The sequence below is a fragment of the Eulemur rufifrons genome, chromosome 5 (genome assembly GCF_041146395.1).
Source record: "Eulemur rufifrons isolate Redbay chromosome 5, OSU_ERuf_1, whole genome shotgun sequence".
Classification (NCBI taxonomy): Eukaryota; Metazoa; Chordata; class Mammalia; order Primates; family Lemuridae; genus Eulemur; species Eulemur rufifrons.
Genome location: NC_090987.1, coordinates 36,362,605 through 36,650,962, shown reverse-complemented (window position 1 = coordinate 36,650,962; position 288,358 = coordinate 36,362,605). Strand labels below are relative to the sequence as shown.

Below are 288,358 nucleotides of genomic sequence, written 5' to 3'. Positions count from 1 at the left end.
GTTTTTATCTTTCATTCTGTTAATGTGATATATCACATTGATTTGCATATGCTAAATCAATTTTGCATCTCAGGGATAAATTCCACTTGGTCATGAGGTATAATCATTTTGATGCTCTGTTGAATTTGGTTTGCAAGTATTTTATTGAAGTTTTTTGCATCTAAATCCATCAGAGACATTGGCCTGTAGGTTTCTTTTCTTGTGGTATGTTTGTCTGTCTTTGGTATCAGAGTGACGCTGGCCTCATAGACTGAGTTTGAAAGTATTCCTCTGCTTCTATTCTTTGGAAGAGTTTAAAAGAGTTTGGTATTAATTCCCCTTTTAATGTTTGGTAGAATTTAAACATGAAGCCATCTGGTCCTGGACTTTTCTTTGTTGGAGATTTTTAATTACTGTTTTACTGAAAACTATAAAACATCAATGAAATAAATTGAAGAAGACACAAATAAAGATAGTCCCTGTTCATGTATTAACATTTTTCAAGTATTAATATTGTTAATATATATACACTACCCAAAGCAATATACAGATTCAGTACAGTCCCTATCAAAACTCCAATGGCATTCTTCACATAAATAGAAGGAAAAATTGTAAAATTTGTATGGAGTCACATAAGACCCCAAATAGAGTAATCTTTTTTTTTATTTCAGGATATTAAGGGGGTACAAACATTTTGGTTACATGTTATGACTTTGCAAATAGAATAATCTTGACAAAGGAAAACAAAGCTGGAGGCATCACACTTCCTGATTTCAAAATATGCTACAAAGCTATAGCAATCAAAGCAATATTATACTGGCTTAATAACAGAAACATAGACCAATGGAATAGAATAGAGAACCCAGAAACAAACCTAAGCATAAACAGCCAACTAATTTTTAACAAGCCCACCAGGAACACAAAATTGGGAAAGGATAGGCTCTTCAATACATGGTGCTTGGAAAACTGGATATCCATATGCAAAAGAATAAAGTTGGAAACTTATACCATACACAAAAATCAACTCAAAATAAATTAAAGACCTAAATATAAGGCCTGAAATCATAAAACTCCTAGAAGAAAACACATGGGGAGTCCATGACATATTTCTAGGTGATGATTTTTTGGATACTATATCAATAGCTCAGTCAACAAAAGCAAAAATAAACAGAACTACAAACTAAAAAGCTTTTGCCCAGCAAAAGAAACAATCAACAAAATGAAAAGGCAGCCTAAGATCAGGAGAAAATATGCAAATTATACATTTGATAAGAGGTTAGTATCTAAAATATTAACACTACTGAGGAAAATAGCAAAATATTAACAATAATAATTACTTTAAAAATATTATCTTAAAAAATTAGATTTAAAATGGGCAACAGACCTGGGTAAACATTTCTCCAAAGAAGACATAAAAATGGCCAACAGGTATATGAAAAGGTGTTCAGCATAACTAATCATCAGGGAAATGCAAATCATAATGACAACGAGCTATCATTTTACACCTGTTAGGATGGCTATTATCAAAAAGACAAGTTCATGAGAGTGTGGAAAAAAAGAGAACCCTTATATATTGCTGATAGGAATGTAAATTTGTGTAGCCATGTGGAAAACCTTATAGAGGCCGTCAAAAAACTAAAAGTAAAAACTATTAATACCATATGATTCAGCAATCCTACTTCTGGGTATATACTCAAAGGAAATGAAATCAGCACCTTGTAGAGATATCTGCGTTCCCATGTTCACTGCAGCTTTAATTACAATAGCAAGACAGAAAAGCAACCTAAGTGTCCATGGATGGATGAATGGATGTGTGGAGGGGTGTTTGTATGAATATTACTCAGCCTTAAAAAGGAAACCCTGACATTTGTGACAATATGGATAAATCTGTATTACATTTGGCTAAGTGAAACAGTCTAGACATAGAAAAATATTGCATGATCTCACCTACATGTTAAATCTGAAACACGGAAGAGGCAAATATATAGAAACAGAGAACATATGGTTGTTACCAAGGGCAAAGGGGTGGGTAGGAAACAGGGAAATGTAAGTAAAGAAGTGCAAAGTTGCAGATATATAGGATGAATAAATCTAGAGGTCTAATGTACAACATGGGGATTATAGTAAAAATATTATATTCTATACTGGAAATTTGCTAAATGAGATTTTAGGTACTCTTACTACACACACACACACACACACATACACAAAGGAGTAACTATGTGAGATGATGGACATGTTATTAATAATTTGCTTGTTTATGGTAATCATTTCACTATGTGTAAGTACAGCATCATGTTATATACTTCATATGTGTACAATAAAAAAACACTGGTAAAGGTAACTGCATGGTAAATATTAAATCCAGAATCATTACTTTGGGGCTTATATATTTTTCTTATATGATTTAAATGATAAATGCTTAAAACAATAATTATAATCTTAATACAAAAAGTAAAAAATTTAATATAAAATGAACCTAAGAAATATAATTATCTGACTCTTTGTGATAGGAATTTTGAAAGATATTTTTTGTCTAACCATTGACATAAATATTAGAAACTTTGATGATTGGTAGGCACTCAAGAATATTTTCTTCTAAATTCTAGCCTTGGTACTTTACTCCAGTGATTATCAAATTCTTTTTAGCGAACCAAAAATTGCAAAGAATCTCTAGGTCTTCCTTTTTGAAACAAAGTTGATAATGGCAAGCCAAGGATCTATCTTCTTTTGTTGTTGTTCGTTTGGTTTTTACTTGTGTATGTGGTTTTTACTAGTATCTGACAGTATGACAGTATGGCTTGCATCTTGCCTCTGAGTAGCTCACAAGCTATTCAACCCTAAAGCCCAAGTTGTGATTCCGTGACAAAAATATATTTTAAAAGTCTGCCTTCTTTCCTATTTGGGAAAATTCCAGGCTGAACTACTGGACTCTACAATGATTATACTGTGCTCTTCAATAAATTACTTGTGCCCTCTGTATTGAAGACATCATGATTAAATTAAGGAGGAAACATTCACTATTCATCTATTTTTCCGTGTAGAGGGAAAGATTCATTAAGTCATATATCAAGCTTCCGGCAATTCAGTAGCCAAAAAATATATTGTTACAATTTCACTAATCATTCATCATTGTCCACATTAGAATGTCCACATAAACTTGACATTCAGACATGACGACGTCAACACCAATACAGCACCATTCTGGTGCTAACATCAAGCTGCATACATTGTCATATGCATTTATTCTAAAGCAAATTCTACTGGTATATTCTGAAACAAAGTAAATTCAGCCGATCACAGCAGCGTAACTTGAAACATACAGAATTTCACTGAACTCTCTCTCTCTCTAAAACTAATTTTTGAGCCAAAACTAAGCAAGATAAATTATATAGCCAAAGGTATTTTTCTGAGAAAATTATTAGAGAATGAAAAATAGAGGTTAGCTCACCATGGCCTCAGCAACCTGAACTGGAGCGTCACCACTGCTGTCCCTTAAATTAGATTTTCAGTGAGATCTGCCACTGCTATTCAGGGCTTAGCCTTGGTGCGTCATGTGGCCACAAAACTGCCTACAGCAGGAAAAGGAATTAGATCAGCTCAGGTGGGTGCATGATTCTGTTCTAAATCTGTTAAGGAAGGGTTTGGGCTACAAAGAATATTAAATAGTAGGTCACAGGTTGATCCTAAATTTGATTTCTTTAAGGTACTCTGTTTCATTCTGATCAGGAGGCAATATCACATCTATGGAGTGGTTCCGGGGGTATCGGGAATTGGGTCAAATAAGAATCACCCGAGGAGTTTTAAAAGTACACAAATACTCACACTCCTGATTCAGTCCCCCGTTCCAATTCAACTTTCTCTACCTTTAGGTGTGTGTAACTTGAAAAAAATCTGATAATTTTGATACCCAGCACCCTCTAAAATCACAAATAGCTGGGATGGTTGGGCTGGGTTTTATGCTGCCAAACTTGGAGCTAAATAATAGGAGGGTTTTTTTTTGAAACTAGATGTCGCTCTGAGGGCAGTGGCATGATCATAGCTCACTGCAGCCCCAAACTCCTGGGCTCAAGCGATCCTTCTGTCTCAGCCTCCCCAGTAGCTAGGAGGCACACACCACCATGTCCAGCTAAATGTGCTAGCTTTTTGTAGAAATGAGGGTCTTGCTGTGTTGCCCAGGCTGGTCTCAAACTCCTGACCTCAAGAGATCCTCCTGTCTTGGTCTCCCAACATGCTGGGATTACAGGCATGAGCCACCCCACGCAGGCTTTTTTCCAAATTTTTTCAATCTGTGTTGGTTGAATCCACAGATGCAGAACCCATGGATACAGTGGGCTGACTACCAGTCACTACTTTTCTCTGAAACTACATCCAAGAAAAGCTAGCACAATAAATATCAGTATCCACAAACTTTTTTCTTTATGCTATTATATCATTGGATTCTTCTTGGACAGGGAAAAATGTGAACAAGTATTCTAGTGTCCTTAAAAGAATGATTACTCTGAGGAATGGACACACTTGAAGCTCTGACTCGGAGGGTGGGGGGGCATGGGCAATATACATAACCTAAACTTTTGTGCCCCCATAATAAACCGAAATAAAAAAAAATAAATAAAATGAAATGTAAAAGTAGTAAAAAAAAAAAAAAAAGAAGAAGAAGAAGAATGATTACTAAATTAGAGAAAGACCTAGAAAATGATCAGGCTTAAATGCCTATCTGAAACCAAAATGCAGTCTTCCAGTTACCAGAATCTGGCATTTTATTTTATTTTATTTTATTTTTTTAGTTTTAAGAATACATGATGATGATTCTTTCACTGATAATATTTATCACAGTCCAATAGTTTAGTGACAAGAAACAGAAAAGGCACAAGGAGATCACTGAACCCTGAAGACAAGAAAGAAAGGTGAGAGAAGGTGCTGATGGAAGGTACTGCCAATGGCCATCAGCCAAAGACCACCAGGAACGTGCCTGTAGTTGGACAAGTTATGTTTATGGCTCATTGCAACAAGGGGCCACAGGGTGCAGTGCACACTATTGGGGGGGGCGGTTGGGGGATGTGGCTAAGGACATCTTATAAGGTGATATTAGAAAGGACCGGGGCTTATGTTTGGGGGAGATTTCAAGGACTCAGATCTTTGCTCCAAATTGGATGCTATCAGGAAGTGGGGTGAATATCATGATCGGGCCACTTAAAAAGTCTTCCCTGGAAAGAAGGACAACTAGAGAAAGGCTAAAGTTGTAATCTGTAAACAAGGAATGAATGATCGTTCATATTAGCCAGGGTAGAGTGCCATTAGGTCATTTCTGGTGTTTGGCTAATATTCATGTTATTGTCTGCATTCAAGCATGGTTGTGAGGTGGTCTTATTTTTGTCTTGGTCCATCACGGTCACAGAGCAGCTCTGACTGATCTTGGTGTTCTGTGAAATTGTTTATACTCAACAGGAGAAGACCTAGCTGCAAGTGCCAAGCTAGCTTCTAGATGCCAGGAACTGCTTTTCTACCTCTCAGTACAAACTCATAGATAAAAAAAGCGGTCATTTGTTCCATCTCACCAATAATAGTTTATAAGAATAAATCTAACATACAGAGAGCAGCCATTACATGGCAAGCACCACTAATTACAAGTATCATTTCATTGAATGATCCACACAACTCCATGAGGTGACACTCTGCTTGTCCTCATTTGTCACGTGAGGAAAGGGTGTCACGGAGGGCTTGAGTTCCTTGTCCAGAGTTGTAGTGCTCCTAGGCTGTCTAGCTGGCCTGACTTCAAAGCCTAGGTTGTGAAACACAATGTCATGCTCCCCCCAACACACAAGTGAACAAATACTTCTGTTCCCACATTTTGAGCAAATAATCTTTTGTGGTTAATTATGATTACCCAAGGGCCTTTCTTACCTTCCCAATGCTCTGCTGAGCTCTTATTTATCTCCAACACTAAAGCGTTTTGCAACCTGTACCATCTTCACAATGCACAATATGCAAAAGGGGAAACCGATTTGAACAATTCTGCTATGTAAAATGTGGCCTGAAATGTAGGTTTGCCAGATTTAGCAAGCACATGAGCATGCACCCACACAAATACACATGCACACACACACACACACACACACACAAATACAGGATGCCTAGTTCAATCTGAATTTCAGATAAACAACAAATACTATTTTTAGGGTAAGTATGCCCCAAATACTTCACGGGACATACTTATCTTAAAAAATATTTGTTGTTTATCTGAAATTCAAATTGAACTAAGTGTCCTGTATTTTACCTGGCAATTCTATTCTAAAAGTTTAGTGAAATTTTCAAAGTTGTCAACCATGAAATTAATTTCCTTTTTGCTATCTTTCTGGCCATGAGAAGTAAGAGATCAGTTACCTACTCTTTGAAGGCTGGACATTCTTTCGTATTTATTTCTGTATCTCACACAGCACAGGTAGTCTGTAGATATTTTGGATCTAAAAGAACTGCTATATTTAAAGCCTTCATACACTGACGCATCAATGTACCTATTTGATGGCTAAAGATGGACACATGGTAGTATAAAAAATTATAAGCATTTTTTTTAGGATTAAAGATGTGCTGTCCCTCATTCACTCAATGGTGTTTTGTGGAGCCTCTACTATGTCCCGGACACCATTAGGCACTGGGGTACAAGGAGAATCTCACAGTTTAATGAAAGCTAAAGTAAAGAGAGAAATAATTAGCTAATCAGTGGACATTTTTCAATCCTCTTATCATTATTTATCACATGCATTTTTAACAAAACATTTATTCTTTGGCTTTGTGAAATAAATAATACTTCAACAGTTTGTTTTGGAGAACATGTAATTAATTTTCTTGTTGGCCTCTGCTAAATTATCAGATGTCTGGACTATTAACTGCTGCCTGTTAGGAGAGTTTGGTACCAATTTAGCAAGCAAGCTTTTCCTAATTATTACTATACCTCACATGGACCTGATTCATAGTTTGAGTTCCTAAAGGTTTTGACTTCTCTCTATAACCAGAGATCATTTATTATAACAAATAATGCTTTAGGATTTGGTCATTACAAGATAGACTGATAACCTTCACAATGAGAAAGTAGATGATAATCATTGATCAAGATAGAGAATAGTTGTGCTCTGTAAGAAAGTGCTTCATTAGCAACTTTACACTAAAAACAAGAGCTAGAATCCACTGTTAAGAAGGAACAAAAAAGAACAATAATCCTACATATAACTCACTAATTATTTTCCAAGAAGGCACTAACTGGGTGCAGAAAGGTCTGCAAGTAAGATTTATTTTCCTAGTTTATGGCACATATGTGCAACATCATTCTATGAATACTGAATACTGTTTGATAGCCTGGAATATCTTTGATTAATTAAAAAAGAAAAACTTCTAACAATTGTTTTTCATGGAGTTCAAAGAAGACCTAAGAGATTCTCTGGAGCAGCAAAAGCACATAAGGTAACGATCTGAAATATGATGAAGGATATTACAGCCCACGGTGAGAAACTCAGATGAAACTGTCTGGCGCCATACATTGTGTCTGGCATGTAGACAAAGAACAATAAATATTGAATAAACAATGTGAATGAGTAAGAGTGCATGGATACACCTAGGTGATTGGTAAGCAGGAATGCAACATGATGAAAAAAGTTGGGGTAAATACGCTCAAAATTTTCTGTGGGATGGTTATAATGTCTGCTCTACCATTTGGTGATTGAACAACCTGTGCTCATAGTGACTTCGTAAGGAAAGGAAAGACCTATCCAAGGACAAAGAACTGTTCCCTGTTGCTGTCCTCCAAACTTGCACAATAAGTCCTGTACCCTCATTTTTTAACATTGTTTGCCCACTTTTTTTTTTTTTTTGAGACAGAGTTGCCCTGGCTAGAGTGCCATGACATCAGCCTAGCTCACAGCAACCTCAGACTCCTGGGCTCAAGCAATGCTTCTGCCTCAACCTCCCAAGTAACTGGGACTACAGGTATGTGCCACCATGCCCGGCTAATTTTTTTCTATATATTTTTAGCTGTCCATATAATTTCTTTCTATTTTTAGTAGAGATGGGGTCTCGCTCTTGCTCAGGCTGGTCTCTAACTCCTGAGCTCAAACAATCCACCCGCCTCCACCTCCTAGAGTGCTAGGATTACAGGCATGAGCCACCACACCTGGCCTTGTTTGCCCATCTTATTAGACTATAAGTATTGTATGGCCCCTCCCAATGCTGTTTACCAACACAGCCATCCCCAGTAGGTACTGCTATTTCTTTTTAAGGACTCCTATAGTTGGAAGCAGAGACCCCTCTTAGGGGCCTGCTGGGCACGCCCAAGCATGGAAATTAAGGGAAATATTGAGTCCCTTCAAGGGAAATGCTGGGCACCTAGCTGGCCTGGAAAAGTAAATGAGCAACCTGGTAAGCAACCGCCTCACTTGACCAGCCAAAAAATAAAAAAATAAAAAATTCATAAAAAGCAAAAAAAAAAAAAAAAAAAAAGAAAGTAGTAATAACTCCAAGCAAGTCAGAGGCACGAGGTATTTTAGTTCCCTATGGAAACTAAATAATAACATCTTATTAATAGCCTATGCTCTGGACTTGTTTTTCAGAAACCCCCACCAGATGCAAAATACAAACAAGAGGAAACAGAGGACTGAACTCTTTGTTCTAAATTTCTCCCTGAGGGGCCTGGAGAGAGTCACACCCACCTTAACATTCCTTTACACTAATCAAAGACTCCGACTCCAACCATGACACACAAGCCCTTACTTCAAGATATCCCACCTTTTTGGGCCAAACCAATGAATAACTTCTATGTATTGATTTACAATTTTGCCTGTAACTTCTGCTTTCCTGAAATATACCCCTGAAATGTACCCTGAAACGCTTTCCTGAAATTTTAGAAAAACCCTTGCTTGTAAGCCACTGGGAGTTTGGGTCCTAGGTGTTAGCTGCCTGTCGTCCTTACATGGTGCCATGCAATAAAATGTCTCTTGCTTGCACCGCAACTCTCAGCATTAGCGTCTGGCTTTGCTGAGGCAGATGAGTGGACTTTAGTTTGTTTTGGTAATATAACCTTAGGTTTAAAGAACTTATGCCTTGACTTTGGACCATTTGGCGACCAAACCAAATCAGGATTGTAAAATGTGATTAGCTTGAAAACCAGAGCTTGTCAACATGGTCAAATCACACGGGGGAATGTAGAAATACTAGTGTCACCATTTGTTGTGGCTCTTTCACCAACAGGTTAGTGAAAAAAAACAAAAAAAAAAAACTGGCCAAATGTTTTCTTGTCTATTTCCCATCTTCTTATGGCAGAACTCCTAGGAAGCAAAGTGTACGTGCAATCTATTACACTCAATGTGTCCTCTCCTGATTTTATCAATATTTTCTCATTATTTACTGTGCCTTTACCTCACAATACCTTTAAAGCAGGTTGTAAAAACAATTCCAGTTTTCAATATAATAAATTGAGGTACAGAAAATGGAAGTGAAGAATGTAGTTTATATGTCAGGCACCATGCTTTGCATTTAAATATATTCTATGATTTAGAATGCCTAACAATCTAGAGGTTAGGAATTATTATACCCACTTTAAAGGTGAAGAAACTCAATCCCAAAAAAGAGTATGTCACTTGCCCCAAGTAACAGAAATTGCACTTCACAATTATTAAAATATTGTCCCAAATAAAATTACTCACAATTCTTTTTGAAACTGTGACTAGAGAAGATATTGTTTTATCATGTATTTTGTTGTTGTTCATTTTGTTGGCATCTACTCAATGCTAGGGTATTCACATACATTACATTTTTTAAGTATGTTTTGGCAATACCATCTGACTCCAAAAACCCTATGAAAACAAATCTATGGATTATATCATGAATCAGTTTGTTTTAAAAATGCAATGGAAGTGTAGTTTCTAGAAAAAAGTACACTATTTTGGCTTCACATCTGTAGATCCAGGGGCATTTCTAGGATGTCTAGTCTTAGGTTTTAAGGTCTGAACCATTGGTAAGAGATGTAAAGTGGCTCTAAAGAGAGAGATAAAACAAATGCATGAAGCTGCTCACAGTCTGAGGACTTTTCTTTATTCACACATCAATGCTACCGGAGCCCTTGAGGAAGTTTACAGTTCTTCCTTTTCTTCTAGTAGGAACTTCTCTCTTGTTAAGTATAATCCCTTGATCGAAGCTGGCAGAACTCTGTCCACCCCATTTCTTTTTCCTGCTCTGTGAAAATAAGGAAGAAGAAAATCTTCCATTCACATTCCTCTTCGATCACAGCAGTGAAGTCGGGCTTATTCTGCGGAGATCATTAGAAGGCAAGTAGGGCTCCAGATCAGCCATTTGGAGAACGGCTCACTGTTCCCTGAGGAAGAATTTACCAAACCCATATCATAGGAATCTCTCTGCCCTTTGCCCCTTTTGTCTGGATGGGGTAATTCAATTTCAACGAAATCATTTCATTAATCTTTCCTTGGGTTACTTGCTTTGTTGCATGGATATAAATCTCATCAAGACAACCTCCAATTGCTTCAGAGGTGTTTATGCTGTCATACCAAACCGCATGAAATGATTTCCCCAGCCAGGGTTACGCAGAGTAGGAGCCTAAACCTGGAATGAACTTCCTCATTCCTAGAACGAAAGCAGTATTCTCTTCTCTCTCACTGCCTATTTTTTTCCACTAATAAAATCGTTCTAGCTAATTACTGGATTAGAGAACATAAGACCATATGAAAATTTCCCCAATGGCAACAAAGGTTAGAGGGGGAAGAAGCAAGATGCGTTTGTGTGCCCATCATAAGGGGAGGACAAAAGTCTTTTTGAAAATCGTGTCCTTTTCAAGCAATAAACCCTTATAATAGATCCCCACCCTTGGAGATTAAAAGGCTTCAAGGCTGTACAAATAACAATAATCAGATCAGAAACTGTTAAAAGCATAAGACAGATAAACCCAATGAGAAACCTTCAGAGGGAAACAGATAAGCATTGCATTAGAGGGAAAACGCCCGTGAAGCTATTCTACTCTGGAGGCTGTGTATTTTTCTCTTGAAGAGAGAAGAAAGCACTGATTAGAAACAGAAAATGTGTGTGCATTTTAAACAGAGAGATGAGTCCCATTGAAGGCCTGTCTTCGCCTCTTACATCCTTTCCATCTAGTCCTGCGCCGTGGCAACTTGCCTGTATCAGTTTTTAAAAATCGGGACCAAAAAATATGTGTCAAGCAGGTAGAAAAGTAAAGGGTGCTCAGTGAGCACCTACCCCACAGCCCCCACAGGACGTGGCCTCTGTTTTTAATTCATCCCCTGAGAGTTTTCATTGCTTGGGAAAAATATAAAACGATGTAGATAAATATTGTTTTTCTATATTGACACCAACAATTGCTTTTAATACTTCTGAGTCACCGACTCATTTTTTAAACAGCTTTATTGAGGTATAATTTACGTATCATAAAATTCATCCACTTAAATTGGACAATTCAATGATATCTAATTATTAGAGTTGTACAATCATCACCACCATATTTTCTCTTTGTCTTTGGCTTTCCGCAGTTTGTGCATAATATGCCTACGTGTGTTTTATTTGGTGTTTATCCTGCTTGATGGTCTCTGAGGTTCTTGGATCTGTAGTTTGTGGTCTACCATTAATTTTGGAAATCCTTTGGCCATTATGATTTCAAATATTTCTTCCACTTTACTCTCTCTTCTTCTGATATTCCAATTGTATCACAGTTGTTTGATGTTCTACTCTGGTATTTTTTTTTTTTTTCTTTTTGTCTTCTTTTTTCCTTGCATTTAATTTTGGGAAATTTCTATTGACCAACCTTCAAGCTCACTGGTTCTTTCCTTCAGCTGTGTCAAGTCCCTAGACCAGCCCTTGAAAGCATTCTTCATTTCTGTAACTCTGTTTTTCCTTTCTAGAATTTTCTTTTCATTTTTTCTTAAAGTTTCCATCTTTAACATTACCCATCTTTTTGCATGTTGCCTTCTTTTTTCATTAAAGAATTTAACTTGTTCATCATAGTTATTTTAACTCTGTCTAATAATTAATGTCTATAATGAAAAAGGACAGCAATATGCAGAAAGATGGGTAATGTAATATATGAGATGGAAACTTTAAGAAAGAAATGAAAAGAAACTTTTAGAAAGCAAAAACATAGTAAGAAATGAAGAATGCTTTTGAGGGCTCATCTGTAGACTTGATTCAGCTGAGGAAAGAACCAGTGAGCTTGAAGGGAGGTCAATAGAAATGTCCCAAACTGAAATGCATGATCAGGTGCCAGCTGACTCAGTTCCTGGTGAGGAACTCTTAGTTCCTGGTGAGGAACTCTCTCTTCCTGGCTTGCAGGTGGCTGCCTTCTCGCTGTGTCCTCGCATGGCAGAGAGAGAACTATCTGTCTTTCTTCCTCTTCTTAGAATTCTACCAGTTCATCATGAAGCCCTATCAGCATGACTTCATTTAATCCTGATTACCTCCCAAAGTCCCCAAGTCCAAAGATCATTGCATTGAGGGTTAGGGCTTCGACATATGAATTTGATGTGTGGGAGGATGGGGGGACAGGATTCAGCCCATAACAATTACTCTTCTTCTCTTGTCAGAACCATGAGGCAATATTTTCAAATCTTTACCATGAAAATCTGGTGGGATTCCTGGAGGAGAAGCCAGTGAAAATGTGAGGCATCCTCTAAGACTGTGGTCCCCAGGCATTTCTCATTGTCATGTTGCATCACATTCAATGTGATGGTTAATTTTATGTGTCAAGTTGGCTAGGCTATGGCGCCCAGTTGTTTGTTTAGACACCAGTATAGATGTTGTTGCCAAGGTATTTTTTAAGATGAGATTAACATTTAAATCAGTAGAATATGAGCAAAACTCTCCATAGTGTGGGTGGGCCTCATCCAATCAGTTAAAAGCCTTAGAAAAAATGACTGAGGTCGGCCAAGGAGATAGGAATTCTATCTCCAGACTACCTTTGGATTCAAGACTACATTGACTCTTACTTGAATTTCCAGTCTCTGTGTGTGTGGGCATGTGTGTGTGTGTGTGTGTGTGTGTGTACATACACAAAGGTATAAGCTCTATTTTTTCTGGTGAGCCCTGACTAATACAGCCACCAACAATTTATCAAAACTTCTATTTCAGTGGTCCTACCAGTTTATGGCAGCTCCAGCATCTTTCTGTTAGGTAAGAAGATCTTGATTGTGTCTTTCTGGATGAGGCTGTCTCTCCAGATGTCAGAGTGGAGGTTTGCTGTGAAACCCCAGTTTTCTGATGGATCCAAGAAAAGACATTTGTTGCTGTTGTTGTTCAGCTTTTTCTGCTGGAAGGGCAGGAGTGATGACTTCCAAGATCTTTACATGTTGGAAGTGAAACCTGAAATCTCATTTTCTATAAATGGAATCATAAAATAAATAGTCATTTGTTTTGCATCTTCACATAGCATAATGTTTTTGAGGTTTTTTTCATGTTGTATGAATAGCATAGATTCTTACCTTTCAATACTGAATAGCATTTTATGTATTATGATACTACATTTCGTTTATCATTTTACCAATTGATGGACATTTGGATTCCAACTTCATATTTAACATCTAAATATGATTCTTTTTTGTCTTGTTAATTTAATTTATTTAAAATATCATAGAATGAAGTAGACTATTTTTTCTTTTGGTATACAGTTTTATTTTAACACATGTACAGATTCACATTACTACCACACCACCACAAACAAGATACAGAATAGCTTCATCACTACAAAAATTCGCTCGTGATGTCCCTTTATATTTATATCCGTCCCTCTACTCTTAACCCTAGCAACTTCTGATCTAGTCTCCAACACTATAGTTTTGTATTTCAAGAAGGTCCTACAAATGGAATTGTACATAACCTTTTGAGACCATCTTTTTCCCATTCAGCATGATGCCCTTGAAATTCATTCAAGTTATGTGTATCAATTGTGGGCTCCTGTTTTACTGCTGACTGCTATGCCATTGTGTAAGGACGTAGGAAAAACCAAAGTGTTTTTCCAACTCTCTGTTCACACAAGTCAACACAGTAAATACTCCTGACACCAGATGTGTTGGAATTTCTCCCCACCCACTAAGCAATTCTCAAGCAGAAACCAACTGAGTGTCCTTTAATTCAATTCAACTCTGACACTTTCTACCTGGGGATATTGTCAGATCCCACAGGTTGAGGGCTCAGTTCCACAAGACTGTACCCCACTTCAAATGCCAGTCACAAGTAGTAGGTTGTCACCTATACTTCCAACTGACCTGCTATATATCAAGGTTCCTATGAGTTCCTCTTTGAGTTCAATTTGCTAGAGCAGCTCACAGAACCCAGAAAACACATTATTTATAATGGCCTATTTGTTACAAAGGCTATATCAAAGGATATAGATGAACAGCCAGATGAAAGAAACATACAGGGCGTGGTATGGGGGAAGGGGACCGAGCTTCCATGCTCTCTCTGAGCATGTCACCTTCCTGGCACCTCCACTACTTGTTCAACCATCCAGAAGCTCCCTGAAATCAGTCCTTTGGGCTTCTATGGAGGCTTTGTTACATAGGCATGATTGATTATATTATTGATCACTATTGGTGATCAACTTAACCTTCAGCCCCTTTTCCCTCCCCAGAGGTTGGCAGGTGAGGCTGAAAGTTCCAACCCTCTAATCATGCTGTGGTCTTTCTGGTGACCAGCTACCATTCTAAAGCTATCTAAGGACCACCAGCCACCAGCTATCTCCTTAGCATACAAAAGATCCTCATCACTCTGGAGATTCCAAGGATTTTAGGAACTTTATGCCAGCAAATGGTGAAAAAGATCAAATAAATATTTCTTGGTATCATACATTGTATGACTATAACACTGTTTATCCATGGGCTTATCCAGGAGCCCACAACTGATACACACAACAACTTGAATTCAAGGGCATCATGCTGAATGGAAAAAAGACAGTCTCAAAAGGTTATATACAATTCCATTTGTAGGACTTTCTTGAAAATACAAAGCTATAGTGTTGGAGACTAGATCAGAAGTTGCTAGGGTTAAGAGTAGAGGGATGGATATAAATATAAAGGGACATCACAAGGAAATAGATGGAGCTATTCTATATCTTGTTTGTGGTGGTAGTAATGTGAATCTATACATGTGGTAAAATAAAACTGTATACCAAAAGAAAAAATAGTATACTTCATTCTATGATATTTTAAATAAATTAAATTAACAAGACTGTTTATCCATTCAAGTACATATAAAAATATAAATATATTCAATATATGATAAAGGTAGCATCTCAAATCACTGGGGCAAAGTTTAACTTTATAATAAGTGATGCTGAGACAACCATTTAGCCACTCAGAAAAAGACAAAGGTATATCTAATTCTCATACCATACACAAAACTAAATTCAAATGGTTTAGGGATCTGCATGTAAAATAAGCCATTCAAATGCTGGAATGAACTGTTGGTAAACTACTCTTTAATTTTAGTGTAGACAAAGGCTTTCTAACAATGACTCAAACCTAAGAGGCAATAAAAGAAAAAAATGTTAATTTTGGCTACATAAAAATTAAATTTTTGTATAATACAAAATACCAGAAACAAAGTCATAAAAACAACCAATAAACCAGGAGAAAATATTTGCAATGTATACTAGAGACAAAGGGCTGAATTTCTAATACAATTACACACCACATAATGACATTTCAGGGATTCCATAGGATTGTAATGGAGCATATACAACAGTGGCTCCATCAGATCATAATGGAGCTGAAAAATTCCTATCACTTAGTGACATAGTAGCCACCATAGTGTCATAGCATAATGCATTACTCATGTGTTTGTGGTGATGCTGGTGTAAACAGACCTGCTGCACTGCCAGTTTTATAAAAGTACAGCACATGTAATTACATGCAGTACATAATACCTGAAAATGATAATAAAGGGTTCTATATTTACTATGCCATACTTTTTAGTCATTATTTTAGAGTGTATTCCCTCTACATATATAAAAAAATAGGTGACTGTAAAACAGCCTCAGGCAGGTCCTTCCAGAAGAGGACATTGTTATTACAGGAGATGACAGATCTATGCATGTTATGGCCCTTGAAGACTTTCTAATGGACAAGATATGGAGGTGGAAGGCAGTGATATTGATGATCCTGGCCCTTTTTGGGCCTAGATTATTGTGTGTATTAGTGCCTTAATTTTTAACAAAAAAGTTTAAAAAGTTAAAAAAAAATTTTTTTTTTTTTTTTTTTTTTTTTGAGACAGAGTGTCGCTTTGTTGCCCTGGCTAGAGTGAGTGCCGTGGCGTCAGCCTAGCTCACAGCAACCTCAAACTCCTGGGCTTAAGCGATCCTCCTGCCTCAGCCTCCCAAGTAGCTGGGACTACAGGCATGCGCCACCATGCCCGGCTAATTTTTTCTATATATATTTTAGTTGTCCATATAATTTCTTTCTATTTTTAGTAGAGACGGGGTCTCGCTCTTGCTCAGGCTGGTCTCGAACTCCTGACCTTGAGCGATCCACCCGCCTCGGCCTCCCAGAGTGCTAGGATTACAGGCGTGAGCCACCGCGCCCGGCCAAAAAAAAATTTTTAAAAAAAGCTTATATAATAAAGATATAAGTCCAGGCGTGGTGGCTCACACCTGTAATCCTAGCACTCTGGGAGGCCGAAGTGGGCGGATCATTTGAGCTCAGGAGTTCAAGACTGGCTTGAGAAAGAGCAAGACCCCGTCTCTACTAAAAATAGAAAGAAATTATATGGACAACTAAAAATATATACAGAAAAAATTAGTCGGGCATGGTGGCACATGCCTGTAGTCCCAGCTACTCAGGAGGCTGAGGCAGAAGGATTGCTTGAGCCCAGGAGTTTGAGGTTGCTGTGAGCTAGGCTGACGCCACGGCACTATAGCTTGGGCAACAGAGTGAGACTCTGTCTCAAAGTAAATTAATAAATAAATAAAGATATAAAGAAGGAAGCTATTTTTATACTGCTGTACAATGTGTGTTTAAAACTGTTATTACAAGAGTCAAAAAGCTTTAAAAATTGAAACAATTATAAAGTTAAAAAGTTATAGTAAGCTGAAGTTAATTTATTGAAGAAAGAAAAATATTTTCTTATACATTTAGTGTAGCCTAAGTGTACAGTGTTTATAATCTACAGTAGTATACAGTGATGTCCTAGCCCTTCACATTCACTCAGCAAACACTCACTGATCCACCCAGAGCTACATCCAGTCCTGCAAGCTCCATTTGTGGTAAGTGCCCTATACAGTGTACCATATTTTGTCTTTTACATCATATTTTTCACTGTACCTTTTCAAGGTTTAGACACACAAATACTTACCATAGTGTTACAATTGCCTACAATATTCAGTACAGTAACATGCTGTACAGGTTTATAGCCTAGGAGTAATGGGATATGCCATATACCCTAGGTTCATAGTAGGCTCTACCATCGAAGTTTGTGTAAGTACACTCCATAATGTTCGCACAATGATAAAATCACCTAACGACATATTTCTCAGAATGTATCCTCATTGTTAAGTGATGCATGACTATAATTTAAGAGCCCTTAAAAATTGAGGGACAAAAGATCAAAATCCTGATAGAAAGCTCTGAAAAAGGCATAAATAGACAATTCACATACAAGATGATATTGAAAAGCCCTGAAACATATGGGAAAAATGTTCAAATTCGATCATAATGAGATATGCAAATTTAAACAACACTGAGCCATCATATTTCACTTAACAAATTGGCAAAAATTAAAAGTATGGCAACACATTCTGTTGACTAGCTGTGGATAAATAAGCACTCTCATCCATCGCTGATAGAAATGCAAATTGCTGCAACCCTTTGAACCAGCTCCATGAACAAAAATGCCTCTTCACAGTTTTCATTTGTTTCAAGTTCCCAGGCCAGTAAGATTTGCTGACCAGAACTTTGCAACTGACCAGAACTTTGTAACTTTCTGTTTCACTGATCCATTCTCTATTGAGCTGCTTTTCAGAAACAGTGGAACCTCCTTGTAGCCACAAGATAACTACAAGGCTTTCCACCACCTGATTGTTCAGAGAAGTCAAGATAAGCAGCATTCCACTGTAAATCTTGCCCAAGGACCCCCATGAGCAACCTACTCCCCACAATCTGCATGTGCACAAGGCTGAAGGGATGACCAGTATTAACCCCTAGCTCATTATACTACTAAAATCTCTGGCCTGGGAGGGATTATCTGCCATTTTGATCATGTGATATGTGTGTCAATATGATTTTTACTGTGCTTTCATGCCTTGCACTCCACCCCAAACATTATGCATTATTCATTTCACCTCTAGAAAGATCCCTGACCCCATCAGTCTGGATTTGAAGTAGTCCTCCCACCTCCCAGATGACATCCTGTGCAATAAAATTCCTTTCTTCCTTGACAATACTTGTTATATCAGTAATTGGCTTTCTGTGCGGTAAGCACCTGAGCCTAGGGAAAAACACCTTTGTCAGTTTGTTAACACATTCTGGAGGGAATTTGGCAACCTACATATACACTTAGGTTTTGACCCAGCAATCACTTTCTAAGAATCTACCCTGAAGATACACCTCCAATAATACAAAAATACACATGCACAAGTTTATTGATTGCATCATTATTTATAATTACAATATATTAGAAATAATCTAAATGCACACACTTAGGAGTGTGGCTAAATAAACTACAGTGCATCCACTCGATGGAATAATATACGGTTGTAAACAGGGATGAGAATGATCACTGAGAATTGATATGGAGTGATTTCTAGGATATATTGCTAAGTGTTTTCAGGTAAGTGCAAAAGAATGTCTATAGAATGCTATCCTTCATGTACAAAAGAAAAGGATATAATAAATATATATGTATTTGCTCATATGTGTAAAAGAAAATTACCTACAGGGAGTGAGTGAAAGGTATTGAAAGAAGTGGGAATGGAAATGGACTAGCAAGAGAAGGATGTGACAGTTTCTGAGTCCCCTTTTCTTCCCTGACTCTAAGAACTATAGTCCTGTTTCATATGCCCCAATAATAAACAAACAATTAAAATCATACAGCATTTGGGAAACCCAACTGGAATACAAACAGCAACAAATGCACTGACTTGTACTACAAATAAATAACATTACCGCAATGAAGAGGGCAGGAGAGATGAGAATTAACCTAAGTAACTGTTTAAAAAACACTGTATTTTGACTGTACACCATCAGGCTAATGACAAACAGAATTGTGCACAAATGCTCGACTCTTGTGAATAGATTGGTTTCTCACAGGGTATGGATTAGCAATTTCTAAATTACTTTCTGTTTATACTAGCGTTAGACATATAGGCAAACTTATTGTAAATAATGTGAGCCAGATTTTTCATCATTAGAGACATTAGCTACAAATGGTGTGTTCATTCTGAACCTTGCAGTGTTGGACTGGAATCAGAGTTGTTAGTGTGAACTCCTGTGTGTGTGTGTGTGTGTGTGTGTGTGTATGTATGTCTCCCAGGTCTATTGCTGAGAGGCCTGGGAGTCATAGTAATCCACAGCAATGGGCACACTCAGTATCTGAATTTTAGTTTCTAAATACCTTTCCTTGATAGGAGAAACCAAAGCTCCTTGGAAAAATGGTTGACGCTAGGACTGAGCAGGAAATATGCAAGATGACAGCCTGGAACATCTTGCAATGTCAGAAAGTAAGAAGTTGTTCAAAAAAGTTTGGGAGATTGTTAAAAGAACACAGAAGCTATCCTGAAGAAACTCTGAGTAACTGAAACTGGAACAAATTAAGGAAAATTATGAACATTACATTGTAATATATAGAATGAGTCCACACTAATAAAATTAAATAAAGATATAGAAAGAGAAAAACAGGATTTATGGAAGAATTCTAATTAGAAAGTGTAGAGAAATGAAAGGAATAGAAAAATCCTTTGGCAAATACCACATTGAATAGTTACTGCACACAAGATCCACCAATGGATGCAAAAGCTAGTGGGTAAAAGTTTGAAGAGAAACAAGACATTCTTATAGTCTCAAAATATGTTCCCAAAATATTTTCTAATTGCAAAGGAAAAATAATAACTTTATACTGGAGACCCTGGCAGATACCACCTTAACCAAGTAATTTGACATACTGGCATCATATATCCTGTGATATAATGAAAATTACTTCTGCGGCATTCTTACCAAAGTAATCTCAATCTAATGAAAAGGAAATATCTAAAAAATCAAAATTAAGAGATATCCTACAAAACACCTGACCAATACTCTTCACAAGGGTCATCAACAAAGTAAGGAACACAAAGAAGGACAAAAGAAATATTGCAGGCTGCAGGAGATTGGGGTAGATGAAACTAAATTCAATGTAAGCATTTATAATAAATGCGTGCCTCTGGATTGGAGCCAGGAACAGAAAAAAGGGCACTAGTAGAAAAAAATGATGAAATTCAAAAAGGTCTGTAGTTGAGTTAATAGAATTTTTCCAATGTTGGCTTCCTGATTTTGATAACTGAACTATGGGAGTTACCGTATGCTAAGGTTGATTTATTTTTGAGGAAAGAAAAACATTTTTGTATAAATTTAGTGTAGCCCATGTGTACGGTGATTCCAAAGTCTACTGCAGTGTACGGTCATGTCCTAGGCCTTCACATTCACTCCCCACTCACTCGCTGACTCGCCCAACTTTAAGGGAAGCTAGATTAAAAACCTACTATATAGAAACTCTTTGGACTATTTTTGTAACATTTCAATAAATCTAAAATTATTTCTAAATAAAAAGCTTTCAAAAGTAATATACTTAGGATCACAACATTTTCAGTAATACTATTCAATCCCACCAGGAATAATAAGTATAAAATACAGGCTAGTGGTGACATTTGAGGGTCACAGCATGGGAAATGGATGGAGGAGGGGCACTCAGGGGGCTTCAAAGGTAATTTTAATACCGTTGGCTATGAATATATGAATGTTCATTGTGACATGATTATTTTATACCTTCCATATATTTGATAATTTTTTAAATCAATGCAATATGTTTAATATATACAAATATGGGAGATTCTAGCATAAATATCAAGGGTTTACCTTAGAAGCAGACTCATTTATAGCAATTTGAAATCGCATTGCATTAAATCAGAATACTCCTAAAAAGACATTTCGATGTTACCATTTAAAGTGCTAGGTTTGCTTACACCTCCTTTTAGAGAGCCCCAATGTGAGTTGACTTGCATCTGAGGACAGTAAAATCCTGGCAATAATGCAGTTTAGTTCTGAGTGTGGTATCAATGGAGAAGGGGAAGCAGTTGGAATATTTGCCTGTGGATATAATTTTAAGAAGAGCAAATAGAAGAGAGTACTTATTGGCACATACCAAGAAAAAACCCTGCAGTGAGTCTCAAGACACCCAATTAAGATAAAATTAAATCATGCAAATATTGATGCAGTTAAATTTGGCAAGGGTAAGTCTTATTATCAGTCAAATTTTTTTTATATCAAATAGCAAGGAGCTGTGGAAAAGCCAAAAAAAATTTTTATATATATTTTTAAATCAGGAGAACAGTAATAATAGAGGAAAACACATTTCACTTCACTTTTATTACTTGCATTGATTATTGACTTGAAGTTTTGCTTATTACGACTAGTTACATTTAAAATTTTAGACTCCTTCCCAGGCATTTACCACTATCAGGCGTTTACCACTATCATAGATAATATTCTACTCTCAAAAAGCTAACATTTTGTTTAAACAAGATGCATGCAATTTTATGTTATTTGCACAGAACTAACTGCATGAAGTAGACTACAGGAGATCCATGAGCAGCACAATGGCACATGGCTTGGGATGTCCCTAGAAAATGACTACTCATAATCTCATTGATCAAACTAATTGACTATAGTTTCTTCACCAATTGAAAATATTCTTTAAGGAACTTCATCCCAATTGATGTAGCAAAACATATTTAATTCCACAAGTGTGTTTGAATGAATGCATGCCTGAATTTTCTTTGTAAGATTTATTTTTCTTTAAGGATATAGTTTCCAAAAGCAAATGTCTCCATTAAAAAGTTTGCATTAAAGCAAACTCATTAAAAATAAATCTTTCATAAGTAAGGTATGAACAATTAGCCATGAATTTGTTTAATATTGTCTTCACCGTTTAGGTCATTACTCCAAGTTGTTAGCCATAATCGAATAGGTGTCTCTGATAAAGTAGATGCTTTCTTTCAAGTCTACTAAATCATACAGGTCTTTGCGAGTGCAGACACATCAAAGCAGTCACCTTTGGAGGTCACGTTTACCATTGATGTTGACCCTTGATCAAATACTTTCGGAGTTCCTTTTTCAGAACTGCACTCACAGCTTATAACACATTCAGGAAAATCCTCAGTGGGGAAGAATCTTAGTCCTTTGACAGTAGATTTGATTCGAAAAGAAAATTATGTGGAATTCAGTATAGTGAATAAAATGGGTGATGAATTTGCTTAATAGAATTCTGGGCTAAACATGAGGCGTGCTTACAAAGGATTGCCATCACTCCAGAGGACATTTCAAATGAACTTCACACAAATGGCACCTTTGTTAAAACAGGTATAAAAACTTCCAAAGAGCCTATTTTGAAGCACAATATTCACTTGCTTGCACTAGTTACGGTATTGACATTTTAACAAACGACACTTTATAATTCCTTGCAGTACACCATTAGAAGCTGGTTAGGGTTTGCTGTCCTCAGTGTGTCCCTGACAAGCCATTCTGTTTCTGCTAGGTGAGGGTTCTTCCCCAGGAGTCCCCCCAGCCACAGGGGAGGCCGCCTTCTAGCCTGGGAGGAGCGATTAACATGAGAGCTTCCCTTCTCTGATTTCACACTGCAGGTAGCACAGAGCCAGCCAGAAGCCAAGGCTATTTCAAACAGGTAAAGTAGATGCCAGTGAAAACCACTTATCCCCCCAAACCCAGCAATTTGTTGAAATTTGACTACAATGAAATGGAAAACTAGTTCACTGAAGGAAGACATACAGCTGAGAGTCGTTGGGGAGCATAGCAAGGGTCGGCGATTTTCACCCAGAGAAGCTGATGCTGTGCACATGTGGACAATCCGCTGGCAGAAACTTTTCCCCGCCTGCCCTGCCTGGGACTTTTCTCCAAAACATGACGCTCCCCTCCCGCACCAGGCGTCCTCCCCATCCTGCCTGTCTGCCCACCCCGGGGACACCACAGTGCTTAGGGCAAAGGGTAGCTCTGATCGGTCACACCCTTTCTGACTGTGGCCTTCCTTTCCTTCTCACTCTTTCATTCTAGAGATAAAGATAGAGCCAGTTTTTCTCCTTTATCTTTTCAAATTCCTCGCTCCTCAGGACTCTTCAGGCAGTACAGGGAGGAGGTTAAGTGCGGGATTTGGAATCCCAGCCGGACTCCCTATAGCCTTGCGATCAAGCTAAAGGAAGTGCCATGAGGCTGGGATGACTTAGTGCACAGAAAGCAAGTAGCACGGTGCCAGGCTCGGAACAGGCCCTCTGCGAATGGTAGTTATTAACACTGTGGTTAATACCTTGGTTTCCCTGTGCTCAGCAAACACATCCTCCCTACACCAGCACCGCACAATCCCCTCACTGCACATATTCGGGGTCCTACCCCCTTCTGCCTGGGCCTGGGAGGAAGAGGGAAGAGGAATGCTTGTCACCTTCTAAGACTTTTATCTGGAGCAGGCTTTATCTCTTTCACTGTGGGGATTTTCCCCCAGGCTCTTTTGTCCCTTATTTCAGAGCTTATTTTTCCTCCCTTTTGTGTTGCATTTGCTTCTATAGGGGGGTAGACATGCCCTATTTACAAGACTAGCTATCACCATGGTAACTTGGTATTTTGATACAGGCATGAAACAATTCCGAGGGAAAAATAGGTCCCTTATTTTCCAGCTTTGGCATGTAGATGCATGGGAATCAAAATACTTGCCCAACGTTATATAGCTGGTTCAAATGTCAAAGCAAAGAAACAAGTTTTGTTGATATTTTAAATAAGTACTGAGCAACCGCAGCAGGGTGTCAATTGAGCAGAACATTCTCACAATTAATTTCTGCCTCTTAGGCACTCAGGCCTGAAGGCGACGTGGCATATACTTTGGTGAACTCATTCTCTGAATGAAAAAATTGGTACACATGGTTGGACAAAGAATTGTGTTCACTCACATTGCAGAAAGCACTGGGAATGATGCCGGTTGGAGTTTCTGGGACATTCTGATTGTTTATTGAGAGAGACCAAGAGAGAACATTTGAAAATCAGCAGGTTTTAATGATCAGAGGAATGTGGCTACTGTATGGATCACATATACACTGTGTGTAGAATGAGAAGCAGGCTGCTTTGGGTTATTAAATGTCTACTGTGTGCCGGTTTCCCTCCTATGAGCTGCTTAACATAGATTAATAAACTATCACTCCTACCCTTGGCACGTTTCATTTGGTGAGAAAACAAATATTAATAATTATAACATAAGGTGATATGTCTCTATAAAGAGAACTACAAAAATGATAGGAGAGAAGAGAAGGACAAAAGACCTCAGAGAGACGAATTTTGAACTGGGTTTTTAAGGATGATCAGTTGCTGACATTAGAGGGAATCGATTTTGCCTCAGCTGGGTACTGGTGGGACTACTGGTAAACCCCTCTCCAGAGCAGGAACTCCTTTTACACCCTCTGCCAAACATGGGCAAGCATCGTTTCTACTTTCACATACCCCAGAAACCTCAGGATTCCCAGGAACCTTGCTGATAAGCCCCTTGAGAATTCCCATGCTGAACTACTTCCGTTTGCCTAATGGGACATCTTTTTTTCTTACCTTTACTCATCTTGCTCCATCTACCTGGAATCTCTCTGCTGTACCATGATGCCTCCCCTATCCATTCCACAGGTATATTTCCTCTTCCCAACTTTTGTGTTCTTCAGGTTTTGGCTTTGATATTTCTTCCCTGGGGTGACCTTTGCTGACCCACAGAGAGTGTCCGATTTCTCCTATTTGCTCCTGCAATACCCTCTACCTCCCTTTACGCTGGTGCTTATAACAATGTTTTACCGTTGCCTGTTTTCTGGTTTGACTCATTCAATTCATTCATTCTCTTCACTGGGAAGCAATGGGTGTTGTTCCCTTTTGTGTTCCCAGGGTCTACCTTAATGTTTATTAAATAGATATATAAATGAATCAGAGGAGACATTGTCTACCATAACTGCCCAATAAAGGAAACAACTACCTTGTCCCATAATGCTGTTGTCTGGGATGTGTTACAGAGAGTCTTCCTGCAAGGTATGGGTGGCTAAGCAAGATGAGAGATGAAGCTCTCTGTTTATTTCATTTTGGAAGTAACATTTTATACTGAAATAATTTCAAACTTGCAGGAAAGTTGCAAGATTAGTAAAAACAACACCATAAAATGTTTACACAGATTTTAAAAATGGTTTATGTTTTACCCCATTTGCTTTATCATTCTTTTCATCCCCCCTTTCTCTGTACATATATATGTGAGTGTACATGTATGAATGTTTTGAACCATTTGAGAGTAAGTTGGAGATATCGTGCCCTTTTACTTCTAAATACGTCAGTGTGAATTTCTCATCAAAAACGACATTCTTTTATAGTAGTCACAGGATAATTATCAAAATCTGAAAATGTAATATTGATATTAATACGATATTAACACCTAATGAGAGGTTTATATTTAAATTTTATCAATTATACCAAGATTGTTCTTTATAGCTATTTTACGGAGTCCAGGATCCAATCAAAGATCACATGTTGCATACAGTTATCATGTCTCTTTAGTGTCCTTTAATCTGGAGCTATCTTTCAGCCTTTCTTTGTCCTTTTTGATCTTGATAGTTTGACAGATGCGGGAATGTTATTTTGTAGAATGCACCTCAATATTTGGCTTAGTCTAATATTTTCTTATAATTAGATGCAAGTTATTATTTTTTTTTTGAACACTACAGAAGTGAGGTTTGTCTTTTTTGGTGCGGCACATTAGGAAGCATATTGTTTCAGTTTGGCCCTATATAGATGATGTTAACTTTGACCACTTGGTTAAGATGGTGTCTGCCAGCTTTCTCCACTGGAAACTTCCTGTTTTTCCCTTTGTAGTTAACAGGCAATTATGCACACATGTGTATAATTATAATTAGAAAGATGGGTAGGTAGGCAGATACTTAGATACATACAGAGACAGATATACAAGCATAGACATAAAAATAGACATAGATGTAGAATTTCTGGGTCTTATGGTAAAAGTGAATATTTAGGATTATGAGAATTTTTTTTTTTTTTTTTTTTTAAGGGTGGAAAGTCATTTATTATGCCAGCGAACTTTTTAGGGTCATGAAAATGTCATGTATCTTAATTGGGTGGTGGTTGCGTCGGTACGTACATTTGCCAAATTGATTTTTAACCTTTCTTATTTTGTAATATAAACACTTAAAGCTACATATTTCTTTCTAAACACTCTTTTAGCTGCAACCCACAAATTTTGATGTGTATTTTTATTATCATACAATTTGATGTTATGTCTAATTTCTCTTATGGCTTCATCGATATATGAATTATTTGATATATTATTTGATATATGAAATATATGAAATAATTATTATTAATTTCTAAGTATTTATAGCTTTTAAAATATTTTATTGTTATTTATGTCTACTTTAATTTCTTATGGTCAGAGATCCTAATCTGTAATATTTCAATCTTTTGAAATTTTTTTAAGACTTGCTTTATAATCTGTCTTATCCTTGTTATTTCCTTGTTGAACATTTCAAAAATACTTATAAGAAATATGTATGAAGCAGTTGTCTGTTCTATAAGTATTGATTAGGTCAAGTTGTTTAATAGTATAGTGCGATTCTTCTATTTACCTATTAATTTTTTGTATACTTGTTCTGTCAATTAATGAGAGAGGAATATTTTGTCTTTTACTTGTCTATTTCTCTTTTTTCTATTAATTTTTCTTTTGTATTTTGAAGTTATGTAGGTAGATACACATGCATTTATGTTTTCTTGATGAATTAATTATTTTATCACAACAAAATCTTTCTCTTTTTCTCTGGTAATACTTCTTGTTTTGAAGTCTATTTTTTCTAATATTAATATTAATATAGTCATACCAGTTTTTTCCATCTACTATTTTATGGTGTAGCTTTTCTTTTATACTTACTTTTAACTCTGCCTTTGTATTTAAAATATATCTTCTATATAGCAAAATTTGAGACTTGCTTGTTTATTTTTCTGACAACCTGTGCTTTATAAATACGGTACTTTTCCCAATTATAGTAAAAATGTTAATATTGTCATGGTTTTATCTGTGTCTACCATTGTTGTATTTATTTGTTATTTGTCCTGTTTGTTTTTCATTCACTCTTTTCCTTCTTCTCTTTCTTTTCAGTCAATCAAATATTCAGTGTGCAAGCTTAATTTCTCTATTGGTTTTTTTTTATTAATAGCTGTCATTGTAGGAATTATAGAATGATAAAATTATCACAGTCTACTTAGAGTTAATATCATACTAGGTCACCTAAAATGTAAGAATATTGCAACTGTATAGTTTCATTTACCAACTCTATCTTTTGTTCCAATATATTTTCATATACATTAAGTCTACATATGTTATAACCCCCAGGGGACATTGTTAAAACATTTTGATTTTTTTTTTAAAGAAATAAAGTGAAAAAAACATATAATCTTCTACATTTACCTAAATGTGTCATTTTCAGGACTCTTCATTTTGTCCAGTAGATCTGAGTGCCATATGGTGTCATTTTCTCCAGCCTGAAGAATTCATTTTAGCATATTTTGTAGTGTCGGTCTGATGGTAAAGAATGTTCTCGTTTTTATTTACCTTAAAATAGTAACCTCCATTTCTGAAGAATATTTTAACTGGATGTAGAATTATGGATTGCCAGATTTTATTTGTTAGCAGTTTGAAGATGTTGGTCCATTGTTTTGGACTTACATTGTTTCTGAAGAAAAACTGATCATAATTTACATCTTTATATATATCATTTTTATCTAGTTATTCAAAATGTTTCCCTTTATTGTTGTTTTTCAGCAGTTTTATTACGATCCACTGAGAGCAGTTTTCTGTTCTTAAACTACTTAGCGTTCACTGAGCTTCTTGGGTCTATAAATTATATTTTTCACCACATTTCAAAAATATTCTACCATTTTCTTTCTTTCCTCTCTTTCTAGGACTTCAGTGACATGTATGTTAGACTACTTGATATTGTACCATATGTCACTGAGAATATTCTCAATTATAAAAATCTTTTTTCTCTCTAGTCTTCAGATTATATACTTTCTATTGATTAATATTAAAGTTTATTACTCTTTTACCATCGCTAATCTGCTATTAAGCCAATCAGGACATTTTTCATTTCAGATACTGTGTCTTTAATTCTAAAATTTCCACCTGGTTCTTTTTCATAGTTTCCATCTGTCAATGTATCATTATCATATTTTCCTTTAAAATCATCAACATATTTATAATAGCTGCTTTAAAGTCCTCACTCAGTAAGTCCAATGTCTCATTTTTCTGAGGGTTGAGCACTATTAACTGTTTTTCTTAGACTATGTGACACTTTTTTCTGTTTGGGAAGGAATATCTAGTAATTTTTGATTATTTACTGACATTGTGTATGATATATTGTAGAGATTCTGGATTTTGTTATAATCTTCTGAAAGTGAATTTTTTTTTGTTCTAGCAGGCAGTTAACTTGTACTCTAGATTCTCTTCCTCTTGTGATGAACTATAGCTGAAACCAAAGTTTCTCTCACTCTTCCAGCTGTCATTTCTGGTGAGCTCCTTAGAGGCTCCCTGTGCATGCTTAGTTCAGACTAATCTAAGATTCGGGCAATGTTTATTGACAGATTTCTGGGGTAAATCTTTAGACACGTCCTTCTGATCTGGGACTTGTCTTCCTACCATTCTTGCAGCCCTGAGCCCTAACCTATAACTTTCTGAGTAAGACCAAGCCTCTCTGCTTATGCCTAAGCAGCTCCACGCCATGGGGACTGAATGTCCCCTCAGGCAAAATGCTACACAAACTGAATGTCACACAGTGCTCCTGTTTTCTTTTAAAAGCCAAGTCTTCTCCAGTTTTTTCTTGCTTTTGATTTCTCTCCTGTGTTTTCTAATAGTTGCCTAAAATTTATAATCATTATATAAGGAAGGGATAGTTAGTCCTATATAAACTGCTCTGCAATTACCAGAACTGAAATCTTCTAAAAATGGATCTTATTAGTTCTACACACAGGTCTTCTGCATAAAATAAGAAAAAGATCCATTAATCCATTTATTCCAGATATGTCTAGATTCATTCTGTGTGGGTAAGTTTGTGTATAACCACGACCTCTATTATTGCCTTTGATGCCTTCCCGTATCTTTACCTTTAGACCTTACCATTCTTTTGAGCTCCAGGCTAGATTTCCATCTGTTCCCTGCCCCCTATTTGTATTTATAAAATAGCATTTTCTTTGTGAAACCTTGCCCAGACATGACCGGTGGAAATCAACACCCCCAACTCTAGGCTCCGGCAGCATTTTATTTTGCTCTTATCTTATCACTTGTCAGTATCTAATTTCTGTTTTAGGTACTTGTATGTACTTGTTTCCCCAAATACAGTGTAAACTCCCTGTTGCCAAGTGCCATGTCTTATTTATTTTCACATTATTCATGCTTAACTTATTTATTTTGTTCAAAAATATTTCTTAAAATTAGATTTTAAAAGGACAAATGTTTATATAATGTTGTGGTATAATACAAGGACAGTATTGTCCCAAGAAAGCCCTTTGCTTCTTGCAAAGTTAAAATATTTGGTTTTTCAATAAGCCTCTACAACAGGCTTTAAAGAATGTGAGTGAAGTGACACACTGTGACCCACTACTTATAGAGATACTTTTAAAGACACATATTTCATTTTGAACGTGATGAAATATTGATATTTACCTAACTGTTAGTAAAGGGGAAGTAAGCCTTTCTTTCTTTTTTTTTTTTTTAAAGAAGATAATTGATGAGTTCAAATTCTGAGTCATGTATACTCTGGCAAGAGTTTTATAATATGTTATCTCTTTCTGATATGAGCACAAGGGACTCATTACTTGGAAAGTGATCATTTTCCAAGCTCTTTCTCATGAAGAAGTAGAGTAACAATAATAAAAATAGCAAGTGCTATATTTATTGTGTTCTTTCTGTATATTCAAGGTATTGTTCAAAGTACTCCATATCCATTAACTCACCTACTACTCAGAAGAATGCTACAAAGTATGTATGATTATTAATATCATCCTTTCCTTGGTTGAGGAAATTGAGATTTAAGCAGAAGTAAACTGAAGATATTTTACAATCTTAGTTTTCTTAACCAAGAATCTACTCTAAGGGTGTAGGGTGTAGTCCTTCTCCCTATGCTTATTTCTGGAACCTTTATTTTACTGACTCATTGCTTCTTCAAAACCTTGTGTTTGCCTTTCATGCATTTCTTGTATCATCATTTTACTGGTGACAAGTTACCTAAAATATAATTTTTCTTTATGCTTAAAAATACTCTCCAACTTTGGCAAATTTTCTTTTATCTCCATCATTGCAGTGAGCTTCCATTTTGTCCTTTTAACTGTTACACTTGCCTGCCACTAATAAATTTTGACTTGAAAAAATAATCTTTTTCAATCATAAGAAGCCAATAAACAATTTATGTCCCTATAACAACAATCCTCAACCTGTTTTTAGTTGGCTGTTCTCCATGTTGAATTACGTGTAATGTTATACTGATGTGAGTTGAATTGATTTGACATTATCAGTCTAATTTCTTCCAGGTCCTTAGGTCCTAAGACCTCGCAAGTGGAGATGATGGGTTCTTTCTTTTTGGGTTTATAATGACACCAGGTGTTTAAAATTTGAAGTTTACTTTTTATAAAAGATACAGTTAAAAAATAATTTCAGCCTTATAAGATACTTTTTAACAGAATGTATGAAAGTAGTACAATTGCTGAGATCATGAAGAGCAATTAAATAACAATAGTTCACCAACATTTTAACATTGGGCATCATCTTTGCTCTAGTATTAAAAAACGAGTCATCATTTTGTTAGGGGAAGAGTTAGTATATGTTTAAACCAATATTTTGGTTAAATATAAATCAGTATTTTTATTTTAATCTAGTACTTAACTCAGAAACATGGAAATGGCAACCAATAAAAGGAACTGGTTCCTTCTCTGAGATGCCTATATGAGAAAATATTATTAACAATAATGGGAATCGGTTGTTCACATTGAGAGGGCACTATGCCCACAAGCACTCTTGAAGCAACATGTCAAATGTGCCTGTTCATACAGTCCTGATTTATGTAGTGCTTTATTCACTGTGTAATGAGATCAGTCTCTGAAGTGCATCCCATAATTATACCAGCAATAACCATTTCTTTTTGTTTATAAAAAGAACAGTGAGTGAGTAGCTGAAATGTAATTTCCCAAAGCAAGGATCTTAAGAATTGATAACATCTTTGTAACTCTCCATCCATCATTTTCAAATCTCAATTCAGAAGGTCAAGAGTCTTGTTTATTAATGATTTCTAAACACTGGTGCCCCATAAAGTAATGGAATTAGCAAAGATTGAAAATCACACATATATTTAATGAATATTTAAAAATATCGAAACATAAGAACACCTCAATTATTCACAATAATTTGAGGAATAGGACATTGTATTTCATTGAATTTTCTGGTTACATGAGATATGATCCATTTATGCTAGATGTATAAACCAGTTCACTTATCATGCCTCATTGAATTAGTTTATACTTTTGAAAATATAGACATTAACCAACCATGGGTCTTCAACTCAGAAATGAAAATATTCATTGCATGGTCAATCTTATTTGAGAAAGTATATAAAAACAGAAGTTTAAAGGTTCTACCAAACCTTATAGGTACAAAAGAGTCATGGCCCAAAAAAATGATTTCAATTATTTAAAATATAAATTTAGCTCAAAATTTGATGCAAAAAAGTTTTGAAAAACAACTAGATAATTTAGAATTTATGTAATCTTATTTAAAGAGGTGGTGATAAAAATGCAAATATGAAATTGCCTCTAGCTCTCTTAGCTAACAGAATAAATCTTAGTTGAATCATTTATCCCCCTTTATACATATTCATATTCTTGCCGTAGCCTGAAAGCACAGAGGTAAAAAGTGAAAACCTTTAGAGGTATCTAGGACACAATTGGCGAACAGATTAAAAGTCATAATAGTTGGCAATGTGCCTTCTTCTCGTCTCTTTCTCATTGCCTATGCTTATCTCCATATGGTGCCTCTGTCTCAAGCTAGGCACTATCTTGTCTTCCCCAAATGAAGCAGAATCAAATTCATATTTCATTTTAATCTGCTTATTCTAAGAAATTAATGCCACCTGCTCCACAAGCAGAATGACACGTCTTTGTTTGGGTGAACTGTTAACGTAGTATCTGGCTTTACCCTCTTCAAATGACGTTTATTTTTTGGCTTTATTGTATAAGAGAGACCAAGTTTACTAGAAATTTTTCTACCATCTCTTTATGACAGTTGATCGCTATTATGTGCATAAATAAAACATTTAAATTAAATTTACTTTTCCTTCTATAAGAATTTCTTACATCAGGCTCTTTGAGGATTATGAACCAATTAACCTTCCTTGATTTCTCTTCGATACTTCCTAGTTCGTATTTATATTTGTTATAAACTCTCTTGGTTGTAGGTCAAAATCTGAATAGTTTTAAGCAAAGAGTCCAATTTAGTATAAGTGGTTTCTTTTGGAACATACACATAGAAATGAAGTTGGTGCTAAACAATGTCTGAGTAGGAGGCACTGGACTCTCTGCCTCAAGGAATACTGTCCCCTCTCATTTCTGTGTCTCTGTGTGGTTGCTGAGTTAGTCTGCAGTTGCAGACCAGTTCTTTTTGTTCAGTCTACATAATAGAAAATGGCTAATGAGTAACTCCATATTTATGTTGCCACCATTGAGAGCCTAGCAAGATGGAGCTAAAGTCTTGTTTGCAATGACATGTTCTGAGTGGCAAACTAGGATTATCCCCATCTTATTTTGAACTGAAGGCTGAATCATGTCACACAAACATAGCTGCTCCTGTTGTTAAACATGTAAATGGTGGGGGAAGATTTGAAGGCAACACAAATGCCTCGATTTTAACTCTCAAATAAATTACATGAAGTTTTGACTTACTAAAGAGATAGATAAGATTAGGTTGATCAGTTCTATTCATTGATTTTTAGTATTTATCCACAATCATTCTGGTATCATTCAAATAAATCTAGAGCTTTATTTAAGGGAAAATTAGAAATGGCTACGGTTTGTAACCATGCCTATTGAATGCTACTACTTATTTTCTGGAGCTATTAATAATATTTGCCAGTTTGGAAACATACTTGGTAGCAAACTTCGCAATATATATGCTCCTTTTTTATATTAGAAATAAATAATACTACACTGTAGTATTGCTAAAAATGCAAGTGCATAGGTTCATATGCAGTTGTAACTCTAAGATATTAATTGTTGACCCTGGCACTCTACTCTGATGTAATATGGCTCATACTTGTTAGGTCCAAAGGCAGGGATGATAGATGCATTACTGAGCTCATGGTGCTGATGAAGCCAAGTTCATAGGTATAATCTCTGTGTGGGCCAGGATTTCTGTACAGAGAAAATGAAAAGCCAGCATCCCAAGTCTCATCTATTCTTCTTGTTAATACATACCATTAAACATGAGGGAAATTAATGATGATATTAAAGAAACGAAACCAAAATGCATGTCCTCCTTACTGTCCTTATTACTGTACCTAATATCAACTTCATATATAAAGGGAATTTCTTTAATCAAAAAATATCTTGGTTCAAGAGCAAATTCGACAATACCATACATTCTGGCCTTTATGGAAACAGATACTTTTTACTTTCAACTATTGGTCTATAAATGTACAAGTATGTTGGGAACTAAGTGTTGTGTATTATACCTGAACCTCTATAGCATTTTGTGAATATTATAATTTTGCTAGTCAGTTGCTATCTGTTTGAGTTTGCTTAATTCCATTTCTTAGATTGAAAAAAGAAGAGAGAATGAGAGGGAGAGAGGAAAAGAGGAAGAGACAGAGAGACAGAGAGAGACAGAGATTGTCTTAGAAGAAAATCTACATCTTGAGGCCCAACATAGTGGCTTCTACTTGGAGAGTTTAAAAATCTTGTACTTTAAACTACTTTGGATGCCCCAAATCACTAAGTTCCGAAACTGAATCAATGAAATGTTTTGGGAAGACCAGATAGAAGGGTTTGGGATTTAAACAAAATGACAAGATGCCTCAATGTGTATTTTCTTAGAAATTTGAAATTATACTTAACTAAGACTTTTCAAACCCAGTAAGAATTTGCCCAAACTTGTGGATTTTGATGCCATGGTATATTAGCAGATGGCAAAAATTTTAGGTAGCTTTGATTAAAGGCTTAACCTATTTGAGATCCATGTAAACAGTCTCACTGAAATAATGTAAATTAAAGAAAGAAAGATATTGTCAGCTCATAAATACAAAGTATTTCTCACACCACTGTGAAAGGATGACATGAACGACCCACCTATACCATTTTCGTTGTAATACATAAACACATAATAGGAAACAATATACCAAATAATCTTGTGATTCCTGTATTAATACCATTTTTTTTTTATTTACGGCAGGTGTGCTAAAGCACACACATTCATACATATATGCACATTCTGAGGTCTGTTTCCCTTCTTGGTTCTGTCTACTTCCCTTTCAGGTCCAGTTTATGCTTCTGTCTTTGTGGATGTCCATCAAGCAAGCCAGGAGGATGTGTCAGTTAACTCCAAGTTGCCTTCTGACATGATTCCGAGAACAATCTGAGTGCCACTTTGGCTTTGATGTACAGATTTCCTTTCAAACCAGCGAAGATTCCATTACAGCAACTTGGAGGCATAGGTTTCTTTTTCTACAGGAATCAGAGTGTTTTATTGTCTCTTTGATACTGTTAGATTTTCTTTCAGGTACCCTTTTTAATTTTCGCATGATGTCCCTTTCCTGCCCTAAAGATCAGTTATTTTCTAAACCAACGTCTCCCTTAAAGGGCCATACAATAATTTTCCTAATACATTTATTAGATAAAACATAATTACGCTAAGCACTGAACCATCTTATTAACATCAACATACAATGAAATAGTCATACAACTGTGTTTTCTTTGGGCATTGACCCAAGGACATTACGGGAACCACTTTTTTTTTATCATTAATTAATGAATTCATTAGGTGTAAGAGTCTGGAATAGAGTCGTATCTGCACTGGAAATAAGTTCTTGTCTGTGGCCCATGTTCCAGTCCTGTGGAATTACCAGTGATCAGCTGGATTGGTGCACTCAAATCCCCATACATAGATGGATTACAGTGTTGCCTCAGGCTTTAGAATTTTATTGCTCTTGAAGTAGTAATAAGGATTCTAGCATTGCTTTTTTGTGGCTTTCTCTTTCTTCTTTTTGTTCATTTGGCGGCAAGAGGGAGAAACTAACGAGCTATTGGATATTGCTGTTTGGTTGGTTTGCAACAGCAGCATTTTGATATTGTGCCATTTTGAAATACACTTTTGCCATGTTATCTAGCCTAATAGCAACTACCGTTCTTTCAATCGCCAATCTGAAAATCTAGTAAATCTGGTAAACTCAGGGCTGACTAGTCTTTGTCTCTCTCTCCATCAACTGTCACTAACCCCCACTCTTAATTGTTTCCCTGGTTCTGTTTATTCTACTTTATCCCTGTATTCATCTAGTCACACCGTATTGGAGCACCTCTGGAATCTATTTAACCTATCCATTTTTACAACCCCACAACCAAAGCCAAGCATCTGTGATTTCCTTCTCTCTTGTTTGGACTCCTGTAGTAGACTCCTAAGTCATCTCTCTACTGTAGTTTTGACCACTGCTGTTTCATTCTCTCTGTGCTAGACGAGATATAAGCATTTGGGAAGGTGAGCAAACAATTCAAATGATTTCATAATTAACATTTTGAAAGAGCATTGAAATAATTAATATGAGAAAAATAAAAACATAGTCAGATTTCCTCAGATTTCATTTTACAAATTTAATGTTGTTCTTAATTTTTTTACATATGGCAGAGTCACATAATATTTTCCTTGTCTAGGACCTCTGAAAATTTTATTTGGTCCCTGCAGACTCCACAGAACGACCCGTATGACTATTCAAGAAAATAAATCTGATGATATCTTTCCTTTCTTCTAAATTCTTCTTCAGCTCTTGAGAACCCAAGATATGAAAATTTATATTCCTTGGCAAACTACACAGGGATGGTCATTATCTGAACCTACCCTGATGTCATGCAAGCCTCATTCCTTGCCACTCTACCCTCCAGTATTGTCAAATGACCGTTCCCAAAATGTGCCTTGAGGTCACACCTTGATGTTTTTGTATTATGTTGCTCCCTTCTAGAATGTTCTTTTTCTCTCCTTTGGGTCTGGGGAACTTATCCTTCCACACTCATATTCAGTATTGCCCTGATGAGGAGGCAGACAAAAAGAAGTCAGATATTCCATTTAATAGCTCCAGTGGAATTGGGTCCATTTCTGCTCTGGCTCTCTACCACCTACTGTAGCTGGTCATGTGACTTATCTCTGTATTAGACCAGAAAGTCCTTGAGGGCAGACCACGGTCTTAATTATTTTTGTAGACTCATGCCGCATGGTGCTTGGCACAGAACAGATCAGTAACTATCTTTCTGGGCTAAAACACAAAATAACATGCATTCTCCTTATTCTTTGTAAAGTTTTGCACCGCAAAATTTGTCTCTAAAGAATTAAAGGGAAATGTTTTCATTTAATATTTACAGTATTAAACATAACAAAACCCTCTTAAGAAGCCTTCACTAAAACCTGAATTCTTTGATTTATGTGAATGGCTATATTATTCTGCTGCACTACAAACACAACTATAGTATTGTTGACAGAAAATAGATCATCTAGGACAATTCAAATTATTTAGTTTGATGTTTTTAATTTCACTTCTTCTTGACCATGGAAGACAGAGTTTAAGTGATAGATTCAATTCTTAGACTTAAACATAGTGAACAACTGCTGTGATAACCATCAGTCAAGTTTTGAAGATCAAAATTAATATTTATATATATTTACACTCTACAGAAGTCTTTTGTATCCCTTTTCTTTTTTGTCTCCCATCATAGCCTTTTAAATTAAGCAGACATTGTTATATGCTCATGGTACAGAAAAGGATGTAGATGCTGACAGTTTGTGTGGTACACATATGGTACATATTCACTAATAACTGACAATTCTGGTGTACAAACTCAGGGCTCCTGGCTCCAAAAGCTTTCTCTTTCCACCAAAATGTACAACATCACAAGTCTACAAGCTACCTACAAACTGCCTTTAGTAATCAGAACAATCTGTTTCTCACTCATCCTTTTATATATTTCATATTTTTCTTTCTTATGCCCTCTTCTCCCTTTTGAATTGCTTCAGTTATTTCTGTCTGGCTTCAAAAAACTTAGAGTAGGAGACTGACATATTAACTTTACCCAAAGTAATAAAGTGCTCTCAATTTTTAGAGATATTCTAGTTCAGAAAATCCTTATTAATGCCAATTTAATGTGCTGGTCCAAAGAAAAAGTGCAAGTGAAATAGTTATATCATTCAAATTCAAAATACAGAGTAAATTTTATCTTAGGATAGCCAACATCCTGAAGTCCCACATTTTATTTCCCTGCTGGGAACTTAATAGCATTGAAATTATAAGATCAATTTTCAAATATATTAAAGGCTGACATCTTACCAAAACATGAAAATTTACAAGTGAAGTCTGCAATTTTGTTATATAGGAGGTAAAATCAATTTTATGAAGATTTTATTATAATTAAAGTGGATATTTATTTAAAAGAACACTTAGTGGTTAAAATATGGATTTTAGAATTAGACATACCTGAGTTGTCCTCCAAATTCTGTAATGATCATGTGATTTTTAGATTTTATTCTTTTTAAATCTTAGTTTACTCACCTGTAAGATGGTTGATGTTTGGATCTAGAAAAATAACTTATTTAAAGCACATCAGTAAGCACAAGATGAGCAAAATAAAGGATTGTTATCACTATTATGCTATTAGGCTAATTTATCTCTTTGTTATTTTAATGCATCTTTTTAGTGTCTTAGCCAGTAATCATTAATATGTCCCTTTGGATAACATGAAAATAATCTATATACTAAGCTTTGTGATCTAATTTTCTCTCAAAATTCTGTTCACTATTTACCTAAAAAACCTGGAAGATGCACAACACAATGGTAAGAATAGAAGGGAGCCAAGGATGTAGGAACTACATTTTATGTTTTCTTGATATAAATTAAACTAATAGCCCATTACTTCAGGTAATCAAGAAAATATATAATTTCTTTTTTGCTCCAGAAAGATTTTATGCAAATCAAGACGGTCAGAAAATAGTCTGCTATAAATGGTGAGTTGCAGATTGTATTTAATTTGGAAAAAATTTTTGTACTCCCCTACATTTTTGTACCTTTTCAAAAAATATAGGCACACATTTTGAAAACCATACATAGTATTCATAAATTGGATATGTAATTTGACTATACAGTCAATATTTGTAGGCCATATACTTAATATTTATAGGCCACATTTGTCTGCACATATTTTTATATTAATGAATTTTAGAATGGATAATTTCTATCCCTGACATCAACATTCTTAAGGTGATAAAAAGCTATAGGAGAAGAATAGGATGAATCTATCTTTGGATTATCTTTTTCCAATTAAAAGCATTTTTCAAAGCTCTAAGATTAAGGTAAGTTTTCAATTTGTTTTAAAAGGTGCTACTTATATGTATTAAGTAGGGATTAATTATATGCTATACATTTTTACTATAGTAGGTTATACATTATTATATTCTAGATATTTCTTTTTTTCTTAAGGAACCAAAACCTCTTGAATTTTTTGCAAAAACTTAGTTTCCTGTGAAGCACTGAATAGCATAGTATAATATCATGTCAAAACTTCTGTATGAATAATCTAGTAGAATTTAAGGCAATGTATACCAATTAATTGGCCTAATAACGTGTTGGTAGATGCAAATTTATCTGTTAATTAGGTTATTTGAAGGAAAGCAAAAATATTTTTGACAAGGAATGCAAACATTCAAGACATATAATATTTACAGTCTAGATAGAAGGAACTCCATTAAATTATAGAAATACATCCGTAGAGTGCACTTTGCACAAAGTACTTGTCTCCATTTATCAGAAGAATGTTTGTGGGCCTTCTGGGTCAGAAGAATTTTCCTTCTTCCTGTGAATTTTTGGGAATACAGTCTGCATTTTCCACCTCCTTTATTTCTTGGGCTCCTTCCTCCCAATTTGGCTGTACGTGAGTTTCTCTACATCTTCTTCCTTGCAGCTACCAAATCAAGCACACAAGTCCTTCCTTATGTGAACTAATCACTGTGAGTAAATGCTGAGAGTCATAAAAATAACAGCAATTTTAGATAGCTCCTGGGGTCTCTGTGTCCTTAAGAGCTACATTAGTACTATTTCAACCTGCCACCCCCTGCTGCACTAATATTGCTGCTGAATCTTTACCTGATTTCCACAAAGCACCAGGAACACAAAACAAAAAACAGCAAAACAAAATCCCCCAAACCTCCTACCATGACCTTTATGGTGGAAATGGAGGGGGTGGTTTATATACAACACTGCAAACAAATTGAAATTGAATGTCAAATGGCTCTGCTGTGTCAGGCTTTTCCCGTGCTGTGTAATCATGCATCATCTCACATTCACCTCCGTGCTCTTCCTGTGCATTTCAGATGTGGCACTCGAAGTCACCTCTCTTTTGCACTGTCCTAATTCCAAGAAGTCAGCTTTCTACCCAGACACAAATTGCATTCCTGAAAGAGGAATTTTTATACCAGGTGGTTTTATTTTGTTTTTACTATGCCACATAATAAAATGGCTAAGTTACCAAGGTTAAAACCAATGAATAAGCATTCACTATGGTGTGCCTCTCAGAACCTTCTGGAAAACTGATGATTATACTTCTCCAATTCTGAGAGTGCTGCTAGCAGATGGCCCCCAGTTGTCAGCCCTCTTCTGGGGTTGCCTGCCGGGGCCAAAAACCTTCCTAGGGCTGCACGCATCCAATGGCTGGTCTACATGGGGCATACAGCCCCACCCACCCAACCTCCAACCTCTATTTAGAACTACACTGAAGGACCACTATAACTTTGTAGTTGCCTGAGGTTATCTGTTGAAGGCCTTTGTTAAGACTTCATGGAAGCCCAACTTCTTCTCCTGCCTAATCTGGCCTTTTCCCCTTCCTTTCTGCAAACATAAATCCTTAAAAAAATACTCCCAGATAAAATTTCGGCATGCAAATCTGCATCTCAGTCTGCTTCCTTTGGAACCCATCCTGGGTAATTTTCTTAATTAGCGTTCCTCCATATGGTTACCAGCTGTCTAAGTCCAATGAGACCCTAACAATGCTTTTAGGCAAATCCAGACTGATTCTTCTCTTGGGCGATTCTGCATGGCAGATTCAGTCACTCATACTGTGGCGTTGGGTATACTGGGGTGGGAGCCAGGCATCAGTATTTTTAAAACATATTCAGAAATCCTAATGTTCAGTAAGTTTAGGAACCCATGGCCAATAAACTCCACTATTCTTCATTAAGTCCTTCTACCTTTCTGGATGTCTTTTCCTGTTAAAAGAACCTTTGCTTGTGTTTGATATGGACAATAGTTTTATTTAATGCTCATCTGAGAAACCAGGTTTTCTTCCCTTGAGACTAATGAGTGACTTCAGTTTTCTTGGCTCAGATGGTTGCTTCTCCATTCCTCAGGATCACTAGGATTTGATTTATTCACATAATGCATCTTTCCTAGAGGACCAGTCATGTTAGAATTATGGTTTGACGATAGAAGAATCAATTTAACATGGAGAAACAGTAGAAGACAGTATCCTTCAAAGGACAAAGAATCAGTTTGTCACACCATTTAATCATTTTACCCCACCATTAAGAAGTCATAGCCACAATAAATTACTTGAGAAACACAAAATCAACAGGCAAACAAATCCTGGACCAAAATGACAAACTAATAGCTCCATCTCTGCCCTCTTTCTCCGGGTTGTGACACTAGTACGTTCTGGGATAGTTAAGTATTAGCTTTCAGTACATAAAAAAGACACACAGTTGAGGTTTCAGTCTAAGTAGCACTTATTTGGTTGTATTAATACATATGCCATCCATTTCTCGAAGTTATTGATTGGATATTTAAAACCTAATATTTATACAGCCCCTGACGGTTTACAAAATATCTTCACATCAGTTGTCTCACTTCACATTCTTCAGTTGTGCTGAAAGATTTAATAAACTTGGTAATACTGGCATTAAGTTCTTGTAAAGAACACGATCGTGATTAACAAAAGAAACTTGATGTATTTGCTTCTATGTCCTTTACATCCAGTTATGAAAGTTTAATGGTGCATGATGACCTAATTTTTGAAAGATTCCTATACATACAGTCAGAGAGTTTAAGAGGAATGTTACTATTAAGAAGGGAAATATTAGAAAGTGGATATAGAATTAGGTGAGCTTGGCTAAAATGGATGATTCTGCTAACATGGCTGAGTTATTAAATCTGTGTTTTTGATGCCAAAGTCCACAAGAAAAATCTTCAAAGTAATAAAGTTTGATCTCTTTAGGATCTATCACTTCCAGACAATTTAATCGATTTTCAGAATTTCTGTGGTTCCAAGTTTCCTGGATATACTTGGATACTCTTCCAGAGCTGGCAATTAAGGAAATAGAGTTAACAGATGATGTAGAAGCATTCTGGTCACTGGGGCCTGGACTCAAGCACAATTCTACTTCAGTAAACTTGGCTTTGAGGGCCAAACGAATTACATAAAATACGTTTAAGACTGCTTTTAATAATGGTAAAAATGTTTGAAACACAGAATGCAAAAGCCTAAGGTTTTTTTATTTTTTTAGTTTTAAGAGGTAGAATAACTCTTACAAATGTAAGTACATATATAGAAAGAACAAAAATAATGTGTACAGTAGAATTATAAAGTTCTGAAGGAAGATTTTTCTGAAGCCCTGTCAATAATATCTGAAAAAATAATAGATTAAATTGAAATGTAAAGCTTTTTGAGAGTAGGCAAAAACATTTTCATCTTTTATAAATTATAAAAAGATATAAAGTAATAACTATGGGTATGTAGGTAAGTATGAGCATGTCTGACTTACGACAGATTACAATGACGAGCTCGTACGGCATGCTTACCATGTTCCAGGTGTTACGACAATCCTGTGGTGCACCCCGATTCTGCAGATAAGGACACAGAGATTCTGCACAAATTATCTCAGGTTATACATCCATTAAAGGGCAGAGGTGGGATCCAAACCCAGGGAGGATCAAGCCAACTTGTGCCTTCTGGTAACACTTAATTTTTCCTCGGGGCACTTGAGGATGTTGCAGTGTTCTGGAAGGCCAAGAGGCAGTATATTGGAAAAGCAAACCAGCTATGTTGGCTAAAGAAACAGAATAAAAGATTCATCTTTCTTAGTGGAGAAGAAAATGAGCTTCTGCTAGCAGACTAAATGTTCCCCCAGAGCCTGGAAATGTTACTTTGATTTCCAAAATTGTTCAGCTTACAACTGGCAAATGTAATATGTAGGCCAGAGATGGCAGGTAGGTCTTGTTGTGCGTGTGAATGAGATTGCCCACAGTGGCTATGAAGGTGCACTTGGCAGCTTGGAGGCTCTGGAGAGACTGATGGATAAGAATGCTAGGAATGTGCAAATCTTCCTGTAAGCAGTGGAGGAACTTAGTGAGGATAAGAAACTGTTAAATTAAAACAATTTTTGCCCTCACCCTGGGGGTCTTCCCTTCATCCTCTTCCCTCCCAGGTGCATTCATGCTTATATGCTTAGTGTCTCGTAGGATATGTATGGCTCCTTGTAAAATACGTGATTCATGCTTAAAATTTAGATTGAACTAAATTAAAGATTTTATTTAGGTATATAAATTGAAGATATTCGACTGTCTAAACACTCAAAAATGGCATTCCTGTATGGCTCAATCTAATACCAAAATGCTACTGTGCAACAGAGCAGTGTTGTCCTTTGTTCACTCAGCCCTGTGTTTTTTTCACTCAGGGCCTCTTAGAGATAAATGTGAACTCTGGAGCCAGACAGATGGGCTTAAATCATGGGTCTGCCACCTACCAGCTCAGTGTCAGTGGGCAAGCCACGTAACTTCTCCTACTAGAGCTTCTTCATCTAAAGAAACCAGGGACTATAAAACTGACCTTGTGTACCTTAATGTGTAGTTCATAGACTCAGAGACACTCTGATGCTAGTACTTTATTAATGTTACCGAAAGGCGTCCATGTAAAGTTTTCACACAAGTGCGGAATCTTGCTAAGGTGCACTTAATTTATTGTGTGAAGTTTCTTAATCTTTGAATTGCAAAAATGCGAGAAACAACGATGCATCTATTAGAAGTGAGCAAGTAGGGTAATTACTGTAAATATTAAATGAGTTAATATGCCAGATGTATAGCACAGCATCTATGCATGTGGAGAGAGCTCAGTATCGACAAAATCCATCCAAGTTGTCGAATGTGTGTCTGTGTATGGGTTTACACAAGGCTAGCAACAGTTTTAGTTCAAGATAGTCCATGAGGCCACATGTTCTTCTATCACAAATGAAGTCAATTTTAATTTATAATGTTCCTATGGGGCCTGGGGAGGTGGGGGCATTGATTCAGTTTGATTCACTCCAAAGGTTGCAGAGATCCTAGTGCAGTGGTATGAAACTAAGTATTCCTGGTGAAAAATCTCTGGGACAAAAGGAAAACGTCTCCTTCAGTCTGTGGTTGTTGATGCTTTTATTGATCCTTAAAGATGACAATGGAGGTGAAACAGGAAGATAAGAAAAGTACCTAATGAAATAAGAAAAATATTATTAAAATAGTCTCAACTAGCCTCAAAATATGGAGGCTATTTAAAACGAAAATAAACTTTAAAATATCCTCATCTGATAGTCATATTTCACCACTGACCCTGGATGTTAATACAATAAATGTCTTTACCATACATAATGAAAAACCTTAAGAGAAAAAAGCAGCCAACTCTATAATTGTGCTAAGCACACTATCTTTCCCACAAAGTATAAACTGGAAAAATAATCTGTCACTGATAAATGTATTTGCACTAACCTACAAGATAAAGTTCAACATTCTTAAACTTGAAGTTTCTTACTTAAAGTTCTTTAGTTGCAGAGAAAGATAAGCAAATTACTGTAGAAACTGATATTCATTTAGTAATGAAGTTCTCCATACATTCTTTTTTTTTTTTTTTTTTTGAGACAGAGTTTCGCTCTGTTGCCCGGGCTAGAGTGAGTGCCGTGGCGTCAGCCTAGCTCACAGCAACCTCAAACTCCTGGGCTTAAGCGATCCTCCTGCCTCAGCCTCCCGAGTAGCTGGGACTATAGGCATGTGCCACCATGCCCGGCTAATTTTTTCTATATATATTTTTAGTTGGCCAGATAATTTCTTTCTATTTTTAGTAGAGACGGGGTCTCGCTCTTGCTCAGGCTGGTCTCGAACTCCTGAGCTCCAGCGATCCTCCCGCCTCGGCCTCCCAGAGTGCTAGGATTACAGGCGTGAGCCACCGTGCCTGGCCCACCACACATTCTTGAACATATAAATACTTTTAAGAATTATTCTTGAGATCAATATGTAAAAACCAAAAAAATGAACAAATAAATCCAGTATTTAAATATATATATATATATATCTGGGTTTAGGGTAAAAGAATACCTCAAAGATGTCTGTCCACCGTCATGTTTTTGGTTCACAAAAATGTTTCTAGTCAAGAGACTAGACCCCTCCACAACCCTGTCCCAAGCTCTAAGAGTGGGCATTTAAAATAAAACATCATAATTTCATGAACTTATTTTTTTGCTAAAAGAAATTATAAAGAGAAAGTATATTCTCAAGCTCCAAGGTGTTCTTATAGTCAGCACAATCATTTGTTGTACTCAAAATTAAAGGAATTGGAATTACTGTAAATCCACAAATAATCTCCCCCAAACACATTTTAGCTTCTGTAGCATCATCTCTTTTTCCACCCACTGAACTCTTTACTGGGTGAAAAACAGAAAAAATGGTGTGATATGTGAACTTTTACTACCAACCTTACAGAAGTGCTGATGACAAATGAAAAAGTAACATCTCTAACAAACACTGAATTTGCTGTGTCAAGAAAGAGAGAAATGGTCTTGCTGTGTTTTCCCTCCATTCATTTCTTAATGAAGGTCAACCAGCTGATGTTTTTCCAGGAAGGAAGGATTTTGTGTTGTTTCTTTTTTTATTTGTACGTTGTTGTTGTTGAGGACATGGTGGTAATACCACTGTCAGGTATTTTATCATTGTATGACCTCAAAATTATCTTGCATGACTCAAAAAAGTGACAGTTCAGGATTGTGTGAATCTCTTAGGTCTTCTAGTTTTCCTTATGAGTTAGTTTTCCAGTTTCTCCTCTGCATATGAAAATGATACTTTTTTCCCCTCAACGAGGAAAAACTATGATGGATTTTAAATGAACAACTATAAAGCTATGAAGTAAAAAAGAGAAAGATGCTTGGCTTATTAATGCTGCTTCTGTTTTTTATACCACTGAGGTCAGTTCACATGCTGGTGGCCTGGAGATACCCCGAAAAGCTGTGGGAACAGTGACAGCCTTGTTCTCATTCTCTGAGGTCACATCTCAAAATGCAGAAGTGGAGGTTACTGGTTTCAAACACAGCAAACTACAAAAATTAAATCACTGCCAATACTGTGGTTTTGGCCAATCTACCATTGCCTGTTTGAAAATGACACTGAAATAAAGTTTTAAAATTTATATGTTGTTTAAAAAGATGTAAAAAGCAAAATTAATCAAAGGTTGTTAACAGTAAAGAGATGGATCAAGTTATATATTAGGCTAAAATCAGATATATTATTTAGCAAAAAAAAAAACAAAACAGGTATATTATGTTAATATTGAACAAAGTGGAATTTAGGGCTAAAAGCACTGATGGTTATCAAGAAAGATACTTTCTAGGTAAAAGTTGAAATCCAATAGTTTTAAGCACATATCAATATGGTCTGAAAATATACAAATCCAAAATACTAGTGGGAATTGTTAATAATCCTCTTTCAGAAATTGATAAAACCAAAAATAAGTAAAATACTAGGTATCTGAAAAACAAATTAACAGGCTCAGAGAAATGTGTACCCAATAGCTAAGTGAATAAATATTCTATATAAATAAATCAAAAAACTGGTTCTTTGACCGACAACACGTAAGACTACTGACTACTTTGATGAAGAAAAAAGAAAAAGGTAAAAGAAAAAAAAGGGAGGCCAGGCGCAGTGGCTCACATCTGTAATCCTAGCAATCTGGGAGGCCAAGGTGGGAGGATTGCTTGAGGTCAGGAGTTAGAGACCAGTCTGAGCAAGAGCAAGACCTGGTTTCTACCAAAAGTATAAAAATTAGCTAGGTGTTGTGGCTCACACCTGTAGTCTCAGCTACTCGGGAGGCTGAGGCAAGAGGATCACTTGAGCCCCGGAGTTTGAGGTTACAGTGAGCTACATGATGCCATGGCACTCTACCCAGGGCAACAGAGTGACTCTGTTTCAAAAAAAAAAAAAAAAAAATAGTGTATGCAATTTTCTATCAGTAAATTTTTAAGAAAATTGATGAAACAGATTTTTCAGGAAAATGTAAATTATGAAAATTTATCAAAAAGAAGTGTAACACTTAAATACACTAATTGCTACTGAGGAAAACCTATCCTCCACAATGGTAAAATTGTAGGAGAGTTATAACAAATTTTTTACTAACAGATAATTGCGATTTATATAACCCATTCCACAGCACAGAACAAAAAGCTCATCTTCCTGATTATTTATTTTAGGCTAGTATAAATCTGAGATTAACAATGCGCAAGGATAGTGAAAAAACAGAGAAGCATAATAAAATCACAAATAATTTAAAATTCCTAAGTAAAATAATAACAAATCAAATATATCAGCCCATTAATATAGTAACTTTATGACCAACTATGGTTTATTCCAGGAAAGTTTGTTTCAATATTAGAAAACCTAATGATATTAATTGAATAATTCACTATATTAATGAGTTAATATATAATCACTATGTAGATGAAGAAAATACATTTTGTAAAATTCAACATGTACACACAAAAATCTCAAAGCAAACTACGTGTAGACCTATACCTACAGATAATGTTATGTATAATGGTGAAATACACAAAGCCTTCCTACTATAGTCAGGAACAATAAAATAATGCTTGTGACCATCACTTCTACTAACTGTACAGGGAGAAAAAAGCATTAATCTTAGAAAGACGGAAAAAAAAAAAAAAACCCTGTCATTATTGCAGTCATGATAGGTATCAGGAAAATCCAAGAGAATCATCAAAAGCTATTAGGACTAATACAAGAGTGAAGACATAAACAAGAGAAATAATAGTTGATAAATTTCCAATAGAACAGTAATCATTAGAAAAAATGCTATGAAAGTAGAGCCCACTCATAATAGCAATGAAAATTACGAAATAACAGTGTAATAAAATGAGATGTTCAGTGAAACTCTATGAATACAGTATATATATATGATCTGAAAAGTGAGAGATTATAGCATTGAATGGGATAATAGATGAAACTGTTAACTTTTCACAACTCAATACAATTTTGAATAAAACTTTTTATGAAACTTGACAAAATGTTTCTAAAATTTATGTGCAAGAGAAAATGTGGAAAAAGAATATAGGCAATTTTGACTAAAAAGAACAGTGTGGGTAGTATCTTGTCAAAACTGATATTCTAGCATAACAATTTAGTATTGTGCGGGAATTAAATAAAAGATCAATGGAAAAGAATAAGAGATTCAGAAACAAACACATGCTTACATGGGAATTGTGTATATGATAAAGATTGCATTTCACATGCTTGGGTTATGGTTGAAGTTTCTAGCAAGTTGTATTTGGAAAACAGACCATGTATCTAGAAATTTTTGTAAAAGTTAGATTTCTACATTGTACAAAATAATTTCCAGGTGAATTAAAGAGCTAAATGCAAAACAGTAGAAAGAAAACAATATAGGATAATAACCTTATAATTTTGAGGTGGAAAGACCTCAAATAACTACACTAAAACATATTGAGAATAAACCACATAAAAATAAAAATTTCTGTAATGCAAACTTCTGTAAGAAAATTTTTATTAGATTAGCAAAAGACCAGAAAAATGCATATCAATAGCTTTTTTGTAGATAGCACTGGTAGGAGTGTAAATTGGTAAAGTCTTTAATTAGGGAAATTTGGAAATGTCTTATAAAACTTTAAAGTGTACATATTTTATCATGGAAAATGACCTATTTTACAGGGATTCTAGTACTTATATGCATGTTTTTTATTACAGAAGAGGTCCGAATTACCAGGAATGGCCTAGAAAAAGATGTTTCTGGGTGGGGTCCATAAATCATGTTCATAAATGTATAGTTTTTAAGGTTTTATGACGTCACATGGTTACAGTAATTTTACAGAGTACTTGCAACTAGTACTGTGGCCTGACTAAAAGGCTGACTTCCAAAGAAAAAGGAATAAGGCCTTGGCGAGATTGTCTTATATTTTGTGGTTACTATTTTGAGCTGCATAAAATCTTTTTGCAAAAGGAGGAAGTTGCTTGCGTTTAGAAAGCCTCATCTTCTTTTAGCTAAAAGGCACTTTGAAGCATGCTGAAACATTTATAATTTCAGCCATATTTAATTAACTTCTCTCCACATTCTTTAATCCAGCAATTCCAGCTCCAAGCTTCTATTAGTATTAGAGAAATACTCCCATGCAAAGAGACATGCACAAGGACATTTATTGTGGCATTGATTTTAATAGGAAAAAAATTGGAAACAACAAATTAATTAGGAAATGGTTCAATAAAACTATTATGTCCATATTATGGAATACTATGTCACAGTTAAAAAGGATGAGGTAGATGTACATATATACTAATATGGAAAAATTGCCAAGATACACACTTAGTGAAAAAGGCAAGTTACAGAATAATACATCATGTACAATCTCATTTTCATGAAAACCAAACAAAATAAAATCTTTATGGAAATGCGTGTATAGAAATGCTTTCTGGAAGAAGAACTAGAAATTATATCAACCAGCTATACAGAAGTTCCTTCGGTAGCAGGGCAGGAGGCTTCAAATTTTTATTAATTTCCTACTTTTATTATTAAAAAAGTTTTTTTACAAAGGCAATACAGTTGTGTATTACATCTGCAAAAAGATTAACATTTACATTTACTGATTGTATATATATATAAAATGTTTATCATTAACACTTAAAGTTTATACACACACACACACACACACACACACACACACACAAGATATGGTCGGTGTCTGTAACCAACCACAAGAAAATAATTTGAACAGGTTTGTTGATCTAAATAATGTAAATTTTAAGTGTTGCAATGTCTGAATTCAAAAAGATATTTCAGTTTTATTTGGATATACAACAGCACAGAGACACAGTCTAAGCATCAATTTTAAAAAAGACTATTCCAGTTAGCAAATTTAGTAGTTTCATTATGGAAATTCCCAGAGGCAAACTCCAGCACATTTAATGATTAGAAAAGTAACAAGAAAGTATTGCCTACAGTGTGGATCAATAGAAAAGTAAATTTCACTGTCTGATATAAAATTACTTTTATGTTAAGCAAAAAACATGAAAGTTAATTAGAGGAGGTATAGTATATGTTTCCAAAGTATACAGTATAAGAGTATATGGTGTGATAATGATTATGAACCAGACAGACAAATACAAGTGAGAATTCCTCAAGTCTTTTAAGATTCACTAATGAATAATAGGGAGATACATCAAGAATTTTATAAAATTTAGCAAGAGTGTTTGGTTTTTTTTTTGTCTTCTGCGACCACATCAAAAGCAAATGGTCAATTCATTGAATAAAAGCCAGTTGAACCTAGTGTTTCACTAAGCACATAAAACAACGGCTTCAATGAACTGCACGAAAATTCCAGGTGTCCACTGCAGCTTCCGGGTCCAGTCCCACAACCCATTCACTGAAGTTTTCCTTATGCTGGTGGCTCTAACGGGAAAGACTTGTTAGAGTCAGCATAACCATCAGTTTGAGCAGAAACAAATTAAAACATAAGTTATATTAAGAATCAATGCCAAAGTTCAGTGAAGTGAAAGGACATGATTTTTTATATCACCACCGGTAGGGTCTATTCCTGGGTCACTTGATGTTTTTCTTCTCTGATGATGATAAGGTCCAAAATGATCCTCTCTGCTGCTCACTGTGCATGGTTGCCATGCTACCCATTTCAATGGTGAATAGTACAAGAACAAATACATACTTTTGTACTGTTGTTCGCAACAAAACTCCAGGACTTGGAATTTTTGCAACATTCAAAGCAGCTCAAGTAGGAAAGAAAAAGTTCAAACCAGTCACCAGATCCAAAATTAGCATTTTATTCAGAACGCTGGGGTCAGAGGTGTATCATTTATATTCTGGTACACAATACAGAGGCAAAGCTGTTGTCAGAAGTCTCTCCAGTTTAAAAGCTTTTTTTTTTTTTCATTTTTTTTTTTAAAAACACACACTTAGTAGTGCCATCAGTGTCAGGCCACCCCTTTCTTTTCTTTCCTTTTTTTTTTTTTTTTTTGGTACAAATTATGTAAAACATTTGTGCTAAGAACTTTTCTCCCTCCCCAAACAAAAAAGAAAATAAAAAATAAAAAAATTAAAAAATTAAAAATTGAGTATTCTAACTACAGCTCAACAATTGAATCAAATGTCACTTTTTTTTGTAAATACTTTATCCATAACGAAAGATATAAACATGCAAAAAACCTGAATCCATAGTCCAAATAATACATACACATGTTCTGAAGTTTCTGCACTTCTCCATAGACTATGCCAATAAAACATTATGTACACATACCATTTTTACAGTGAAGTGGAAAAAATACAGAAATAAAAAAGTGTACATGGATTAAGACCAAAATGTGTCTAACATTCTAGTTTATGAAAAAATTCAATTTTGCTACAAATTGGTGATATGAAAACTCCCTTTATTTGCAACCAGCTGCGTAAGTTTTAAGATTTTAGTGGAAAAAAAAAGAAAAACAAAACTAAAGTCTAAAACTAGAAGTAATGTACATTTTCCAATCTCATGGTCTCATCCCTCAAGATAATAAAATCGCTCCATGAGTTTTTTTTTTGTATGTTTGTTTAATTCTGTATTTTAATAAAAGCAAATGCAATGTAACAAAAGCATGTTGAAGCATATCATGGTTTAACTTACTGCTCCCACCACAAAATATTTTGTCTTTTACTTATCGTTTCAGAAATCAGTACCATTAAAGCCTTAAACATAAAACTAATTCCAATCTGAAAAAGGTACAAAAAGGCACATAAAATCCCAGTGCTTCTGTACTGTAAAATTCAAGTGTAACTGAGCTCAGTGTTTTTCCAAACAGTATTGGATCACTGATATTCCCTCTGAGCCCAAATTGGTTTGCAGCCTATGCCAAAGCCTCCAGCAAGCACTGTGCTAGTAGACTACAAAGTTAAAGCCTAGCTTCTGTATGCTTTTTGGGAATATCAGTTGATATTGTTTGTACTTGTCCAAAAACCAAGTTCACCCTGAAGTTCAGTCATCACCTCCACCATACATGTCAGCGAGTTTCTTGAACCGCGGCCCCCAGTCGTTCAGGTAATCATAGTCCTGCTCGCCGCCACTACTTGAGGAATTAAGGGAGCTCAAGGACCCAGCAGTGGAGCCACTACCTTCATAGTCAAAGACTAAGAGGGAGTCATATGGCGGAGCTGTAGGATCATTGTCAGCAGCTTTAAGGCCCTACAATTTGGAAACACAAAGAAAGAAAGAAGTAAAAGAGGGTCACGATTTGCAAAACCACAGGCAGATCCTAGTGATTCCATGGGGTCAAACAAACACTTGCTTGTAAATTTCCATTTACAGACCATAACATTTTCAACACATATAAACTGGAGTTGTCACTATTTAAAAGTTAGACAAAAACTAACTTATGTCTTTCCTCTGTGAAGAAAAGACCCTAAGGAGTGTAGCTCAAGAAGGCCAAGACTTACGAAAGCAGGGGTTAATTGGAGAATATGTTTGACAGGTAGCAGAAATGAACAGCCTACTGCTTGAGGGAGAGAAAAAAGGATCTTAAATAACATAACATATAGAATAGGACTGCTGGAGTTTTAAAAAATATCTCATTGAAATACAAGCTCGGTTATATCATGGTAATTAGTATGAAATCAATTCATCCATTCATTCAACATTTATGGAATACCCACTATTCTTACCAGGAAGTCTGATAAATGCAACTATGCAATAGTCCTTTGGGCAAGAGCAATTTTGAGTGAATAATTTACTGGGGGAATAGGTTACATAAAACAATACGGAAGGCTATGAAATCATGTGATACATGGACCTTAATCAAAGTCAGGGTCAGGAGGTTTTGACAATTAACAGGCTGAACAGGAATTATGGGCAAGGCAAAGAGAGAGGCGTACAAATGAGTACCATATGGTCCTTGCCCTTGTTCAAGGTTACAATCTAGCATAACAGGCATTACTCCATCACAAAGCAAATGAAAGTAAGTAACAAAACTGTGAAGTTTAGACAAAAATCATCAGAATGCTGAAAAAAATTCAGACTAGAATTAAGAGGTAGAAGTTCAAAGAGGAAGTAGCATTGTATATGACCTAATTTTGGAAGGATATCAAAGGAAGAATGAAGACAGGCCAGATGTGATTACCATGTAAAGAAAGGTGCTCATTAAGTCATTTGTTATTAGCATAACATTAAATGTGGAATTAATTGATAAATTGTGAACTGGTATTATTCTTTAAATAGCTTCCATAAAGCCTACAAAACTCATAATCCAATATCTGTACATTGTATAAATATTAGGGAGGAGAGGAATCCTTTCAATGTAAAATAACGTGCATTATTGACCTCTTAAAATAATTTTAAAAATAAGAAGCAAAGAAATAATTACCATCTATATTCTTTTTTTTTTTTTAATTTCAGCATATTACAGGGGTACAAACGTTTAGGTTTCATATATTGCCTTTGCTCAGCCCGAGTCAGAGCTTCAAGCGTGTCCATCCCCCAGACGGTGCACACTGCACCCATTAGGTGTGTTTATAACCATCTCCTCCCTCCCCGCTCCCACCTGTCCAACACCCAATGAATGTTACTATATATATTCTTAACTCTTGCAAATAGATGCTTTTTAATGTACAATTCAAGTATCTGCAGCTAGTTCATAATTATGCTCTGCAAAACTTCTAAGGATTTAATTTATGTCCTTTTGGCATTTTTTTTTTTTCTCGTTTTTTCCCAATTCCATTCTAGTACTCCAAGAAATACCAACATTAGTACTACAAACACTCTTTTTTTCCTACAACTCTGCTTTTCAAATGCTGGTGGGGCCATGGTGGCCTCACTTATCCGAGATGTCCCTACTGGAGAGATCCATGCTTCCAAGCCACACGTACAGGGCTGTCCAGAAAGTACCCAGCCATAAATGTCTCTATTTTTCATATTACAGGGCTGGATACTTTCCGAACAGCCTTTGTATTTTATGAGCATGTACATGTGGTTTTTTATGAGCATGTGCTCATCTATTCTTTCAAGTTTACAGAGGAGGAATAGAGGTAACAAGCATGGAAACTAAGGTCAGAGTGAGTATGCTGTAGTGGATAAGGGATCCAGAAGTAAGCTAACCTCTCCAGCACTACCCGTGAGACCTTAACACTGGCACATCTCCAACTGCAATAACAGTAATAAGATTATTATAAAGACCGGACGAGGTAAAGGGACCCAAGGGCTCACCACAGTGTCTGGTACATGCAGAGCCTCAATGAATATTAGTAATTGAAACAATTTAAGTTTTAGAAAAAAATTTCCTGCCTGGGATTTGAAATTTTTTTTTTTTAAAACTAAAGATATAATATTCTAAGAAACAAAATGGCAGCTGCTTGACTCGGATCAAAAACCAGAGAGAAAAAGTACACACGACCAGCGTTCCCACCTCCACGTATCTCTTACCAACAGTCCTAACCATCAAATTAAGTATCACTTTTCCCCAAGTCATGTAATACTATTTATAACCCTGAAAAGCCTGTGTAAAATAAAACGAAGCAAGTATTCAGCAAAGTACTTCAAAACATAAATAACTTCAGATAGGATTTTCTTCAGCTTATTTTTAGAATAAGCTATAAGGCAATTTGTTAAAATTGAGAAACCTACAATTTCTCAAACTTCATAATTCCCTTCTGTGGTAGATTGTGTTACTGTCCTCAGTGATTCACTGCTTTTAGTGTAGGCGGGTCACACACCCACACCACTGCAGTGCCTCCCTGGAGTCAGAGTTTACGTCCCCAACCCCACTGCCAGGCATGGCTTTGTGACCGGCCAATGCGATGTGAGTAGCTGTGAAGAGTAGCTGCTTCTAGAGCTCTATCTAATGTGTTCCCATCTGTTCCTTCTCCTTCCCCCTCTGCCAGGAGAATGGCCTGCCTCAGATGGGAATTTTATTTCTCCATGGATCCTGAGACGAAGAGGACATGAGGATCAGGAACTGAGCCACTGATGGATTGCAGCTGACTTGTAACTTGAGCAAGAAGTAAACCTTTGCTAGTGTAGACTAACGATACTTTGGAGCTGCCAGTTACTGCATGCAATAACCTTAGCTAGCAAAAGCCAAAGAATGCACCTTCATTCATTTTGGTTTTACCTTTGTGTATTCAATTCAAGACATATTTGTTACTATCTATTGTAATGTATTCTGCTTAATCGTAGAGATACAACTATCAATGAACTAGATCCAATGCCTGCCCTTGTGGAGTTTATACTCACATATTAGCACACACCCACCTTCGCTTTTCCCTGCAATATCTCGTCATTGCAAATTTAAGCAATAGGTGACTCCTTTAGTTCAGCACTACATAACTAGAGGCATACAAGCACTGGACCCAAGAAAGATCTGAAGGAAAATCAAGAAAAGTCTGATAAGGAGAATAAGTTGCTGAAAACAAATATTAAATTTCCATTATGACAACTACTTTATAATACAGACAACAGAGAAAATGGCTGGGATCACTGGGTTCAGATTATCTGATTTGGCACAATTCAATTTTTAAGTGAAAAATAGGGCCCTGCCCAATCTTTATGGTATCAATAGCAAACTGGAAATATGGAAAGGTTAAGACTAAAATTGGCTCTAAAGAGTTAATGGCAGGGTTCAAGTGTGTCTAGACTCAGTCCAGAGAAAATGAGTGGCCTGTGTTTACTATGTCCAGGGAACAAACACAAGAAGAGGTCTGGTCTTCGCTGGCGTGTTGAGGACCCCAGAGCTCATCCTCAAACGTCTAAGTCACCAAATTCAGTTCCTTAAAATAAATATAATGCTGATGACAATCTAGTCCCATAGCCACTATTGAGATTCTCAAAAACATTCTTTTTTTTTTTTTTAGCTCCTGTATTGGCCTTCTGATCATCCTGGTGGTTTCTGAAGCTCTGTTTTCTTTCTTTCTTTCTTTCTTTCTTTCTTTCTTTCTTTTCTTTCTTTCTTTCTTTCTTTCAAGAGGTTAAGGCCATGAAATCCATTAGAGAGAGACCACTGTGCTATGCTAGAGCATGGCACATTGCCTTATGCTTTAATAATGACAAAAGGGCAAAACCACTCAATTTTTAAAGAATTCTTAGCCAAGTCATCTTTCTAGGCAGCAGGTTAAGTACTTCAAGTCCCACTTCCACTTGGATAGCACTGATTCTTACCTGAGAATAAAATAAGACTCTTCTGAATGAGATATTACATAAAGTCTTTGTAATATTTTGGTAATTCTGAAAAGATCACGGCCAAGTCCTGAGAAACTGACATGCCCGAGTAACAGGCATGAAATCAGAGTGAATGCACAGAAGAAACCCAGTGGGCAATGGAACCTTCTGGTCCTCCCTATAGGATTCCCTATTCTTAGATGTGGACATCATTTCACAGGATGTACTGTTGCCAAACTTACAAACTAACTGCATGGGTTTCTCTAGGTTGGACTAAATTTAGCAAAGTGTGCTCTTGTTCTACCTTTCCCGGAGAGGCAGATCTTGAACTTTGGATAAATCTGAACTGTTTTCTGAAGTTGGAGGCTCCTCTGCAAAGTGAAAACTGTGGCTCTGGCTGAATTCTTGCTGAGCTTGTATTTATAGACTCCTGATCCTATGCTGTATGGGCGGAGACACGCTTTTATGCGGATGATAAAAACCCACATTCTCCAGTGAGGAACACATGAGGGATGTAAGAGGGAAGAGGGCCTATTGATTCCTTTGCATTCTGTCTTTTATAGCCTTAGTGCCACTGTGTTAGTGCAGGTCCTCATTGTATCCTGCCTGGACCACAGCAAAAGCCTGTCTCACTGGTCCCCCCGTCTCCAGTACTATTCCTGTTTCTTTCTGACGAACTACTCTTGGTTTCTCTCTCAAGTGTTACTTGATGTCACTCCCCCCATGTAAGGCCCGCTGCCTGCTCTCTGTGACCTACAGTAGTGCCTCTCAAATAAAGGAGGAGTTCCTCAGGGTGTGCGAAAGACGATTTTCACTTGGTGCATCACCACTTTAAAATAATTCCCTTTATTTAAGGAAATTAAGTTAAAATTAATTTAACATTAAAGTTTAAAGGAAATAATAGAAGAGGTGTGCAGAGATAGAAAAAACTAGGTGTTACTCGAATGACTGCTGTTTGGGTAACCTATAGGATAAAGTCAAAACTCTTTAGAAGAGCATTCAGTGAAGCTGGACTGTTCACCCGCACTGTTTCTTTCAGCTTTTCTCAACTCCAGCAACTGAACTGAATTATGCACCTCCAAAGGCAATCTCCAAAACCCAAAAGTGTCTACTCCTTTCAGAGAAAGTTAGGATCTAGATTTACAATATATAGGGTAGGAGGGAATGGGTATATTCACGCCTAATGGGTACGGTGCACACTGTCTGGGGGATGGACACGCTTGTAACTCTGACTCGGGTGGGGCAAAGGCAGTATATGTAATCTAAACATTTGTACCTCCATCATATGCTGAAATAAAATGAAATAAAATAAAATATATGTGGATATAAAAGCACACCATGTTTATATTACAGTTGAATTCTGTGACTTATCAAGGACAATGTTACTACCCTACTTTCTGGGAATTTCACTTTACTTAAAGAAATTTTTTAGAAGAAGAGGATTTTAAGTGTTTTATTTATAATCAGAGAACAGTACAGTACAAAGTCTTTTAGTTTTAAAAGCTAATTTACTTATAAGAATACTATGGCCGGGCACGGTGGCTCACGCCTGTAATCCTAGCACTCTAGGAGGCCGAGGCAGGTGGATTGTTTGAGCTTAGGAGTTCGAGACCAGCCTGAGCAAGAGCGAGACCCCATCTCTACTAAAAATAGAAAGAAATTATATGGATAAAAATATATATAGAAAAAATTAGCTGGGCATGGTGGCGCATGCCTGTAGTCCTAGCTACTCGGGAGGCTGAGGCAGAGGATTGCTTGAGCCCAGGAGTTTGAGGTTGCTGTGAGCTAGGCTGATGCCATGGCACTCTAGCCCGGCAACAGAGTGAGACTCTATCTCAAAAAAAAAAAAAAAAAAAAAAAAGGAATTAAAAAAAAAGAATAATATGATACTACTAATAATTAAGACATTTTACTATGCGACAGGCACTATATCAAGCACTTTACATATATGATCTCATTTAGTTCTCACTGCAATCTTAAAAGGAGGTTCTATTACTATTTCCATTTTACAAATAAGAAAACTAGAAATACAAGGGGTTAAATCCAAGGATCTTGACCTTATATAAGGTAACAGCTGTTAGGTGAGGCAGATGGATTTGAATTCACATAAATGCCCAACTCCTGTAAGAGTGGAAAGAGGTATTTTAAAAGAGGACAAATTAAACTTAATTAATAGGAGAAAAAGGCAAACATTGTAAATGTTAGTAGTTTTAAGCAAATTAATCTAGAAGAACCTTATGTAAGTTTTAGACAATATTAACCAAAAGTTGGCCTTTTAATAGAAGTATGCTCTTGGTTTTTATACTTCTAAGTATAACAAAATATTTCTTTACATATAAAGTATATAGAGTATACTTCTTTATATAAAGAAATACACAGGATTAGTAAAGTTACTGGAGGTATGCTAATACCTACTGTCAGGCTGAGTTTAAAATAAATTTGTTTCAACTTTTCACCCTCTTAAGGTCATGTCTAAAAATTCAAAATAGAATGAAATTCCGAAGTTGAAATTCAAAAACGTGTGACTTGGTTTTCTCTACCTACTAGACTGAAAATAAGTTATCATTTTTGAGATTTAAGGCAACATTCGTTCATTATTTAAATAAACAAACTAGAAATGTTCTCATGAGTTTTCTTATTCCTTATGTCCATAAAAGCACTCCAATTATAATCCCCACTACTTCTTCCTTTGGAACATTTGGTACTCGGCTAAATCAAATAAGACCTGCAGATAAATATATTTGTGTGCATTTTAAATGTTTTTTATAAAATGTGCATGAGTTCACTCTAGGTGCCTTCAACTGTTTTAAAACTTTGTATGTGTTTATTTTTGTCCAGTTAATGAAGGACATTGAACAAGTCTTAATGAGTATCTTGGATGAAAGAATCTATATGGTGCTTTGGAGTGTTATTATTGGTTTAGGCCTTTGGACAATTTTTATCTTCCTGAATTTTTCCATAGAAATGATCATCACATCCCTGAAACTCTCCTTTTGGTTGTTTTCTGTGATATCTTGACCCCCTTACCCTTTCTTCCTATTTCCAACTATAGGGATCTTTCCAGGTAAAAATTTTTGGTCCCCTTTGTCCTTCATATGTATCCCAAGAATGGAAAAATAAGCACCACATGTACTCACCAGCAAATTGGTTTCCCTGATCATCACCTAAGTGCACATTTGGGAATAACACCAATTGGGTATCGGACAGAGGTCGGGGGGTGAGGGGAGGGGAGGGGTGTATACATACATGATGAGTGCGATGTGCACTGTTTGGGGAATGGACACGCTTGAAGCTCTGACTCGGGGGGATGGGGGAACATGGGCAATATACATAACCTGAACTTTTGTACCCCCATAATAAGCTGAAATAAAATAAAATAGAAATAAAGAAAATAAAAAAAAAATAAAAAAAAATAAATCACATTCAAATTCATGGATTTAGTTGCCGTTTGGGGAATGATTCCCAAATTGGATCCTTTCATCCACTTCTTTATTCACCAAACCAATGTGCCTTCCACTGTCACTCAGGGATAAGCACCTCTTCCCGGGACCAGGGCAGGGCTCAGAGAGGTGAGTTCTAGGTCCTGCAGGACACCACTGGATGGCACCTAACCCACATTCTGCATGCCTGACCATTCCTGAGTTAATAAAGACTTCAGGAAGGACCCAACTTCTAGAAAAAGGAGGAAGGGAATTCCAGGCAGGAAGACCAGAATGTGGATAGACAGGAGCACAGCATTGTAAGCTGGCATTGTAAAGTGCAAGCAGATTTCTCTGTTGCTAGCCTGCGATGCTGGCTGGGGAGGGGTCTGAGCTGAAGCTGAAATGCCAAGTAAGAACCAGACACAACAAGCCTCCCATGCCTGGGAAAGTACGGCTTCGCATCCTGGCACGTTTGCATTGTACAAAGATTGCGCTGACAGCAAAGCGGGGAAAACACACGAAGACAATCTATGTCTAATTTATTTTTTTAATCCGCATATTACCGGCGTAGTTATGTTACACACAGTAGACATTCAATAGTGATTTGCTGAATGGATGATCCTAAACCAAGCTCGAGATAGTTTCCAAATGAGCCATTTTTAACACACGCAGGCAAACCTCAAATTATGAATTGATTGTATTTTAGAAGTTAATTTGCAGTCAGTTGTTTGGAACAAAGTTTTTCACAGAAGTAATCACACCTGTTTGTTTTGGTTTCAAGCCCCTTTTTAGACTGCATACTGAGGACTGTTTTAGAGAAAGAAAACTCCAAATGGAAATTCCTTTTATAATTCTTTCTATTGTGGCCTAAGAAAGGTTGGGTAAATAAATGAACCTTATTAACTAGATGCTCTTAGAATAACCAATATCTGCTGGACGAGGTGGCTCATACCTACAATCCTAGCACTTTAGGTAGCCGAGGCAAGAGGACTGCTTGAGGCCAGGAGTTCAAGACCAGCCTTAGCAAAAAATAGAAAAAATTAGCTGGGTGTGGTGGTACATCCCTCTAGCCCCAGCTACTCAGGAGGCTGAGCCTGGAGAATCATTTGAGCCCAGTCATTTGAGGCTGCAGTGAGCTACGATGACCTACTGCATTCTAGCTCAGATGACAGAGTGAGACCTTGTGGCGAAAAAAAAAAAAAAAAAAGAAAGAAAGAAAAAAAAAAAAAGAAAAGAAAAGAATAACCAACATCCTTGTTTTCTGAATGTAATCAGCACCAGTAGTGTGAAAGGCTTCAGATTTGGTCTCCACTGAATCTCAAATGTAAACTGCGCAGTGCCCATAGCTTCATGCCCTACACGTCTGCCACAGTGAATACTTGAATGTCTAAAAACAACAAAATCTGAGAGCTAGGCAACGTACTCGATGTTCAGGTTATAAAAACATGTGCAAGAAATAGTTCTTGTCCCGGAAAGAACTCGCGTGCTGAGTGGGAGAGAGAGACGGTGGCAGTTACACCCCAGCTGGAGAGGGCTATGGCAGAGGCAGCGCCCTGTCACTCCCTCCCAGCGGTGTCACGGAAGGCTGCGCAGAGAAGGGAATGTTTCAGCTGAACTCTGAAGGCCAAGTGGGAGTCCTGCAGGTGGTCAAGAGGGTAAGGGCTTTGCAGAAGTTACAGCACATTCAACAGTGTGATGCTTTTGAGGGACTGCAAACAGTTCAGTGGGGAAACTCAGGAAGGGAATGTGGGAGGTTGAGGGGCTGGGAGAGAGCAGGAATCAGATTCTGAATAACTTTGTAAGTACTGCTTAGTTCCTATACCTACAGTCAAAAGATTCACTGTATCTTCAAACCTGACAACCATAGGAATAACCCAATAACTTCTCATGATGACAAACGCTAAATAAAAAAAAAAAAAAAATCATCCAGGCACTGGTATATAGTCTAAAAGATCTAGCCATATATATAAATTTCTACAAATTTCCCTACCCAGGTCTGTACATAAATTAAGAGCTGGAAAAGTCAGGACATATTTCTGTAGATAAAGGGATTTACTGGCATTCTGTTGTTTTTGCCTTCCATCTGCTTTTACACCATGTCTGCTACAAATTAATCTATTACCAATTTAGCAGAAGTGAATAGGTATGTTCAGCAAGCAGCACATAATTTAGGGATAGACAGTGATGGACAGTTGTAGAGATATATATTCCAATTCTGTTCCCAAACTTCTTCTAGCAGCTCTAAGTGGATCTAAAAACCTAAGGTAGTTTGGTTATGTTTATATTATACAACTATTTCAAGGAAGCCCAGGAAATGAGAGTCTTATCAGTACATGACTGAAGGCCATATACAATAGATACATTCTACTTTGTAATGCACTGGGACCAATTCCAATCTTAGAGATACTGAGGCTATGGCCAGAGAACTGGAGTCCTGCCGTATATTCACAATCAATATCAAAATATATCTTTCTCTTGTATTTATTAATACAATATAAATTCAAAAGGAGAATTATAGTAAAACTGGGACATGATCCAAAAAAGCAGCATAAATCATTTTACTTCAAAACTTAGGTATTAAATGTAGCAGGACTCTTGGTCAGTAATGAAATGAATGCCAGAGTAATTGTGACAGTGAAAATCATATCTGTTATATTCAACAGAGAATTAGCTTCCCTTTAAAGAAGCTCTTAAAACTCCTCAACTAGACAAGTATTTAAATCACTTACATAATATTTAATTTAGCTCTTCCAACTAATCTCTTTTGATGGAGTCATTGGCTAGGCACTGAATTTGTGAGCTGCAAAGGGTACAGTATGAGGAAAATTAAAGTGAACTACTGTTAAACATTTATCCATGCTAATAAATGAAATTAAATACACTATAATATTGTTAGTCTGTTTGTTACTTGTAATCTAGGGGAAAAGTCCTTCTTGGAGATGACAGTGTGACTAATGCTGATAACATATGATGAATGTCATTTTACAAATGCAGAGTATTAATTGATAGATCTCTTTTTAGTTGATCAAAACAACCACATTTGTTCTTTGTTAATGAAGCTGCATTTGCTTTCACACAAAGATAAGCTTGAGAAAAACAAGTACGTTTTAATGAACTACACAGTTGTATTTCAAGCAATTTGTGGCCTACAGAGATCTAACCATTGGCATAAAATTAAAAAAAAAAAAAAACGCTTATAAAGAAAATGAGTCTCTGTTTGTACCTCATTAATGAAGTCCCCGATGTCCCCAGGGTGTGGGGCTGCGGATCTGACCGGATACTGGGGCTCGGCGTGGATGGGTCTCTCATCCAGTCGTCGGATTCCTACAGGCTTAATGGCATCGGGCTCCACGGTATCGGGCTGCTGGAGTTGGCTCAAGTCATAGTCCTGCAAAAGACAAAATCCCAAACCCATGGTAGATGGGCACGAAGATGGAAAACTCCAGTCTCTATTTTAAAACATAGACTCAGAACACATAGAAATGAGTGCAATTTAACATAATGGAAGAGTTGCCACTGTGAGTTTTTCATGTTATGATTAAATATTTCTTTCACACAGCTCTTTCTTCTGTGCTTTTCATTCCTGCAGTCTGTGCTCCATCTGCTTTACAAGGTTCCTCATCAGTTTCCAATGGAAAACAGCAGTGTGACGAGGTCTCACTGTAAAATGACTAAAAAACCTACTAGACAATGTAGTGGTACCGCAGAGGCAAAGGTACTAACTTAATGTCTTTAATACTATAAAAAGATGATGAAGGTGCTTTTTCCTTTTCCCTAAAGGAAGGCATTAGTTCATCAAGGTTTCAAAGCCACCCTTCATCTTTCCCATCCTTTTATGGTCTAGAACAGAGTTCGCACACTATGGTCTGTGGGCCCAGTCTGCCTCGTGGCCTATTTTTCTCCAAGAATAGCTTTTACATTTTTAAAGCATTACTTAAAATAACAACAACAAAGAAAAATATGCTACAGAGACTATATGTGGCCCACAAAACCTAAACTCTTTACTATAATATCTAGCCCCTTATAGGAAAAGTTTGCCAACTTCTGGTGCACTGGTGCTAGGCTGGAGAGAGGGTGGATTTGCTTCCAATGCAGTCCTCTGCGAATGTCGTGGAAAAAACAGCCTGTCCACTTTCAGAGAGGCAGAGGAGAACTTGTGAAGAAGGATGCTCTGGGCATAGGTTGGGCCCTCAGAACTATTTTCAGCTAAAGCATCAGCCAGCTGGATGAGAATGTATACAGAAACTGACAATAATGTGGAAATGAATCCACATTTTAGGTTTAGGCAAATGCTCTGTAGTTTTCAAACCTCTAAATTTTGGTGATACAAAAATGTCATATCCCCAGCTTAACCCAACTTCTCCAATTCAACATTCGCATTTATAGAAACTACAGATTTTCTGGTACTCTTCTTAAGAAGTTTGGGCTTCATCTCTCTGTCTAAAACCAGCTTAAAACCTTTTGCAGCATCTGTATGGTGGTTTGGATTTATTTAATACTTGAACATTTACCATGTTTTGGCAATGTTTGAGGTGTTTTACCTATGTTCACTCATTTAATCCTCTTAACAACACACGCGACATTAAGGTTTATTATCCCAATTTAAGAGATGGGGAAACTGAGTTTCAGATAACCCAAGTGACTCGTTCATTATCCCAGATCTATTAAGAAATAGACTCTGACTCCAAATGTATTAGACTTTAAAGCTTGGCTCTTTCACAGTCACGTATGAGTAAATCAAGACTGAGTGACAAGGTTAGGTTTAGAGCAGGGGTGAGGAGCCTGGAGACTTAGGGCCACATGTGGCCTTCTAGGTCCTTAAATGTGGCCTTTTGACGGAATGTAAATTTTACAGAACAAATCCTTTTATATTTAATAATACATTTTGTTCATCTTTTATATTTAATTTTATTTTTAAAATATACATATTTAAATACCAAAGAATAAAATAAGCTTCAGTGAAACAATCCTCCCAGATTGACCAGGACAATTAGAACATTAATGAGCCATAAGGGCTAAATTGATGGCTGCTATGGTCATGATTTAGTTCTAACTTCCCCGCCTGGCTGGCGCCTCTACTGCATGAGGCTGGTTGGCAAGAGTTTACGGGGGTCGAGTACGCCAGTCTGTTATCAGCTTTTGACAACGGTGCCTGTGTTTCTGTTTGAAGTGGAATTTGTGAATAGTTACACAGCTTGGCAGTATTTTTTAATTCTGTCTGCTTAACAGCCCATCGTGTCAAAGAAGACCAAGAGAATGCTGAAGGGTGAAAACAGATTTTTAAATGAGGATTGGGAATTGCAATATTATGTTGTTTCCACTAAAGATAAGATGATTTGCTTGCTTTGTGATACTGCAGTATCAACATTAAAGAAATTCAATGGTCATCAGCATTATAACACTCATAAGGACCACAGATATTTTCAATTAGAGGGAGAGGCACGAAATGTTGTATTGCAGAAATTAAGACACGAGAAGCAAAAGCAAAGAAATTATTTCAAGCAGCAATAAGATCTGGAAATAATAGCACTGAAGAAACTTATAAAGTAGGTTATATACTAGGGAAAAAGAGAAGCCATTCAGTGATGTAGAAATTGTGAAAGAATGCACTGTCGAAGTTGTAGGATGCTTAGACTCCAATTACATTTCAAAGCACAAACAACTGCCTCTTTCAAGGAGAACCATAACTGATCAGCAGCATGTATTAGCCTTCAACTTCATTATTCAATTGCTTTGGATGAATCAACTGATACTACTGACTCGGCACAGGTTTTATACTTCATTTGGGTCATGACAAGATTTTTCTCTGCTACAAAGAGTTACTCACTTTAGACACTCTTGGGAAAAGAACATGGGAAACAGATATCGTCAACAACTTTCAATATAAATGTCGTGATGTTGGACTGAATTTGGTTAAGTTTAGTTAGTGTATGTACAGACGGTACACCTTTCATGACAAGAAAACATGAAGGGTTTATTGTACAGATAAAAAAAGCATTAACACATCCAGATGCTCTCATTTCTTTTCATTGTATCTTGCATCAGCAAAATCTGTACTAAAGCTAGTATTTTAAGTGACACTTTCCAACAAGTTATAAGTATTGCTAACTATATTTGTACAAATGCAACACGGAATCCTCGGTTTCATAACATGCTAAAGTTGAAGGATGAGGTATTCAGTGTGGATTTGCAGTATCATTCTAAAGTGCATTTGCCATTGCAGGGACAGGTGTTAGCCAAAATTTTAACTCTAGGAGAACAGATAGTTAAATTTTATGAAGAACAGAATCAGCAATGTGAATTATTGAAAGAAGACTTTTGTAAGAATGCAGCATTTCTGTGTGATGTCATGGTAAATCAAAATGACTTAAATATTTCTTTGCAAGGTAAAACTAAGTCTACATATGATATGTGGCAAAAAATTGCAAGCATTTCAAAAAAGCTATCTTTTTTCAAAACACTTCTTCTTCAAAAGGAAATTTCGGATGAACATTTTCCCCAGTTAGCAAAGGTCACTGATGAGCAGGATGATATATGTGAATCATTTGAAGACTATATATCTGTTATGAACCTATTAATTGGAGAATACAATGAAAGGTTCACTGACTTTGAGAATCATGACATCACACTCAAATTAGCATTTCAGCCTCACCTACTTGATACTAACCAAGGAACCTAAAGAACTACAGATGGAATTGATTGAGCTTGCAGTAGATGACATTTTAAAATCATTGTTTGATGCTAAGAAAGATGCAACTGAAATATGGAAGAATGCAGTAGAATATGCACACGTTCAGCAACATGCCCGAAAAATGCTTTCTTGCTCTTCAACCACTTATTGCTGTGAATCTACCTTCTCCTACCCCAACCCAAATCCAGACAACCTTAAGGTCGCAAATGACTGACACGCATCTAGAGGATTAACTCCGACTGCAGACCTCCGTGCTGCAACCAAATTTTCAAATACTTTCCAACAAGAAGCAGACACAACAAAGTTATTAAAAGGTTAGTTAACTTTAAAATTAACAAATAGTTTTCACTTTTGAAATTATTAAGTACATAGTAGTTAGATTTTTGCAAGATAATGTACATATTTTAAATATATCTAATTGAAGTTTCTTGGATGTGGCCTAATTTGATTATAGCTAAATTAATGTGGCCTTCCAACATGAAAAGGTTCCCCACCCCTGGATTAGAGAATAAGGAACTAGATAGATTGCTGAGTATGAAGGGCCAGGAATGTGAGAAATGATTAAAATAACAAAGGAGACAAAGGGGAGAAAGATCACTAACCTTGATACCCACTGTGTGCCAGGTACTACACCAGGCTCTTGATAAGTGTTTCCTTGCTATCAATACTTTCTAACAAACCTGTGAAGAATGTTTTATTATCATCTTTTTAGATATAGAACCAGAGAGGTTGAGTAACTTGCCTAAGGTCACACAGCTAGTATATGAATAAGATAGAAAACAAAACCAGCATGTGTCTTATAAAGCATCTGATTTAAAAGTTATCTCTATGTTCCTTGAGACACTGATCCTGACAACAATCCCCCTGGATAATTCCTTATCAAGAGCTCCAACTAGCCTAACAGGTGAAGGCACTGAATTACCCTGATGGAACAAACTCCTCCTGTTAGGAGTGTACAAGGCAATGCGGAAGGTGAGGTAGGTACACAAAGTCCCATGAGGCAGAGCAGGTGGTAAACTTGGTATATCACAAAGTACGACACGCTCAGAGGGAAAACTGGCTTTAGGTTTGAACCTTGAACCACCCATGGGCTGGGGCGAAAATGCCGTTTCGGGAGGACTAACAGCATGAGCAAAGGCATTCTCGGGTCAGGACAGGGTATTTCAAGTCATCCATACAAAACTTGAGGGAAAACACCTTGATCTTGCACAAATGTGTTCCATTTTCAATGTTATAGAATTGAGTAATTTATAGACTATCTTAAAGTAAAGGTCCATGATGATATAACAGATGTGAAAGCCTCTGAAAAGTTAAAATGCCATACAAGATAAAAAGAGGGATTTATTTCGAGAATTTTAAATGCTTTCACCCGAAGAAGCATGTTTTTCCAGGCCATGTTTAATTGCATAACTACCAAGCACAGTAGAGTGGGGTGAGCCGTGAATAAGTGTGCATTCTAACAATTACCAAAGCTGTCCCTGGGAAGCGGGAAAAGAAATGGCAAGTGCATATGATGACAGTTAATAAATGTTTTTACCCTGAGGGTGAAAATCTTTATTAGAAGTCTGAATTACACAAAAATAGGTAATCAGATCTTACGTTTAAGGACTGTTGTTTACCTGGTGACATATTCCCTGATAATCCGGGATAGCTCAGGGTGACAATTATAAGAACATAGAGGGATTTCTTTCATATAGCTAGAGATAACAGGCATGTGGGCTTGCCCTATTCCTTAGCTGGGAAGAACCCCTCTACCCTGACTTTTTATACAATTCCTACTGTATCCTAAGGTTGCAAAAACAAATGCATTTTGATTGGCCAGGAGTCCTTTGAAAATATTCAAATATGTCACCAACATTTAGATGTAGGTATATCTCACCTGAAAACAGGAAGATCTGGCAAAACGGAGCTCACATTCTGACATAATGATCTGCTGCAGTCTATAGCAGCTCTGTCCTTTGGACAAGGATAGGATCTCCTTCTGGCCTGCTCTCATTAATGTGTACAGAACACTTATATGGCAGCGTTATTAATTTACAGTTCTTTATCTTTCTTTTGATAGCCTTCTTCTACTATCTCTTAAGAACCAGAGAGCAGTGGCAGTCTCAAAACTTCTTTGGTCCTGTTGAGTCCTTTGACATCAATGTGTCAGGTCCACAGAAAGTTCTCATTTAAAAAAAAAGTGTTAAATATAATCTCAATGATGTTATGCACGACAGGTATCAAAAGAGCAGCCAATTTAAGAAATATGACTTGGATAATATACTCCATAGTAGTAATTCACAATGGGGAAGAAGAGAAAGACCCGTGGTCCCATCATTGAGAATCACTGCCCCCAGAATGAAGGAAACCTGTTAAATTCCTTAGGATGATGGTTTCGACAAAGAGGCAGAAAAACCACTGATTTGTAGGAAGCTAGAAACTGGGTTAAAGCACATGGCTTAGAATTTCTCTGTGATGGTTTCCCCTTGTCTATTGCAAATATGGGATTTAAAAATCAGATGGTGATAGAGAATGCGTGGAAGTGCCATCTGGTCACAGGGATGGGTTCTTCTGTCAACATCCATCTGTGTTCTACAGCAAAAGTCTGACCTGAGGGTCCAATTTTAGACCTTTTGATAAAAGGTCGCCCTATGCTAACCTCCTAAATTATACATCTTTACAATCCCATAATGATTTACTTAAACACACAAATTACACCATGTAGGATAAGAATTATACAGAGAATTACAGAGACTAAAAATATTCTCAAGGTCATTGAGTTCATGGCCTTACTTCTGAGGATTATAAGCAATCCAACAAGAAATCTTTATTTTGGCTCCTGAAACTCTAGAGAAATAGTGGGTCTGAAAATTATCTCATGATTGCCAACCTTTACAATGTTAAATTCCCAAAGAAATTTAATTTTCAAATAAAGGCCCTGGAAAATCTTAGTTTTAACTAATGTTTGGAATGTGTGTTAATTGGCAGTGATCATTAAAAGTAGGCAGGAATTAGAGTTTTGAGAATACTAACATTGCAAATAAATTTTTGTTTCTTTTTTTTTTTTTTTGGTCTATGATTTAAAATGTTTTAAGGGTGATTTAATTTTGGGAGAGTTTAAGAAGTTAGTCAGCAGCTAAAGCTCTGATTCTAGCTTTTTTCTTGCTACATTCCACTGATTTGCAATGATTTATAATTGGTTCAGAAAAATGATGCCAGGGATCTACCTTAGGGCATTTGGCTATGTTATAATAAAATAAAATACTGTATCAGTATAAATTAGAATTCTGGAATCCCAGGCAAATGTTTCCAAAAACTACACTGCAGATACAATCTACAGAATCACACAATCAGCCCGTTTCAGGAAGTGATGCAAACATGCACTTACTAGTTCATAAGTATTTACCGAATGACTACTGGTGCCAGATGTCAATTTTAGGCCTGAGAGCATGAAAGAAGGAGCACCTTTATCTGATGCTCATCATCCATCAGGAATTTCACTAGGTAGCTTCCCATGTGCTATCTCACGTAATCCAAACAGAAACCCTTCCGAGTGAGTGTCATTGCTCCCACTCTATTGATTACTGCAGCTCAGAGAGGTTAATGATTTGACCAAGGTCACAGACTCAGTTAAGCAGTGTCAAAGGATAAACCAGAGACCACCACAGCAAGCAAAGTAAATAGTCAAAAAGCTGTATCTTTTGGTCATTTGCTAGTGAAAAGAATGCCTCAAATAGTTTGCCAAGAGGGAAAACATCAGGGGTTTTAAATGCTGGAAGGAAGAATTTAAGGTGGTTAAGGTGGTTATGCCAATTTGGCATTGGGCTCTAGCACTCTGGATATGCTGAGTTCTTAGGTCTGTGCATAGTTGGTTAAAATAAGACTCACTGTTGTTTGGACAGGAAGACTCTTTGCTTTGGCCCAGCAAGGGTCTGGCACATGGAAGAGGGGTAGGGCTTGCAAAGTTCACGTTCCTTTATCAGCCTCCACTGGATAGAACGGTGTTGAAACACAAGAGAGTTTTGCTATCTCCCAGGCATGGGCTGGTACGAGTGGAAAATTTTCCTTTAACAGTAGCAAAGGCAAGTACCTTCAAATTCCCATATAGATAAGGTAAACATTCTTAACGTTTCACGACTGAGTGACAGAGAGAAATAAAAACACTCACATGAAAGTAAATGGACAAAATTCCTAAAGAAAAAAAAAAGGATCTGGAAAAAAGCTGACTGTGGCACTGGCAAGAAAACTCTTCAGAGGGACACAAAAAGGAATGGAAGGCAGAAGAGAAGAACATTAGCATCTCTCCCTCTATTGCTCCTGGCATTAAAATAATTGAATAAAATAGTGATAAGGTGTCAACACATTACCATACAACTGCTGACAAGTAAGTCAAATACCCTGGCAAGCTTTATGTAAATTACATTATGACCTGATTTTCTTCCAAGAGAAATATAGTTATGATGGTAACTATTTACACAGGCGAAATGATGTGGAAAACTAAGTAGATTCTATGGATTATTAAAGTCCCCCCAAATAAAAGATTTGCTAAAAGCTTTTCTGGATTGAATCATAAACTTAATAGAAATAAAATAACTTGGGGACTTAAAATATACAGATGGAGGCCCCGCACTCTCTATTTTCATATACATTTTAATCTCACTGGTAGCCAGTTTTTCACTTCTCATAAGGGAGGTGGCTGAGTCAGAAGAGGTAACATAGTCATCGTTTCTGGGCCCGTGGCTTACTGTTTCTGTTGTGCTATCACAGTTCCTTTTAAAATGCTACCTGTTTTCAGAATTGTGAATGAGCTACAGGTTTATTCTTTGGTGTAAAATTACGCTTGTATGTTAGAAACTGGAACTGTTGAAATCTTATCACAACTTATTTTCCATTGTAAAATGATGGCTTATTCTTTCAGAAAAATGCAACAAATATACAATTCAATTCAATTTGATTGCACAAATATTTTCCTAAGCATCTCTTGGGTCACAGACTTAGTTATTGAGCTCATAGAGCCTTTAGTCTAATGCCTTTTAAAAAGACACATTTAAAAATAATAGAAGCTTAATATAATATCTAAAGTATTACAAAAAATATGGAAAGTGAAGGTGGTAGTAGCTGTGAAGTAGGTACTGCTGGAAGAAGAGAAGATGTGCATACACAGAGCCTTTGGGCTTTTATGAGTCCTCTGAAATCTGAAATATCTTTTTTCTCCTATTTTTGGTAATTTCCCATTCTTTCCATGCAATCTAGTTACAGCCCTATAAAAATGAACTCATTTCTTAACCCTTCCAAGCATTGCGGGTCTTGGGAGACAAAAGTATAGCCATCTAAATGCATGATGAGTTCTATGTTTTCACCTTAAGCTCCTACTTCTTTCTCCTTACCAAAAACAACATGTCATCAATCGGATGATGTTCAAAGTCATTCTATCTCAGTATGACCTACTATTTGATCTTGGAGGAAACATAAAATAGGCCATGGAGAAATGACAACATTTGGTTGGGAATATGGCGGTAGAGAATCAAAATCCTTCCCTAGTTTATGACATATCACTTAGGGAATTCCCAAAGAATATTTTTCATTTTAAGATAAATTTACACATAAAATCAATACAGCAAAGGGAGTATAACATTTAATTTTTAAAAATGAATTCTGAAGTGAGAGTACCTTGATTCAAATCCTGGCTCCCATCATATTTTAACTGTGTAACCCTGAACAGATTACATAAATTTCCTGTGCTGACCTTAATAGTATTCAACCTTTGATACAATGGAATGTTAGCCTTAGGAAAGAAGGAAATTCTGACACATGAAAGAACCTTGAAGATACTGCGCTAAGTGAAATAAAACAAACACACATACAATAGGACAAAATCGTATGATCCCACTTAGATGAAGTATCTAGATTAGTGAAATTCAGAGAGGCAGAAAGTAGAATCATGTTTGCCAGAGACTTGGGGGAAGAATGATGAGTTAGTGTTTAATAGGTACCAAGTTTCTGTTTAGGATGATGAAAAAATTCTGGAGATGCGTAGTGGTGATGGTTGCACAACACTGTGAATTAACTTAATGCCAAAGAGTTGTATGCTTAAAAATGGTTAAAATGGCAAATTTAATGTTATGTGTATTTTACCACAATTAAAAAGAAAAGCGCACATGTATTAAAAAATAGTATTCAACATTTGGCCAAAAAAGCTAACGAGGACTCCATTAAATGGCATAAAACTATAATAAGGTTTAACAAACTTTTTTCTGTAAGGGCCAGAGAGTAAATATTTTAGGCTTTTTGGGCTATAAAGTCTCTCACAATATCTCAATTCTGCTGTCACTGAAGCACGAAAGTAGCCACAGACAATATGTACACAATGGGCATGGTGCATGGCTGTGTCCCAATAAAACTTTATTTGTATAAAAATGTGCAGTTCCTGGATTTGCCAGCTGGTGGAACATTGGCCTACCGCATGTTAGCAACTTAGCTTTCTTCCCCGAAGTGCTAATACATACTTGGCATTCCAATTTTTACCATTGTTATTACTGGGATAGGGATAACTATTTACTCCCCTAAAACTAAATATAGTAAACTTATAATTAGCCAGTAAAAATGAATATTAAAATAAATTACATAAAATATTATGTTCATTCACATGGAGTGAAAGGAGTAGCAAACAAAAGAGTAAATCATGTGCACATTAAAAATAGTAACCAGGAGGGAATGGACGCCAACCAGTTCAGAATACATGCTATCTACAGCCTACCAATATATGTCATCGGGCCACAAATGTTTTGAAAATAGCATGCAAAAAGGGAACGAGAATGTACTAACCCCGTCTGTGGTGAAACTTTCCTTTTGTGAAATCAATATAGTTCTTTCAATAACTAATACATATTAGTATTTGCAGGTGGATAAAAATGGATGAATAACTTGGGAACATCATTTAACAGACTGTGCTTTAGCCAACAATAAAAATGTTTAAAGTGGTCTCCACAGTTATGTCCAGATTCAGCCATCTGTTAGTTTGCTTATAAAGCAGAATGACTTTGTAAAACAATTATTTCAAGGAATCAAATATACCATGGTTGAATTATACAGCTTCATCCTCCACTTGAGTCAAGTGGTTGGGCTTGGCTGCCCACACTGAGGCTGGTTCCTGAGATTGGCAGGAAGTTCACAGAGATCCTCTGGCTCAAGCAGAGATCTCTTGTCTCAAGAAAGTATCTGGTTTGGTCTCAAGGGGCTTTCTTGTACCTGTGCCCCTTCCCTCTGTCTAGGCATGCTGCCTGGATTTTAGATTTTACTTCCTGTTGTCCAGATTGTATACCCAGATTTTTTGCAAAGTATCTTGGCTGCTCAGATTGCTTCTCCAGATTTTAACTTTGTTAATGTCGAAATGTGGTCAATTTTGCAAGCTTAATCAATTAATTGTGTCTTAGCCTTTGCCAATTCTAAAGTCAGTTTACCAGTGGTCATTTAATAAACTGTGGCCAAGCACCTAGCCTAGCTGGCCCTCCCCAGTAACACCTGCCTGCTGATAGACCAGCAAGACTAAATAAAACACCTATCACATGACCTCCAGCACACTGCATAAGAGCTTGAACTCGCCAGTCACAGAGACCTGGGTTTTAAAGCTAGATGCATAGCAGTGTCTCCTTCATAGGTTGTCAGGAACACTGCAAGGACACACGAACTAAGAGTGTAGCAAAGTGCCTGACACAGAACAAGTAATGAATGCCAGCAATTATGAATGCTATCATTTCCTGAAGACATCAGAGATCTCAAAGGATGAAAATAAAGTTATCAGGGGTGTACTGATTCAGTTAACCCTGCAGACAGAGTTGCAAACTAAGTCAGAGATGCAGGAAGAAGGCCAGTGCAGTTCAACTAACATTCTATGAGCGCCTTCCAGGGGCCAACTGTCCCAGATACTGGAATAAAAAATGAATATGACAAGTCCCTGCCCTTGTAGAGCTTAAGGTCAGGACCAGGACTAAACAGAAAAGCTCAAAATAGAGGTAGACAAGGATGCTGTGGGAGCACAGAGCAGAGACACTTTATTAGGCCTGGGACCCCAAGACAAGAGGTCTTGAGATGGATCTTGATGACTAGAAAGCATTAGACAGGGGAAGACATGGAACAAGTCAAGAAAGGGTGAAATAGCATGGTACGGGCATAGAGGTTCAGGCAGTCCAATCCTACTGCAGTTTAAAATGCAAAGTGGAGGGGTAATGAGAGAAGAAATTAAGTCATCGAACTTCAAAGTCCCCATTCCTTAAAGCCAAATCCCAGGTCACAGAACTGTGGGTTCTAACCCCACCTCAGGCACCTGCACTCTGCCGAGTGTGCTTTCTGTGTCATTGAGACGCTAGGGATCTCAACTACTTAAATGTTGAGATTAATTTCCATAAATCACATAAAAAATCAATTTCATTGTAAAAAAATTCGATGGACACTCATACAGCAATTGCAGGGGGGAACTTCTGGGTTCTGGAAACCTAGGCTGTTAAAAGGAACTCCTATGGTGACTCCGTTTATCATGAAACTATATGTGATTCCTTACATGCACCGGTGCTGGATCCCGATCAAGAAGACTTTACTATCACAGAAAGTACTGGAAGTTTTCTCCAGATAAAGGAGAGCTGCCATCCCTGGTTTCTGGGGAGCTTTACGTACCATTGGTCATGCCCATGTGGTGTGTGGCTTTGTGAGTTGCTACCTACCCTATCCCTCTGTGTCCACGGACCTGAAACCCTCTGGCTTCCAGGGATGGGTCAGAACAATGCCACCCATTGTGGGTGGGGTAAATGCTGTTCTCACAGAATCTCCAGGAAGAGTCTCTGAACTCAAGTACCTAACCCAGGGGTGGTAGAGACTTCCAGCTCATCTCTGAAGCCATTTATTCTCCTTTCTAGGCACAAAGGGAACTGGGAGTGAAAGTGATGTGCCACTTCTGGGGCCTGGCCTATAAATCATCCTCCGTGCCCTGCTGTCATTGAGTAATTGCATATACATATGGCTAGAATGACCTTGGAAGTCATGTGCGGAAGACCGGAGAGCCACTGACACCCTTGCTCCCAGACCACCCTTCTCCACCCCAAATGCCCAAGACCTGAAACCTAATTACTGTGAGTAAGGCAGAAAAACATTGCAACTAGACTAACATTTCTATTCACTGAAATAGAATTTGTTACAGCAGCTAGTCTATTTTAACTAATATATCTGGCTAAATATATTTCTGTGGCTAATCCTCCCTCTCTCTTATTCCAGTTCTGTAGAAAACTAGCCTAGAAATCTACCTCTTCCTTGTAGAAATCTGTTTTTGTTAATCCAAAGCCTAATTATTAATGTATAATTTAATCAGGGTCTGCAAAAAATAAGTATCTATAAAATACAGGCTAATAATATAGATCAATAAACAATAAATCTGGTATGATGCAAAAAAAAAAAATGTACTGGAACATGATTGCCCTGCTTAAAGAGACAGAGCTTCTCTTTTGTTTCCAATAATTGTTATGTTGGCAGAATTCGGGCCATGTTTCTAGATCTTTCAGTTTTTTCAAAGGATTGGGAATCAAGAATTTTATGTGATTATTGTCAGTTTTTGAACTCTGCAAGTTAAATAAAACACAGCCATGGACTGTGTATGAAAAGATCCCCAGTTTGTGAACTGTTACTTTAAAGTGACACAGAATCTATGTTTCAGACATGTCTCCCAAACCATCTGGGTTGGTATTAGATACTGCAATGCTCTGAATGTTTGTGTCCCCCCGCAAACTCACATGTTGAAACTTAACCCCTAGTGCGACAGTATTAAGGCTGGGAGCCAGGTGGGTTGGGGCATGACTGTAATCCCACCATTTGAGAGGCCAAGGCAGGAGGATTGCTTGGGGGCAGGAGTTGGAGACCAGCATAAGCACCATAGTGAAACCTCCTAGCTTTACAAAATAAATTAAAAAGTTAGCTAACCAGGTGTGGTGGTGTGTGCCTGTAGTCCCAGCTACTCAGGAGGCTGAGGTGGCAGGATCGCTTGAGCCCAGGAGTTTGAGTCCAGCCAGGGCAACATGGCCAGACTTCATCTCAAGAAAAAAAAAAGAGTTGGGGCCTTTAGGAAGTGATTAGGTCATGAGGTTGGAGCTCTCACGATGTGATTAGTGCCCTTATAAATAAGACCAAGGAAGCCTACTTGCCCCTTCCACCACGTGAGGACACAGCAAAAAGATACCGGTGCATGAAGCACAGAGTGAGCCGTAAGCAGACACGGAATCTTCTGGTGCCTTGATCTTGGACTTCCCACCATTTAGAACTATAAGAAATAAAGTTGTGCTGTTTATAAGTTACCTAGTTTATGGTATTTTGTTACAGCAGCCCAAACTATGGAGGTACTTTCTCTGAGAGTTCAGAACCATCTCAGATGCCAAAAAGAACTAGCCCCCGGTCAGTCTCTAAAACTTAAAAAGCCAATTCAAGCAGAGTCCTCTCAGTCCTGGAATGTGAACCTTACAGGGTTTACTGAGCCTAGGAGGTGCTGGGCCTTGTCCGGAGAGACTGAGAGAAGACGGAGCCCATTGTGATGGTGCGACCGCAGTGAGTCTGAGAAGACAGACCAGTGGACCACGTGGGCTACGAATCCAAGAGTGATGAAAAGAAAACCGACCTGGAACCTTCAAGTAGCCGCTGAGCCTCCTGTCGTGACCTGCTCTGCCCAGTGTCAGCTTCAGTCTCTGATGAGTTAACTCTGCCTGTGGAGACCACAAGCCCTGATCCCTCACGGCTGGGATTACTCCCCTGAGCCCTTTGTGGTCTAAAGGTCCTAGTGTCTGCTGATAGTCACTTGCAAAACCACCCAGCATGAAGAGCAGCACCTCCTTTCACAGATCAAGAGTTCTCACAACAGGCCAAGGTCTTGGGAATGGTACATTTTCAAGGTCAAATTCTGAGACCAGAGGAAGCTGCTGGGTCTACTTTGAGGATGAGAGAGCCTTCTGGTGAATTCAGGCGGCTTCCTGAAAGTCAGTGTTTTCTTTGCCTGGTTGAGCATGAGCTTTGCCCAAGCATAGGATACGATATTGTAGACACTATCTTCTTTGGATTCAGGGAGACAAGGATTTAAACTCCATTTTGCTACTTTCGATAAACTAAAATAAAATCCTAAGCCCCGTAGCTGACTGACTGGACCCCCTCTTGGCCAAGGAGACCCCTGAAAACCTTAAAGCTGAGTGTTTGGCCATGAGGAAAAGGGAGGTCAGACATATCTAGTTATGCCCTGTCCCTTTTTGGAGTTACTATTCTTAACAATAAGATACAAAATCATTAACAGGCCTAAGGCCATGTAAGACAGAGGTTAAACCACACCTGCAAGTCATCAATTTACTTAATAGATCACTTGAGTGTCAATATGTGTCCATATCTGGTGGCTTGTCTCTGATTAACAGACATCCTTATCTTAACTTAAAACATGCCAAACCTTTAGACAAAGCTTCATTTTTTTAACCAATTACAACTCAAAGAATCTTTAAACCCACCTATAACCTGTAAGCCCCCAGCTTCAAAATGTCCTGCCTTTTCGGGCTCAACCAATGTAGGCCTTACATGCATTGATTTATGATTTTATGTGTAATTACTGTCTCCCTAAAGGTACAAAATCAAACTGTAACCCAACCATGGGGACCACTTGCTCAAGGCTTCTTGGGCATGGCTGCCCAAGCCATGGTCACACATATTAAGCTCAGAATAAACCTCTTTAAATTATTTTACAGAGTTTGAGTTCTTCACTGTTGACATTTCTAACAATATATGCCTATTTTGCTGTACGACTGTGAAGGGCAAATAAAATAATGTATTTAAAGCACTTAGTACAGTGCCTAATCCATAGGGTACACCAAACAATAGCTTTTGCTATTATTATAGAGAAAGATGCTGCTTAGTGTTAGGTGATTTCAGTAGACGTTTTTAAAGTCAGTGTTGTAAACAGAGTACACACTTGATAAATGTTTAATAATCAGAATAATCATAACTAAGCCTAAGCTTTAAAGAGCAGGAAGCTAACAGTTTCTGTTTCCTATTCTGGGGCTAAAAGGAGATGGTCCCAGGGAAAGTGAGCTATCAGCTCTATTGTACATTCACCCTGATTTTATTAGTGACGCTGATATGGAAGGAACTAGATGCAAAAATCATTGAAAGTGTATCTGCAGATTCATTGAATCTGAAAGTGCATTGCAGATAGTGTATCTGCAACCAACCCCATTGGCCAAAAGGGCACTGAAGGACATTTACTAATGAGAGTAATTAAACATGTCTTACTAACCAGCAAAAGCCCTGCTGTTTACAGCAGTGAAGTAGATAAAGAAGGAAACTCACCCTCTGAAAAGAGACTGGACATTATACTAAAAGGCTTGAATAAAAGCTCCACAGGCTCTAATAAAAGTCTACCATACACAAGATAAGAAAAACAGATATAGAGATTGTCCTCTTTTTCTTCCTCCCTCCCTCCCTTACTTGGTTCTTTCCTTTCTTTTCCCTTTTTGTTTTGTTAAAGAAATTCGCAAACTGTACACCTTGGCATACAACTTAAACAGCTAGGGATGCTAATCAAAGGTAGAGAAGATAAGACCTGTTGCCTTAAAGGACAGTTTTGCTTTGTTTTCCTTCGAATCAGTTAGCTGCTGGTAAGAAGGATATTTTGTCTTAGCAGGACGAATAAGAATCCTGGCTAAATCAGCTTCAGGCTAATCTTCTTGAGACTGCTGCTATAGACCTGCCCTTGTTGTAATCGCAGTCATTACCTGGCATCCACCTACAACCTCAACTAACTCTGAGACTTTTCCAACCTTTAAAGCTGGATAAATAAAACGTGGTTAATTTTTACAATGGAATACTATTCAGCAACAGCAAAAATGATTCTTTGAGGCTGTCCAGCTGAGACATGAAGCAGACCAGACCAGTGCCTGATACCACAAGTCATGTTCACCTACTAAAGCCCAATCCCTATCCACAGCTTAAGGTAACACACATGCTCGGTAAAATACCAGCATGTGCGTAATAAAAATCACCTAAAACTTGTCCAGAATGCAGTATGGCACCAGTCTCATTTCTAAGATCCATTGTTGTAAAGAGATGATATTTTCAAGAAACTAATGAAAATTATGAATCATATTCCATTTCAAAAAAGGCTTAACACATACTAGAAACAAATAAAATTTCTAACAGGGAGCTACATGTGAATTATGGAAAATAAATACAGTGTATTTGATAAAGCTGAACTCAAAAACTGATTAAGATTTTAGAATGAAAGCGATAACATCTATTTAGAAAATGAAGTCCTTGGATTAAATATACTTAAAACATAAGATAATTAAATAAATGGTTTCTTTTTCTTAAGGAAAAAAACTAAAAGAAGATCTTCCAAAAATCTCAAAAAAAAAAAAAAAATCTTGATGAATACAGTCATAGAACTTAGGCTATCAGATATCAAGACATTCAAAAGCTACAGTAATTTAAACAACATAGGATTGGCCCAAGAATCGACAAATAGAACAGGTAGCACTGCACAGAGCATCACACAGCTAAACCCACAGAGCCACACATATATAATTACCTGCTTCATGACAATAAAACCACTGCAATGCAGTAGTGAAGGGTTACCTTTTTAAAAGGTGGTGCTGGATATTCATAAAGAAAAATAAAGTCCTGATCTACATTTTATGCCAAATGAAAAATCAGTTACAGATAGATTACAGACTTAATATGATAAGTAAAACAAAAAAGCTTCAAGGAGATAATATGAGGATAAATTTTAGGGGAGAGGATTCATTACTTTGGGGCAAAGTTGTTTTTCTAAATTAGGATACAAGATCACTAACCATAATGGAAAAAAAATTGATAAATTGGGTAACATTACAATTAAAAACTTCTGTTCATCTTAGGACATAATTAAAACAGTAAAAAAGAATGAGAGAAAATATTTACAATACATTTAACTGACAAATAACGCATATCTATAATAAATTAGGACCTAATAAATCAATAAGACAAAGACAGACAATCCAATAGGAAAGTAGAAAAACAGTCTGAACAGAAATCTCATGAAAGAAAATATCAAAAGGCTAAATAAATCATCGGGAATACCCTAATTAAATTGTAATTAGAGTCATATCATCAGAGTGGCTAAAGTTTAAAAAGACTGAAAGAAATCCAAGTGCTAGTGAAGAAGACAATGTGGGGCAGTAAGAACTTACATACACAACCGTGGGGAGGGGTGGTATCCACTGTACAATCACTTCAGAAAACTGGTAGCGGCCCATACACACACTCCACGACCTAGAAATCCAATTCCTGTGCACACACCAGGAGAAATGCACCAGAAAAATGCACAACAATGTTCATAGCAGTTTTACCGATGATAACCCAACTGGATAAACTCCAAGGTCCAAGAGTAATGGAACGCATAACTAAAATGTGGTTAATTCTCACAACAGAATACTATTTGGCAATGTCAAAAATGACCTACTTCTGTATATGACACGGATGACTCTCACAGATAGAATGGTGAGTAACAAGAAGCCTACATAAAATTTATTTACATAAAATTCAAAAATAGGGAATGCTAATCTACAGTGATAGGAATAAAAAGGACTGGTTACTTCTGGCAGAGGGCACGCTGCCTGTTGCGGGAGACAACGGAAGCAGCTATGGAGCTGGAAATGTTCTTTGCTGGTATGAGTGGTGGTTACAGTCTTGTTTAAGAGGAAGCCTTCTGCTTCTGGTTGCGATACGGAAAGTCCGGAGATGATTTTTCACACTCTAACACCAAAGAGCAAACTGAGGCTAAGAACAAAATGAGGCCTAACTAAATGAAAATACAGAAACTGACAGCCATTTTTAGGAGAAAGAAGCCCCATAGCTGCTCTTATTCCCAGAGGAGGAGAAAGAGGCAGAAGAAAAAAATCTGCCACTAAAATCCATGAGGACAAATCAGCTATACTTTGAAGGAAACATAGTCACCACGAGTGGACCGGCTTGAGAAATTCACATCCTAAGGGCGTCTGCCACCAACTCTTTCCCACAGGCCTTCCCAACTGCCTGAGGGGGTACACCAAAGGCTGGGTACAGGGCCGAAGAGCTGTGATGCTAAGGAAGAAGTTTAGATTTGATGAATTCCAGAGAGTGGAAGGGGGTGTAACAGCAGAGACAAGACACCCGCAACAAAGCGCTTGCAGGATGGAGGTAAGTGAGGGTAGTGGCCTTGGAGACGGGAATAAGTGAATGGATTTTGCACGAACCGCTTTAGAGGTAGAGGAGACAGAACCCTTGGTGTAGCATTCCAACACCACATACTTCATTCCATTGTTCTGAGGGAAAGATTAGATGCATAAAAAGCCCATTATGTAATTTTGTCACAATTGTCTATAATGAGAAGCACATACGGAAATCACAGCAGAGGATCAGAGATGGCCAGAGGGTCTGGATCTAGACCAAAATGACATCAAAGAATCAAGGGGCTACAAAAAGATACTACAGGAAGATTAGTACCAAATAAAAAAAAATTAAACCCATAAAAGAATACAGAGAAGGTTCTAGAAAAATCTTTGGACTACTGGGGAAGTGGGTAGGAAACAGCACATTCATGCTCAAGAGTTTAGCTGGGAGCAAAACAAACAAACAAGCAAACAAACAAAACAAAACAAAACAAAAATCCCTTCAGAGATCAGGAAAAGAAGAAGTTGAAGATGTACGATGATGATTTTAACAAATCTTGCAATAGGTAAGTTTTATCACTTGATTTGAAGCACAGTCTAAGAGGATAAAGTTAATAAATGAAGTAAGTCTTTCTTAAGATAATTGCAACAATAAAGACTTATTGAACAATTTATTGAAGGGATTGGTAGGGAGAAAGAAGAAAGATTAAACTAGCATAGTCCCTAAGATGTTGAGAACTATCTTGGTTCTTGCCCCTCTGGGCCTCCAATTTTGTGAAGCATCCAGTAATTATTGGTGTCTCTCTAGTTATCATCATTTTTACTGAAGCTACATTGAGTCGCATTTAGGTTTCTGCCTTGAAAATTATGCATAATGACATGAAAAACAAAGTACGGGAAGAAGAAGATTTATGAGAGAATGTGATCAATATATGTTTGTTGATCTTGAACAAAGCCTAGAAAAGTGAAAGGATAGATTAATCAAAGGATTAATCCAAACATGAACTTTAATAGTCAAAGACATCTATAAGCAAAACACCCTAAAGTATATTTATAGAGCCACTTTAATTAGTCAGTATTCAAAACAGCTTTAAACACATGAGTCAAGTTTCAATATATTTTAAATACGCATCTCTTCTAAATGAGACAGTTGAGGTATTATAAACCAAGCACAGGTGCTGGAATCAGAACACAAGGCCCGAGTTCTGGCTCTGCCCATTGCAAACTCTGAAAGCAAATCACACAACTTTCCGCAGATGTAAAATGGAAAACTCTAACAGGCTGCCACGAAGATTAAACAATAATTGATGTAAATGTGCTTTGTAAAACAAAAAGGGATATGTCATTTCCTCAAAGGAGTGGAGGAGGAAAAATACATTCATGAAAATTTGCTTTTATTTAATTCACAGCCCTATCACTAATGTCTACATAGGCACTTAAGATAGAGTACATTTTAATTTATTGATAATGATGCAAAACCCAAGAATTCGGGGTTTTTTTTCAGCCTATTGTCCCTGACATTTGCATTAGTAAGTAGAAATGATATAACTATGAAATGTATCTTAAAAATTACCTGTCATAGCGATTTCTCATGGATTATATTACTGTCTTCCACAAGATTTCAAGAGGAACTATATCACAGTAGTTAATTCAGGCTGTAATGTCAGACAGACCTGCATTCAAATGCTGCATCTATTACTTCCTAGGGGTATGACTTTGTAGAAGTCAGCCTGGGTTTTCTATTACAAAAGTGGAAACTATTCACAGCACTAATACAACAGGTTTCAAAGATTTAAGAAACAGCAGCACTTAATGTACTCAGCAGAATGCCAGGCATGCAGTACAGGCCTTATAAATGTCAGCTATGATAGCATCTAAAATGTTGCTTCAGAGCAGATGGAGATCTTTGTCTTCCATTTATTGGTCATTCTTATCCATAACCAAGTATGCTGTCCCATGTGCATACAATGATACGGGAGCTCACGTTATTTAACAGCCGGAAGGCAATTTTGACATCTATTGAGCAACCACTATGAGCCAAGGTCCATGACAGACGTTATAGACACAAAGATGAATTAGATGTTGCCTCTAACTTTTAACATTTCTCAAGAAAGTAAGACTCTTGAGGGCAGATGTTTGTTAATTCTGCTCACTAAGATATCTTCAGGGATTAAAATAGTGCCTGGAATATTGGATTTGCTTCTTACCCATTTGTTGAATGAACAGTGTTAGTGCTTTTTCTACCATACATATAAATATCTAGATCCAATGCAGAAGCTACTTTTAGTTCTATTTTGGTTATCCAATGAACAAAAACTGTTAAAAATGTTTTTATTAGTACAAATACAACTGGAATTGGGTTTAAATCCTAGACTCCTTGAAACAGTATTAATGATTTTCTTACAAAATAAACACAATGACATTTGGCACATTGGAAAAAAATTCAAGAAATGTGCAACGAACATAGGAAAGAATTCACCAAGTGACTGATAACAGAAAGAGAACCTGATACTATTTTCTTATTGTGCGTATTAACACTTCCTGCTATGTATTTTATATGATCATAACATTTCTTTTTAAAGGGATTTAAAATGTTGCTCACCTGGTCTTCTTCTCCTCCACCTTCTTCATCATATTTTAAAATATTATCTCTTACATCATCTTCTGGATCAATTAAAAGTTGCTTGGCCTGGCGTTCCTTATCTCGGCGTTTCATCCATACCACAAACATCAGAACGAGGACTGAATAGCAAAAATACATAATATTGTCATTTTTAAAGCCTGACCTACCTACTCATCGTATTCGACACTAATCCCTTACATGGGTCCAAGGCTTGTAAAGCATCTTTCACTCGGTTATCTATTTCTGGCCTCACATTGAGATAAGAGAAAGGTGGCCCAAGCACTGTTTAGGGTGTGCAGGTGCGTTCCAGTCCCTGCTGCACTGAAAACTCACTTGGTGAAGCTCCCTGTCCTCAGTTTTATCACCTCCACTTGGGGACAATAGCTTTCTCTATCTTCACTTCGACTTACTAGAGGACAGATGCCCTTAATAGAGTGCTCTGTAAATTCTAAGGACACAAAACAGCAGTAAGTTAAATTGTCACTTGCTGTTTTATTCAGGTTGATCAGTCATCGTTATACTCCCAAATTTACAGAGGCTGGCACTTCTCCAGGGGGACAGGCTTGCCTAGACGACCTGGGTAGTAATTTGGAACCGGGTCAGCAATTGGATCCTGAGGATTTTGACTCCCAGAGGCCAGCGTGGTTCTGCCTCACTATTCTGCATTCCCTTCCGTATCAAACTGCATGTTTCAGCCAAGAAGGCTGGGGGATTAGTTTCAGCACTGAAATAACATTAGGCTTTCGTGCTTTACATTTTGTGCCAGGTCTAGAACCGTAAATTTTCCCGAGAGTTGATGTTAAAATCAGCACCAATTCATTTTCCTTCAAAATGCCAAAGTCACTTCTTCATTGCTGTCATCCATCACACCTAAGTCTTTCTTGATAAGATTGGCATCTATGGCACATTTCAGTTGAAATGGAAGCATGTCCCAAAGTGCACATCTATGAACAAATTCTGTCTAAGATCGGGGGGTATCAGTTTACATCCTGAAGCAAAAGATTTAATGACTCCGATTTGAGCACATTTTTATTATTGGCCATAAAAGTAAATATCCTCCTTTTAAAGCCAGATAACATGATCTCATTTGCCATTGTTCCAGGGCTAAACCTAGCAAGTGGATTATTAGTATAGCATGCAGGTTTCAAATTATAGCCAAAGTAGTCTCCACACAGGAAGTAAAAAATGCTCAGGCTTCTATAGTAATTGCTTAGAATAAAGGGACAGAATTCTAAATTACCAGAACACTTGTTCTGGAGAAATGGAGAAAACATAAAAGAAATGGCCAACATTTTCAAGAAAGTGATTGGTGCATAGCATGATCATGCAATAAACTAAGTCCTGCTGCTATTCCACAATAAAACTCAGGGCCCAGGCAATTTATTCTTTTAACCTGCATACTTAGAAGTGGTTCCTAAAGTACTTTCCAGTGGTTAATTTTTTGCATTCCATTGAACCGAAGATTGCAAAGTACCTTAAGAAAGGAGCAATTCCTTAATCTACACTTACTCTAAAGGCAGACAATTTATTGAGCTGTGTAATCATTTCTATTATCAAATGTGCTGTATGTGAAGTACAATCTCACTATTTTACGCAGCCCTTCAGAAACAAATACCTTGACGCTCGCATGACTGGAGCAGGTTGCTGACTGCACTTTATACGAAGGAAAGTGAAGGAAAGCAATCTACTTATTTTCCTAAATCATCAACTGTGGGCTATAAATTCATACTCAAATCATAAGATAAGTGCTCAAACTTGGGACTGTTTAACATTTTTCTATGAAAAGAGTTTGTTACCGCGCCCCAAGCAATCACCGTCGGAAAAGGGTGAGAGAGCAGGCAGGAGGCCTGCTGATGAGGCTTGCTGCAAAACTGTGAGTGCCTGAAACAATGCCCAGGGGGTTTTTTCATTCTAAAGTGGGCTTGGCTGTCCCACATATGATTGGCAAGAAAATGCTCAGAGGCCAAAGAGAGTTGTGGGATTACTGTGCCAGGCAACAGCAACAAGTGACTTCGCTGAACGTCCCAGAAGCAAGAGGAACTGAAATGTAAAAGACAGTTCGAGTACTCACTGAGCAGGATGATGATGCAGAGCAGGATGGCAATGATGGCCCCTGTGCCAAGCCCTGCACCCACAATCCTGTCCACATCCGTGCAGTCCCCGTTGGAGTCACACTGGCAAACCTTCACGCGCAGGATGGAGATATTTGATTTGGGAGGATTACCCGAATCTGTGATTATGATGGGAACTTCATAGATACCAGCCTCAAGAAATTTTATCTTTAAATTAAGCTGAGCAAAATCACCTATATGAAAAAGGAAAAATATGGCTTGACAGTTAATACCTAACATGATGAAAAACACGCAACATTTTCCAGACTATATTTACTACTTAATAGTATACATAAAGTGGATGACAACTATGCGGCATTATAAAGAACTTTTGGGTTTTAAAGGCTTTTAATATCTTATTTAAACTTTCAGTAGCTTTTAAAATATGTTTAATGAGAAGATTATGAAGCACATAAAAATTAACTTTTCATACCAGGCTTCAAACGTCTCAATTGCACATATATCCAAATAATTAACCTGTTCTTACCATTAAGCCGAGTGATGGTCCAATTTCTCTTAATAGTCACTGGAGATAAAGGAAGATCAAAAGCAAATGGTCCAGCGTTTGGATCAATGTCATAATCAAGTGCCGTAATGTTAATTGAATTGGGGTCTGGAGTTTCGCAAGTCTCTGCCTCTTGAGGTAACACTTGAGGGGCATTGTCATTAATATCAAGCAAATAGATCTGCAGCGTTCCTGTTCCACTCATAGGAGGAATTCCTTAAAAGGGAGAAAAATCACAAGCCGGTGCTGAACAGTTCTCTCCAACGAGTCTCAATTATGATGGAATTCTCAAAGCTTCTCACCCTTATCACTGTGTAACTTTGAAAAAAATTTAGTTGCCACAGCATCTGAACAAACTGTTTCCAGAGCAAAGCTACCTCTTGCTTCCCTTCTAGAATGACCCTGAGCTGCCACTGCTGCTCTGCAGGAGCTGAGCACGGTGACAAAGAATGCCCCTGCTGTGGGATCCCATGCCATGCGCCTATCACTCAGGGCCCATTCAGGCCACACTCCTCCAGAGATGCAGAACACAGGGCTCACGGTCTTGTGGACCCCACTCTTTTGGTGCGGAACCAAGGCATGTGTACGAAAAAACATAAGAATACTTTTAAAGCTTCAACACAGCTACGACCTACTGAAAGAATGTCCAGACCAGGATACTATAGTGAACCCACAGACGTTATCTTGGGAAGAAACACCATGGGGAAAAGAAATGATGTTTATTGACCAACCTACTACCTGCTTGAGAAAGTTATTAGGTTGCTCTACATAAATTATTTCATTGTAATCCCATGAAGCAGGTTTAAACAGATGAGGAATCTGAGTGTCTGTAAACTGCTCTTGGCCATACACTGTTAGAAGTGATAGACTGTAACTAAGGACTGGTCTGCCCCAAATCCATTCTCATTCTAGTATGAAATGCTGTCTTTACCACGTTATATGATAATCTAGCCAAAGTGAATTGGCTTCTGCTATATTATAAATATTTTATAAATAATGATAGTGAAGCCCAGAGTTAAGTGACCTACCCAAAGTCATGCAACTAGAAAGGTGGACACACACACACAGTCCTAAGGATAGGGATTGGGAGGAATCTCTACCAAGCTCTTTGAGGAACATGATGGTCCGGAGAGCAGGGAGAGTTAAAGTGGAGGGGTACTGTGGCTGTTATAATATTCTACTACCACCATGACCATCATGACACTCTATAGTTTAAGCGACTTTCATATTTATTATCACATTGAATATTTCTAGACTCTTACAACAACTTTATAGAATAGGCAACCAGCAAAACGATTTATCAATAATGAAACTAAGGTACAGAGAGTATAAGAGCTTGCCCAATCATCAAGCAGCAGAACTGGGCCTCCAAATTCAGTCTTGTGATATAAAGTCAAGTGCATTTGCAAAGCATCACACCTACATAGATTTAACAGCTCACTTCTCTCCCATATCAAATGCTCTTTCGATTAGAAAACAATCCACCTTAATGAATGAGAAATCTGGCTGTAACTCATAACCAACATACATACATATAATTTTATGGCTCTTTAAATCTCAGTATCATGGTTGAAGATGTATTACTTTAAGTTCCACTGTAGAGGAAAGCTACTGCCTATATTAATATTATATATGGCAAAAAAGCATAACATAGATGCTAATGCTATGCTTTGATGTATTATGGCAGAAGGTATTCCTACAAAGCTACAACTCTAAACATTTGAACAGGAGGCCCTACATTAGAAAGTATAAGAAATATTGCTTTGGCCCTGTCACCAAGTAGATTTACTACAGATAATAATCTCATTGAATCTTGTTACACGGGATGTGGAAAGCTTCATTGAAATTTTCTTATCAAAAGTATTGATAGTTAATGTTTCTCAAACTGCACATCTTAGCTACCAAATTGAAACCTATTTTATTAAATGCTAACATTCACAGTTTAACACTAAAAATATTTTTAAATATAGATATGGGCTGGGCATGGTGGCTCATGCATGTAATCCCAGCACTTTGGGAGGCCAAGCCAAGAGGATCGCTTGAGATCAGGACTTCAAGACCAGCCTGAGCAAGAGCAAGACTCCACCTCTACTAAAAATAGAAAAATTAGCCAGCTGTGGTGAAGTGTACCAATAGTCCCAGCTACTTGGGAGGCTGAGGCAGAAGGATTGCTTGAGACCAGGAGTTTGAAGTTGCAGTGAGCTATGATGGTGCCACTGCACTCTAGCCCGATGACAGAATAAGATCCTGTCTCAAAATAAAATAAAAAAATATATATATAAATGATTCAATTTTGAAACAATGAACACATAATAGAAATAGTTGAGTGATTAGCTTGCATCAGGCACTGTTTTAAATGCTTTATATAGAAACAATTATATGTTTCTCAAAACATTATGATTTAGGTACTAATGACATTATAGCTATTTAACAAAAAAGGAAACCAAGAGATTTAAAACCTCATTGCCAATCCCACAGTTAGAAAGTAGTAGAGCTAAAGTCTGGACCCAGGGGGTCAGGCAAGACTCCAGAGCTTGCACTCTTAAACACACATCACACTGAGAGTTAACAAAGTAAAATATGCCCATCACCAGGTTTACATAAGTCCCTTTTATCTTACATAGCAGAAAAAAAAAAGTGCTCCTCTATTAATCTCTACCAATTAAAACCCAGCAGAGACTCAGAAAGGAAAAAAAAAAAAATAGGGTGCCAAAGTATATGATCCAAAACCAACACCCTAAAGCTCTCTACTCACTTATCTCAATTTATGCACAAAATTAAGAGTTTCCTGGCCCATGGCAGACAGAAGCAGGGAATTAGAAAAAGGAAGATTGCTAGAGACATGCATACTGATGACAGCAAACAGACTGACTAGAAGAGATATAAAAGGACCAACTGAAAAAACACTGTGCCTTAGGGCCACTGAAGATAGACTCAAGGTATCAAGGTGTGTCAGGGCAGTAAGACAACGAAGGTTTATAATCATAGTACCAGGCCAAGAGGGAAGGTGCATGGACATTGAGAACGTTCATTACAGAAGACAGGGTAGTAGAAAGCCCGTTGGAAATGGAAAATAAAAGTTGAGCCCTTAGAATAATAAAGGTCAGTTTTTTAGGCAATTGAGTTTTTTAGAAAACTGCAACTCCAGTGCATGTATTCCTGTGCATCTACTCTCTTTAATCAACATACAGGAGAATACAGTGAACATACAGGAGAATACAGTGAACACATTTAATTACGTACCATTGTCAGAAGCAAGGAAAGTGGCATTATATATATTGTTTTTCACATTTGGCGATTCTCTGTCCAAAACAGCAATTGTAGTTATGTGCCCATTCACAGGATCTATTTTTAGCCAATTGGCAGGATCAGATAATTTTGTGTATCTATAAAATGGAAATGCAGCAAGTTTAATTTTTTGATATGAAAGCTAAAAAATAAAGCATATTTTACAGGTTGAATTCCAAATGCAACCAGCTCATTAACTCGTATATTTGTAGGCGATGGTTGGAAATACAGCTTTAGCGTAGAAAAGTATTTCTGTGGCAGTGATCTGGGAGGCACGTCAAGGCTGTGTTTGGTCAGACACACAGGAAACATTCTATAGGTGTCTGAGGGGCACAGTCTCCCTATTGTGGGCTAAGGTGGATTGGACAGATCTCTTTGGGCTCTTGTCCATGCCAACAGATATCAGTGATGCAGATAAAAGAGCTCAAATACACCTCCTAAATAAGCAGTAGCCCTTATGTATAGGACTTAAGAGAAATTATAATAGAGACTGGATTTCATATCACAGAACAATCGTAAAACATTTTACCGTCTTGTCACTGTAGAGATGAAGCCACACTGGAGAGAGATCTCCATAATCCCATTCCTACTTGGGTTCCACACTGGGCCAAGCCTCAGATCTACACCCTTTCCAAGGAAGTCCCAGTCATGAGTCTGTATCAGTGGATTTATTAGCTTAAATTCCTTTTTGATTCAGGCAGGGTAGGGGTAAAATTTTCAAGCATGGATAATGAACTTATAGACAGGAAAAATATGCTATGTTTTGAGAGGTAAAAGTTATAGGATTTCAGTGCATCTATTAATTGGCTATTTAACTATCTGGATTTCGATATATAGAGAAATGGAGAACATTTGCAGTTATCTGTTAGCAGCGGTTCTATAAGAAGCTAATTAAAATAGGCCAGGCATGGTGGCTCACGCCTGTAATCCCAGCACTCTGGGAGGCTGAGGCGGTGGATTGTTTGAGCTCAGGAGTTCGCGACCAGCCTGAGCAACAGCGAGACCCCGTCTCTACTAAAAATAGAAAGAAATTATATGGACAGCTAAAAATATATATGGAAAAAATTATCCGGGCATGGTGGCACATGCCTGTAGTCCCAGCTATTCGGGAGGCTGAGGCAGGAGGATCGCTTGAGCCCAGGAGTTCGAGGTTGCTGTGAGCTAGGCTGACTCACTCCATGGCACTCTAGCCCGGGCAACAGAGTAAGACTCTGTCTCAAAAAAAAAAAAAAACCCCCCCAAAAAACAAGAAGTCAAATAAAATATAAGCTCATCCTAAAAATGATCATCACTAGCTATGGATAACAGTCCTGTGGGGTGGGCTCTGCCATCCATTTACTCCTGTATCAGGAAAGATAAATTAGGTTTTGCTGAGGTTGGAAATCTTTATAGATATGTTTTATAAGTCTAATAACTACTGTACAGGTAAGGGATGAAAATAATTAGCTCTTAGATCTTGGTTTTGGCAAGAGCTTTCTTTTCTTCACGATGCGTGGAGGAGAGATAAATGTTATAAGCCTCTGACAGTTTCTCATTTACTCACTGTAGAACCTTTTGTGGTGTTTGGTATAAAGGCAGAGGCTAAATAATTATTAAATATTTTCTTTAAAAAAGGAAAGGTGGCAGAAACAAAGAAGGCAAGAGACAATTTTTGTTCTTCAAATAATACACGAGTAGTTCCATTCTTGTATTTCCTATCTAATACAGTCATGAATTTACTGAGAGGAAATGCATCAGAGAATTTTAAATTATCTTGTAATAAGTAGTTTTGGTTCCAATGAAAATTTCTTACTCAAATAGTAAATTGAAAAAAATTTTATGCACAGCATAGAACATGATGTAAATGATAAAAGCACACTATAAATGGCATTTCATACCTAATATTTTGCTGCATGTATCGATCTGGGTCCTGAGCAGTAAACGTTGTCAACATGGTACCGGCGTGAAGGCCTTCTTCTTGGCGAATGATCTTAGGGTTTGGGGCAAAATAAGGGTTTTCATTCACATCAATAACTGTAACAGACACAGTTGCAGTTGACTGAGGTGGATGCTGAATTCCCTTGGCTAATGGCACTTGATTTTCTGCAGCAACAGTAAGGACAAACATCCTATTTGTTTCAAAGTCAATTGGCTGCAACAACAAAAAAAAAGAGAAACCATATTTTTGCAGGAAATAAGAATATTTGCATTCTGCAGTTTATTCTTCCATCAACTCCATTTCTAAAAAATAAATTTTTTTTAATTTACTACATAAGGTTCCTCTCAAATTTCTGGAAAACCTGCATTAACATGATCAGTGATCAAAATATTTATCCCATTTAACCTATTTATAAATCTACTTTGAAGATTTATGTTCACAAAATAATGCACATGACGACTGCACAGATTCATTTATTTAAGTACATACAGAAACCTGATTATTCTTAAAAACAGCATTGTTGACCCAAAATACTAAATAATGAAAAGTCAAGTGACAATGTGATAGTCTAAATTTGTACTCTTAAACACTGGTATAAATAAAGATCACTCCTCATCCAAGAAAGCTTTTATCAGTATGTAATGAATTAAAGAAAACAAAACCAAAAACCAAAAACTGTGATTTTTTAAAAAAATAAAGCCAAATTTATTTGATTTTAAAATATCTTTCATAATCTGAAGTACACATTTTGCAGTACAAACATGTACACACAAACACACCCTTTTTAAAATAATAGTGTTTTCACATGACAGATGTTTTTCACTTTCCCTTTCTTAGCAAACTATAAAGTTCTGCCGTCTTCAAAAATAATTCTGGGTATTTTACTGGTCTGTAAAAATCCCAAATCTAAGAACACCACCCTAGATAAATGCAATGTACAAATAACCCTTCATGTAAACATTAACTTCCAAAGTTCACTGACTCCTGCTGTCACCAGAAATGTTACCAGGAGTCAAATGACCAGATGTTCACTCTTGATTTCACTTGATCACCTTCCAGAGGAGGTGAAAATAAGCACTACTGTGCAGTAATAGAAAAAAAAAAAAAGAGCAACCAGGGCTCTCGTGCCACCTCTGGTAGCCTGACAATGATCAAGAGGTGAAGCCCAAGAGAAAGCCACGTTATCAGCACAAACCGCACCAGTTTCTTACTCTAGACCTCCTCCTCATGTCTTCAAACATATCGTTTTCCTTCTCGCTCTAAAATCCCCAATTCAACTTCCTTTCTCAAGTATTTTAAACATGACACGACAGGAGAGAAGCCAGGAAGTAAGACTATAATATTTTGAATGGTTTCATTAGCCACATTAAACACCCCTGATGTAACATTTATTTATGCTAAGTGGTATCTGCACAGGCCTAAGTCCTTTAATGTGTATGAAGCTCATTTATATCTCACAGCAATGCTAAGACTTGGGTACTATCATAAGCCCCACTTTCTGCATGAGGAACCTGAGGTTTATAGAGATCAAATAGCCAGCCATGATCACATGAGGCGTCAAGGGCAGAGTGGGATTCCAATACAGGTAGCTGGGCTCTGGGCTGGTATTCTGGATCACCTTGCTGTGTGTCTTCAGAGAGTTTCCAACCCCCACCCCATTCTACTCACCCATACACATAATTCTTGGTACTAGCACCTTAGTGCACCTTTCTAAGTAAGGCCAACTTTTGGGTTCACTTACAAATCAAGAGTGGGTGGGAAGCAAAGAAGTAAATATCATCATTAGGTGGTTAAAAGGAAGGGACATTCACTTTCAAGGGCTTTCACATTATAGCTATGAATTTATTATAACTGAAGAACATCCCCTCTGTTTCTAACATGCAATTGTCTTGTTTGGTCCTTTTTTGACAATTAAAGATCACAAGAACCAATTTCTTAAAGTCTGGAAAATAGCATTTAAAAATAGCCTTGGAAATGCAAAACCTTTTTTAAAAAATGTAGGCCCTCTTCCAGCCTACTCATTTCATTTTACCTCTGTGATATTTTCTGGTTTGGTCACTACCTAAACTGCTGTAGACATGAGCACGGCAGGTGTGATGCCTCATTCCCAACAGCTATCAATGGTGATCAAAACCTCAAAATGTGATATATCACTAATATATCGACTACACTGATAGTTCACATTGCTGAGGTCAGTCTTGTCTTCAGATTGGTAAAACTGTCCAAACTGATTTAAAAGCAATCTTATGTCAATGATAACGTGAGAGTCTCAACATAAATTAAACAACACATAACCTGTCCAATATACATGAATTCCACATCTAGAGATGTTTGGGGGAAAAAAAAAAGCTCTATGATTCAATGGCAAAATAATGGGGCAGGGAGGCATATATTGGTCTTTGCTGAGCAGCTGTCAGAGAGATCAGTGGCCCAAGGAACACTTACTTTTACCACGGTGACGAGCCCGTCATTGCTGTTTGGGTCGGTCTGAATGGCAAAGCGTCCTGTCGGATCTCCACCGCTGATCCTGTACACTGCATTCCAGGCTGGCGTGTGGGGCTGATCCTTGTCTGTCACAGTTAGATTAGCTACTATGACGTCCACCCTGTTCTCAGGGACTTCACCGTAAAACTGTGAGAAAGACAAACCTCAGTCAGAGGAGCGACACGGACCACGCAAGACAGCTTGTCCTAATGACCACACTGCCCGATTTTACTGCCCCATTAAAATCTTTCCTGTCTACCCTAAATGAGGAGATTGGGAATGTAGGTACCCACAGCGTTTATGTTTGGCTTTAAAAATACTATAACATTTTTCAGCAGTCCATTTTTTCCCAAATTACGTTACAGGTTCATTAATATTAAAATTAGCATCCATTTGTGAGTATCTGGGTGATGAATGTGAGGTGGGGGAAAGGATTTGTCTGTGGGAAATGTTTTTACTCCAGATATAGATAATTATATGGTGACAAAGTAGCATAAATAAGTCATATAGTTCATGCACCTGAAAATATTTTCAAGTATTTTGTTATAACAGCACAGTCTCTTTAGGACATTTTTTCCAGGCAGTATATTTCAATAACTTTAACAGTGGACTTGGAGGCCATGAGGAAACCAATTACTTGGGCCTTATTTAAAGCCCTGGTGACAGAAATGTCTGAGTCAGTACCCATTCTGCTATTAGATGAAGCAAGTTCCACCTCTGTTTAATACATTTATTATTCATGACAAAACTTCTCAGTAATGGACCACAGACCCAAAGTTGTGTGAGTGACAGGCTGTACTTACTGTCATGGCAGTAAACTCTGGGGGATTGTCATTGACATCTGTCACCGTGATGACGGCCGTGGCCGTGTTAGAAAGACCGTACGTGGGATTGCCTTCCATGTCTGTGGCTTGAATTATTAACGTATACTGTTGCACTTTCTAAAAAGACATAAAGATAACAACTTAAATGAAACTAATTCCTCACGAAGACATAACAGTTGTTCCGTAAATGGCTCTTTATTACACAGCAGAGAGCACAACATCATTCATTCTGATTAACATGACTTGAAATTTCCCAAGTGGAGTTTACTTTAACTTACGAAGCACAGGTCTGCGCCTTGTCTAGAGAGATTTAACTGTGTATATTCACTTCTGCTCGCCGAAAGGAACGCACTGCAGATGTGTGAAAATCACAGCTAAGCTGAAACCTCCATCTGGTTGCAACCTTTCTCCTCACTTCACAAGACTGAGATCAAGCATTCGAGTCATTTGGTTCATATTTACTTTCTCATATGTTAATTTCTACCCAGTTTAGGATACTAAAGATAATGAAGAATCTCAAAAGAGGGAGAAGAAAGCATACATAATTTATAAAGCACACAAGCTTTCTTTTTATATATTCATAAATATATTCTTTCTATTATAACAGGGTTGATACAATATTTTTCTCTAATTCCCATTAGTACATATTATTCAAAACGATATAGAGGAGATTCATGGTATTCTTAAACAAAGTCAAACTTTATTTTTTTTTTATTTATTTATTTTTTTTTTGAGACAGAGTCTCACTCTGTTGCCCGGGCTAGAGTGAGTGCCGTGGCATCAGCCTAGCTCACAGCAACCTCAAACTCCTGGGCTTAAGCGATCCTACTGCCTCAGCCTCCCGAGTAGCTGGGACTACAGGCATGAGCCACCATGCCCGGCTAATTTTTTTGTATATATATATTTTAGTTGTCCATATAATTTCTTTCTATTTTTTTAGTAGAGACGGGGTCTCACTCTTGCTCAGGCTGGTCTCGAACTCCTGACCTCGAGCGATCCACCCGCCTCGGCCTCCCAGAGTGCTAGGATTACAGGCGTGAGCCACCGCGCCCGGCCCAAAGTCAAACTTTAAATTAAAGGGTTTGTTTATATCCTTGGCCCTTGATATGTCCTGGAACACAGTAGGTATTGAATAATTGCATATTCAAGAGATTTGGGCATGAACGCTCATTATGTACAATGCTTTGAGCACAGACCTTTAATTCATATAGATATGAATACATTTTCATATAGATAGTCACTATCAAACAGGCATCCATTACTTTCAAATTCCAGGTTGACTGTTTTAAAAGGGAACCAAATTAAGCTGTAGTGTATGTCAGAGAAAATGTTGAGATTGTCTAAGAAGTCAGACACTTGCTGAAAAGTTTTATATCAGGAAAACCTAGCTAAAAACAAGCTCTAAAATCATTTGAAATCTCTGTGGAAATTGGCACAGATAAAAGAACTATAGATCATTCTCATAAATGTTAAAAACATTCTGAACAACAAAATCCACTTCTTCATACAAAAATAAGCTGTCACTGAAAAGTGTGGTTTTCCCTCATTCTAAATATAGCTAACATTATGACTAGCCATTCTTAAGGGATTTCTGGAACTCAGATGGAACAGACACAAATTGTAGCTTTTGATTTAGTTGTTAGAGGGAGGGGCCCAGGAAAGAAAGGAGTAGGAGGGAAAGCCACACCTCCCACATTAGATTTTAAGTCTCTGTCCACCCAAGTGCCAATCTCTAGCAGTTATTTATCTTAGTTGTTTTTTTATCTTCCTCAAAGAGAAAATGCCAAATTTTTTTTGAATAAAAAAGGAACTACAAAGAAATAGTGCTGGTTGATTCATTTTATTTAATAATTTTTCACTATAATGCTAGCGTAGGCTACAACACTTCTCAATGGTTTCCTTCCCCAATTAAGAGTGTCACTTTAGTGAGAGAATTTTGCAGGACATTCAGTCCAGCTTCCCATCTGAAAACCATGAAAATAAAAACTCGTTATGACTTTGGAAATGCCACTTCTGTTAGCTGCTATGTGCAGAAACAGATGAATATTCTCAAAAAAAAAAAAAAGAAAAGAAAAAAAATTGGAGCTTATTTTTTTAAGAAAGTAAAAAAGCCTCATAGATATTATATGAAGGTGCAGTTCTTTCCTAATGTTTATTCTACAAAAATCTTTAACATTTGTATAGGCCTAACATATACAATTTTCCACTGAGCTGCAATGTTGGGATCAGTAGCTAATACTCGAAATTTTCCAATTGCTTCATGCTAGTCTTGAAATCTTCAGGTTACAAAAGAACATTTGTTATTTCTAAAATATGATGTCTCTTCAAGTAAAAAAAAAAATCCACTTGGTAAATAATATAATCTCCATTTTCATATTACATTTAGTACGGAAGCCTTGACAGCTTATGTTTTCAAGAACCGAATTATTTAGAGCTCCCTGCGTCATTCAGTCATTGGGCATCTGGTTCTGAACGACTGACATTTAGATTCCCTAAGAATTTGACTTGTCACCCTCATAATCCCTCAGCTGATTAAGGGAATTCCGCTTAAAAACATCTCTACATTTCCTGTTTTAGATGGGATCAGATCTCAACTCCTCTGCTTGCTGTCAATCCTTCCTTCACCATTTCCTCTCTAAAATAGGTAAACTTGCCTATTGCACCAAAGGTATCCCCTTCATTCCCTTATGCCTGAGGTCCCCAACCACCAGGCAACAGACTGGATCGGTCCGTGGCCTATTAGGGACTGGGCGGCAGAGCTCCACTGCCCCCCCCACCCCCCCATCCATAGAAAACTGTCTTCCATGAAATTTAGAGCAGGTGGGGATGAGGTGCACAGTAGGAGGTGAGTGGCAGGTGAGTGAGCAAAGCTTCATCTGTATTCACAGCCGCTCCCCATCGCTCTCATCAATGCCTGAGCTCTGCCTCCCCACCCCGGCAGAAAAATTGTCTTCCATGAAACCGGTCCCTGGTGCCAAGAAGGTTGGGGACTCCTGCCATATGCCACCCCCTGGAGCTTTTTGAATTTATCTTCAAATGCCCTGTCATGACCCTGCGTCATTGCATGTGGCATTTCCTTCTGCCCAGACCAGTGGCTCTCAACGGGGGTGATTTTGCCCCACCATGGGACATTTTTGGTCACCACAACTAGGAATTCTACCTATATCTAACGGGCTGAGGCCAGGGATGCTGCTAAATGTCCTGTGATGCACAGGACAGGCCCCCACAACAAACAATTTTCCAAACCAAGATGTTAAGAGTGTCATGGTTGAGAAATCCTTGCCTAGAATATCCTTCTTTCAGTCTGAACCTGGCCAACAGGCAGCTTAAAGTCACTCAGAGATGACATCTGAAAGTCCTAGAGGTAGAGCTGTTGTGGTCCTCAGGACTGTGCCCTCACAACACACCCCTGTCACTGTTTATAGTTTATATGGCTGGTGTCAGTTGTATGTCTGTCCTTGCTCCATTCCACACATGGGCGTGTGCGTGCGCACACACACACACACACACACAGCCATCCCCACCACCCTTGGTTCATATTTGTGTTGCTGCTATACAGCATTGGTGCCTGACACAGAGTAATCAAGCAATAAATACTTTTGATTTTGTGGCTGTAGAGATGAAAGGATGAGAAACCTTGGGTCTTGCATTGCCTTATAAAAATCATCTCAGGTTGAGGAAAAAAACAAATTTTAATTTCATGGGTAGCTATAATTTACTTATTAAAACATATGCTGGGAGCATAAACTAGCTCACTATTTCCTAAACTGCAGTGATTCATATATAATCTTCCCAATTCTGCCATATCCTCATATTTCTATGCCATGAGTCACTTCCTATTTATCTTGACATTAACCCCCTTTTTTAAACCTTAAATGAATTTATTGTAAAAGTGTCACAAATGGTGCTAGCAGCACTTGCCATAAATGTAACAGTAAAAACTAAATAATATACAATTCTTGGACTCTGTCAGTCTCTACTCGATGGAGTAGGATCTAAAACGCTGCGCTCTCTTGTCCTAGAAACTTCTCTGCATGTACTAATTAAAATTATTATACATGTCATGTAGCACACTTTTGAAACGATGGACTAGAGTGATACCAGTAAATGAGGAGTGGAGAATATTCAGTCATTCATTTGGCACAGGTTTACTGAATGTCTACTGCATGCCAGGCAGTGTCGTATTTACTTGGAAAAACTAGTGAACAAAACCAAATACGGCCTTGCTTTCATTACATGAAGGACTAGAGAGTAGTGGACCACAGGACCGAATGTACCATGCAACTGTAGTAAGGGGAACAAGAAGAGATGCAAGGAAGCTTTGATAGGGGCACTGCAACTAGCCCTCTAAGCCTAGGGGGGTAGAATAAATGCAAGAGATACTTTGGGGGTAAACAGAGAAGAGCTTGATGATTAAACAAATTGGGGGTGGATGGATAGCAGTGCATGGTAAAAGCAATTAGTCCATAACCTTGGGAAATGGGGGGAGGGTACTGATAACATGAAATAGGAAATTCGTCATAAATCACAGATTTTGGCAGATGACAGATTTGCTTTTGGATAGACTGGGTTAGGGGATAGACAGTTGAGTGATAATGTCACCAGAACATAGTAGGGAAGCACTGCTAAGCCCCAGTTCCCTCATCTGTGAAATGGGGCTGAAAGTACTACCCACCTTGTAAATTTGTAGTCTAGAATTTTTTTTTTGCATGCTTATTGTACACTAATACTGTTCTAACCGCTTTGATAGTAAAAAACAGTAACTTTCATTGAGATTGAGCATTATGCAACAGGCACAGTGCTAAGCACTATACACTATCTTACTTAATTCTCACAATAATCCTATAAAGAGGGTGTTTTGAATCACCATTTCACAGATGAGGAAACTGAGGCTTAGGAAGGTCAGGAAACTTGCCTTGGACACCCAGCCATGAGTGGCAGAGACAAGGCTTAAACCCAGGTTTCCCTGAGTTGAGAATCTGTATCATTAATCATTCCACTATAAGTGCCCTCTAAGAAAGTCAGAGTACTGTGTATGTGCAGCATGCGCACATCTTGAGTGGAGGACGCAGGCAGGAAGCCAGATTTCAAACAGACGATGAAGGAGTGGGAGCTGGGCAGTGAGTCTGGGCTGCCCTTCGGAGAAGTCTGATGCTGAACTGAAGGAGAAAGTCTCATAACGTGAACATTTCTTCAGGGTTCATGTTCAGGGTAAAAAGATAAGGAACATCTGCCCCACTGGACGTGTTGAGACTAGGAATCGAGCTATAATGTCTATGTACTGTATTCTTTGTATGTAGAGAGCCTCGCAGAGACTACTGTGCATGCCCAGAGAAGGGGCTGAGAACTGGCTCTCAAAGGGTGAGGATTAACTTATCATATAGGAATGGGAAAGGAACATTTAGGCAGAGGAAAGAGGAACAGAAGATTAGAAAACGTCTATTGTACAAGGAATTGTAGGTGGTGCTAGGAGTGGTTGGGTGCTATTTGGCTGTAAGTGGGAGGCCAGGAATTCTGGAGGGTTAGGCTAGTGAAGGCTTTGAGACCAAGGTCGCAGAGGGTCCGGAATGCCACACGAAAGAGCTCTGACTTCATCCTATGGGGCATGGCCAGCCATTTTACCACAGGGAAGACTCAGTGTGTTTGTAGATCACGAAGGAACCCGTAGAGAGGGGAGAATGGAGACACAACAGAAAATAGAACATTCCTTCAGAATAGAACTAGGAGTTGAGGGTACAAGTCAAAGGATTATTAAGCTTGGAAAACAGGAAGAATAATTCTTTCTTCTTATGAAGAAGAATAAAGGGATAGTGTTCAATCCGGAGATGCTGATGCTGCCATTTGTGATGGCAGTGGGGAAAACGATGGCTCCTATTCACGGGGTACCGTGCAGAATGCTTTGTGCATCGTGGCAACACGTTCTGTTGCCGTCATCCCGAGAGGCAGGTAATAAACTATTACTCTCCCCATTTACAGATTTGGGAGCTGAGGTTCCTGATTAATATACTGAAGGTCAAACAGCACATAACAGGGAGAGCCAGAACTCAAACCTGGGGAAGCAGGGGGGACTTATCAGCCGTCCTGTGCAAAAAGGGCAGATGGACAGGGAGGGAAAAGGCTGAAAAAGAAGAAGAAAATGCCAGAAATAGCCACCGCCAAGTCACGTGACATGAAGTAAGACAGAGATTAAAAAAATCGAAGACTGGATAATGTGGTGGATACGGCTTTAGGCCTGGAGAACCTGAAGAATTGATATTTTTTTAAACTTGCAGATTAAAGAAAAATAAAAAGCTGAATCCCGGTAAGCATTTTGATGATTAGGAGTTCAATCACTTAAAGGTGTCATACATCCTGGGAGAACGACGACTAAAATTACTTTTGACAGAAAGGAAACTATGAATTCTAATAGAAATAAAAGAATTTCAAGCCTGCAAGAGGCCTGAAAAAGTCAAAGTAATTTATCCCCGGCCTCAGGAAGAATTACCATAAACCATCTGAGATAGATACATTTTTTGTATGTTAAATGACTTTTAGAAAAGGAAAGTTTTCCATAATTTCCCTAGTAATTCATTGTTGTGTTTAATAATTTCACTGTCAAGAAGCTATTTCTCACACTGTATCTAATCCATAATTCTTTAGTTTCAAATCCATTTCTGTATTAGTTTCATCAAGGGGTAGTGAATAGCTTCTGCAACCACTGGAAGATAAACTTAACCACGACTATGGCCTCATTGCAGCCTTTCATCCTCTACACTAAATATGGTCTCTGACTTTCTAACAGGTTGGTCTGCTTTAGTAAAAACTATGATTAATTCTCCCTGTCTCTTTCTTGCCATAAAACAGCCAGTCTAAATGTGACAGGAGTATTACTATATAAAAACAGGATGAAGCCCAATTTTTGTATCTCACAATGACAGTGTGAATGAAAGAGAAATATTAGGATTATGAAATGAGCTAAATCTACTTGGTATGTGAGCAACCTGGCACTCAAGAGAGAATATTGAAAATTACCCCATATTCTCAAATAAATTACGGCATTCACGCTGAGTTTATTGGCATATAAAAATAGCATTTCATACAGTAATGAAGAGGCAAAAAGACATACATGTTCCAAATATCACTAAACTAAAAGTATACTGCAAAAACTAAACAATTTCGACAATCTCTGATGCAAAACATTCCTAAAAAAGAATCACTGACACCTGGAAGAAGTTAATAGGTTTAATGTCATGGGCATACATCTAACTCCAAAGTAAGGCTTTCAGCTCAGAATAAAGTCATCTTGATTAGCTCATATTACTTTACTGTAGTGCTTCTAACACTATCTTGTGTATATAATTAATTGCAATGGTACTGTTTTCTTCGATTCAATTCAAGTGAATGCTACTATGACAAATAAAGCGTTGAAAAAACCAACTCCTAAAATCCTTGTCAATAATATTTTATTGCAGTGGCTATAATGTTTCCTTTTGACATATATAATCAGAAGTCTCATTACAGTAAAAGCTGGCTCAGCTAGCAATGTACAATGCACGAATCTTTGTGAGTTGGCACTTTGATAGTTCATTCAAACAATGATTATGGTGGTCAAAATAATGACCTTGACAATCTATAAGAAAATGGTCAGGAAAGAATAGAGAATAAAAGCTTCATTAGGACTGGACTTTTCAGGAAAGGATATAAACAGAGCTTAAATCAGAACCTGAAAAACTGGAAGGTCCAAGATCTAAAAAAAAAAAAAAAAAAAAAAAGGTGCAAGGCACTCTTGGAAGAACTCATATGAACAATAACACAGAGGTACACAGAAGCTCACTGAGTTGAGGACTGTCACATTGGGACGAACCAGCTGGACTTAACCAAAGTATCCCTTCCCTTTCAGACTGTGACACTACATAGTCTTTCAATGCCTTCAACATTTTATGCCTTTTTAAGAAAGTATTATATCAGAAGTGTGTTTCTTTGCATTTTAAAATGCTTGTCAGCAGAATTAATGTAGTTACTACTGTTGAAGTCTAAGTAAATTAACCTTAGTTAAGGGACTAGTTCTAATAAAGGACATGATCTGTGCACTATATCAGCCTATCCACAGGGGCTACAAAAAACCCTAAACTCATCCATGTTATTTGCAGCCTCCTAAAAATACAAGTGTTAAAAATTACCCCAAGTTTATGCACATGTCATTTTGCCATGATTTTTAATTAATTCCACACAAAAACCTTTGACAATAAGGGAACACCAGGGAAATGTTAAGGATTTTCAAAATTAGATATCACAGAGTATTGGTTTAACTTAGTCAATTATCCCATTAAATATGACATAGGCTAGCAATGAATGATGGGTATACATACATTATTTAACCAGCCTGAAGTTCTGTAGAAAATCGTACCATAGATTTCTTAATGAAAATTATTAGCATTTGAATAATATTGTGTACATACTATTACCTGGAGATAAAGTGTACGTGAGACTGTGCACCTTTAAGAATAAAAACAAATTCAAATACAGTTTTTGGTTGGCTTACTTCTCGATCAAGTCCAGCTGCCACTGTGATAATATCCCCCGTCTCATTGTTGATTGTAAACATGTTGGGTGAAGGGGTGCTTGGAGCCTGAGACACAATTCTGTACCTCAACATCCCATTGAGGGCATTTGGGTCGTCAGCGTCAATCGCAGTTACGGTCATCACGTATGTTCCTAGAGACAGTGTACATGGAGAATGAATGGTTACCCTTCATTTCGGGGTGCCCTAAAAAGCAGGTACACTTACTGTTTTGGGATGTCTTATTTGTGTTTTTCAAAACAAACATTTTAAATCATTTAGACTTGATTAAAAACCCTACTGATAAGAACAGTACTCCAAAAAATATAAAACATGGTCTAGAGATACTTAAAAGGAAAATGATACCATATACATATGTATGAAGATTCCATTTTTCCATAACTTAGAAGACAAATTCATTTTATGATTCCAAAAAGGTTCATGGCAGACCTTAATTTATATAAAATGCAAATAGCAGGTAATGCTGAGACCCTCAGAAACATATTTTATGGCTGCCGATTCCCTCCCTCTGTCATATTTTCTTCCGCTGTGCGATAACATCTAAAATGACGTGCTGCCTGTGATTCTCCCTAGCGCCTCCGTCCCTTTCGGAAAGTCGGCTGTGTGCGTAACGAGGCGGACTCCATTTCCTCAGGTCATAAGAAACCATTTCATGCATTACTGTTTCGGTACATTGAATAGAGATTTGGCATTGTGCTTCATTATTTCCTCAGAGATTAAAAGAACATTGTAACCAACTTAGGGACTTCAATTTATTAGATATTTTGGAAAAGAAATCTAGAAGGTATTAGGATCAAATTAGTTCAAACCAGCTAGCCGAACTGTAATTTAGAAGTAGAGTGAGAAATAGTTACTATTTAGGATGGCCTGTTCTCTGGGATCCTTTTAAGAACTGATTTACAAAATTTTCTATTTCCTATCTTCCTCTTGAGTGCTTTCTAAGCTCAGTTCTAGTTTAGAGCCTCTGCACATAGGCTGTTCTCTCTACATGTTATACTTGGGGCTCAGAAGTAAGCAGGGCTTCTTCAAATTACTCAAATCTCTTTCTAAAACTTGTCTCTCTAAACAATTCACCTTTTTTGATTATGTGCCATCCTTACATCCTTATTTTTCAAAACTTTCTTTGTGTATTTGGCTGTTTGCTTTTTTTTTTTTTTTTAATTTCCTTCCCCCTACTAAAATTTAAGCTCCAACAGGGCAGGGACTAGCTTGCCGCTGCTGTACCCACAGGGCCAGAACAGGGCCTAACACACAGCCCATGCTTTATAAAAATTTGTTGCATGAACGAATGTACAGTTAAAACAAAAAAGTATGTTTCAGAACCTTGAGCCAAAATACTGATCACAACACAGTTTAGCTGGATTCATTGCATCATCAAACCTTGCCTAGAACTATATTTTCAAACTTACAGAAGCATCACAGGAAATACACTCAAAAAGTGTCTTTACTTCTAGTGATCACTGAGAGCCTGTCTTTATTTATTTATTTATTTTTAACAGACCCATCCAACCAGGGCACGAGAGTCTTTTGTTTATGGGGGACTTATATGGAAATTTATGGTCAAATGTAAAACAAATATAGCTTTAATCATTTATTTTTAACAACTTTTGGGAAGCAGTATTTTTATAAAGTTTGAAGTGATAGAGAAAACAAAGGAAAGAAATGATTAAAAAAAAAACAAAAAAACTTCCTCAGCCAAAAAAGCCCCATGTTTATCTATCTTTGCAATATTTGCGTAAGACTTGTGTTTTAGTAAGGATATGTTTAACTTGCTTCAATTTTACCGTGTTTTAAAACACTGATGAAAGCTACTCTGAAAACGTGACTCAGAAGGGAAGGAGCCAGGGAGGCTAAACTTCCGGCACAGCCCCGGTCCCCACTCCAGCTGCCCCTCGCCCCAGAGCTGTGTCTTTTCTGAAGATGAAGAGAAGTGCGCTTGGACCAAAAAAAAAAAAAAATATATGCATTTAAGGCATAGTTTGTTATAGCTATAAGTTGACGTATGCATAAGGGAGCTATGCAAACTCATATAGATGACAAAAGTATTATGTAGTACAATTTTAAATGTTGAGGCTTTTTTAAATACAAAAAAAAAAAAAAATAGCTAACCCAATCTCTCTAAAATACCAACTCATCACAGGAAGGTTGGCCAAACATTTAATTTTACCATCTCTAAACCAACTGACTGTCTTGTCCACTAGTTTTTCAAACTAAGTAGGCGTTTCTGGTCTGGCCATTGTACTCTGACTGAAGTCTACAGTGTTTTCAGTGAGAACCTAAAATCTTGGTCAGATATCACTTTACAGTGGGGTCAGACTTTCAGCAAGTGCTGTTTCTAGGCCGGGGCACTTTCCATCATGCTGGTGGAAGAGAGAGGGCTGCAGGGAACATAAGAGCCACCCTAAAAGTCACTCACCAGCAGAGCTAGAGGGCAGCAATCACAGCTGCCACCCAGCCCCGTCCTTGCTTTTGGTTTTACTTCACCACCTGGTCCCAGGAACACCAGGTATCTTTAAGGATTCCCAGTATTGTTTAATGCCCGCTATGTCTCCTATGATCAAATCTGTAGTTTATACACAGAAAGCCTCTAGTCTCTGGGACTTCCTTTCAAGCTGCACTGACTGTATCAACTAAAGAAGAATGAAAGAATCCTGTAGATTCTATAGCGTAGAATCAAATATTGTAGTGCACTTTTTTTTCAAAGGTGGGAAAAATCACCGTGGGGGGTAAGAAGTATATTTTTCTGTTTTTCTCATGTCAATCAGTTTTTTCCCTAAGTTACCTTCCTTTTTCCCCAAAAGCATTATGAATCAAAGAAAATGACATGAAATGATTCAGATGATTTCTTCTTTTTCTGGCTTATCTAATAGTGCCAGCTACACTACACTTCCTCAAGTCATCTCCAGATTATTATCTTCAAACTTACCAGGCTTGGATCCCTCAGGAACTGTGCCGTTCCAGACCTGGTGTAGGAACTCAGGTCTGTTGTCATTCATATCAATAACATTGATGACAATGTCAATGGGGTTCTCCACTTGATTTCCATTAATATCTACTGCATGTGCCCTCAACTGCAAAAGTAATTAGAAGATAAAAGTGTTTAACAGATTTGTGTCTGTGAGAAGATAATATATACAATCACAGTGCTATTAAAATAGCAAGAATAAACTTAATAACAGCTGAAAGACAAAAGCTGTTCTTCCCATCCAAATCTAAGTTAGCTCAAGTCCATGTAGCTAGGGTAGGTATAAGAGCAAAAAGCCACCATCTACTACATAGAAGGCATTATGCTCAGAGCACAGTGGATTTTAACTCATTTAATCCACATACAAGAGTGGGGCAGAAACTGTCAGCAACTGAAGATGAGGAAATTGAGCTTCAGAAGGGCTACGGCTTATGAAGGTCACTGTTCTCTGCTGACAGAACTCAGGTCCAAAACCAGTTCTGTCCAGCTCCAAAATCCTTTTGCTAAACCAGTAGAGGAGACAGAGTCAGGGTAATTAAAAATATGAGACTAACATAGAATAGTCATAGAGATCAAGAGAACAGAAAAAATCTAGAAAGAGTTAAATGCACACAGGAAATTTTTAAACATTTGTTTTTTCTTAATGGTAAAAGTTACTCATAAACATTAACAATACATGCATATATATAAGATAGCTGTTCCTCTCCCCAGCCCCAGTTCTCAGGTTTCATAGGTACTCTTTTAGGAATTTTATCTTGTTTTCCTTCTTAAATAAATATAATCACTCATCACTCAAAATTTTTTCATGCAGCCCATAGAGATCTATTTCATTCTTTTCAATGTCTGTGTAGTGTTCCGTTGGATTGCACATTTTTAAATGGAATGCTTCTACGGTTTTCCCAAGTCTGATGCTGGCTGCTGGTTTCTGTTGGGTATGCTCTATCAAGTTAAAGAAGCTTCAACATATTTTTTTTTTGTTTAGAGGTCATTAAACTCATGAAACAATGTTATTGCCTTTCAATACCTTTAGAGATAATCTTTTCCTCCTGGATTTATTTAATACTTTATATTATATTAATAGATTCTTAATACTGAACCTTAATTACACTTATACAAAATACTGAATCTGAATACTGAACTTTAATACTTGCAATTCTGCAATTAATTCTATTTTGTTACGGGTATTGCTCTTTTACTGTGCAAGTAAAAAAGCATTTGGAGAACAATAGTTTACCCCCAAACTGACCTGAATTTATTTATTTGCAGAGTTTTAAGCACAGGAGTTCAGATAGTAAAAACTCATATAGGAAGAGATATTGAAGTTTTTTCTGTATTAATTTTATTTATATTCATAAATTAGAGAGTAGTCTAAAAGAAAGCTTGGTCTATTGTAAGCTACCTTTATCAAGTTTCCCTATTAATGCTATGTTGTCTTTGTAAAAGGTTTGGAAGATTTACTTCTTTCTCTGTGATTTAGAACAATACAAAAGGCATTCAAATAACCTGTTCTTTCAAGGATTTTAAAAGAACGGGCTGATGAAGTAATCAAAGCCTTTGAGAGGAGGGAGTGTTCAATAATACTCAGTGCTTAAAACTATTTTAAATTTCTCATATGCTTATTTGTCTGATTAGGTCTAGGGGAATCTATTATAGTTAAAAAATTCAATAATTTTAAAAGCTTGTACGAGTGCAAGAATTCAACAAATATATCAATGGGCAAAATAAGAGTCTAGAAACAAACACAAGCACATGTGGGATAAAAGTTTTAATGACTAAGTGTCCATGACAAATCAATGGGACAACTAATTCAATACATGCTGCTGGGACAACAGGCTGGCCATAAACAAAGAACAAATTGCGGCTATATCTAGTTCTCCTTTTATTAAAATAACTAACCTGGGCATGGTGGCTCACACCTGTAATCTGAGCACTCTGGGAGGCTGAGGTGGGAGGATTGCTTGTGGCCAGGAGTTTAAGACCAGCCTGAGCTACACAGTGAGATCCCATCTCTACTAAAAATAGAAAAATCAGCCGGGCATGGAGGCACACGGCTGTAGGCCCAGGTACTCAGGAGGCTGAGGCAGGAGAACTGCTTGAGCCCAGGAGTTTGAGGTTGCAGTGAGCTATGATACCACTGCACTATAGCCCTGGCAATGGATTGAGACTCTTTTCTCAAAAAAATAAATAAATAAATAAAAATGAAATAAAATAAAATTAAAATTAAAAATAATAAAATAAGTCCACAGAGATTAAAAAATTTAAATGTAAAAAAGTAAATACAATGGATAAAATTGGGGAAATTGAGGTCTTGGAGTAGGGAAGGCTTTAATCAACATCTCTGGAAAGCCAGAATGTATGAATTTAAACAAATGAATTATTCAGTACAAAAACTATGGTATACAATGGCAAAAATTACAACGGAAGAAAAAATATCAGACAAACTGTACTAACATCCCTAATAGATACACGGTTCTTAACAACAATAAGAGAAAAAGATAAAGAATCCAAAAGAAAATTCAACATCACATAGGAATAGGGAGTTCACTTTGATTGGAATACTATGTATCCACTAACAATGTTGTGATCTCTATATATTTTACACACAACAGTGACCACATTCATAAAAATGTGTTCTTAGACATATGCTTAAGGCAAGTATCAACATGTAAAGAGTAATGAGATTTTAGGCAATTTCACTTTCTTCTTTGTTCATTCTGGGCACTATTTTTTTTTTTTATCAAGAGCATTCATCAATTCTATAAAAACAATAAAATTATTCAAATAAACCCAAAAGGCTACATACAAAGGTATTTCTTAAAACTCTCAGTATTAAGGCTTTCAGACTTATGTAAGAGGCAATGGTAAACTCTGCAGACATTTAGGATTCGTAGAGTATTAACACAGAGAATTCTCAGCTGGTTGGAATCTTACATGAAACCGGGCTATCAGCTCGCGGTCCAGGGGCTTTGTCACGGACAGCTGACCTGAGATGGGGTTGATAATGAAGATACCAGTTGGAGGCTGGTCAGCTCCTGGCCCCGTCACGCTGTACCGCAGTGAAAGGTTTTTATCTCTATCAGACCTGATCTGAGGATCAAGAAAACAATCACATTAAACGAGAGACTAAATGAGCTCATTATCAAAGACGGGGCAAGCCGCACTCCATGTTCTTTTTCAGTTCCAGACTTACACCATCTCTTCCCAGAAAACCACTCACACTCTCCCAGTACCTGCTCTTCCTCTTTGCTTCTTGGCGATAGGCTTCAAAAGAGATGTCATCCAACACCAGAAAGACTGGGGGCAACATTAACATCTAAAAGAATACTCACTAGGTGCAGTGCAAAAAGTCACAATTTAAGAGTGTCAGTATTTAAACAATCAAATTCTACCCTGGGAGTTTCTAGGTTAGACTATTTAACATAGTACCAGGTGTCCAATTTAATTATAATAAATGTTGTTTACCTTTTTGCATCAGTTACAACAAGAAATCATTGTCTAACCGTAGTGTAAAATATCCTCTAATGGAATTCTAATATTATGATTGAGCCTGGATGTCAGATTTCTGTGCTTGCATTGTGCTAACGCTATTTATTACAACCAAAGCTTTCCATCTCATTTTAAGGTGGCACCTAATACTAAAATTCTTCATTAATAATACAGCATACAAGAGAGGATTTCAAAAAATATTTTTGTACTCTCAAACATTATATCCATTATAGGCTCACTGCCTTTTCCAAATGCAACTACTCTCAGGAAAATTAAGTCCATGTATGAGCAGTCACAGGAGGGAGAACAGGCTATGGAAGGGGAAGAATGCAGGCACAGAGATAGTGTGGACTGAGCAATACTGCTTAGGGGTAAGAATAAGAGACCTTTACTTATTAGGTACTTATATGTAATTCTTTAATAGAGTCTAGTTATGGTTTTTCTTAAGTTAAGGTATAAATTCTCTTTTTTCCCCACACTCCATTGAGAAAGCACCTTTATTTGGGGGCTATGTTCACTGTTAAACTGAATTATACTGTGCATTAAGACAGAATATACAACACAAATAAGTGGCTTATTAAAAAAACAGCTTTCGGTATGTGTTGGAATGATAAAATAACCATATAAAGAAACATTTATATTTTTTTTTTTGTATATTTCAACCAAATTAATTTTTTTTTCTTGTTAGATATAGTATGTCCTCATAATGTATACATTATTTCTTGTACAATGATATGAAATAATATGGGAAATATTCATGATAAATTATTAAGTGAACAGTGCAAGTTAAAAACAATAGTTTCATATTTTTTTCCCCACCCCCCCTTTCCCGAGTCAGCACCTTCAAGTGTTACCACTCCCCAAACGGTGCGCAATGCACTCATTGTGTAGGCATACCCCCATCCTCTCCCCCACCCCCCACCTCAGTCTGATGTCCAATTGGTGTCGAGAAACATTTATATTTTAATAAACGGGAATACAAAAACTTTGCCTTATTGTCCTTTTATAATAAATGATGGGTTGCTAATTTTACTAAACATGCAAAAAATATCTGTAATTTTTTTTTGTATTTGATGATATATATCTGAGAAGCAAAAAACTTACTTCTCAGATTTGAAGGCCTATGGTTTTGCACTGCCCTAGGGATTCTGTTAATGGTATCAGAGGTTATTTTTTTCCTTAAAAAACTTTCAAATGCACTTGGTGTTGGCATTTTTAGCAATAATTGCCCTTTACTTTTTCTTTGGCCCCAAAGCTGTCTGGGGACAGATCATCACGGACAGCCCAGCTTTCAGACAGGGAAGCTTAGGTACATGCGTGCTGTTAGCGTGGGGATGGTATGGATAGGAATGCTCCTTGGTGTCAGGGCTTCTGTGTTCACAAACTGAACAAGCTTTACCATCCACAGTGCCCAAGACCTACAGAGAGTTCTACTTATAAACCATCCAAGAGATAACAAAGGAAAATGTGAAGAGGCTTGTTATAGCAGAAATTCTATCTATAGAGAATTTTTTTTTTAGTGCATACATGTCATAAACTCCACTTTGTAAAAAAAAAAAAAAAAAAAAAAAACAGACGAAACTATTTCTAACATACATTTGCCACATGCCATGGAAACAGTTAAAATTGTGCCACCCTACCCTGACGAGCTCTTGAGGGAAAGGGCCTCTGGAGTTTTCTGGCAAGTTGATTGGCGGGATGACCCAGTCTCTCTTCTGTCTCTGTAGGTAGCCATTGTGCTTAGCCACTTGCCTGGGAAATACTATTTCTTCAACTTCTGGTGATTCCTTAGCATTAAAACACACAAGACACTCCTGAGTACTGGGAAAAACATTTTCTGAAAGTACGTCAATATTAACGAATACTTGAAAACGTAGGAATCACAGTTTATTATGAACAAAATATGAGTCTGGAGGATCTTTCCTTGTCTCCTTATTAAAACAATAGAAAACACCATAAAATGCTGGGGTAACACTGTGCATTGAAAAAGTGCATTCTAAACAATTTATTATATGACTCAACTGCATAAACTACTTGCCGTTTCTATAAACCTCCTTAGATAGTAGTTAATGCTGAGCAAAATTTAATAGTACCCTTTTCTACATTTCTCATTAGTCTAAAACCACAGTTCAGGTAATGTGCTACTGTACATTAAATTTAGAACTTGATGTGCTAAAATATAATTTGAATTCCAAGAGAAGTTTAATACATACTGCGAAGGAATGTCTCAAATATTTATGAGCCTATTAAATCCCACAGAATTAATGCTGTAATTATTCTAAACCTATGTCAGCCATGATGGATGCTATAGATGACCCACTTTGCACATTAGGTATTAATCTCTGCTGGATGTCAACATTTTCTTCTGTTTCTCCATCTATCTGTAGACATTTTAGCCATTAGCTCTTGCTGCTTCAGTGCAAATATCCAAGCTAGTTTGCTGGGACACAGTGCATCAACAACAAAAGCATCTTTTCACTCCATTAGTTACCAGTTTCTCACATTATATTACCCAAATGACACGGCTACCCTAACAGCTAATAGATTAACAAATTATATTTCACATAATGAAACCCCAAAACTGGAATACGAGAGAAATTATATATTTTCCTTAGATATATTCATTCACATTTGATTTGGGGTGTGTATATCACACTTAAAATTAAATACAAGGAATGAACACTTGTGTTTCTATTTCTCACAGTACAATATACAAAATGCAATAGTCACAGTTCATAAAATCATGGACTTAAAAATATATGTGTATGTTCCCACATATTTGTTTTGAATTAACTAAAAGAATTAAATTATTCAGAAAATAATATTACAATACTTTTACTGAAGAAGTTATCATATTTTATTTAAAATTTCTAACATAGTGACTTATACAATATAAGTGCTCAATAAATGTTTGTTGAATTGAATTGAATGGTACTCTGTTAGAAATATACCTCATTTATTTTATCTTGGCTCATAGTAGCTTCCACCAGAGGGAGTGTATCATTCCTAAAAGTCATATTGGTGGTATAAATAATTCATGCCCCTCGATTTGATTATTAAGGGAAAAGACAAAATCTCAATACTCACTGCCAGAAATGCTTTTCAGTTACTACTGTAAATCTGTTCTTCTCATCTAATAAATTTGACCGATGACATCTTGCAAAGAATTGTTTATTTTGTGGTTATATTTAACAGCTTGTAAAGCTTCTAAGAAATTTAAAACAAACAACTACTTCTAATTTAGACTAAGTTATAAATCTCAAAGTATAAACAAACCTTTCAAATGCAATTTCTGGTTGCTTAAAATATATTTAGTCTAAGTATCATTAGGATTAAAAATACAACAAAATACTGTTAAATGACTAGAGGTGCTAAAAATTCAAATATTGGCCATCCATTAATGTGATGTGAAGCAAAGTATATATTTAGTTCAAACTGTATAAATCTGCTTGTTAAGCAACAGCCCCAATGCCATATTTAGATACTATACCTTCACTGCTTCCTCTGTTAAGGTTGGCTTGAGGCTCAATTTTACAGCCACTTGCCACTTTTCCTGGGTCTCTTTGTCTTGGGCGTATATGAGGAACTTGGAATGCTCAGAAGAGAGTGGAAAGCTTCTCACGGCATACACCATGCCGTCTTCATCCACCTTAAAATCTGCTGGTTCACTGCTTTCATACTGGACTTTTCTTTTTCCATTGCAGTTGCTAAACTTCACTGTAAAAGATAATAAAGGCATCCATTTAATTAGAATAAAAAGGCAAAAACAACTAACACCTAAACCTATATCCTGCTTAGGTGAAAAGATAAAATGCAGTAGCATGAAACACAGACGTTTTATTTTCATATTGTCACAGGCATTTTCATTCTATAGAATGCCAGGTGGTAGTTCTGAGTGATGGCTCAGCATCTCCTTGCTTCATAGCTTCCCCTGCTTTTCACACTGCCCTAACACTGGGACCTTGGGTGTGTTTCACTGACACCTTTCACTGATACTGCTTCCCATTCCCTTCCAAAGGCCTCAGTACCAGCTCCAAAGTCACTGAAGGTAAAACAAACCCACTGTTCCCAGTCTTTATGTAGCAATGTCAACTGTACTACCTTAGTTTCTTAGCCATGCCTGACACTCACTGGGTGAAGTACTCCAGGGCAAATAAATATTCTTACTTATCTTGTATACCCTGCACACATTTCCTGACACAGGGTCTTAATATATAATTTTTGGAATAAATGCTTAAAGGAAGAAAGCGATGCAATTACTAATGTTGAATGCCTACCATGCTCTAGAATTGTAAGACCTTATGTCAATTAAAAGGTGAATAATTTGCAATTTCTATACCTCCTGGTCATTATGATAGTTCTATTAAGCAACTAACAACTTTATAAATTTTCAAACAAACGAAAATAAAGATGAACCTCAAAATAAATTTTAAACTGAAAAAATCTATGGCTTAAGAGTAGAAGAATCAAAGTGTCTTATCTCTATCTTACATGCAGTGACTTTAAATTTTAAAAATTAACACTTTCTTAAACGCTGTGCAGCTTATTTCCCAACAGATAATAAAATGAAAGCTAAACCATGTACTTATGCGGAACTAGACATATTCAAGACAAAATAATAAAAATAAAAATATTCTCTAAGGAAGACTATTTCCATTGAAATCCTTAATCATTCTTTTTTGAAGAAAATTCTATGGAAATAGCAGAGACCAAATAAAAAACAATTTTTTATTTCTGTAAACATCTAATGCTATATATCCTCACCACGATTACACAGGATATTCTTTGGAATGCAGTAATAGGCACACATTACAAAACATAATCATACACACCTTTTGCATTTCTCAAGGATCTCAGTCAAGTTTTATGAACCCTCCTCAACCTATATATGAGCTTATAACAGTTCTTTTGCTTTCATTAGTAAAAATTCACTGAAACATGCATAAGATCACAGCCAAATAACACATACACTATTTCCCTTAGTTACTATAAAGTCCTTGATAAAAGTAATAAGATACTTTAACTACTGAATATATTATTTTCCATATAATGCCATAACATATTTCATATTTCAATCATTTCAAAATGAACATAAAAGTTGTACCTCCAACTAAATTATGTTAAATCAAAATATTTTTCTTTGGAGTAGAAATATACCAAAAGACATTTAATTATCCCATCTTCCAGTGCAGTGTGGTTTAAAAGTAAAAAATGGAGCAATGCCATCTACTACTTAATCTTTTATTAAAGACAGCAAAATGAAAAGTAAAATTGTTTTTTGGAAGCCCGCTGAGAAATCAAAATGGAAGACTTTTGCCATCTTTTTGTATAAAAAGTACCTTTTTTATATCACGAAACGAATTCATGATACTTAAAAACCTGTCATCTGAATCAGAAAAAAAATATACGCTCTTTTGCACACTGTTTTGTTAACTTTTACCCCTCTAGCTGAATCCTCATCCATTCACACCTGGATTGTTGCAACTGCCCCCTGGTGGTGGTCTTCCCCCCAGCTCCTGGTCATGGTGCACCCACTCTAGACTAGACCTCTGCTGTGATTTTCTCCTCCCCGATTAGTATCTGTAATATTATCCGTCAACTCTTTAACCTAGTGTACAATGCTCTCTTAATTCTTGGTCACCCAGTCTCTTCAGTTTTACTTACATCATTTTCTAAAACAAATTCTGCCCAGTGAGACAGATTCCACAGTCATTTCCTCCACCTTACTGCTGCCCAACCCCCAGCCCCGTGGCTTTGTGTGGGACACTCACCCAGCTTCCACCCCACAGTCCTGGAGCCACTCTGCCATTCTGGGGGAAGACTCCACTGTCACGCCCTTCACATGATGCCAGCCTATGCCCTCATTTGGGACTGCTCTGAATTTTTTATTTTATTTAAATTTTGTATTTCCTATTCATTGACACATATTAACACTATTTTATTATAATTATTATTATAATAAATAATGCTAATTTATTAATAATTTAATGTGACTAGATCTTCTCTCCCTAAGCAGACTATAAACTAACTTTGGCTTCCTGAGAGTGAGTCTTGGTACTTTTGTTTCCTGTGACACTTAACAGTGACAGGGAAAGTATAAATGCTCATTAAATATCCAGTAATACCTTACAATTTTTCAGAACACTAGAAAACAGATTGGAAACTTAAAAGGATGCAAGGCCCACTATAGCAACTTGCAGCAACAAAACCACAGAAAAACCCAGGAACTTCAAATGATTTGACTTTGTATTAGGTTGTTGGTAGTAGAAGAAAATGAATTAATATCTATGGAATGCAAGGCATTGGGAAAAAACACTCAGCATTATGTTATCTACGTTAACCTTAACAATAACCTCCTGGGGTGGGAATCATTATTTCTGTTCTACAGATAAGAAAAAAACTCAGAGAGTCATCTATGCCCATGGCTATTTGACTCCTTTGCTGTTCTCCCCCCTACAAAAGCGCTAAATAATCTAATTAAATTCAGGACTTACGTTATTGAAACCTAAAGCTTTAAGAGACAATAAAACTAAAGAAATAACCAAGAGGCCTGATAAATGCTTGTGAAGGGAATAATTCCAATTTAGACCTCTGAGAGTATCATAGTAAATGTATTAAAAGGGAATTCTTATATCAGAGAATTCCCTAAATGTCCTACAGAGGGCAGTAGCTGGAGCCCCTTCAGGTGGGGCGAGGGTGTGACAGGCAGAAGGATTCGCACTCGCCGGTACTGTGGGGTCCTGTTCCCTTAATGTGGCACTCAGTTACCTACCTGGATTCAGGTGGCAGAAGTGCTAGGGAGGGAAAGAAGGAGGCCTTTGAAAAAAACGCATTTGCACAGAAGGAAAAAATGAGCCTTTTTCTACAAGGGGTCACTGCATATCCTAAGAACGAGAAGACGTTGACCTCACAGAGTCTCACACTAGAGAAAACACTTTGGAGGAAACTGCATAAAGGTCAGCCCTTTAAAGTTGATTAGTTTTTCTAGCACCCCAGCCCCTAACCTATAACCAATATGAATTGCTTTAATCTATCTATTATTATATTCTGGGGGCTTTTAAACAGATGCTAATTCTCATTTGCTTGAATATTAAAAAAAAGGAAAATTTTTTTGGCATTGTTCAGGCTCAACAAAATGTGTTGGGTTACATAATTCTCTTTGTACATTCAACCAGTGGAATCAATACCTTAGATAAAAATAAGTCAATTGTCAACTGAAAAAGTTCTCCTCAGTGAAATATTAGTCCTGACTCCATCCTGTGGTTGTGAAGTAATCCATGGACAGTGCCCGGCTCATGGTTGCAGTCATGGGCTTCGTCAATGTTAACCGTATTTTATTGTTTTCAAGTCACACAAATTAAAGAGCTTACTCATTTCAATGGATAATATGTGAATTCCATTTATTATCCACTGCTCAACTGGTATTGCCTGTTGTCTTGTTCACGTATGACTTAGATGCAGCTAGGAATATTTTCTCAAATTTGACAAGATTCACCTCTGCCCTAGGACCAAACACTAAAACTTACTCAAGAAGATTTTTTTTAAAGAGAAACTTAATAGTTAATGGGAAAAAAAGTGGAAAATTAATTGCTGTCATAGAATCTTAGTTACTCCACTAATATATATATTTATAATTTATAAATTAGATTTATTTATAGTTTATAGTCTTTCAAAAAAAGTTTTCAGGTTAAAAAAAAATGAAGATGGACAGTAACCATTTGGAAGGGAGAAAATGATATCAAAGAGACATGGTTTAATTATTAAAATTAGATTTAAAATTGAATTTTGAAGATGAAAATAAAGCAAATATCATGGACATTTAACTTTTTTAAGAAGAAATATATAGCTCACTGGAACCAACCTGTTTTTATTAAACACTTTCCTTACGGATGATAGATAAAGAACTCTGAGTAACATAATGAACAATACATATGTGTGTGTGTGTGTGTGTGTGTGTGTGTGTATTTTTTTTTTTTTTGAGACAGGGTCTCACTCTTATCTCCTAAGGCTGGAATGCAGTGGCGTCATCATAGATCACTGCAACCTCAAACTCCTGGGCTCAAGCAATCCTCCCATTTTAGCCTCCCAAAGGAGCTGGGATTACAGGCATATACCACCACATGCAGCTAATTTTTCTGTTTTTTTGTAGAGATGGGTTTGCTATTGCCCAAGCTGGTCTCAAACTCCTGCCTCAAGTGATCCTCCTCAAGTGCTATTACAGGTGTGAGCTGCACCTGGCCATGAAAAATATTTTTAACTTTTAATTTTCAAAACATGATGCAGTTTTATCTTTCTTTTAATATATGGGCTTTCAAGAAGAGCTGATGACAAATTTATCTTAAAACATGCGCTTAGCAATGGAACTATTCCATATGACATTATATAATGGTGAATACATAACATGTTTTTGGCAAAATCCACATAACTGTACAACACAGAGAATGAACTCTATTAACTCAAGTCCAACTTAAGTTAATAATAATGCATCATTAATGGTTTGTCATTTGTAACAAATGCACAACACTACTGCAAGACGTTAATAATAGGGGAAACAGTAGATGTGAGGGAGATATATGAAACACTAATTTCCACTCAATTTTTCTGTAAACATAGAATTGGTCTAAAAAAATAAAGTTCATTGATTAAAAATAACATGTTTCCTTACAGATGATGGTTGAACCTGCTAATTGTTAGATATCTGAAAGGAAATGGATAGTTGTCCAGTTGTCAATACCCTCAATCTCTCCTAAACATGACTTCCAGTGAATTGCCTCAAGCTGGTATTTGTCAGAGCTGGATAATATAATGGAATCAATAATTTTACGTAATTAACCTAAGTATGCAGATACTGAGTTGGTGTTTAATGAAAGTCATGCTATATTATCAGACATATGTATATGGAATTCTATTATTTTAAAAATAATCAAAGAACCTGACTTAAAATGGTTTTCCGACAGAATGATCTTCCTTACGTTAAAACATTTATTTTGCCATAACATTGGACAAAAGAAAATACATTTCCTTAGACAACTGAAAGAACAGGCTTGATCCACTGGATTAATCATATTTAAAACAAATCTACATACCATTAAATGATTGTGGCTAAAAACATCGTAATATTAAACAGGAAATTTATTATTAGAGCTACTGCATAGTTTCCATACATGATATGTAGTTACTGTGTTCTAGCCCACATAAAACTTTGTTAACATGATTAATATAAAATTAAACACCAGGGAAATAATTATTTTAAAGTACTTTTTTACTCTTAAAGCAATATCTCAAATTAATGTTAACCATAAAGCCATAATATCCTCATAAAATATTAACAGGAAACCACAGATCTTATATATTAAATGTATTAGCCATTAATAGCACTACATAAACCATATGAATGAAAATGTGCAAATACTTACATATGCTTTATAATATTTGCTCAAGTAAAACATCAAACCATATTTAGAAACAATTTTAAGAGAACACTAAAGTATTGTCATGCCTAAATATGCCTTTGACTTTGTATTGTTTTTTCCCACAATACTTGCTATTTTTGAAGCCATATTGGGAAAATACAAATAGTTTCACAGTGTTAAATGAAGTTCTCCTTCCAAAAGCATAGAGTAATATTTATTAATGAACTAAATATCTATTAATAAAGACACGTAATGGAGGAAGGTAGGGAGGAGCTGTCTTAACAGTATTTCTCAGTGTTTTTATATATAGATTCCAATGGAGAATGGTAACCACGTAGCAGGTTTGCTCATAAATCTGAAAAATCTTAGATTTTCTTTTGCTACTCTAGGCCTTTTCTAAGTTTCAATTTGAGAAACAATTTTTTTTTCTAGAATAATTTAGTAGCCATTCCAAGGCCTACCAATCCTTTCACACATGAACAATGGGATAAATTTAGAGATGGTTTGGGAATATCTATGTGGAGCTTGGTGAAAAAAGTCATTACATTTTCTTTATAGCATATATTTATAAGAAAAATGAAATACAGAATATTAGGGAATATATTAACTACTTAACATGAAGAACACTTTTAACTTTTTAAAATCTGTAATGATAAACTTGATCTTGCATTCACGAAATTCCTTTTTTGTAACAAGTTTAATTACTGAAATATCAAATTCTTGATAATTATCATCAATAAAATTTTATTCACAAAAGTTGGTAGGAGGAAAGGGTAGCACACCATTTATCACTTTTTCTCCAAATGCCAGAATGTTCTTTCTTGGCATGATCAATGAGGGATAAATTTATTACATTTCACGGTCCTTCTTTTTCTTACATTGACAATTGCAATCTTGAAAGTCCTTGTGGAAATGCAAATGTTTTTCAAAATTTTTCCTATTAAATATTTCAAAATAATAAGTAAAACTTTACTTCAAATAAAGAAGTTTTAGAGCAATTCACATGTATTGCTCTAAGAGTCTTATTTTTTTTTTAGATTTTAAAATGTATCACCAATTAAATATCACAAGTGAATCATTTTATCCTTTTTCCAAAGTTGAATTTTTGCTTCAAAACTATAAACTCCATATATGTAATATTTTTTACACAGCCTTCACAATTTTCAATGAAGTTCATTAAGGCGCTCCAAAATGTCAGGTCACTAAGCTGTTTTTTTCAAATGAATAACTCTCCTTCAAAAAATCTAAAATGAGTAACATTCAAACACACTCATAATCCATTTTTCTATTAGCTAATAAACTCTTGAAAAATCATTGTCTTTTGGACAGCTTGTACACTTTGGCATATATTAGTAGTAATCCCTTATCTTTGCATAAAGCTGTAGCCATTTGTTTAGATTCATATTTTTGTATCAATTCATGTAGAATTAAGAATAAACTTTGGTATTTTATTACGCAGTGAGGTGACTTATAGCAAATAACAATGTAGTGCATGCATATTTCAATATAGCTAGAAGAGAATAATTTATGTTATCATCTCAAATATTTTAACTTTTGTGAACTAATTTTTATGTTTTATTATAAAAAGTCTTCATATTTTTATCACTATAAAAAAGTCCAAAGGCACATGAATTCTACTCTGAGGGGTTTATTATTATACTAACTGGTATTATAATCATTGGGGTGGGGGTGTGGATTCTAGTGATTTCGATGTCACTAGACCTCACTGACCAATAAATATTGGGGGCCAATAAGCAGTCTTATTAAAAAAGTAGAAACCTGGATTTTTGTGTGAAACTTTAAACTGTAGAGAAGAGGTCACATGCTGGTAGGCTTAGTCTAGTTTTCAGACATGCTTTGCTTTGAGCCATGCGGCATTTTCAATAAAGTAATTTCATGTTCTTCTGATTCTTCCACCTCCTGTGAGAAGTCAGATAATACAAGATAGGCTCCAATTTTCTCAGAAGACGAGACTACTCAAGTGCTAGCTAAAGTCTTGTCCCACTACTGTCCTTTGACTTTCAACTACCTAACTCTCCTTCTAGTCTATCAACAGGGCAGAGGCTATTTGGACCAAAACACAGTGGTGGCCTGAATCAGTTGAGAAATCTTGGTAGTGTCTTTTGAAAATGGGAGTAGAGGTGGGGAGTATTTTTTAAAAACTAAAAAAAAAAGATAAAATGAGTATCGATAGCACACCTGTATTCATGGCATTCTGGCTGGGACATACCGATCTATTAATAATTTACCAAACTGCTGAAACATTAAGCCTTATGGAAGTATTAGTAATGATCAGCAATATCTTCAGTTTTCTCACCTTCCTAGACATTCATAAAGATTACACTTCTCATCTTCCTTGACATTAGGCATGGCCATGTGGCCAATAAAATCAGGAGGTTGAAGGGGTACATAGCACTTCTCAGCAAAAGCATCTAAAAGTTGATGCTCTCTTCCCCTGCAGTGGCCATTATGAAAGATCGGGTCCCATGGAGGCAATACAAGATCAAGCCCACAGGCTGAATGAGCCACCCCGTGCAGAACTTCCCTGAGAGTCATCTGCACCCACAATGGACTTTGCATGAATGAAAAATTAATGTTTTTGTGTTAAGCACAGAAAACTGGTGGTAACTGTTAGTGCAGCACATCTCAGCCTAGCATCTCTGATAAGGCTTCAACTTGAGTGACCTAAAGCACAGGAAAATTAGGATGAAATGTCTATAACAGTGAAATAAATCAGAATCAATCTTATTGTAGGCTAAGTTCATAAAACAAAATTATTTTTTATTCCTAAAAGTCTTGGTATTTCTCCACTGAAAGAAAAGTTTTATTAAAATGTTCCCCCAAATATTACCAAATCTATTTATAATAAAGTTGTTATTTCCTTTCATTTCCTGGGAAAGTCATGTAATACTTAACTAACACCTGTACACAAGTTGCCACAAATAAAAGAAAGAATAATGTGGTATGATACTCTTGATATGAAATTGAAAAAAATCAAAACGGCAGTAGGGATGATATGAAAGAATGATTATGACATCGAAAATATAAAATTTAGATTTTCTATAGTCCAGTAATGCTATGCATACAATTTTATATAGTAAACTATTGGAAAACCAGTAAGATTATTCATTTTCCCTGTGTGTATTCTAATAACTCAAAATTTTTTAAGCTGTTCTTCACTTCATTGATATTCTTCCTCCAGGCCTCTCTAGGCCATGAAATTCAATGAAAATCCTTTCTTTTGACAGCTAATATATATATATATATATATATATATATATAAAATTAACAGTGCTCAGGCAGAATTATTTTCTTTTTCGTAGAATGTGCCCATTAACAAATTACACTGAAATATCACTACCTCTAATTAAATTACTCTCTCAGAGTACAGGTGGTATAGAAGCTCCCTGTCCCCAACTGTATGGTTATTAGTGTCTGAAATTTGATGCAAGTTAGTTAGCTGTACATTTCAGGCTACTTATGTCAACAAGAAGAAAACCTAATTCCTAATTTTTGTAAGATGGTTTTGTTAATTTTTAAAGAAAAAAAGAGTTTCAACATAAATATTACTAAAAACAGAAACACCTGGTAATTAGAGTTTTCAAAAACACACTATAAAAGGAAATATAGAATAAAACTAAACTAAACCTGTCTCCATCAATTTCCACAATGTGGCCTCAAAATGTATCATAGACACCAGTAAGAGCAAATGTGTCCCCAGAGTTCCCAACTTACAAAGACACAGGTAGACCAAGGAACAAAATAGTTATATGGTTATGAAAGCTGAATAAAAGAAAGAGGTACGTAAAACGTAATGTTCATTAAGCAAATTAGCCCCACTGGAATGATGTGAGATCACATTAACTGAAAGTAAAGTCCGTCAAGCTATTAAAACATTAAATCCAAACTCATCACTGACGGTAAAGTTATAAAACAAGCAAGAGCATAAGACTTTATCTTAAACTCTTAAAACAATTTAAGAAGTGTTTATTCCTTAGGAGAAAAAGATCATGATCATACATGAAGAAATGACAATGTATATAAAACAGCTTTTGGAAACTTACCTTAACCATATATAACTCATAGCTTAAACACTGAATTCCCAATTTTTACTGCCAATCTACCAAGAAGATGTATCAGCTCACTAACTGCTAGAAAGAACTTTGTAAATAGCAAAGTTGGACTGTTCACAGAAAGCAAACTATAAAAATTTAATAAAAGCAGTAACAAAACCCCGTTATTTCTGAAGGCTGCCTACATTTTCTGAACGTTAGCTACTTGACGTGTAGTAAGTACTTAATGAAGCAGAATTCCATAAAAATTTCAGCAATGTTACTGTTTCCTTCACAAAGGAAATGAAGTTATTCTAAGTAATTACATAAAATCTCTAAGTTGTCAATAGAATTTAAGTACTAAAAGCAATGAATAAATTCTACTGCAAACTCATTAATGTATTATTATTTGGGAAGCATCATCATATAACATAGAAAAAAATCATGGCCTCACAGTCCATGTTTTATCATTGTCTTAGGTCACCACTTCACAACTTTTTGAAGAATTATTGCATAAACCCTAGAAAGCTGCTCTAGCAGCCGAAAGTATTTTACCAACAACCTAAACGGACAGTATTTCTCAGATCCAGTTCAGCTCACTCTGGTCTGACACAGAGTCACAAGCAAAACAAGGGCAAGTTATCTATGCCACATAATAAGAAATAGATTTCGCTTTTAATGTATTAACATAACAGCAATAAAAGGCCATTTAAAGATCATTTGACTTTATGCACATATGTAAATGCCTAAGTTGGGTAAATACCCTTTTAAAATGCCAGTTTGTGTTTAGAAATTGTAAGTTAGCTCTTCCTAAATTTTTATTGGTGTCGAGAAACATAGTTGAATCAAAATGCCAACATTGGTTAAAAAAAAAAAAAAGAACAGCAACAACAAATCCTCTTCAAAAATGTTCCCTCCCTTTGTCACAGCCCCAAATGAACATCTACCTCTGTGAACACACCAGCTCAGCAATTTGAATAGCTGCTGCTTCAACTGACAGTAATAAGCCTTATCCTCGTTCATGGGCTGACATTTCCTCTTGGAGAAATGATTGCGCCTCTATTTCACCATTCTCATTAATTATAACCAGAGTGAGTGGGATTCATTGCCGTACCCTGTAACAGGATGGCCATCTCAGGTATGCTCCGGCCCCACACCACGTGCATCATCTGGAAAACATCTTTGGTGCCTGAGCACTCTAGAATTGTGCCTAGGAGAATTAATCCCATTCACGCCCCTCCCTGAATGCCACTAAACACTCTTAGTCCAGCTGTCAGGGGTACTTACAAAGGGTCAAGGTATACTTAAATATTCCAGAGATAAAGATTTTTCACATTTAATTCTCCCCGTGTAAATACGCAAGCATGTATTACAGGATTTTCATTACATTAACTAAGATGATGTCAAGACAAGTATCCTGTGCACATATTATTTGCTTCCCACTTCCCATTACCCAATCTGTATGTATTAGCTACAGTAAATCGAGTTAGGCTAAAACAATATCCTTATCCTGTCCTGATGAGTAGATGCAATAAGCAGACTAGTCTGAATTATATCCTTTTGCCTAAAAGCCCCAGCAATATTAATGTTTCAGAATAATATATTAAAAATGTTATTTTTTTGAAAACCAACCTACGGTAGACATTTGGCTTCCACAGCATAAAAAGTGAAAGAAAACAACAGATGTGAATAATTGAGATAATGGCAGAAAAAATACACAGTTAAATGGAATGCTGAAAGATCTATTAAATGTGAATTTTTTTTGTCTAAAAATATAACATGTTTTTAAAGGAGGGATATAAAACCAAGAACACATAGAAACTTGAGGTTTGAAGACTTCTGGATAACATGGCATGGCACAGTGGGTCCACATCTTTGAAGTATCACCTTGTTCCAAATACACAGCAACAATAATAAAATACAGAGTTAAGACAAAACAAGACAACTAGCCAGGCTCAAATATAAGATAAATATCTCTGTGGATCAGAAAGGAACCAGCATAAACTGGCACCTGGATAAGGAGCAAGCAGGGGTAACTAACTGGAAGCTCAGCCTCTACAGGGAAAGGGGGCGTGAGGGTGACAGGAAGCTGGGTACAGCAGCTGGAATGCCACCTGACTCCAAGGAACTGGGCTGGTACTGCGAACAAGGCTGGAATTGTGCAAGGGCAGAATCAGAGATGAAAACAAAACGTCTCATACACAATGAGCCCGGAATTCCCAAATTATTACACATCAAAAAAATCTAGTGCTAAGGAAAGCCGACACAATCGGCAATCAGAACCTAACACACTCCAAATGAAATTAATTCCATGGAGTACTCTTCTGGTTTCCCCATCCCACTGGCCACTACTTCAATGTGTCCTTCAGTGCCTTAGGGTTTAGTCCATGACCTTCACTTCTCTACATTCTCACCCTAGGTAAGTTCGACCAGTTGTAAGGTTTTAAAAATCACCTGTACCAAGATGAATCTTGAATATATAAGTCTAAACCTTGACCATTCCCCTGAGATCTGGACTACATCCAACTGCCTGTGTTACATCCCACTTGGGTGTCTCCTAAGCAACTGAAACTGAACAAAACCAAAGCCAACTCCATTCACCCTCCTCCAGCACAACCAACTCCACAGTAGATAGTTTCACCCTCCACTCAAATGCTCAGACTACAGGTGTAGGAGCCGAGCTTGACTCCTGTCTTATCCTAAATGTAATCTATTTGCATGTCTTATCAGCTCCACTTTCAAAATACATCACCAGTGTGACCAATTCTCATCATGTCCATATCTACCATGTTATCTACTGTCAGTCATTATCTGATGAAGTCACAGAGAGAACCTCTAACTGATTGTCCATTCCAACTCTTGACAATATCTGCAGTGGCCTTTCAAAATAAAAAAATTGGATCATGCTCAAAGGGTTCCTATCACACACAAAACAAAATCCTTACCAAATCCCCTGGGCCTGTAACCTAATCCTTCTCTCCTCTTCTCCTAACTAACTGGGTCGGCAGAGTCACATAAGCTTTCTTGTGATTCTTGCCTTAAGTCCTTGTCTGTGTATTTGACATACTACACAGTGGAGGAGAAGGGAGAGGAAAGAATAGAAGAGGACAGGAAATAAGGAAATTTGGAAAACCAGGCAGGACATGAAATCCAGGTTTAAAAAAAAAAATCATTAGGCTCATTTTCATCATTTATAGGTTTTATGGTTAACGTTATCTTTCCTTAATTTTCCAACTTCCATCCTTTTTTTATTCTTTAAGTGACACTAGTATTCAATAGATGATTAGAACTGACATTTTCAGTTAAACCAGATAATGAATAAAAGGAATATGAGTCCCTCTCTCTATTTATTAGCTAATAGAATTAGAAATGAGTGATGCAAATCATAAAATGCATAGGGGAGGGCTGTAGTATACTATGCACTTTAATACAAGATAAGTAGGCAGCAAATAAAAGTGTTTTGATGTTTGCAATTTAGTTATTGGTCTTACTGACCAGGGCTGAGATGCCCCAGATCACCCAGAGTCTCAACTATGACTAGGCACCACGTTGCCTCTCAAACAACACTGGAATTTGAAAACTCGCAGGAAGAAGGAACTAGCTTCTCAGTAGTAATATACAAGGCAAACAACAACAATCCAGTTTCAAGGCAGTGTTCATTCATATATGCATTGAATCTCCTCACAATTGGAAACCAGTAAGAATAAGCATAAAGCAACTTGTGGGTTCAGCTTCTCAACCATCAATTATAACCCTGCTTCAATGAAAACATGTGTAGGGTGACTCATAACACAGGGAGGCAAGGGACAAAGATGGAGATTGCACCCACTTCCTCGGATCCAACAGCACTGTGAATAATATTACATTGACTTGTGTGTTTTGTATATATGTATGAATTCGTCTATCTAAGTACAAAAGTGGAGCATCTAGCACTCTATTCTGAACAAAATTAGTAATCAAGGCTAGGGGTGGTGGCTCATGCCTGTAACCCTAGCTCTTAGGGACGCCAAGGTGGGAGGATGGCTTGAGGTCAGGAGTTCAAGATCAGCCTGAGCAACACACGGAGACCCCCGTCTCTATGAAAAACAGAAAAATTAGCTGGGCGCGGTGGTGAGCACCTGTGGTCCCAGCTACTCAGGAAGCTGAGGCAGGAGCATCACCTGTGCCCAGGAGTTTGAGGTTGCTGTGAGCTATGATCATGTCACTGCCCTCGTGCCTGGGCAACAAAGTGAGAACCTAACCCAATAAATAAATAAATAAATAAATAAATAAAATATTCTCATTCCTACTGTTTTGAAGTCAGGAGTTCAGAATGTTTGTGATATAACATCTCATTTGGATATCACCTGTAATGATCCAAATACTTTCGTGTACTTTTTTCCTTTTCCTGTTTATACAGTGGTTTCTCACCTTGACATATAGGAAAACAAAAGGCCACACAGTGTAAGTAACCAGGTCACACAGAAAGTAGTGGGTGGCGGTGATGCCTGAAACTGTTGGGAGTATCTTGGGAAGCACCCTCTACATTTCAGGATCAAGGGAGATTTCCCTTTCTTATTGAACTGTCCACACTCAAGGACAATTAACCACATGATTCCTAATCTCCCATTTAAGGGGAATATAGAAAAGGATATGGCAAGGTCCGTGATCTCTAAGAGTTTAAATTTAGGGAGAAAGGCCTTTAACATTCAAAGTAAACAATATATAACAAAATGAGTAAAGTCAAAGTGCTTGACAATTATGTTTGAAGTGAGGAAGGAAATCAGTGAAGACGCGATGGAAATGGTACGCAGCTTTTGATCTGAGCACAGGACCAGCGTGATGCCAAGAGGGGACAGGTAAGAGGTGGCAGCTTCACCTCAAACAGGGGCATGGAAACCAGCCAGTGAGGGTGCGTTCACAGAGGTCTCCATATGCACAGAAAGGGCGGTGCCTGGATTGGCGCAATTGTTCCTCCCTCAATGCCTTTGTTAATAATGAGTATTTGGGAAGGATGTTTCCTAGGGCAAATTTGTTTAGCAAGTTGTTTCTAGGGCACACTATCTTCGTGGGGGTGGGATTTGTATGGACTAAAGTCTCTTATTTAGAAAAGAAATCTCCAGATACACTGAAATCCATCAGTCTTGAAAAAAGAAATGTCAACACAGGCACAAACAAAAGATCTAATTACTCATGTACATGAATTGGTTCACTGAATTTAGGGGTTGTGTGTGCGTGTGTGTAACATACATATTTGACAGTAGGATTAAGTGTTAAAATTTAAATGTCACTGTAGTTTCCGTAAAAAAGTTTAGCATTTCCCCTTTTCCTGATTCCATGAGTTTGACCTATTAATATGAGGAAGACCATTAGTGGCACTTTTTAAAGACAGCAATTATTCAAAAATACACAATATACTATGCAAGATGTGATTATACAGAAATGGGATTGATTCCTCAATTCACAAAGAAAAATCAGATTCATTATGTAACAGTCACGCCCTGTATAAATTATAGTCCAACCAACAGGGGCACTAAATATGCACTTTAATTTGGAGTACAGTACAGAAGTAACCTCGGGATCTAATGAGATGAATTATTAATAAATGCTAAAAGATACTAAAAAAATACTCTGCTTGTGTGAAGGCCAACTCTAACCTCACATATTTTACAAGTAATCTTCAATAAGCCACTATCATTTTATACTCAATTGAACTATACTCTCAACTAGTCTGATATAGTGGATTTTTCTTTAAATTGGAAGAAATTGCATTGATGAGATTTTTATCATTTTCTCCTGTTTAGTGCAAAAAAAAAAATAATAAATAAAATAAAAAGCAATACACTACAAGCCAGTGAACGCAGTTCTGGTTGTGGTTCCACTGATACTGAATAATCTCTAAAGGGCTTTGGATCTTCATTTCTTTGGCTGTAACATGTGAGAGTCTTACTAAGAGACTACTCTGCTAATACCTATAAAGCACTAAAAATATCCATACACCATAGTCTAAAATTCAATATTTTAACAAGCCCCTGAGTGAATATCATCACTAAAAGTTGTACTCAAGTTCTGTTTGTTTTTGTTGTTGTTGGGTAGTCATAATGAAAATACATTGGTTTTTCTGGGACAAAAAGCAAAGGAGAAAACGTATAGGAAGAAAATTGTTTTAAATAAATTTTTATCTGTTTTTTTAGAAAGCTATAAATCCCAAAGCAAAGTTAACAATCCAAACATTACATTCCAAGAAATTATAGATGAAACGGCAGCAACAACTATAGATAAGAAAATCATGGTTAATTATTCAATTGTCACTCTTCCTTTCAATAGGTTAAACAATTACACAGGCAATAATGAACTGTAATTTATAATCTAGGTGCTTTTCTTTTGCTAAAATTCATGTCATCACAAAAAGCAAAAGAAATTCAATCTACTCTCTGTGAAACACAACTCTCCCTAGAATAGATCACTCACTTTTTTGCATGAAATAGATTTCAGTCATTTTGTTATTAATGTGTTAAAATGAGTATAATTCCTTGAAGATCAAACAATACTATCCATATTTCAAGTTCCAAATTCTGTGTCTCATCCCCTCTAAAAGTAATGAATGTCAACTGGAAAAGTTAAAACTCAAAACTTTTTTAGAACACACATCTTCAAAAGGGCTCTTTGGAACTATTTAGTAAAGAATACAAAACCGTTGTAACTCTGGAAAATAAAATTATGCTTTCGAGACAACTAAAGATATAATCCATAATTTCTCTTGTTTACCATTTCGGCAGGATAAATGCTCTTCAGGAAAGACCAACTATAAACCTACAAAGTTCCTTGGGAGATACGTGGCAAGAAAAACAGTGTGATCCTATTTCAGGTTTAAGTTATAACAGAAAAGGTGCTCCTTTAATTTTATGTGACACATTTTCTTTTTTAAAGTTTCCAGTAAAAAAAAACTTAGCATTTGTTATAAAAGAGTCATCCTATATTCAGTTTTATCACAATGGCCATACATAGACATTCGACTGCAAGTTTTCGTTTCTAATGAGCAGCATTCTTTCTCTCAGGTTCAAAGTCATTTTCATCAACAGCCTATTTTATATGCACACACTACCTTTTGATAATTCTTTTCATGAACTACAGTTTAGACTTTAAAACAAGCAACTTTGCAGAATAGCTTATTGTTTTTCTAGGCAGTTTCAAACCCCTTGATGTTTGGCAAATTTTTACAAAATTAATGAGGTTAACCTTCATTTTTCAGACTTTCAAAGTTACTTCATGCTAACACAGACTTCTCATTTAAAGATGACTCATATTCAAGGGCTTTCAAGTTTGACTTTATTTTTAGGAAAACTTATTAAGCTCAAAGTAGATACCGAAAAGGACAGAAGTATGTTAATACTTTCTTAATCTTAAACACATTTGTGAGGCAACTAAATGCAGGTTAATTCTAGTTACAATAAATTAGATTTATGAAAATAAACATCTCTGAACTAAAATTTAAATAGATATTGATGATGTTTTTAATTTTATAAAGCTGCTTGTCATAACCCATAGCCCTTCCTGCTCCGCTCCATGCGTCTACTGTGTGTGTCTCGCTCTCATGCTCACTACAAGGTTTGCACTGTGAGAGAGCTGGAAATGCAAAAATGAATGGTGCAAGTATTTTGCCATCAAGGAAGTGATCATCTTATTTAAGAATTTCTCTAGCAAATTATGTGAATTGAGATGAAGACCTACTTAGTGGAGATTAGGGAAATCAGGCCAAGAAATTTAAAAGCTGAAATTGACATGTAATAACATAATTTAATGAGTATTACAAAAAGTATAAAATTTGCCACAAAAATATACTGGGTTTGTAAAATTTTAATTTACTTGCAGTTTGCAGGAAAATGTCTACTATAAAGAAAGGGGGAAATACAGTCTGTTGTTAAGTATTACTAGCTACATTTGAAAATGTGTACTTTGTTTTTAAACACAAACATGCAACTCTCTAAGCCTCCAGTTTTGGAGACAGGCAAGAGAGAAATACAGCTTTTTCAACATTGCGTTTTTTAAAACCACCACCACCCCACCCTCATAGATTATATTTGCAGAGTTTCTTGTGATTATGTTTTCGGTTAATTTTAGAATAACAGAAATTCATAGAATCATGGAATTCCTTGTTTAAAATACAAAATGTGCTTTGTACATGAGTCTTATTTTATGGTACTTTGTTTTCCAAGTTAACTAAATCACTATGAGAGGAATGAATAAGGTAATTTTTGTTACCTGAAAGGAAAATGTACAATTCTGCTTGGTTCTTTAATTTCTCAGTGAAGATATACACATAGCTCCTTAATAAAAACATGCCATGGACTTTCCATTTCCCATAATTCCTTCTGCTTAGTGAACAAAGTCATAATAGGTATGTCAGAATGAAAGCAGGGATAAAGTTCTTTTGAGCTGACGGAAATGCCTAGGCAGCTTTTTATAACTGCAATACTGACCGTCAGCAAAACAGAGATTGGGTGGCTCAAACAGAGCCCATATTACATCTGATTCACTGATCCCTTTCAAATTCTTGCCCCCAACCTTGGGCGCAACACAAAACCTTCCTGAGCTCTGCTGGTCCCTTTGTCTGTTTGCAAAACAAAATACGACATAAGGATAAACTTTATGGGGGTAAAACAGCATTTCTATTTGGACAAATTGCTCCCTTTTGGTTATCTTAGACACATATTCTATCTAGTTTTTTCAGCTAGTAACTATCACTAGTTATTCAGCAATTTGTTAAGTAAAAACACCTATGGCTGTTCGAGCTTTCTCTGAAAAAGCAACTTGGGTGAAAAGTCAATAATAAATGTGCTTTGTGTACCCAGAAGCACTGAAAGTGCTTGTAAGATAATTAAGATTGGTGAGGAATTGTTGGTTTTATACCCTAAAGTGGGTATGAATCCAAGATTGAATGTCAAAATGAGTGTATCTGAGAATACTTGTTAAAATGCAAAATTTCATAATTAAAGAAATGCACTCCATGTAAAATGAAAGATGCTGTAAGTGCAAACCATGCCTAAAAATAATTTTGCTAATGGGTAGATACAAGAGTCTCTATGAGTGCTGTCTCTCCTAGATTTTTACAGATGTTAAACACACCATGAAACCTTATGAGGACTCAGATAGGCTGCCAGCATGAAGCTAGAGTTACTTTTGACAATGGCTTGTCAGATGTCTTGTTTTTAAACATCCCCCTTTCAACAATCAACTTTCTGGTTCGCACCATATGCTAAGGTGTTTGTGTAGCATAAGAACATTGTGGGAAGCAGTGAGAAAGTCTACAGAAATACTTGGAGATAATGCTGAAGCTTAGGATTTTGAGAGGTGACTAGGAAGAGAGAGAGTTCCAGTAAGTAGCAGAAATAAACCCAGAGCAGAAGAAAGGAGACAATGGCATGTCCAACGAAAGGCAAAGCCCACCGTTGCTCAAAATATAGAAATCACACAGGAGTATAGTGGAAGATACATCTACAAACTGAATATGGGCAAACAGTAGAGGACTTGCAAGAACTTGGGAGACAAGTGCTGAAGGTTCTTGGCCAGGGGAAGTGAAAGAAGCCTTTTGGGACAAGTGACCTAACTTAAACATACAGGCTGAAATTATGAATGAAAACTCAAAGACTGGCAAAGCCCTGAGGAGGTTAGTTGACCATGAACTAGGGAGCGATGGGGGTAGGAATCTCAAAAGAAGATACATATACAAAGAGGTGGTGAAGGAAGAATCCACAGGAATTGATAACTAATCAGATGTGGGGATAGGGAATAGCAAAGGTAGGAAAGCAAGGAGTTAAAAAAGGATTTCAATGTTTGAGTCTAGTTAACTGGTGAAAAGATGAATAGAAATGGGTTAAATATAAAGGAGGATGTAGTTTTATGAAAGACTGCTTTTCAGAACTGCTGACTTAATTTAGCATTAAAAAAATATATATAAACTGTGCATCTTCTGAGTGCTTAACACTGGGCTAGGTATAGAGGATTCATAAGCTACGCCACAGGGCCTTACTCTGCAGGAGCTTCCAGCAGTCTGATCATAGAGACCAACGCACACATTTTTTATGTAACTGAAGTCCCAGGAACGAGGTGTGATCTCTCAAGAAGAAAGTCTTGTCTCATCTAACATTTTTCTGCTTAGATTATCTCGTCTAGTTGTCCTATTGACAGAAAACAACTGATAGCCATCTAATATGCATATCTTCATATCTTTATATCTTCAAAAAGATATAAAAAAATGTACTGATCTCAACTTTTTGTTTTTTTTTTCTTATTATTGAATTTATTTAGTTTCTTTACTTGTGGGCCTTTAATGATGTCTTTCCTCTGCACCATATTCTAATTTGCTACTATCTTTTTCAAATGTATAAATCACCACTGTTAAGAGCACAGCTGCTGGTACAAATCACCACCATCACAACGTCTGAATATCTACTGAATGCAAAATACTTTTCAGCTTTTGTAATTCCCATGAAGGCTTGGCAATTTCTTCCGAGTTTAGAAATCTTTGGAAGCATTAATGATAACTGAGCAATCCATGTCCCATCGCTGGGATTGTACACAGGACGGTGACCTTTATTAATTAGACTCTTGGTGCATTGCTTCATGCCCGACCACTACATTGGGTCTAATGTCATGCAAGCTCTTTCATTTCTCTTTCCACAGCCATTGAAAGTTGTTTTCTGGAAAGCACATAACCTGTACTGCCTGGCCTCTTATGTGAGTCCACACTTCTGACATCCACGGATCCTGCGGTGGAGGGGAGGGCTGGGACCCAGGATGCCTGGAACATCCGTACTTGAGGTCAGGGTAGGGTGACATGTGGGTGCTCTTTGGTGGCTGCAGTTTTCCCATTCTCCTTCCAGTCTGCTCTTGGGTTGAGGAGACTAGTATTGATATTTCAGTGATTTCACATACTTGGTCATATTTGATCTTTACAACTCCAGCCTGAGTAAGCACCAACTCATATTTCCATTTTATAAATGAATTAATTAAGACTCAGGGAGATTAAGCAAGTTGCCCCTAGGTCCCACAACTGTCAAAGAGAACAAACTGCCATTATTAGGGACCAAATGAACTATAAATAATGATAGGTTTCTAGCTCACATTTAGTTTATGGCTTATTATAATAACCTATTTTCTGCTCTACCAGTGCCGAGTCAGGATTTCATAATCTGTATGGTGTGTGTTTTTTGGTCAAGTCAAGTTCTTCTCACCACTAATTTGTAAGCATAATTTTCCTCCAATTTTACAAGTTGTGGGGTTAGACAATTTCACACAATTTAGAGTTCTGCGTGGCTATGAAAAACATCTTGATATTTTACAGTGATAGTACACACACAGAGAAAGCAAAGGTCAGTCCACATTTATGGTTCAAGAAAAGGAGAGGATAAAACAATCAACAAATAGTCAATTTCCTTTAAATTATATACTGATGATAATGCATGCATTGATATTGGCAACAACTGACCGGCAAGGCCAAAAACAGAAACAAATCTCTTTTTGACTCATTGAACACAAAATCTGCAAATTGTTTTTGTTATGATAATATCTTAAAATGATGCTACCAAAGGATAAATAATTATTTGTTTAGTTAGAGCCAACAACGCTTACTGAAAGTTGACCAGGCCTTTGTGTACAGGGACTTAGAGTTAAGTATCCAGGCGAGTATGTGGCACGCTGTGGTCCTCACCACTCACTTTGCTTTGTAACTACTCTTGAGGAAAGAGAACTATTCCAGATTTACTGTCTGATCAAGACAGTGTTAGTACCCTGCCTTGTAGTTATGTAGCACTTTTAACGTTACAAAACTACTTTCATATAAGCAGGAAGGCCAATTATAATTCCTGCTATGGCAGTACTCCAAAAGCTGTATGCCAGTGGAGTGAGTTCTACCACATCAGCAAAGTGGTTAGCTCACTTCCAAGTAGCTAAAATTCTATGATGAACAATGTTAATTTTCTCTGGTCAGCATCCTGATAAAAACTGTGTTCCAACAATTTCTACTTAACACAAAAACTCCTAGGTTTGCTTCCTGTTAACAGAAGTGTCAGAAGTAAAATTATACATACATAGCAAAGGTGGCAACTACTTGAAAAATACCAGATGCAGAGAGCAGAGAAAAGGATACAAAGCAGAAGGTGCACCAGCAGAGCCCAGCCAAGGTTCAATGTAGAATTCTGCAAACCCTCCTGCAATAAATGTTCCTCTATTACGTGTGACAATATTAAACGCAGAATGGATAACTCCAGTCCCTGCTTTCCAGAGACTCACAGTGTAGTGAGAGCACTACAAATACCAACGAATCTAGTTCATTATTCTCACATTGAAAGATCTTTGGTCCACTGATGCCAGAGACATTACACCACACACTATCTCATTTAATCCTGAGAAAAACTCTAAAAAGTAGATGTTACAACTGAGTAACCTGGTAAAACTGAGTCACAGGGAAAGTACCAGGCCCCAAATCACACAGTGGTACAACTAATATTTGAACATTGCTGTGTGATTCCAAAACCTCATAAGCTTTTTCTAAAATGCTACACTGCCTTTCAATTACTGGGAGAGGAGTTCACGATGAGCACAAGTTGAGAGTAAAAAAATCAGCCATGAGTTAATATCTTTATGAATAAAAATATATTTTCCTTAGGAACAGCACTGGATTGTAAATTTACAAAATAATGAAATCATTTGCTATATTCTTGAAATAATCTCTTTTAACTGACATTTGTAAAAACAGCTTTCTGCAGTGAAAACTTTTGCACTTTAAAATAACGTATACACAGGCACAAGGGCTACATAAATATTTTTGACTTTTTTAGGAAAAAAATCAGCATTCACTTAATTTCTCATTGGGATCACACACTGAATTTTATATGGAAAAAAGAAAAAAAAGGAATGGATTTCTACTGAATACTTTCTACTTTAATCAAAGCCTGAAATCAGACTCACGTCTCACCAGGCAACCTGCAAAGATGGACAGTCAGCAGGCGACTGCATGTTTTCAATGGATAAGTGTCCATGACAACAGGAAAAAATGCCATAGAAGTGCAAGCAACACTGTTAGCAGACTCAAACAGATTAGGACAGAATTACCCTACCGATCAATCTACCTCTTTCCTTCCTTCTTTCAGAAGAATCATTCTTAACAGAATTAAGAAGCATTGCAGGAAGGATGGACCTGCCTCAACATCATTTTTACACCTGTTCCGGAATTGATAGAAGACTTATGTTTTTTCTAGGTGCTGCCACTATTCAACAACCTATGCTATAATATTTTCTTGTAAGTTAAAAACAATTTATATATTAAGTTCTCAATAAAAATAAGAATGAACAGATATATAAATTTGTTTTCTAAACATGTATATGCTGAAGTGTACCATTCCAATGGAATGTTCCCAGTTATTTTAAGAGCTGTACCCTGATTTCATTTAAATGTAATTTCTTTATGAAAGAAACACATTAACACACCCAAAATGATTTTCCCTTTAAATAGTTATTAATTTTTATTATGCCCTTTGTTTGTAGTTGCCACTGAGAAACAGCCCTATACTAGCAAATATGAAAGTTGTAACTGGTATATCTGAAATGCAAACTGAATAAGCACTTTTTATTAGGATGATGGAGGTGTTACTAATACATTTTATTCTTAAATTTTTTAACAACATAAACATAGGAAACTTACAACTGGTAGTATTATTATATAGTTAGAACAATTGATTTTTTTCTTTTTATTCATACACAAGATTTTCTGCCTTTTTTTTTTTGTTTGTTTTTAACTTTCACTCCTTGGTCAGAAAGGTTTTTCAGATTTTATAATGCCCAATTCCAGCATTAGAATTACTGAAATAATGTTTTATTATTTTACCTTAAAAGCACTCCAGGTTAGAGTTTTATTGCTAATTCCATTATTAACCTGCCTCAGATGACATCTAAGCTGTTTGATACTTAAATCCACTCTTTACAGAACTGTATCACAGTTGGTGTATCTACATTGGTGATCTGACATTACACTCCCAAAGCATTTACAAATCTTAAACTTAGATGAATTCTGTTCTAATTTTCATGTAAAAAACAAGGAGACAAGTCATCTCACTTTAATGTTTTATGAAATCATTCATTCATTTAACAAGTTCTTACTGAACACCTGCTAGAGCCAGGGACCATTAGGAGCCCTGGGATACATCAGTGAGTAAAAATTCATAAAAAAACACGCACACAATGTTTATGAAAAAGTAAGCACCATTTGCATTGATAAAGCAAGGAAATTAAGGATTTAAAATACAGTGTTGGTCTTCTTTCCGCTTGAAATCTATGAATTTAGGATCTCATAATTTTCCATTTAAGAAAAATAAAAATAAAAATCAGAGTAACTGCTTTTAGCAGGAGACTAGGCCTGACACAGAGATGGAAAGAAGGACAGAGATCCTCCCTACTAAGGAGATAAAATGTTGATATTGGAAAAAACAGGTTTGATTTGAAGTCGTTGATGGAAACTTGTAAGTTTTCAGGGTACTCATAAGTTCTTCAGTGGTTGTTGGCACTGGGTTTTCTTTCACTACATCTCGTTCCATTCCAAATGTTATAGCTTTTCCTCATGAAATAACTATCCCACCAGCACTATTCTTATGATCTCCATCTTTGAAAAGCCTCATTTTCATTCCAGTTAACAAATAAAGATAGAAGAAATGATCTTCCTAGGCACAAAACTTGGGCAAGAAACTTAGGGGCTGGAGCTGTTGTGTTTACAAGTGAGTGATGACAACAGACTGGTTCAGCCGGCAGCAACTGGCTCTTTCTCAGCCCCTTGGACTGTAGAACAGAGATAAATAGAGACAGGAGCCTGTTGGGTAGCTGTGCTAATTTGCCAGCTATATCTTGGAGGTGGAATTCCATAAACTGCCCCAATTCTTGCCTGTTAACCTCTTTGTTTCTCCATGATTTTCCTGGTGTTCTTCCAAGAAACACTCCATCTTGCTTAAGTTGGGTTCTGTTATGTGCAACCAAAAGATATTAATATCACAGCCCCTCCTACTGGTCCAATGTGTATGCTTCATTTGAATTCTTTTCCCTTTTCCTAATCATCCTGCTGAAAACTTTCAATGTTTCCTCCTGCCAGTAAGATAAAAAGAAATCTATCGATATTCCAATAGTCTCTGTTGTGAAACTCCTATAGGCTTTCAAATCCAGGTCTATCTACTCAGTGTCATGCAAAGTGCATACGTAACCTGCCTCCCATTCTTCTTAAAACACTCCTAAAAATGATAATGAAAAAGACAGTGAACAGTCTTTTAATGATATATTTGGGTTCAAATGCTAAACTTTCTAATTATTAGAAGTGAAAGTTTACACAAAATTTCAAACCTATCTAAGCTTTAGTTACTTATTAAAAAAGTGAAGAAAATATCTTCTTCTTAGAGTTATGCTGAAGATTTTAAAAAGATTATATATACGATACTTTATATATAATATCATATATATATATATATAAAACAAACAGGGCCCAGTACATAGAATGTTTTCAATAAATGAGAGTCATTATTATTTCATTATAACTTAAAATGACACATTTCATTATGACTTATGTCTAACCAGGAACTTCCTTGAGATTCAGAGCCACAGATCTAAGTGCCTATATAAAATTTTCATGTGTACAGAGTTCAAATTCCAAATTAAAAAGGGAAAATTAACATCCACATTCCTTCCAGTTTGGGTTCTCCTACATCCCTTATCTTCAAGAATGATAACACCATCCACCAGCCACAAGTACGATAATCTTTGTCCTTCCTCATCCAGCTGGTCTCCAAGACCCATGGACTTTACCCCTTAATGTCTCTTGCTCTATTCTCTCCGCTTCTCCCAGGCACACAAATCCTCTACACTTCTCATCAGGCCTCCAGTAATAGCTTCCTAACTGACATAGTTTGTCCTTGTTACACTCACCAAATTTACCTTCCAACGGCTGATAAATAAGTCTTTCTAAAACTCAGAGCTGATCAGTTTTAAATCTATTAATAGCTCTCCACTGATTAGAGAATAAAGACCTACTCTGCTGCCGCTACACATGTCCTTCAACAATGTGACCACAGCCTGGAGTTCATGCTCTCCTCAATCCTTGTCAATGAACTCCATTCCAATCATATTCAATCGCTTTCAGTTTCTGGAGCACGTCCGACTAAGTCCATCTGAGTGCAACACCCTGACTTAAGTACCCTGGCAAGTGGCTACTCACCTTTCAAGGGTCACTTCCTTTATGAAGCCCCAGAAGATAAAGCCATCCCCCACGTTTGCACTCCAACTATAGCCCTTGGATACTTCCATCTGACCACTCAAACTTGAATTTCACATGCTAATTTACTTATTTTCCCTAACTGAAGGGCAGAGCTATGCCTTATTCCTTTAGAGGCCCTGGTGATTAGCTCAGGCCCGCCACAAAACAGGCTGTTGATATATGACTGCTGAATGCATAAAGGTACAGAAAAAGACAACTGAGGGAATTTAATAATGAAAAGCAAAATTCAGAGTACGTTCTGGAGTCTATAGACATTGATCTCTGTGTCTCTCACAGGACTCACAACAACACAGAATACTATAACTCGTCATAATTATGATTTCTGCTCATTAACGAAACATTCCATCAAAGTTGGGCAGGATGCCTTATTTGAGATAATCAAGTCTGTGATGAAGCTGACATAGTGTTCCAAAAGGGGCTGAGTCAAGCATTTCTTTTTATAAGATGGCCATGGCCCCTTAAATGACAATTTGACAGACATAATGGCTTCATAGTCTAAATAATTTAAATATGGTACATCACTGAGCAACACCAGAAAAGAAGTTACTGTTGTCTTGTAATTTGTGATCATCTTTTATATGATTAGGAAATTTAAGCAATTTAATAAATTTGCACATAACATTCTTAGTGGGTTGTAAAACTTTTAGAAGAAATCTGCAAGATAAAAATGCATTGGAAGAATATTTTTATCATCTGATTAAAATAGAGAATTATTTCTTTAAAAAAATGTTGATAGTTATTCCACAGTAAAACATTAAGGACATATGCAAAGATGTGATCAGAAACCAAAAAAGAAAATAAGGATTTTCTTGGCACAAAGTGATTCAGGGAGGGAGAGATGTAAAGAACTCATAATTTAGAGGAAAACCTTACAGTACTGAATCGAATTAGAAGGCTCAGTGCTGAGAAAATGTTCCGCAGATTTACAGAATGCACCCTAGGTAACAAATCTTCTAGGAAATTTTGTCACAGATCTGAATGAAATTTATGTAATTTATCAAGATTCAGCCTAGTCAGGTAAAGAACTAAAAGAAACAAACATCCATTTTGATAGACTTTTAGATGTGTTACTTATTCTAAATTTTATAGACTTTTAAAAAAATTTTGCAGGCTGGGCACAGTAGCCCACCATAGTAATCCCAGCACTTTGGGAGGCTGAGGCTGAAGGATCCCTTGAGCAGTTCAAGACCAGCCTGAGTAACACAGAGAGACCCTGTCTCTACAAAAAAAAAAAAAAAAAAATTCAAAAATTAGTGACCCTGTAGCCACAGCTACTCAGGAGGCTGAGCCAGGAGGGTCACTGGAGCCCAGGAATTTGAGGTTGTAGTGAGCTATGATGACGCCACTGCACTCTAGCCCAGGTGACAGAGTGAGATCCTGTTTCAAAAATAAGAAAAAAATTTGGGGGACTTTCTAATGAACTTCACTCAGAGCAAAAACTATAATTTTGCATTTCAAATTTCACTTATGTTCAATTGAGTAATGGATGAAAGTGACAGGAGCCACAACTGATTAAGTCAAATCTATGGCCTTGTGATCTCCCAGGATTCAGGCAGTTCACAAATTACCGTCACTTCGAGAGGAAGTGGATTCTTAGATGTAGAAAAGCAACTAAGTTACCAAAAAAGCACTAAGAGATTTAAATACCTAGAAGCTTGCTAGAAGCTAAGAAAAAAAAAAAAAAAAGGATACTGATAAAAGTTAGGTATCTATTACAGAAAGCCTTGGGCCTCTATATTCATGGTTAAGCAAGAAAACTCATCCAAACACTGTTTATTTTACATCTCAAGATGTTTTAAGACCAGAGGGTAAGAATGGCCCGCTAAGCATTCAGCCAGTAGATTACAGTACTTATGATTTTACCCTTTTAGAACAAAGGAAATCACTTCCCTTGTAAAGCTATTGTGGACCTCAGTTCAGTAAGTATCAGGACAGGAAAAAGAAGAATTTTCATCTGATTATTCAAGTTCTGATCTTACAAGCTTTGAGACTGACATAAAGAGATTGCTTCCGTATGAAGAATAAAGCCTTGATAAATTTAAATTGTGATATGTTTTTACCTCTTTTTAGTGTTTAATGCTAAAGATTATATTTTCGCTGCACCTACCTATCTGCTTTTCACTTGAAATTATGGGTAGTGATTTTATTACTTGAAATATATATACAAAAACAACCCTTGCAAAAATGCACCTCATACAGGTGGTGAATAATGATTCTGGTTGTTATAAAGAATAATTGCATTTGGTATGTATTTGATATGGGTCAAGTGCCCCCAAAGCACACAAAGTGAGTACCTGGAGACTGGCACTAAAGTTTTTTTGGCATTTCTTCAAGCCTACAATGCTACTGAAGATGCTATTTCCCAGCCTACGTGAAGGTGTTTCTCTTCAATGAATCTGAAGCACATAACCATGACACAAATTTGAATGTAAGCAAAGAATGCTGAACCCCTAACTAAATGCAGCAGTCTCTCTCCTTCAGAACAGGCTCACACTGCCAGCAAAAACAACAAACTAAATTTCTGTTGAAACAAAAACAGCAGAGCGTGAAATAGCAGGCTGCCATCAGACATTGGGAGTTTGATTTTCATCAATGGCAGCTGAAACAGCCCTCTCCTCCCACTTCTGCATGAGAAAAAAAGAAAACAGATAATGCCATCTGCATGCAAGCAGGAGGAAGAACCTTGTGGGTCTATTTGCTGCACTCTGGCACGAAATCCATAGCGGCCACAAACTCCTGCCTAAACTCCATTTCATTCCCTGAACCTAACTGGCACTCCCAGGTATTGTACATTCACAGGAATACACAGTGATTTTCTTAAAAAGATTCTGCCTGTGTCACAACATCTATTGGAAAACTTTTCAAGCAAAGGGCTTCTGATTGATTTGTTTGGGGTCGTGTGGAGGTAAGAGGAAAAGTTTGAAAAAATAAGCACTTAAAAGTGGTGAGTGGCAAATCCAACCAGCAAGGTGAATGCATTTCAAAAGCTTCCTCTATGTTGACTCCACAAAAACGTGCTACCAGCATGTAGTAGTTGCACCAAAACAACAGTTGCTAGTTGCTATATAGCTATTTCCAATTCACCTGCTACGATGCTAAACACGCTCCTGAAACACTACCTTCTGCGAGAGATGAAACTTTCACACAGAGATGAAATGAACAGTACAAATATACACAGTGGTAGTACTGAAGGGAAGTTTAGACCTAATAAAGCAGACTGATAAAACAGGTGGAAAACATCCTCAGCTAGACTAGATTATTAATGATATCAGAGAAGCACCAACGTGCTTTAAAATTTTTATATGCATTTGTTCATCAGAGATGGCATATTGACCATAAGGAAGCAGAGTGACTGGATTAACTCATCACCAAATAATGTCTATGACAAGGCCACATGCACATTAATTGTCAAAAAACAACCAACCACCACCACCACCACCACAAAACAAGCATCTCAGCCACATCCTACTGACCTAGTCACTATTGTTAGAAACTTTCAATACAATGTAACCCGATTATTATTATTATGATAATCATTTCAATAGCTTGGATTACTGTACAGAAAATATTCACTACCCTCTTCCAGCCACTATGGGCAGAATATACTTTGCTGTTCCATTGATGTTGGGCTTGGTGCCATGTCTTCCTTTGGCCACTGGGTTGTTAGTGGATGTGACATCAGGGAATGCTTGAAATGCGCTTGCACAGTGGGGCTGGATTTCTTAGAGGATGCTGCCGCCAGACAAAGGAACATGCTCTGCCCAGCCACTGAGTTAAGAAGGATGAAGCCATGTGGAGCAGATCTAGACTCAATGTGCAGCTTGGATCTCAGTCCCGTCTGAATCAGCTGAGCTCCACCCAGCCTACAAATGCAGCAGCAAAAACAGTGATTATTTTAAGCCACTGAGTTTTGAGGTGGTTTGCTATGCAGCACCATTGTAGCAACAGCTAAATGAGATAATATGAGTAACGATATAATTATTATATCATCATAAATAGTGCCTATACATTAAATCAATGGTACAGGGTGAAATGAAAATACAGACATTTCAGCGCTGCCGATAGCAGAAAATATAGTTCTAAGCCTTAGTACAATTGGACCTTCCTAGTTTTACCCCCTCTGACTTTTCTACACCCATATAAGCAGTTGCCACCATTTAATAAATACTATGTCTCAGGCACTACAGCAGTTGCTTTCTATTCATTTGATTCTTAAAACAATGCCTGTAATGTAAATTCTATCTTCTTTTTCCTGATGAGGAAATTAAGACTCACAGAGGTTAAGGAACTTATCAGATCCCAGAGCTAATGGCCTGCAGCTATAGGTTACAAGAAGGTGCTTCCTTAATACTTACCATATTTCAGAAAGGTTTTTTCTATTTAAAAATATTTAAAGGGGAAACCAGCAGGCTCCATCACTGAGATATAATGTCTTTTTCACTTTTGTTGCTCTGTAGGGACTCATCTAGCACTGAAATAGCTCTCCCATTCCCACCCCCAGATGGTCCACTTGACAAGGAGCGGCCTCCTGGGAGGGCTGAAAGCTCTCTTCTTGCAAAGGAGAAGTACAGCCTAGAAAATTCCTAAGATACACATAAGTTATACCTCAAGAGGATGCAAAAAAAGTTTTATTTCTTTTTATCTATGATCATTAAGATAATTCAGTCTCAAAAAAGACTATACAAATGAAAAATCAGACTTTTAGGATTTTAAAAAAACATACATTCCCCTAACCAGGCATATTCCTAATTAACCCATACTATGAACTGAAAACACTTAATTTTCTCAAACAACTTTTCTTTCTCAATTCTAATTCATATGCATATTATAAAAATAGGTAACCATGATCATTTTTCTTAAAGAAGCTTTTAAAAGGTACTAATGCAGAGCTTAAGTCCTTCCAAGTATTATATTAAATTACTATTAATATTTTCTGTTGCTCTGATAAAATTTTATCAGATATATTTCCTAATAATGCCTCAGTGAGCCAGGCTATCTCTATTTTATAGTAGTGGAAACTAAAGGATGGCTAACATGATATAAGCAAAAATCTTTCAAAATTTGAAGATGTTGTAAAACCACAAACTAGATATAATGATTAGGAGTAACAATGACCTTGGGAAAATACCAAATGCACTAAAAAAAAAAAACAACAACAAACCTACATAATTAATAAGCTGGCGTTATCTTTACAGTCAGTAATATTAGATTTGCAACTGGAAATGTCTGTTCATCCCAAGAAATGTAGTATGCAAAGTAAAAGAAAGGGATGTGCATGTAAGACAATAGACTCTACATCAGAATCATTCTTATTCCTATCAAGGGTTCTTCACTTTTTAAAAATTAAGGTAAGTCCCAACATTTTTATTAAAAATAAAATAACTGTACTGCAAATAGACTTTACTAAAAAAAATGCTTCCTATCCACTCCAGAAATGCCCTGCCCTATAGACAAGACTGTTTATGAGTAAGTTTTCCAGCATCCATCCTATGTGTATGGTTAGGAATGCCTCTATGCCCATAGGGAATCTACATGAATCAAACTGCCAAATGTGGTAAATATTTACTGTTATATCTTTTGCTATGAAATCACCATGCAATGATAATTATGTCATGGCACAAATTTTTACTGGGAAGGATTTCAAAAATCACAAAAAGAGAGAATAGTACAAGGAACTCATACCAATTATCCAGATTGGACAATTATCAGAATTTTGCCATGTTTCATCTATTCCTTTTGTTGTAGTTGGTTAAGTATTGTAAAGCAAATCCCAGATCCTATTGGTATGCATGTCAAAAAATGTGAACATTCTTCTTAGAGGACCACAATGCCATTTGAGCCTGACACAATTAATAACTGTTTGGTGTCATGGGATAACCAATCTATGAAGTTAAAGCAAGCTTTTCCCCCACCATAATACATTTTACAAGGAGAATTATTTGTATTTTCCAGATCTACTTTTTCAAAAGAAAAAATGAAGAAATGCAAAATAATTAAAAGAGTCATGATTTCAATTTTTAATTTTTTACACATGGGAGATAATTTGTGCAAGGGAGGTATAACTGAAAGAAGACATGGGATCAATATGTATATCAAAATTATAATTAAACAAGTGAAGAAAGAGAAATCATTACCTGAATTTTAGTTTGTATTTTAGCTATAATAATTGCAAATGAAAAACTAAATTTAAACTTCTGAGTCCTTTGTTATTAAAGAGTACAGAGAAGTGAACTCTTAAATGAAAAAAGCTAATATATTTAATGGTTCACTTCTCTACACAGTCTTATTCATAATTGTTTGGAAAGGAAGAGAAATTTCAAAGACTGCAGAGAAGTGTTTCAAAGTCATTAAATAATGCTCTAACTTCAGTGCTGCACATGCATCCAAAGTATCAATACTGGAAAAAATTAGAAGGAAAAATGGCAGGGGAACAAAACAGAAACTGCCAAAAAAATGAAAGTGAAAGTGTTTGTCATGACAACGTGGCCAGAAGTTCTCAGGTGCATCTAATTGTTCAGTATTAAGAAATGGTTCATTGAAACTAGCTGACTTGTTTTATGAAGTTTAAAAAAAAATGAATCTCTTCCCTTCAAATCACTAAAAATTATATTCCATGTGTTATGGGCTGTCTTTTGTCCCCCTAAACTTCATACTTTGAAGTGCTAACTACCAGTACCTCGGAATGTGACTGTATTTGGAGACGAAGAGATAAGGCACAATGAAGTCATATGGATCGGCCCTAATCCAATATGATTGATGTCCTTATAAAATGAGGAAATTTGGACACAAACATGCATGTGCAGAGAGGAAAGACCATGTGAGGACACAGTTAGACGACAGTCAAGGAGAGAAACCTCAGAAGAAACTAAACTTGCTGAGACCTTGATCTCAGACTTCCAGCCTCCAGAACTGAAAGAAAGAAATTTCTGTTGAGTCATCCAGCCTGTGGTATTGTGTCATGGCAGCCAAAACAAACCAATATACCATGTAATGCTGAAAAAATCTTGAAACTCTAAAAATAAGTCACCGACTTCATTCATAACCAGGCAAATTACTTAGCATTTTTTTAATACTAAGTATTAGACATTTTTAAGATATCCTTTTCAAATAATGCCTATTAGGCTTAAAAAGGTAACTATAATTCATTGAAATGATCAAATATCCAGTATGTAATTTCTCCAACTCTCCCATGTCAAATAAAATTTGTAGGTGGCCATTGATTTGGAGTAGGCGTCTATATTGGGTCCAACAGACCAAACCAATATGGGGTCATTCATGATAAATGAAACTAAATAACTTAGGAATATACTCATGTAACAAATAGCTGAGTTTGGGTTAGTTACAGCTGCTGAGCTTTAATCATTGGCAGCCAATTGATTTTAAAAAAGACCATAACCAATTAAGCTCTATACTTCACATCTGTTTTTTTACCCATAACACTGACCAAGTTGGAGCCCCAGAGTTCTTTGAATCTGTTCTGGTTCTGAGGGCTGCCCAATTGTGGAATCACGAATACAAGCCAATTAAGATTTTAAAACTAAATTTGTTGTAATTTTGTCTTTTGACAGTATTGGTACCCAACATCAGGCCGGGAGGACATTGCTGATGACTCAAAACACTTCTTGAGGTAACACAGGAAAGGAACTGCTGACCCCACCTTTTGAGATCCCCTGTCTTCCTCGTGGAGTCCTGAGAATTTTACGTTCATCTTTGGTCGGACTCTGTTCTTTCATTGAGCCCTAATCTTTTGGGCTTTTGAGTTCATGGTTAGTTTGTGCTGTGAGAGAGCATGTAACCTTTGACAGTCTCCACAGAAACTTTGGATTGGATCCCCTAGGGAGGCCTCAGGTGTCTGACTGAGTCAGATAAAGAGTGAACTGGGTTCTGCAGATAGGTAAGGTTACTGGAAAACAGAATTTTGGGATCATCTGGATCCAAGGGGTCTAGAACTCTCCCATCTGGAACTCCAGCCAATTTCATGCATAAGAACTGTGGACCCAGAAGCTATGCTTTTCTTAAAAAATGGGTAAACCTTACCAAAAATAATTTAGAATTACAGTGGCCACAGTGAGGAGGTTTTAACCTAGATAAAACTGTTCACTTGTGAGGCCCATTAGAAAAGAAAGGATCAGAAATCCCGGCGGGAACAATGGGATGCTTGATTGATATACAAAGGCATCTAAAAGATTAAACAAATCAAAAATTGCTGCCTTACACAAAAGGCAAACAGGTGCATGTCTTTGCAGCTACAACAGCTACAGAGATCGAAGAGCTCCTTAAACACATTTAAAACCAAACCCAAGAGGTCCCAAACTAAAGAAGGCTGTGCCCCCAGATATCTGCCTTTATTTTAAACAAACAGGCCATCGGAAAAGAAATTGTCCCCTTTTACACCAGCCATCTGATGGGTCCACTCCCTTTGACCTGGACTGTTTCCCCACCAAAGGAAGCCCAGGATAACAGTCAACTAATCTAACTAGTTAGATGTCCTGTGGGAAACTTTCAGTTGACCAAAATCCCTCCTCTCAAATCCCTGTTGCCACCTCTTTTTTGTTATCATGACCTCTGCTATGCCCCAAACTATTTTTTGGTCAAAATATGCATTTCTGGCATAAGGACTATTTTTAGCTGGTTCTTTTATTTATTTATTTATTTAGAGATGGGGTCTCGCTCTATCACCCAGGCTGGAGCGCAGTTATGCGATCATAGCTCAACTCACTGCAGCCTTGAACTCCTGGGCTCAAGAGATCCTTCCACCTCAGCCTCCCAAGGAGCTAGGACTATAGGTGTGTGCCACCACACCCAGCTGTGGTTTTTTTTTTTTTTTTTTTTTTGGTTTGTTTGTTTGCTTGTTTGTTTTGGTAGACATAGGGTCTCACTATGTTGCCCAGGTTGGTCTCAAACTCCTGTCCTTAAGTGATCCTCCTGCCTCTGCCTCCCAAAGTGCTGGGATTACAGGCCTGAACTACCTTGCCAGGCCTTTAGTTAGTTCTTTTGAGATCTTTTTGAAAGAGAAATTTGTATCTATAAAGAAAGCCTCCATTTGTAAGGGTGTCTCCCTCTCTGCACTGGGAAGATAGGAAGGACTAAATCACTAGAAACTTTTACAAAGGAGAAGCCAATGACTTAAATTTATATAACAAGTCCCACCTTTGACCATGTTCGTCTTAACGAGGCTTCCTAGTTATGCCTTTCTTTGTCTCAGCCAATAATGGTGTTTAGGCCTGAAATTTGATTACAATGAACAATTTAGCTAACGATTGCTTAGGGCAATGGAACAGGCAATTGAAATACTGATAGGCTGAAAGGGGAAGAGTCATTATTTAGAGACTGGCAAATAAAAAAATTTTAATGAAAGCTATAAGATCTGCTTTTTCCTGTATGGTTGTATATGTTTATATATGTGTATATGTTGTATACATGTGATATTTTCCCAAAACTTATAAAGAGCTCTATTTAATTGGCTTCCAAGAGTAATTTAAAATTTTAAACTTATGTTAAATTAAGCAATAGATATTTCTGAAATGTTATGATATTTATGAAATGTAAATTAAAACACAGAAACATTAATTGCTGAACAGAAGTTTAAAGTATATATACTTTGGCATCTTGTTTTTATATGGTATAAAGAAGCTAAATATACTTATGAGGAAGCACATGTTAGAAACCATGAAATGTATATTCATATAGTGTGGCTATATAACAGTTCAAAATTGCTTTACTTTCTGGGTTTTTAGTAAAAATAAAGGTTGCTAAGAGTTAAAAATTCTAATCAATATATAGTAATGGTTAGGGAAATGACTCTGTATGCAAGGCAGGTAACACGTTTTTGGTATGTGAAGCTCTGAGTTATGAAAGATGTGTTTTGTTAAGGGAAAAAATAATTTGTCCTAAAGTTTGGTTCAAAATGAAAAAGAAGAAAAGTATAAGAGAAATGACTAAAAGGATGTAAGAAGGTCATGCAGGGTTTGTATCTTTCTGTATTTGCTTTTGAAGTCTTTCACGATCACTATGGTTAAATGAATGAATATTATTTCACAGTGACCTGTGATTCTATTTTGAGCAAGTGTTTTCAACCTTTGATATTTTTGACAAACTTCCCCAAATCTAATTCTAAATTAAGTCTCTTTGCCCCAGAATTAACTCTGGGATTTTCCTTTTAAAGCCCCTGGAAAACCTGAAAGAATATGTCTCTCATCTTATAAAAGAGAGATACTAATTAGGCTTATTTAATATATTAAGTTATATGGGAAGTACTGTCAAATAATGAGTGATGCCCAAACCTTCTTTGAGTTATATTTGTATGGACGTGTTGTTGGTGTGTGTTTCAGAAACCATATAAAATTCTTATAAATCTGATATGTTATCAGCCATATGTTGGTTAGTATGTTAAATTATTGTATGCCATAGAAATAACCAAATCTCCTTGTCAAATGCATCATTATTGTAATGAACTCTCATCAGATTTTTAAGTCTTATCATTCAGAGACGGTTAACTGTTTAGTCTGGCACTTTCTTGAGCAATTATAAGCCTAAAGTGTTTCTTCTTCAAGGAGTTTCATGGAAAGGACTTTGACAAGTACAGGATTCTAATAATTTTAAGTTCATATCATTGAACTGGGTAAGAATTCCCAAAACTCTAATGAAGAAACTGATTGGCTTTGTAAAATTGCTAACCGAACATCAAATACAACAAGAATTAATGAAATATCAAGGAATGTTTTGGCAGATTTTCTTTTTTTTTTTTTTTTTTTTTTTTTTTTTTTTGAGACAGAGTCTCACTCTGTTGCCCGGGCTAGAGTGAGTGCCGTGGCGTCAGCCTAGCTCACAGCAACCTCAAACTCCTGGGCTTAAGCGATCCTACTGCCTCAGCCTCCCGAGTAGCTGGGACTACAGGCATGCACCACCATGCCCGGCTAATTTTTTTGTATATATATATTTTAGTTGTCCATATAATTTCTTTCTATTTTTTTAGTAGAGACGGGGTCTCACTCTTGCTCAGGCTGGTCTCGAACTCCTGACCTCGAGCGATCCACCCGCCTCGGCCTCCCAGAGTGCTAGGATTACAGGCGTGAGCCACCGCGCCCGGCCTATTTTGGCAGATTTTCATGCTAAGTCAGCTAATACTGAAATTGCTAAGATATGCAATTTGAATAAACTCCGTAAGATTGATCCAAGTCAAATTATCTATGATACCATATTTTATAAAAAGTGCTATGCATCTGAACTGAAGAAACAAAACTGGTATCTAAAAAGATATAAGTTCAATGTTAAGTGTGGACTCATAGAGAAGCCCGGATGGCTGCCTGATCTTTCCTGAGTCATTAAATCTTCCATAATGAAAAGTTCTCTACTTCAGAACTCATCATGGAGTAGACAAAACAATACAAATTATGAAAAAAATTCTGGTGTGGTGATTGTTCTGGAATTGCTAAGGTGGTTTTGACCAGCTGAACCAGTTTGGTTTGTCAAACTCAGAATGCTGGGAAGTCAATCAAAATTTCAGGTGATATATTTCTGCTACCTGATGGACCATTGGAACATTTACATATGAATTTTATTCATTACCACATTCAATGGGGTGTGAATATGTTCTTGTTATAAAGTTCTCTGGTTTGATAGAAGCATTCCATGCAGCAAAGCCAATACTGTAACAGTGGAACCTCACGTATCTCCCATTCTTACAAACTCTGATGCCAAAACATATTTTCAGCAGGTAAAGCAGGCCCTTCATGACCCACCAACTGATGACAATCAGACCTTTTGTGATCTGGAACTCAAAGATTGGGTCTTCTGGAGAAGACTTCAGAGACAGACTGCTCTTAAACCCCACTGGAAGAACCATACCAAGTTCTCACCACCCCCACTGCAGTAAAGCTTCAGGGCCTTAAACTTTGGTTCCACATCTCACAACTTACTTAAAACAATTCCTCCAGACTCTTGGAACTGTACACTTGTTAGAGACTTTAAGGTAAAGCTGACCAGGGAAACATTTTTCCAGAAGCAGAAGACATCTTAGACATCAACAGCTTTTCCCAAGATGTCAGAACAAGACTCTTCATCATAGTGTAACTTGCACCTTTCTTAATTTTTCCTTGTTTATACCTACTTTTTTCACTTGGCAGGATAATGCTATAGTTAAAACTGCACAATCAGTACTAAATGTTGGATCTGTTAGGTCAAACTCAGATCTTTACATGATAGTGGTCAACTTTAGCAACATCCCTAATACAATATTACACTTAAATTATCTCAGTCATTCCTTTTAAAGAGTTGGACTTCTGGAGCAACTTGTTCTCACTTCCTGCTTTGACTTGGCGCAGCCATGGGATGCTAGATTGCTTTTTGGCTGAGCAGGAAGAGTCTGTGCAGTTGCTAATCCTTTTTGTTTCACATGAATAAATACATCGATTAATGTAGAGACTCGGTTCCAAAACAATTAATGAACAGGTTACATGGTTAAAACAGGTGGACTTCTCATCTGGGTTATCTATTTGATTTTAGTTGGTTTGGTTCATGACCACCCTGGCTAAGAGGCATACTGCAAACTCTTGGTATTATCTTCCTGATAGTCGTCATCAAAAGTTTTAAATGTCTGCATGCCGCCATCTATCAAAGATCAAATGGTCACTTTGGTTGGAATGACAAATACTCAAGGAAATGCATGATCATGAGGACACTGTAACCTATGAATGACATACTGAGACCAGAAATCTGAAACGATAGTAACTGAAAAGTAGCACGGATGCCCTCACTGGTGGTTATAACTCTCACCTAAGTGAGAGCCTAATCAAAAGGCGGTGGGGGATTGTTAAAATAAAATTTGTAGTTGGAGTAGGCTCATGTATTGGGCCCAATAGACCAAACCAATATGGAGTGATTCATCCTAAATGAAACTAATTAACTCAGGAGTATAATCATGGAACAAATAGCTGACTTTGGGTTAGTTACAGCACCTGAGCTTTAGTTAATCATTGTCAGCCAACTGATTCAAATGAGACTTTAACTTATTAAGCTTTATACCTCACTTATACTTTCTACTCATAAATACTGTCTGACCATGTTGCAGCCCCAAAGTTTTTGGACTTGTTCTAGTTCTGAGGGCTGTCCGATTCTAGAATAGTAAATAAAAGACAATTAAGATCTTTAAAATAAAGTTTTGTAATTTTGTCTTTTGACACACATATGTATTTATATGCATATAAGCATACATATGTTTGTATGTATGTTTCACATATATTATATATGTAAATGTATGTATATTATATACCTGAACACACATGTATACATTTGTTTGAATCAGATTCCAGTGAGACTGGTTAGTAGTTCTCCTTTAATATATGGGCTCTCCATCCTTTTTTTTCCTTTCAAAATTTTTGTTGAAGAAGCTGGATCATTTGTCCTACAGCATTTCCCTGCAATGTAGATTTTGCTGATTGTAATTCTGTAATGTCATGTAACACGACCCTCTGCCCTCTGTATTTCTTATAAGCTGACAGATCTATAAGCTTGATTAGAACTCTGGCTCCTTCTGGTGAACCTCAGCATGGACCCCCAGGGTCCTCATTGCTACTGCAGGGTCATTGTTTTCAGGAACTTCAAAGGATAAATCTATAAAAATCAGTATTTTTAAAAATAAATTCATTTTGCTACTTATTAAAATTCATGATTTCAGCTATTTTACTTAATCATACCAATCTTACACCTCTGCATTTCTTCCAACCAAAAACATTTAATCACCTGCTTTATCTCAAAGCAGTTTCTAAAAACTAGCACTACCACCAAATATGACTGTAAGAAAGGTAAAAATTACTTTTGCCTCTTTTGCGGGGGAGACCAGGGTATATCACACTAAGGATGTACTATAAAGTCATATTTCTGTGTCTTAATAGCATTTGAAATGGTTCTTCTTGTGGTGACTGGTTATACCAGCAACTAGATACACAATGGGGCTTATTTCATTTTTAGTGGTTATGCTCATTTTATTGGTTTTGTTTTATACTTATCCAAAATATGTACACATTTGCAAAGTCAAATCCACAAAACACGTCCCCTTTGATCAACAGTAGCACTGTTTATTAAGTGTACTTCCCGCTGCTGTGCTGTTTTCACTTAACACTTTATCCTAGAGCTCTCTTGACAGCAGTTTATAGACAGCCTTCATTGCTTTTGATAGCCACATAGTACTTCCTTAGATGGATGTACCATAATCTATTCAACCGGTCCCTGGTTGACAATTATTTGGTTTGTTCCAGTCCTTAAATTTTACAAACAAATGCAGTGAAAAGCCTTGTTTTTTTTTTTTTTTAGCAATAAATTGGTGAGATATTTAATTTTTTTCTAGCCATTTATCTATTTCTCTTTAAAAATTAAAAAGTGGCTAAAATTATTTCCAAAGGAAGACAATATAATGCAATACGATAGAATACTGGCAAATACTCATCCATTTGTCCAGTAAATGAAAGGATCTGTCAACTTTTCCAACATAAAATACATAACTTCTTCAACTAATTAACTACAATTTCTAATTGAATATATTCAACTTGAGTCAACAATAAAGCCTTAGTTTTTCCTATCTTCATTATTTTTATAACATAGATGAAAACTGTTATTATTCCCAGGCTTTTTAAAATGACACTGTTTTTTACAACAACCCCTAATACTGTAAATCATAAGTAATCCACAGTGTGCAACTGAGCTCATGATGCAAATATTCACTACATTAACATAAAATCAGGCAGCTGCATATATGAACACTTTCCAAATTTTAATGACACAACATTATGAAAAATGGAATGAACTATCACAAATTGAGAAATATGCATTTCATAAAAGCCTAACAGGCGCCCAAATTGTTAAAACTATATAATATCATTAAAAAAAAAAGCAGCGCTTTAAAAGTAGCTACTTAGATGAAGTAGCAGTATATGTCCTCATAAGTCATCATTATGGAGATTTTTTTAAAAAATAAAAGTATATAGCTTTGTAAAATCTTATTTGTGACATCAAAAAGTATTTGAAAATAAAAAGCACCCCAAATTATTATAACACAACGTTCCTACTACTTTTCTTATATCTTGAAACTTAACCATTTTACTGAACATTCATCACTACTATAAATTATTCACTATTTAGTGTTTAAAAACAGAACAGTATCATCAGGGGAGCCAACAACAGACATCCAAGAAAGCACATTAACTAAAGGCAGATGAATATCATACTGTTTGGGGGAATGGGAGGAGAAGGCTCCTTTTAGGAATTGTTCAGTGAAGACTATGGCAGTGTTTCTCATCTGGAGCAAAAAAAAAAATGGGGAATGCTGGCAGGTTATTTATGGTTGCATACACCCACAACTTCAGCAGCTCTCTCTCAGCCATTGTATAGAGCACTAAAGCATCATTAACACATCCTAATAAAAACTTTTCACAGGGGCTCCTTTCTCATCTACATGCAAAACTAAATGTCAGCAGGAGGCCTATAGCTTCAGGAAGCCATAAAGTGAAGCTTGAACCCAGTAATGATCTGCAGCAGGGTGTCTACAGAGACAAATTTACTTAGCAAGGACAGATCTGACAGCATAACTGTGTACGTAAAACTTCACACCATTTTAGCTACACATCCCTGGGATTTGTAGACAAAAGTATCCTCTTTCATGCTTCAAAACGTATTAACAGGCTTTTCTGCATTTTCTTCGTAAAGGAGCTTCACATGATTATTGGTTACCATCTACGTTCTATAATCTTCAAAAATCACTAGCCCCAATTTATTCTATCATTAAGATCGACTTAAGCACAGGAAAAGGTAATAGAATATTTATTGCCTGCCTGAGAGATGTTAACAACTAAAACAAGTTAAAATATATGCTGTCCTTCATTTATTTATCCAGACACATCTGAATGAGAAACATCTGGAAATCTCTTAAAACTGTAAATTTCTCAAAGAAGGGTGGGGTGGAGGAGCAGAGGGAAATTTTCTCTCTTTCCATCTCAAAAGGAACCCCATTTCTGAATATGTATTTGTGTGGAAGCAATCCCTGGGAATTAGGACAGTTTTCCCATCCCTTTTCTTTTATTGGCTTCCTAGACTTAATTTTTTCATGAGGCACCAGCCAGGGCATATGGGGACATACCAGGGTGAGATGAAGAAGAAAATACAAGAGTGGCAAAATAAGAAAAAAATAAGTAAATGAAGAAGAAAATAGATACAGAAACTAAAACAGAAAGATGAAGATGAATAGAACTCACCATTTCCCCCCAGTTTTGAGGTGGTTTAAGAAAATGGTGAAAAAAAAAACCCACAAAATTTTCAGAAATCTGGAGCCCTATTTAACAAAAGTATAAAATATAAAATAAAGTGAATATTTACTTAAAATGAGAAAATAACATCACCAAAGTTACCGGAGCCTCGAGAGATTTGGGTCCTTTTCTTCTGAGATCTTTTAAGGCAATTACCAAAAATGTTTCCACATTACAATCTTGCTTCTCCTCCCCTCCTAGGATACTCTAAAATAATTTCCAGCAGATTCCATTACTTTAGAGTCTGAAAGTGAGGAGCCCTGAACTTTCACCTTCCTTAGCTTCATGGTAAACCTGCCTCTGCTGTTCCAACTCACTTGGCTTGTCCTCTCCAAGAACCATGAATTTTCAGGTCCCTTCCTTCCCAACAGCTGCCCACCATGATAAGATTCCTCATATTGAAGGATGTCACAAATGAAGTTGTACTATAATTCAAGTGCAATGCTCAGTGGCTACCAAAACAAACAAACAAACAAACAAAAATCCCCAACTATAAATTCACAGCCACCACCCCAGTTTGTAGTTCACTTCAACACACTTCAGTCCTCTTATAAAGGGAAACTCTGGAGAGCTGAGCCAGAAACTCAATCACCAACGGATTTTTATCTCCTGTTGACATTTCACTGTTCAGAGAGGGACAAGATCTAAGCTGGGGTTCCAACTCCACCAAGCTTCAAAGCTGATAATCTCTACAATAGATCGCTCATATATCAGGATGCAGGTAGCAGGGTGATTCTCGAGTACCCAAAACAGAATTTTTATTACCAAAGATGTCTTACAAAAACAGGCACCTGGGTGATGACATGTTAAGAAGAATCCATCCTAGAAGCAACTAAATAGAGGAATCTTTCAAAACAGCTGCCATTTTCAACTATATATGCTTCTGTCTCCTAATATGGAAGAGAGATTACTGTTCCACATTCTCAGACACTGGCTCAAGTGCCAAGAATGCTGACTACACTGATAACCCAGTTATTGTCAACCTCCAAGGAAATCCATGGTCACTAGCTGTAGAATTGGTTTCTTGTTTGCCCAGGGTGCTGACCTTATAAGAAATATTACATCAGCCTTTTCTTCTCTGTCACAGTCACTGTCATCATCATCATCCTCTTGTCCAATTCTACAATATTAAATTCCACAGAAGACCACAGACAAGGGCATCTGGGAGGTATAGAAAGATCTCAGTGGTTCCCTAGGTTATGTGGTGATTAATGACTCAGAAGAGCAGTACAATCACTGCTCTTTATTTCTTAAAGGCAATGCCAGATTTAAATGCTAGGGATTTGGAGAAGACCATGAAATTAAATTACACTCTCCCTAAGCTTTGACGATTATCCACCCAGATATGTACCAAATCTGACGAAGCATGGTGGGGCTTTTGAGTTCAGGTGGGGACGGGAGGATGACATGGCTGGGGCTGTATTCCCCCATTCTCCCTATCTGTTCATCAAATATTCAAGAGCTTGCCGTTTTAGAATTTGCATGTCACTTTGTGTCACAACTCTCTCTAATAACAACCATTTGAAAAGCACTTCACCACTGGCTTTTAAGAAGTTGTTCTCAAATTCAAAACATTTATCTGAAAAATTATAACTCAGCTGGACTGAACTGGAAGGCATATTTCAAGTGCACAAAGCAAAAAGAAAAGACCAGCAAAAACAGACACACACTAAATATACAATAATTTGACTTTCAAAGTTAATTATGGGTGAACTTCAAAATGTAGATATTTCCTTAAGAGAACCACTAATTTTACATTATTAAAGTAAAACTTGGTTTTCCAATCACAGTATTTTTAGATTTTAAGGTTACCACCTTTAGAACAAGAGTTCGAACAAAGGCTCTTATGTTCAATGCATCAAGAATTTTTCAGAATAATTCTTGATAGAAATGCATGGAATTGTATTGACAGCCCCCTTCTCCAAATAGACCCCTTTTCACTTTTCAAAGGCAAAACTCTCTTTTTCTTACTGCCTATCAAACAGACAGGCATGTAATTAAAACCATTTTACTAATTCTCTTTTTAGCTGAGGTGCCACTGAAAAGCTGGTACTACTCTGTTTGAATAATGATTTCTATTAGAGTCAAGCTGAATCTGAATTGCACAAAGGGTAGGTTTTACTGCTGGATTAGACAGAAAAATTTTTAATCTGTACATTATAAAAAATGTTTATTGTCAGAATTTAAAATTCACAGTATAAGTACATCTAGCGTTTTGAAGAAGACTCAACTCTTGCAGGACTTACATATATGCTCCTCCAATGTGAAAGAACTGGCAAAACTCACAAAGCATAAGAACCAAAAGTAAATTTTAAATAAAACTGGAAATAAAAGCCGTAAAATAAGAACATCATAGGAATTTAGTTTTCGACTTGGATCTTTCTCTTCATAAACAAACAAACCTATAAAAACAAAATTTTACAAACTACAGGGAAAAACAAACTCTAAAAATGTTCTAACAAACAGACTTCAGGGGTTTATATATCTCTTGGTAATCAGCACCTTATGAAAAACATCACAAAAATCTGAATGTTAATATCTGCCCATTCACACTGATTATGGAATATATATGTTGTGGTTTTGGTTTTGCTTCCTTTTGTTTATTTTCTACTGTTATTGATTAATTTTTAACAGCTTTATTAAGATGTAATTCACATATCATATAATATACCCACTTAAAGTACATAATTTGATGGTTTTAGTATATTCACAGTTGTACATATATTACGATTAATTTTAGAACATTTTCTTTACCCAGAAAGGAACCTTGAAACTCTTAGCCATCACTCTCTTCTCCCCTCTCCCCTCTCCCTTCCTTCCCAGTCTCTTCCTACCCAACCCTAGATAACCACTAATCTACCTCCTGTCTCTATAGATTTAACTATTGTAGACATTTCTTATAAATGGAATCATATGACATATGGTCCTTTGTGACTTGCTTCTTTCAATTAGTATAATGTTTTCAAGGTTTCATCCATGCAGTACATGCATCAGCACTTCATTCCTTTTTATGACTGAGTAATATTCCATTAGATATACCACATCTTACATATCCATGCATCTGCTGATAGACATTTGGATTGTTTCCAATTAACTAATTTTGTAAAACTGTATTTCTTATCCGTTTTCACTTTCTTGAATGAAGATATTCATCCAATCAATCCTTACAAAGCACACTCTGCTCAAAGTAAATAATTTAATTTCTGTTCAGGATGATAATCAAAACTGAGAGTCAAGTTTTAATTTCTTAAGTTCTACTATCTTATATGTGGGCTTGAATTTTCTCATTTATATCATGAGGGACTATTTATGATAAAATATAAATTTATTTCTGAATTTAAAGTTTTAGGAAATTAGAAATTTATATGTATCATGCAGTGGAAAGAATATCAAACTAAAGTTGAATAAACCTCCAGATGCAGTATGGTAAGACCTGTCTACAGCCACTACACACTACACAGGAAGGGAAATAAAATAATACATGTCCAAATTCTCCTCTCCTCCATCCCTCAAACCTCTGCCAAAATCTCATTGGCTAAATCCACCCAGAAACAGAAGGCAAAGGAGCCCACTGGTTAGTCCATACATGTCAGCCTCCTGGGTCAGAGCAGAGCAAAGAGAAGATTCTTCATCCCCAATCATTTCAAACAGCATTTCAAACTTTGAAAGCTAATGGCACAAGAGGAAATAAAAATATCAGAACTGCTTGCTATACGGACTTAACATTATTGACATGAATAATGGTTACTTATAAATACAAAGATGGTTCCAGACAGTCAGTCCAAACATTAAGTATTTGTCAGCATACATTTCTGAAGCTCAAAGGTGGCTAAATTAACAAACACTCACAGACACTCATCATGTCACTGTCAAGACCACTTTGAACATTCTGGGAAGGGACATACAGATAAATGATTCTAATTAGTACAAAACTTATCAACAATTAAAAATAAACCAAATTTACTCATACAGCAGATAATGCAGACACACAGTATAAAAAGTGGAAGAAGTGTTAACAGCATGACCAAAATAGCTTAATTGAGCCTCATGGTGAGATCGTGACACCTGATGTTCATCCAGGAAAATAATGTTAGCTACCATCAGTCAGTACTAGCAGATTTAAGAGTATGCTTGGTTTTAGGAAGGTTGACAAGAAAATGGCCTCCAGCTGAAGAAGGGCCACAGAGTCAAGAACTTATTCATCATGGTGAACTAGATGCCATGCTATTTCATTAACTAGCAACTAATTTGACACAACCTGATAGGCACTGTGCTCTTGAAAACCTGTTCAATCTTCAACCTATTTAATAACACAAAAATCTTAGATTAAATAGGCAGAGGACAAGGAGTCATTCCATACCATGTAATAAACCATCCTTATTCTCTCTCTCTCATTATTTTTGGAGAATAGAAAGGCACAACACTACCACATATTACAGGCGTATTCCTAAAGTATCTCCCTTATTTCAAGATTAAGCCTGACAAAGGATTAAGGATATTTCTGTTTACCATATGAAGTAGAACCACCATGAAAATTAATTCATCATAATCACTTAGAAATTATAGTAATCTTGATATATTTTTTTATTTGGGGAGATGTATATTATTTCAAAATTTCTGTACAAAGTTTTATACATATCTTTATATGACAGTATTTTCAATTTTGGAAATTTGATCACACTGTAATGCCAACCTTTCCTTGGCTTGTTTATGTAGAATTTGACATGCTTCTTCAACCTTTGTGTGAGGCAACAATCTGAAAAGGTCTGTATGATTATTAAGTGGAAAAAAGAATCAATTTTATTCTGAACCTTCAGTATAACTCCCCCTCAATGGATATCAAATTGCTGTCTTCCGAGGGAACTATCCTCCTCATATTGTACTTTCTGTGATAGAAACCCCAGTTTTTCATTCTCACTTTCAAGTATCTAGAACCAACAGACTCAGTGACAATCAACTCACTTTAACACCATTTTTCCCAGGGTACCTTAGCCCTTTTCAAGTGGATTGCCTTAAACATTCCTCCCTGAGATCTTAAAAATATGAAAAAAAAAAACCCAATATTTGATATCTCATCCATAGATTATCAGGATTCAGTCTCTGGGCTCTCCCAGGGTTATTTGATACCTGAGTTACTAGCACAGAGAGAGAGAATTAGGTGCCCCATCAGAATGTGAGACACATGAAGGCATTAACCATATTTTGTGTGGCAGGTAGTCACATAATGATCCTGAGCTATATTCAGTGCTGACATTCCAACTTTTCTGGATGCAATTTGGAAACTGGTTGCCTAGCCCTCCACCCACCTTGAACTCCCCTCAAGGTACTATTTCCCTAAGAATGCTATAAAAAAATGTAATACAAGCAGCCTTCCCGAAGAGAATCATGCAAAAAAGTGAAAGTCCACTTTAAGGCCTCCAGTGCATCAATATCCGAAAGAAGCCCAGTAGGCAGAAGGGAATCAAGAGAACAGTAAACGCAGTGACCAGCCAGACATGTAATCCAATATTCACAGATTCACAGATAGTATGAAAATTGGGGTGTGGCTTGGGAGTGTGGCTTTGAAGAGAGCTGGAATTCTGCAGGCTGAGAAAACTTATGTTAAACTCATAGAAATACTACCTTTTCTACATAAGGCACCTTGCCAAGAGCAAAAGTTACATACAAAATGTAGTAGTTTCAGCTACTGATCTGCCATCTTACAAATTCAACTACAACTACTGCCTTTAAAATTTATACTGCTTTCATAGTTATTATCTCATTTGAGCCATACCCCAGCCCTACAAAGTAGGTATACTTAACCCTATTTACCTGTTAAAGCTTGGAAAAGTGAGTAAAACTTGCTAAGGAGTAGAGGTGAGATTTGCACTGGGGAAGTCAGATGCTCATTCCATGACACCAGGTTGACTTATGCAGTATGAGACTACAATCAACCAGCACAAAAGGGATGCTGGGACACCAGGCAGAACAAAGTGCCCAGCCAGTGCATCTGAGAAGAGAATACCACTAGCCTAGCATCCACTCCAGAGCTGGATCCCTCACTAGAACAGACAACAGAAGCCTTCTGGAATGAACACCTACTATGAATTGGGCACTTATACCGCGTCTCAGCCCTCAGGGAGCTTATGACCTAAGTCAGGACAACAAAGTATAAATATGGTCTAAGTGGAGACAAGAAAGTATAAATAAGTAGTTAAGCATCACAAGATAAAGGCAGGAGAGACACACACAGGTAGGCAATGAAGGCGAACATGTCAGCAAATGGTAAAAAGCACAGCACAGCACACGACAGATCACAAGCCATCCATCAGTGGTAGGGTTTGGATTAAATTACGACTGGATTTTTACTTATTTATTATTCAGGAGACATTCTGTTTTTCAATTATTTTTTCCTCCCCCACATGAGTCCACCCATTTTAAAGCCCCAAGCAATAATATATGACTTCCTGCCAATAATTTGGAGATAATGATTTGTGTCTCAGTTCTGCCTGCATGGATCTTCCCCTGATAATTTGGAGAGAGAATGATGTGTATCTCCCCTCTTTTCAGACAGTGGCCTTAGGGATTTGATTCATGGTGGGGGCAGGGCCTTAGGTTTTCTGACAGATTTAGGAAACGGGAAGACAGGAATCCAGAACTAAACAAATCCGTCCAGCTCATTTTCTTTCAGGGTTTTCTGCCAATTTTTGCTCCCTCCTTCCCTCTCTCTTTTTTCCCTCCCTTTGAGTAAGAGGAAGAAGTTGGGAAAATATGCATGTGATGGTTCCTAAAGGGACAGGCTAAAAGTGCAACTGAGCAAAAATGCAGGTGTGCAGTAGTTGGAAGGTCACTCTCTGCTCCCTGGAGATGAAGCAGGAAGCCGAGAAGGAAAAGTGTGAGAGAATGCAAGGAGTAGAGAGAAGACGGCGGTGGGGACAATCCGTGCACAACTGTCCTGCCACCCTCAGAGCACCGAGGACAGGAGGCTGACCACCTCCACTGGACCTCATGACTCTGACTTCCCTCCCTTCCTCCATCTCTTATCTTCCCATTAGCCAGAAAGCAGGGAAAGAATTAAACCTATTTTATTGCTAAATAATTAACAAACCGCTGGCACTGTGACAAGTTGGCATGCATTTTCTTAATCAGCAACCCAAGTAATTTTGTTTCTAAGCTACTTAAGATAAATACTGTCACTTAAATATTCTAGATGAGCCTATGTCCACTATCCATTTCCTTGCAGTAACTTGAGTAATGTTTTCTTCTCCTTCAGGCTTCCTTCTAGCCCCAATTTGGCTCCTTTTTATACTCAGGGATTACACTATTGACCCTAAAGGTGGCAATAACATGCCTACAGTAGTTCCATTAGAACAAATACAACTGAGTTTATGAGACTTTCTTACCCTACAATTCCTTTCCAAAGATCCTAGCATTTCAAGGCACAGTAGAGATAATGACATTGCTCTTGATAAAGTCACCAATGACTGCTTAATTGCTAAAGTCAATGATTCTGTAGAATTGTCAAAACTCAGCAACATCTGACACAGAATCACTTACTCTTTCTGCCTTGGAAATCCTTCCAAGTTATCACTCTCTCCAGTTCTTCTCCTATCTTTGTGTCTTTTCCTTACCAATCTCTTTCTTCTACCTCTCTTTTGGGTGTGGGTGTGTTCTAAGGCATCCTGATTGAACTTCCTTTAAATGATACTAAGAGCGCTCTGCCTGCCCAAGCTAACCACCTACCCTTCCCCAACACTTGCCTTATGTGACACCACACCACATGCCTTCCAGCCTCTAGGCAGTGTTGTGCTCCTCTCACTTCAGAGCAGCTGCATTCATGAGGCTCTCTCCTTCCTCTTCAATGCCCCCCCCCCACCGACAAAGGGCTACTCAACCCTGAGGACTCCATCTGGCCTGCTTCTTCTCTGTCCTCACCACAATTGGTGATCATGCACTTGTTAGCTGTCTATTTGCCCCACTAGTTCCATCATATCACAGACCTCTGTCCCTCTTATTAACCATTGCTTTCCTCCAGAACTTAGCAAGTAACTAAAAGAGAGTTCTGAATAATAAAATAGGCTAGAAGGTCATATCCAAATGATGGAGACTAAAAACAAAACAAACCAACAATTTTCCATAAACCTTTGACATGTAACACACAGAGACTGTTTGAGCTTTATAATGCATTTACTAGTACAGTGTATTATTCTTTGAACAAAAGTAATCAATAAAATGACCTTAAATAGTCGTTCACACACAAGGCAATAACTTCTGCTTTATGCAAAATAATATTTGAACATAGGAGTGGCAGTATATATCTAGAATAAAAACCGATCAATGTTCAAAAGCCTATGAACGCTAGCAGGATTCATGGGTTACACACATGCCTAAGTGTGTATGTGAAGACCTACATACACATACACATATACTCACACACATACACTCACCCAGAGTCCCCATTACTGTCTTAGCTATCAGTATATCAATCGTCAATAACGTCACATAAATTATATAGATGACACAGAATGTTTCTCAAGAAAATAATCATTTTATAGATTCACATAAGCCCGAGGATACTGCAAGAATATCAATGAGAATCATTATGCCTGTAATTTGGATTATATTTCCTTCAGTTCTCTAGTGTAAACAAATCTTCTTCCAAATAGCCCTATTAGTAAATGAAATATTTACTACATCGATAAATTTGCCACAAAATTTACAGACCAAAAATGTTTTTAACTTAGAGAAGTTCATCTCACAAGGTATTTATTTCATATCATTTGTCAAGGTTCACATACAATGAGGCCCTTTAAAAGCTTAATAGGCCTGTTTTCTGATGATATTTTTTACATTTTATTTTAAAAAATCAATTAGTTGATTGTTTTTCCTTGAAAATTATAAATCAATATGTTGAGGCTCTGGCAAACAGATATTATTTTAAATTCTGCTTTTAAAACTGTTCCTTACAATGAGTCATTACATTTCTCTATCTTTTAAGGTGGGGGGAGAGTGTTACTAAAAGGGTGACCTTGAGCCTTCTTAGCTTACTAAAGGCAGATAATAGAATCTACCCTGCTGAGATTGTTGTAAAGATGATAATGTATAAGAAGCATCTGGCCTGGTACCTGGTGCACAGGAAGGGAACATTATATACATTTATTGAATTGAAAAAGGAATCAAGCTACTAGTGAGTTATTATAGGCTCTGGAATGAGAACACTTGGGTTCAAAAATCAGTATGATTTTCTAGTACCCCTGTGACCTTGGGAGGCATTTACTCAATATGCAAGGTTCCTTGTCCTTATCTGCGAAAAAAGGGTAACAAGAACCTAGCTCCTGGAGTGGCTGTAAGAGTCAATGAGATAATGCATACTAAAAGCTTAGCATAGTGTCTAGCCATTCATTATCTCATTATTTCCACACCATTAATTTTATCAGCATGTTGGAGGTGCCCAGAGATGTGCCCAAAAATTTCAGGGAGACTATGAATTCTATATAAGAATTTTTAAAATTAATTTTCGGTTTTTATTCACATAATGATCTTTAAAGTTAAATAGGAATACTTAATGCCCACTGTATTCACATGTACAAACAGGGACAAAGTAGTCAAATAATGGTGGACTTTCTTTTCTTTTTTTAAGACATGGGGTCTTGCTCTGTCACCTAGGCTGGAACACAGTGGCTTGATCACAGTTCACCGCAGCCTTGAACTCCTGGGCTCAAATGATCCTCCTGCCTCAGCCTCCCAAGTAGCTGGGACTACAGAAGCTCACACATCATCACTTCAGGCTAATTTTTAAAAATTTCTTTGTAGAGACAGGGTCTCGCTGTGTTGCCCAGGCTGGTCTTGAATTCCTGGGCTCAAGCGATCCTCCTGCCTCAACCCCTGAAGCACTGGGATTACAGGCATGAACCACCTTGGTTCAAGGTGGTTCAGCTTGGACTTAATATGTAGATGATACCCTTCTTATCCAGCAAAGGTCAAATGAGGCCATCCTATGCTGTATGAAGGTCTGAGCTCGTTTGAATAATGAAAGCAATGAGTAAACTCAGCCATCACATGACACATACATACATGAGAATGCTGAAGCCACCAGCATGACTGTACAATGTTAGTTTCATTACAGCATTACTCAAAATGTCATTGTTCATGGCATTAAATTAACTCTCTAAGTTCAATTTTAATGGCTCTTTAGTTTTTTGTTGTATGTTTAAAATTACTTTGCTTTTACAATTATATGAGACATATTAATACAATAAACATTTAACTAGTTTTATATTTTGTATACTTACAACTAACATGGTATAATTTAAATCCTAAGTAAAAGGAGCCCTTTCATTTCTCAAGCTTGAGAAACATTGTTTTTAGGAAATGTGTTGATTAATTTATCAGATCCCTCAAAAAATTATACCCAAACAACTCTGCCAATCTCTGATAGATGAAAAAGCAAAGAATTATGAAAATTAAATGATACAGTGCACAAGAAGTACTCTATATAGTACCTGTCACTTGTCCTCGTTAAAGTTTGCCTTTATCATCATCAAAATTATCCTGATAATCAGTCATCGTCATCTTTAGAAGCATCTATTCATCTTCTACTTTAGTATCCAGGAAAAGAAAATTGGGTACTAAATAGTCTGCAACAAATAGCAAAAATGGCAATAACTGTTAATTTTACCTTTTCTATTTTAAATAGTCATTGTTTTTCTGGAACATTGGTCACACTGCTTGCTGTTTTAAAGTCTACTAAACCTGGTATAAACCAACAAGTGAGTAACAGCATACTTTTCTGCTTGTTTATAAGAGCAGAAGTCATAATCTTTGGAGTAAATAGTCAATGAATGAATTACATCAGAGATTTACAGAGTCTCCAAATTGAAAACCATGAAAACTTATAAACCAATATGCTATCAGATCAGAAATTAAAATAAGATTGAAAGAAATCCTTTAATAAAGACAAATCACTAGTACAAGAATATCCAAACATTCCTGCATATATTAGACCAAAGCATTCTGTCAGTGCTGTCTAAAATCCCGGAAATGTCATTCTTTCTTAACTCCAGCAGTCCTCCAAAAATCAACAGAAAAAATAAAAGAAATTGCAAAACATTTCTTGTTTTGCAAGAAAAAGGGACAGTTGTTATCCCTAACATTTATTCTCCTTCCATAAAGTAGAAACTTTGCAAAATTCTAGTCACCAAGTCAAATCTGTGGCTATTGTAAGAAAAGTAGTACTTGGATATCAAGTTCAAGACTGATTAACTTCTGTTGAGAGAACACCAAAGCTGGACATAGATCTTGCACCAAGAGACATCCCTCCCACAGCACATATTCTGACTACTAATACTTGCAAAACGTCCTTCATGCAAGACATGTGACATTTCTTTTGCATTTCTGCTTGACATGAAAACACAGTTCAAAGTTAAAATATTAAAGTATGCTTCTCAAAACCTATTCTGTGACCCAGAACTCTCTAGATTCTCCAGAGCTGTGAGAACTTTCCAGATGAGCGGTTGACCTCTCTGTCTCAGGCAAATACTATACTTATTTAATTCATATAAGGATAGTAGTGATGTACACATATAAATGAAAATGGAGATTCATTAACCTCAGTGTCTTGATAAAAAGAGGCGTCTGAGCTTCGGCAATGGGAAAGGTAGAGTGTTGAAGAAGAATTTAACTGAAGACACGTGGGCAGGAGAGGCCATAGTTGGTTACTCACTGGGATACTGGGGCGAGGGAGTGCACTGACGTTATCTCTGACCTCAGGACAAAGTACCAACTCTTTAGAACAGCAGTGGAGGCTCTTTCTAACCTTACCTGACAGCCTCTCATCCCTATTTGATATTCCAGCTACTAAATTCTCCCTTCTAGTACTATGTTCTTCCAAATCCAGGCATTTGCACATCAATTTTTTTTTTTTTTTTTGCCTGAAATACCCTTCTGTAGCTGGAAAACTCTTACTTACCTTTAAAGACCCTGGGAAAACAGTTCCATACATCAAAAGCTTTCTATATGCTTCCCCCAGCAGTTTAATCCAAGTCTTTTATGCATCCAAAGCACACTGCTCACTCTTCCATTGTAAGCATGCTTATTTCACAATTGAGTGAACACAATCAGATGCATGATAACTTAGAAAGGGACTTTTCCTCTGCACATTAATAACCTCATTCCTCCACACACTAATCAGAGAGGAGAGCCTACCTTAAAACTGTAATTATTTGCCTACCTTGTTTTACTAATAGACTTTGGGTTCTTTAAACCTCCAGGAATGTTTCTTATTTATCTCTACATCTAGCAACTTGGTAAGTCCTCAACAACTATCTGCTAAATAAAATAGTAAAATAGTCTAACACGTAACTATCTAAATTGTTTAACAGTTCTCACCTATACTTAGCTTAATTTCTCAAAATAAAGTTGCAGTTAAAAAGCAATTCGCCTCATGATTATCCACAGATGAGGACAAGCAGTATTTCTCATCCTCCCTCCAGATCATAAAAAAACCCTTGCTCTCTAATCATTTTATTCTATTCCTTTTTTAATTTCTCCATTAATTCTTAAAATATGGCAATCTATGCAGAAAGTAGTATTTTACAGTAGAGGCACAGCAAGAGGTCTCTGTGATTTCCAATCTGGTGTGAGTCTGACTCCTGTCTGCATACAATAAGAATACATATTCAGCTGTATTGGGGTCTCTCCAATTATTTATTATTCTATAGCTATGTACTTTCCCTTGATGCAAATTATTTTGCTTTTTAAGAGATCACAGCTTTGTTTCATAATCCCATTGACTATTTTTCCTTTGTAGGACAAATTTGCCTTTTTTTAAAAAAAAGCAAACCAAGCAAAGAAAGGACATTATGGTTAATGATTTAAAGTGGTAAAGATGCCCAATTCCAGGCCTGCTATCAAATCAGAGGCAAGATGACAAGTCTTGAGAAGAGGCTGGTCCTGTCAAGCAGGACACTGTCCTGAAACTATAATCTTGTGTTGTCACGGCAATGCCCTATGATGGAAACTTTATTCTAGCACATATAGTGGGTAGCCTATTTTAAAAGTGATTTTTTCCCCCCAGAGAAAATGTGTCATATGATCATAGGGACTTAACTGATTTTTAGAGACTGAACCATAATTTTATAAGCAATTAAAACACACACACACACACACACACACACACAGTAAAAAAGAATTTTAGCAAAGGGAAATACAAGGCCAGAAAAATATCTTCTTACATCTAACACATGAATTGATATTCTCTAGAATGGCATCACTAGAGTATGATCCAGGGACCCTGAGGAGCTTTCACTGACTAATGACTGACTCCTCAGAAAGAAGACAAGGGCTGATATTCAAGAAAAAAATAAGGATGTCCTGGTAATTAATTTACCCAAAGGCGGAGGAAAGACAAGACCCTGAGGGCAAAGCAAAAACCAAAATGACACTGGCTTTAAGGCCAAAGAGAGAATTAGCAATGAAGAGCAAAGGTCACTACCTGAAATCTAACACAAGCCCAAAGGCCTCACAGTGATGACTCTGAAATCACAAATAACTCCCGAATACAGAAATCTATGCTTCCTACTTAATAAGGCAACTTGAAATAGCCCCGATTCCTGTTCAAAAAGAAATTAAAATTCCACAGAAATTACGTTAAACACAAGTTTACAGTTCTAATGGGTTCCTGCAATAAAGATGCCTCACTTTCTATTAATAAGTTTTGAAGTTGTGAGATGACAGCACATAAATTTAATAATTAGGTCTTTCAAAAATTAACGAAGCACGAGACAACGGAGGCAAAAGAAATACTTTTGTAAAACCTGAAACCTTCGATTATCAACAAATGCTGAAACAAATTATCACAAATCTTCACAGAGTTTAAATTTATTTGGTTTGCATAATGCTTAGGGCTTATTTGTGAAATCATGCTCATGCTAAAATTTAACCATTATGACCAACCTAATTTAAGTATTATACAGGAAACAGAGAAAGATGTAATTTTCCTTCACTTAATCAGTTAATATTACAGAACACCTTGGATACCCCACACGTTGTAATACAAGGAAAAACATTTAACAATACTCAAAAAGGCCCATGTCCCTACTTATACCAGATTTCCTGTAATGCACGGATTTCCCATAAGCTTAGCACCTACTGAACTACTGGAAAGCACATCTGTGCCTACGTCAGCACCTTTTTTCAAGCATTCTTTCCACCTTGAAAGTTTTTTTTTTCCCAGAAGCAAGCAGCCCATTGAGCAGCTGTGTGATCAAGAATAAATGACTAAACTCTGAGCTGTACCGTTCTCATCTGAGAAAAGGCTACCACTGTAAGGCTTAACCATATGCAAAGAGCCTAGCATGATGTCTTGTACACCACAAGAATTACTTACACACAGTCTCATCTTTTAAGATCTAGTCAAAGATTGCTATTCACTTATTCAGGTCAGGATATGCTCTTTTTTTCTGAGCTTGCCAAAGGTGACACATTTTAGAATAGAGTATTTCATTTGATCAAAATACAAATCGTGAGCAGGTAAGGAAGGAAGAATTTAGCATTTTCCTCGTTCTCTCTCTTTTTAAGAAATTTTTAAATTTAAAAATTTTCTTAAAGACAGGATCTCCCTCTGTCACCCAGGCTAAAGTCCCATGGCTTGATCACAGCTCACTATAACCTCAAATTTCTGGGCTCAAGTAATGCTCCCGCCTCAGCCTCCTGAGCAGTTGGTGTTATAGGCATGTGCCACCCTGCCTGGCTAATTTTTAAAATTTTTTTGTAGAGATGAGGTCTGGCTATGTTGCCCAGGTTGGTCTTGAACTCCTGGCCTCAAGCAATCCTCCTGTCTTGATCTCCTTAAGTGCTGGGATTATAGGCATGAGCCACCATGCCCCACCCTTGTCATCTCTTGAATATCATCTTTTTCAGTACCAGCTCTTCAAATCACATAATCAAGTTCAAGCTTAAGTCCACAGCCTTGTACCATCTTGCTATGAACTACCCACAAGCTTATTGTGACCAAATGACTGATCCATGAATTTTCTACTTATTATAAGGATAGCAGCAATTCAGGATTTCTAAAAAGTTTTTAAAATGGCAATATAATACTTATAGGCATAGTTACATTTCTTCCACTGGAGATATCATAACAAAGGTTGATGCAGATTAAGAAAAGTAGAGCAAGTTTTTAAGTGCTTTTGCTACACCAGAGATTTTAATAGGTACTCCCATCCAAAATTTAATTTACATTTTTTCCTACAAATTGCTCAAAGATTCACAAAGCAATTCTTATCATCTCATTAATCCTATTTTATATTAGAATATAAAATGGTGCATTACACATGTTGTTTTATGACCACACAGCTGTTCCTTAAATGGTTGTTGTCTTAATGGTACTTAAGCTTTGGTTTCTTAGATATAATGAAAATATACTTTAAAAAATTTCATTATTTAGGAGACAAGGAAAAGGAACAGGCAATATGCTGTCAATACACACAGATATGAGTTAATATCATTTCTTAAGGGGAATATTTCGGCACTGGTGAAAGGGTGGCCTGTACCAACTGGAAGGTTCTTTCCCATCCTGATCTATGACAACAGGGTTAGGGTTTGTGTTCTTCACAGTGAACTAAACTAATGAGGTTTAAAAATACCTTATGATCAGCCTAAAAGTGAGTAACAATTAATGCCAACTGAGCAGAAAAGAATGCTGATATTAAATTTCCTGCCTATGGACTTCCTAGGGGAGAAAGCCTGGTAAAACATGTTTGTTGCTGTGGATCTGGTTCCAGAGCTATTCCTACAATTAGCTCCTGGGGACGCAGATAGTATAATTAAGTAACTAGAGATAACACCCCCCAAGAAACTCATTTTCAGCATCAGGTCCAACGCTGTAGTACCTTGCCTTCATTTTATAGTCCTTGTCTACCCTTTGCTGGAGATACTGATGAACAAACAGCCAAAAGCACTTAGTAAATAGAAGAATTAAGAAGAAAAAGAAGAACTTTGATCCAAAAGAAACATGGAGAGTCTACAGTTTGATAGCAAGCACTATTGCGCCAGCAAAAACTAGATCACATTAGACCAAGCAGAAAACAGCAAGAAAAAAAAAATTGTGTTTAAAATCTTTCAAATACAACTTAAAGAATTATCAAGTATTGAAACTTGAAAAAGAACTTAAGATAATTTTATGAGTGAGGAACCAAAGGTCCCAGAGGTAAGTGACTTGCTCAAGGCCACAAAGCTAGTAGTTGCTGAACAAGAACTAGCACCCAAATTATTCTTATTTTCAGGCCACGATTTACTACATCAATTCCCTACACCTCACTGAAGTTTGATTTGAATATGCCCTCTCATTCATAAAAGGTATGATAAATTTTGAGGCTGACTGAAAACATAAATACACATGCTATGGTCAACTGAATTAAACCAGGTGTGTCTGCCGAGGCAAATAGAAACAGGAACATAGCACAGGTCATAGCTGGCATCATTTTCCTACATCCAGTATTTTCGTTTAGGGAGCTCTATCTCTGTCTTGCTGAGTTCAGCAGAGGGCAATTTTGCCAGGTTTAGAGAGCTGCCATCCAGCTTGGTTCACACATAATCTAAAGCCCATCCTGGTAGCCAGTAAGCAAATCAGCCATGAAGACTTTTGTCTGACAAATTCAAATGATCAAATATCAACAATACAAGGAGCCAGTACACATGAGTCCTGTTTATTTAATTCTCTGTATACCTATTAACCTCTGAGCTTTTGCATGTTTCACTGGAAGGTATTGCCCACCAGTTTTACACTGCCTGAGAACTAGCAAGCAATACGGTGGACAAAAGTCAATGGGGCAGAGTCTGCAAAAATGTCATCTAACACAACAGGAGAGGATTTTATTGTTTCCTTTGTTATTATTGTTTCTTTGCTATTGTGTTTTTATGAGAAGACTCAAGAGTACAAAATAATCAGAATAGTTAAGAATAGCCAGCATGTCAGGAGTTTGGTCAACCATATAAGAAATGGCCAATCTCCCTCCTACCTGGTTTCTTCAAGTCACATGGGGAAGAAAGCTGGTTTTAATACTGTTTCACAGAGAAGGAACCGTACTGAAAAGCAATGTGGTAATGTAAAAAAACAAACAAAAACAAAACAAAAAAACACACAAAAAACCAAAACAAGGAAAAGAAAAACAAAACACACAAATGCACACCCGCACGCACGTACGATCCATAAAATATCTGAGTCACAGCCTGTTCTTACTAGCTTACTGGCTAGCTGAATAGCTGTTTCTTTCACTTTGACCTATTCCTTCCACCCCATTCACCCAGAGAAATCCCCAAACTTGGATCAATCCAGCAAAGCACCACCTCTCATTCAGATGCAGGAAACTGAAAGCTTCTGAAGAAAAAATTGGGGGGGGCATCTCCTTCAATGCATGCCTTGAGTCCTAATAAAGTAACCAATAACCATGAGTTTTTTGTTGTACTTGGTACAGCTTTTTCCAGTTCCCTAAGGGACTATTCTGAACCTTCACTAGCCTCTGCCCCACCCCACAGGCGACTTCCTCTCCTATTATCCTGGGAAGATGAAGGCCATGAGCCATGGCCAAAGTTCAATTCCCCACTCTACCGGTCCAGGTACAAATGTATGGACAGCCACTCCCATCCCTAACTCTAATAGTGCAGCTGGAGGAACCTCCCAGTTGGGTCTTGGACCCTCTAGACTTCATCTAGAGACATAGGTATCCTCAGCCCATTCCTTTTTCAACTTCTCTCTTTAAACTTTCCTTGTACAGAGGCCATAAACTTGCTCAAAAATGGTCATTTCCCCACAAGGCCTTATCTTATTGTACTTCTCAGCTTTATTTGGCAGTCTCCTCTCTCTCTGTCATTCACACACACACACAACTTAAACATATTGAGAAAAGACACTCCCCTACTTAGCAACCACAGTACTATAAGCACTGCATTCTACTTGTTCTACCTGCTTCTCTGAAAAGTCTTGATTTTTCAGCTCAGGCTCCTAATCTCCCACCTGCACCTCAAATCTTAACTTCCCAGGGCCCGACTGCCTTGCCATGGCTTTTCTCGCTTAATTTGTACCACTGTATCCACTACCACATGGTTTAAATGAACAACCCCCCACTGCTGACTCCTTCTAGCCAAGACTTACCCTCCATTTTCAGAAAATCATGTTCAAATGCCTGCTTGGCACTGACTGACACTGTCATGTCCATGGATATCTCAAAGTCAAACTTCTGATGGAAATCTTCAACTTTTTTTAAATCTGGCCTTATACTCTATAATCTTTTTCATAGCACCAGAGTCATAGTAATCCTTGAATCCCCTTTGCATAACGCTGTGTCTGGGACTAAATAAGTACTCAGTGTGCTGAATAAATGAACTGATTAACGACTGGTAATATTATAATTTCCTATGAAATCAGTATTTGGGTTGTGTGAACAAATAACATGATAGTCGATGCCACAGGACACCAGTTACTAACTCCAACTACACTCATCTTCTCTACAGGAGAATAAAAATATCATCTATCTGGACTCATGTTCACCACTGTATTACAAACTTGTTATAAAAATGAATGACATTTAGGGACCAGAATATAGGACCTTTGAGACCATGCTAATTTTTGCCTAACCCAAGGGAGAACTTCAACCTTCTAGCACATGGAAATAGTGTGGCTAAATTTACTCTGGAACAACCTGGTTTGCAATTGAGAAGTTGATACAAGTAAAAAAATATGTTTACACAGTTCTAAAGAAGGGATTAATGGGGTTATTAGACTATTTTCCTACCCTAATGAAGCAGCTTCTCAGCTGCAGAACTACCCTACAGTCCTTTCCAACATTGGAATTCTATAGTTCTTCAGTTATTGCCATGCTTAAACAATTCTTCTACTTCTAATTTCTTAAATCTCCTGGACAAACTTTGCCATTGCCCTTTATTTATTAGGCCTTCATTGTTTTTAAGTAAAAGGTCCATTTACTTATCATTCAATCACATTAGAGGTCTACCGTCTCCCACTGAGAAAGACTGTGTACATAACAAAAATCTTCAGAGTGTAATCAGGAATAGAAAAGTAGAGAATATTTCTTCCTGTGTGGCTCACTCTGACATCCTGTCAAAATCAGGATCCTATGAGCTCGTTGGGAACACTGACCATGGTTCTAAATAGTATATGGATCCGGAGAATTACATATGTATGATTTTGGTTTTTGCTCACACACAAGACACACTAGGGGCTTGCCTCAAGTTGAATGGCTTCTTGTATTCACTCAGTTTCCAGCCTATGCTCTCATCTCATTAGAATTTCTGTATCCTCTGGTCTTGCAGAGTTCCCTTTACCTTCTTTTGTATCAGACAAAAGATGGTAATTTACGTCTAATTAACGGAACTGAGTCATAATGAGTTCTTTTCTCTTAGACAGCATTTGAATGTCCAAAATAACCAGTGAGATTGGGCTTTTCAGTCTCGCTCCAGTTTACCGTTTTATAACACAATGCTCTCATTCAGGACTCCTACTTTGCATACAGTCAGAGGGCTGGAGGTTATCCACATTGTGAAATTCTTTGGCTGGTTATGCCCAGAATGATTGAATGGCAGGCTAGGCGGATTTAATATTTTCTGCTAAGCAGCTCTGTTGAAACAGTCAAGCTTATGATTGCATCCTTCTTTATGTCTCTTACTTATACTTTGAAATGGTATCTTTTGCCAGTTGATGAATTTGATAGCATTCTTTATGAGATCAATTTCCTTGCAAAAGATACAAAGACAGTTTGAAAGACAAGTTTGATGCAAAGCGCACAAAGGGCTGTGCATCTGTGTGGAGAGAGGCATGATAAAGCGTAAATGTGGTTCTCCTCACGCCCTGATGAGAGACAAAGATGTAATGATGTAAACACAAGGAGCCTGCCTACAGAAAGCAAAAGCACATGTTCTAACAGGAACGGGAACAGGGAGAAAGCACTCAAAGCATCCTCTTGCGCTCTCACATGCCAGGGTATTTTAATATGCCCTCTATACATGCGGGTGTGCCAACACAAACAAACTGCAGAGTCTGAAATTCACGGGCATCGCGCCATCCCACAATGACACCAGTTAGAAACACTGGTTTTTTTCCTCCTGGGATTGTCTTCATCCAAGCTTTTTATTACATTGGGTTAAGAAGAAGAAAAAAAAAATCCTTCTCTCTACACCTCAAAAGCCTCAAAATCCTAAAATGTATTCCTTTGATAGAACATTGTTATATTAAAAAAAAATTGTGCCAAGATCACTTAATTGTCATGATGTTCTACTGAAATACATCTTCACCTCCACTCCAACTTCACAGGCTCAGCCACTCAAAAGCAAAAACAAAACAAAACAAAACAAAAAAAAAAAAAAAAAGAAAGAAAGAAAAAGGAAAACCCAGAAGAAAACAAAACAAAAAACAAGGCTGACCAAACTTTCATCAGAGGAGCCCTGGGACGGGGAAATTATAGCTGTCTTATGCAGAAGGAGAGGCAAAAATGGGCTACAGATACTCAGATTTTTTTTTTTTTTAGTCTCATCCTTTTTTTCCCCCTCAGAGAGGGTAGAATGTAAAATTTATGAAGACAAGCTCCTCAATAGATACATCTGATTTGTCAAAATGAAAAGATGACCCTTCAGTAACTAGGCTGCTTGGTGAAAATATTAAACCAGACAGTAAGTCAGAGAAAATTAAATACCACCTTGATTAATAAGGCTTAATGAGTGAGAAGCAACTAATTTATAACATTAAATTGACAAAAATAGGTTAAAGAGAAAGGAGACTGTTTCACATCGGATTAAAGTATCATTTCTTTTTCTCTTTTTCTTTTTTTGAGGGGGGAAGGAATATATTGATACTCAGAAAAACAACTATAGTTTTAAAAATATAAACAAAAATCACTTTAGGCACTTTGAAGCAACTGTCCTTACCTCCTGAGACTCAAAATCTAATGTGAGAAGTAAAACATACGTAAGAATCCCTGAACATGCAAATGAGTTTGAAAGTTAATTTATCAATCTGACACTTGAACCACAATTCTTTTCATTCAGACTAAATCGAAAATCATTTGGACATCTCCAGGTTAACTCAGATACCCTAAACTAGAGCAGAGGGAATTAACAGCACAAGAACCTCACAATCCTGCCTTCCATCCTCATATACTTAAAGGCATGCAGACTCTGAGAGTGATGGGGAGGAAATGCCCTGGGATGTAGGTCTGTCCTAGAAGGGTCTGAGAAGCTGGGGACCTCTCAAAGCAGGCAGAGAGAGGAGGAAGGATTTGCAGAACCAGCAGCTCCTGCAGGGGTGTGGAAGGGTTCCTACAGGGGCCAGGGACTTTCCATGACAGCAGCCTTCTGAGTAACTCAAGTGTTTCTAAACTGGGGGCCTCCTGTGCATAGCACAAGATAGTCACCATACAAAATAGCTTAAGTGCACCATGAGCGAAAGCAGATATTGCATATCACAAGAGAAAACACGAATTCTATGCTAGGTGTCAGGTAAAGACCATAGTGCAAATTCAAAGGGAAATCAAATCTGATTAAAAAATTAATACAATTAATATCTAGATTTTTACACTTAAGGATAATTTACAAAAAAAGCCCTTCTTAAAGAGCTTTGTAAACAAATAAAAACTGAAACACGTGTGACTTAGTTTTATTCATTTGTTTTTTCTCATAACGGAGTATTTGTAGAATAGAGAAGAGAGGACGAACAAGAGTTTGAAAGGAGAATGTCTCCTTTACTTACCATTCAATGCTATCTATGCTTCAGAAGACTGTTTTATAATAAAGAACAGATACATAGACATTTCATAAAAACCTAAATTCCAAACCAATTTCTTTTACTTTAAACCAGATTAGGACACCACCAACTGATAATTTTCTGGCAAAAAGATTTTAAGACCTCACATAAAAGAGTCAGAAACACAAGGAAAGTCATTCTAGATAATAAGTACCACAGAAAAATCAAACAGTAATATTCAGTCACAACTTACAAAGGGAAAACCAGGCACATACATTTCTTCACTTTATAATTATCTAATCTTCACATTATAATCTTAATAGTAACATTTCCTAGACATAAGGACATTTTTAAATGGTTATTATGCCTTTCTATATGTAAAGGAACCTAGATTTCATAATCTTTCTCTCTCTCTTTTTTAACCAAAAAGTTGTATATAAATTGATGGTCTGTAAATAGTTACACTTTAAATGGCCTTGAATTAGTTAAGTAATTTAAAGCATTTTTTTCAAGTCCAATAATCTTTTCTAAAACAAATAGTTATATTTAATTTATCCATTTCCTAATTGGTCAAATCTAGAAATAGTTTTTTTAAAGCAAGTTTAGAGGAAGTAAGCTTAGCTGAACTCATGTTAAGTACTCTTACCAGGTCTTATTCCAAGAGATATATTCAGCAGCAAATATTTAGTGAGCACCTACTACATGCAGGCATGTGAAAAGGTGCCAAGAATAGAGCAGGAAACAGGACAGAGCCTGATTCCCATCCTGATGGAGCTCTCCACACTTCAGATTCATGTTTTGCAGACACAATCTTCAATATCCACTGTGAATTGTGCTTTCTTAAACTGTTTAATTCTATCCTCCTACGAAATCTTTGAGGTTTCAGTGATGAGAAAATATAGTTAGCATGCTTCAAAAAACTTACAGGATACCATAGCTGTAAGGGCCTTGGAGATCAATCAGTCTGGCTGGTCCTTAACTTTTTGAGTACAAGTACCAGTTTTTACTTTACAAACAAAACAGAACTACACAAAAACACAGAACTATGTGGACCCCCCACATATTAGTAATTGTTCTTTTAGCATCTGTTGACTAACACAATGCATAATGAAAGAACTACTTTGAATTCAGTGTGCTTTAAATACATGTGTATTACATTAAGCTCAATAACATCTAAATTAATTTGAAGAACAGTGCCAAATGTGCCGTATTGTTGACATGGATTTATGTATTGGGCAATAACTCTGAAGTCCCTTAAAAGCAAGAATGGTAAGCATCTCATTCATCTCCTTCGTGTCACTGTTGAAGCACAACTGAAAGGGCAGAAATGACTGTGCCACCTTCCCAAGGTCACACCAATGGCTGGTGAGAACACAGAGGGTTATAGCTTCCACCCAGGTAGTAGTGTCTACAAACCTCAGCTCAGGTGCTAATCACAACCTTCCTCCCACAGAGGACGATTCTCCTTCAGTTACAAAATTTAAAAGTAATCTCTGTGTGCATTTATTAGAGCATTATCTGGTATATTCCAGCAAACTTTTGGTGATGCTATAAATGTTCCTCCCCTTCCAACCTTATGGTAGATAAGAACTTAATGAAAGCTAAAATATAACTTCAGGGCAAAAGACAAATTTTCTTTTATTGTGCTGTAAACGTTTGCATCCATCATGGCCTAAAAACACCCAAAAGCCAGTATAATATTTCTAATGTAACATGTATCTTTCTGGTTTGGGGAAGAAAAAAAAATTTCTTTGATTCCTTTTCACTCTGCCTACAACTAGAACATTGAGATAATAGAGATTAAGCCTTAAATTTCTATATCCAATAGCGGTTGAATCACAAGAGGACTGAAAAAGCATTTGTCTCTACAAGCTAATACCAGTGCGTTAGTCCTTTGGGCAGTTTACATTGATTTTGCATTTAATTGCATGGGCTGACTTACTCATATTTTCCAGGACAAAGTTGTAAAAATGAAAGGATCTAGGTACATTCAGCTACGAAGCCAAAAGGAGAAAGTAAACTTAGAGTAATGGTTTCTAAAATACCTACACTACTGTAAAGAGTTTTGTTTTGTTTTTTTTTTTCTACTAGAAATTCACACTGAGGATCGTAAACCAAATTGAGATCAGAGGTGATAAAACTGTACTTTCTCCTCTTTCCCGAATTTCGCCACTCTGTTCTTAAATTACTTTGAGAAATGGGAAGAAAAGGAAAAACACTCCCGACACTTAAGTACCTTTCACCTACTCTGTAACTAACTGGGTTTAATTCCCTTCAGTTCAGTTAGCTAGTCGACTTTGTCCTCCAGTCTGTCTGGTAAATGTTAGTATTTCACAATTCTTTCCATGTGTTTTTATAAAGTGGTGAAAAAAACCTCAATGTCATTCATTTCTCTTACCATCAAAGAAGATAAAAACAAGATTTTGACGGGAATGAAGCAATTAACCCTAAATGATGAACTCAAATTATTTTTCAGATTATAGGTTTCCTGAACTTCATAGAAAAAGATACTTTAAAAACAACTTACTGATTTGCTATTTGAAGACTCCACCACTGGAAAATTAATTAAAATACCAATAGTTTTAGGACAGGGGCTATGTGGAAGCAACGTTAATATAAATTTTGTTTCCAAAGAAAAATGATGAATTTGTCTTTTCAATTGATTGACCAAGCTATTTTAATCACTGTGTAAACAAGTCCCCGTGTTAGTTTGCTAGGGTTGCCACACCAAAGCACCACAGACTGGGTGGCTTCAACAATAAAAATTTCTATTCTCACAATTCTACGGGCCGGAAGTCTGAGATTAAAGTGCTGAGAGTTGGTTTCTTCTGCGATCTTTCTCCTTAGCTTGCAGACGGCCTTCTTCTCTCTGTCTCTTCATGGCGTCTCCCCTTTGTGTATGTCTGTGTATCAATCTCTCTTCCTATAACACCGGTCATCCTGGATTAGGGCACACGCGATGGCCTCACTTTAACTTCATTAATTCTGTAAAGACCCATCTCCAAATACAGTCACATTCTGAGGTTAGGATTTCAACATAGGAATTTTAAGGGAATATATCCAGCCCATAACATCCCCACTAACCAAAATTAACTCTTCATTTCTGAGTGGCTCTATAATGTCTAATCCTCTCAGCGAATTATTTAATGACAGCCTTGCTTCTTTAAGGTTAAGAAAGGAAGACTGGGAAAGTCAGAGAAATTCCTGATCACGATTCCAAAGCAACAAGAGTTAGTGCTAGTGGTGGTCTCATCTTAGTCTTTATTGAAGAAATGATTACTTTCATGTATAAGCTTGAAATCCATAAAATGAAACAAAAATAAGTCAAAGGAACAGTAGTCCACATAAATTTTGGTTGTCAACCTTCAGAAGATCAGTGCAAATAAACTGTTCAATCCAATTACCAAAATTCCTTCTGCCACTCTATTTTAAGGAATAGGATTAAGTATTGATCAGAAAAGAAAAACAAAAGCATGAAAAAAATCTAAAATTGTAAAAAGCCCCATAAAAACTAAGCAGTTGACTATCTTAAGATGTAACATTACTTTATATAATATTATTTTGTAAATCTTCAAAGAAGAAAAAGTCCCTAGTTCAGAGATGGTATCTAATCACATTTCCAGTATTTACTTCTAATTTTATTTTTCTTCCATAGACTAAATCAAATTATAGGAGAACAAGAGAATTATAGAAATCTTCACATCTCGGAGCTCCAGTGGTACGAGCGGTTAGTGTGCAGTACTTACAGAGCAATCTTCACGCCTGTCCTCTCATTTTTAACAGTGAAGGATAAGGTCCATTAAGAAGAAATTATTTTCTTGACAACCAAGAGCAATCAGTCAATATTCAAACCTAAGCAACCCCCCACATGTAAGTTATGTGCTCTTTCCAAAGATAATCAATGAATTTGAATATTTCTCATGTTATTGAGCAAATCACAAATGTAGGTAACACTGAACTGTCATCTGTCCCTCTAAAGGACTTATTAAAAAAGATAGTGACAATAGAGTTGTTGGCCATTTCATTAATTGTCACAATCTAGCAGGTACTGCATAAGAGTTTCAAACAATGATACTCCAAATCTTTTGGTTCAAGAACACCTTTAAGAATACAATTGCTAACGGTATGAACTCCATCTCCAGCATAAAAAAAATGTAAGCGTGTGTCTATGTATGTGTGTGTGTGTGCATGTGTGTATATATGTATGTGTATGCACATAAAATGTGGCATATCAGGGAAGTGAAATATCCCCCAAAAGTACCCTAAATTAAAACTTCTGACTGGAGTCAAAAACAAACAAAGCCTCAGTTAGAAGGTGCTGAGTGGCATCTGTTGTCCCTGAGTCCTCATCTCAACTCAAAGACTGTTCCCATGTAATAAAGGAGTAAGGTTGGAGTCCTAAGTTTTCAAAGTTCAGTGAATCAAGAATATAGATTTTCAAAGTTTTTTTTCCCTTTACACTATTCTACTCTCATATGGAGATGGAGATTGATATGTTAACTTTGATTAAGATAGATATGTCTTTATCTTTTAAAGTCTGAGCAAAGTAAAAAAGAAAAGAAAAGAAAAGAGAAGAAAACACTAGATTGTTTGAAAAAAAAACAATAAAAAACTTAGCTATAAGGTTCAGATAAAACATTGTGAAAAGCACTATTACTGCCAGTCCATTAAAAAATTAATAAATTTTCCTTGACATATTCTATTTCATTCTTTTACATATTACGTATTATACTGAAAAACTAAAACTCAAAACCCAGTAGTGATTTACACATGCCTTTGTCACAAAGACAACTATAACTAAACCCCAAAAGTAAATTTCACTCTCCCTTTTTTTAAAAGCGAAGAACATACAAATATAAGAAATAACACAGATCTCAGCTCCCTGAGGCATTTTTTGGAGGTCTACAAGGAATGAAGGGAAATGGGACGGTGCATGAACAGAACCAACCCTCAGAGTCAAGGGGACACAGCCCAGAGCCCACATACGAGGCTGGAGCCACATAATGTGTTCTCCTTATATTGACAATGGCTGGATACTTTCCGGACAGACCTCCTATGAGTGAATCTGAATTATTCTTGGAGTTGATTAAAAACTCTGATGTGTCTCAAATGTGCAAAGATACACGTAAAGTTCTTCATCACATTTATGATAAAATATACCCTTCTACAAATTTAAAATCATCTGTTTTTGAAAAACAGCTACTTTGGGGGAAGTTACAACTGCTTTGGAGTTCAGTTTCCTACACTGTAAAAAGAAGTTAAAAGAGATGATTGCTATGGCTCCTCCTCACTTTAAATACTACATTTCTATGGCTAAAAGTTTGTAGTGAATGAGAGCAAGGATTCAGTTGGCCAGGCCAATTTAACTAAAACAACCTATAAAGTTTGAGATACATGTTCAAGAATTTATAACATGTTATAACCTATGTTTTTCCAATAACTTCAGATCAATGCTGCTTTAATAAGGTGTCTTAATTCATACATTTTAGTGCTTAAATTTTACACTCTGGACCCAAGTTTTTCCTCCCTTAAAAAAAGGTCTGGCCAGACTTCAGGGACCAGGTCTTTTTCATCTTTCCATACTCCATATCCAATAAAGCTTAGGAGAGTACTGAGACATCTAATAAATGCCTGCCAAACGAAGGAATAAATTAGGGAGTGATTGCCCTGCTGTGTGTCAGGTATATGGAATTTGAAAACAAAAAAACAGGACCTGGCTACAGGTTTCCATTCCTCAGGAAGCATGCAGAACAGGGGACATAGGCAGGTAAAAAAGAATTAATTACAATGTACTGGGACTGCGTTCCACATGGAGAGTATGTACAGGTGCAATAACAACACAGAAGAGTCATGAAGGAACTGGCAGAGCCATAAGAGGTTATTACTATGAATCGCTGGGTGCATTACAATGTCAGAAAACAATCTGTTTGGGAATTATGCAGTTTTATTAATAACTAGCCTTGCTTCCTTTAGGACGTCATTGTGAGGGTGACGCAGACATGTTTTTACTCCTTAAAGTGTATGGAGCCAAGTGAGAACCCAACAGCATGAGGTGCTACTCCCTCTGTACCACTGGGCATGTCAAAGGACACATTATAGACTTTAAATTTTACATACGTAAAAACATATTTAACTTGAAATGAGTCCAGAAAGAATGGAATGATCTTAAGTGTAGCAAAGAAAAGGCTCTCCCCGGCAAATATTTGAGCAAAAATAATGAACAACAATTCTGCACAAGTCAAAATTCCAATAGTAAATAATATTAGAAACAGATTGATCTCCTTGCTAGTAATCAAAGATGTATCAATTAAAGCAATCCTGAGATACCATTTTATAGCTGTTAAGAAAGCAGGATTTTTTTTTTTTTTAAATAGCACACTGAATACACAATGATGAGTAACTATGGCAGGGCATATTATTAATTAGCAACATACTTTTGGAAAACAATATGAGAATACACAACAAAACCAATAAAGTAGTTTTATTTAATTCCACTCTTAGGAATGTATTCTCCAAAAATACCCCATAAGAAATTGTAAAAAGTATATAAGCATTAAGTTGTTTTTTTGGCATTATCTACAAAAATCAAAAAATGGGGCAAAATCCAAAATGATCATGTTAACAAATTAAAAAGTATCCACACAATCTACTATTGTGCACTCAATAATTTATGATCACAAAGGCACTGCAGAAACAAACCAAAAATTTGTTATGAGGATATGTGAAAAATATGAAATGCCACATGTACTTTGTGAATAAGACTTATCTAGCATAAATCAGCATTTGCTCTCCTGTAGCAGCAATGCTTAAAATAATGACAAACTAGGCACACTCCCTATTTGAGAAAGATCATGTGCAAAATTAAAAATCTGCCAATGTAGTGGAATTATGCAAATTTATAGCAGTAGATAATTTTTCCGATGGTAATCTTTCAATGTCTAGCACACATGCCACCTCATTCAGCTGCACAATTCTCACAGCAGAATGTAATATTTTCTGCAACCTCTTATTTCCAATGTACCCTTACAGTGCCCCAGAGGCATTAATCAGGATCTCCCTTGCAGCAGAGGGTGGACCTGCTCTGACTTCCTGGATGGGAGGGAGAGGTAACCCTTCTTCACTTTTGCATCTGTGTCTACAAAGAAGAGATGTGCATCTGTGTTCCTTGAATTTAGATATCTGCAACAAAGCTAGAGAAAAGAAACCAAAGAGGGGCTGGTAATGGAGACAGGCAGTCTGGAGTGTCCCTACACACCTATGGCTGTAATAGTCCAAAAAAACTGAAGCTATGGAATTTCATTCTTTTTAAGAAGTTGAATTTGCAATAAAATAGTCAAACCAGCCTCTCCAACTTTATCAATAAAAAGAGGGGATTGGATTAAAAACCCTAACAGTTCCTGCAGGTGTATTCATATCTAATCTGCAATTCTCTCTTCATCTAAAATACAGTTGACTCTCAGTATCCATGGGTTCTGCATCCATATATCCAACCCACTGCTGATCAAAAATATTAACAAATAAATAAATACAATATAACAACTATTTATATAATATTACATTGCATTAGGTATTACAAGCAATCTAGAGATGATTCAAGTATGTGGGAAGATGTGCATACGTAAAGAACTTGATAATCTGAAGATTTTGTTATCTCTGGGGGTCCTGGAACCAAGCCCCCGAGAATACTGGGAGACAACTGTATTGAGCACTGCCACTTAAATACATTAGAGCAAATTTACTAATAATATAAATTCCCACTGAAATCTGAAATAAAAATAACTCATAATTTTTTCATATTCACGTTTTCAAATTTGGTAAAAACAGAGCTTTAGGTTCACTTCCTTTTATTCAGATAATCAAGCATATCTGAAAGATCACAAAGGAATCTTGCAAAGAGCAAAAGTTGCTGTTTGCATAGCCTGTGTCTCAAAAACTTTTATTCGCAGAAAATTTGTCCTAAGAAAGTAATAATCACAGATGTGTAAGCTGCAAGGATGTTTATTCCAGAACTGCACATAACAGTGAAAGTTGGGGAGAGGGGTTAAATGATCTATGAAATGACTTTTATCAAATAAACTAATAGCACATCTGTATGCTGTATTGCTACAAAGATATTAAAATGATATTGAAGATTTAATAACACAGGAAAATATTCAAAATATACCATTAAGAAAAAATGTATAAATGTGGGGCTCAATTTTTATAAAAAGAAAAAAAATAAATTAATTGTTATTTGCAGTAGGTTATGATCTGTATAGTTGCTGAGAACCTTAAATTTACAAACACTGAACCACTGCTCCTAGAGGAAATACAGGATTAGGTTCCTGTGAGCCTGTGGACATGTTTTTGTCAACTTTGATCAATAGGTTGTTCTATGTGCATTTCTGTTAAACACCTTATGAACATACGCTGTTGATAAACTAACACTGAACACAAAGCCAATAGAACTATTCATATAACTCTTGCCTGACAAAATTTACCTGCCACACATATTTTCTACATAAAGGAGCCTTTTTCTGCTTAGGAACACTTCAGTCCTATACCTGCGGACCATTTTAAACAGTGAAATCACCAACAAAAAGAACAAAATGAGAAAATGTGTCACTAAATAGCTCCCAAAAGGAGACTTGTTTACAATTTGAAAGCTGAAATAAGGCAGAGTGTCGCCTTGGCCAATCGCAGCTGGGAAGCTGTGTGTTGGGCAACTCAAATTTTTTGCCACTCTGCATGTGTTTACAAATGACCAAGCACCATGAGTATTAATTTGAGGTTATGAATAAATCTCAGGGAGTAGGTGAATTTTCACATACAGAACCCACAAATAACAAGAATTGACTATACATATACATGAGCGCAGGGAAGAAATGGATGGATATAAGAAACCTAGGAATGGGAGTCTCTCCAGGGAGTGGCTAAGTGGTTCTCCTACAGGTGTAAAAAATACTATGAGATCTAGGGAGGAAAGACAGACTTTATTTTCAGAGAGAGAAACAATCCTCAGACTGGGGAATGTGGTTCAGGGATACTAAAAGTGCACACTCTGAGGGGAAGGGTGAGCTGGTATGTACGTGTTACAGACGCAGTCTTACATACGTATTGAGCAGGGTTGGGGAACTTCTATGAATATTCATGAGAAGTCAGGTGCTTGCACAATGAATGGGTAAACATACATGTAACACATGTCTCATGTTCACTTTGGGGACCGGTTTTAGCATTAAAATGAGGCGGAATTCGGCTCTTTACATCAAAAGGTGAACTACAGGGCACAAAGACAATTTGTGCATGGTCTCTATAAGCTGGCTGAAACTGGCTTACGGTCTGTGGCTATTTATCAGTAAAGAATGTCTATAAGGCTGGTCCCCTGTCCAAGCAGAGTCATGGCAGGGCACCGCAAGGCAGAGGAAAGGGGTTGTCAGCTGGCGTTGGGAGGTCTATCACGGTCGGTTGGGAAATTTTCCAGCTGTACTTGTTTCAATAATGCTTTTTAGGAGCTGGTTTACTTAATTACAGGAAAGAAAACTTATGGCAATTAATAAGGGATACGTGACCAATTCCTCATCCTGTTAAGCCATGAGATTTGGTTTTTTGGTTTGTCTTATTTTAGCCACAGGGGCCCCATTTCCTCTGTTTATCGGGGCATATTTTAACACTAGTCATATTAATTTTCTTTTCACCTGCTGTTTCAAGGTAAATGTATCATGCTTTGATTACTTATAAAAATAAGATACATGATTATTCTAATTTTCTACAGCAAATATGTATTAACTTTTTGATTATGGGAAGAAAACTACTACTAATGAAATCCTTTTAAAATATGATGCTTCCATCATATTTTAAGTACTATCTTACATTGTTAAATAGTTTGCAATATTGAAAGTTATTTGACATTAACCATGTCCCCTAAGTATTGGCAGTGTCTATTTTGTAGGGACTAAAAAGAATTGAGGTCAAGAGGACTTTGTATTTCTATGGTGAAAATGATTCATATTCAGATTAAGAGAAAATAGACTCAGGTTATTTATAGCTTATATATTGTGTTTTCAAAACACTGATATTGTACCTCATTTTTTGTGTTTGTAGTCACACTAATATGGTTGCCAGTAGCAGGATTTCATGAACATTTTTATATCAATTAAAATCTAAAAAGTTATTATCCACATGGTAAAAATAAAGCCTATGGGCAAGAAACCACTAGAAAGAAGTTTAGTAAGGGCAAAACCAACCAAAGCAAAATGAGTTAGGGAGAAGAGAAGATAAACATCAAATATAAATAAAGATAAAATTAAATATAAATATTAAATACACCTAGATAAGAAAACAAGGCCATGGAAGTATAAGAAAAATTGAGAGACAGTATGATATTAAAGAAAGCAAATAGCAAGTAAAAAGATGTGCAATTTCAGAGAAAAAAAAACTTTGATCTCTTTTGAACATGTTTCTGTACTTTCAAAGGCAGGTATAATCTTACGTTTAGTCCAAATATTAAATACAAAGATCAAATAACACTATATTTCAAAAAAATCTGTAAAATTATGGATTTTTAACGAGCAAAAACAGACGTATTTCTTGATCTACAATATGGAAACTTAAGATTCTTTAACTTCTGTAATGAACATTTATTTATTTTCTTTTATCCATTTACCCACTCATCCATCCATCTAACATTTATTAAGCACTGATGTTTGTAAAGTACTGTCCTGGGCACTGAACAAACACCACATGTGATGGTTAATTTGATGTGTCAACTTGACTGGGCCATGGGGTACCTGGATATTTGGCCAGACTTTATTCTGGGTATTACTATGAGGGTATTTTGGGATGAAATTAACATTTACATCAGTAGACTAAATAAAACATTGCCTTCAGTAATGTGGGTGAGCTTCATCCAATCAAGCGAAGGTCTATAAAGAACAAAAAGGCTGACCCTCCTCTGCATTAGAGAGACCTAAGATTTGAACCAGCAATCCCACGAATGGGTAATTTACCCAAAGCAAAAAAAGTCATTTTATCAAAAGGACACTTTCACTCCAATGTTTATTGAAGCACCGTTCACAATCACAAAGATGTGGAATCAGCCCAAGTGCCCATCAACTAGTGAGTGCATTAATAAAATGTGGTATACGTACACCATGGAGTACTACTCAGCCATAAAAAATGAATTAATACTTTTTGTAGTAATCTGGTTGGAACTGGAGACCATTCTCCTAAGTGAAGTATCACAAGAATGGAAAAATAAACACTACATGTACTCACTATTAAATTGGAACTAATCGAACAGCACTCATGTGTACGGATGGAAGTAAAACTCAACGGAAGTCAAGCAGGTGGGAGTGGGGAGGAAGGGATGGGTGAAATCATACCTAACGGGTACAATGTACACTATCTGGGTGATGAGCACACTTATAACTTTGTCTCAAGCAGTACAAAAGCAATGCATGTAACCGAAACATTTGTGCCACTGTATTGTTATGAAATTAAAAAAAAAAAAGAGAGAGAGAGAGAATTCCTCCTGCTTTACTGCCTTTGAACTGGGACACCAGTTTTTTTTTTTTTTCCCTACCTTCAGACTTGAAGTGAACATTGGCTCTTCCCATGGCTCAAGCCTGCCACCTTTCAGACTAGAACTACACCATCGGCTCTCTTGGGTCTCCAATTTGCTGGCTAACCTTGCAGATCTTGGGACTTGTCAGACTCCATAAAACCACAAGCCAGTTCCTTATAATAACCCCCTACAGATTTCTCCAGGGAACCCTGACTAATACACCATGATAGTCTACCAGGACATCCATGAGCAAGTCAGAAGGGTCCTGGGTGTCTCCAAACCTGGTTTACAGCACAACTTAACCTGTGGTCCTCAGTCTAACTTGGCAGATTTTTCAAACATTTGACAATTCAATGTCATTCATGTATACATCTCATCCCCAAAGTTTTAAGAAATTTCTAATAAAACATAAAAACTCTGTTGGAACTTAAAAGAAATACGATTATTAGAATCTTCAGTTTTTACCATAAATCTGAAAATGCAGCTCACTACAGGCCACCTCACTGCATGTGTACAGTGCCCAGCTCACTGGTTGAAACTACACCTTTCCATCTCACTGAGCAAGAAGCTCTGAATGCAGGTGAGACTAACAGAACAAAGAGGTTAACTAGAACTCACAAATAGACTCAGAATTGAAAGAATTCACTTTTGAAAAGTGAAATGTTAACAAAACTTGTTAACAATAACCAGTGTATCACTTGTGACACTTCCTATCTGCTGTCAACACACATTTTCTGGAAAACCCCAGTGGAGAACTGACCATCTAATAAACATGATTTGGAGATATGAAATATAAAATTTTATCTCTAACACAGCTATTGCTAATGACCAGAGTTACTGTTAATGGTTTAAATAACTTTCCAGTTACGTTGGATCTAGAGTGCCTTATTAGGTTGCTTCTCACTTAATATTTTACATATCCAAACTTTTGTGCAAAGGTATTTCAGAGCTTCCCATGTTCCACAATTTTGAACTGGAGACATAAGCACTACCTTGCTAGCAGTATCAGTCATATGACCCGTGTCTCATTATATGACTCTCCTGACAAAACACAACTTAAATTTCAACTACTGTAATGAAGTTCGTGGTGAATTTTTTTGCCTTTCAAAGTCATCTGCACCTGTATGCATTTCTTTAACAGCGCCCTATTAACTTATATTTCTCCAAAGCCATCTGGGGAACTTGAGTGTAACTACATCTGTGATTTATAAACAAATACACCATAACACATTTGAGAATTTAATCTCACCATGCTTATTTAATACCCATGTGCAATTTAATTTGAGTAAAATGCTATGTTTGCCTGAAATAGCAGTTCTTGGGGATTCAGAGTTTCAAAAAAAGAAAGAATTGATTGAAGTACAAGAATAAACTTTTCTGGAATCCAGGAAACCAAATTGCATAGCTTGAGGCACACAATAGATTATAAAAATCTGCCCAAAGCATGAAATGGTTTCTAATTATTTCCTTGATTGCTTAAGAAGGATTCCAAATATAAGAAAGAAAAAAAATACCTCACCTTACAAAGACGTCCTACTTTGGTCATAATGAATATCCTATCAAAGCCAAAATTAGCCACTTGTGCACCTGTTTCAGTTTTTCTCTGCCGTCTCCATTTCCCCCTACATATCTTCCTATTTCTCAAATTGCTCAAGAGAAAACCAATGATGGATGTGCATGGTGAGAAGTTAAAGCACGACCCTATTTCCCACAGCCATCTATAAAAAACAGTGCTCACAAGTCACACTAACTCAGCTTTATCATGGAATGGAAACCTTGTCTACTCTGAAATTTGCCTGTGTCCCAGTTTTCCATTTCAAAGAGAGTGCAAAAGCAAGTGGTTCCTCCCTTTCTTCGTTTCTATAAACCAAGAAATCATGAGTTAATTTTAGCAGAAAAAAAAATCTTATACATTTTGTTCATTTTATTAAATGGAGGAATGCAATCCCAAGTGTTTGGAATTGATTGACTGCAAAATGCCTAAAGAATTAAGAAATGAAAATTTCAAGCACAGTCAGGGTGTTTTGATCCATCTCTGCAGAATCACTGCTTGAAACGTTTTGGTGTTTTTTTAACGGGAAGCACAGAAGGCAGAACCACAGACCAATAATACCTTTGCTTTCTGGTTCTACATATCCATCCCTGCAGTCAAGGCTGTGGACCATGTGCAGGACAAGAGGCCCATTTCTACACTGAGTATCCAATCGTGAGTGATAGTAGTTGGTACCCTGGGAAAGAGCAATTGAAGAGCAGATTATTTATTTTGTAATGATTATGCAAATTATTCCCTTGCCTTTTTAAGCCAAGAGTTTAGTCCCTTAATGTAAATTAAATATAGGAAATTCTAAAACTTATCTTGTGGTTTGGAGCGAATTATTGTCATTGAGAGGCCTTATTTATTTGGCTTATTTGTGGGAGAGGTGGCAAGGGGAGGGGGGAGTGGCCCAAAACTACTTATCTGAGAAACTGAAATGGAAATTGGAATGAATATAAAGTATAAAAATAGACTGTAATATCTAGTGAGCAATGCTAAGTATCTAAGAATCCCTAACACTGCAAGTGAAAAGTGGTTTTGAGATTATAAAAAAAATTAGGGTGCAAATTTGAAGTCAGGTGAAATACTTCTTACACATATCAGAGCTTATTATTATCATCATCAAAACACATCATTTGCCTATAAAAGCACCCTGGTTTCACTAGTTACTTAATAATAGATGCTCATAGTAGGCAAGTACTGAGTGAACAGCCAGTGAAAAAATAAACGAAATAACGTAAATAAGGGTCTTAATCCCAACTGATAAACTCTTACTTACTATCATATACTTATACAAACAAAATAAAGTCAACAGAATGCTTAAAATGAAGTTAAAAAGGTTTTTTTAGCTCTATAATGCAAAAACAGTGTACACACTATGAATGCCATGGGCCCAGGAGAAGTTGGAGCAGCACTTTTTCTGGCAGATTCTACCAGCTGTGGCCAGTGGCATTAAGCTCTTGCAGCACTTCCTGATGCCAACTGGCTGTGACTTTTTCCTGTCTGCCTATCCAAGAAAACAATCAGTGTTAATTCCAGTTGGTTGTATTATTGATTTTGGTTATTAAAACAGGTTTGTAATGAACAAATACTACGAACAATGTTACCAAAAGTTTCTGTTGGTTCTCTGGCAAATATTATGACTATAAAAATATTTACCATATATATTCATTAAAAGGTTCCCAAAACCTTTGCTTCTGAAGACATTAGCTAAATCAAAGTAAATTGAAAGTTCACAGGTATTTGTTCTGTATCATAAAATCTGCTTACATCAAAATTGAGATTATAACTGTTGGCAACTTGAAATCAAGGGTGATAAACAGATAATATTTAATTTCATCCTTCTTCAAATATTTTTAAAAAATCATGAGGCAATCCAAGAATTGAAACTAATTATTTTACATAGTCTCCTTATTCTTGTCCATTATATTATGGAGGTGTCATTAAGGGACGATAACCCTAAAATTTGGTCATTAGAATAAGTAATATTATCCTTATCCAAGATAATCAACCTCATCCTTGTGATTAATTCACAAATAGAATTAAACATCCTTTAACAGGCAAAAAAAAAAAAAAAAGCATTTGACTACCTAAACATACATATGGATACAAATATATATATGTAATTTTTTTTCACCATAATGAAGTATAGTTAAAATTCATTCCCTTCTAGCTTAATACCGTGCCTTTTTAGAAGTATTACATTGTGTTTATTGAATAATATTTTTCATGGTAAAAATACTTGACCTGGAGCCAGAAGTCCAGGGTTACAATTCCTTTTATTCTACCCTAATTGTGTGTCCTTGAGCAAGTCATTTAATCTTTCTGGAACTCATTTCCTTCAACTGTAAATTGAGAAGGCTGTGGTTGAAAAGCTCTAAGCTCCATCCTGTTCTAAAAACCTATGAATTGGTGAGATAGAAAGTTCATAAATATTCCATAATCTTCCTTTTACCAAAATGTTACTTCCAAATATAGATAACCTTTCATGACACAAAGCAAATGTTATGACAAGGTACCTTTCAATTAATGCAAATTTTAAAGTTACTATTTAAAACAATTCAAAAATAGAGCAGACTCTATCAAGATGTTGTGATTTCAGATATTTCAGAACACAACATAAGGATCGCATGCCAATCAAAATAAACCTGAATGAAGCAAATTATTAACTATGAATTTTAGAGAGTTCTGGAATATTTCCAAGTTCCTGATATCATTTTCAAAATAAGCTTTTCATAAGAAGAAATACAGTCTCAATTAAGCAAACCCATCAATTATATATAAATTTGACAATTATTTTTTTGTCCACTCTTAGAAAAAACGATCAAACTGACAACAGAACAAATTTATATCAGTCATTCAGTAAACTTTTTTCACTCTCTTCTAACTTATGAGCCATAGTCTGTATCACAGAACTCTAAAAGGAAAATTCAAATTCAGAAAAATATTCACCCAAGTCAATGAATAGATCTGAATTAAAAATATAACTACATTTGTTAATGGTGTCATAATAGCCAAAGTATCCTAATATGTCTTATATAATTTTTTATAAATAAAACTTGAAATTAAAATGGCTTTCTGGTTAACCCCTACATGACTTAATTAACCAGGAAAAAAACACTCCACTCCGTGGATTAGTTATTTGAGGTAGGAGTTGTAATAGATGGGAAATGAATAGAATGCATTCTTTCATAATATCCTCATGATATTACTTTACTCACAGAGCTTATTCACAAGTTTTTTGCTCTAAGACTGTGAATGTGAGATTCTTGAAAATGTTCATTTCTGGCCAGCAGTCAGTCACCACTAGCAAACGGGGAACAGGAAAAGTTGTTGTAGACATCAACTTACCAGGGTCTTTTTTGTTTTTTTTTTTTTCCTCCCAGGTGAATAGTTTGACCTTACTTTTTCATCAGAGAAGAAAACATTATCCAATACAGATACAAATTTCAAGATACGATTTAAAAACATCACGTAATATGTAACTACTGAACAGTGAGGAAGACAGTCAGATGAGCTACTTGTCTGTTTCTGAGTTTCAGAGCATCTGTCCTCTTGTTTCTGGCTCAACTAAACTATTCTTTAAAACTCTTTTACTATGTAACAATAAACATATACCAGCATTTAAAAAATTAAATTCAAGTTGTTACCGTAGTTTATAATTTTGGTTTAGGATCTCTAGTTGTATTATTTATATCCCCGATAACATGAGATAATTACTTTTTATAGTTTATCTAATTACACAAATGTTTAGTTAAAATTATTTTGAGCATAAGCAAAAAAAAAAAAAAAAAAAGTCAAAATTAGGTACAAAGGGGCAATCCAATCTGGCATTGACTAAACACATGCACACACACACAGCTAGGCACTCATTACTAACTGCATGACAAATATTTTGTGAGATGATGAAAAACTTGAAAACAGTAGAACTGAAAAACCCCACAAGTTTAACAATTAGAATCAGGCAAAACTAAAATGTAGTACTAGAGTGCATTTACTGCAATAATGTTCCAGAAAATTCTAGCACCACTTCGGACTATAAAATCTAAGCTCATCATTTCACTGATCTAGGGTATCTCTTTTCCTTTACATAAGAATAATATATTAACTGAAGCGAGACACCTAAAACTAAAAAGTGCAACCTAATACCTATTAATATTGCGCTTAAAATGTTGAAACATTAGTTGATTTTTGACGTGACGGTAGAGTATGGAGTAAGTAATGGTATACATATTAAAATGGAAACTGTTTAATTAGTGATATATTGTAATACAGAAGACTGTAGGAACACTGTTACCCAAAAGCACTTAAAATGACACAAGACTAAACAATAAAAAGCCCAATGTCTAAAATGTGAGAACTGAATAAACAATTAATACGAGTAGAGTACATATGCTCCAATACTGATAAATATTGGTACAAACCTTGCATTTACAAGTAGGACTTACTCTCCTAATATTTAAGAGTTACAAATAAGCACATTAGAGTTCTTCTCAACTGTATAAAGAAGCAGTCAATAAAGCAAAGAGCAAGGCAGGGAAGAGTGCAGAAGGTCAAAAAAGGCAGATGTCAAAAGTATGTTTCCCTCTGGGAAAAAAAAAATGAAAAGTTTTTATGCATTTTAATTAGCCAGCTTGCAAAAGTAAAAAAAAAAAAAAAAAAAGGAATCAGGTGAAGACTACTAATTATCACCTTCTAGCCCCACTAACACTTTGTAGTCTAGCAAAAAAGAAGCAAAGAGAAAAAAAAAAAAAAGAAAGAAAGAAAAACACTCTCCTTCTCTAGGCCATTAAAAAAAATTCAAGGCTTCCTCCAGCATCCTTCTAACAGCTTCTGACAAGATTTATCTTCAAAGAACTTTCGTGTTTACAATACAAATCTTCCCCTCTGTTACAAATTAAACCCAATTATCTGGCAACAGTTTCCATAATAAAACCTGGTAGACAGAGGAAACAGTAACCTTCCCATTTTTTCCTTCTCCATTTGATAGCCTGCAGGTTTCAAGAAGTGAAAACTACTCTTACTTATCCCATTAACAGATAGGTGTTGAGAGGGCATGGAAACCCCTGGAAAGATAAATGGCCTCATTTTCTTTGGATCAGGCTTTAGAAACAACTTCCAAAGATCTGAAAAAGTGCTGAAAACTCTCAGTGGCTTATTGGACCCATAAATTTAAAAACTACAATGGGAAACATAACATTCTATAGAAAAACATCATTAACTCTTTCTGGAGAATGGAATCAACAGCCATTGGTATATCTAGTCATTGATGAAGGACAAGCTACAAATACTCAAGGAAATAGATCCATCTGTTGAGATAGCAAATAGATGAAATGCAGTCACATACACTTGAGTCCTGGCCAAATCTAACTCACCCTGACAGACTAGGGCTCAGATTTTAATCAAGCAGCTGCTCAAAGACACATTTGTGTCCCTCTAATAGCACCCATCCAAGGAGGAATTTTATAAAATCAAGTTTATTCTAAGTCTCAATAGTGCATTTGTGAATGCCCAATACAGTGTATGCAAATTTCAATTACCAAATTACAAATTCTGGTTTATTCTATGATAGTGTTTGGCATTAGGCAGAGACTTAGAAGAGTTTAGCCATTTTCTCTTGACGTGAACTTTGCTTTTCAAAATCTTTAGAGGTACTTTTTAAAAAATGTCACAGTTAGAATGGAACACGTTTCCCCAAATTTTCTTAACCTTGCCTACAAGGAGTAGTGTAGAAAACAAATAAAAAACTCCCCTTTCTTGCCTCCTAGTCTGTAGAATTTCATTTACCTGGCCAATCAAGAAAGGCAGAGCAATGAAACTCAAGTCTTCATACCTGAACAGGTTTTGTTCACATTGGACATTAAATAATAGTTTGACAACACAACAGCGCCTTCTCCAGTACTAAAAGCAGTATGATTAATCTTATTAAACCAGCATCTGAACCATGGCCACCATGCCATGGGAGAATAATTAGACTGCTAATGACATAAATACCGTATCTACAAACTCCTATTACTGGAGCTAATAAGGAGCAAAATGGAATATTCATGCTTGAAATGTCCAATACAAATTAAGAACATTTTCCATAGAAACAAGATACCTATGCTGCAACATAAATATATTTTGGTAGACTGACCTGTAGCCCTAAGTAGTCTTCTTCTGTTTAAAAAAATTTTAACACTGTTATGACAGAAAAGTGTTTTATTAATTTGCAAATAACTGACAACAAATGGAATACCATCAGTTTTAAGGTGGGGAATTCCTATGTCCCTACCTAGTTAGAAATGTAATGCTTTCCTTTTCCCTAAACATATCATGAAGGACATAAGGAGGAAGTTTCACTGAGCATAATGAAAATTTAAAGCTGAATTCTTGGCCACATCTCTATCTCCATTAAAGTATTATAATAATATACATAAGTGAGACAATAAGAGGAGCTGGCTATGGAAATGACTATACAAATAAGGCACTTTGTACTGTTATTCTCAAGAACTGGAGAATGATTTATTATTGCAAATGTTGATATCATTCGAGACAGAACCAAGTCTTAGCTTTAAGATGATTTCACAAAAAACTAGTGTCAAAATCACTTTGTTGCTTTTCCCTGCTACTTAAAAATATCAGACTCTTTTTTAAAAAATGCCATGTCCAGGCAATCTGAAGATTAAGAAGAAAACTTTTTACTATTTATAAGGTTATATATTCTCATTATAACTAAAAGCACATGAATAGTGTCAGCACTTACAAAGGGTTATTAATTCCTCTTTTATATGCCAAGTAGTATTTTCAAAATTGCTGGTTAACAAGGGCTATTCCCTTCCTTTTTTGAATGATTGCCCAAGAATTTACATACCATACTTCTGGAGAAAATCATTTTTGACAGAAGGATTTGTCATGGCAAGAGCATACAAATACAGGGCCATATGGTGTCCTTTCTTGAGATAAGAGGCAATAACTTGATACACTTAGGAGTTTATTCCCTTTCTGAACTAAGAACTTGGTGTTGCCCATGTTAATACATGAAATGAGAACATGCTTGGGCTTTACTAATTACACACGGGGACCTCTGCTGTTATCTCTGCTGTTTAGCATTGTCTCCTGGTTAATTCTGCTTTGTTTTAAGTTGTAGCCAAAGACTAACATAACAAAACAGCATCTCCCTACACGGGACCCTCTGTCAGCCACATTCTTTTTCATTGCATAAATTATTTCTTGAAAATAAACCTGGGCTTTTTGTGAGATGCTGAGTTAGGGCCAGGAGGAGTAAGAGATTTCTACAGTCACTTCAGCCAGGATCTCAGTCAGAATCAAACTTAGGAAAAGAGGAATATGAGGACAGAACCAAGAGATGAAGTTGGCTGACTGTGGCCAAATGCCCACAGCGACAGTCATCTCCCATCGCAAAAGCTTTTATTTCCCAGGCCTGAAATAATGAATCTGGTCTGCAAGCTAGTGGGCAGATTCACCTAAGCAATAGCAGGAGTTATCAGGAGACGGATAATGAATATAGATGCTGCTGGGAAGTTAAAGGCAGACTGAGGATGCCTTTCTGCTGTCAAAAGAAGGAGCGTAATGATCATGAAATAAATGTATAGTATAATTGCTATAAATAAACGTGTTATCAACAAGTAACACAGTCGTTCAACAAGAGTTCAAAGAAGAAAGAATCCTATTTCTACATAGGTTACAATCGAGACCAGAGAGAGGGGGTAAGCCTTGGCCAAATGTATCCGGCTGCACAGGACAAAGCTGGCCATAGAACCCAAATCACTATTCTCTAAATCATGGGTTTTCTTCACCAAGCCACACTCTCTCTACAGTCCACTTCATAGATCAAGCAGGACTTAGGGTAAATCAAGCTGAAAGTGGTTAACATGGGAGAGAAATGAAAGAGGCTGGAAAAGAAAGAACATGCCCACCCAGCAATGAATCTGGGCAGCGTCCCAGAAGGTGGGCCTGCCATAATATCTTAGTGTTGCAAGGGGAAGAGAGTTCTTATCAACTCTCCTATCAACTCCCAAGGCCGACCTGCAGTGGCTCCCCTGGCCTACTTACAAGGCCTTGGAAACGGGCAAGACAAATGCTGCCCGGGAAGAAAACAACAGAGCAGGACTTCTATTATCAAATCTCAAAGCCTGGGCAGCTTGGCCTCAGTCTCATCCTCCCTCCTGAGCCCGCAGGCTGACCTAGATGGAAACACCGCAGGGCACACGCACGTAGATCCCCCACCCCTGCTCCCCAAGCAATGAAATTTCATCTGGATTGAACATAACCTTGAAATAGAAGTGGCTTTTTAAAAGATTGAAAACATATGTATTTGAGGTAATAACACTGTCCACATTAAAAAAAAAAAAGAGAGAGAGAGAGAGAGAGAGAGACAGAGAGAACTCTGTGCTATAATTTGTGGGAGCTAAAAAAAAATCTTAGAAATCATCTAACCAAGACCTGTCATTTTATAAATGAAGTAACTGAGAATAAGAGAGGCAGGTGTTGTTTCTCTAAAATTAAAACCACTGAGTTTTCAGATATCCTGATCAGCCTGAAACTTTTTGAGTGAAGACTTGAAACACTGGAAAAAGACCACTAAAGCTAAATGTCAGAGATTCGAATTTTGGGTTAATCCACGCTATGAATTAGCGGGGAAGCTTGAAAAAGTCATTTATCTTCTTTAAACCCAGTATACTAATATGCAGCATGGAAAGATTAAGAGCTCGAAACAGCTGATCTCTCAAGTCTTTTTTTTCCTCCCAAATGTAAAGTTCTATGATTCTGTGCCAAACTGAACAGAGTAAATAAGAAGATAAAGTGCAAATAGTTTAATTGTATTTAAAATGATTACTTTCAAAATTTTAAAGCTAACCAAGTTTTATAAGTGCACATTTTATTTTTCATAGATTTTCTTCCCTCGCCTCTGCCACACATACGTGTTCATCTATCTATAAAACTAGGACAGTTTGACCTTAGCATTTAAGGGCAACAGACAACGAGCCCGACAGACAATTAGCTGTTAACAGTTAGATATATTTAGCATTTAAGAAATGTACTATCAGTACACTGAAAGTATTTGGAAAGTTTAGTCATCAGTAGATAGAGCATGAATTGCGTTCATGTCACCAGCAGGCCACTTATCTAATCACTCCCACTATAAATGCAAGACTCTATGTCTCCAGAGCTGGTTTGTTTCATATTTCAGCTCCATGGTCATAGACAAATTCACTGAACCAAAATAAAACGTTCTGACTTTCTGCATTCACTGTCCTAAAATGGGTTAGTGATGTCTTGCCCGCAGAATTCCACACCATGATCTTAATGAGCAGAAAAGGATTCTGTGCTGCTCTCAGCAGAGATGACACCAAATAGCCAGTCAAGAGGCCAGACTCAGATTCCTTTGAAGGAGGCACCGAGGTGATGGATTTAGCAAAAGGCTCCGAAGTTGATGTAAAATTTCACTTAAAACTTCAAACACTCTTAAAAGATGTTAACCGTCTGGTTAAAAAAAAAAAAGTTTCTTAAAACTACATTGTAGTACTCAGTCATCTTTTAATATCTAATAACCTTTACTTTCATGAAGTAAAGTATGTAGCCTCTTATAACTATCTTCTAATTGGTAATTCAAATTTAATTTTCAAAGAAAAGATTAAAAAAACAAAACTTCCTGAGGATTCCTGCCCACATTCCAAGTAGCAGATTTACCAACTCAAACACGCAGACCAAAGCCACACTCTGAGACCCCGTATTCCTACGGGCTGGCAAGGAAACAAGGCACAGAGCCATGCAAAGAGTGTACACTAATTTTCTTAAGGAAGAAAAGTCAACAGCACAGAGACAACACAGGAAAGGGAATCAAAGAGGCCAAATTTGTGGACCGAAAACAACAACAAAAAAATATAGATCTACTTTGCTAAAATTTAAGAATGCTGAGGGGATAGGTAAATGTACTGGGAAGTACTCACAGACTATGATGATAATAAATGTTCTTTCAATACAACTTAAATTTATGAGGTCTTGGGTAAAATACTGTGTCTTGTTGCTAATGTGAAAGAAACTATATAGGGCCTAGGGCAGGGCTGCCCGGTGGAACTATTAGGTGAGCTGCATGTATAATTTGAACGTTTGCAGTAGCCAGATTAAAAAGGTAAAAAGAAACAGGTGAGTTGACTTTAATAGCATATTTTATTTAACCTATATTAGGATATATTATCCAAAATGTTATCATTTCAACATGTAATCGATATTTTAAAAGGAGACATTTTTACATTCTTCTTTTTGATACTTCATTGTCAAAATCCATGGTAGCCACATTACAAATGCTCAACAGTCACGTGTGGCTACTGGCTATCATATTCTCCACTGCCTGAGAAGAGAAGGCAAGATAGATTAAGCAGGACCGAAATAGGAATGATTTAGATTTAGACATTAGAAAGAACTTCATAGATGATGGGACTAAAACATTTCTACTACTGTAAGCATTTGTACATACATAATCCTTTCCTTGGAATACTATATAAAATACGCATGATTTTCAAAAATAACTTAGAATTAGCTCTGAAAAAAGAACAGGGAATATGCGATACTACTGCTATAAATTCCTTCAAGCTTTTAAAGATGACTCTTAATGTATATAAAGTTACACTCCATAAAAGACTGAGTAATTTATACAAACTCCAAAGAGGCATAATGAAGATAGGCATTTTCCTTTTAAAAAACACTAAGGAAAAATGACAGTATCTGAAAAAAGAAAAAATGAAAAAGACTATCTAAAACAAGAGCAGTCATTTGGAAAGAAATCAGATTTCATAGTATTTGATAGTAGCACCCTGCAACAAGTGAGATGTTAAGTGGGACAAGAGAACTGGATCATAAAGTATTTCCAATTTACTCCAAACCTGTATTCAGGCACTACAAAATATGTTTTCCATTAGTCCTCATATAATCGGTACAGAAACATACATTCAATAAGAAAAACATACGTGATTAAATATTTCATATCTGGATTATTTAAGCTTTTATTGGAATTTATTCCTAAATTGACCTGACAATTGATGAACAATAACATGGGCTTTAGTTTCATTTAAATTATGTTCTTTAAATTCTATGCCAAGGAGCTATCAAAGATGGTTTCTAATAATGACTCACATAACAAGCTGTAGTTCAAAGCTGACATTATCTGGACTTGGTGTCAGTAAAATACTTAAGTTACTATGTCACGAGAGATACTAGTCATAGGGCTTCTAAATTTTGAAAACTTGAATCTGTTATTAATATGCCATGACCTTAGGCACATTGCAACCTTTGACTCAACCTGTCCATCTTCTTAAATCAATGTATTCCCCTCCATCTAAATTGTAGGCTGCCTACAGAATGGAAAACAAATATTTGAAAAGTATCTTATAATGAAATTAAGGCTTAGCTTCTGTTTGTCAAAAATGTTTAGGTCTCAAAGGTTATCAACATCTATCTTTTCTGCCCAATGCACCCATGAGTAACAGGGGTTCCTAAATGGTGCTTCAGTGACCTCCAGGAGTGAGAAGAACATATCTAGTCTACTGAACTTCAAGGAGTCAGGATCCTGGGAGTGCTGGGAGTCTTCAACCTTTGCTTAAAGCTTGGGAACCAAAGTGGAAAGACCTGGGGTTACTCAGAGTACTGGCTCCTGGGGTGAAAGTTAAGGCTGAAGGATTTTCTTGGAGAGATTCCTGACAAAAATTCCCCTGCCCACAAGGTGCCACAGCAATCACTTCCACAAGAAGTGCCATGTCGGAAAGGGGCATGAGTCATATTATTTGATTTCCTGACCTGTTCTCCAGACCCTCCTACTGGAAAATGCAGGAATGTCCCCAGTGTGAATCACCACCCACCAGTGACTTGGAAGAAGAAAGGAAACAAGTCAACCCTAAAGATTCTCAAACACAGGCCAGAACAGCTGTTTCCTAGTGGCTGATGACAAAATTCCACCAGAAAGTCCCTGGTATCTTTTATAGAAAAATTCCTGATATCAGGGTCCCTGGGTGCACAATCCCGAGGATAAACAGGGAGATGCCTGCAGCCCTCATCAGACCCACACCAGAACCACCACAACCAATTTTTCACAGGTCTGCTTTCCAATTTGCCCAGATTATTCCAAAGTCAGGGAACTGATGTTAAAATTATTACTTCCATTTATAGAACGATGCCTATGTGAATTAGAATTTTTACAGCAACTCTTTTTTTCAAGTGACAGAACAAGTGGGATATATGAACTCTATTTCACCTTGTACTATCTGGTCTGGGATCTGTCAAACATGTATCAGGAAAGCAAGTAAATTCGATAAATCTCATAAAATTTTAATACCGTGTTTCTATTAGGTCAGCCCACGTTTGCCACATTATCCTTTCTTGGGAAGACCTTTATACTAACATTTTGGGTGTCAAAGAGTAATAATAACTGTTTGTTTATTTAGTGCACTGCTTCTCAACTGGTGGTGATTTTGCCCTCTGCTAACATTTGGCACTTTTGGAGATAGTTTTGGTTGTCACAACTGTGGCATCTAATGAGTAGAGGTCAGGAATGTTGCCAAACATCCTACAATGCACAGGACAGGCCCACAGGTCAAAGAATTATTTGGTTCAAAATGCCAATAGTGCTGAGGTAGAGAAACCCTGGCTTAAAGCATTCACTAGCAATTTTTTCCTTTGGTTGAAATTTTACTAGTTTTTTTATCTATATGGCCTGGCATTGCTAGGTTACAAAAGATAACTTGTTAGGTGGAGACCATTAGGTGATAAAGACAGAGTTTAATAATCAAAGAATTTTTGGACTTACCTTTGAAACTCAAGCAAGCATCTAGAATAATGGAAATGATAATAGATAATATATTTGAATAGTGTTCTAAATTTTACTATGTGCTTTAGCACATTTTCTCATCAAACTGTATGTATTAATTTGAGTGTCCTTTTATGAACTACTTTGGGTCAAACTACGTGGATTTTAGCTTAGTATGAGGCAAAGTTTCTCCAGGAACTAACTATTTCAGTAGGAAGTCAGTTAGCACTGTAAGAATTTAAGATGAAAGTGAATGACTGCATATGTGCCTATTTTAGAAACAACTCCCAAAAGGCCAGAGTAAACCAGATGATACCAGAGGTCATTGACATTCAAAGTTTTTATATAAAACCAGTCAATCCTGCCGTTTCCCTCTTTGTCTTTGATCCTGAGCACAGAATCAGTGTTATCACAATGAACACTCAATGTTTGAACAACTCAAAAGTATGAACTCCTGACTTAGCGAACTGAATCAGGCTTACCAAAAGTTACCTGAGTTACCTGAAAGAGTTAAAACACTGGCACACACTAAAGGAATAACTGCTTGTTTTATGTAATAGGTACCTTTTTTAGGAATGAGGGGAGAAGAATCAGTATTTCATTTTTTTAGAAACTAGATTACTGAAATTTTGTAAGTGGGGTAGGGTTAATTAAGCAGCCTCATCTCCCAAAATGTGATCACAATCTTGTTTTTGTTCTCTTCCTCCCTTAAAATTACAATGTATTTGAAATAAATCTTCTAATTTTTGAAGTCTGAAAAGTGGCTTGCATTACCTTACCCATTTTTTCATCCTGATATTGAATATTTTCTTTAAATTAAAATTGATTGCTGCTACCAAAAGGAGAAGCAATGGCACACAAAAATAAATCCATTCATCCATTTGTAAAAAGCAAACTATTCTCAATAAAATTGAGACTGGAAATACCAAACTCTAGTTAAGTAAACTAAATCCATATGGCCAGACATGTGATCCAAAGGGAATATGGCTAAAAGAAAAATATACGACTTAGACAAATGTTCACAACCAGCAGGACACAGATATCCTTTCCAGGCTGGCCACCTTGAAGGGCACACAATGGGTGGGGCTGTCCACACCAAGCTCGTGCCAACAGCTTTGCTGTGAGCTGGTTCAGAGATTTTATTTAAGTGCTCCTAGAATACAGCAGAAAGAAGCTCCATGCTGTAACCCAGGGACCAGAGTCTAACATTGCTAGGTCACAAAATGTATTCCTGAAGAGTTTAAACTACCAAGAAACATATGTAGCCTTAAGGGAAGAGGAATTACACAGATGTGTGCACAAATCCTGCTTTGTAGTAGATAGCTCTAAAAAAATGCTCACTTTTTGTTTTATTTTGTGTTGGTTTAAAGATGAAAGTTTCTAGTAAAATGATAATCGCAGATTTAAGAGGGATCTTAGTAAAAAAGTAGTACAAAGCCCTGCATGTGAAAATGGCACCCAGAGATCCTATACGCCATGGTAAGATTAGCCTGAAGTTAAGCAGCTGAGCCAAACCTAAAATCCAAGTTTCCTGACTCCTAGACTGTTACTCTTCCTAGTATGATGGGCATCTTGTCATCTAAATAACATGTAGAACCCTGTGAAAAATTTAAGAGCTTTCATGTATCAGAACCTAACGACTTCATGTGACTTAATTTATTAAAAAGAAAAGCAAAGAATAGTGATCTTGTATCTGCATCTTTATTTGAATATTTTCTACCCTCCTATCAAGTTTAGGGCAACCTATACACTTTCCTTTTCCACTGTTCTCAAGTGAGTTTTGTGTTTTATTTTCCTAATGATATAATTCCATCCATACCATAGGAAAGACTCCTTCAAAACTTGTCTACAAAAATTAATATTCACATATATCTATGTTAAAGGACAGAGAGTAGTCTGAGATTGAAACAAGAGTAAGAAATGAAGGGAGAGAAATGCAATAGGAAAAAAGAAATTAGGAAAAAGTGCTGATTTTGCCACAAATGTACAGAGGCATATTTATAGCCAAAGTGCTCCATCTTACATTACGTATGGCTTTCAGTGACATCAATATTGATCCTCATGGTTCTAAAGTAATTAGATAATCAAAGAAAATAATCAACCTAGTACAAAAGAATACTGTGAAAAAGAACAAATTCCAAAGTTCTCATTAAAGAGAATGACAAAGATTGTGCAAGATAAAACCCTGTGAACCAAGTGTTCCTTTTGTTGTTGTTATATGATGCATTTAAGGTTTAATTAGTGGTTTGTTTTTGTCTTAGGTTTAGTTTTAGCTTTGTGTGTGTGTGAGCAGTATGGAGGTTGTATCAAATTTTGCTGTGTTTTAAATTTCAAGAATAAACCGAACAGTACATCTAAAAAAGGCTTAGACAGTATATCTTAATACTTATTGAAGTATTCCATTAATTTTGTCTCAAAACCAACCTTATATTTCTTCAGATTGTTCATTCTAAAAAGTCCAGAAGTTACAGTCTAATTACATGGGAAAATTTTAACTCTGAATTCCTTAAGAAAGGGGAGAATATGTATAATTACTAGCTGAAAGTATATTTTGTTATGTTAAGAAAGAACTTTCCAAATCCTGAAAAGTTACTAATTATATAGACATAAATAAAGTTATTTTCCTTGCTCCCTGACATGTCCAACTGACCACAGTGAGGGCAACTGTATAACTCACGAGAAAACTCAAAACCAAAAGACCATCCAGAGAACACAACTTGAATCTTCAAAAAATTTTCTCCACAGAAGCAATCAGGTCCAAAGTGGGTTATGTTTGGGGAATATGGTAGAAAGCAGACTCTGAGTGAATGAGGATGAAGAGTCCTTTGGACAATTTTCCCAGAATGCCTTAATGCTAGGGTCTGTTCTCAATTTAGGTTATATCCCACACAGAGTGTGCACAGGACCTCCACATAAAGGAGCTTAATAAAGACTTGAATCCCCACTAAAATACCAACGTCATTTTTTGCAGATCTAGAAAAAATAATTCTATGCTTCGTATGGAACCAGAAAGACCCCGAATAGCCAAAACAACCTTAAGCAAAAAGAACAAATTGGGAGGCATCACTTTACTAGACTTCGAGCTATACTATAAGACAATAGTAACCAAAACCCACCTAACGGGCACAATGCACTCTATCTGGGTGATAGACACATTTATAAGTTTGACTCAAACTGTACAAAAGCAATTCAAGTAACCAAAACATTTGCACTCCTATAATATTCTGAAATGAAAAAAGAAGATTTGAATGAATGTATAGAACAATGTTTAAGAAGCAAACACAGACCACCCCTAATCTGCTAGGAAACAAACAGATCTCCAGCAATAATTAAGTGCCATCTAGCACACAGTCGGATTCCTCAAAGATTAAAATTCTGGAATTTGAGATCATCAGGTTTTCTAAATGGAAGAGATGTCTCATACATAATTTATAAAGCATTCAATAATGCCTTAATATTGAACAATATTGAGTGGACATTCTACAAATGATCAATAATAATACAAAGATAGAAAATAACATGTCTGCTATTTATATACACGAACTCTATTGTGCCCTAGGGCAGAAACTGTAACCCAATATTCGTTCTCATCTTCTTCCATAGTAATAGAAGTTTTAGTTGGGCATATTGCCACTCGAAATAAAAATGCATTTCCCTGCCTCCCATGAGATTGTTGTGCCTTATGAGAAACTTCTGACCCATAGGATTCAAGGATAAGTGACATGAGCAACTTCCAGGTCATGCCTTTGAAAACAAGAGGGCATTCTCTGCCCGCCCACTGTTTGCACTGTGAACTTGACTGTTAGCCACCTTGGACTGTGCAAATGAAGGCAATGCTCGAGGAAGGTAAAGCAGCAACAGACAAGGAGGCTGTATCCCAGGGTGACGTCACGGAACAAAGGTATCATACCTTCCCCAGACTGCAGACTTCCAAATAGTTATATGTGAAAGAAATAAACTTTCTCGTTTAAGTTACTGCTTTTTCAAGTTCCTGTTTCACACAGCCAAATCTGTATCTTCCCTAATTCATAAACCAAGTGAACAAAAAACGCTGTTTTTAAATTATCCCTAAGTCCTTTGGCTAAATTATGTCGCACACACACATACACATACCATGACTGAAACCATATACACAGGCACACATGTGTGTGTGTCATTCATGTGTGTCATATGTGTGTGTGTGTGTGTACAGGCCTCATTTTCAGTTGACATAACATGCCAACAGGCCCAAGATATTTCTTAAACTTCCTCTCTTCAGTATATTAAACTGGTTTAAATGTTTTAAAATATGACCCATTGAGAATGTGTGCAAGGAAATTACAGAATACTCAATAAAAGAAGACAGAACACAGATTTTGATACATAAGTAGTGTGTGTGTGTCTACACACACTCACACACATATATATATCACATAGTTTTCTCCAAAAATTTTGCAGTTACTTAGTCATATGTATAAAACAAATGTATGCCTGTATATGACCAAAATTGATACTTCACCTAATAGTACATGGCTGAACAGCCTGTGTGTATTTAGAAGACAACGCATGCCCATAATAAAGAAGACAGATGGACAGTAATATATAATAAAAGAGACAGATATAGACGGAAGGCATGATTTATGCCCAAGTCAGACAGAAAACCTATGGTACTTCATCGACCCCATCTCTATTGTCCTAAATTGTACACCTAAGAGTGAAAGGACAATATTGAAGAAATACTCAGACACAACACACATGAGCCACCCCTAGACACAGATATCACCCATGCTATCAAGAAGTTGTAATCATTTTTATTTCCTTTGAAAATGATTTCCCAATTTGAAAATTAAACTCTTAGGCAAGGGTTTCAGCCCTTCTCAAGAGAAAGCCCCTTCGGCCACAGGGGTAAGCTTTTACTTACAGACTCTGACTATAGCCACAGGCGCTATGATAGCTCAAGGTTAACAGGTTCATTCCAAGTCAAGGACAAATAGAGAAACCCATGGAAACCACAGTGAAACACTAACATTATTCTGTGCAGTTTCCTAAGTATCTTGTACTTAGAATATGTTTTAACCAGTAACCAGCTTTCAATCAGCTAAAATCGACCACAAGATATCCTTAGCATTCTGGTTACCCAGGGGTGAAGGGTCAACAGAAAACACCTAAATAAATTGTCCAACATATCATTACAAATGACATGTGAAAACATGTGAGTGTTTTCTTAAAGAAACACATATTTTTGTCTTAACCACTCCATTTAAATTACTCTCAAAGGGCCTGAAAGACTGCCCATTCACAGAATGCAACCTTTTCATTATGTTTTATTTTTCTTGGCTTCCCTGCAGTATTCTAACTCCTTAGTCATCCTTTAATTATTGAAATTCTCTTTGTCTTTAGCTTATGTGGTACTGACTTCTCCCCTAACCTCCACATTTGGGTCCTGCAATTCCGTCCTCAGCATTCTTTTCTCTCCCCTGTGTTCTGGCTTCAAGGCACCAACTCGCATGACCTGGGTTTTGTAAAAACCACAAGCAGAGAAATTAGCAGGGCAGAATGGAAGGGTAGGAGTGGGACAAGTCAAGAGTGATATGTACAAAGGTGTACAGCTGAGTTTGGGAACTGCAAATACTTCATTTAGTAGAACTAGAACTAACAACGGCATTAAAAAATGTGGTGGTCTTCCCTTCTCACTCTTTACACTTGGTCTTGGTGTGTCCTTATTTCAGTCAGTCGTACTAACATTCTTCCAGTTACTGATACTTAAATCCTTGAATGTCTTAGGCTCCCTTCTCTTTCTGGTACCCCATACCCAATAGATGCCAAGCAGAAAATCCTAGTTGGTTTCATCTACTTCTACCATGTTTTAAGGCTTAGCTCAAATGCCACGTCTCCAGGAAACCTTTTCCAACTTCCACCACAGAGAGAAGTAATCACTCTTTTAAGGATCCCCTAATAATTTGACTGTCTGTATTTGTATCAAATAGCTCTACTGTTTAAGGAAAAGCTCATGGAAAGAAAAAGTATTTCTATTCCGAGTACAGCATTATATACATACCAGGTGCTCAAAGGTGCTGTTTTTTCTCCGACTAACTGTTTTCTTTTTCCCCCCTACTCATCATTATACTGGCTCTTGTCATGGGGAGCAATTCAACAACCTCATTTCACTCTAATAGCAAAATCAAATATAGATAAAGTTAGCTAAGTTGTGTTTTTATTTTATAAATTATTGGACTCCATGGTAGGAGGGGGCCTAGGTAATTCACAAAATTCCGTCACCGCCTAGAATGCTGTGAGTGTTCAATCATACAAATATGGTTAACTAAGAAAAGTTAATACTAAGATTTGTAATTATAAAAAACACTGAGAAATAAACTGTTTTAAATCACTACCTTATAAGGTGATTTCTCCAAACTTCAACTAGACTTATTTCATTCTTAATGCCTGAGAATATAAACATTTAATGCCTATGAATATAAACATTTTCTTATAACACTTTGTAAAACAGAAAACAGAAGATAGAAGAAATTCTCCAATGGGCCTCATATGAATTATTTATCAGTCTTATATTAAAAACAAGTAATTTCTAATAAATAGAACAATCTTTATCGAGATAGATTTTTCCAGTAAAAATAATTTCAAGACAATTTTAAATTTTAGGTCATGAAGAAAGTTTGTAAAAGATGAATTAAAATATAGTAGCCAAAAAGGTGACAAATTGTTTTTTAACACTTTATATAAGGGATCAGTTTTCAGGCCTCACTTCTGCCTATCTTGATGTAAGTGTTAGAAAACTCTTATCCCAAATACTCTAAAATACTACTCCAAATATATAAATATCTTAAAAGTTAAGATGAAAACTGTTTAAACGTCTAACAGCAAATCCTGAACAAAGCACAAAAACTCAGAAATTACAATATATTCCAATTTGTTTTATTCATGCTGCATACAAATGTATCCATATTAAAATTAGAGTTGACAGATCACATCTCAAATGCTATGATTATCCATATACTTTTCATAAGCATGCTGCTAACCTGTAGGCACATTTTCATAAAATGAAGGATTTTATTTAAAACCATTTAGCAGTAATCATCTTATGTGATTAAGTCATAGATATTAACTGAAGCAGTATTTTGCTAACATTCAATTTTTCTTTCTTGAATCAAATGATTTCTGCTCATGCATTCTTCATTCAAGAGAGGACAGGTTTTTGGACAAAACCAGGAGCGAGCTCTGTCAAGCTCCATCCTGGTTAATAAGAAAAAAAACCTCAAACATAATTTTGATTGTGCTTTAGTAAGAAAAACAGACACCTTCCTACTCTGGCAGTGATGCTTGGAAGGGAATTGGAGCACAGACTTCATTACACTGTATTGATCCCACTAAATAAAGGGTTCTGAATGCATCGATCAGCTCAGACTAAACCCCTAACTGTTTGCAAGACCATGCATGATGTGAAGCCCAGTTCACTGAAGAAGGAAGAACAGAAAGCACTTTTGTTCTCAGGCAGCCACAGAGCAGCATTTTACACTAAGTAGTAGATTAACATGATTAAAATAACAGACAGCATTCAGTTAGAGAACAGGGAGGGAGATAAAACTTGTGTCAAATTCAAAGATTTCTCAGTTTTACAAATGATGCAATAAGAAGTTAAAGGTAAAATGACTTTTAAAAGAGGACTATTTTGTTTGCATATTTCTAAGCAGAAAGGCAATTTTGTCGCCTTAATACAGTTGTTCCCTTCAAACCCAGAAAATATGTCTGTAGTGTTTTGTTGTTTTTCATCTATGCAGCGGCTTCTTCCCCCCTTGTCACTTTCACTGTGACTGCTAAATGATGCATGCAGGGAGGGGTAAACCCAAGATTAATTTTAAGGTTCATTTTGTACATCTGCTCATTTTCATTTTCATTTGGAAGGACATGATTTTCTTCAGTCAAACTCAATTCTCATTCAAAGTAAGCCTGAATATGCTGTGAATTGATCTTATTACAATAAACTATTGCTGCCAAAATTTACAGTGGGCTTTTATCTCAGAAAAAGGGAAACCACACCCCTTTATCCTGGTTTTCAGAACACAGGCCAAGCATGTGTTTCCTAATTTTGTTAGTGTCTATCTTTATACTTTTAAAGCGTTCTCAATTTTAAAACAAATAAAAGGAAAGCCTGGTTGATTTTCTAAACATCAGCCATGGAGAATATTTCCCAAAAGGCTTTCCACCTTGTCTTTCACATTCAAAGAGTTTTAAGTATTCTGATCTGCTACCCTAATATCTTGGTATTAAGAGAGAGGAAGACAATGATTTTGTATTAAACCACTGCATCAATCTTCCTGATATTTCTTAACTCCTTTCAACCCACAAGAAATAAGGTCATTGGTTCTAGTTCAAAGGGAGAAAACTCCAGCTCCAGCCAAGGGACTGAATACAAACTTGAATGCAATCTAAGTAAGTACTGGTGTAGCCACTAAATATTGTGCAGTGCAGCATCTTCAGCAAGTGGCTATGACTCTCATTTCTGGATTATGGAGCATACACTGCCCATTCACCCAGTTGGTTGTGAAATATTTTAAGAAAATTATTTGAAAATAGCATTAGATACAAATATGAGTTGTTTTTTAAATTGCCTAGGATTTAGAGTCTAATATCTTTATGTCCACTTTATCAGGAGAACACTACAGCTGTCACAGACATTAAAGACTTCTTAGTTGGGGAGGGAGAAGGGAGAGGCTTATGCTTTACAATTTATGTTTCAGTGTATGAGGTGTAAGAAAACTTTTTTAAGTTCTTTCCTCTGAAGGTCAAGAAGCCAGACCTAGTAGAGATGCTTCTCGACTTGCCATGGGGTTACATCCCAATAAATCCATTATGAAGTCAAGAATTATAAATTGAAACATCATAAATCAGGGATTGTCTGTACATTACTGCACAGCCATTTATTCATTTAAACAATATTTACAAAGTGCCTAGAATGAATATAGGAGTTGCTGCTGTTTAATACATTGAACATAAAAACTAATACCTGCCGGCAGGAATTCCAAGGAAGACAGGAGATGGAAAAGAGTCAAACAAACAAGATATTTTTAAAATTCACCTTCTTCTTAAAAAGTGAGTCAGTATGAAGTGGAACTATATTGGGGAGAAGGAATGAGGAACCGAACCCCAAAATTTGTTTTACAAGAATGGACGTTTCCACTCTAATACATATATGTATTACATGTAAACAATAACTGAAAAATTGTCTTGATTTCAGAAAAGGCATCATTTTTAAAAGTTGTAGAAGAAAAAAAAACCCTCAACTATCATAACAAACATTGATTTAGCATTTACTATGTCCCAGGCTTCTTCTAGGCACTTTATTTATTAGCTGATGTATTCAACCCTAACAGGCATGTAAGCTAGCTACTGCTAGTGTCCTCAGTTTTCAATAAGGAAACTGAAGGAGTTAAATCCCAGGTATCATTTATGATCCAGTGATCATAACTCCTGACTGCAGAATACATAATATGTAAGATTACATTTAAGAAATATTTTGGGGTATAGACATACACAGGATGGTCTCATCATTTTCCTTAATTTTGAACTGGAAATAGTATGAGAATTGAAAAACATGGAAACTTACCTTAAATGTAGTATATTTACAAGAAAAGAGACAGAGCACAGTCAAGTGAATTGTCTAACACTTTGAGCGTCTCAGACTGACAGGAGGATGGTTCACATTCAAAGAAAAACAGGTAAATATTTAATAAAAATGAAATTGATATAAGGCCATATATTGTTTATTATACAGGAAACATCCAGATGTATATGCTTTAAACTAAACAGATATTCTTATCTTGAAGACTGCTATCATTCTGTAAAAAATGGACCACAGATATCCATGACTGTTTGCTATCTTTATTGTCACCACTTCCATGAAATGACATTTAACTAGAATAACTAGATGTTGGGGGTGAGGATATGGCTACATAATAAACCTTAAAAAAATCAAAATGAATTATTTATTTAAAATATATTACATAGTATACCTCCACCTTAAGAAATATGGCATATGGCCTTTAAAAAAAACAAAGAATCTTCTATTTACTTACTGGGTGTTTATGAAAACTCCCTAGTTTTTCTGAACCTGTTTATTCAGTCTCTTTAAAATATACATGCAGTCTACTGCTCCAACTGATGGTTGTAATAATTAAGCTGAAGAATGCATCCAAAGTCACTAACACAGTATCCGCAATTCAAGCAAAATTGATACACTTATAAAAATAAATATAAAATACAGTCAGAGGCTTCTACTTCTCGTCTACATATAGTTACATTTGGGGGAAAAAAATCGTCATTTTAGATAAAGCTCTCCCATTTTCTATTCTCTTAAAGAAGGAGAAAGAGGTAGTGGTATCCATTATTTGTTTCAAATATTTACGGAGTGTGCTATGCTTGGCACAGGAGATAGAGATATGAATGAGACACAAGCCATCCTGGGGAACCCTGCAGTCTGGTGGGGAAAAGTGACTTATGAGAATTGAACAGTAGACAAGGGGGACAAGCAGGCTCCTTAGAGACAGACTGGAATGTGAAGATATGGCAATGTAGTCACCTGCTGCAGGTGAGACCCATCAATGAGAGTTCCATGTGATGGGGCCCAGAGCGTCCAGAGGGGCGACTGGGCGAACATGTCACAGGGGTGCACTGGGACCACATCCAAAGACCTTGCACATGTGGCTCAGGCGACTGCACTTTCTCCTCCAGGCACTGTGGGCCCATGGACGAGCTCTTAAGCAGGAGCTATACACCGTATCTGCTTTGCATGAAGAAACCCAGAAGCAGTACGGAAGATAGCTTGGAGAAGAATTGTATTATTTCTTAAAAAATAAATATTGTGTTATGTATGAAATCATCTTCTTTTGTAGAGAAAATAATAATCAAGTCATCCTATCCACCAACCTGATGTAGGGGAAATAATACTAAAATCTGCAGGCTTTTCTTCCTAGCTCCCACAGGAGCAGTTATGGATTTAGTTGATGGATTCCACTTCTGAGTGGCTTCGGAATTTATAAACTTCCCCATAATAACGGCAAATTCAAATTCTGGTAGCCATAGTGACAGGTTATTCCAGCCCTATCTGAAATTTGGGAAGTGTCCATCAACACCAGATCCTGTGGCAAAAGGAAAATACTTTCTTCACAGCGAACAACGGTCAAATCAGTTTACCTACAAAAACACATTTAAGATTTTATTTAATGTTAGTAAAATAATGCTCATTCTGCTTTTAAATAAAGAAAATAATCTATTCACAGAGCACCCATGCTGACTGTAATATAGAAATTTAAGCTATGCCTTCCCCTCAAAAATCTACATATATTTAAAATTACAACTAGATCTGAAAAAAATGGTGTTTATTATGGTTGGAGGTAGAGGTATCCTATAGTATACAACTCCTTCAAGGCTATTTCAGTACAAATGCAATTAGAAAATTCTTTCATAAAAGAACAAAAATTGTGACCTATCATCTTTCATTGTATATATACATGTAAACTCAGTTAATTGTATAGTTAACATATTGTGAGGCTGTATATGCACAGACATCAAAGTGCATGGATGATATTAGCCAAGAATGATAGTGGTCAAATATTTTGCAAAGCTAAACTATTAAATATTAACTTACAATCCTAAAAGAATGCTTAGTGACAAATATTTTAGATAACAAATAAAGGGATAAATGAATGCTCAGTGATAAGTTGGCTGCTATCCTAGGACGCTTCCCACATTCCCATGACGTGTGGCTAAAGGAAATTGTTAAAGATACGGTCAGTATACCACTAGCAACCACAGGGAGGCTATAGCTACTCATTATCACACTTTTTAAAAGTTTTCCATGAAATTCATTGTCAGTTTTTCACTTGGTTTTTCTATACTGAAATGTAATATGAAAGTGAATTAATAGATCACACCAGAATATGCAATTAGGTTCTGAAAAACTTTTTGAATTGTAGCCAAGTCTCATAATCTCATCGCTTAGGTAAATTCATAAGTTGTGCATGGAGAACTCTAGGTGTACAATATAATATTGTGTGTACACCTAAAATATTATATGTATGTGTATTTATTTCTCATAAGGTGGCTACCCTCCAAAGAAGTTTGACTGCTAAATTGTAATACACATAGTTTTATTTTAATATGCTTCAGTGGCATTCATGAATTAAGGAGCTAAGTGAATGCTGGGTTTGCATTAACTCCATTATTAATGAGGTTACCTCCCGCAGAAAGACACAAAAATTATACAAGTAGGATGTACCTGGCCACACATTCAACAGTCCCCCTATTTATTTGTTTATGGCAGATATACCAGTGGTACAAATCAAAAGCCTATTTGAATTGCTTCTTTGCTTACATTTGAAAGTCAATTTTTTTTTATTTCAGCTCTTTATGGGGGTACAAAAGTCAATTTTTAAACTAATTTCAGATCCAACCAACAATGGATGGCCATGTCCATAATATCTAATGACATCAGATCTTTATATATAGGTTTCAGATGTATCCCAGCTCACTCAAAAGAATTAAGCATCATATATTATGTAATTTTTGCCCCTGATATATGCAAACAGACCTCAGAATTGCCTTTGTGTGATCTTCTGGCTCATAACTACTCCACTGAAAATTATAATCTGCCTTTCGAAATATCATTGAGTGAAAAATTGATACGAATGCTAAATTATTTTTCTCTGAAAAAAATTACTTCCATCAGTTTAATATTTTTAAATCACAACTATAAAAACTTTAAACTCACCAACAAAACATAACCACCTGCATATAAAAATCTACCTACAATTTAAGAAAATACACTTTAATTGTGGTAACTTTCAAAAAAAAATACTTGAAACAAGCCTGCCCTGATATATTAGGTAAACATAAAATGAAGACAAAATATCAAAACTTTATTTTACTTAATGGAAGTCCTGTTTGGGATTTGCGAAATATCAGACTCTCCAATTAATAACTTATCAAAACTGAATGACTCTACTGTCTATGTCAGCAAACATAATTTATACGTCTTTCTTATTGATATTTAGGACATCCAGAACTGCATAAGAAAAGCAATTTTAGGCCAACACAGCAGAATTGCTGGAATAATGTGACAGTAAACACAGGGGCCCTGCTCTGCTACTCCCTTGGCAGAATAATGAACCTCCCTTTGGCCTCAGTTTTCATTTGTAAAATAGATACACAATCACAGTGCCCACACCTCACAGATGACTGTGCTAATTCACACAAAACACTTTCATATCTAGGATACGGTGTTCAGCGAATACTAGTCAGAAGCATCATCATTCTGCAGTCACATTAGCACTAACAGAAGGCTCGTGGGCACGGGTAAGTCATGGACCATTATCAGAGGTCCACACTGCTGGAGGACAGACAGAAAAACTGAGAAACTCTGGGCTGAGTACTCCCTCAACCCTAGAAAGCACAGCAAATTCAATGCTTTTCAATGTATAGATATCAACGCATCATTGGCATAATTTAGAATGGAAATGAACGCAAAATGGAGTATATCATAGTCAAGTGTCAGTGTAACATCTCGTGAAATACACCCTGTAAGTACAGGGTCATGATGTAAAATGTATTTCCAACGTAACAATTTGACAACTACTGCTCTAGGAGATATGGGTATACATCCACTCCAAATCAGACACCTGTGAGGTTGCTACAGCAAGCCTAGCTGTGTTCTAGAAGCCAGAATTCACTGGCAGGAGTCCTGAGAAAATGGAGAGCATCCAGATGTGTGCATAGCCGCTGAGCAGGCCTCTTCCAGGGAGCCCTGTGGGAGAGGATTTGGGCTCTGTCCCCAGTGATTGAAGTAGAAATTGTGTTACCTCCTTAGGGGTGGAGAGAGCTGTAATGCTGCCAAGATGTTCCAAAGTGGAATTAGACTGTGAGAGCAATAAGCCCTCTTTTAAAAATGGTCTAGAATAGCAAAAGGATTACATTTCCTATAGGAGACTAAGACCTAAGTTTTGATGATCCCAAGTTTTGATGAGTAACATCTGAAAGATCAAGAGTTAATTAAACATTTAGAACCAGACACATATATGAGCACACACACTCATCCACGATGGAATCTTTATTTGTTTATTTATTTTTGAGACAGGGTCTCGCTCTGTTTCAGCCAGTAACTCTCAAACTCCTGGACTCAAGCGATCCTCCTGCCTCAGCCTCCCCAGTAGCTGGGACTACAGCCTCATGCTACCACACCTGGCTAATTTTTCATTTTTTTTGTAGGGAGGGGCACTTTCTCTTGCTCAGGTTGGTCATGAACTCCTGGCCTCAAGCAATCCTCCTGCCTTGGCCTCCCAGAGTGTTAGGATTACAGGTGTGAGCCAACCACATCCAGCCAGAATGTTTATTTTAAAAAACAGCTCTTTACACCATTCCTTCAGCTAACTAGATATATAACCAATAAACAATTCCAAAACTCTGAGACAGCACAAGCCACTGAGTAACAATAAATATCACACAAATAAATAAAATGACCTCTACCAAAAAGCTCAAAAAACATATTCTAAAGTTCCATAGTATCTGACAGTAGTAATTCCCTTGAAAGTTTTTTCTGCCCTTTTCACAATTCTATGATTATACCATCATGGTTTTTTTTTTAAAAATATTAAAACTTAGGTTTTCTGCTAGGAACAAAAAAACTTTTCTCAGTGAATTTTCTGTCAGTTTTTCAAAATCTAACACTCTGAATTAAACTTTTGTTCCCCTTCTTTGTTAGAAGAAAGGCCACAGGAATAAAGATGATCATAGCAAGGTCCCTATCAGGCACACCGTGGGTTTTTAATGACACCACCTTCCCTCACATCTGGGCAAGTTACAGGAACACTTGATAAAATCTCCACATAGCACATCAATCCCTGCCATGGTGATTTTATATTAAGATCTGACCTAGAAAAAGCCCTTGATTTTTTTTTCCTATACTCCCTACCTTATAATATATAAAAAAAAAAACAAAATATTTTGGAAGACATTTAGAAAAAAATGGTCCATTTAGAGAGAGAGAAAAATATTAAGAATAAAGTAAAGACGAAATTGTTCTCAAGCATTTTTTCTGTGTGTGGCCTGAAACATTGTGAACCTACAGCTTCGTTAAAATTTCCTTTTACTCAATACTTTCCACTAATTTGCAAGCTAATATCCCATTCCCGTTTCCATCTTTCTAAATTACTAACTACCTCATTTAAAAAAAGAATGTCCATACCATTCTCTGCAATAGATAATACTCTCCTTGACCTTGTTTCTTATTTCTCAGTAAATCTCCAAACTTTTGTTCACATTCATTCATTCATTTAATCTATCAACCAATATCAAAAGGCCAGGATTTGTCAGGCATTGTGCTAGGCATTGGGAGTATTAAGTAAGTGATGCAGCCCCTATCATATAGAGGTGACACCATCTCAGACTCACAGCAGAAAAGCACAGCAATATAGGCCCCCTGAGCAGAGAAACACCTTTTTATGTCTAATGTGATACCTCCCCTTTCTGGCCATATCCACTTACACCAGCCTCTCATTCCCCCGAAATTATGAAGCCTGTACTCACATCCTCACTGAGACCTTCCGAGAGACCCACTATCAGTTAGGACGCAACTCACTGAACGTAACAGAAAACTCATCTCACGCTGCCTTACACAATCGATGGGCCTTATCAGCTAACACGACTGGAGGCTCAGGAATAGGAAAAGCTTCTGGATTATATTAATTCAGCAGTTCAGTAATTTCATCCAGGGCCAGGTTTCTTTCCTTCTCCCCACTCTGCCTGGAAGTGCATGACTGACTAGGGCTCTTGAGATTCTTTGCTTCTTTTTCTTCATTCAGGGAGAGAGAGAACCACAGAAAGCAAAGGAAGGAGGTGGGGGTGAGGGGAGATGAGAGGGAAAAGCCAAAGACAGGTAGAGAGGGAGCCATCTTTCCCTAACCTTGATCTCACAGAGCCAAAGGGCTCCAGGGTGGTCAGAGGAATAGGACTCTCATGTCTCGTCCCTAGAACCACAGGTGGACTTAGCTTCTCCCAAAGCTGGGGGCACCAGGAGAGCAGCAGGGAGTGGGTACCCACACATTAGCTGGAGGAATGAATCTCAGGGGAGGCCACCATAATGTCCCCTACACAACTGATTTCACACAAAACATTCACCTACTCTTTACAGACTTTAAAGTCAGTTTCACTCTTAACATCCTTTCCAAAATCCACAATTGTTTAATTTTCTTTCACGGCTCTAGATGACTCCCACCCTATTGGCTAACTCAAATTCCTCACTGGCACTCAAGGGTCTTCAAGACTCAGTCTCACCAAATGGTCCACATTTTGGGGGCACATTCTCCAATAAAAATCTTCCTCCCATGTCAATCTGATCTCACACACATTCCTTATTTATCTCTCTTCATTATCATCCAAGCTTCCCTTTTTCAAATCAGTAATATCTGTTTGATCTGGCCCCTCACTTACCTGATTTTTCAGACACACCCTATATGGAGACAGCACAGTATGTCGTAGAGTCACCGGAGTGGAAACCCCAAAGACCTGATTTGAATCGAATCCTAATGCCACCATTTGCCAATGACATTCCTTCTGTAAATCACTTTAAAATTGTTTACACCTCAATTTCCTTACCTATTACACTTGAATTTCCTTGCACCACTTTTGCAGGGCCAGTTTACAGACTAAAGATAATTTCTATAAGAACTCGGCACATGGAAGTTGCTTGATAAATAAAATCTATTATCATAACTGAACCATGAAGTCTTTTGTTTGTTTGCATGCAATTTTTGTGTGTGTGTGTGCTCTCATATGCTAGATCTTCACTTAACAAGTATTCAGAGACAAACAAGAATATTTATATCTCTATATGTGCCCAGTTAACTGTTGGCCATTGAATACTGCAAAATTGAGATGCTACTTCATTAGGGATACATCTGACAGTAAAATTGAATTTCTACTTCTTAAATAGAAAACATTCATAGCTTAATGTGTGCTGGGTAGATGACTGATGATACAAACTACCTGCCTCACTTCCCCCATCCTCCCCGCAAAAATAAAACTAAGAGATGCTGAGAACCCATCAGGATTCAAAAAGGTAAAGAAGCAGGACCAAAGACCCTGGAACAACCCTGAGCTCACTTACTGGCATCTCAAGGAAATCAAGCAAGGTTCTTGAAAAGTGCATGGGAAAATGAATGCGTACCTTGACTAGCAACATAGATTTTAAAACGCAGACAAGCAAGTGAGTAGTGGCACGTAAGCACTGGAAAAGAGCAAGGTGCCCAAAATGCTCTATCAGAACCAGGCTTTCTGGAGAGCACTGACATCATGGGCTGGAGGGAAAGTACCCTCCATAGTGGACAGAAATCAGAACACAATAATCCACATTTAGCCACTTGCTCATCTTAGGATTTTAAGTGAATCACTTCAGCTTCACGGACTCAGCATTATATGAAAATAGAAATGTTCCCAGCTCTACCTGACTCACAAGAGTCTGGGGCAACTAAAATAAGCTTCATGAAATGGCTCAAGAGTACAAAATGCTATGCAAATACAATCATTTACATATAACCAATCCGAACGCCAAGGGTAAGGGGTTTTTTACAAATTTTAAGATAGCATTGCTGAAAGGTCCATGTGTGACCAGCAGACATCACGTATCAATAATTTGCCAAACAAAGGATGTATCTGTTAATTCCCTAGTTTTTTTTTTTAATGGCTGCTTGGAAAATAACAAATTATAATTATTATTTGAGATGAATTAAACAATTAGGACATTTAAACATAAAACTACTAACACCTGGAGATTGGGGTACTAATATGGGTTGAGAACTCATGTTGTCTACTAATTTCTTAATCCTCAGTGGAATGAGAATACCATACCAGGGCGTTAGTGTGCGATTACCTCACAAGGGACCGTCTTCCTATAATACAAGTGCAATGAGATGCCTTAATAAATTTGTCTTCTGCATCAACAGAATAGATGACAAGTCAACAGAGATGCCATAGCAGATCTCAGTGGCTGAACTGAAGGAATAATTGCCTATATGCATAATATGAAAATCTGCATGATTTAATTTCACAAAGGAATTAGGAAAACAAATATTCAGCTCTGTTGAGATTTTCCTCTGATCATTTCATTAAGGTGGCTCATTATTTTTTGGCCTTTAAAACCAGGGAAAAATTCTAAAAAGAAACATTTATAATTTAAATTATTGCCACAAATTATGATAATTTTCCTTCCTACCACAACCAATAAGTGTTATCTGGGCACTGATATTTTCCAAGGCCATAGAGACTTCCTCACACACAATAGAAAACAAATATTTACTGAATGAAGGTACAGAACACAAATACTTCCCAGGCCATGAGAATTTCCTTATCAATGCTTTCTTAAATTCCTAATACATGTTAAATATGAGAGTACTTGATTTAAAGTTAACTTTTGAAATGACAGACAAAGTAACAATAAACCAGCCCTGATTTACAGGGTTTGGAATTAGAATACAATACAAAGCATACTAAAATCAAGTGCATACTAAAATCAAAGCATACTAAAAACAAGAACATTGAGAAGGCCAGGGGGTGTCAGAAGAAAATCAAACAAAGTATTACCAGGTGCTCCCTATGTCAGAAATACCCTTGGTCAGAACCACAACATCAGAAGGTCAGTGAAGTGGCCAGAAAGGAGGAGCTTTCAGGTCTAGGAATGAGCTGAGAAGTAGAGCTTATGGTCTATTTTATTTGCTATAATCTTTTTTTTCTTAATCAGTGAAGAATCTTAGTCTCAATTTAGTTAACACTTTTTTATTAGACCTTGCCTCCTTATTTGAGCACCTGGAGAAATAAATATTCACATGCTTAAGAACAAACAAAAATGTACTAATACTGTATACGGATATGCTCTGACCAATTTTTAACATGAATAATGGTTTCTTCAACATCCATTTTAGATGTTGGTAACACATGTCCAAACAAAGGTAAGATGTAGGTTTCTATACAAAAAGGGAAGACAGAAGAGTTAATCTATAGCCTCCAAAGTACAACACCTCCAATAATCTATCTGGACTAATATGGTTTGACTGCCTAAACAGAAAGCAAACCTAAAACGAACATGATCTGTATTTCTGTTGTGGAAATACACACGAAGGTCAAATATGTAAGTATAATGGAAGATCACCTTTGCCAGAGTCACTTGGAATTCACTTATAAAAATGCATATTCTTAGGACCCAGGCCTCTAAGTCTGGGGTGGACTCCAGGGATCTATATTTTAACTAGCTCCCCAGGGTAACTCTCAAGCACCCCAAAATCTAAAAACCAATGCTATTGGTTAAAAAAAAAAGTTAAAACAAAAGAACTTTGGAGAGTTATTTCCTATACTTGTTAATACAGACACTAGAAACAAAAGTTGAACTGGAAAGAGTAAAGCATATACTGCGGAAGTGTGTAACAGTCAATTTAAGAGGTAGTACAATTAAAATCTGGTGAGTGCGTATGTTCCACACTAATGAAAATCTTCAACCAAGGTGAAATGATGCACTGTCACAAAGAATGACTGGCTCTTAGACAGAGGCACAGGGTGGTGTGCCCAGATGTGAAGACACACTTCTTCCAAAGGGGTTGGCAACTATCAATTTCATTCTTGATACAACACAGAGTATCAACATTAGCATCAAAGATGATTCCATTTGGAAAGAAGCCTAAAAGACATTTCCACCCCACCCCCCAAATAACAGTAAAGTAAAGCATCCATGAAAGAAACCTAATCCATATTTAAAAAGGAAAAATAATAGATCAAGCTGTTGGTGACTTCCCCCTTATAAGTGAGCAAATCCTAACCAGAATGATCTATAAAAGATTTAACAGTAAACAATTAAAGAGGCAAACATTAGACTCCTGCAGAGACACAGTTCCAAACCCAAAGGTACTTAAGGCCATAAAAAATTGTGTTCGCATCTCCAAAAACCATAAGGAGTTCATCTTTGTTCTATGTTCTGTCAGTTTAGGGGATAACCATCTATTGACATAAAAGGCCACAACATGAAATGGAGACTTTTTAACAACTATAGATGCGCTTTAATAAAATATGTGCATTCTTGAAAATAGGTAATTTTTTTCTTAAAAAGAATGAATATCCCTGCATTTTTTAGCAGGGATCTGAGACAGTTGTAACTGAGATTTACATTTCCTGTATACCTTCAAATATCTACGATAGGCCTTTTCTACATTGCCTGACATTAATAAACTCTATGTTAAGAAAATCATAGGCCACAAATTAAAATATAGTTTTAACATGTGTCTTTAAGGGGCTGTAGGCTGAAATTTTTGATTATTTAATGATTTAAAGTATGTGTGTATGCACATGTGTGTGTGAGGTTTCTGCTCCACCAACTTAACAACTGATGTCATCTAAAACTTGTAGATTTTATTGTATACCATTTTCTTCAAATGAGGATTTAAAATAAGTACTAGCATTGATTCCTAGGACTACTATGCGTCTGGGCTGTCAGTGGAGTCTCCAGACAGTGTTGAAGCTAGGACCTTAAAAAAAAAAAAAATCAACCTACAGGTCTAACATTTGTGTTCAAAAATCAATTTTACAAGTGCAAGATGGTAAGCAGTTCGTCTGAAAAACACCCAGGAGTTTTAGTTAACCACAGACTGAACAGGAGCCAACAGAATGATGTAGCCATAAATAATGCCAATTCCATTTTGGGCTGCACAGAAGTGCTGCATCCACATCAAAAGCAGGAAGAATGCCTTTGTAGCGTGCGTCAAGACACACAAGGTATTAAGTTCAGTTGTGGAGGGAACCTCAGTTTCCTCTCTCTAAAGGTAAGGGTAAACCAGAATGCTCAAATGCTGCTGAAGAAATTGTTTGATGTTTAGCCTGGGGCAGAGGAGATTTAAGGAGCCAAGGCGATTATGTTCAGGTATTTGAAGGATCTCTAGAATGCAAGTTTCCTATGACAGGGAATTTGCTTGTCTGTTGACCACCATTGCCTGGTTCCTTGAAAAAGGCCTACCACGTGACAAAGATTCAACATTACTTGTTGAATGAACAAATGATTAAATGAATGACCTCAGAGCATAAGAGAATATGCTAGTTCTGTATGGTGCCAAAGATACCAGCGGGTGAAAATCTTAGAAACATATGCTTCAGTTAAACTTTTTAAGAAATCACTTTTTAACAGTTCGAGCTATCCAAAGATGGAGCAGACTTTGCAAAGGAATGATCTCCTCCTCATGTGGGGGAAGGGAGGGGCAGTAGTATTCTTGCAGAAACTGGTTAACCATCTGTCAAGGATGCTACAGCAATGAAAATGCTGTTTACATCATTGAATACCACAAGGCTTTCATTTTTATCCTCTCTGCCATTTCTGTAGAGGAAACTTCTTCTGACATAAAATCAGCAAGCTGAAATGAAGGGTTTTTAACCATTTTAGGAGTGACTCAACGGAATGTGTTACCGTGGTTCCAAAATGCAGGTACATAAAAACATCTGTGGAGCTTGTCAAAAATACAGATTTCAAAGTCTTGTTTCTCTAGTCAACTCCATGATATTGTCCTAGCAATTCTCTCCTCTCTTCTGCACCATCACTCTTTCCCTCCCCGCTGGATACTTTATCCTCATCATACAAACATTAACTCCCATCTTTAAAAAAATTCCCTTGGTTGATCCCACTGCCCTCATTAAACTATCACCCAATTTCTCTCTTTTTTTTGATGAAAAACTCAATCCACATATATATATACACACACACACACACACCCAGCTTCACTCCTCCACCTGACTGCCTAGCACACTCAAATCAAGCTTTTGATCCTTGTCCCCAACAGTTTTTTATCAAAGATATGTTACCTCTATGTTGCTAAATCCAATGGTGAATTCTTAGTCTTCATCTGAGTTGACCCTTGGGTAGCATTTGGCACAGATGATCACTCACTCCCTTCCTTTGAAACATTCCCTTACTTGCCTTCAAAGACATCCCATCCTACTGATTTCTCTCCTACCTCACTGATCACTCTCTCAGCCTCTCTGACTTCCTTATACTCGAGTCCTCAAAGGCTTCATATTTAACCTGTTTCTTTTCTTTGTTTGGTTTCTTCTCCTCACACTCAGCTCCTTAGTGATTTCACCCTGTGTCATGGCTTTACTTGCTATTGGTACACTTCCCCCCCCACTCTGCAGCCTGGCCCTTTCCACTGACCCCAGACTCATATCCAAATATCTCATTGACATTTCTGACCTTCAACTCAACAGATTCAAACTGAGCTCCTGATTTTCCCTATCACAGTAAGTAACATCCTTCCCAGTGTTCAGACAAAATACCATGGGGTCATCTTGAACTCCTCTTCCTCACCAGACATCCCATCCCTCATATTCTGTCAGTTCTATCTCCAAACATATTCACAGAATGAAGTTAGGCCTCTCTGTAGACAACAATTAAAGCAGACCAATGACCAAATATAAGAGCATTTTAACACCATAAAAGTCTTAGAAGAAAACATAGAGAAAAATCATCATGACCTTGGATTTTGCAACAGATTCTTAGATACAGAATCAAAAGCAAGAGCAACAAAAGAAAAATACAATAACTTGGACTTTATCAAAATTTAAATATTTTCTGCATCAAAAGACATTATCAATGAAGTGAAAAGACAACTATGGTTTAAATGTTTGTGTCCCCCCAAACTTCATGTTTTAATTCTCATCCCCAATGCCACAGTACTAGGACTTGGAGCCTTTGGGAAGACATCAGATCATGAGGGCTCTGCTAGTATTAGCATGTTTATAAAAAAGCCCCAAAGAGCTGCCTTGCTCTTTTTGCCATGTGAGGTTACAATGAGAAGATGGCCGTGAGGAAGCAGACCCTCACCAGACAATAAATCTGCCAGTGGTTTGATCTTGGACTTCCCAGCCTCTGGAACTCTGAGAAATAAATAATCTATGGCGTTTTGTTATAGTAGCCCAAATGGACTAAAACAACAACCTACAGAAGGAGAGAAAATATTTGCAAATCATATATCTGATAAGGGTCTGGCATCTGGAATATACAAATAATTCTTACAACACGAAATCAAAAAGACAACCCAATTAAAAAATGGGCAAAAAAATTTGAATAGACATTTCTCCAAAAAAGATATACAAATGATACATATAAAAACATACTCAACATCATTATCATTAGGGAAATGCAAATCAAACCATAATGAAGTACCACTTCACACCCATTAGGATAGCTACAATCAAAATAAATGTAAAATAACAAGTGTTGGTGAGTATGAGGAGAAACTCAAACCCTTGCACATTGCTAATGGAAATGCAGAATGGTTCAGCTGCTGTGGAAAACAATTTGGTAGTTCCTCAAGAAGTAAAACATAGAATTAATATGCAATCCCTTGATTCTACTCCCAGGTATACATCCAAAGGAATTGAAAACAGGTATTCAAAAAAGTACATATATATGCACGGTCATACCAGCATTAATCACAATAGCCAAAAGGTGAGAACATCTCAAATGTCCATCAACAGATGAATGGATAAACAAATTGTGGTATATATACCCAGTGGAATATCATTCGGCTATAAAAAAGAATAAGGTACTGATACAAGCTAGAACATGGATGAACCTCCAAAACATTATACTAAGTGGAAAAAGCCAGACACAAAAGGTTTGTGGGGCCAGAGGTAAGGGGAATCGAAGAAAATGCTTAAAGAGTAGAGTGGTTTGCATTGAAGTGATGGAAATGTTTTGGAACCAGATATATGTGGTACTTGCACAACATCATGAATGTCTTAACTGCCACTGCATTGTTCACTTTAAATTAGTTAATTTTATGTTATATCAATTTTTTTAAAATTCAGAATCCAACCCCTTCTCCTACCTACACTGCTACCACCTTGGCCCCCGCCACCAGCTTCTCTCACCCGGATCATTGCTAAGATCCTACCTGGACTCCCCTTCCTCTCTTGCCCCTTTGGTCTGTTCTCAACACCACACACAGAATGATATCGTTTTCAAAGTCAGAGCATGTCCTTCCTCTGCTGAAAACTCTCCAATAGATCTTCAGTTCCTCATAGTCAAAGCCAAAGTCCTTACAATGGTCTACAAAGCCCCACACAAAGTAGCCCATTACTGCTCTGACCCCAGCTGACCTCATCCCCTTCCTTTCTCCAGTCTGGTTAACCAGGCTCCTTGCTGCTCTGCCAACACTGCAGACACACTCCTGCCTCAGGGCTTTTGGACTTGCTGTTTGCTGTTTTTAATGCTCCTTCCCTAGACATCTACAGCCCTTGGACCATCACCAGCATCAGTTCTTACTCAACGGTCTCCTACACAATGACGCTAACCCTCACCATCCTATTTAAACTGCAGAAGCACATTCTCCCTAGTTCCTTCCTCTGCTTTATTTTTCAGTGTTTTAGCCATAGCTTTTATCACCATCCACCATACAGTGTCTATTACTTATTTATTGTGTTTATTTTCTACTCCCCACCAGATGCTTACTAAAGAGCCTAAAACGACAAAGAGTAAGGGCCTCTCTGATCTTAAAAGGATAGATTTTAAACCATGTGGGTGCCCGTTTGCTAATATGTTTGTACGTGTGGTAGATGTAGAACCGTGACTTGCTTTCTTTAACACATATCTCCTGGCTGCATGTTTGTGAGGGAGCAGACCTCAGCTACTCCAAGTTACTGAACGCCATGAATAACTGTGAAAAGACTTTAAAAAAAAGTGACCACTCACACTGCCTTATCTCGGTTTGCAGCGCTGCATTAAGAAAGCTAGACCTAAAATACATCAAAAGGAATAGAAAAAATTCCAAGTATTAAATAAGGTCTAAATGGTTACAATGAAAATAAGGCTGAAAGTTCTTGGTTCCTGTATTGATCTCATTATATAGTTAATTATTCTTAAACAAACAAAATTTACCACACGATTTAAAAGAAGTTCTCCACCCCTTAAAATGTACACCGTTGCCTTTCGTTCGTTCCTCCTTAGAGTTTATCATCAATATCCAAGAGATCAATCTCTATACTTGGTGCCATTTTCCACAATCAATAGGAAATCAGTAAAGTGCAAGGACCTGGCTGGCTTTATAAACAAGATGTGTATAAACCTATTTTTCACATATTTTAAAACATTTACATATTCAATGACAAAAAAAGATTTATCGAAATACATAAATAAATAAAACCAAACGCCATGGGTTTATAACAGATTAATACAAGCCTCTTTCTCGATCCAGTAGTACACGTCATACAAAAGTACACAAATTATTCAAAAATAAAGCAGTTGTACAGTTGCATAGTCCTTCTAAACTAATAAAAATTATTTCAGTTCTGTTATCTAAAGATGCCATACTGCAGCTTCCTCTGACCATGTTAATGCAGACAAGCCTCAATCAGTAAGCACACTAATCTAAATCAAATTCCATCTAGTTGAAAATAATCATCATGCGCTGCCCAGAGATGGTGAGTATGAATGGATTACTGAAAATATTCATGGTAATTGCAGATTGCTATTTATGTTGACCAGATTTGGAGGAGTTTACTTAGTGAAATATCTAAGCATGCAGACCACCAATGCAAAACACACAGGAATATCATTCCTGACATCCACACTAAAAACAGCCTAGGATCCTCTCTGCAATGTCATGGTGCGGTTGTTATTACATAATGTCAGGTACACTGCTGGTGACAAAATGAAAATTTATGATTGCAGTTACTTTACTTTCAAGAAATAGGCTATCACAAGAGTTTTTTTTGTCTAGTTCAGTGGAGTGTAAGTTAAATATTAAGGACTAAATATTAATACCATCTTCCAAAGCCCTAGATTTTTCTGCTTGTAAACAGGTATGCACAAATCAATGATAATAACTGAAAAATATTTTTTAATTATAGGGAATATTGTTTAACTTATAGTTCCCGATTCACAAATATATCTAGTAACATGCAAGTTATGGTGGTAAGCGGGGAATAAAGAAGACAAGCTCCAAGATAAACTTGCTACAAAACACCTGGATAGTTAGGCTGGCTCCCAGGAGACTTCAACTTTCTCTGTGTTACACCACGATAGTTTTCTACCAGCACCATCATCAGAACTAGATTGGAAATCAGGAAACCTGGGTTCTTATTCCAAGCCTGCTGCTAACAATCTAAAGAGCTATATAATCACGGAAAAAGTCTATAACCTCTCTGCACTCTAATTTGCTTATTTGTAAAATGAGGAGGTTGGCGATAAATGCTTTAAAAACAGAATAGGAAAATGCAAGGTAAAAATGCCTACCTAGACACATTAAAATTGATCCAAATTTATAAAGGCAAACACATATATGCCACAAGATAAAAAAGGAATGTTTTTCACCAGAGGGGAAAGAGCAGAATGACAAAACATTATGAAATTAAATGATGATGAGGATGCTGAAAAGAACATACTTTTAGCCCTCTAAGAAAGAATCCTACAAAATGCAAAAAAAAAAAAAAAAAAAAAAAACTGTCAAACTCTACATTCCCTTTGACCTAGTAATTCTACTTTTAAACACAAATCCCCAAAGAAAATATCCCTAAAGAAAAATCAAAGTTCTCTAAAAAGAATCTCCATAGCAGCACTATATGTAAGAGAGAAAAACTGGAAACAACCTGTATGTTCAAAAATAGAGGCACAGTTAAGCAAAATCTGGTTTTGCTAACAAAATGGAACAAAGGCCTATATAGCTATTTCTTAAAATACTGAACTATCTTCAAAGAGTGGATTATTCATGTGATAGCACATGAAATATAAAGGTTGATCACAAAATATCCTCTTTATTATTTCACAAAAAGCATACTGATGAAAACCAGAAGAGAAACTGAAGAGATATAACCAGTTCTTTGAGGTTGTTTTTTGTCTAAAATTCATTACAATAGCAAAATATAAAAGGGGAGTGGGTAGGATGAAATGTTCTCCAAGCTGCGGTACAGTTTGTACATTTCATGCTGCTTCTATATAGTTCTTCTAAGGTGACTAACACCACCTTGTATCTCTATCTAATGCTTAATGTTTCTCAAGCACTTTCACAAAGATTACGTTACTTGCTTGAAAAACGATCAGCATTCATAGCACCGATACACCAAAATATTAAACTTTACTACCAAAAGTGTGCCAGATGTACCTCAGGAAACCATACCATACATATTGGTGAACCATTGTCTTCCTCTCCCTCAAATGTCATCAGTGGGAAATTTAAGGAAACATCTAGAATTAGGAATTATGATCCCAATGGGCTCATAAAAGTTCAGTTTCTAAAGTCATCCTTAATACCATAGAACATGCTATGAAGCAAATGCCTTAGAAAATTGTCACGTACCTCTTATGTACAATTACTTTTTTCCTTAAACACTATAGGCCATGAAGCTATGGCAAAAATGATCACCCTGGTTGTCCTAGAAATAGATTCCCTTCAGCTATAGTATATATAAGGTGAATGGGCTTAAACTACAGTACACAGAATTCACAGATATAATTATAGAATGGTACTTGGCTTCAGTGCAGAGACACAGCATTGGATTGTCATTCCACTAAAAACTCCAAAAAGATATAAAAGGTAAGGAACTAGAATTATGGTAAGAAACAATTCTCCAAAAGAAATATTAACTGGTGATAACATTCTAGTAATAGATGTTGATGCTCTACAAAAGTCTGTATAAATTTTCTTCCTCTCCCAAAATTATCTTTTCTTCTAATAAATATTTTAAAACAGTATGTTTTAATCTTTAAACTGCTTGTGTCCTTTAACATAGTCTGAGAATGAAAAGGTAATGGTGTTTTATGTGGAAAACTGTTAGAAAAAAGGCTACAAACTAAAACTGGAAACACATAGATATACCAAAACTGTAGAAATTCTACCAGAGCCCATCATAAACACTTCTCTCAGTAATGGCTAGAGTACAAAGTAAAAAATATTTTCAATCTTTCACACTTACAGCTTTAGCAAAATTCTCAAGTTTCTAGGTTATACTAAAAAGACACTGGCAAGAAGCTATATCCAATTTCTACTGTCACCAGCATTATCTAATAATTAGAACACAAGCTATCATTTTCAAAAGTATTCAACATGCCAAAGTCACTAATCTTAAGTCAATAGTTTCCAGTGACACAACATGTGTTTATTTGTAATCAACAAATTATAAGCTTTTAGGAAAAAGAATTACCCATTTAAAAATGAATCTCAAAAATGTTGCAAAAATGCAACAAATTCCACTGACATTTTTATCTGTCTGAATTATTCTATAGAGTTGTATAAATATATTTTTCATAGCCAAATAATATGTATAAAGCATGCAGAAGAGCTCTAAGATTTATACTAAGTTAAAGAAAATCTACACACTGTGATTTGAATTAAACCTCCATTATCCATTAAATGTGATAACAATTCTTTGTTAAGACAGATTAACTCAAAAACATTCACCCATTAAAATACCATGTAATGAGGCAGGGACAGGAGCATGCCTTTAAAAAAATTAAAAATCAACTTCAGAAAGATGGCACAGGTGGAAGCAAACACTAATTTAAATAGAAATTAAAATAAAACGTAACCAGCACTCAAGAACTTTAGCAGCTAAGAGGCCATTTACATTTCAAAGTCCTCTAGCCATGGTATTCCTAAGTATTGTACCATTAAAGTTTGTCAGTGCTGTGGAGACACTTCAATTAAGGCTGTGTGGTAGAGCTCTGTGTAAATTAATTAGTTGAGGTTACACAGATTTTCTAAAAGCAGCTCTCTAAAACAGCCTCAGAGATATGCAAGATTTGTGGGGAATTAGAATCTAAATACAACTTACTAATCAATTCTTCTTGCTTTCACATTTCAATGACATTTTGTGTAATAATAAATAAGCCCATGAAAATACTACTAACCAAAATTCTATTTGCTTTCAATTAGAGCTAAAAGAAGGGACTTTCAATTTTGCTTTTGATACTTAGGTTTTATTTCAGATTTCATCTAAACTTATTGGCAAGAGTTTCCATATGATAACTATAATGAACTTGATCCATATTTAAATGGGAAATGAGACTATATTTGAAATTCACATATGCTACAACTAAATCAGCTATCTAGTAATTGCTACAAACAATGTCATAACAAAAATACAGATTTCATGTTCCCGCAGTGAGACTTGTTAAATTTGCTTGATATGATTTAACTAAATATCAATGTTTGATGGGTTTTATCAAAGATAATAATTTTTTCTTTAATTCAAGATACTAAGTGAATTTTTACTGTAAGTAATTTTTTAAAACCATTAGAACTAGATGTTTGGCAAATATTATCCTTCAGAATACATAAAATGTATGCAGAAAAATAGTAATAATCAGTTGCACAAAGGTTTCCTATGGCAAATTTTAAAGGGAAGACATCTGAAGTTTTCAAGAGAACAGGGGACTTCTAATTATGTATATAAGAGATTCATGAGCTCTTCTGTAATCCTAAAATAAAGTCCCTACAGTCTCATTACAGTGATTGTGAAAAATTCATACTTGTTATACAGTGGAGATGATTTAGACTTTTATAATGGCTAATTTGTTTCATGAGCACGGACACTGTATGTACAAATATATCTTTTGAGATAGTACCACTGAGAAGAGGCTGTCCTTCATGCACATCCTTCGATAAGACTGCACTGTAAACATCTTCAGGAAATCCAGTCTTGCATAATGCGATTTCACCAGAAGCCTCTACAGACGCCTGCAACACAAGAAAAAAAAAAATGTGTGCAATGATTGCTACCTCCTTCAACTGAGAAACATTCCACTTGGCATAAAGCCTCATTTTTTCCAACTATCTTGTACAAACAACCCCTTTGTTTCTGAATGGTTACAATTAGAATGTAGAGGGCAAAGGGTTAATCATTTTGATAACTGGAGTAGAAGAAACAAATCCCACTTGTCTAGTCCAGTAAAATCTAAATAATACACATTCTAGCTTCTTCCAAGGGCTGAACATTTCCATTAAAATGGTCATTGTGACTGAAGAACTATCAAGTGGGCATGGGTTGGGGCACAGCCAAGTAAGTAGACTTTGAGCTCCACAAATCACCATCACTAACTTAACTTTTCAAGAAAAATGTATATGTTCAAGTATACAGATCTTTATTTTCTCATCTAATTCTCCATGAAGCTTCTTTCAATATGTCTTGTTCGTGAAAAATAATAAAATTATAACATACTTACTACAGGATATATAGTATTTTATGCCAAGTAAAACCAATCAATCAAAATTATATATTACTATAATTTGAAGGACAGGGATACATTAAAGATATAAGTAAAGCTTAATACAACTCTGTTTCGTTTTTATACATAAAATTAGAAAGTATCTATTGCCATCTTCTCTATCATCATATACAATTACACCATATATAACTACTCAGTGTGCTTAAAACTCAAGTCATGCCTACTACTATCCAGCCAACCCTCCAATCCACCAATAAGGATCCAAATACAGGAAGAGGAAGAGTCGACTGAGGCCACCCAAAGGAGGGATTCCACTGGTCACAGAGACAGCATTAGGAGCATTCTACACAGGTGGGGAGAATCAGAAATTGAAAGAAAGGAGAAGAGGAAGTCCCAGAAACTGGGAAACCTCCGAACAGTCATCTGGATGAAGCAATACACTACAGCTTCATAATTAAAGGACTACCTGAATTATGCATGTGAAATTTTGTAAATACTGATGTAACAAAAATCCAAACTAACATAATAAACTGTTCTTTTCAAATGTGAGAAAATATAGAATAAATTTAAACTTTATTAAATATTACACGGCATTTATTCTCAAAAACTATTAGAAGCAACAGTGAGATACTAGCTCAGACCCATAAAATTAGTAAACAGTTTTAATTCTGTTATATGCAAGAAAGGATTTTATCAAGTCAAGGATATAGAGGAACTAGCCACATACAGACGTGAGTAAGCTGGTACAGTCACTTTGGGGTATAATTTCGCAAATTCTAGTAAAGATGAATTTCAATATATCCTACATTTAAGTATATTCCTAGTGAAACTCCCCCATGAGTGTTCCTGTAGACATGCACAGGAATGTTCTCTGAAGCACAGCTGTAACAGCAGAAACTGAAAACTGCCTAAATGTCCATCAATAGCAGAATGGACTAATATATTGTCACTTACCCAAAAAAAGAATACTTAACAATATTAAAATGTAAGAACTGGAACTACACTTATCTACAAGGCTATCTCTCAAATGCAAAACAAAACAAAACAAAAAGTCAGTTTCTGCAAGTTCCATGCAAGACTGAGGGAGAAATTTAATCATAAATCAACTCAGGGTTAACTATTATCTTTAGTAACTTCAGAGACCTAGTTGTGTGACATCCCGAATTCAGAATGAGGGCAAAGCATACTGTAGTATGAATTTTGCAAAACAACAGAAAGCATGACTGATGATTCCATTTATATAAAATTTAAACACAAAAGATAATATAATGCTATGGACACATACATACGTAATAGGAATATAAAAATACATAAGGTAGTGATAAATACCAAATTTAGAACGGTGGCTACCCCAGGAGAATAACAAATAGGAAAGGCATCAGAAAATATTGTACAGGTGGCTTCAATTTTATCTGTAATAATTCGTATTTTTCCAAAAAGACTTTGAAGCAAACACGGCAAAATGTGAACAGCTGCATAGGCACATGGGCACAAATTATATTATCCCCTACATGTCCTATATGCTCTGCATATTTCACAACAAAAAAGAGAAAACATTAGGAACTAACTGAGAAGTAAGAAATGAGGCTTTCAACATGCATCAAGTGTGGGACACTGGGAGATATATTCTGACACGTGACACCTGTAAGCACCCAGCCACTTATACCGAGCTTGGCACAGAGCAGCACTCAGTAAGGGAAAGCTTTTGCTTTTAGCTAACCCGAACCCAGGGAACTCCCCAGTCTGCCATATAAAATGCACAAATGTGTTGTAAACCTGTGTTCCATAAACTTGTTAACGGTCTGCCTCTCCACATCTAGTCCAGGTTTCTAACAGAGGTGAACTGTGGCAGGTGCTAGCCCAGAAAGGTAGGTCGGGGCAGAGTTCCTCGGGGCAGCAGCCAGAAGCCAACAATGGAAGGCACCTAGCAAGTAGGGGTCACATTTCGTCCTGGGCTTTCGGGTTAAGACAGCCTGCAGTTTTATAGGTAAGCACCCAGAGATCAATGAAGTTGAAAGATTAGGGGAAAACAATAAGCTTTTCTTCAACTCTGCAACCTGTGTCTTTCTTCCCAGTGGATCTGCTCTAAGGTAGAGCAATCAGCAACACTGTGCTCCTGGTCCAAACCCACAGGAATGGGGGTTTCAGGGCCACATCGAGGTTGTCAGGAATAAAGTGGATACTCACTTCTGAGTTTCAATCACTGCCTTATATCATATCACATGTCCTCAGTGTACGACCCCTTCTTAACCTCTCTGTGCTCATTTTCCTCATGTTTGGAAAGGCACCTAACGGCACAGGTGGGCTGGGAGAATTACTGAAACAATGTTTGTAAAACACATCTCTAACACTGGCTACGAATATTAAATACCATCGATTACTTTGAATGATTTCATATTCATCTTAAACAGCTGAAACTTTTCTAAATGCTTCCTCCTCAAGACAAAATGGATCCTCAAAATAATATGCTCTGATTCATCTATAAGGTGTTTTCTCAAAGCCAGTCTCCATAAAATTATTAAAATATATTTCTCCCTATTTATTTATTATTAATTTCCTCTCTTAACTTTCAGTCCCAAAATAACAAAGTTAACAAGTTCAGAAAACAAACAGGAGGCACTCAAATGAACGTGATCTCCAACGTGGAGCTCGTGCAGGCTTACTCTGTGCCAAGCACGGCGCTGGTGAATCAATATCCCATTCAATTCTCCCAGCAACCCTACAAGGCTGCGGCTGGTCCTGGGTCTGAGATGGCCGAGTACAACAGAGCTGGTAAGCACGATCCACCCAGGGAAGCTGACACCACTCTAGCGATAATGGCTTTTTGGGCATTGAAAGTTCTCTATTCTAATCCATGGCTAATGCTTGAATGTTCTACAGCAGCGGTTCTCCGCTGGGGGCAATTTAGGCCCCCAGGAGACATCTCCCAATGTCTGGACACATTTTTGGCTGTCACTCCTGGGAGGGTGAAGCTACTGGCTTTGAGTGGGTAAAGCTGGGACGCTGCTAACCATCACACAATGCACAGCACGGGATCCACAGCAAAGAAGTATTCAGTCCCAAATGTCAACAGAGCTAAGGTTAGGAAATCCTGTTATACAACAAATACATGAAAAAGGGGTGGCCACCTATCCATTAACACCCCCAGCAGTGGGAAGGAAGCTCATTATTTCTTCAAATAGTCCATTAAACTCCTGTTGGAACACCACCCTTGAGAAAAGCCAACAACACCCAGCCCCTGCGGCTCACCCCCCACATGCACTGACACCCCTGCCAGGCCCAGGACAAAGCGCTGGAAGTTCAGAGATGAGAAAGAGGAACCCTCCCCTCAACAAGTTCACTGTGGGAACAAGGAGGAGGTTTTGAATAATATGTATTTTCCTAATATTTGAATAGTGCAGGCATTGGCAAGCTGTCTCTATAATGGCTAGATTGTAAATCAGGTTTTGTAGGCCACAGGATCTCTGTCGAAACTACTCGATCTGCTGCTGCAGTGCAAAAGCAGCCGTAAGTAATTGGTAAAAGCATAAACATGGTTTTGGCCATTCTAATAAAATTATATGTACCCCAAAATCCGAGTTTCATTTAATTTTCAAGTGTCGAAAGATGGTATTTTTCTTTTGATTTTTTGAAAAGCATTTACAAATGTGAAAAACATTCTTGGCCACACAAAAACAGGCAGGAAGCAGGACTGTAGTTTGCAGATCCCTGGAATAGTACTGTAAGTTCCATACAACATTGCCTTCTCACTCAGTTCTCACAATGTTCCCCTGAAGGGGGGCAGAATTATCGGCATTTTACAAATGAGCAAACAGGTTCTCGCACAGAGGTGTAGTGAAATACTCAAGATGTCACATCCTGGAAGAAGAGGCAGGATTCTAAACCTGCAGTCTTCCCGAGTACCACAAATAATTACAATACAATTCTTTCAAGAAATATGTACTGAGTGTCTATTTGCCACTGGAAACAGAGAACAAGATACAGCCCCTGCCCTTCCGGAGTTTAAGGCTTAATGCGGGACATAGGAATATGCGGAGGAGAGGAGGAGAGCCCAGGGCAGGGGGTCTAGGAGCCTTGCAAGCAGAGACCTGCAGGAGCAAGGCGCTGGAGGGTGGCAGAAAAGCCAGCCCAGGCGGTCACTGCTCCAGCTGAAACAGGGCAGCAAGAAACGGCACAGTGCCTGGGGAATTACAATGAGTTCAATGCCGCTAGAGTCCAAGAAGCAAGACAGGAAGTCAAAAAGTTGAGGCTGGAGGGTTAGACAGGGTTAGATCATAGACAGTTAGGGGCCTGGGGTTATCCTCTGGGCTGAAGGAGCCAGGGACAGATTTTAAGCACATGAGATTGGATCTGATAGAGAATTCTCTGATTGTTTTGTGGGAAATGTGTGTTTGTGTGGGGGGGTTGACAAGTGACAGATGGGAGACAAGCTAGGACACAGACATGAATCAGAGAAGCGGCTACAAGGAACGAAGAAGGGGACAACTTTATCCACATGTAGATAGTTAAAACTGGCAGGACTTAGTGAGACAGGGACTCACAGTGGGAAGAAGGAAGGGAATTATTTCCTCGCCCATGTTTCCAGCTGAGTGACCATGAACTTGGGTGCCACAAACCAGGGAAAATATCGCAAAATTATAACGTCAGGAACAAAGTGCTAAAGGACCAGAAAGAATGGGATGATAAATTTCCCCATGGAAGTTAAAGAACACCTCATAGCTGAAGTGGCATTTAGACTCTGACTTTAAAGATGATTAAAAATTTGCCAAGAGAAATAGGAGGAAGTGGAAAGGGGCATTTCAGGCAAAAGGTACAGCAGAACAAAGCCCCTGTTGATTTATGTCGAGCCTGCAGTCCACCAAAACCACCCTGGTCTTTTCTTACCAGGCAGCTGGTAAGCGATGGCTTCCTCCTCTAGCATCTCTCCTGCTGATTTGGGGCCTTTCGGGGCAGCAATTTACATTTAATCCTGCAAACTTGGATCTCAATAAATTAATAATTCCAGCTGGCTCTAGTCATTCCTCCCAGCTTTATGGATCAAGAAAGTCTAATGAGATGACTCAACGTCTTCATAAAGATGCTACTCAGATGCTAAAGACAGGGCTTGTCACATGCCCCAACATGGCCCTTCTCACCGACATGCACCATAAGCAGAGATCTTGAGAAGGACAGTCCGTGGAGCATCTGGAGCCAGCCTGCCTGGCCTTGAATCCCAGCCTGCCTGGCCTTGAATCCCAGCCCCATCCCTACTCTCTGTGAGACCTCAGAGAAGAAACAGTTCCTGCATCTGCATGATAAGAGTAATAAAGATAGTACCTACTCACAGAGCAGTATGTGAGGATTAAATGAGTTAATGAGTTAATGAGTAAAGCACTTAGAACAGTGTCTGGCACATGGTCATTTAATGCATTAGCTATTAGTCATAGTAGTATTAACACTATTAGAACAACATGAATCCAACTCATAGCATATCTGTCATACGGCCTAGTAGTTCCCAAACTTAGCAGAGCAATCAATCCAAGAGCAAACAAATCCAAATTTGTTTAAAAGACAGATTCCTGGGTCCCAATCCAAGACTCATTAAAACAAAATCTCAAGAGATGTGCTAGATAAATCTGTAAATTTAACAAGTGCCTGTGCTGTATTTGGTGGCCACATCTCCAGCCCATAACCTCCCCAAACCTTTCTGAACTCCAGACACAGCACAGCTACCTCTTGTTCCTCGTCATCAAGTCTCTAACAGCCTAGCAACATTTTCTGTTCTTAACAATCCCATGCACTCCACTCTTTTGCTTGAAAACTACACTTTCTTCATTTTGGTTTTGTTTTGCTTTTAATGGACATTACCCCATCCCCAATCCTTCAGCAATTCTCCTCTTCTCCACAATTCCTCAAGGGTGACAAGCAGTCACCAAGTCCTCTCGACCCACCAGGGTGAAATTCACGCTGGTCAGAGGATCTGAACTCACTTAGTGCCGCTCTGTGCTCTCGAATAATCAGCTCACCTATCTTGAGTTTCAATTTCCTCTTACAAGTATTTGCTCTACTCTTCCCAGGCTGAAGATCGACCTCCTTGTCTAGAAAGGACAGAAGTGTAATAGGAGTTGAGGAGTTCTGCTTGCCTGTGAGTATTAGTCTCTCTGTTCTGGTTCTGAACTCGCAGGGACATCACTTTTTGTTCTCGTTCAAATTTTTCCACAGTCTCAATACTGTGAGCTTTAAAGCCCTGAGTCCACCACTCCTTTAGGTTCCCATCCCATTATTCTTTTTTATAGTCATCCTTGGTCCCTGGATCTGCTTTCCAATTTCCTCCCAGTCACTCCTAAATCTAAGCTCTTAAATATTCCACGTGGAGCCACAGTGGACTGACTCTTCCAACCGCCTTGGCTCTCCACCTTCTTCTTCCTAATCGAGATCATTTATGATCACTGGCTAAAAATGTCATATCTGAAAGCAGCCCAAACTGAAGGGAACCGTTATCTTTTCTTTCTGGCTCTGAAGACTCCCCTATAGAAACACAGACTTATGTTGGTTATCATACACGCTTAAATTTAATCAATTAGATGTTTTCCCTCAAATCATCAATCTCTTCCTTTTTTCCTATCAGATGGTGCATGGTCACAATCTAGTAACAATTCGATTATTGCTCATAGATTATCAAATGCAGTCAACAAAGCTGAAACCTTCTTTTACTTTAAAATGTTTGCTCACCTTATTCAATGTGGAAATAAAGGCAATAGTGTGTATTTATTTGTGGTTGAGACGGAGGGCTATGCAGCAAACCTGCTTAGGTTTAAATCCTGTCTCCACCCCCTACTACCTGTGTGACCTTGACAAGCTACATAACCTCATCCATGCCTCACCTTCTTCTGTAGTGATAATAATAATAACAACAATAGCTAAAAGTATGGGCCACACAGAATTGTTGTGAAGAGTATAAAGGGCTTAAAAATAATACTTTATGCATCACAAGGCAAGAGTTAGCTAGTGTTACTCTGCTATTATTGTTTTTGTTGTGGAGACTTTTATCTCTTTCCTCTGGAGTACCTGAGAAATATTTTAAAAGAATTTTGTGAAGTAGGAATACCACAAAGACATCAAGTTCGAAAAAAATAAAAATTCATTCACAAACATGGACAAAAGAAACACAAGTGGAATTCCTGTCATAATATGTGATTTGTGGGTTGTGGGGGGGAGTGGTTGTGAGGGAGGTAACTATGCTAATACTTTTGTTAAGCGGTTGTCTTCCAAATGATATAAGCGAATAGAAATAGTTAATGAAGACGCTGCTGAAGTAGTTAGTTGGGTACATGGTAATAGAATAATGAAACTGTCCAAGACCAATTCAGCATGGCTAACTTTTTTTATTTTTAAATCCAATTTATCACCATACAATTACGTTTGCCAGATTCTCTACATGTCAAAGGATTCCATCCATGATGTTGGATGCTATGTTAAGAAGACTATTCAACAGCTACTGCCCCTCTTTCAAGATTTTCTGTGTCAGTTATGCCACCGATGATACTATGCATTTCACATCCCTGAAAACATGTTTAAAATGTGCAGAAGTTTAGCCTTGGACGGCCAAAATGTTTTCATTTTGTCATGTACCATTCAGGAGGGAGCTGACTGCTTTCCGTATGGGTTCCTTACCTCTTTCTTGCCTTCACAATGTGGTCTAGAACAGCTTAGGTGCAAAGAGCACCTATCCAAGGCTATATACATTTGCCCACTTTGACCACCTAGTGATTTCCATCTTAGCTTCTACTATCTCATTAGGATGTGTCCTTGAATATCTCCAGTACCAGTACTTTTACTTTTCTGATTGCCATTTCTTTTAATCAAGTAAAGACAAAAAGAACAGTTAAATGATAGCAATGCTGCTGGCACAGGAACCTGACAACGCTGCCGATACTGAACTCTTTGCTAGAAGACATCACAATACAACGCCTTGATGAACAAAACTCTGGATCCAACACACAAAATGTGGTTTAGGATGTAACCTTCCCAGGAGTAAAACCTATCGAAGTTTAGGACAATAAACAAACATACATCAAGTGATGTCCACGTAGGTCTGTGCTCAATCCCATATCTCCTCCCCCCAAGCAAGAGAGACTTTCTAGGAATCCAGGCTTCCTTGAATGGAGTCTCAAAAGATAGACAGGAGCTTACCACGAAGTGTACTGGACGTTCAATGTAGTAAGCAGCAACAACACACCTACAGATTTAGTTGGCGTGTAGAAGTATAACATTATCATTACATAGCGGCTCAGGCAGCTATCCAATTAAACTGACATGAAAAGTTCAGGAGTGCCTAAGACAATTCCAGGAGAGATGGCCAGTCCTGGCTTTGATTGATTCTACCCCACCAACTCATTACACTCACCAGAGACTGCAACATGCTTATATATGATACTCAAAATGTCATCAAACAGTATAGCACTTGGCATTAGACTGTGTTTAGAATCATCTTTGGAATCAGTTCAATAAAATACACTCAACATCAGTGATTGCCAATATTTACTGAGTGCTTACCATGCACCAAGAAGTGTGCTACAATGCTTTCCATGCGTTATATCTTAAGTCAGTCCTCACAACAATGCTATGAGGTAGGTACTGCTAGGAGTGTCATTTTGCAGGCAAGGAACAAACTTTAAAGAAACTTTCCTAAGTCATTTAGCTCGTCAACTTAGGGATGGTATTCAAACCAGCACCAAATGGCTTCAGGGATCACCCTTAACCCAACCACTAAAAAAGCCATTGGGAAACATCCACATACATTGACACATAATAGCTAACTGGCTAAGGGCTGAAAGTTGTCCAATATGAATTGAGACCAAATGAAAAATCTGCCTGCTCCCATAATGGATTTTCTCCTAAAAATATGATTCTCATATATGATATATGACATGATATATGTTAATAAAATAATTTCAATGCTTCTTTTCTCTATATAAAAAAAATTGGAGAGAAAAAGACGTCTGGTCAAACTTTCTCAAAAATCTTGTTTTTTAAAGTCACCTAAATCAAAGCTCCAACCCCACCGTTAAAATTTTCTAAAAATACACATGGGAAATTATCAGTAAACACCTATCATAGCTAGTGTGTTAATTTTTGGTGGCGATATTTATGAGGGAGTAATTACAGTCTGTAATGAACTCTGTATACACTTTCTATACTCAGGAATCCCTTGTGTCCATGTACAATTAGGCCTGTTTCATAAAACCTAGAGCACAGCTTCACTTTTTAAAAATGGTTAGAGATATTTACAGTCCCCATAACTCTGATTTCAGTTGAACAGCTGGACCTGGTGATGATTTAGCTAATTCTGAGTCCTGATAAGATAAACACAATCCAATTATAACATTATTCTTGTGAGAAGAAAATAACCTTCGTGGCACAGTTTCCAAGAAATGTGCAAGAGCGAAAAGGGGGCACTGCCAATAACGTCAGAGTTCAAAGCCATTTGTGAACTTGTTCTGGAAGCAGCAGCCCATGCAATGGTGTCCCAACAGATCAAGCAATAAAGAAGTACGTCCCCAAGCCCTGCATGCCAACTGAGAGGTTGCACAGCTAATAGCATCAGTTCTGGCTTCAGCTCAGGGGCCATAAGGACTAGCATTTTCCACCCGTGAATATCGTGAATGACTGACATCTGGCATTTGGATCATTCCACTCTGTAACTCTGCTAACCCCAATATTCCCCATGCTTTCCACTGCACCAATCAGTCATACCCCTGAATGGCACTTCTCAAAGTATGATCCAGGGAGTGGCTCCCTAGGGTCCCCAAGATCCTTTCAGATCTGCAAAAGCAAAACTATTTCATAATATCATAACATTATTTTCCCTTTCCACTCTCATTCTCCCACAAGTGTAAAGTGGAGTTTTCCAGAGGCAATGTGATAGGTGGTATTTTAACAGAGAAAATGCAGAAGCAGATACAAAAAAGCAGCTGTCTTCTTATTAAGCCAGACATTAGAGATTGTAATAATGTAAAAGTGCAATGCTACTCTTCCCAGTAATACTGTTTCCCCATTTTAGAAAATATAGTAATTTTTTTCATAAAAATTGGTATTTATGTTACACATGTAATGGGTTTAATATTTTTAAATGAATTAATAAATATTATATAATTTTCTCAGCTTAACTTCTCTATGGTAAGCAATGACAGACATTACTCACATTTGGAAAGCTCACTGGAGTACTTACTAATTTCTGAGCGTGCAAAAGAATCCTGAGGCTAAAGAAGTTGGGAGCTGTTGTGTGAGAGGAGAGAGGGATGGAATGAACTCACCTGAAGGCTGCATTTGAAAGAACAATCTGGACAGCTGGTGCCCAGCCCTGTCCCCTACTCCTCCCACCTGGGAGTCACAGGCCCACAGAAAACAAGTGTGGTGATCTCATTTTCCATGCTGGGAGTTCACAGATCCCCGGCAGCATTTGGCAATGGGGGAGGGGGCAAGTCTGTGGAATCCGGAGGTTCTGGGATGCAGTTTTAGCAATGGGGACATGCCCACACACAGAAGCCACACCCTCCAGCCTACTGCTCATCTGAACTACGGTGGTATTTTCCTTTCCTCTCTGCTGACTCCTCTGGCTTACACCTCACTTGGTTCAGAACTCAGGCAAGGGGAAGACGTCCTATTTATTGGGCTCTTTCAAAGACCTCAGCATTTCGTCAACTATCTGGGGACCTTGAATAAGGAAGGAGTCCAATGCTAGGGAACAAAATATTGATGGAGAGACTGGGGCTTCTAGCAGGGGAAAAAGGGTGCTTTATTCAGGCCCTGCATATTTTTTAACTTGGTGGTTTCCAGCCTTGATTGTGCAGAGTGGTGGCTGGTTTTTATAGTGGGGCAGGTGGCTTTTAACATCAAGAGGCTTTAATTCCCAAACCACAGGGTATTTTGATCTTGATGCATGACCACAATTTAGGGTGGTTAAATCTCTAGGAAAGTGGTTGTTTAAAGAGGCAGGGCTTAGAGCAAAAACAGGGGACCTCAGGAAAGGCCACAGACTTGGGGTCTCAGGACAGAGGCAGATGCACAGTGACTTTAGCCAAATGGTGAACACTTTGGGCAAGGGCTGCTGCAGTGTGGCCTTGACAAGGGTCTGAGGTTTCTTAGGACTTCTGGAGGTGCCCAAGGACCCCAGCCTGAATAAGCAGAGCTACAGAAAAAAGGGGATTATTTAAACATTTAAACATCTTCTGCCTAAAAACTAGTGAGAACAATATTTGGTATTTTTAAATGACACTGAGCTTAAGAGCCTGAGCAAGGATCTCACTTTAAATTATTAGTGCTGAGAGCAGCAAAGGATTGGCCAACTCAAATTTTACTCTGCATTCTGGGGCCAGGAGGGCACATCTTGGATCCTCATGACTTCACCACAGGTTCAAGGGTTTAGCCCCCACCAAGTGCTCTGGATGGTCTTTACAAACACAGGAGAAATCTTCCCTTGCAGATGGCCTTCTTTGACCAAAGCAACTCCACAGCAAGTGGCCACTGTGGCACGGGACTGCAAACGCCTGCTCCCAGGACGGTGTTTTACCAGTCATGCCACCAGCCCAAGCCCCAGCCCACCTTGGTGACAGCACTGGCCTGCTTCATGCAACGGGCTCAGAGGGAAAGGCTCAAAGGGAAAGGAGGTTTGAATGTGCTGGCTGCAAACCTAAACTCAACCGGGAGAGACTCCCAGTGGGAGGGTGTTCAGCATGTCCTATTTACCATCTGGGGAGGAGGGGATGCACTCATGCATACAGGGTTTTCTTTCAGAAAGCTGGCATCTGAGATACTGCCACCTTGGTACAAAATTCAGACACGTCTGATGGGCCCGGTTGTTTTTGAGGTGCTTTTCTTTCTCATCTAGCATAAGTCAGTACCTTCAAGTCTCCAACTCTCCCTTTGAAGTCTGTCTGGTTCAAAGGTCGTGGATTATAGACAAAAGGCTTAGACTGACTAGCATCCAGGAAAGGCAAAAACAAAGAACATCTTCTCCACCATCAGTCCTTCCCCCAGATAGGAAGGCTGTCTACTGTGGTCTTTGGAACACTACAGGCAGGCTCTGGGAAACAATTTAGCCTGAGATAACTCTTCCAGGAGCAGGGACTGGTTTGCTTTCTAACTAGGTAGGCTGTTAGACTATTGCTGTGATCATCTTGCAAGTCCCATTAGGTTTCGGGACTCTTTAAAAAGTAAAGCTATAGATCTTTTAAGACTTCATGCAGTTGGGAGCAAGACTACCCTAACAGACCCCCATCTCCCACTAGAGGAGTGGAATCCTTTCTCCCTACTTCCACGTAGCTACATTGGCAATAATACTCTTGACCTCTGTCTGCCTCTCTGCAGAATCTGGATGAAACAACTGGGCTTAGAGAGTCAGGCCCTTCATCCCCTTTGCTCCGTCAGGAGCCAGCCTACCTCTGCAGGTAAATACTGCCACGCTTATATTACTGGGCTTCTAGGGCAGAATCCCCAGCGGGGAGGCCAGCCCTCATTCCACACTGTGGAAGATGGGAGGCCAGGGGTAACTACTTCTCGGATCTGAAACACTCAAGCCACATTCCCTGACCTTAACTTTATCAGTAATAACGGTAGTAATTCTGGTTCTCTATCTGCTGACTCTCTTGTCTTATTTGTCCAGAACTTAGCTGCATAAGAAGCATTATTGTTTAGGTCCCTTCAAAAATAACAAAATTATCTACAAAGTCTCAATCTTACTTAACATTTAAAGGCCAAGGCTAAAAGATCAAAAAGAAGTCAGTGCAAATAACACTGTGATACCACCAGCAGGGCCACAAGCCTACTAGGATGCCTCTTAGGAAGGCCCGAGAGCCACGTGTAGCCCTGGATGACTGGGTGAGCACGGGTCTGGCCTAAGCTGGCGTGAGGTCAGGAGAAACAGAACAATTCACAGAAAGAGCCATCAACCACTCATCAGATACCTGCACCTCCATGTCACCACCAAAAAGTTACATGGCCAGTGACAGCGATCATCTGCTTCCTTGGTAGCCTATCCTGTGTCTGGCTCAATCTTTTAGATTTTCCCATTCTTAAGGTCAAAGTTTGCTCCCTGAAACTGAGATTCTTTAAATCCTCATTCTAAAGTCCAAATCCTCCTTCAGGCAACAACCCTTCAAAGTCTACAACAGATTTATCTTGCTCCCACTGGGTCCATTCTTTTACAGACTTCCAAGAAAATGGTGAGTGTTAGAGCTGTTACCAGGGAGGGAAAACATTGTCCAAGCCCTGGCCTGCCACCTCCTAGCAGTGTGCCTGCACGTACATGGTTTAAGCCGGGTTCCCTTCAGACACTTGTAAAATGGATAATGATAATAATGACTATTGTAGGGGACTGATGTGAGGATTACATGAAAATACAGGTAAAGTGCTTGGCCTGGCACATAATAAGCACTCAGTAAATATTAGATTTAATCACATGAGTCAGCTTTCAAGAAAGTTCTGAGTCCTTGGAAACACACCTTCATACAAACCATGACTGCAAATGTCAAGCGAAGGAAATGGGCAACAGCAAGGCCAAGCTACAGACAAGTTAAAAAGTTCACCCAATAGGCTCCTGTTCATGCAAACACTTCAAGGAAGAAAAAAAGGCCAAAATACATAGTGAAACATTCTCAAGCTCATTAGTAACCAGGAGAATTCAAATTTAAGCCAAAATGAGATACCATTATGGGGTCCACCAGATTGTTAAAAATTTTTTAAAGTTTGATAAGTATCCTAAAAGTATGTGAAAAATATATATAAATAGTGCTGGTGGACCAGTATGGAAAACACAATCTTGCATTACCTACTAAAGAACATATGCACAGCTTCCATATTCTACTCCTTGGTACACACCCCAGAGCAGATCAGTATTCCATCACCAGGGAGCCTGCTAGACATGCAAATTCTGAGGCTCCACTGCAGACTTACTGAATCATAAGCTCGGGGAATAGGGCCAGGAATCCATGTTTTAGCAAGCTTTCTGATGATTCTCATAACACTCTAGAATTTGGGAAACACAGCCCTAGAGTTTCTCTGGCATTTATACCCAGGTAGCACGTATAGGAATGTTGATAGCAGCAAACATCTGAAACCACACATGCAAATCCATCAACAATAAACCAAATAAGTAAATTGTACCAAATTCATAGCATGTGATCCTCTACAGCAGTGAAAATGAACAAATTATAGCTACACAACTCAACTGAATGAATCTTACAGACAAAATGTTGAGCAGAAAAAACAAATCACAGCTAAATACAGGATAAAATACACACATATGCATTATATATTTATATATCTATGCATGATGTATTAATATATACATATATAAAGACATCTCTCCATATATAAAGAATATATACATAGATGATAAAGCTATAAAAGAAAGCAATGCAATGAATAAAGGTTAGAAAAATCAGGATAGTAAGGACAGTAGTTATCTCTGGGAGGAAGCAGGGGAATTGGAACAGTACTCTGGGGAAGTCCAAGGTAGTGGCAATATTCTATTTTCTTAACGTGCCTGGTAGCTATACCAATGTATTTTAGATATTTTAATCATATTTTAAACTGTATACACAACTTTACACACTCCTCTATATGGACCACCCTTCACAATAAAAAGATTTTTAAAAAAGAGTGATCCTTATACTCAGACAAAATAGAAATTGATGTCAATTTGCTTTAGTTTTTTTTAACCTGAATTCAAATACATATCAAATCGATGACATCAGGCCACTTGCATATGAGTCCCAGCTCTGTCACTTAACAAGATAACCTTGGACACCTTAGTGAACCTAATCATGTTTTGGTGTCCTAGTATAAAAAATGGGTATTTTTTTTTTGAGAATTAAATGATTTAATAGATGTAAAGTACTTGGAAGAGTGCCTGTTACATAGTAATTACTCAAAAATTTTAAAAAAAATTATTAGATTAGAAAGATACTAAGTTAATTGCAACATTTCCTTCATCTAATTATCAGTAAACCATCAATATCTATGAGAACAATGAATTTACCTTCACTCTGTGTTTGCGGATGCTGTGCTAGCATCAGCCAATATAACATGACACTCAACCCTCTCCTCTACTGGGTCCTCATCATCATGGTAAAAGTATTCAGAGGCTGAGAACCTGGTTCTAGGCTAGTCTTAAAACACACATACACACACACATGCACACATACTTGTGTACGTGCATGTGTCCTTACCAGGACATTGAAGAATTAAATCACAGAAACAACAGACAGGTCTTGAATACACCAGAATAGCTCCCGTCCAATAACCTGTTATGTCCAAATCAAATCACTGGCACAATAACACTCTACATACATGAATCCTTTTCTCTAATTATAAAGATGATGGAATTGTATCAGCCTAGATAGCATCTGTTAAAATTGAAGAAGGACTGTTTAGAATCTGTGCACTCCAATTGTGGTTTCCAAGTGTAGTCTAAGGAGCACTGGTGGTAGGGAGTCTATGGAGAGCTACAAGTTATTGGCTGTAATACTGAACATAGAACAAAGTCTTGCATGCAGAAAGTGCTCGAAGTTTTTCAAATAATTGCATTATCCCTTCATTGTGTTTGTGTAAAACAAGGGCAATGACTAGGACTCAAAATTCTCAATTAAAGATCCAACATCTTAGTCACTACATGAAAGTATTTTTAAGTTATATACACAGATGCACACACACACGCACACACACACACACACTTACTTCCCGCAATAACCCTATGATAAAGATTCTATTATCCCCATTTTACAAATTAGCATACTGAGGAACAGAAATGTCAAATATATTGTCCAAGTTCACAGAACAAGTGTCAGAGCTAGGCAACCAATGCCTAGGCTACTAAATCAGTATAATTAAACATAGAAAAATAAAAGAGATCCAAAAATCTACAGAAATGTTGTATTTGATAAAAGAAGCATTTCAGTTCAAAAAAACAGAAACTTTGACAAATGATGATAAATGTGTTACTGTGTGCGTGTTGTGTATATAAAATCTGGGGGAAAAACAAAGCGAGGCCTCCTACCACACAGAGCATACAAAAATAAATTTCAGACAAGTAAAATATCTAAATGTGAAAACATAAACAGATAAGTAAAATCTGAGATAGCATGAGGTTTGAAAAACTGTCTTTGGAGGTGGATGGGCCTCAATTTATTGGCCCACCCAAAAAAGAGTAGTATTCCAGATATACATCATATATATGTATGTACTTTATTTATGAAGAACCAAGACTTAGGAAAATAAGGAATCAGAATCTTGACAATACTTATTAAGTACGTAAATACTAAAAAAAAAAAGCCTGTTTTTTTCAAAATGCTTTTATTTTCCATCCTAAAATGTTATAAGCAATCTTCAAAATAATTCATCATTATCTACATTTAAATATACCACTATCTCCCTTTAAAACATAGCTCTATCAAGAAGGCCTCAAAAAAAGAGAAAGATCATAAACCAAATCATGGATTTAACTCAGTTTCATTTACAAGGTACTTAACTCTAAATCAATTTGTAAATTAAATCAGTGGTTATGATATTCTCCCCCAAATGTTCTTATTTATTTGTCAAACACAAAAGACAGAACTATAAATAAAATTTAATGCCTGAAACACAAACACTATATGTTAGCAATTACTTTTATGGTAGAAAAACAATGTGCAGGGGCAAAAGCAAGTGAAATACAAATTATATATCAATAAGCTAAGGCCACACAAAGAGTACAATCTTTTTAAATATAGTAAAATAAAGTCCACATGTGTAAGAACATAAATAAATTGGAGCTGCCTCGAAGCAAATAAATCCTTGGTGGGCCATTACCTATGGAATTTGATTCCTTAGTCTTCATCATTATGCATGGAATCCTCCACCTACAATTCTAGACCTACTAAACAACCATTATAAACAGAGAGAAAAAGCCTCTAGAAAAAAAAGATAGATATTCGGACAAGTATGGGCAATCTGCATTCCTCATGGCAAACTCTCAGATCTTTAAAAAAGGTATACAAACATAAAAAAGGTCTAATGGTACCCAGATGTATGTTGAAAAGCCAGAAAGCTAGCAGTTTGTGGCATTATAAACCCCTCAATGTAACCTTTTTAAAATTAAAAATGAAAACAAAAACTCGGAAGGGCCTTGTTAAAAAGTGGGTCACTAGTAAGCTCCGGGAAGATATTAAGAAGCATTACTGAAATGATTAGGCTCTGTTAACACCTAAATCTTCTGATTGAAAACTTCAGGTCAGAAAGATATTTAGTTCTTTGCCTCCACCCCTCCTTCTGATAAAAGGAAGGGCAAGAGAGACTACAACTTAGACAATTTCAAATGTCTTTGACTTTTGGCTGAAGCAATATTGTCAAACTACCAGAACTGCAGAAACAGATATCATGGTACAAAAACCCACAAAAGGTATTTAGTGGCCCAACATCATAAATGTGCAACTGACCTTTAGCTGCAAAAAACAATTAATCTTTCATTTTTAAAACTACTTTTCAACTTCCTTAGCCTCCCAGATATTTCTATAGCATCCATGAGTCTTTCCTAATTTTGTGACTATTACAAATATACATAACACAAATACATGGATGATTGTACATATCGAGCACAAAATGCCAGACAAAAAAGGGAATATGGTATATGCTGTGATAAAGTACAAATAAGCAAAAATAATCTATTCTGTTAGAAGTTAAGTAAATAGTTACCATGGGGGGATGGTTAAAACTGGAAGAGGCTGCTCCTGGGTTGCTGGTAAACCTGTGTCTTGATGTGGTGCTGATTAAATAACATGATCAGTTTAGGAACATTTAGCAGGCTGTCCACTGATATGTGCAATTTCCTGTATGCATGTTATGCTTTCATAAAGTAAATGTGTGTGCATGTGTGTACTCTGAATTTTGAACTCCCTGTAATATAATACGAGGAAGCAGGATATTAGAACCCAATCTTGGAGGTGTTGACACCAAATGGACTCCACCAGGGGTGGGTGCCAAAGGAGCTAAAAAAAAAAAAAAAAAAAGCCCAATATTTTGGCTACACAAAACACACTTTCTTTTATTTACTGAACCAGAAAGCCATAAAGAATGAACTTCAGACTTTGAATATTTGTGTTAACCAATTAAGACAACAAACGGCAAAAAAAAAAATTAAAGTGGTCACCGTCTCTAGTTTATTAAAGATGTATGTTAAGCAGAGGGAGTGGATTATAACCCCTTTAAACTTAGTAAAATTAATGTTGTCTTAGTTATTTACTTCAGGTTTCACTTAATATCTTCCCAACCAACTAACAGACATTCTGTGCAAGATTACAGTCAAGCCAAGTGTATCCGCCCACCAAAAACAGGTCAAGTTACAAATAAAATAGTCTAGGCTTTTCTCAGCAGCAAACAAATCACACAAAATATTTACAGGAACCTGTTTGTAGTGGGTCATTTCAAGACGTGGACATAAATATTTTAAAAGAAGCCCAATAACTTCCCTTGTGAGGGAAAAAAGATAATTCAAAATATTCAAATATGGAAATTGTTTGAACATTAATTATTAAAATGTTCCAAAAATCAGTGATGAAATCTATTGCATTTATTTTCGCAGTGAAAAATGTATAGCCTGTGGCCTGTGAGTGTGTAGGCTCTTAGGAAGTATTTTAGGTTCCAAGATTCACAAAAACAAAATTATTTTTGAGCATTTATCAGCATTTTATTTGTTGATCAAGACAACTTGAAGAACTTTTTAAAAGTGAGCCTGAATCATGTCTCTAAAATTTTTTTTCTTCTTTCTTCAAGAGATCAGATGTAAAAAAAAAATGAATGAGAATCTTAACCAAGCATTACATTTTGGCTTCAGATGCCAAAAGAAAACAAAATGTTTAAGGCCAAGATTAAATCGAGAGAGTAATTCAAAATTTAACTATTTAAAGAAAAGAAGATGTATCAACTCAGTAGAGAGGATTAAAGCTCCTCTCTGATGTTCCTTCTCTGAGTATTATACAGAAAGAGTCACAGACTGGTAGAGGGACAAAACCATGTGCTTTGAAGCCAAGCCCAACTTTACTATGACAAGACATGGTTTTATTCTGGATTCTCATAACATTCGAAATGTCTGAGTTTCAGTTTCATCCTCTCTAAAATAGGAATTAAACCCCCATCTCACAGAATTATAGAAACAAATAACTAAAACAATACAAGTTTTCTTCCCTGAAATTAAAATTATTTAATTTTTAAGGTTTAATAATACCAGGCATTACTTTGAAAACCCCTTTGAATATCTGGCAGCAAATACCTAAAGTTTCAATGGTTTTCTCTGGTGTAGCTGCTTTTCTGAATAATGTGAATAACCTACTGACAACTGCCAAATATAAAACAAATAGTGAAATCTCTTAAAACTGCAGACCTAGAAAAAAAAGGGCAATGCTTCCTTACTGCCCTCACTGAAAGCAGTAACATAAAAGTCCAATATTTAGTGCAACAGAATAAAGTTAAATGAACTCAAAATGTATTTTTGTAATGAGGGGAAACATAGTCATTTTATATTTCTAGTGCCAATAATTTCTGGAATAATACAGACTCTAAATTATGTACCTTTTAATTTACTTTTTTTAAAAAACTAATACCTTATTTCACCAAAACATTAAATAACATATCAGAATGTGGGGACAATCTGGATACACATGTTTTAAATTATGTTGTTCAAGAATTTTTTTTTAAATTACACAAAAACCAGTATTAAAATTAAAATTAAAATTACAATATATAGTAGTATGTAACACCATTACTTACTTATTTGTTTATTTATTTAAGGTTTTAATTATAGGTAGGTATATTTTGTGAAAGAAAACCTAAAAACAGATCATGGATCAAGCATCTCTCCAAGTTTCTCTATTATGAACCACATTATATTTATAATAGCACCTCCTTTTAAAAAGCTCAAGCTATTTTAAAAGCGTTATACAACTAATTCTCCCAATGCTACTTGGAAAAACTCAAGTTAATTGCTTACTTAGTCAAGGCAGTGAGTAGACCAGAAAAATCTCGTTCCTATACTAAATGTCCTTCTGCATCTCAAATTCCAGATACTAGTAAGGTCTATTTTAGATTATGCTTCCACTATCAGAATAGATTAAAACTTAAATATTCAATCAGTCAGGAGAATGTAAGAAATGTCACAATGGTTAAACTAACTAGCATACTCTCTCAGGTACAGAGTACTCCGCACAATGTGGTCATTCCATGATGTCAGCATGGAAACTTATCCATTATTTAGCTATCCATCAATTCAGCCAATCTGCCTTTGGACCTACTTACAGCTCAGCCTGCTATAGGTTGTTCTAAACCTAACTTTAGATTGTTCTAGTGTTAGGTTAGATTACCTTCACCTTATTTCTACACTGATTTTCTATTCTTCAGTTATATCTTATATCTGTGGTCTTTGTCCAGTTTATTCAGAAGCCTGAAATCTCACCGTTTATTTTGGTTGTCCTTCTTTAGCTTTTCAAGGAGCATGACTATCCCCCAACATGGGGTGGTTTAACAGTTATTTTCTTAAACTGGAACTAACAGAACTAAAATGTTTTGTTCCACACAGTAGGGGTTCTGGAATCTGGATGTACACTGTACCATAATTTATTAAATCATTTCTTACTGATGGACTTTTAGAGATCAACAATTTTTTGTCATCACAAACAATGCTTCAGTAAATATCTTTGTATAAGTATCTCTATCATGTGTTTGTCATGAATACAGGTATACCTGTAGAAAAATAACTAGAGGATGACTTTTTAGGACAAAGGCTATATTTTTAATGCTGACCCCCACCACTCAATTCAATGGTTCTTTCTCATGGAGGTTATCTTCTCTCAAAGAAATATGACAGCAAGAAAGTAATAAAATACATAATTTTATACCTAGTCATATTATACTTACCTTCTATTAAGCCTAATCCCATCCCCCAAATAGTCTACTTTTACTGGTAAAGGTAGCATAGTCAATGAAAAAAATTTAAGTTTCAAAGTCAAGCATATAAAAATTACAGATGTCGTCTAACCTATCATTTATGATAAACATGGCTAATAAACCTTCAAAAACCACAGCCTATCACTCCAAGTACCTGAAAATCCTTACATATTAGGTTGAAAATTAAAGCCATTCCAAAACCTTTCTAAAGGAGATATATTTGAGATATTTTTAAGTAGCCCCAAGAATCACAGAATTGAAAAGTCTCTTAGAGATCAACTAATCCAACCAGGTTCAAGATTTTACCGTTGAGGAAAATGAGGTCACGAGAGTTTATGGGAAGAGACCACATCTGGACCAAATTAGAACCCCAGGCTTCCTGCCCTTGACACTAGCTCTTGCCCTTGGCACTGCACAAGGACAGATCATGTGCACAGAACAAAGTTATTATTACCCCTGGTGACCAAACCACCTTTCATGACACACACAAAGGAATTAATCAACTACTGACCGACACTTCATGTCAAACTGTACTGAATGTTGCAGGATACACGTATACAGATTGTGGTCCTCAACATACGTATTACCAATATACTAATATTTGCAACGCAAGGGCTTGGGTGTTGTAAGTACAGTTGGAAGCGCAGACAAGGAGGTGCATTGACCACTAAAGACTGAGTAACAAGGAATAAAGAACACAGCAGGATTTATGTGTACCCTAAATTTTCCTTTAAAGCACTCTATTATAACATAAATTACAATCTTTAAATGCACATCTTTCAAGAAGTCTCATTTAGCTTCTGAATTCACCTTGTTCTGCCTACTTTAAACCCATCACTTTATCTATGTAGAAGACATAGCTTTGAACTAAAACATTAATTGGTGTATACCTTTCCCTTGCCATGAATAGCGTTAATTAAAACTTACCTATATTTAGTTAAATACAAAGACTAGCACCTGCTCAAATTAACTGATATAATTTTCTGAAAAATTAAAACAAAAATAAATTTTTAGTAGGAAAAAAACCCCAAAAATGTGAGGCATAATGATTTGTTGGTACCAATTATGCTTCAACTTACAGTTCTTAACCCAACTTGAAAATACTTAGGTTCTACAAGGTGTACTGATGTTGGGAACGAAGTACTTATTCAAATGACAAAATCCAAATTCCAAATCTATCATATTTTTAAATGGTTGATAAAACTTACCAAGAAGTCTGAGCAGTGCTTAAACTTGATTACTTTTTGTATTTGAGCCAAAAGAACAAATTTGAATAATGTTAACTTGGAGAAAATAGTAGAGTGTATATACAAATACTACACTTCCTAAATTTTTTCTTTAAAAACCACAATTCTAACTTGAGATATCTCCTTGAAAACAGGATGGGGATTTTAATCACTCAGGATTTAAAAAAAACAGGATTTAAAGCAAGATTAACTGTTGCTTTAAGTCTTGACATTCCCCTATTAATATCCCTAAAGCTTAATGAAGCACAAAAGATTTAAGAAGTGAAAATTTTTAATGAAAAAGAAAATTCAAGAGTTTGGTGCAAAATACTGTCCCCAAACAATCTGTTCCAGAAAGACTTTAGTCTCTATATGTATAAAATAAGAAATATCTAAAAAGAATGTCCTTTTAAAATCTCAGTCTGAACTTCTAGAAGGAGATCAGGTTAGACTTCAATGAAAATATGACACTGAGAAAGTACACTTTGTATGTATATTCTAAACTTGTAATTGAGGCCTAAGATACATATATATTAGGCTTAATATATATATTTAATATTTAAAAATATTTTAGGATATATAAAATATTGTTTTTCAAATCACATCTAGTACATTTGCAATGTACCACCTATTAGTAATGACCACATGTCCCAAGAAAAGGGCAAAGAAATATATAACTATGTCCAATAAATAAAATAAACTGTGAATACTAAGTTAATTCTCACTTTCACAAGAACTTATGTTTCAAAGATACATGAAAATGAAATAAACACTGAGAATAAATATGTGCTTCATACAAGGAAGTTATTGAATCCTAGATGTTCCACATCCTAAAACAAAGCTTCTTTTTTAAATGTATGTTTCATATGTTGAATATTAATCTCTTTAAAATCTGTACTTAATAGGTGAAAAACGAATAAGGTTTATGCATCTTTTTTCCAAGGCCCTCATCTAGGGTTGAAACAAGAACCTATGTGATAAGACTATGAATCCAGAAATTCTATGAACATTTAAAGTACCGTCCTTGATGCCTCATAACCCATACAAGTGTATTCAAATTAGAACAATGGGGCTATGCAATTAAAATGAGAACTAGAAAAACTAAATGGATTTCTAATATATTAACAGGGTCAGTAATAAAAGCAAAATTGATTTTTTCCAAATGGTAAACCTATGCAGGTATCCTAAAGTCATTTGTACAATTTAAAAGAAAAGCTAGTCATAACTTTGTCATATAACATTTTATCCCTTAATCAGAGAAGTTTCATGGTCAAATTTGTTTTTTTATGTAAAAGGCAATGCTACTATCTTAAATCAAAATGACAAAGAATAGAAAAAAATCTCAAAGCTGAGTATCATAATATGCAAAATTGACTAGAATTATATAAATCCAAGGAACAGAATAACTAAATTAAAACTCTCAAATGAAAATAAGAAACACAGACACTTCGGTTAACAAAGGGAGAGAGTGCTTTGAATATTCAATTATATTTAACTGGTATGAAAAAACAATGTGGCTCAGTATCTGCCCTAATAACCTATACATTCTCTTTTCTAAAACTATGCGCTGCTTAGTCTAGCCTGAAAAAAACTAGAATTTTAATAGCAGACGACTGCAGAGGAACCAATTTCACCTTGCAGATAGATCTTTGTTGTTACTGGTGTGTAAAGCAGACCATTAGCACAAAGTCATTTCTAATCTCAGTTGTACAATCCACATGGTGCACTTAACCCTAAAACTCATGTTGCATAAACTGCTCTGCTTCCACTCCTAATGACCTTCCAAATGATTCTGTTTTACTGCTTGACTTGCACTCATGAACTAGACAGCCGAATAACTTGATGACAAAGTTGTAATTTCCCCTTTCCTGAAGGTTTATAAAAGTCAACATCAGTATAGAAGAAACTGAGAAAGAACGAACATACAATGGCAAACATAAGCACATTATTTGACATTTATAAATGGTATTTTAAAAAATGTTTAAAGAAAAAAAAATGACATCCAAAATTCCCACCTGACTTCAAGGCGGATGACTAAAAGAGACAATTAGATTGCTCCAGTTGCAAAACAATTAGACTGCCCATGGTATTCACAACCAGCAAATCTCTCCTCTCCTAACTTCACTGTACAGTATTCAATTAAAACTTACTTTTAGATCAAAAAGTTAGTGAAAATAAGCAACTACGGCTGGACGCACACTCTGAGGATTTATTGTCTATATACAAGAGCACCCCATGTCCAAAAATCAATGTTTTTAAAATTAAGATTTTTTATTTATGACATCGCCTTTTAAAAAAAAAAAAAAAAAAAAAAGGTCTAGCATACATAGGATTCTTAAGTTTGCCTTGCCTTCCCCTTAACTTCAAACACGGAAAGCAGCACTTTTTCCTTTCTTCCCCTTCAGCCTAACCTCTCTAATAAACCCCATTTTTAAAGAAGAAACAATAAATGAAGTGACAGGAGGTGAAAGAATGAGGAGTGTGCGCTCTGAGAATAAAGGGCGGTTTTATAGCAGGAGGTACTTTTGTTAGCAAGTGACTGGCAGGTCTCCTCCCCCAAGTTAGAAAGAATTCCATCCACTCTCCAAAACTGCAGAGGCCAAAATGTCTAGTCTAATAGTTCTGAAATCCCAGAGTCAGGAGAGAGTCAGGGGAGGGGACTGGCGAGTGGGGGAAGGGAAGAGAGAAAGACCGGCAGGAGACGAAAAGAACAAAAGGAGAAACCCAAGAAAGGAGAAAGGAAGGACGGGACCAAACGGCCTAGAAGCCAAGGGTAGGGAGAGAGCCACAAAGTGGAAGAGCACGACCCGGGGAGGAGAGCTTGGAGCCCGGCAGGACTGGGCGCGCCGCACCATGGCGCACCATGGACAGGGCTCGGCGCGGCCGCGGCCCACACCCCTCTAGGGGGTGGCGGGAGAAAGCGCGAGAGACCGCGGGCGCCAGCCCCGTCCCGCCCCCGGCGCCCGCAGGCCCCCAGCGGCCCGGTCGCGCCAGGACCTGACCCGTGAAGACCACGGAGTGTGGCGATCCGCACCATCTGTCCCCACCTCCAGCGCAGCTGCACTTCCAAGCCGCGCCCGCACTTTTCGGGACTGCCACCTGGCGGGCCAACCACCCCCCAGCTGGCGGTATGCAGGAGGCCCCCCGGAGGAGGATTTTCCTGCCCCGTGGCGTGGGTGGACACGCCCCTCTCCCGCAGCCTCGTCGGGACCCCACCGCAGGCGGGGGCCAACTCGAGACCCAGACACGATCCTAGCCCAGCGCTGGGGTCCCGGCCGAGGCTGTGCGGCGTTGCCTCCAGGACCCCGCTGGCGGGCCCGGAGGGGCCTGGGGGCATCCCCCAGCAGGACGCTGCGGGAAAGTTGGGACGCCGGCAGGGCTGGGGACCGGCAGCACCAAGCGGCGAGGAAACCGGCGACCTGACTGGAGCAGGTGCTTCCTGCCGCGGAGGAGCCTCTCAGTCCAGATTCAATGAAAAGGCTCCCGGGAGCTCTCCCGAGGGTGGGAAAAGTGGGACGGCTTCAGGCGAAGGTGTCCCTGGGACCTAGGCAGGGCACAGGCAGCCGGACGGAGGCAGAAAATTAATACCCGCGTAACGGAACTTCTCCCTGCCCGACGGGGTGCTGAGCGTGCGGAGCCAGGGACTGGGTGCGGAGGCGACGGCCACCAGACTCCTTGGGACAAGGGGGTTGAGGTTTTCTTTCCAGATAGAGCCGACACATTAAATTGTGAGGGAAAAAGAAAAAGAGGCAACTCTGGGTTGGGGTAAAGACAATAGGACAGTGGAGCCCTTGGGCACCGGGAGGCGCGCGGGTGCCAGGGTGGGGTGGGGTGAAGGCAAGTCCCGTAACTAAGACACCAGAGTGAGAATTCCTACTGCAAACTCGCGACCCATCTCTGCAGAAATAAAAAAATTGGAGCAAAGTGCAATGCGAGGGGCGAGAAACCCAGAAAACTGCAAAACCTGGGAGTTATCTTGCCTCACCCTTCTGCTGCCTAGGGACAACCCCAGCGAGTTCGCCTGGCCCCGAAGGAAGAGCACAGGGGGCCCGCGATCGGCCCCCTCGAGCCCCGCCAGGAAAGGCGCGATGGACCTGCCGGCCCCGGCAGCCCTGCCCCAGCGCCCGGGCCGAACCTCGTGCCTGCGCAGCTCCCGGCCGCGCGGTGCGGCACCTCCCTTCCCGGGTGCGCAGCCCGGCCCCGCAGCGGCGCGGGGAACAAAGGGACCCGGCGCCGCCCGCCCCACCCCGCCCGTGGCCCGGCCCGTGGGGACTGCCGCGTACCTGAAGCAGGGCCGCCAGCAGCGGCAGCAGGGTCCGCGGCGCTCCCGCTATCCGGCACATGGAGGCGGAGAGGGGCCGAGCGAGGAGCCGGAGGCGGCGGCGGCGGCGGCGGAGGCAGCGGCAGCACCAACAGCGGCGCGGAGAAACGGCTCCAGGCAGTTTCCACCCCCTTCCCTTCCCCTCCCCACCCCACCCCCTTCTCCGCTGCTCTCCTCTCCCCGCCAATGGAGAGCGAGCTGATGACAAATAGCGGGCCGCGGAGTCCGCGGGACTCGCACCAGGAGTAATAAAACAGACCGAGAGATCAAGGAGCTGGGGAGGGGGCGGGGGAGAAGGGCGGGCGAGCGCGCGCGCGTGTGTGTGTGTGTGTGTGTGTGTGTCTGTATGTGTGTGCGCGTGTGTGTGTCTGTGTGTAGGCGGCCGCGATGGCAGCGCAGGCGGCTCTACTCCGGCCCGGAGCGCAGCGGAAGCCGCGAGGGATGCGGCGCCGGGGACCTTGGCCGGTGTAAGATGCGGAGGTGGAAGTGGAGCGGATGGCGCTCCCCAGGAGCTCCGCAACGCGAGGTTTCGGGCTCGTGGTTTTGCTTCCTCCCGGGTCCCTTCTCCAGGGCCGATCGGGGCAGCCAAGAGGCCGGGGATAGCGCCGCGGGGAGGGCGCTCCGGGCCGTGCGCGCGCTGCGCCCACAAAGGGCAGCAGTCCCACCGCCCCGCGCCTCCGCTGCTTAAGGGACTGGGGGCCGCTTCTCTGCTCCCCTTTCCCGACCCCCGGCTACTTGGAGACTGTTCTCTGGCCTCGGCCGCGCGGGGGTAAGGCGACGGGCCGGTGCGGCCGCTACCGCCGCGGCGACTCCTTCCCGCGCAGATGCTGCTGCAGCCGCCCCTGCTGCCCTGGCGCCGGCACCCGCCCGCCGGTCCTCGCCCTGCGCCGCTCACTCGCGCGCGCCGCTCCCCGTCGCCGATCGCGCACCCCGCTCGGCCTCCGCCTGCGCGACCTGGGCGAGCCGTCGCCGCCGCCGCCGCCGCCGCCGCCGCTCTCCCCGCGCTCGCCGCACGCGCTGCCTTGCTGCGCGGCCCGCTCCCCTCTCCTATCCCCTCCCGCCGCCGCCCTCGCCCCCGCCTCCCTCCTCCGCCGAGCCTCCCCGCCCGCGTCGTGGCCAATCGGAGGCCACCAAGCTGCGGCGGTAGCCGGCCGGATCCACAGCAGCCGCCCGCCCCCGCCCCGCCGGAGCGCCCCGTTTTTTGCTGCAGCCCGCGGGGGGTCGCCGGAGGGAAGCCTGGGGTGAGCCGAGCACCGCCCTGGCAGGTGGAGGGGCTGCGGGAAATAAAATAACTTGCGCAGGAACTTGATTGGTGGCAGGTTCATCTTTCGTGGGGAATGTGATGGAGATTAGGAATTGGCGTGGGGTGGGAGGGGTGCTTCCTTGGGATCCTAAAGCATGCTTCTCTATTTTGTCATTTTTTCGAGAATGGGTTATTTTTCCGGCCAGGGACAGACACAGCAAACTAAGGACGCAGGCGAAGCCCATCCTGGCCATTGTTATCTGAGGCACTTGCCAAGAGCCACCTGCGGGCGGGGACTGGGACGGGGACGTGGGCGGGGGCGGGCGGAGGCTGCGAATCCTCTTTGCTCGCACCTCGCCACCTCCCACCCTTGCGGATGTACTGGAAGAGCCCAAGTTTTTGTGTTCTTGTTTTGTTTTCTTTTATCACCACTGGGAGTTTGAGAGTGCATGTTATTTTATTTAAAGTCTCCTCCTGTTTTATATTTCTGCCCCTTAGTGGTACGGTTCACATTTTTTGGGCTTTTGGGTTTCAGAGACTTTGACTCCCTCCTACACCACCCCCAACAACAATCAAAAAAGAGAGAGAGAAGAAGAAGAAGGGGGGGAAAAAAAAAAAAACCTAAAAGCCAGAACTCGTGAAAATTGGCTTATCTAAAAGATAAAACGACTGATACAGAGTTCTCACCATATAAAGCATTTTTGCTTACTCTCTTTAAGGCATGAACTTGAGTGCAACACAGAGTGAGAAACTTTACAAGTTTGGGTCACAAGCATTTGTCGAATGGAGGAGGGGTGGGGAGCAGTTGATTGATTCTCGAGAGGAAATACGTGTTTTCTGAAAGGTACTTTTTTAAAGGTTTTCCAGGTAAATAGAGAAACTCGTTTTATCTAAGGGTTTCAACACTTGGGAGGTCGGTGAACTTCGTTGCAGTTATGAACATTTTGTGCCTTTACTACTTACTCGTCTGCTTTGGGTAACTGAAATATTAACCTTTATTGAATTTGAGTTTCAAGATACTGATCATTTAAGAATTTGATGATGAACCTTTAAAAATCAAGTACTAATTCCTCCACATAACTGATGCAGCTTTTAATAATGTACTATTGCTGGCTAGGCTTTTAAAAAATTTAATATTCATAGGGAGGTTTATTCAATTTTAATTAAAACATAATATTGTAAGTCTTTTTTTATGAAACTCAAAAAATTTCCTGGATCTTCTTTCTTCTCAAATGAATAAGAAAGGTTATGTTAATTAAATTTAAAAGATGAGATGAAAGGCTCGCTAATATAGTAATCAGAAATGCTTTTCTCCCTCTTTCTCTTCTTTTTCTGCTAGATATTATTGTCACACTCTTGCTAATGAGCCTAAAAGTTATCTTTGCAATAGGGTATTTATAAATTCTACTTTCAGGGAGTCATGCTTAATAATAGTAAAACATTCAGCAGCAATATGGAGAGATGTTTGTTGTATTCTGAAGTGGGATTTATAGACATCATTTCCAACGCTAAGAATTAAGCTGTGATCCTGGACATGGGATCTTAGTTGCATCCTCATCACTCCCAGCAGTAGCCATCAATGTTTATTGCCATTCTGATTAATTTAAAGGTAGAACACATTTCAGCATGAATAACTCTATTGCTTGTTTGTATTATTTGCTTGAAGCTTTAAACATCATGTCCCTTATAAATTAAAACCTTATTAAACCCTTATATAGCTTCAAAATCTGCTTTGGACTGGCTGTCAGTCAACTAATTCTCTGATACTAATAATTTTTGATCCTTTGGGTAAGCCCAGCATTTTTTTTTTTTTTTTAAATTCAATTTGAATGCCTCTCACTCTTCACTGGTTATGAATTGTTTTGGAATCTTGCCTAATGTAACCTGATCAAATGGTCAGCCAAATCCTGCTAACCAGCCTTTGATTACAAGAAGGAATAGCCTAGTCTAAAACCATGTCATTGGAGACTTTGTGCCTCCCTTTGATGTTAATAAAAGTAGATCTAGTGTTAACTGTGGCACCCAACATAGCTTTACTCCTATAATATGATACTTAAGATTATGTAATGAGGCCATTCAATTTTCTGGACAGGTGGTGACCGAACCCTCAGATTTTTAGGCCCTGCTCAAAGAATTGTCTCTCTGAAGACTGGTTTTGTATCAGCCTGTAGAACTCCACAGATGCAAGGGGCTTGTCAGTGACCCATAGAAACAACCAGGCGGTATTGATGGTAGGGTAGAGAGAAACAAGAAAAAATAATAATAATATAAATTAAGACTGGACTCATACACCAAAAATCAATCTAATTCTTGATTTCTGACTTACAGGGTGATGCTGATTTACTACAAGAGGTCTGCAAATGTGTATGTCCACAAAGCATTGTGGAAAGACTCAATAAATGATGTGCCCTGCACACGTAGCCAGTTTGTATATGTATGTAGAGGTCATGATTCATTTCTAAACACTCATTTCATAGTAAAATCATAATTTTGTTCTGGTGTGTCTTCTCAGACAAGAGATGACAAATGTACAAATTCATCATGTGAGTGTTTGTGTAAAGGGCTCTCACTTTGGAAACAAATGCCAAACAGTAGGAGTCTGGTCCTTCTAGTCAGTAGCCTTCTCTCCATCCCCCACCCTTGCAGACACATGCCTCCAAGGTAAGACAGGATCTCAGTGGTCTTTGTCTCTGACACTTAGCAAAGTGTCCTTCCCAAATATTGAATGAAAACCTCCTCCTCCGCTCTTCCTTCTTCTCTTCCAATCTTCACAGCAAGCTACGATTGTCCCTTTTCCCTTACCAAGTACCCCTCAAATTCCATTTATAGTCCTAATTACTCTAGTGTACATCAAAACTGACTTTCCCTGGGTAATATCCCTTTCACAGAGGCATAGAATGTTCTAGGTGAACAATTAAAGGTGGTTTATGCAACTTCGTCATTTTACAGATAAGGGCACCCAGAGGTTTAAAAAGGTGCACAAGGCCACCAGCTGGCAAGTAGGGGACCCAGAATGGGACTCGGGTTCTCTTATTCCCAGTATGTGTCTTACCCTAGACTCTTTATCTTATCCTAGGGAGTCCCTTTAACATTAAAAAATTCAATTACATGGGATGAGAGGGAGACTTAAAAAAAAAAAAAAAAAAAAAAGCAGCAGCAGCAGCAGCAGAATGCTTCTAAGGATTTCTCCACTATTTTTCCTCAAGTTTTTTGTTCCTCTAAAGTATATTGAAACTGGGGACATTACTCTTCTTTCTACTGATCTCAGTTTTCATGTGCCTGTCTTAGCGTGATCATCTCGCATTATTTAATGTGACTCTGGCATTTACAGATCCGTATCTTTGATACAACCTGCCTGCTAAGCATAAGCTGGCCACTCACCTAGTATTCAACCAGAGAAGTAGTGATCTGATCCAATACTAGAAGAAAAACCTGGCTATTTTTTTTAAAAAATCTACTCTTATTTGGAGATATAATTTACCTTTTATTTTTTCAATATTTGAAAATCAAACTCAATGTCTTCATGGAAAATATAACCTAGTAAGTAACTTGAAGTACATATGTTCACTTAAGTGACTTATAAATTTGCCCTATGAGTGACTCAGCAGAGGGAAGTAATTCATAAGCAGCCTCTGCATTACAAGGAACTCCACAAAAAAATAAAGAATCCCTTTCTGGAAAGTAGAGGGTCTAATGAACAGAGAAGGGCTATAAATTCAGGTGGACCTGGCCCTATGACCTTGAGTAAGTTTCTTAAGGTTTCTAAGGCTACTTTTCCTCATCTCTAAAATGTGGATTATACCAACATTTCTTGGGAAAGCCTGATAGGGACACAATGGAGCACAGTAGGGCATTTGCATTTATTTATGTGTTTATTAATTGTGCTGATTTCCACAGAGGTTTCAGAGCAGAGTTACTCAGGAATCTCAGTGAATACTCCTCCCAGCTCCCCCAGTTCCATCGGCAATTAAAAAAAAAAGTTTATAATAGGAATTTTATCTGGGTTATTTGGGGGGTTCAAATTTTACAAAGCAACACAAGATCGCTAATGTAAAAAGTAATGGCCGAGTAAATAATCTACAGACTGGAAAAAGAATTAAATTTTGGTGGCTTTATAAAGTGCAGAAAAACAAGTCTGGGCATATGAAAGTATTCCTAGGAAACAAAATATTCAATATTGATATATTAATTTTATATAGAAAAACTAATTCACTTTTGAATATATCCCATAAATTGGTAATAGCAAGACCAGGACTAAAACTCATTTTGCTTAGCACTTTTTGTGTGTTACCCTGACTTCTATTGTTTCTGGAACTATTTTCTGCTTATGTGCTCCCAGAGTCAAATTTGCATAGTTGATTGCCTGAGTCCTGTATAAAGATAGGTATATTTGAGAATATGATTTGCATGATATTTAAGAAATCTATCTTCTGCACCAGAAGGGTGGGTGTGTATCGGGTAATACCAACACTGTAGGTTACTTAAAAGACAGAAAGCCTATTTCTCGAGATAAATAGATCTTGAGAAAATAAAACAAATCATTCTGAAGACTTTGGTAACATTTAGTTGTGCCAAACTTTTGCCCTTGTGTCCTTTTAAAAGCAAAGTCCTGTTTTAAGGAAAGTTTTGAAATATGACTGTCAGTGTTTAGAGGATAGTAAAACATATTTAGTGTCTGAACTTATATTGACTGTGCCCTTTCCTCCAATGGAAATTGAAGCAGTTGAGTAAGTATTTCCTTGGACTCAACAGACCTGTGTTCTCTTCCCGGGTCTATGACTGGCTGAATAATCTTAAATATGCCACTTAATTTCTTTAAAAGTTTTCTCACTATAGAACAAAAATAATGCCACTTTTGTCACAGGAATGCTGGGAGGACTAAGAATATAATGTCAGTAAAACCTACTTAGTTCTTTAGAGAGAAGTTATAGATAAATGCATGGTACTCTTTAAGACTGTGGATTCAACTAGAAGAGGAATGACTGGTATCTAAAGTTAAGTTATATTTTAATAACGTGGCATCATCAACAAGCCACCAAATGCCTATTAAATATTTCTCCTTTTTCCCCACTTATTCACACGTTTAAAAAATAACATAATTATGTTTTCCGTTACAAAGGCAACATTCACAGATATTTAAGAAAACTGTATTGTTAAATGCACCATAATCATTCATAAATTATGCTTACCCATCCCTATATTCCAGTACTAGCTGGGTAAATATGGTTTGAGTTTTCCTTTTAAACAACAGTGAATATAAAATGTCAACCATATTCCCATTTATTAAAGAATTTATTATGTATGTCGTTGTGATCCATTCTTTACATAGTAGCTGAAGAGAGCTGAGTGATCATTACAGATAAGCATCATTTTTCTGGGAGGTCTATTATTTTGAGCCATCTTTGAGAAAAGTTTTTCAAAGATGCATTTGCAAGAGATAAGGATATTCTCATTTCTGAAGTTTTTATGACGGCCAATAATAAACACGTATTTGCATTGCAAAACTAATTTATCTAAACCCTATGAAATTTCAAACTCTCAGAGTGTCACTGGGGCACAGGATGTCTCTCAAATGGAGGGAAGAGGACTTTGAGGAGGCTGGTTGTCAGTGCTGTGAGGGAACGGAGCCACAGAAACAGGGACAGAAAGGCACAGAAGGACATTAAGAAGGACTGAAGGACTTGAGGTCTGTGTCCTCTAACAGCAGAAGGGGCTCATGCTGTGGATAGCATGTGGACTGTGGCCAAATGACAGGGCATGGGTAAGTTTGTAATCTTAGTAATAGCTCACTAAATATTTGCCCAGATTTAGGAGTGAGTCACACAGGAAAACAGAGCATGGAATTTGGACAAGGGGGTGGGGACAGCCTTTTGACACCCAGAACCTACAGGAAGATCGACACAAAGGAGGCAACTGATATGTAACAATCCATCCAGGGCAGTTCAATCTATCCTCTCTCAAAAATTTACATGTTTCATGATAAGGGCAAATCATCAACAGTAAGGAAGTTTCTCATGAGATGCTTGCTGGGTATGCGTATGGCCATCCCCAGTTCTAAAATTGCTGTGCTTCCAAAATTCCTCTCAAGTTGTTTTTGTAAGGATGGAAATTATGTAATTTTTCTTTCTTTCTTTCTTTTTTTTTTTTTTTTTGTGCTCTGTAGCCTTTTTTTCCAGTCAAAAATTAGTGGGATGGTATAAGCTTTAACTGAAGAAGACATAAGTTGGCTTTGTAAATTTTATTCTCTCACTTTCTGGAACACTTGTTTTTTTGGATGTAGAACTTTCCAGGTGATTGATTCTTAATTTTCTTATCTCTCTCATTTTCTTCTCTCTCTCTCTCTCTCTCTTTCATACAAATTTTCTGGGAGATTTATTTACAATTGTCTTCCAGCCTTTCTGTTGAGAATTTAGCAAATATTTTTGATTTCCTAATGGTTCTCTGATGATTTCTATTATAGAATCTCGCTCTTGTTTCATGAATATAAGAGCTTCTCTCATCTCTTTATATAGTGTTCAAAAGTTTTCTTCCTCTTCCTGCTTTGTCTGGGTTTCCTCTCTCTAGTTTTCCTTGCAGTGTTTGTTTTTGTCTCTTTCACGTTTGAGGGTTTCTTGGGGAGGGGATTGTGTTTAATATGCATAATCTCATTTAATCCTCCCGGTTTTTAATAAGCCACCCTATTCTGCCTCCTTGCTCACATTAAGAGTTCAGAGCCTGTCTCTAAGGCTTCTTCTCTAGAATCTTCTTCTCTGAACCTCTTCTGACCAATGTTTTCTCACATTCTCATGAAACCGGGGCTACTACTCCCTTGCTTGCACCAGATGCTTCATGCTCATCTCTGCCCTGGCATTAGTTTCTGCTCTGTAAAAGTGTATAAAGAACCTCCCCAGCTGAAACTGGCACAAGCCACACTGCACTCTGCTGGTGGCTTGACCTTATTTATCTATGTCAGGATTTCATCTGTGATTTATTCCTTGATAAAGGAAAGAAGGAGCCCTAAGTGATTTTCTGGAGGCTAAATGACTGCTGGCACGTTTTCCTTGTCTGAGTGGGTCATCTACAGCTTCCCAAAGATGACACATCAGTCTCAATGGAGGCCCATGTCCGTGACAGAAGCTTGGTGGACTTTTTAGCTTAGGGCCCTCATTGTAACACAGCCCTTCCCAAAGTTAATGAAAGACTTCCCATTTTTCATGTCCTGTGAGAAATGCTGTCACCTCTACAAATTACCAAGCTCCAAATTATTGTTTTAGCCTCTATAGATTTCAGCTTTTTAAAAAAATCTAAATGCTTTATTCTCAACATGATAATAGTTATGCAAACCATTTTCAAGGTTTCACATCATGTTGAAACAATCCATGAAGGTACATTCACCCTGATATGTTCACTGGCATTCACACTAACTAAATCCATCCAGAATGAAGCACTTGTCTACATAATATGAATAAAATTATGTTTTCAATAGACAATAAGAAATACAAATTTATAATATTGGTAATTCAGACAGTGGTATTTGTAGTGGATGGGGAAGAAATACCTCACTCGGTAACTAAAATATTTAGTACTGTTATCTTCAGCCTTTTTTGTTGTAGTTGTCATACTGTATGTGTTTGCTCACATGTCCTAGGAGTAACATCTTTCATCTTTCATTTATATAATCTTTCTCTATAAATGTTGGTCAATAGATGCTGTTACTGTACCTTACCCCAAATATTGCAACATGTTCCTGGTAGGGAGGGTCATTGTCACTTTCTTCACTAACATTCCTGCTGTTGAGAATCACAATTTAATATTTAATCACCCTTTACTTCCAGTTAGTATAAACCTTCTATTATTCATATGAAGTCTTCTGAGGTTGAATTTTGTCATCTTGTTATTCATCAGTGTGCCATCATTTCACCTATGGGTATTTCTAAAGATTTTATTCACATGCTGATTTCAAGCTTGGAGTTGAAATGCTGGAATCCATTCAACAGATTAGGATATTAGAATCCATTTAACAGACACATAGAAATCAGTCACCGTTTCACCAGAGGTTATAGTTCCAAATCATCAGTTTTGAGAAATGCATCTCTCCTGCTTAGAATATCCAGTTTTACTTTACAGTAAAATTGGGTAGGTCAACCACTTGCTAGTAACACATTTATAAACATATTAAAGGAAAAAAAAAACTATTTTCACTTCTGTAGAAAATACATTCCCCTAAAAAGAGGTAATTTTTTAAAAGGTTGTGTCCAAATTGAAGAACTTACCTGAGAGTAAGAACAAAGTATAAGACCAATACCATCTATCTTTTTCTTTTAACCTTAGCTATAGGGATGACAAGCTGGCTTTAGGGCATCTATTACACAGACTACAAAACTTATGGGAAAAGAAACAATGGGGCCACCAACAGGCAGAGGGAAGGGAGCACTGTTAGTGAACAGGAACATGGAAATTTAAGGGCTCCAGGGAGATTTTGAATTTCCGTGTACCCATCAAAAGCTAGCAGTGAAGAGATGATGAGTTCATATAGCTCCTGCTTGAAGGAAAGCAACCTCCTCAGATCTGAACCAAAAGAAACTTTTTGGGCCAAGTCAGCAGAACCTAGACATGTTAACCCCAGACCCTGGCTAAAATCTTAAAGGTGTTGCCCTGTGGAACATGTTTTGTTTGTTTGTTTTTAAGAATCACAAAATCAAATCAGTTGCTTGCACATTGCAAACCTTCAAGAGACCCTTTTGCGTCCTATGTCCTGCAGTTTAGATTACTGACAGCATCCCCTACAAGCAATATATCATAATTAGATTATTATCAAAGGTAAAATAATATATTTGCTTTTTTTTAGTTTTGCAAAGTTAATATTTAAAAATTTTTAAGTTTAGTAATCTTCACTATCTGGATGCACACACGCACACAGACACACGTATTATCCTCCTGAATGTTTAGACAATCAATATTATAATTAATGTTCTTCCCAGAAACAGAATTCTTAAATCTTTCTGCAAAATTTTGAACATAAAAGTAAATATGTTGCATATCCAGCAACCATTTTCTCAACTTCTATTTTTATTTAGAAATATTTGCTTTTGACCACAGTCATCTTCACTAAACATTTTTCCACCTTTATCCCCCTTTGGTTTGAAACTCATAGCTAATATAATTTCTTAGCTCTCTGTGATTGATGTAATTTTTAAAAATCTATATGTATTTTCAGTCAGCTCACAATATCTTTAAAACAAACAAGCAAGAAAAAAAAAACTAGGGAGGGAGAAGGTGGGGGACGAAGGAACAAAAAGATAGTTAAGCACACTGTTGACTTTTTCCATGCTTTGTTTGAATGTCTAATCCTAAAGGGGATGTGGTAGAGTTCTGCTCTTTGAACCAGCCATTAGGAGGTGCTCATAGTTTTAGAACAAACTCTTCAAATCTTTAAGACTACTTGTACTCTAGTTTTTTATGTTTCGTGTAACTTATCTTTAATTTTAGAAATTTTCTTTCGCTTGAACTTACCACTTGCAAAAATTGTCAGGCTGACAGCTCTGGGAACTGACATCATCCAATTAGTCCGAAAAACAAATGTTTCTGTGGCATCTATCACCACAGAACACCAATAGGCCCTCAGACAAACACATCAGGTTAAAAGAAAAACATATATTTGAGAAGGAAAAAAACTTCTTGGCTACATTGCCTTCCGATAGATATGGTTAGTATTAATTGGTATAAGGCAGTGGTCTTCAGGATGTTTTCCCAAAGGCTGTCAGCTAATTTTGTAAAATAGAAGGGCATATTTGTATCCTGATTATGCCTACAGGGTGGAGTGTATTTTCATAAAGCAGTTTCACAGATGTTTATTACAGACACATTCAGACTGTTGATTATTCATTTTTTTATGCCATTATTGCTTTTTATTTGCTATAACAAACTCAAACTGGCACCTTGACAAGTGTTTGGCACAGTGTGGACATGTATGGAACAAAGAAGACTGGAGGACAAGTAAGCCCTATCCTTGGTGGGTTTTCATTTGCCCCTAAGGCATTGTTTGGAGGAGAGTAAAGAATATTAGGCTACTTATTTGTAACAGATGTTATTGTTAAGGGGTCATAGGTGTAGGTACAAATACTACAATTATAAAATTGTGCGTGAATTATTTAAATGATTGGCTAATGACTTTAATAATCTTGTATTAATTATCAAGTTCAGTGTAATAATAATCAAATATTGACATTAGATATTAATTTTAAAAATTTCCCTATTGAAGGAAATCAGTGTAAAAAATTTTAAAATTTGACATCTGAGAAAAGATGAAGCTAACTTTAAAAAAAATTATTATTACTTGGAATCAACTCCTAGTGAGTAGGAATGCTTATCTTGCTTAGTTTCATATCTTTGGCACCCAAATCATAGTAAATCTTAAATCTGGTATTTGCTGGATTTTTGAGCAGCATTATGTCTGCACTGCATAATGTAAATGGTGACACCTACTGGCAGTTTGAGATTTTGCACCCTAGTTCCATAAGACACTAAAGCCCCTTGTTACCGAAGATGAACAAAGACATTTCAAATCTATGCTTATATTAATATTATGAGTTAACATTAAATTTTACTGGAAAAGTCACATTGGAGCATGGCTATAAGTTAAGATAAGCTAAACTATGCAGTGCCAAGAAAACTCCCTAAAACTCAGTGGCTTAAATTAACAAAGGTGTCATGCTTACACACACTACTTAGATCTCAGATTGTTAGTAATGAAAGATGCGAAGTGAAGACTGAAAGTCAATTCTACTTCCACCCCTACTGTTAATTACTAGCATAGTACTACAGGGATATTGACTTCTGATGTAGTCATATATTAAAGTCTCTATTCTGGGATATCTTTTTCTGTCATTGATCAGGATCTTTCTGTATTTGCATCAGTTCTTGCTACTTTAATTATTATAGCTTTATAATACATTTACTATAGAAGAAGACTTTTCTCTTCCTCTTATTTTTCTGTTTTTCAAAATTCTTCATTATTCTCACCTGATTATTTTTTCAGGAAAAGTTTAGTGTTATTTTGTCAAATTACTCCAAATAACATTAGATTTTTTTATTTGAATAGGATTAAACTACAAATTCATTTGGTAATAATTGATATGTGTAACATATTTAGTCTTCCCATTTAGGTATTTTATATCTTTCAAACATATTTGTAATTTTATTCATATATTAAATATGTTTTTATAAAAATAGATTTTGGAATTTTATATTTTTGTTACAATGTGTAAGTTATTTATATGATTGCATTTTCACATTTGCTATTATGTGTATTTGGACATCCTATGGTTTTTGTGTTTTTCTCTTATAAACAAAATCATTGCACACATTTTCCATAGGATGACATTTTGCATTTTCTTTAAATGAATCACTCTTCTTGTATTTAACTCTTATTATTTATCTTCTGTGTCATGTCTTAAAACACTGGCTAATCCTTCTAGTAAGGATGTTAGATATCATTATTGCTTTTTCCAGATTTAATGGTAGTCTCTCTTGCATTTTACCATTAGGAATATATGATGGTGACTATTTTTTAATCATGTTGATTTCATGCTCATTGGTGTTTTCAATAATTGTGACTGTTGATTTTATCTAATTCCTTTTTCAAAAATTATGATGATCATGTTTTTCTTATTAAATTTAAGGTATTGTAATAATAAATTATGTAATATTGATTCTTACTGCATTTCTGAAATAAATTTTACTTGATAAATGTAAATTTTTTAAATCACAAATGAAATCTTAGAAATAGAACTTAGAACTACATAAAAAATCATTTGGAGATGCTTTTTTTTTCTTTTATTAATATCCTTGGCAGAATTTGATATTTTATTTATTTCTAAAAGCATGGTTATATTGCATTTATTACTTATAATTTTATTTTATACTTGCCAATAATGTTATGAGGCATTTGCTTTTATTTTATTTTTAAAAATATTTGGATATATTTAAAAGTTTTGATATTAATTTTGCTAATTCTTCTTTTACTCCAAGTTGTTTTTATTTTCTTTTTCTAAAATTTAGTTTGTTTCCATTGAAAAATATTTATACTTATGAATTCACTTTTGTGCACCACTTTTTTTTTGACATTTCTGTATGTTACTTTTTATCTCTACCTTGGCCTGACAGTTACTTAAAAAGTGGGTTTTCATTCTCAAGTGGTTAAATCTTGTTTCCAGTAACAAAAAAATTATATTTTATAGTTGATTTTTTTTGTCAGTTAATATGGTGTATGCTTTCAGTTTCCTTGGAATACTTACCTTGCATTTGGGTGCTATGCCAATTTTCATACATGGTTCTTACATATTTTATGTGAAGGAAGTTACTGGTAATGTAAAGAACTGTGAAAGGTGGAGATTTTATCCTACTGAAAAAATTAGTTTTCCTAGTTGTATGCAAGACATGCAATTAGTGGGTCAGAGACAAAGAATGTTATTACTCACAGTACTAGCAGCAGCTGGAGAATCATATTTTTGTGTCAGTGCCCCATGCCCAATTCCTGCAAAATGGGAACAGAGGATCAGGTGACACTTGTTCACAGGATTTGTTCTAGGAGAAGGGAATCCTGAGCTTAGGACATGTGATGCTTTCTTAAAAGGTAGTAGGCATGCCTGCCCTTTGTTCTGGAGCAAAATTATTATCTTTATTATGCTGGACAGCAAGCATGGCTGACCTTGGCTTTGGAGAAAGACACTATCTCTGTCTTCCAAGACTATAAGCAAACCAGCTCTTTGCTCCAGAGGGACATACTATCTCTCTTCTCCAAAGTAGTCCTAAATACAGACATCCTTGAAAATAGTCTGAAACCCAACCATCTAGTGCCTGTGCTTGCAAGATGTACAGAAATGCAGGACACCCATGGGTAATTATCTCCTGACAGGTGAGTAGAGGGTAAATTTTCATCTCTATATTAGTTCTACCTTGTTCAAATTCCTTAAAATTTTTTGTCAGCTCAATATAGACATAGAAAAAAATATATAGACATAGATATAAAGATAAAGATATTTGCCATGTGTAGCTAGCTCTATCTATCTGTCTAGACATAGAAAGTATTGTTATATTTAACAGTGTAGATAGCTGGTAGATGATAGATGCTATATAGATAAAGGTTATGTGTTTAAAGTATCATTCCGTATGTTTTTAACAATTTTGTCTTATGTATTTTAAACTATTCAACTTTAGATATTCAGTACTGTTATTTCTTTTACTGTTTGTAATGATATGTAGGTAATAAGCAATATGTAACAACTCTTTTTAGTCCCATTTGTGAAAATGGCCACATCTGCTATTGGTTATTATTATTGTTCTTTATATCTTTTTCTTTAAAGTAATAAATCACTGGATTTTTTTTGTTCAATATGATGCATTTCACCCTTTTAATAGGAGAGTTTAAACTATATTCATTAATTATGTTGTCCTGACTTAGATAATTTTGTTGTCAGTTTTTTGTTTGCTCACCATTTGGCCTCTGTTCTGCAGCCTGCTTTGTTTACTTTTGTCTTTTCATTGCTTTAGAAAGCAGACATCCTGTGTTTAATTCTGTTAGTGGTTACCTCATGATTATTAAGATATATTCATAATTATTTGTTTATTAATCAAAATACCAACCAAGAGGTTCTTCTTTATTAATTGTGCTTCCTTCACCCATTTCTGTCTTTACTAATTAATCAGGTTATGCAAACTTTGTCATTACTATATTTATACATATTGCTCTTTTCAAGAAATGGGATTTTTTAAGATGTTGCATTTGTATTACCCTAATAATGCTAATTATTTTGAGTTTTCAGCATTTGTTTTATGCTCTATAGTCGTATTTTGCAACATCTGTCAGAACACTAGTGTCATAGGTTGAAGGCCAAGAGAAATATTCCTAAATTCTCCATTTTCTTTGTGCTTTAAAGCTAAGGCAGAAGTGGATCAGCATTCCCATGAATCTGGGAAGCCAGCTCAAGGGAATACAGTTAACTCCTCTGCAATGTTGGGCAGAATGATGGAGAAGGAAGGGCACCTAAGGATTCCCCTCCGCAGATGCTGAAATTCATAACATGCTTCCAAGAATCCGAGGAAAAGTCTTCCCTTTTCCCCTTATCCAAAGATTCTCTTGGGAGTAGTGTCCATTTCTATTCTCTCTTCCCTTCTTTTCCCCTCTCTTACTTTCTTACATCTCATCCATCATAAGCCTCAAACTTTCCAGTCTGATAAGGGTATTTCTTAAAGTAACCCAAATGCAAGAAGGTGCTTAACTTGTCTTAGTCTGCTCGGGCTGCCAGAACAAAATACCATAGACTGGGTGACTTAAACAGAAATTTCTTTCCTCACAGTTCTGGAAGCTAGATGTCTGAGATGGGATGCCAGCATGGTTGAATTTTGGTGAGGGCTTTCTTCCTGGCTAACAGATGGCCACCTTCTTGCTGTGTGCTTACACAGCCTTTCCATGGTATGTGGGTGTAGAGAGCGCGCGCGCGCTCTCTCTCTCTCTCTGTCCTAAAGTTACCAATCCTATTGGGTTAGGACCTCCACCCTAATGACCTCATTTAAACTTAATTACTTCCTAAAGTGCTGTCTCCAAATACAGTCACATTAGGGGTTAGAACTAGCATATGAATTTTGCAGGGATACATAGCAGTACTATAACCCTTGAAGACATCGTTCATACTATAAGCTGGACCTAAAAGCACTCCCCACTTTTCCATAAATGGACAACTTCCCTTCATCTGTCAAGACTAGTTCAAGGACCATCCCCTCCAGGAAGCCTTGACCAAATCCTTGGGTGAAGCTGCAAGCTCTGGTGCAATGTGGCCCCTGCACACCTGTGGATAGTTCTCCCTCATCTGTTAGTATTTGGCTAGCTCTAGTTTACCCTAAGCTCTTCACGGGCAGGGCTGGTTTCTTATTTACCTTGGGACTCTTAGTGCCCTGGGCACTATCTAGCTCAGAGTAAGCCTGTGATCAATGTTGGCTAAACTCAAAGCACAGAAACTAGACCATCCATGTTGAATGAGGCACCTGGAAATCTTAGGTGAGACAGGAGGGGGAATGTTGCCAGGGAGGAAGGGAGTGGTACTGGGTAGGGGCAGAGACCTGAGCCCTGGGTTGTGGAGCTCTGGATCTTATTGCTTGACCACCAGGGCTTTTCAGGCCACTGGAAGGGGAAGCCACAAGTTTGCACCAGTTGATGTCAGCCCAACCCCCTTTCAGAAATAAACATTTTATGAATTAGTAGAAGTTTGCCACGAAGGGGACTAGTCTGCAATCTGACATCTGGGAAATTCTACTGCATAGCTAAGTTGCCCAGAGGACATACACTTCATAAAGTGGTAGAAATCAGTATAGCAAAACTGCCAGGGGTCCTTAGGGAATAATATTAATCTCCCCATGCGGTCTTTTTGTCATAAAATCTCTTTGCAGTAAAGAGGACCTCATGGTGATAACCATATCCTTTATAGATTAAATGAGGAACGGTGACCCTTGAATTTAGCTAGAAAATAGTAACACGTTTTTAACTTCAGTATGATCAAAAGGATTTGATGTGCCTTTTAAGAATATAGAGATGGAAAAATTGTCACCAGCCTAATTATTTCCACCATTGTTTTGCCTGCTATCAACATGCATCATAGTAAAGGGGAAAGTTTTAGGGGTCAAATCTTTTAGCCAGACTCTTTTTTTTTCTTTTACGGACATATTAAACCCAAACTACATTCTATTTTTTGATTTAATAATAGTAATAGACCTTTGATGAACAGATTTTCATAAAAATTCTGAACATTTGGGGTGAAATGAAACTTTCTTGCAATCACATAACAGAACTGCTCTTTTAGTTGGTTTGCAAAGATTCATTTTTGAAGTCTGAAATGCTTGCTAATTTCCTGATTAGAAACTCGTGGGATTGCCACATTAGCACCACCCCATCTCTTCCTTCTCTGGAAAGTGCTCCTGCTCTCCTCACTCCTTCTGTGACATCCCTGGAAAGCCTTCCTCACCTTTCCTGGGTTTCCACCAATTCTACAGTCCCCAGGTCCCTTCTCCAGTATTTTGAGGTTAGCAGTGGAGTTGCTATGCGCTCCACACACTCTCACTCTGTGATGCCCCTTTCCTGATCAATTCCAGCTCCATTCCTGAGCCATGTGGGGCTAAAACAGCCAAGCTCTTGCTGGCAGAGTCTGAAGAAGGCTTTATCTTAGAAAGGCCTGCTATCTTTTTGCTTTCATTGAAGACTTAAGTACTTTTAATATAAAATATCATAATGTTTTAAAAATACATATGGTCTCTGACTTACAATGTTTGACTTAACATTTTTTTTTTTTACTTTACAATGGTGTAAAAGCAATATGCATTCAGTAGAAACTGTATTTCGAGTACCCATACAACCATCCTGATTTTCACTTTCAGTATAGTATTCAATAAATTACATAAGGTATTCAACACTATTTTATAATAAATAGGCTTTGTGTCAGATGATTTTGCCCAACTGCAAGCTACTGTAAGTGTTCTGAGCACATTTAAGGTAGGCTAAGCTAAGCTATGATGTTCATCAGGTTAGGTGTATTAAATGTATTTTTTACATGATATTTTCAACTCATGATGACTTTCCTGTGATGTAACCTCATTGTAAGTCGAGGAGCATCTGTGTACGTTTGTACTTTTATATTTCTGTTTACTTCTATAAATATCTCCATTTGTTTTTTCAAACCAATTACCTAAGGAAAATAACTATCCAGCTATTTAAGAAAAAGGGAGATATATTTGTCTACATTATAAAGAATCTTTTTTTAAATTGACCTATTAGTCTCTGATTTGTTAAATAAATTTGTATGTAGTATAATTTATAATTAACAACCTTAATGAGTTTTTTTTTTTTTTTTGAACTGGTGAATCTACTGAATGTGTTGGCTGCTACTTTTAAATTTAAGTGAATTGCTTTAGTATTTTTTTCTTGGAGCTGGAATACTAAATAAATATAAAGGCCTTTGGGTCAGAAGCCTCACTTCAGACAGCAATTTAAGCTAGAAATGAAATTGTTTTTGTTGATATAGAAGAGTTATAATAGTGCTTTTGGTTTTGCAAATAAAAAGCCACCAATTTCTCCAAAAGTTCTTGTCACAATATTAGTTGCACGATGCTATTTTCTTAAAAAACATCAGAGAAATAATTTTAATTGTTTCTTAAATAGAAGATTCACAAAAAGATTCAGGTCCAGGGAGGTATTCTTTCTTATAGTGCTATAGCAATGACAAAAGTCTGGAGTATTTAGAAATATTTCAAACCATGAATGGATGCCCTGGAGAAATTGCCTTCTTTGACAACTGAGTTAATTATAGTAGTTCTGTTATTCAAAGCCCCTATTATTTGGCTGTAAAAATCATTGTAGGTTAAAAATGGACTTACGTGAGCTTCTCTATAGGTATAGTATTTTACATACTTTAAAAAAAGCCTTGATTCTTTTCCAAATCCACTGAATACAAATGCTCTAAAAAATATGCACATTCAAAATGATTATTCTGTGACATGAAATCTGAGTTGTTTATATTTTAGTACTCTAATATTCTCATTTCAAATTTAAAAAACAACTTCCTAAGAATCAGCTTGAGCATAATAGAAATATATTAGATACACACGGTTGAATGTGCATTTCATAAATTTTATTTATGAAAGAATGTTAGCTAATCTGTCTTTAGTTTTCCATGCAGCTCTCTGGGAAACTAGGATGTGGCTATCATGGAGCCCTTCGATTTTAACAGAGATCCTTTCTCTATAACTAATTCAACGGGGGGTCATTTTGAACAAGTGGATCTTTCTCCAACCTGAAAGTCTGCCAGGACGGAGAGTGAGTAAGAAAAAGAGGGTTTCAAAAGGAGTCACAGAGAACTACAAAATAATCATGAAGCACCACTGTATTGCCTCAATCTCCTTACAGAAGTGCATTGAGAGGTGATGATGTAGAACAGAGGACACATCATTGCAATAAAATTACTCTGTAATACCTGGGACAACAGTTGGTATCAAATAGAGCACCTGAAGCTGTAGAAATATGACTATGAGTGCTGTGAGGAATTTTTAAGGAATTATTATAGCTTCCCCCATTATTTTATAGAATTTCACATAGCAGTGAAATATGAAATACAGAAGACTACAAATATAAAGTGGAAAGTGCCATTTCAACTTTTATATATCACATTTAATGATAAAAGCCTTTAAGCCAAATATTACTTTATACAAGTACATAAATTAAGATTACTTTAAATTTAGACATGACTATTTTATTGAATGCAAGGTGTTGGAATAAATTATTAAGGAGAGCCCAGTCTTCCAGCCTTGTGCAATCCTGATAAATGGAACACATTCGGGTTCATATCATAGTAGTAATACTCAGTTAAACAGAGGGAAATTTTACAAATGGCAATGGAAATCCTTTAGTAGTACCAACGAAAATGAAAAAAATCTCAATGCATTAAGACATTATTAAATATTTAATGTATTTCCTGAATTTCACTTAAAAAAATTAAACAATTCATAACTGGGAATATGGTAAGGAAAGTTCTTGGGAGTAAAGCAGTAACCTTTTCTAACAGGGACTTGTGGGCTACCAGGCTGACCTATTTCTGAGTCTAGACATTTGGTCTGATGTTGCTTCAATCATTCCTTGTCAAAGACAAAATTGATGCTAGATCCTGGAGTCAGACTGAGCCCACAAATGAAGAACCACTGGGGACACATTCCCAGGAGATGGAATTCTATAATAAAAGTTCTACATTTTTAATATGTATCTCTTTATGATGTAGATTAGGCTGAGTGTAACGGGCGTAAGTGATATGTTAGAAATAATGTTTAATAGAGGAAAGATCAGGGCAGGGATGATTTGGAATTCATTCATTCATTTTCAAGCATTGCACATGTACATGGAAATGGGAATTTTAGAGTAAAGAATTATCTATAAATTAAGTTAAAAAGAGACTTATTGAAAAAACCCGAAGAGGAAAATCACATGTTAAAAGGAATACTGTATGAGAATTAGTTTAGTAGCAGGATTGTAGTGATTACAATCAGGGAGTACACTTAGGAAACTATTACAGTGTTTCTAATTTAGGTGTGATGTGATAATATCTTGAAATTTTAATTAATGTGTTTGCTTTTCCACATATCCTTACACTCCGTCTTCCTCTATTGAGCCAGAGGTTTTAAGGGAAACAAGGATGATTAAACAGGATGCAAAGAACGGTGAATGCTGAGGTTTTGAGATGTAAAACAGATTTTGCACTTGAAGCTCAGACTCAGGGGGGATAGGGAGGCATGGGCAATATATATAACCTGAACTTTTGTACCCCATAATGAGCTGAAATTAAAAAAAATAAATAAAACAGATTTTGCAACTTGTTAAGACCCAGTAGCTTTGCAAGTTAAGATTTTCAGTGACAAGTGTGGTCATCATTAGAGAAAAAAAATGATTTGTATGAAAAGCAGAGATCATTTCAAAAATGGCAGGTTTAGAGGTCCATGTGCCTAACCGAGATTCTTTTTCTTTATACAAGAAGCAAAGACAAAAAAATAATTAAAATTAAAATAAATCAAAACAAAACAAAACAACTTCTTTATCGTAGGGGAGAAGAAGAGGTGAGATAAAGAAGAGGACAGCAGATAAGTTATAACTCAGAGGCCTGAGAATTGGGCTTACCACTCTGCCCACTTCTAAGATCAATCCCTGGGTCATGAGGATGATTGGAACACCATGTGGTTTGGGGAATTCCAGAGAAAAGACTCATGGCCCAGGTTCTACAATACAGCAGAAAGAAGCCAAACCTTTAGAGAAGCTCTGTGTTGGCCACAGAACCTAAGCTGTAAAGTAGAAATGGCTAGAAAAGAGCATCTCAAGTATCCCAAGTTCTGAGCAGGCACAAAGACAGGAAACAACCAGGTAGTACGATCAGGCTAAGAAGGAAGGATGATGACCACAGAGGTGGCCAATGAGCAAAAGAGGACATTTTAGCCATGGATGTGATGCTTTGGGAGCCACAAAACCAAAGATCAGTAATGATAGAACATCTCATCAGAAACCAGTGTGGGTGGATGCTGATGGCTTCTGACTGGTGTGACCAGCGTGACTAGTGCTTCTCAAAGACATCAGAATTGCCTGGAGGCCTTGTTAAAATACAGATTCCTGGGCTCCTCACTCAGAGTTTCTGATTTAGTGCATCTGGGGTGAAAATATGCATTTCTAACAATTTCCTGGGCAGTATTGAAATTGCTGGTTGGGAATATCACTTTGAAAAGTACCGTCTACACCAAATGATCTAAAATGGTATAGGCCCCCTGCTTGAACACCCACTCCCCACACATCCAGAACTTAGATGACCCTGGAGAGAAGTGAGAGGGGAGGAAGGAACACATCCTGATAGCCCAAGAAGTCACCCCAAATAGACCTCAAAGTGCTAAGTAATCACTAATTTGAGTGACTAAAACTTGATTTCCAAAAAAATTTACTACAACCAGCAGACCCTGGGGCTTGAGAGCTAAATTCAGTCCAGTTCAAGAGAAATAATGAAATTTCCCATTTGCATACCCAAGTTGTATTACTGTAAAAATTATTACCCAGTCTGCTAGTATTAAGTACAAACATTGTACTGCCTTTTGAATACAAGTTTGGGACTCCTGGAAAGGAAACATTCAGAAAGGATATTTTTTTGTCCTTTGTTACAGTTAAGCTTTGTTATACAACATTTTGTTTTTAACTTACCTGCAAGTAAGATGTTTAAATAGCCCCAGAACCACCATTCTGTTACTCATCCTCTGGGCCCCTTCAGAGAACAGAGAAAATAGGAGTTATGTCTGAGTGGACATCCCTTTGGAGAGCTATGAGAAGACACAACATCTGTGTTCTTGGGAACACTACTCCCACATTCCCAGTTCTCCATCTGGGCCCCGGCATGAACAGACTTAGTGCCCCATTTATGACTTGCTCAGGGGCCTCATGCACCCATGGCAAATAACAACATTCAGTCTCCAGTGGAGTGGGAGCCTCTCCTTTCAAGAGTCCAGCATAAAAAGTAAGAGCCCGTCAGATGGCATCTGTACTTAGACAGCTGGTAGGGCTTGCCTCTTCAATTTTGCACTGGTTTGGCCCAAAATTGAATTGTGCATCTTTGCTTTTTGCATTTTCCCTATGAGCTATGTCAGTAATTTATAACTCTCACCAAGCTGAGTGCACATTTATGAGATTTAGCTGAAATGAATCTATTATGTGTTACCTAATGTCTCCACGTCTTTCAGCCTCTTGAAGTCAACCATTCCTGTGAAACACGAGCCTCCATCCCCAGTAATTAATGGAGGAACAGTGGCTGCCTTGCTATTCTAAGGATTTTTCAATGGGTGCGGTGTATATGCACCTACTGTGTGGTATTGTCTACACGACTTACTCTAACTTCAAATCACAGCTTTTTTCTCCATCTATACCCGTTTCGTCTATACACTCTTTACTCATACTTCATCCAAAACACAGGGAGAACATCTTGCAGACATTTCCTCCAAAGCACCACTAATCCATCCGATTTATCTAATATTTTTCTTTCCTACTGAACATCTACTATATGTGTAAAGTGATGTTTTAGTCCATTGTTATAGCCCTGAAAAAAAAAAAAAACCCAGCTAAGTCTGCTGTTGAGATTTCTCCACTGTGTGGGGATTTTCTGAAACGTAGGGGGTTAATGCATGAAGGTTATTGCAGAAAACAGTAAACAACTTGCTCCTCTCTGTCAGCATTAAGTGTCCGGATTTCTAAGCCACAGGAATACCCTTCAGGGGACCTGTCTGTGTTTCTTCTGGGGACCCAGCCTTGTGCCTTGTGGTTGACTCCTGTCCTCACTCTCTATAAAGATCTTTCTCTCACATCTCTTTTCCCCAAATCCAGGGGTTTGTCTAAAACTTCTCTCCCTTGAGCTACCAAAATAAAATGGAAAATCGATTTTAAAATAACAAAATAATTTGGCTTACTTTGTCTCCTGTTAGTACCTAGGATCTTATGTTTCACAACTAAAAGTCCCATTTTTGGGTTTTCTCAAACAAGAGAGACAAGTGTCTTGGGTAGGAATCATCGCAGGTTAAGAGAAATCTACATAGACCATCTTCCATCTTGAACAATGCAAGCTGCCACGTCATCAACGTAGAGGATCAGCAAAACAACCCATGCAATGACTGAACAATCAGTCCCTGTGGATTAGATTATAAAAGAGCGGCAGACAATCAACCTAGTCCTGAGGTAAGGTGAAGTGAAGATACACTGTTTTCCCTACCTGGGGAAATCAAAGATCTTTACTGTATTTTTTTTTCTTAATAGCATATACAAAAAGCATTTGCCTGATCAATAGCTGTATAACAGATCTCAGTGATATGTTTATTTGCTTCAAGAATAATGACTACATCTGGAAAAGCAGCTGAAATTACAGTTACTTCCTGATTATGTTTACAATGATCCACTATTTTTCTCTAAGGCCATCTCATTTCAGCCCTAATCAGTCCAATAGATTAGTTAAATGTGGATATGATGGGAATCTTATATCTGCATAATTCTAGTCATTTTTGGCAGCACTAAATCTGCTAACCTCCAATTTAGTTTACTGTTTGGAAGAGAGAGGAAGTTCCAGGGTAAGAATCATGCCTTCCTAATACCCCATGGGTCAAAGAACCAATATGGGTATTCTGGCATTGGCAGAGTGTATCTTTGCCCAGTATGCATTCATAGAGTGGGGACTTGCCTCATTTTATAAAATGAGTCACACTGGCCAACGGCTACAGGTTCCTTTGAGGAATCTATTAGGGTTATTTAGAGTTTGTTGTTTTGGCAAAGACACGGGGTACTTCTTCAAAGGAACCTGGCACACTCCTCATTCCAAAGCTCTGCATCTGGGGATTTGGTGAGAAGCCATGATTCTCTACTTGTCAAAACTCTAATAGGGAGACCTATGATGTTTCAAATTACCAGTATCGAGTAGCTAGTCGGCAGCACTTCCATTTCAGCCTAATGGATACTATGATCTATTAGCTATCAGCACCAGTGATCCCTGTGGCTTAAGCCATTTTGATCACTGCTGTAGCCTGCTACCCACTTTGGGAATCGTGCCCACCATGTCTTGTGCCTTCAAGTTTAAGTGCAGTCACGTGACCCCACCACTCTTCAGGATCTTGTTGTCCCCACGGAATTTACAAAGCCCATTTCAGTGGGGTTCCTTTGTGTAGTCATCCTTGGCTTCACCAGTGTATTTCTTAGTGCTTTGGTGAAGGGATATCCTCTGGGTCTTCCAGGGTAACATAGCAAGGGGATGCAAATCAGGTCACACTTGATACATCAACATTAAATTTCTATCTTTCTTTGTAGATCTTCATCTACATTATATCCTGGAAGTTCTGGCACCTCAAATGTATTTAACCTTGACCACCATGGAGGCCAAGTTTCAGCCTACTGACCAAGCAATCTGTTAAGCCGTAATTGTATGCTCAAGCCTCACACATTTTGAATTCAGAATATGTGAAAAGTATAATTACATTTACAAATGTGGATTAATTTTTTTGGAATAACATTTCAAAATGACTCTTCTCGCTATTTTGAAATATACAATATAATATTGTTAACTCTAGTCATTCTACTGTGAAATAGAACACAGAACTTATTCTAACTGTGGCTTTGTACCTGTTGATCAAGCTCTCACCATCCCTCATATCCTCTGGTAACCACTATTCTATGAGAACAACAGATATTTATGTATTTACATCTTCATTTATGAGCTACACAGCAAATGTTGACAAAAAGTTGCTGTTTTCAACTAATGCAAAACAAGAGCCATCAGAGCCTACATGCATCCATTCTAAGAATTATTTTTGCTAATGTAATTTTGTTGTAAGAAAAAAAAAAGCATAGAAAGAATCATACTTTGGCTTATTATAGTAATGCAAAAAACCAAAATAATGTATTACAAACAATAACAAAAAGCAAGAACAATATAATACAAGTAGAAATTTTGAAAAGTTTAATTATATCCTTTTAAAAATGAAAACTACGTAACAGAATAAACAATTTAATATTTGAATAAAAACAGAATAAGCCCTTAACCTCCAATAAAATTTTCTGTTGTTGTTTATAATCAATGTGATAAAGTCTCTGTAGATGGGATATAACTTGAAAGTGAATTAATCAAGATCTTTCATGACTTCATTTTTCCTTCTTCCATCTTTAGGAAAAATAAAATTGAAATATTTGTGTTACAACAAAATTGAATCACTTAATGATTTCTTTCTCAATTACAACTGTTCCTAGTATGTATGGCTGTTTTGCCAGTTTATAATTTTTAAAACTGTGTGACATCATCTAACATAGTGCCTGGAAAGATAGATACCAAATAAATATTTGTTAATGAATACAAATGCAGACTATACATTTTAAAGATTTTTACAAGAAAATGGCAAACAGGCATGCTAATGCTCTTAAACACTGAGATAGAAATCAAGACAGAGGCAGTTAATTTTACCTGCCATTAGTCATTTCATTGTGGGAATTTGTGAAAATCATTTAAAATCTGTGTGCCTTATTTATTTTCATGATAATGAGCTCTCTTGCCCACTTCATAGAGACACCAGAGATAATTACTTTGGTTTGGAGGAAACTTAAGCTATAGAGCTACAATATATGTTGATAACAATGCCAGACTTTTATAGCAGTAAACAAACATGCATTAGTTAATATATTAGGGAGTTTTCATTGTTAACTAAGTCCAATTACATTATGATAAGGAAACATTTAAACTGTAACAAATTTCAAAGGGATGGGCAATAAACACAAAAGATTGTTCGTGTATTCAGCAAAACTTCCCTAAAATCTCTGCATCCTGCCCATACACAAATTCTGCTGTCTGCTATAAGAATGATATCTCTGTTCCAAAGTGGGCAGCTTTTCACCCATGAAATAAAAAACAGCCTCTACCTCTTGTTATTGCTTAGATATTCTCAACAGAGATCTTTCCTACTTCTCGAGGATCTTATCACATGAATATATTTTAAAGTCCTCAATAATGTTTTAACAGTTATTAAATGATATGTTGACTTCCATGATTCCTTTTAAAGTAGTGGTCAGGGAAGGAAGTTTTTACCTCCCCAGTCTTCCAATTGAAAACTTGGTCATTTCCATGACTTTTTAAATAGCTCTATGTTTAAAAAAAAAAAAAAAAAAAAAAAAAAAAAAAAAGGTGGGGGGGCTGGGAGGCTTGAGTCCTTAATTACCAGAGTCTGAAATTAGAATGTCATATCTCTCATAAAATTCAAAACTCCAATATTCAAAATTTCCCTTGTCCCCCAGCCCCCAGCTGGGCAGCAGCCGGAAACCTGTTGTTGCCAGAGGGGCACGTGGTCAGCTCATTTTTTCTTTAAGATCCTCCTCCTCTGGCTTGCTCACTTTGGTTTCTCATCAGTCTGAAATTCAATCAAGGGGCTACGGAGAAATTCTTACATCATCCTCTGTCCTCTGGTTCACCACTTCTTCTGCAGTTGATAGGAATCTGGTTCAGATTCTCTCTGTTGGGGATTGTTTACCCTTTAGGGGACCTTTTTCGTTAGGTCCTAATATGACCCCACCTCTAGCTTTCCTCTGGGTGTATGGCCGACTTTTTGCTCAAAGGAAATACATACCCTTTGCCCAATGTCACAGCAACCTGTTCTTCCCTTCCACTAGGGAAGAAGAAGCTTCTGAGTATAGGCAAGAGTCAGACACAGTTCAATATATCCCTCACTGGCAGGGGATATATATTACGATTTTCCAGTGATCTATTTTAAGCCCCTTCTACCAAGACTGAGATGAGCAATAGACAGTCCCCTTACGTCTTCCTGGGGAGGAATGGGGTTCAACACACATAAACAATTCTCTCCTTTTATATCCTCTCTGTGATTGAGTTTGAGTTATATAACAAGTTTTGAATGTTTATTTTCAAAATGTTCACCTTCACCTGGCACCTCAGATTAGAATTTCATATGTGTTTGTGTTAGTGCCACAATGAGCTTCCAACGTAACATTCTGTTAGATTTCCTTAGAGTAGCACACAGAGGCATCTTTCTTTTCATGTTCGTCAGATATATGGAGGACTAAGGCAAGTTTTAGGGACTTAAAGGACAGGCTGTTCACGTATCTGTGTGCACTTTTATCCAAGAAAACAGAGCCACATATTGGTTGTTGACTGTCATTTTGGAACCAGTGATTCCATCTGGGGCCATCAGAAGATTCTTGGGGCTTCCCTCTATGCCCTGGTGGCCAAAGTTGGAGTAATGGAAGGAAGACCCTGCTAATTGGTTTGCAGTTCCAGTGCCAGTGATTACATTAGCCACCTCTGTGATGCTGATGAAAATGAGAATTCAGTATGATCCTTCTTTTTTAAATTTCTGGCTTTATTCTTTTCTGTTTGGATAACTGATTAAGACTAGGTCTCCTTGAAACATGGGGAGTGGCTGAAAGCACAAAAACCAGGGCATTCTATTTATTCTCAAAGTGGGGCTGAACAAAAAATTCAGCTGTTCATTCATAATTGTTTTCAAGAATGTTCACTTTGGGACACAAAGGTTTTCAGTGGTGGGGAGGAGCAGTATGAAGAGGAAATAGGGAGGCCAACTTCCA

At 37.1% G+C, this 288,358-nt stretch overlaps 1 protein-coding gene across 2 annotated transcripts; it reads right to left on the bottom strand.

Annotated features, from left to right (window-relative positions):
* Positions 1-50,084: 50,084 nt before the first annotated feature.
* Positions 50,085-261,156, bottom strand: CDH2 (cadherin 2). 2 transcript variants are annotated; one of them, XM_069468503.1, is made up of 16 exons: positions 260,425-261,156; positions 233,364-233,475; positions 113,566-113,792; positions 111,716-111,862; positions 109,521-109,676; positions 106,551-106,695; positions 103,586-103,758; positions 95,044-95,181; positions 94,202-94,387; positions 91,716-91,969; positions 89,794-89,936; positions 86,533-86,766; positions 86,006-86,239; positions 83,914-84,053; positions 62,671-62,835; positions 50,085-52,065 (listed from the first exon to the last, which is right to left on the bottom strand). In XM_069468503.1, exons 1-16 carry the CDS (start codon positions 260,482-260,484, stop codon positions 51,859-51,861), a joined length of 2,721 nt encoding a protein of 906 aa, XP_069324604.1. In that variant the 5' UTR covers positions 260,485-261,156; the 3' UTR covers positions 50,085-51,858. The 2 variants fall into 2 exon arrangements, with proteins under 2 accessions (XP_069324604.1, XP_069324606.1); XM_069468505.1 differs by lacking the exons at positions 233,364-233,475; positions 260,425-261,156 and adding an exon at positions 131,782-131,953.
* Between the last annotated feature and the right edge of the window lie 27,202 nt (positions 261,157-288,358).

Coding starts and splice junctions, on each gene's coding strand:
- CDH2 (XM_069468503.1), bottom strand. CDS start 260,484: ATGTGCCGGATAGCGGGAGCGCCGCGGACCCTGCTGCCGCTGCTGGCG. Junction 233,476..260,424: donor TGCTGGCGGCCCTGCTTCAG/GTACGCGGCAGT, acceptor CTTGTGTTGCAG/GCGTCTGTAGAGGCTTCTGG. Junction 52,066..62,670: donor TCGGGGACTTCATTAATGAG/GTACAAACAGAG, acceptor TCCAAATTGTAG/GGCCTTAAAGCTGCTGACAA.